Source organism: Enoplosus armatus, chromosome 24 (genome assembly GCF_043641665.1).
Source record: "Enoplosus armatus isolate fEnoArm2 chromosome 24, fEnoArm2.hap1, whole genome shotgun sequence".
Classification (NCBI taxonomy): domain Eukaryota; kingdom Metazoa; phylum Chordata; class Actinopteri; order Centrarchiformes; family Enoplosidae; genus Enoplosus; species Enoplosus armatus.
Genome location: NC_092203.1, coordinates 12,389,387 through 12,625,372, shown reverse-complemented (window position 1 = coordinate 12,625,372; position 235,986 = coordinate 12,389,387). Strand labels below are relative to the sequence as shown.

The 235,986-nt window shown below is 41.4% G+C and overlaps 21 protein-coding genes, 1 long non-coding RNA gene and 1 pseudogene across 27 annotated transcripts; 12 read left to right on the top strand and 11 right to left on the bottom strand.

Moving 5' to 3' along the window:
• Nucleotides 1–3,307: 3,307 nt before the first annotated feature.
• Nucleotides 3,308–6,057, bottom strand: LOC139306462 (cyclin-dependent kinase 5 activator 1-like). The gene is made up of 3 exons (XM_070930318.1): nucleotides 5,638–6,057; nucleotides 4,179–4,316; nucleotides 3,308–3,760 (listed from the first exon to the last, which is right to left on the bottom strand). Exons 1-3 carry the CDS (start codon nucleotides 6,055–6,057, stop codon nucleotides 3,308–3,310), a joined length of 1,011 nt encoding a protein of 336 aa, XP_070786419.1.
• A 2,647-nt stretch (nucleotides 6,058–8,704) lies between these two features.
• On the top strand, nucleotides 8,705–24,386 carry fmnl2b (formin-like 2b). Its single transcript, XM_070930317.1, has 27 exons — nucleotides 8,705–8,821; nucleotides 10,049–10,132; nucleotides 11,609–11,689; nucleotides 11,942–12,018; nucleotides 12,943–13,026; nucleotides 13,401–13,544; nucleotides 13,632–13,758; nucleotides 14,953–15,029; nucleotides 15,309–15,402; nucleotides 16,077–16,151; nucleotides 16,564–16,674; nucleotides 16,766–16,915; nucleotides 17,114–17,215; nucleotides 17,487–17,707; nucleotides 18,551–18,654; nucleotides 18,889–19,077; nucleotides 20,458–20,582; nucleotides 20,923–21,125; nucleotides 21,502–21,736; nucleotides 21,828–21,896; nucleotides 22,068–22,148; nucleotides 22,778–22,907; nucleotides 22,988–23,148; nucleotides 23,461–23,562; nucleotides 23,713–23,808; nucleotides 24,064–24,187; nucleotides 24,298–24,386. The coding sequence occupies exons 1-27, from the start codon at nucleotides 8,705–8,707 to the stop codon at nucleotides 24,384–24,386; spliced, it is 3,252 nt and encodes a 1,083-aa protein (XP_070786418.1).
• A 2,994-nt stretch (nucleotides 24,387–27,380) lies between these two features.
• Nucleotides 27,381–31,569, bottom strand: rgn (regucalcin). The gene is made up of 8 exons (XM_070930669.1): nucleotides 31,436–31,569; nucleotides 30,287–30,500; nucleotides 30,018–30,200; nucleotides 29,121–29,221; nucleotides 28,909–29,023; nucleotides 28,601–28,732; nucleotides 27,905–28,059; nucleotides 27,381–27,762 (listed from the first exon to the last, which is right to left on the bottom strand). Exons 2-8 carry the CDS (start codon nucleotides 30,447–30,449, stop codon nucleotides 27,712–27,714), a joined length of 900 nt encoding a protein of 299 aa, XP_070786770.1. The 5' UTR covers nucleotides 30,450–30,500; nucleotides 31,436–31,569; the 3' UTR covers nucleotides 27,381–27,711.
• A 1,942-nt stretch (nucleotides 31,570–33,511) lies between these two features.
• On the bottom strand, nucleotides 33,512–47,130 carry vps16 (VPS16 core subunit of CORVET and HOPS complexes). Of its 2 annotated transcripts, XM_070930362.1 has the most exons (24): nucleotides 47,011–47,130; nucleotides 46,269–46,357; nucleotides 45,967–46,058; nucleotides 45,399–45,527; nucleotides 45,109–45,253; nucleotides 44,829–44,944; nucleotides 44,442–44,564; nucleotides 44,295–44,350; nucleotides 43,903–43,992; nucleotides 43,245–43,416; nucleotides 42,932–43,063; nucleotides 42,733–42,860; nucleotides 42,485–42,520; nucleotides 42,280–42,388; nucleotides 42,052–42,186; nucleotides 37,843–37,951; nucleotides 37,414–37,511; nucleotides 37,044–37,148; nucleotides 36,752–36,829; nucleotides 35,909–35,995; nucleotides 34,971–35,053; nucleotides 34,255–34,351; nucleotides 34,001–34,104; nucleotides 33,512–33,920 (listed from the first exon to the last, which is right to left on the bottom strand). In XM_070930362.1, exons 1-24 carry the CDS (start codon nucleotides 47,058–47,060, stop codon nucleotides 33,779–33,781), a joined length of 2,505 nt encoding a protein of 834 aa, XP_070786463.1. In that variant the 5' UTR covers nucleotides 47,061–47,130; the 3' UTR covers nucleotides 33,512–33,778. The 2 variants fall into 2 exon arrangements, with proteins under 2 accessions (XP_070786463.1, XP_070786464.1); XM_070930363.1 differs by lacking the exons at nucleotides 42,733–42,860; nucleotides 42,932–43,063; nucleotides 43,245–43,416.
• Nucleotides 47,131–51,360: 4,230 nt separating this feature from the next.
• On the top strand, nucleotides 51,361–59,799 carry cavin2b (caveolae associated protein 2b). The gene is made up of 6 exons (XM_070930364.1): nucleotides 51,361–51,680; nucleotides 53,223–53,363; nucleotides 53,443–53,544; nucleotides 56,485–56,751; nucleotides 56,829–56,981; nucleotides 57,662–59,799. The coding sequence occupies exons 1-6, from the start codon at nucleotides 51,432–51,434 to the stop codon at nucleotides 58,022–58,024; spliced, it is 1,275 nt and encodes a 424-aa protein (XP_070786465.1). The 5' UTR covers nucleotides 51,361–51,431; the 3' UTR covers nucleotides 58,025–59,799.
• Nucleotides 59,800–60,722: 923 nt separating this feature from the next.
• On the top strand, nucleotides 60,723–62,512 carry ebpl (EBP like). Its single transcript, XM_070930673.1, has 4 exons — nucleotides 60,723–60,899; nucleotides 60,990–61,059; nucleotides 62,051–62,189; nucleotides 62,257–62,512. The coding sequence occupies exons 1-4, from the start codon at nucleotides 60,723–60,725 to the stop codon at nucleotides 62,510–62,512; spliced, it is 642 nt and encodes a 213-aa protein (XP_070786774.1).
• A 10-nt stretch (nucleotides 62,513–62,522) lies between these two features.
• Nucleotides 62,523–65,676, bottom strand: arl11 (ADP-ribosylation factor-like 11). 2 transcript variants are annotated; one of them, XM_070930672.1, is made up of 5 exons: nucleotides 64,841–65,676; nucleotides 64,358–64,452; nucleotides 64,146–64,261; nucleotides 63,889–64,066; nucleotides 62,523–63,524 (listed from the first exon to the last, which is right to left on the bottom strand). In XM_070930672.1, the coding sequence occupies exons 2-5, from the start codon at nucleotides 64,412–64,414 to the stop codon at nucleotides 63,396–63,398; spliced, it is 480 nt and encodes a 159-aa protein (XP_070786773.1). In that variant the 5' UTR covers nucleotides 64,415–64,452; nucleotides 64,841–65,676; the 3' UTR covers nucleotides 62,523–63,395. The 2 variants fall into 2 exon arrangements, with proteins under 2 accessions (XP_070786773.1, XP_070786772.1); XM_070930671.1 differs by having other exon boundaries at nucleotides 64,358–64,423.
• A 1,607-nt stretch (nucleotides 65,677–67,283) lies between these two features.
• eef1b2 (eukaryotic translation elongation factor 1 beta 2) lies at nucleotides 67,284–70,256 on the top strand. Its single transcript, XM_070930418.1, has 7 exons — nucleotides 67,284–67,433; nucleotides 68,557–68,679; nucleotides 68,762–68,891; nucleotides 68,981–69,047; nucleotides 69,573–69,698; nucleotides 69,975–70,042; nucleotides 70,126–70,256. The coding sequence occupies exons 1-7, from the start codon at nucleotides 67,354–67,356 to the stop codon at nucleotides 70,210–70,212; spliced, it is 681 nt and encodes a 226-aa protein (XP_070786519.1). The 5' UTR covers nucleotides 67,284–67,353; the 3' UTR covers nucleotides 70,213–70,256.
• A 2,123-nt stretch (nucleotides 70,257–72,379) lies between these two features.
• LOC139306471 (uncharacterized) lies at nucleotides 72,380–72,803 on the top strand. The gene is made up of 3 exons (XR_011599471.1): nucleotides 72,380–72,423; nucleotides 72,509–72,539; nucleotides 72,738–72,803. It is a non-coding gene; the product is annotated as an uncharacterized lncRNA (long non-coding RNA).
• A 414-nt stretch (nucleotides 72,804–73,217) lies between these two features.
• zdbf2 (zinc finger, DBF-type containing 2) lies at nucleotides 73,218–76,386 on the top strand. The gene is made up of 7 exons (XM_070930300.1): nucleotides 73,218–73,226; nucleotides 73,409–73,566; nucleotides 73,674–74,232; nucleotides 74,355–74,480; nucleotides 74,559–74,935; nucleotides 75,084–75,246; nucleotides 75,332–76,386. The coding sequence occupies exons 1-7, from the start codon at nucleotides 73,218–73,220 to the stop codon at nucleotides 76,199–76,201; spliced, it is 2,262 nt and encodes a 753-aa protein (XP_070786401.1). The 3' UTR covers nucleotides 76,202–76,386.
• A 662-nt stretch (nucleotides 76,387–77,048) lies between these two features.
• dytn (dystrotelin) lies at nucleotides 77,049–82,959 on the bottom strand. The gene is given in 16 exon segments (XM_070930880.1): nucleotides 77,049–77,282; nucleotides 77,285–77,335; nucleotides 78,116–78,143; nucleotides 78,145–78,558; nucleotides 79,246–79,387; nucleotides 79,461–79,513; nucleotides 79,691–79,853; nucleotides 79,928–80,061; nucleotides 80,187–80,298; nucleotides 80,592–80,755; nucleotides 80,834–80,905; nucleotides 80,978–81,057; nucleotides 81,216–81,301; nucleotides 81,627–81,831; nucleotides 82,445–82,519; nucleotides 82,941–82,959. Coding segments are annotated over 16 exon segments (1,881 nt in total). The 3' UTR covers nucleotides 77,049–77,199.
• A 2,708-nt stretch (nucleotides 82,960–85,667) lies between these two features.
• Nucleotides 85,668–89,042, top strand: LOC139306830 (CD59 glycoprotein-like). Its single transcript, XM_070930788.1, has 4 exons — nucleotides 85,668–85,722; nucleotides 86,496–86,597; nucleotides 86,822–86,895; nucleotides 88,920–89,042. The coding sequence occupies exons 1-4, from the start codon at nucleotides 85,668–85,670 to the stop codon at nucleotides 89,040–89,042; spliced, it is 354 nt and encodes a 117-aa protein (XP_070786889.1).
• A 2,712-nt stretch (nucleotides 89,043–91,754) lies between these two features.
• LOC139306626 (sorting nexin-9-like) lies at nucleotides 91,755–99,024 on the top strand. The gene is made up of 17 exons (XM_070930527.1): nucleotides 91,755–91,869; nucleotides 93,240–93,326; nucleotides 94,995–95,069; nucleotides 95,171–95,288; nucleotides 95,515–95,662; nucleotides 95,889–95,973; nucleotides 96,056–96,181; nucleotides 96,478–96,595; nucleotides 96,683–96,813; nucleotides 96,901–97,004; nucleotides 97,106–97,209; nucleotides 97,328–97,405; nucleotides 97,934–98,010; nucleotides 98,171–98,260; nucleotides 98,365–98,479; nucleotides 98,578–98,669; nucleotides 98,756–99,024. The coding sequence occupies exons 1-17, from the start codon at nucleotides 91,858–91,860 to the stop codon at nucleotides 98,801–98,803; spliced, it is 1,608 nt and encodes a 535-aa protein (XP_070786628.1). The 5' UTR covers nucleotides 91,755–91,857; the 3' UTR covers nucleotides 98,804–99,024.
• A 2,734-nt stretch (nucleotides 99,025–101,758) lies between these two features.
• LOC139306759 (dynein regulatory complex protein 11-like) lies at nucleotides 101,759–112,975 on the bottom strand (annotated as a pseudogene).
• Nucleotides 112,976–113,912: 937 nt separating this feature from the next.
• ackr3b (atypical chemokine receptor 3b) lies at nucleotides 113,913–118,275 on the top strand. Its single transcript, XM_070930708.1, has 2 exons — nucleotides 113,913–113,958; nucleotides 117,113–118,275. The coding sequence occupies exon 2, from the start codon at nucleotides 117,135–117,137 to the stop codon at nucleotides 118,239–118,241; it is 1,107 nt and encodes a 368-aa protein (XP_070786809.1). The 5' UTR covers nucleotides 113,913–113,958; nucleotides 117,113–117,134; the 3' UTR covers nucleotides 118,242–118,275.
• A 5,320-nt stretch (nucleotides 118,276–123,595) lies between these two features.
• LOC139306568 (E3 ubiquitin-protein ligase TRIM63-like) lies at nucleotides 123,596–134,586 on the top strand. 3 transcript variants are annotated; one of them, XM_070930465.1, is made up of 9 exons: nucleotides 128,220–128,613; nucleotides 128,726–128,833; nucleotides 129,672–129,750; nucleotides 129,914–130,142; nucleotides 130,310–132,098; nucleotides 132,197–132,370; nucleotides 132,627–132,800; nucleotides 132,958–133,004; nucleotides 133,172–134,586. In XM_070930465.1, the coding sequence occupies exons 1-9, from the start codon at nucleotides 128,525–128,527 to the stop codon at nucleotides 133,726–133,728; spliced, it is 3,246 nt and encodes a 1,081-aa protein (XP_070786566.1). In that variant the 5' UTR covers nucleotides 128,220–128,524; the 3' UTR covers nucleotides 133,729–134,586. The 3 variants fall into 3 exon arrangements, with proteins under 3 accessions (XP_070786565.1, XP_070786567.1, XP_070786566.1); XM_070930464.1 differs by lacking the exons at nucleotides 128,220–128,613; nucleotides 128,726–128,833; nucleotides 129,672–129,750 and adding an exon at nucleotides 123,596–124,659 and having other exon boundaries at nucleotides 130,012–130,142; XM_070930466.1 differs by lacking the exons at nucleotides 128,220–128,613; nucleotides 128,726–128,833; nucleotides 129,672–129,750; ... (3 more) ...; nucleotides 132,627–132,800; nucleotides 132,958–133,004 and adding an exon at nucleotides 123,596–124,659 and having other exon boundaries at nucleotides 133,348–133,511.
• A 9,182-nt stretch (nucleotides 134,587–143,768) lies between these two features.
• On the top strand, nucleotides 143,769–148,705 carry LOC139306959 (parapinopsin-like). The gene is made up of 4 exons (XM_070930923.1): nucleotides 143,769–144,132; nucleotides 146,142–146,479; nucleotides 146,732–146,965; nucleotides 148,406–148,705. The coding sequence occupies exons 1-4, from the start codon at nucleotides 143,769–143,771 to the stop codon at nucleotides 148,703–148,705; spliced, it is 1,236 nt and encodes a 411-aa protein (XP_070787024.1).
• An 8-nt stretch (nucleotides 148,706–148,713) lies between these two features.
• Nucleotides 148,714–154,396, bottom strand: LOC139306587 (beta-galactoside alpha-2,6-sialyltransferase 2-like). Its single transcript, XM_070930486.1, has 5 exons — nucleotides 153,766–154,396; nucleotides 152,851–152,948; nucleotides 152,391–152,492; nucleotides 151,810–151,984; nucleotides 148,714–148,961 (listed from the first exon to the last, which is right to left on the bottom strand). The coding sequence occupies exons 1-5, from the start codon at nucleotides 154,394–154,396 to the stop codon at nucleotides 148,714–148,716; spliced, it is 1,254 nt and encodes a 417-aa protein (XP_070786587.1).
• Nucleotides 154,397–155,814: 1,418 nt separating this feature from the next.
• Nucleotides 155,815–177,097, bottom strand: lrrfip1b (leucine rich repeat (in FLII) interacting protein 1b). The gene is made up of 19 exons (XM_070930483.1): nucleotides 176,441–177,097; nucleotides 172,467–172,553; nucleotides 171,073–171,090; nucleotides 170,728–170,775; nucleotides 169,088–169,132; nucleotides 168,604–168,654; nucleotides 167,391–167,468; nucleotides 167,086–167,121; nucleotides 166,492–166,617; nucleotides 166,224–166,394; nucleotides 165,773–165,865; nucleotides 165,082–165,174; nucleotides 164,665–164,757; nucleotides 164,093–164,231; nucleotides 159,127–159,176; nucleotides 158,914–159,031; nucleotides 158,681–158,760; nucleotides 158,128–158,232; nucleotides 155,815–157,819 (listed from the first exon to the last, which is right to left on the bottom strand). Exons 1-19 carry the CDS (start codon nucleotides 176,528–176,530, stop codon nucleotides 157,709–157,711), a joined length of 1,632 nt encoding a protein of 543 aa, XP_070786584.1. The 5' UTR covers nucleotides 176,531–177,097; the 3' UTR covers nucleotides 155,815–157,708.
• Nucleotides 177,098–179,682: 2,585 nt separating this feature from the next.
• Nucleotides 179,683–192,104, bottom strand: mlpha (melanophilin a). Its single transcript, XM_070930484.1, has 16 exons — nucleotides 192,015–192,104; nucleotides 190,869–190,988; nucleotides 186,566–186,787; nucleotides 185,987–186,099; nucleotides 185,618–185,662; nucleotides 184,716–184,774; nucleotides 184,550–184,639; nucleotides 184,368–184,470; nucleotides 184,017–184,210; nucleotides 183,669–183,749; nucleotides 183,335–183,559; nucleotides 181,762–181,932; nucleotides 180,878–181,039; nucleotides 180,308–180,361; nucleotides 179,962–180,007; nucleotides 179,683–179,723 (listed from the first exon to the last, which is right to left on the bottom strand). Exons 2-16 carry the CDS (start codon nucleotides 190,976–190,978, stop codon nucleotides 179,683–179,685), a joined length of 1,716 nt encoding a protein of 571 aa, XP_070786585.1. The 5' UTR covers nucleotides 190,979–190,988; nucleotides 192,015–192,104.
• Nucleotides 192,105–193,832: 1,728 nt separating this feature from the next.
• On the bottom strand, nucleotides 193,833–200,875 carry LOC139306575 (neoverrucotoxin subunit beta-like). Of its 2 annotated transcripts, XM_070930476.1 has the most exons (10): nucleotides 200,840–200,875; nucleotides 200,040–200,170; nucleotides 199,811–199,927; nucleotides 198,928–199,006; nucleotides 198,536–198,764; nucleotides 196,580–198,368; nucleotides 196,308–196,481; nucleotides 195,071–195,244; nucleotides 194,866–194,912; nucleotides 193,833–194,698 (listed from the first exon to the last, which is right to left on the bottom strand). In XM_070930476.1, the coding sequence occupies exons 2-10, from the start codon at nucleotides 200,126–200,128 to the stop codon at nucleotides 194,130–194,132; spliced, it is 3,267 nt and encodes a 1,088-aa protein (XP_070786577.1). In that variant the 5' UTR covers nucleotides 200,129–200,170; nucleotides 200,840–200,875; the 3' UTR covers nucleotides 193,833–194,129. The 2 variants fall into 2 exon arrangements, with proteins under 2 accessions (XP_070786577.1, XP_070786578.1); XM_070930477.1 differs by lacking the exons at nucleotides 196,308–196,481; nucleotides 196,580–198,368; nucleotides 198,536–198,764; nucleotides 198,928–199,006.
• Nucleotides 200,876–204,712: 3,837 nt separating this feature from the next.
• Nucleotides 204,713–210,996, bottom strand: ftcd (formimidoyltransferase cyclodeaminase). Its single transcript, XM_070930485.1, has 14 exons — nucleotides 210,943–210,996; nucleotides 209,831–210,014; nucleotides 209,613–209,741; nucleotides 209,263–209,351; nucleotides 208,733–208,912; nucleotides 207,881–208,018; nucleotides 207,348–207,479; nucleotides 207,205–207,266; nucleotides 206,650–206,776; nucleotides 206,407–206,568; nucleotides 205,929–205,972; nucleotides 205,214–205,352; nucleotides 204,874–204,969; nucleotides 204,713–204,796 (listed from the first exon to the last, which is right to left on the bottom strand). Exons 1-14 carry the CDS (start codon nucleotides 210,994–210,996, stop codon nucleotides 204,713–204,715), a joined length of 1,620 nt encoding a protein of 539 aa, XP_070786586.1.
• A 2,153-nt stretch (nucleotides 210,997–213,149) lies between these two features.
• On the top strand, nucleotides 213,150–225,015 carry adgrg7.1 (adhesion G protein-coupled receptor G7, tandem duplicate 1). The gene is made up of 19 exons (XM_070930922.1): nucleotides 213,150–213,183; nucleotides 214,118–214,774; nucleotides 216,551–216,688; nucleotides 216,947–217,387; nucleotides 217,794–217,898; nucleotides 218,061–218,173; nucleotides 218,398–218,538; nucleotides 218,709–218,797; nucleotides 219,291–219,465; nucleotides 219,849–219,861; nucleotides 220,089–220,202; nucleotides 220,424–220,611; nucleotides 221,809–221,961; nucleotides 222,115–222,227; nucleotides 222,859–223,217; nucleotides 223,768–223,849; nucleotides 224,064–224,222; nucleotides 224,550–224,706; nucleotides 224,809–225,015. The coding sequence occupies exons 1-19, from the start codon at nucleotides 213,150–213,152 to the stop codon at nucleotides 225,013–225,015; spliced, it is 3,438 nt and encodes a 1,145-aa protein (XP_070787023.1).
• The last annotated feature ends 10,971 nt before the right edge of the window (nucleotides 225,016–235,986 follow it).

Below are 235,986 nucleotides of genomic sequence, written 5' to 3'. Positions count from 1 at the left end.
CCTTCCCTTCCCGAGTTACAAACTTTTTACGCCAAAGGAAGTGACGTAGCTCAACACAGGAAACTCCCACACACTCCGGGATGCCACCAATGGAAGCCCCGTAGCCGATATAGTGGGGGTAGAGCTTGCTTCCATCTCTCTACGACATTGCTATCTCAACTTATATCCACTTGTCCACTTGTCCACCTAATGTCCAGGTGGACATACCTCTTTTGAGCCCTATACCCTATGGGGAATTTCTCACAATCCCTATGGGGAATTTCTCACAATCCTATCTCCGCAACAGAACGTCCTACAGACTCATGGCTAGTACCGCTGAAAAGCCAGTGACCGTATTATAGCAGACATATCATGCTTCAGGTTAGATTCAAGTGAAGGAATCAAGGACACAAGTTGAAGGAAATCACTCGTTGGCTCTTTCACTTTATCTCTCAATGTGTTTTTATCATTTGCTTTTCCTTTTGCCTGTCTCTGTGTCTCTTCTTTCTCTGGAGACTTTTCACACATTGGTTCTTTAAAATCTCTCTCTCTCTCTCTCTCTCTCTATCTCTATCTCTCTCTTTGCAGCAAATTTAGACCAATCAGCAGCAAGCTGAAGTGCATCATGTGACCTCTGTCTCTGTTATTCTCAAAAACCGGAGCAGTTATGCAGTGATGACTCACTACAGTGACACACACACACACAGCTGCTGTAACACATCTGTGGATTGGATTACACAATAACTCTGTGTGATCCTATTTTTACAACCAGCAATTACAGTTTTCATCACTCACTACAGCAAAATTTGATATAATTCCTTACAATTTTAAAAATACCTACATATGACCATAGACTGGTCAACTGGTCAAACTGGTTAGATAACTCACAGCTCAGTGGAGTGGAGGCTAATTATTATGACATGCTGTGGTTACAGCTGTGATTAGACTACAGACAATAACTACAACTATGGACGCTGAACTCCTGTGGTGTTTAAAAAGATGGAAGGCAGGAGTGTCTGACCTTACAACAGTGTCTTCACCATCACAGCTACAGACAACAAAACAGAATAAAAGACAACACAAGAAAGTAGACTGGATCAGGTGACAGTGAAGAGACAAAATAAGAGGCAACAGACAATCAGGTGACACGTGTTGTTTATGTCAGTGGTTTGATTTCTATATAAAAACCGTTGGCACATTTCAGTTCACCTAACGGGTTTTACATTCAGCCTTCAGACAAGAAAACAGGTGACAGAAAACATCAAACCCACATCACCAAATCACATGACCAGCTACTCTGATTGTGCAATCAATCTTTGAATCTTTCATTCAAGCTGAACTACATTTCCCACTTCCCTGTGTGTATCATGTAGGGTCAGAACTAACAGTGACTACCAGCTGTAAGCATCACACCCCACTACTGTTTATGTTCTCACCTGGCTGCAGTGATGTACAGGTGTACTCCAGGACACTGTGACATCACTATTAGATGTGGTGATTTGTTGCACCTGGAATCATCAGTGATCCTGGCTGTGGTCAGAGGTTAACCTTAAATAACAACAACTGACACAGTGAATGATGAGTCAGCAACTGTTAAACTTTGCTTTTATAAGAAATGTAAATTAGCTTGACATCAATGTTTACTTACCACGACTGAATCATGCTTGTTTGCTTTTCAAACTTCCATATTTTCTTGATTTATTGGAATTTTCAGAAAAAATACATTCATAATAACATCTTTGATACTGATTTGAGAGAAATTTATTGGTCAACTGGTAACCACTGTAACTTCTACATGACTTTAAAGCAGTAGAAAGTTTTCTTTGCTTTGTTACAATAAACTCATCGAAGACCAGATCTATCGGAGTTCGTGTTTCACTAACTGGGAGTTGCGACGCTCACAAAATTAGATGAATCTTATCTAATTCATTCTGTGTAAACCTTGTGTCTGGTCACGTGACTGAAGTATTTTGTAGATATATTTAGAGGAAATTAAGTTACAAAAATTAACTCAGGTTACATCACATTTGAATTCTGAAACTGTTGCATAAACAGAGGAAAATGAGAAGAAACTGAGGTATTACTGGAACATATATGATCATCTGATGTTTTAATAATCTCAGGAATACATTTCAGATGTTTCCTTTAAATCTGTTGGGTCATTTTCTTAAACTGAGTGAAAATAAAAACAGAAATCTGCAGGAGAAAATTCAGAAAAGTATATTTTAAATACACTTCAGCAGACTGTTGCCTTTAATCAGTTTAAACTGTTTGAATTTCACTGAAAGAAGTCAGTGTCACACAGAGCAGTGCCATTATTTCTAATTATTTCTAAGAAGGGCTATTATCTCATGGAGGTCCCCGACATATCTGACTGTTCTCATGACATAATCATCTCGCAGTATTCTTCCTTTTCCACCACAGGAACTTAAAAACCTGCAACAACAGGTGAATCTACTGGGGGTTAGGGTTAGGGGTTCTCCTTTTGTTTCCTTTGTTCTCACTTTGAGCAAGGTCAGGGTTACGTTCCTCAATGATAACTGATCAACTGGTCTGGATGGTCTCTGATCCATTCTGTCTGAGTGCTACAGCTTGACACTTTCTATTAATTTATCAGGGTTAGGGTTAGAGTTATGTGATGTCATCACATGAAAGGAAATCAATATCGGCTATACTTCTTGTAACTGATAGGAAGTCTCCCACCAAATACAACATAGAAGTGATGTCACTTAAATGTTTGTAAAACACATTGCAAACACGACCAGAACCAACAAACCAAAGACTTACATGTTTCTTAAAACTTCCAGTTTACAGGTTTTTAAGTTGCTGTTGTGAAAAGGAGCATTAGGGTTGGTGCTGTATGTAGATTTCCACGTTCTCAATGACTTTCTGGATGTTTTCTGTCTCTGTTGCACCCCCCCCGCAATAAATAAATAAATAAATACCTTCTGTACAGAACTGATTGACACATTAAGCTTTCTTCAGCTTTGCAACTAAACAAAATAAGGCTGGACATCAGATGTAAGGTTGCTATGGTAACTCGTCTACATCCACAATGGTACAATCAGAAGATACTGTTGGTTTTGATTGACAGCATGCAGTTAAAGTGAGCTAGTGTCCATGTTTCAGTGTCTCTTCAGCAGCAGCTCAAAGGTCACAATCGATCCGACTGTTCGTCAGACTGCTCGTCAGTCGCCATGGTAATGGCGTTAAAGCTGCAGGTGCAGCCGGTTTACATTCAGACCTCAACGGGTCGTTGGCTGCTGGGCGAGTCTCATTAACAAACACTGTGGTCTCCTCTCTTTCTCTTTTCTTTCTTTCATTTCTCTTAACGATCTACATCATCAATCCTGTTTCCTCCATCGTTTTCTTTCTCCTCCTCTCTCTCTTGCTTCTCCTCCCTTTCTTTTTCTTTCTCTCTCTCCCTCTCCCTCTCTTTCTCTCTCGCCCTCTCCCTCTCCCTGTCCCTCACTCCTCCTTGGTTCTTCAGGTCCTGAAACACCTCGGTGAAGAAGTGTGGGTCCGCATTGATTCGCAGCATGTCAGTGCTCAGCCGGTCGATCAGCTCCAGTGCTCGCTCCCAGAATGCATCACGGCTGGACTCCACCAGGAAAGGTTTGAGGGGGTACGAGATCTCATTACCCAAGTAAGAGTAGGCCAGGTAGAGACAAGTGAGGAAGGTCGCATGGAGCTCCTGCTCTGAAGACGTGTCCTCGTCCACCGCCTCCCTGCACAGCAGGTACACAAAGACCAGACTGGCAGGACTGATGAAGCACTGGTCCTGCAGGGGACGAGCACAAGTAGTACTACAGAGAGAAGAGTACTAGCACTACAGATACAGCACAAGTACTACTACAGAGAGGACAGTATCAATACTACAGAGATGGGACAAAAGTGTACTACTTCTAACAAAGACAGACACTGACAGTACTGTGAAGTAGTGTCTTTCATTTATTACCAATCTGACAGCGTGTGGCTGGTCTATGGACAGATTTTGTCAAACATTCAAAGTGCCAGTGTTTTTAAATATATACTTAGTATTTGGATTTAGTGTAAATTTGTAAATAGTAAAAAATTTGATGGAAGTCTGAGGGTGGGACTGCAGAGGTCTGGGGACTACATGCAGAGGTCTGGAGACCAGCTGCAGAGGTCTTTTTGCTGATCACAGTTTCTACTAAAACACACACAGAAACACTGACCTGCCAACCCTGAACCAGCAGCGCTCTGTCTACGTTTCTGAACCACAGCACAATCTGATTGGACGACAGCTCCTTCAGTTTGGCACAACGACGACACAGAAAGTCTGAAAGACAACGAAGGAGCTCACCTGTAGACGCCTGCAGAGGACAGGAGACAAGGAGAGAGAAGAGGAGACAAGGAGAGATGAGAGGAGACAAGGAGAAAGGACAGGACATAAGGAGAGAGGAGAGGAGACAAGAAGAAAGAAGAGGAGACAAGGAGAGAGAACATGAGACAAGAAGACACAAAAGGACACAAGGACAGAGAAGACGAGAAAAGGAGATAGAAGAGGAGACAAGAACAAACAAGAGGAGACAAGGACAGAGAAGAGGAGACAAGGACAGACGAAAGGAGACAAGGAGAGAGAACAGGAGACAAGGACAGAGAAGAGGAGACAAGGAGAGAGGACAGGAAAACACAGCCATGACATCAAAATATAACAGTTAAATGAATAAATAAAATAGTTTCTGATATTTTTTACGAAGATTTTTCCAGTTTTGTTGGTGACGTTTGGAACTGAAGGAGCTGCAGCTTTAAACATTTCACCAACATGTAGAAACAACTGAGAAGAATCGTTGTTACAAACCGACAGAAACCTGAACATTATGAAATACTTCCCTTGATTTTATCAAGAACTGTTAAACTGACAACTTCTTTTTATTTTATTAAAATTTCATCAAACTTACATTCAACCATCTTTACAACTGGTCTTAGGTCATTTTTTGCGTTTAAAAAGTTGACATTTTGATTGATTTAATAATGAATATAAATGTGATTCTGCATGAACAATATTCAAATAAGACATATGAAAACAAATTGATATTTTCAAAATCAAGTGTGAATTTTCTCAATGTAGATTATAGATAGAACATCTTCAGTGTAGATTCTTAATCAATTATATTTTTCCTAAATGCTGTTTTCATTACTTTATTATGTATTTGTTTGGACACATTTTTTTTTCATTAATGAACATCCAAATTTAAGAGAAATATCGGAACAAACACTAACAAAAAAAAAAAACACACAAAAACTCGCCACTATAGTAACCATTTAATTTAAATTAAAAACCTTGCCGAATGATAAACTGTTTCTCTGTAACAACTAATTATATGAAATATACAATAATTAATCACATTTTTTCATATGGTGAGTCTGAAGTTTGCAGCTTTCATTATTTTAATTATTTATTCACTATTTTAGTAGCTTCCGTGCAGTATGTATAAATGTTTAGAAATTGTTTTAAGACAATAACAGTTAACAAAAGGTTTATTAAACCTCTAATGTCACTGGTGATGCCATTTGTTTTTTTATTTATCATTGTCATTTCTTAGATGTTAAAAAACATTTTACTGGTGACATCTTTAATTTGAACTGAATCAGTGTGTCCATTTCTATTAAAAATAAAACACACACACCGACCTGCACCACCACCCTCCGTGGTGAGATGATCAGGTCCGGCCTGGCCTGGTTCGGGTTCTGGGTGTGTTCCGGCACAGTGGGTACAGGTACTGGGATGGGTCCGTGTCTGTGTCCGGCCTTCAGCGTTCTGTGGCGACTGTCGGTGGACGCCTGCTCCCGCTGCACGTGCCCGGGCTCGGACACAGCGGGCTTCACCTTCTTCCCGCCCTTCCTCTTGGCTCGCGCTGCCACGAGGCGTTTCTTCCAACTGAGCGCGTGCAGCAGCACTGGATGCCGCTTCTTCTTCTTCTTCTTCCCGTCCTTCTCCTCATCCTCGTCACGGGACTCCAGCGGCTTCTGCACCACGAGCTCCGCGAGCTTCTCCGGGCCACGAGCCGCGGCTTTCCGCAAGCCAGGAGACAGAGACAGTACTGTTCCCATGACGACAACCGGACCGTGCGGCGCGAGCCTCTCTGCAGCGGCGGAGGAGGAGCTGCCTGCCTGCCTGCCTGTCTGTCTGTCCGGTCCGAGCGTTAAAACGTTAAAAATAAAAATCCATCAGGAAGGCCAAATAGAAATCTGTCTGCAACTCCATCACTCCTCCACCCGTCTGTCCTCCAGCCTGTCTGTCTTTCTGTCTGTCGGTCCCGGTGTATCGGTGTCAGTGTGTCCCCCTCTCTGTCTCTACCTGTCTCTCTCTCTACAATGTCTGTCTCTCCGTGACGCAGCCTGATGGACTGAATCAGAGGGGGCGGGGCTACTGCAGAGACTCTGTCCGCGGTGCTGAAACAGTTTAAAGCTGCAGTGAATAAGATTCAAGGACTATTACACAGATTATTGTTGTTGTTGTTGTTGTACACAGACTGAGAACATTTTCAGAATCGATGCAGCACAATCAGGTCAAAACCTGCTGCCTACATTACCCACAATGAAGCTGGCCCCTAACCCTAACAGTGGTGGTAGATTGGGGTGTGTTATACTAGTCGCGGCTAATGTAGCCTGCAGCAGAGATGAGCAGCAGCTACAGAGGATTATATAATCAGACATTAATCAGCTCCCAGACACTGAAGGCTTCATACTACAACACCTGGGAACACCTGGACACATACACAGTTTAACTATAAGGTTCATTTAGGTGACAGCACATAAAGAGTTATTACACAGTTATTAACGTTATAAAGCGTTATATATGGAGTTCTATAAAGACATATTATAATATACATAGTAATCATAGAGTTATATATAACATTATTAAAGAGTTATTAGTCATTATGGTTATCAGAGTTATAGTACTTATTATAGTTATGTCAAGTTATATACATATATAGTTAGGCTATATATCCTTATTACAAAGTTATTATGGAGTCATTTAGAGAGTTGTTATAGAGTTATTAGAGTCATTATAGTTATCACAGAGTTATAGTACTTATTATAGAGTTATATATACAGTTATCATAGAGTTAATTGAAAGTGTCGAAGAAACAGATTTTCTATGTTCATTCAGTTAATATTTTATCAACCAGTCAAATTAATAATCAAATACAGTGTTCATACTTGTTTTAAAATCATATATTTTCTGTCATCATAATAATATCCTGTGTATCACCTTTTGTTTGATGAATTTGTAACAAGCTGCAGCTCCACTAGAGGGAGCTGTTTACCACTGAGTATCAGAGTACTGATGTACTTTTAAAAATTTTAAATTGAGTTTGAAAACATGGCTGAAGGATATTCAGTCAGTTACTCTGTTGTTCAGCATTAATGATTAGCATTAATAATTTATATTATATCAACTGATGATATATGGGTTAGGGTTAGGTGTCTGTTTTATTCTGATTGAAATATTGAAGTTTTATCAGTTAAAACTTTTACTTTGTTAAACTGCGAGTCAGTCTTACTCGCTCTCAGTCTGAAGAGACAGAAACATACTAACTTTATTATTTAATAGCAACACTATTAACTTTAATAATAGTATAAAAATAACATAATAATGTATGTTTACGTCGACAATCTATAACATGTATAACTGTACTGACTGATGTGTAATTACGTTTAATATGTCAGAACGTTTAAAATGTATATTATTCATTATATTTAGTGTTTTAATATTTACACATGTACTCATCGACAGGTATATGCTTGTTGTTGTATATGCTTTATTCTATACATAGTGCTCTTCAACATTGTTTTAAATTAATACACTTATGTCTTTATTCTTTGATAAAGGAAAAAATAAAAATGAATCTATGCAGAAGTGAAAAAAACATACATAAATATATTTACATAGTGTTAAATAATAATAATAATAATAATAATAATAATAATAATAATCTACTTCAGCCTAACGAAAACAGCTGATCCAGAATCAGATTACACACACCTCTGTGTGTGTGTGTGTGTGTGTGTGTGTGTGTGTGTGTGTGTGTGTGTGTGTGTGTGTGTGTTGGTGGGCGGAGCCTGTGGCAGCAGAAGGCTCATTGTCTGAGGAGGCAGAGGGAGAGAGAGGGAGGAGGGAGGGTCGAGCGAGCTAGACAAAGACTGCAGCTGTGTGTGAGAGAGAGAGAGAGAGATAGACAAAGAGGAGGGAGGCCGACTCTCTCTTTCTTTCTGCATGTGGGGGAGGAGAGGGGGAGGATTAACCGGCTGATCTGCGACACGCGCTCACATACAACACACACACATTTCATATAAACACACACACAACGACACGGCATCAGGACTTCATCTGGATCAGCATCAGCAGCAGCAGCAGCAGCATCATCAGCGGCGGTGAGGACGAGAGACAAAGAGACACACAGACAGACAGAGAGAGAGAGACGGGAGGTGGAGGGAGACGATTTTCACCGTCTGACGAGAGACAGACAGGAGGGCACAGAGAGACAGGCCTTCACCAGCTTCACCGCCTGTCTGTGTTCAGTGTGTGATGGCCGACCACATGTTCCTGCTGCTGTGTGTCTGCTGAGTGACTGTGTGTGTCTGTGTGTGTGTGTGTGTGTGTGTGTGTGTGTGTGTGTTGTCGTAGGTGGGTGTGTTCACTGTGTGTGTTCAGTGTGATTGTTCGGTGTGTGTGTGTGTGTGTGTGTGTGTGATGGGGAACGCAGAGAGCATGGAGAGCCAGCTGGCGGTGATCCGGTCCAGAGCCGCACCAGTTCGACTCCCAATGCCCGACCCGGCTGAGCTGGAGGAGAGGTTCTCCATCGCTCTGGTAAATACACAACACACACACACACACACACACACACACATTAAATGTACAATATACACCCTGGGTACACACACACTCGGACAGATATGTTGAAAATATGAAGATGACACAGTAAAAATACAAGCTGAAGACATGATGGACTACAGGGCATCTTATCCACAGCATGCTAACATTAGACAGAGTGCAACATTTATAATCATCAGCCTGTTAGCATGACATGACAGACAGACAGACAGACAGACAGACAGACAGACAATCAGGCAGACACACAGACAGACAGACAGACAGACAGACAATCAGGCAGACAGACAGATAATCAGGCAGAGATCAGACAGACAGACAGACAGACACACAGACAGAGATCTTAACAAAGTGAATTTAAAGACAATCCAGATGTTTCACAGTCTGTAGTCCTTCTATACAATATATGTGTATTACCGTGGTTACCAAATGATTTACATAACTATATCACCTGATATGATAATGACATCATTTCCTGATTTATTAGTAGTTTAGCTTTTAAAATCACACATCTACCGGTTGGTCCGTTTGCTTTCACACCACAAATGAACCACCAGAGTTCACTTGGAACCAGACCAGTCCTTTTCGATCAGTCTCTGTAGGGTTGTTTGGTCTACCCCAGACTTTGATTGACAGCTTTCACACCAGAACAAGGGGTAACCCTAACCATCACCTGCAGCATCACGATTACATCAGTTGTCAATCACAGATGATGTCCTCAGAACAAATGTAAAGTCTTAAAAACTCATTCAGAAAACAATTTGTTTGTATGCTTCAAACACTCATTTATAGAAATAATGTAAACCACACTACATACAGGAAGTAAAGCATTTCCATTATCACATTAATAATTGACATTAAAACATAAAAAGAATAATAATCTATTAGTGTGCTCATCTATAATTGAAAGAAAGTTTTTTGTATTTTAAGTATTTTGTTTATTTATGTTGTAGGCTGTTCTTCAAAAACTAACCTCTTCATCTGTTTCTTAAAACCTTTTATAACCCTAATATGAAATCTAAATATATGTTTCCTTGACATAAAGCTCAGTATATGACTGGTGGAGGAGACGTCATGTCACCTCACCTGCACCTGTTTTGATTTAAAGATGAACTTTGTACACTTTGTAGTTTCTTCAGAAGCTTGATTTATTGGTCAAATGACTGGTTTGAAAATGTATTTATTTGACCTGTTTGTGTGTGTCAGAATTCGATGAACCTGCCTCCTGACAAGGTGCGTCTGCTGCGTTCCTATGACAATGAGAAGAAGTGGGAGCTGATCTGTGACCAGGTGGGTGGTGTTAATAAAGTTAATGAGTTTGAATCTGTTCCTACACAGACAGTTATACTCACTTCTATTTCATTTACACTTCAGATATACTTTACTGTTACTTCTATAAAGTCAAGATGACCAACTGTGCTAGGGTTAGGGGTTAGGGTTAGGGTTACTGGGAAACTTCCTTGGGGCCCCAGACCCTGAGGGAATCACGAAGACCACAGGTTATCTGTATGAGACTTACTTTGATTACTTATAAATGCTCCACTAAAGCACAAGTGCCCTGTGGTGTCTTCTATTTCTACCAAGCCTAGTGTTGACATGCGGAATATCCTTCCACACATTTGTGTTTAATCCAATAATCAAATAAACTGACATACAGGAAACCAGGGACGAGGCGGTACTCCAGAGCAGAAATAAGATGTGGATTGCAGGTTAGTCCGGCCCTGTATAAAGTCCAATTCAGGATGGTGGACCCAACCTTAAACCAAACAGAGCTCCAGTGGTTGGAGGTAGTTTTGTAGTATTGTTGTAGATGTTGGAAGTATAATATTATTGCACAGTTTGTAGTGTAGTGATGCTGTAGATAGTATTACATGTAGTATTATATATAGTACTGTAGGCTGACCAATAAAATCATTCTTTCATGAAAACGTGGCGCACCGCATGGCTGCTGTGTGTCCGATTATCATCAGCATTAATAGTTTACTGGACAGACCTCAGGTCAGCATCTTAGGAGGCTTTGTCAATGTAACATTCTGATGTGGGTGACTTCAGTTTTCAATAGTTTGACTAGTTTTCAAAGTTACATTATAAAGCACAGAAATGTAATCAGAGTAACATTCAGGCAGATGTTCGAGTAACGGCGATCGCAGACTCTCTTTGGTCTTTCTAAACTGTTTTCTCTGAACTCAAACTATCACATATTTGGAAAAACAAATCGTAAAAAACTCTTCCTTTAAAACTAAATAGGATCAATTATAACCTTTATTTACAATCACAATCAGTAACTGTGGTTCACTGAAGCACAGAAGATTTATTCAAAATGAATCAATCGGTACAATTTGGTAAAATAATAATAATCATTTCTATTATTTATTATGTATTATTTATTTTTATAATGTTGACTTTGTGGGTGACATGTTCATTTGATGTCATGTTGTGAAGTTTGAGAAAACAAGTCAACAAGGAAAACGTAATTTTTCCTCTTTTCTAACAGTGAGGATGAAAACTGTCATATTTACTTAACATCTTTGATCAGATACTTCGTGATTTAAACCAGAGTTTACTTCATTTTATTCGAAGATTTATTACATCTGTTGTTTTTTGACAATATAAATATTGTTATAGTATCAGGACTAAAACTACTTAAACCACCTGCGTTTGTTGGATGAACCTGATTTGTGATTTTTTTTTTTTTTTTTTGGAGGTGTTGTTGGTGGGCGGAACATGTTATGTCATCCAATTATATTGTGCCTCTGTTTGATGCAGGAGAGGTTTCAGGTGAAGAACCCACCACACACCTACATCCAGAAACTGAGAGGCTTCCTCGACCCGGCCGTCACACGCAAGGTAAGATGGGAAATGGAGTCTGTAGATGGTTAATAACAGCGACGATGTCACGCTTTAATAATAATGTCACAGGAAGTTCAGTTGTTTGAAGTCTGAAGACGAATTTGTTCACAAAATGTTCGTTTTTCTGAGACTTTAAAGTTCACTTTCTCTCTTAACTTGTCTGTCTCTCTATCCCACTGTCTCTGTCTCTCTCTGTCTGTCTCTCTGTTATTAACCTGTATGTATCTCTCTCTACCTGTCTGCCTGCAGAAATTCAGAAGACGAGTTCAGGAATCGACTCAGATGCTCAGAGAGCTCGAGATTTCTCTTCGCACAAACCACATTGGGTACCTGTCTGTCTGACCACCTGTCTCTCTGAATACCTGTCTGTCTGATCATCTGTCCCTCAGCAAATTTCTCCTGGAAATTACATTTATATTCTACCAATTTGCAACAGCAGATATGTTTTGTGAGGAACAAGATGCTGCGTGATTATTTGTTTGATGATGATGACTATTATTATTATTATTATTATTACTACTACCATAAGTGACATTTTGAGTAAATGTTGTTAATTCACAGTAGGTCACAGTAAAACACTCACTGACAACATATTTCATTTCTTTTCTAATATCTGTTTATAATTACTAAATCCTCATAAAACTGTTGTTCTGGTTGTGTTTAGAGCCTCCTGGTCTCCTGGTTCAGGTTCAGGAACAATGGAGGTCTTTATAACCATGACAACCCAGAGTTGAGACCAGGAGGCAGAGTTACAGTCCTACACTCCTCTCTGTGCTTCCATTACAGCAGTTACCCACCCAAAACCCCATAAAAACGGGGTCTGCCCCCAGACCACTTAAATTAACTCAATCAACAGTAAACAGGAGAAGGGTCATAAACAAAAACCTCATATAAATGAACGCAGCTGCTGCTTTACTCCAACAAAACAGGAGAATTAAATGTGAACTGTTGAACATCAGGTATCTGTCATCTCAAGCTGTTTTAGTAAACGAGTTAATATCGGATATTCATATTGATTTATTCTGTCTGACAGAAAACTGACTGTCATGAAGAATATGAATCCACTCATATTAATGCTCTCATTGTAGTGAGGCAGAGCTGCAGTCATCTTTGACTCAAGCCTATTAATTAACCCTGAACTAAATGATCTCACTGACTACCTGTCTGTCCTACCTCTCTCTCTCTTTCTGACCCATCTCTCTCTCTAACGTGTCTCTCTCTTTCTCTCTGACCTGTGTCTCTCTCTGTAGGTGGGTCAGAGAGTTTCTGAATGAGGAGAATCGTGGTCTGGATGTTCTGGTCGAGTATTTGTCCTTCGCTCAGTACGCCGTCACGTAAGTCTGAACAAGTGTTTGATGAATATCATATCAATGTGTCAATGTATATGTATAAATATATATACACAGACTCTAATATTCATATGTTATTTGAAGACAGTCACAAATTGACTGGATCTGAGACTTCCGGTTTTACTTGATCAGCTGATACTCAAACAAAAGCAGGTATAAACAGGTGACAGGCAGCAAAGACGATGCAGAAACGTGTCCACATGCTTTCAGATGTTTTTGTAAAGTACAAACAGGATGTCACATTTAAGGTGCTGAGTTTAGATTCTGTATATGTTAATAACAACAACAGTTCATAGTGATCCTGGATGTTGGTGACACTCTAAAACTTTAAAAACATTTTAAAAAGTTTGTGTGTTCAGGTTTGATGGTGAGCAGTCAGAGTCTGGAGGTGACGTCTCATCCATAGACTCTCCCTGGAGTCGGTCCATAGAGGATCTCCATGGCGACTGCAGCCTACCCTCCCCCTCCTCCTCTGTACCCCGAGCAGCTCGTCACTCCATCAGGTAACAAATATAAAACAAAATATAAAACAGATGAACTCACCAGATAAAGTCGACTCTGGTCCTCTAATGATGTTTCTGTGTTTGTAGTTCGACTCTGGTGACTCGATCCAACACTCTGCCGAGTCGTCGAACTCTGAAGAATTCACGACTCGTCTGTAAGAAAGACGACGTTCATGTTTGTGTCATGTGTCTGAGGGCCATCATGAACTACCAGGTAACACTTTAACATTTCGTTTATTTAAATCTATTAAAATGAAAGTATAATGTAGAGAAGGTCTTCCTCGCAACTGTAACTGTTTAATTCTGTGTTTATTATTTCCTAGTACAAATCATTTGATATATTGTTTTATAATATTTCAGTTCTGAGCAAAAACTGCGAAATTCAGAGTATTTCAGATGTCATGTTAGAGATCAGAGAAACACAGGAGATGAGTTCTGACATAAAGAGATTAATGCTTCTACATCAGAATCTGAGAAAGTCTCCAGAATGACCATAAACAGACGACTGAAGAAACAAGGCTTAAAGGGAAGAATAGCTGCTAAGAAGCCATTATTGAGGCCTGCAAACATCCAAAAACGCCTAAAATTTGCCAGGGAGCACAAACACTGGACTGTAGATGACTGGACGAATGTATTCTGGACGGACAAGTCCAAGTTTGAACTCTTCGGTCAGCATCGCCGTGTTTATGTCCGCAGAAAAGCCAGAGAATGTTTTGATGCTCGATGCATTGCACCCACAGTGAAACACGGTGGAGATTCCATTATGGTATGAGGTTCCATTTGTGGAAACGGCATGGGCAAATTAGTTAAACTCGACGCTATCATGAACAAGAAGGTCTACCACAACATCTTGGTGCATCATGGAATCCCTTCTGGATTGAACCTGATTGGTCGTGGGTTCATATACCAAGAAGACAATGGCCCCAAGAATACTGCAAAGCTGTGCAGAGACTACTTGACCAAGAAAAAGGAATCTGGAGTACTGAAACTGATGGACTGGCCAAGTCAAAGTCCAGACTTGAATCCTATTGAACAGATCAAATTCAAAAATAGATTGCACAAAAGTTTCATCCAAAGCAAGTCTCTGGGAACAGCTAGAAACTATTTGGAGCTCAATAACAAAATAGACTGTACATAAAAACAATGCCAGCAAGAATGCAAGCTGTTATCAGGGCCAAAGGAGGTCATACAAAATATTAAGATTTTTGGTTAATATATGTGAATAAGGACTATTAAGTTGTTCCAGTTTGTTATTTGCCTAATAAATAACAATACAATTTTTAGTTTGAAACAAGTTTTTCACAGATTTCTAAAATATTTGTGTTTTCTCGTTTTTATGACAGGTGGTCTAACAAATTTGTTAAGCACTATACATGTGACTGATCATCTGTGTCCTCCTCTTCCTCAGTACGGATTCAATATGGTGATGTCTCATCCTCACGCTGTCAATGAAATCGCCCTCAGCCTCAACAACAGGAACCCCAGGTGGGTACAACACACAGGTACTACTGACTACAGACACAAAGTACTAAATGTACACACTACAACTGAAGAACTACAAACTACAGCTGCAGAGAAAGTACAAGATACAACTACAGACAGCGGAGTGAATATTCAAGTAGTAGCGGATATCTAAGGATGATGAAAATAAATCTACTGAGCTTTTTGTGAAATGTCACTATTGAATATTCAACCTTTATTAACTGTTTGTCTGCCTGTCTTTCTACCTGTCTCTCTCTCTGCCCCCGCCCCCCTCTTCATCAGGACAAAGGCTCTGGTGTTGGAGTTGTTGGCAGCGGTGTGTTTGGTCAGAGGAGGACATGAGATCATCCTGTCAGCTTTCGACCACTTCAAAACTGTAAACAACATCTCTACACAACACAAACACACACTACACAACACACATAAACACAACACACACACACACACATTGAAATATCAGATCTCAATGTATCTCGAGTGTGTTCACACCTGGTATTAGAGTCCACTTATGATCAGATCACCCAGGACGGATGTTAAGACCAGTTGTGAACAGGACCAGAGGTGCAACTAAAACCCATTCAATCAGACACTTTAATATTGATCTAATACTGAACTAATGATGATCTTATGATGGTCTAATCTGATCTGATGATTTCATACTGATCTTATGATTTCATACTGATCTAATACAGATCTAATGATGATCTAATACTGTTCTAAAGATGATCTAATACTGATCTGACGATTTAATAATTATCTAATACTGATCTGATCATTTAGTACTGCCCTAATAATGATCTAATACTGATCTAATGATTTAATAATGATCTAATAATGATCATCAATGAAATCATCACTCTTCTCTTGATGAGGTCACCTGACTGTGTGACTTCTTTGTTGGTGCCTGAGCTCTCGAGCAGAGTACACTCACGTGTACTTGTATACTGCATGTGTACATGTACATACACACTACAGACTGCTATACTGTCTGATACAGGTATTCGTTAGTTGATCAGTTCCTTCACAAGTGAATTGATTGATTTGTTGCAGGTGTGTTCAGAGTCAATGCGTTTTGAGAAGTTGATGGAACATTTTAAGAACGAAGACGACAACATCGACTTTTTGGTACGAAGGACTAATTTTATCTGAACTTTACTTTACTGTAATTAATGAAATCACATCATCTACTTTAATGAAACATTTCACTCAGTTAAAACCACAATCAACTCAAAGTCTTCATTTGTACACGTGTGAATATTCTTGTAATTTATGTGAATGACTTGAATTAATATTTAGGCTTTTGGACAGCTCATTGAACTTTCATTCACTTTAAGTTTTAACTTCCATTAGTTGATTAATTCAGGATTAAACATGATCTTCACTTTATTATGCTACAAAACATTATTTTAAACCGAATATTTAATTTACTTTTAAGGTACTTTAGGGTTACCTGAATATAACTCACCTGTGATTAAAGTTTAATTAGGGTTAATAAGTGGTTGTTCACTGAACATGTGTCTGTTGTTGCCATGGTCAGGTGGCCTGTATGCAGTTCATTAACATCGTGGTTCACTCGGTGGAGGACATGAACTTCAGAGTCCATCTGCAGTACGACTTCACTAAACTCAACCTGGATGAACACCTGGAGGTAACACAGTCACATGATCCGCTTTCAGCCGATCACATGAAGGCTCTGTCTTATAAGCTGTTAACCTGCCTCTATACCTGTCTCACCTCAGAGGCTGAAGCACACAGAGAGCGACAGGCTTCAGGTTCAGATTCAGGCGTACCTCGACAACGTGTTCGATGTCGGGACGCTGCTGGAGGACGCTGAGACCAAAACTGCTGCTCTTGAACGAGTCGAGGAGCTGGAGGAGAGCCTGGGCACGGTAAGACAGACAGGTGCAGAGACATACAGGGGCAGAGAGAGACAGGTGGAGAGAGATAGTTACACACAGAGAAAGGAGAACCAAAACTGCTGCCCTGGAGCAAGTCGAAGAGCTGGAGTGGAGCCTGGCCACAGTAAGACAGACAGGTAGAGAGAGACAGAGTTGTACTAACCTGTCTCTCTCGCTCTCTGTCCTCAGATGTCGGAGCGTCTGCTGGACGTGGAGAATGAAGCGATGCTGAAGATCGTCGAACTCGAGAAACAGCTGATGCAAACGAACAAGGAACTGGACCATGTCCGGGTCAGTGCTGTTGGAAACCACACAAACATTTAGTCACCATGGAGACAGAAAATGTTGTGTATGATGCTATGCTAATGAGAGTTAAAGAAACAGTCTGATGGTTTTTGAAGATGGGTCTACGTTTCTGTAAACCCGAATGAGCAAAGATTTCCTGACATGTTGTACTGTTCCTTTAACTCTACATCTGTTGTTTGTTAGCTCTTACACCACCTAACCCTAACGGTCCACCTGTCACCTGTACTGTCTCTTAACACACCTGTTACCTGTGCAGGATGTGTATGCGAGCACTAACTCTCAGGTGCACACTTTGCGGCGGATGGTTCGGGAGAAGGACCAAACAATCCGGCGTCAAAGTCGTCTTGAGCGTCAGGCTCAGGAGGCCCAGCAGGCCGGAGGACCCGGAGCTCCTCAACCCCAGAGAGGAGAGGGGGACGGGGGTGTGGCTGACTCAGCCTCCCCCTCACCTCCACCCTGTCCCAACCTGTCCCCCAGGTGAGAGATGCCACTACAGCCGACCTGCTCAACAACAAACAGCAGACAGACCCATTTAGAGACTAGCTGGTGAACATGGCGGAGCATTTAGCAGCTAAAGAGGCCAAAAACAGAGCGAACAGAGAGAATAAAGGACTTCCATTCATCAGGTGACACAAGGAGAAGCCCCTCACTGCAAGTTGGAAATCAGGGAGGACTACAACATGTCATTCACAATGGGGAGGGGGTACGTGTTTAGCACAGTCACCACCCAAACAGCTAACCTACTACCTAACTACATTACCCACTTCAGCTCGCAGTGAGGGTACTTGGCATAATATTTTCACTAACAACAACTTGTTGCTATAATGTGTCAGATGTGTTTTGTTCTGCTGCCCCCAAGTAGCCAAAAAACAAAAACAAAAATCTATCAATTTATTTTTAACCAAGCAGTTATTGTGCCTAAACATGACCAACCCTTAGGTGTCACATCAACATCATGTGAATCATTTTGTTTTGGGTTGTTTTTTAAGGGGCTGACCAATTACCTAGATTGGGTTAGGGTTAGGATTACTACTTTATGTTGATTTCTGCTGCCACCAAAAAAGATTAAAGTAGCTTTAAAGATGATGCTTCTCTCACTGTGGGTTAGTTACAAATTTATTATAATATGACCATCAATTAGTTAATTAAATAATCAAATTCACCACAAATCAGTGCAAAATAAGAAAAAAAACATTTTCCTTTCCCAACTTTGGTCACAAAAAAACTCTCAGAGATCATGAAGAAAACTAACAGCGGGTTATAACAGTAACCAATGAGTGAGTGATTGGCGTTGATTGATAACCTGATTGATTTCTACAGTCCCGAGACTGTAGCCTATCACAGCATGGGACCAGGGATAGGCGGAGCTCCAGGGATGCCAGCCCCACCTCCTCCCCCTCCTCCACCACCCATGCCAGGCACAGGTGAGTTTCAGCTCCACCAATCAGAGCGCTGATTTAGATATTTAATCATAAACTGAAGCTGGAAATTCCACTGCAATAAATAAAACTAAGCGATACTGCAATTACTCCGTGTGTAGTGATGCTACTACTGCTACTAAATACTACAAGTACTCCAAGATCACTGAAGGATAAACATTCAGTACGACACTAAACAAACACTTAAACAATGACTGTTTTCTTCTTCTGTCTTTAAAGTGTCCAATGGGTCGTACCCTGCACCTCCTCCCCCTGCTCCGCCTCCTCCTCCCCCTCCTCCTCCTCCCCCCTGTCGGACCAGCGAGCTCACATCCTCCCTCCCCATGCCCCCCCCTCCTCCCCCTGTGGCCCCCCCTCTCCCAGGGTCTGGGGGGTCACCTACAGTCATCTTCAACTCAGGACTCGCAGGTGAGACTGGAAGAATGAGAGGAATTAAATGATGCATTCACAGACTGCACAGAAAATATGGAACTTATTCAGGGTTAGCTACGTCCAGGTTCATACAAACATGAAACACATTATCAAACTGGTCTGGTTCTCAATGAGCTGCTGGTAAGAGTTAGGAACGTCCAGGTCAGTGTCAGGGACCTCCAGGTCAGGGTTAGGGTTAGGGACATCCAGGTTCAGGTCAGGGATGTCCAGGTCAGGGTCAGGGACGTCCAGGTTCATACAAACATAAAACACATTATTAAACTGGCCTGGTTTTCACTGAGATGCTGGTTGTTATGGTTGTTGTCAGTGGTGGTTACACAAATAACTCTAGCTCCTGTTGCTGTCTTTGTAATACATTCATTTAAAACAAACACCTGAGTCACAGATGTCTGGTTATACTGTTGGGCTACTAAACGTTAATCCACACCTTCCAGCCAATCATAACCCAGAATTCTCAGCTGTCGTGGTAAATGTGATATACTATGCAATGATGCTAATGTGTTGTTTTTTCTCTCGTTTTGCTGACAGAGGGTCCTCTCAAGTTATTCTGTACGTTTACATACAGTTTCACATTTAAACATCTTTACATTTCTCCATCAGACATTTTTCTGCTTCCTCCATCATCATCTTTATCTATTTCATCCTTCAGCATCCTCTATCCCTTCACCCTCTATCACCTGGAAACCTCTCCTTGATGCTGAGCCCCGCCCATCAGCCTCCAGCACAGCCAGCTATTGGCTGATTTCTCTCTTATTAAAGTCACATGTTTGATCTCATTGATCAACCTCTTTAATGTGTGTTCAGACTGAAAGTGAAGCACACTTTAGAGACATCATAGCTGCATTTCAAGCTGCAAGTCAATACAGAGATGTGAGCAGGAGACTTAAGTTGTGGTCATACATGATTTAGAATTGATTTTATATTAAGTCAAATGAAAGACACAAGTGAACACAGTCGTGTCATTTTTCAACTTAACCAAAACATTCATGATTAATACTTCATAAATGTGGAAAAAAAGAAGAGAAATTGAAAGAAAATAACAGTTCTGAGATCAGTCATAGTCTAGGGTTAGGAGTAAAATTCAATATAAAACTCCTCTAATGATAAAATATCTTACTAAAAAAATCATAAATAAAATATTTTAAAGATGCCAGTGAGGCCTTAGACGTGGAGGAATGAACAAACTGCGCAAACAGTCTGGCTGTCAAACTTAAGATACAAAATCTAAAAGACTAAAGCGAAAATTCCCTGAACACTCTCAACACACCTGTAGACTTTAAACTATTCTCAAAGTAAATCTGACATGGAGTGGATTACCTGTCTCCCTGCTCACCTGTCTCTCTTACTGCTGTGCAGCGGTGAAGATAAAGAAGCCAATCCAGACCAAGTTCAGGATGCCAGTGTTAAACTGGGTCGCCCTAAAGCCAAGTCAGATCAACGGGACCGTCTTCAACGACATCGACGACGAGTCCATCCTGCAGGTAAAACAAAGACACACTTTAAATGTTTGATTTGAAACGAACAATTATTTGCCAGTATTCAGGATTCAGATATTCAGATATGTTTATAACAGAAGTTAAAACATACTTTGGCACTAAACTGGGTCAAAAAGAATCCAGATGAGAGCAGAGAGGAGCTGCTGAAATGTTAGTGTGGCTTCACTTGTTAACTCACGACAACAAGCTCACAGATTACTTTTTTCTCCAGGGTTTCACCTGCCAGGCAACATATAGGCTTCCCTGTCTTATTGCTGGAGGCTGTTTAGATTGAGGAGCTATTTAACTACCTGTCTCTCTCTCTTTGTACCTGTCTCTCTTTCAGGACCTGGATGTGGAGGGGTTTGAAGAGCTGTTCAAGACAAAGGCTCAGGGTCCAGCAGTGGACTTGACCCTATCCAGACAGAAACTTCCTCAGAAAGCTCCGTCCAAAGTTTCTCTGCTGGAAGCCAACAGAGCGAAAAACCTGGCCATCACTCTGAGGAAGGCTGGACAGGGGTCAGAGGTCATCTGTCGGGCCATCCACACGTAGGTCAAAGTCCACCAGTACCACCAGTAACAATAACACAAGCATTATAACCTCCACCAGTAACTCTACTAGAAAGGTTAGGAGGTTTCAGGGGTTCAGACTGGAAGCAGTTTGGCCAATAATCAGCTCCAGTCAGCAGCACTCAGACCAGCTTTGGTCCAATGTCGGCACCTGGAATCATACGGAGGCTGATTCTATTGTGTCGTTTATTAGTCCATCATGTGAGTCAATCAGACAGGTGTCTTCAGGCTGCTGATTGGCTACCAGGGGAGTCCATACAGCAGTATCAGTAATAGTACAAGACCTGTAATTAAAGTTCAGTTTCAGGTTTATATGATTCCCTGTAACTGAACAGTCTGGTTTGTGTTTCTGCAGGTTTGACCTGCGGACTGTTCGGGTCGACTTTGTGGAGTGTCTGATGCGTTTCCTGCCGACAGAGGCTGAGGTGAAGCTTCTACGGCAATACGAGAGGGACAGAAAACCTTTGGAGGCTCTGAGTGACGAAGACCGGTTCATGATGCAGTTCAGTCGCATAGAAAGACTCAATCAGCGCATGTCGATCATGACCTTCATGGGAAACTTTACCGACAACGTCCAGATGTTAACTCCGGTAAGACAGACCGGTCATATCTACCTGTCTGTCTGTATAAGTGCCTACCTGTCTGTCGCTACCAGTCTCACTGTGTTGTGTTTCCTCTCAGCAACTACACGCCATAATCGCTGCTTCAGTTTCTATAAAATCGTCTCAGAAGCTCAAGAAGATCCTTGAGGTCAGTCTGTGTTTATATATGTGTTTATATAAATACACAGTATGTGTATATAATCATCTGTATTTCAAAATGCACAGTATGAGTATATAATCTTCTGTATATATAAAAATGTATACAATGGGACTATGAGTCAGAGTGAAACAATACCTGTTGTTGTTGTTGTTGTTGTAGATCATCTTGGCTCTGGGGAACTACATGAACAGCAGTAAGAGAGGAGCTGTGTACGGATTCAAACTGCAGAGTTTAGACCTGGTAGCGCACACACACACACACACACACACACACACACACACACACAGAAAGATGGCAGCTCATTCGCTTCAATGAAAGATCAAATTCAAATTTTGATAAATAATTAGTAGTTTATTTAATGTATTCACTGTTTTACAGCTGCTGCTTTTCTAATGATTGTGAATGAATGAAAGAATCTCTTTGGGTCAGTGTGCGTCAGCTGATGCTGTGATGACGGGAGACTGATGAGCATTCTTTGATGTTTTATAGACCAAACAATGACATATTAATCGATACTGAAAATAATCGTCAGTTTCCCGACTGAGAGCTGACAGAGAAGTTCAAACCCAGCCTACTTTATCACCTCCACATAGCTGACCAATCACACAGTTTTATGAAGTTACAGAAATGGTCGGACACAGCAGGGAGGTGAGGGGGTTCTGATGAAGTACACTGAACTCCCTCACAGCAGCACATTTCATTTAAAGGGTTAAATGTGATTTGTTCCCACCCCAATAAAAGTTCCTTTAACTGACAGACTGAAGTCTGTCCATCAGCCTAGAAGGTGGCAGAATGAATGATCCTGATTGGTCATCTGGAAGATATTTGAGGATGTCATAATGATACGAGGAGTGTGTGTTTGTGTTCAGCTGCTGGACACAAAGTCGACAGACAGGAAACAGACACTACTTCATTACATCTCCAATGTGGTGAGAGAGAAATATCCTGCAGTGTCTCTGTTTTACAACGAGCTTCACTACGTCGACAAGGCTGCCGCAGGTGAGTCTGTCGACCAATCACAACACTGCAAACACATCAGACTCTGTGTCACTCACTTGTGCGTCCTCACCTGTGTGTAGTGAGTCTGGAGAACGTGCTGTGTGATGTGAAGGAGCTGCAGCGCGGCATGGAGCTCACCTGGAGAGAGTTTAGTGTTCAACACAACGCCATGCTCAAAGACTTCATCAGCAGGCACGAATCACGACTCAGCAAACTGCAGGAGGACGCACGCATCGCTCAGGTGAGACAACACACACACACCCAGGTGAGACAGCACGCACACAGGTGAGACAGCACACACACACCCAGGTGAGACAACACACACATATATAAGCTGTTTCTAGTTTGTAGTCTAACTAACTTTGTAGTCCTAACTAACTTTGTAGTCCGAACTAACTTTGTAGTCCTTACTAACTTTGTAGTCCTGACTAACTTTGTAGTCTAACTAACTTTGTAGTCCTAACTAACTTTGTAGTCTAACTAACTTCGTAGTCCTAACTAACTTTTTTAACTACGCTGTAAAAATAAGGTGATACGCTTTGTTTGACTCTAGGATGCGTTTGAAGATGTGGTGAAATTTTTTGGGGAGAGCTCCAAGACAATGCCACCGTCCGTCTTCTTCCCCGTCTTTGTTCGTTTCATTAAAGCATACAGGGTAAGTAAACATGACACATATCAGGCTCCGTGGTCTATAAATCTGAAGCTCCTCCCACAGCGATGTTGAGGTGGGGCTAAAACAACACAAAGCTGAATACAAGAAGAGGTTATTTAATGTGTGTGTGTTTCTGAATATGTGTGTGTTCAGCTGGCGGAGGAGGAGAATGAGCAGAGGAGGCGTCAAGAGCAGATGTTACTGGAGAAACTGGAGCAGGAGGAGCAGCAGGACGAGGAGGAGACCAAGGTGAGACTCAGGGTTCAAGGTTCATGGTAGACTTGTTATTGTTATTTTAAATCCCAAGGTGGAGAGAAGCATCTAAATGTTATCTGACTGAATTCTCAGCGGACGTTTTTGTGAGTTCGTAAAATTCAAAGTGGACGATTCGACTCATGACATCACAGCTAACACTAAGTTATGACGTGACGGCTCAAGTGACGTCAGTAAAATGAAAGTAATTTTAAAGGTCATACTTAACACTCTCCCCCTCCTCCCCTCCAGTCTCCGTCCCACAGGGGGAAGCGGCAGCAGCAGGAGCTGATCACTGAGCTCAGAAGACGACAAGGAAAAGACAGTCGCCATGTTTACGAAGGGAAGGACGGGGCCATCGAGGACATCATCACAGGTAAACACACATCACTTATAAACACATTGTCATAGGTGAACAAACACACATCAGGCCAAATGCTTCCTGTCTCATGGCTGATTGACTGTTTTGGTTTTTCTCACCTGCAGCTCTGAAGACTGTCCCCTTCACGGCCCGATCGGCCAAACGCAGCTCTCGCTTCTTCTGTGACCCCGCCCACTCTGAGGAGCACTACTGAGAAAGAGAGAGAGAGAGAGAGAGAGAGAGAGACAGACATTACATCAGACAGAAAGAGAGAGAGAGAGGGAGATTACATCAGAGAGAAAGATCTTATATGTCAGCATATTTGAGGATGATGACACGTCTTCTTCAGCTGGCCATGCCCACTTCTAATCGCTGGGACCAATTAGCACTTTGAACATTTCTGATCAGTCGATGTGAATCAATGACATCATGTTTTGTAAGTTATTTTATTGGTCAGTTTATGCACAGACCAGGTACCCAGACATCACCTGACCTCTGATCTTTGATCTTTGACCTTTGTGGAGAGCTGGTGGAGTAGCACCCTCTATAAAAACAAACATCCTCGTTCTTGAATCAAAAACATTGAAGTTTGAACATCGACAACTCCACAACTGGGAAATGTTATCTCCTAAGGAAGATCATGTGATACTATTGAAAGCTCCAAGACAATCTCATCTTCAAATGATTTAAATAGTAAAAAAAGTTCCTTTTCCTTGACCCAAATAAAAAATGTCTGGAGGTTGAGGACGGATGTAAAGAAGAATCTGTACAATGTTAGAAAAGATGATGACGGTTGTGATGTAAGTGCCTGATTCTTTAAAAATACCACAAGATCAACAAACTGTAGGCCGGTTAAATGTCTGGAGTTTTCTATCACTGGTGGCGCTGCAGAGTGGGTACTGTTAATATCACGTGTTCGACATGGACAAGCAAGCACTTCGTAAGTACTTCAACAAGAGTTAAGAATCACAACTGAGTCAAAACGTGAAGACTAAAACATTCATAGAAAGTTCTGGATCAGTTCCCTTGAAACTTTTTTAAGGGTCTTTAAACATTCTGAAATACAACACTTCCAGGTTTCAGGTTTCAGGTTTCAGGTTTCAAAGTGCCAGCCTACATTAAAAACCAGACCCAAAGTCCTGGTTCTGGATCAGCAGGTCTGTGGTTCTTCTGGGTTCCTTCAATCTGTGTCTTTTACTGGATCTTGTACAGGGTTCTACTCCTTTCACTTCATTGTGTTCTACTGTATTTACTAGCCTTACCAGAGCCGGGGATACACAGAGTCTGGCACCTTTCGAAAGGGTTCGGATTACTCTTCCATGAAGTTACATTACGAACAGGAAACAGTGTTAGAAAGAATTAGAAGCATTAGCATTAGCATTCACAAAAAAAATGTCAAATTGGCCTTTAGAGACAAAATCTTTGCCAAACTCTGGTTATCTGTGACTCAGGCTCTACCCAGTCACCTTCCTGGACCCTACCCATCCTTTCAATGCATTTTCTCTGAAGTCCTGCTGTTAGCCTGTTAGCTAGCACCAGAGCCACACCACTTCAGTGTCAGACATGTTTAATCCAGTAACATAGTGTAAGTATCACATTTACTTACATGTTCCAGAGAAGATTAAACTGATGTTTTCAGTCTGTAACATGAAGGAGTGAACATGAGGACAGTGTGCTGGTGAGGCTCTGTTCGGGACACACCTGGGCAGACCTGAAGAGACATGGACACACTTGTAAAAACATGGACGGACCTGGAAATACATGGTCAAATCTGAGAAAGCCTGGACACACCTTGAACAACAGGGACAAACTTTGAGGGACTTGGAGAAATGTGGACAGAGCTAGACGGACCTAGAAAAAGATCGGGACGGACGTGTAGTGTTGTCCTACACTGTTTCTGGGGTCCCTGTTTGCCCGTGGAGAGTCCAGCCTCAGACTGAAGACAGTCACTGATATGTCTGCATCAATACTTCCTCACCCTCCTGCCCCCCCCGTCCCCACCCTCTCTACCCCCCTCTTCCTTTCAGACCTTAAACCATCATTTCAAGTCCAAACAAGACAAAAAAAAGTGAAACAGCACAAAGTTTTCTACGTGTACATACATTTTCTAGAAAGCTGTGTAGCATTGCTCGTACTCTGTTTCGTGTTTGTTGGTTGTTGGTGGTGATTCTGCACTTGGTGTAAATAAAACGCACCCTGTCTATATGATGCGGCTGTCTCTCAGTTTAATACGATTAGAAAGATGTAACATCATTGAGACATTTGATGCTGCACTTGGAGTGGAGCGAAAGGAGATACCACTGGGTCATACAGCTACAGAGATGTCTCCACCAGGAACATACAGCACAGTGAACATGTTGGGAATAACGCATTACGGTACCTCTGTTACTCTAACACATTTTTTAAATTTAAATTCAAAAAATTGACCCAGGGACAACTTAACAAACTGATAGCACGGTTTGTTGTGTCCAGGCGGCCGGATGAAAACTGTCTGTCACAGTCAGGTTGATCAGTTTATATTATACAACACTGCAGCAACAGAACGGAAGTGAAAGCTGAAGGCACATTATCAACAGCAGCATTTCACTGAAAAATTACTTATCAAAGTAACACATTACTTTCTGGTGGAAGTGATCAGTAAAGTAATTGATTACTTTTTAATGAGGTAACTGGTTCGTATTTTTCATTAACTAGCACTGATCAGGAGCTTTTGGACCTAAAAGAAAACTGCAGATACTTACACACGGGACACGAGGGTCACTGAAGGGTTTGATTAACATGATGTGAACATTTAGTTACATCTCGGGAGTGTTAAGTTACAACTCAGTGTTTCTTTTTACATAACAAGTCCTGAAAATGACTGTGGAACAACTAGCCAGTTTGTTCTCTCCACGGGGGGAAAATTAATCCTGTGTTTTAAGTTCGGAAGCTCACTTCTCCCACAAACCTCCCAGACTGCTCTGTCTGTTTGGTAATGCTGCATGAGATCATATTTCTTCTTAATGTCAAATAAAAGAATGAGGCAGCATGAACAATACCAGAACCCTGAAACTGTCTCACCTAAATGGAATGGAACCATCAGTTTTTAATTCCACACAGTCAAAATGTCAGCTGTGAAAAGGTCTATCAGGGTACTTTTCATTTAACATGGGGTTAGCAAGTTACATTGACTGTTGAACTAAATTAATTACCCATAATCCTCAAGTGGTCCAATGTCTTTCAAGTTTTATTTTATTTTCACATTGTACAAAGTTACATAGAAAAATATGCAATAATGAATTGACTCCATTTGGTCGTTGAATATCTGTGTCACTTTCCTTGTTTTGATTGGCTGTCAGTCTACAAACATTTCATGAAATCCAACATTAACATATAATTAAATATTTCATAAGCTACACCTCAATAACCTATTAACTAATAATATTATAGATATAGCTCAATAATTATTGATTGCTAACAGTGAGGATTAATCAAACAAACTTTTGATCACTTCCTGCAGGTGATCTGAGCTGTGATTGGCTGTTTGAGTCTCCTGACGATCATCCAGAGAATGAGTTTGAAGGACGACCTTTGACCCCGAGTCCTGTCACCTGCCCACCCACCCATGCGCACACACACACACACACACACACACACACACACACACACACAAACACAAACACGGACTGTCAGCATCAGCAGGTCCATGACACTGAACACAGGTGAGTCAGTGATACAGGTGATACAGGTTACCCTGAAGGTGTCTCCAGCCAGCGGCTGCTGTCTCCTCTCTGATTGGTCGAGGCCCAGACTGGCTGAGGTCACATATAGGTCAGAGTAGTCCGGACCTCCAAAACAACATGAGGTGGTCTTCATCACCGGCAAAGAGACCGTCTGCAGCCGAACACCTGAGAGAATACAACAGGTGGACTCATCATCATCATCACTCTGGAACACACACATACAAAACCTGTCAACTATAACTAGTAGAACCCTGACCAGTAGAACCAATAGAACCACTACAGACCAGAACTGATCAGAACACAACAACAGGTTGCCTTCATCATCATCTACCCAGTAAAAAGAAAATAAATTAAGAAAAACAGAAACATCTGAATATTTCAAATTATTAGATTATACTCATTATCAATTAATCCATAGATTATTTTCACCATTAATCAATGAATCATTTGGTTTATAAAATCGTCATCAAACGTCTTGTGTTGTCCAAACCAAAACAGATTCAGTTTAAGGGGTAAAAAGACCATTATTGATTATAACTAGTTATTACTATTAGTAATTAGTGTAAGATTACAGTAAGTGAATAGTAGAACAGCAACACTGAATCCCTCAGACAAAAGACAAAAGACTTTTCTGATGGACACAAAGAAAAGTTTATTCCTGTCATGACTCATCCTCCATTATAACAGTATAACCAGTATGACTAACCAGTAGCAGGGTCGATGTTGATGACGCGTCCTCCATTATAACAGGCCACCCAGAGACGACCTTCAGCATCAACTGTCATCCCATCTGGAAACCCCTCCCCATCCTCCATACGGTACACCACACGGCGGTTACCTAGGCAACACACACACACATATAGAAACACACAGATAAATATGAAGCTGTGTCACTGATTTTGATTTGACAACAGCTCAACATCCAGGCTTCTTCAAGTGAACTGTTCGTTTAATCCATGTGTATGTACTGAAGTATAAATACACAAATTTACTGCAGTATAAGTAAACTGTTACCAAGGTGTCCTGTGTGTGAGTCGTAATCGAAGGCGTCAACAGTCTGAGACAAACTGTCGATGTAGAAAAACATCTTCTGATCCAAAGACCAGTCCAACCCATTAGATATATCCACCTGAGGGTGAGACAGGTACAGAGAGAGAGACGGGTCAGAGACCAGTCCAACCCATTAGATATATCCACCTGAGAGGTAGACAAACAGGTGATGTTACCTGGTCCAGGTGTTTGGTCACAGTGAGGTCAGAGGTCACAGAGAACAGAGATCCTTGTTGTCTTTGAATCTCCGCAGGTCGCACTTCCTTCCCCATCGTACCTGAGACACCAAACACCGTCACTGTACACCATCACCAAACACCATCAACATACAACACCGACACTGTACACCGTCATACATTGTCACCACACACGTCACCAAACTCCATCGTATATCCATTAATCATCCAGATTTTAACTCCCAAATATCAAACATGTTTGAAATGATCAGGGCGGCCATGATGAGTCTTCGAGAAGTTCGGAAGTTTTAAGACTGGATCTGTAAACCCCTCACATAATTAGATAATCTGGGCCAAATGTCGGTACCGACCAAGGTCCCAGACCAGATTTCTCCTTTGATTGTCAGGAGGGGTGAATCGGGGATAAATTGGACCAAAACTCCGGCTTTAATAAATGAAGGTTGATCGGTCCGCCATCATTCCCCTTCAGTCTTCCCGCGTCCAAGTAAATTAATGACCAGACACAGTGGCCAGACATTGCTTATCGGACATTTATACATATTTGATTGAATCACCAGGCATCGTTTGGCTAAGTGTTGTCTGTAAGTAACTAACCAGTTAACAGCCAACTGTTTGAGATTTACAGCAGCAGCCTCCCACTTAAGCTAGCTACCATCAGCAGGAACTGACACCAGCATCATTTAGCTGTTTAATCTTATGTGCCTCAAATGTGATTATTAATACGGTTGTTTTTAGTTTTGCAACCTGCTACACAACAGCTTTTCTGCATTTTCCTGTTTCGCGATTACTTCCCTCAAAAGGGGGCGTGGCCTTGGCACTTGATGCTGGTCGGATGTATGGCAACACAACTTCAATTAGACAGGTAATCAGACCGACCTGCCAGCAGGCGTCCCATCGGATCAACCTTCCCGTCATTCAGTCGGTTGTTGGGTTTGTCCTCATCGACCTCCAACAATGATGTCATGGCCAGAGTTGACCAATCAACAGCCACAATGCTGCGACCCACACCTGCAACATAACCACCTGACCTGCGAGGAACCACGAAGCCCACCATGTCACCTGAGGACAGACAGGTGTGATTCATTAACTTATTTTTCATTAATAAACTAAAAAACTGTATGTTTTCTGTGTGCTGATTGGTTGACCTGTCTCCACAGAATGGATCTGATTGGTCGTTGGACTCCAGCGGTGGATTTTCCGCCCAGCGATGTCTACAAACAGCAGTGTCTGCTCTGATTCCTCCCACACCGGCCCTTCACCAATCAGGGAGCTCGCCTTCACCACACACTGCACCTTCACTGATGACATAGTCACCTGTCTGTCTGGACCAATCACTGAGCAGGAGTCACCTCATTCACTCTGTTTCCATGGAAACAATAGGACGTCAAATCGATTTTAAATAGAATAAAACTACAACAGTTAGTACTGTTGCATGTTATAGTATTGCATGTTATGGCACTTCATAATAACACAATATAGTCTGCTCATCGTAATACTACATAATACTACATGTACAGAGCATTACTGCATATCATACTGCTATGTCTGGCACTGCACACTAGAACATGCAGTAATGCGGTACATGTTATACTATATATATGTATAATAGAGTACAATTATATAGTATTTAATGAAACTGCAGTATTATAAACTTTACCAGGTCAGTTAATATGTAACTACAGTCATGCTGATTCATCACTTTTATTTCTCGCCAGACTCCTTTAACACTTCGTCCTTTTTGTTGCTGCCTTACATATCCACACATCATTGACCTTCATTCAACTACAGACTTTTTATGAATGTCGAGGTTTTTTTTTTTACTACATTCGGTAACAAATGAATCACAAGCAGATCTTCATCTTTTAAAAAAACAACTTTTAGGAACAGATGGGTGATTTCTAACGCTAGCTCCTCTTTCTGATCGCAGCGATATGGCGAAGTAAATATTTATAATTTAATGGAGTTGGGTGCAGTTCGGTGCGTTGGTGAATGCCGATGTGAACAGTCACAGTCATTTAGAAAATCCTTTCACAACTTCCATAACATGCATTTCCGCAAATATACAGGCGCTGTAAATTGACTGATGTTTGAATGGAGTCTGGGTTCTTGAAAGACCGTCTCCGTCTGTAAACCGCTGGACTTTGGATTCTTTGGAACAGGCTTATAACACATGTAGTATAACTTTAGGTAACCGTGTAATTTAGATTTGCAGTTTAACAGAAGGCATATGCAGTACAACCATGTGTAACGTGTATACAAATACACATATTTAAAAAAACAGATTTAAAACCTACCTGCTGCATTAACTTAGAGGCCGCAGTACTTCTCTCTTAAGTATTGTGGGGAAGTTGTAGTATTTGAGTTGTACTACAAACGGATCCAAAAAGTTTGCTGTGTTACTTTGCTCCAGCTCACGAGTTGAAAGCTCCGCCCCGGAAATCCTGCCAACTCTGACTAAACGCACCCTGTCAGATTAAAGAGCTGCCTCGGCAAAATGGAAGCAATAGATCTAATTAATAATCGATAATAAACATTGATCAGGTTAATAAACCTCAACTGAGTTCCGATTAGGCTCATAATAAACATTACGGATTAATGTGTGAAACTCATTAAACAGGTATCTCTTATTTATTCATACCTATTAATTACACTGTGAAACTGACTAATAACATTATTTTCTTATTAATAAATACTTAATCATTTCAATGAACAATTTAAATTATACTGGAGATGTCTTTTCAGTTTCATATGAAGGTGATTTTATTCTGTTCAGTAATTATTTAAATAAAAATATTTTAATAGAAAGTTAAATTCTGAGGTGTGTCGCCTCCGTGTGGTAGAAATGACAACTACAGGCTATAAATTCAACTCACTTCACTTGTATGTCCAAGTCATTTTATCATTTCTTTTGATTTCTTATTAACTTAAACAGGCCGCTAGTTTTGGTTTAATTGTGCTAATTTATGTTTTAATATTTAACAACACTGTTGATCATTAAAGTATTGATTTATAATATCAGAATTTTTACTCTAAACACACTATTCCGATTCAACATATAAATATCTGATACCAAACTTAAGTCATGTGATAACAACTTGACCATCTCCATGACAACTAAGGAACGCTCTCTGCTGAGGCCGACCATGAGATGTGGCTGAAAGCTCCTAAAACAACATTGTATTAAGAATGAAGCTTCAAGCTCAACACAATAACGAGGAAGAAATGAAACCAAAAAACAAACGGATTCAAAATGTAACAACAAGAGAATACATTCATATAGTTGACAGTGAACTCAGGAAAAGACACAACAAGTTAAATGTAAAAGAACATTCACACTGGGAGGTGTCAGACAGGTGGGCAGAACAGGTGGGGTCTCTTGGCAGCAGCAGAAAACACGTTACATTTCCTGTAGCTTCTTCACAATAAGACATCCTGCTGGAACTCAGCTGTAAAGCTGTTAATGAGAAGCTACAACAGCAGGAAATGTTAAAGTTCCCCTTCACTCAAAAATCAGTTTCTCTTCTTGTTCCCACAGTTGAATATTTGTCAAACTGCACAGTGAAGCTCACAGAAGTACAGTTTCTATGTGCTCATTGAAGCCTTTTTTCAAGGCCTACAACCATGATTTGTGACATCACAAATAGTTTGAAAGCCAGTCCTGGTTCAATATAGAACTTGCAAAAGTGTGATGTGGAAACTTGAAGCCTGCAGCGCACACACAGTGAGGATGGACAGGAGACTTAGATTTATAGATTCTGGATCTTAAAAGGTTGCATATTGTAGAAAGTGAGATTTCCATGTCATGTTTGATTATAAAGCAGCTCTAGCTGATATATAAATACTGTGAAAGCATGAAAACGCTCAGACCACAGAGAAATGCACACAGGCCGTATTCAGACACTGTGCCTTTAAACGAACCGTCTGGAATTCTCCAAGTTTGTGATGTCACAACTACACAGTCACCGTACTCAACCACACCCCCAGCAGGTCATCTGCTCCAATCACAGCACACCTAACAAGTACAGGGACAGTCATCCATTCACTCAGTCTGAGTTACTCGACCGCTGTGCTCAGGAGACTCTTCAGGCGTTTGGAGGTTGTTCAGTTTGTCTCAAACGGCTTGTTTCAGACAGACTGCAGGGGGCTGCAGAAAAAGAAGTTAATACGATATAGTCTCTGGCTTTTGTTTGATATCTAATGTCTGCAAAAAATGTCGTTGCACTATATTACTGAACATCGCTGTCACCCTGAACGCTCCGCCAAACCCCATTCCAGTTTAATAACACATTGCTTGATGGTTTATATGAAAAAAAGGGAACAAATAGTCTAATATTCGTATTGAAGCCAAATCCAATTCGACTAATTCTGAGTTGGGTACAGCCCTAGTTTTTATTCCGATTTCAGACAGAAACACAGAGGAGGAAAACATGTTTAGAAGTTACATCAGCAGGGTAATCAATAATCAAATGTCATTTATCACCACAGATAATCAGCTGTTTTACTTCTGACATTAAAGCACATGAAGAACATACAACTCCAGCTCTGGTTGCAATGGTAACGCCTGAGTATCAATCAGAAAGATCACTTCTTGGCAGAGGAGGCTGTGCTGTCTCTGTACATACACTCTGAATGGAGGATCACTTTTTGGCAGCGGAGGCTCTGGCTCTGTTCAATCTGTCAATCAACAGTCGGTCAGAGGCAGAGCACCTGGAGAGGACCACCCCCATCTCTGATTCGTTCTTGCGTTCAATCGCAGCGTCAGCCGCCCCCTCAAGATCACTGACAGGAAGAGGAGAAGAAGAGTTACCTGAGTGGTCAGGTCTCACCTGTCTGATGATGTCACGTGTTCTTAGTCTTACCTGATGGCCAGGTGAGCTTTGACCTTCTGCTCAGGTGTTACCTTGGAAACGTACTTCTTGGCTTCGTACTTGTTGTTACTCTTCATGCAAACTTCAACAAACGCCTGAAGAAGAGACAACGCCAAAGATCATGAGAGATGTAGCTCTATCATTATTTAAAATAACCAAGTTAACAATGTTGCTTTATAATTGTTAAATCTTTTTTTAAAATGACAGGTTGACAAGGCTAACAAGGGGGCATGGCTTATTCTTACCAGGTAGCCAATAGGAGACTTCTTGCTCTTTGAGAACTTCTCTAACTCATCCCACTCCTCCTTCTCTGCCAGAGACTTCAGTTTTAACCACCAATACCTGCACAGATAGACAGGTAGAGACACACAGGTGAGAGAGACAGGTAGACAGACAAGTGGAGGGACACTGAAGAACATGAAGATGTAAATGTACTTGCTGCTGAAATTTTGCCATTGAAATATTTGAAATAGTTGGAATATGAATACGGAAAGGAGTTGAAGTGTCAGTTGAAGTGTTGGTGATAAAGTGAACTGGAGATGAAGCAGTTAAGTGAAAGTCCTAAAGGAAATGAGTGCCGGTTCAATTATATACACTAAAAGACGTCAGCTGAAGCGACAGCACTGAAAACTTTGTTTGTTATAGTTGTTTTTTTTAGTTTTAGTAGCTCATTCATATAGTCTTTATTGTTTTTATTTATTATATCTTGATTTTCTACTTAGGTCTCTTGTTATTGCACTATCCTGTATGCTGCTGTAACAATGCAAATTAAGCAAAAGCAAATTAATTAAAAGGGATTATTAAAGGATTATCTTATAAAGGATTATCTTACATTTTCTGTGACAGTTTGATGTTATTGAAGGAAAAACGCATCTCTAAAGGCCAGCTCTTACCTGAAAATCATGTATTCAGCCAATCAGAGAGCAGAGACAACAGTGACATCACCTCCTGAAAGTCTCACCTTTTGTCAGGAACTCTGAAGTCTCTGAAAAGTTGTTCGGCTTGTTTGTGGAGTCCTAAAGCCAGCAGAGCCTCCATGGTTGCCTGTAGTAACAGGACACACAGGAAGTGACATCACAAGGCAGATAGCGACTACATCCTGGACACAGTTTTTAATTGGTAACACTTATTCAAATTATGAAACAACCCTGAGGTCTTGGATAAAAAATTAAATGTACAGCAGGAATTTGATGTTAATGTTTAGGAACAGTGTAGTGTCGTCTGCATAGTGGAATTTTCAAGCTAAACAGACCAGGGGTCTCCTCTATAAAACAGTGCGTAGGATCTATATTAAATGTCTTCGTATTATATATACACAATATAGCGGACTTTGATTTAAGATTTGAGTTAGTTTATAACTTTTCAAAGTAAAGGTGCTTATGGAATAGTTATGGCTCACTACAAGCACAAGTACAAATAACACTGCTGGTCTGAATGTTTCTGATAACGTGGATTTATAATCTATGTTTGATATTAAGTGAAATTAAATGTGTGAGAGGCATCATAATACAGTCTGGCTTCAGTTCACCACCTCACCGTCTGCGTCTCCAACATGTTGGTACGCACGGCTCAGAGTTTACTTACAGGTGAGCTCATTCTGCAGTCAAGTTTGTTTTTTTAGATCACAACTTTTGCATGGGAAGTGGCCTCTTTCAGGCCCCGTTTTGTGCATACACAAAGGTTATAAATGACACCTCTGGAGTGACTGGACAACCTGAAAGTCCACCTTTGTTTAGGTTAACATTACCAACTAGTATATATATATATATATATATATATACACACACATATACATCCACACATATACATACATACACATTTATATACATATACATACATATATATACACATATACATACATATATACACATATATAAATAGCCCTGCCCCTTCCTGTACCTGGAGAGACAGTCCAAGAAGCCCCGCCCCTTTCTCGTCATCCAGTTTTCTTTGGACACGAAGGAGACGCATCTCGTCCTCTGTGGCCTGAAGACAAAATATTTAGTTAAAGCTATGAAAAATCGAACATGACATGATGGGAGATTCATCCCACCAGGTGTCTCGACACCTTTACAGCTCCCTGTCTGACAGATGTAAACACAGTCCTCTTTATGAACAGTGAAACCACAGCCCACCATGCAGCTTTTGAAACATCAAAATGAAAGAGAGTGATAGTCCTTTTTGTATAAAACCATCTTTGATTGATCCAGAGATCATATCAACAATTTTGTTATTCTGTCCACTTGCTGAATCAACATCAACTATCTGAATCGACATAGAAAATAGTAGTTGTCATTACATCCGATGAGATAAACAGTCGCTGATTAAACATTCATTCAACTTTTTAGACATTATATGGACATTAAAATACATTGTCAATACTGGAAGTTGTATTCAAAGAGACTGAACTCTAGAGTTACTAAAATATAGAACAGTCACTTTATTACACTGTCTATTGATCCTGGTCCCAGATCCTGTCCTCTAGACCAAAAACTAAATCTGTGACATATCCTGAGACCCTCTGAACCAGAACTATGAGGCCCAGCCAGGTTCTGCTTTACATGTCAGCTGGTAATAAAACATCATGTGAGTGAAACATGAGGCGTCATCGTTATAATCAGAGTCACAGACTCAGAGAAACTACAACAGGGTCTTAAACTGTGGCTGTTTATTTAACATAGTTTATATATTATTATATATAGTTTTAATATAAAAGATTAATGGTGTGGGTTAGAGTTTTACCTTCACAGCGAACTCGTTCTTCGCCTTGTTGTATTCATCTACAGCACTCTGCAGGAGAGACAGACGGCTCTCCAACCTCTGCACACAGAGAGACAGACAGGCAGAGGGGGAGAGAGAGACAGATGGTCAGTAAAACAGACATTTAAATAAAGTCTTTATGTCACTTGATTTAAATCAGAATCACTGACGATCAGCTGATGGATCAACAGATCTGCTGCCACACAGTTCTGAGGTTGATCTGCTTTACTTTCAGATCACAAACAAACAAGCAGAGTCTGATTGTTGTTGTTACCTTTTCTCTGTAACTGGCAGTAACGTAATAGTTGGCCAGTTCCTGGTGATCATCATCCTGGTTATAAAGATCCCTCAGAGTTTCCTGTTCCTGCAGTTTACAGAACTGATAACACAGAGAAATAAACCACAGATTAACAAACCACAGGGGAAATCTGAAGGCTGTGGATAAGAAAACACCTTTATTATTTTATTTCTTCATCACTTTATTGACACTCTTATTTTATTCTCACTTTGTTGACTTGTTATAAAAAGTGCAATAGAAATTAAGATATTATTATTATATTATTAATAAATCAGGTGAAGGCGAGGAGTACTTGTCTATAGAGACTGAAGAGGGGGAGGGTAATGATGAAGATGACAAAGAGTACCTGTCTATAGAGGCTGAGTGCGATCGGTTGGTTCCTCAGAGTCATAAAGAAATCTCCTCGGTTCATCTCATTCTTCAAGTAACTCACCACTGTGTAAACTGAAAACAACATCAGTGTTACATCATCTACCTGACAGACAGGTGGTGGGCGGGGCTAACACAAGTGGGGCTTTTGTATTATTGGCCGCCGGTTTGTTTCCAACAACATGCAACGGCCAAAACTATTGTGCCTTGCTCTGATGCACTTATACCAAGCGTGACATTCACATCTTCAGCAAGATCAAGGTGACGAATGTGTGTTTGTAATGAAAGCTAGATTAGCTTAAGTTCCAGAAGCTATCAGGACTGGATATCGAACCTAAAGGTCCGTGCACTAACTGCGTCACCATTGTCTCAAAATAAAAAAGGGAAACCTGTAACAGACACTCACCCAGGTCAGTGTCTCCACTCTCCACAGCTTTACTGAGAGCCAACTGACTCCTCTTCATCTTCAGCAGCAGAGGAACCTGTTCTCCAGATCGAGCCTCGAAATCCAACAACTGATACAGAGAAAAGAAAGCAAACCATTTGGAACCAAAGTGTCCAGAGTTCAGAGGTACGAAACACAAAACTGAAGCAGAATATTTGTACAATCAGTGATACAGCTGGTGCAGAACATATAATTAGCATGTTAAACTATTAATGCTTATTTGCTTATTTGTTTCAGAATCAGAATCAGAATCAGAAACTGTTTATTGCCAAGTAACATACATTACAAGGAATTTGCTGTGGTCTGAAGGTGCTATTGTTTTGATAACAAATAAGTAGAATATAAAAGCTAAAATAACAATAAGAATAAAAATAAAAATAAGATAAGATAAATAACAACAGTGCAGTGACCAGAATAAAGTAAAGTAAAGTGTCCAGATAAAGTGTCCAGTAGGGGGTGGGTGCGTTAATGTAACGCAGTGGGGACAGGGGTGATGTACGTTAATATAACGTATAGCTTGTATAGCTTGTGGTAGTGTTCGGGGGGGTGTCAGTGAGAGTTTGTCAGGTTGACTGCAGAGGGGAAGAAACTGGTTTTGTGGCGGGAGGTTTTGGTCCTGATGGACCGCAGCCTCCTGCCAGAGGGGAGGGGGTCGAACAGATGGTGTCCGGGGTGGGAGGGGTCAGCAGCGATCTTCCTGGCTCTCCTCAGGGTCCTGGAGGAGTACAGGTCCTGAAGAGATGGGAGGTTGCAGCCGATCACCCTCTCTGCAGAGCGGATGATACGCTGCAGTCTGCGTCTGTCCTTGGTGGAGGCAGCAGCGTACCAGACGGTGATGGAGGAGGTGAGGATGGACTCTATGATGGCAGTGTAGAAGTGAACCAGCATTTTTTGTGGCAGGTTAAACTTCCTCAGCTGCCTCAGGAAGTACATCCTCTGTTGGGCTTTCTTGATGAGGGAGCTGATGTTCAGCTCCCACCGGAGGTCCTGGCTGATGATGGAGCCCAGGAAACGGAAGGACTCCACAGTGTCCACTGGAGAGTCACACAGGGTGATGGGGGCGGGTGGGGCTGCGCTCTTCCTAAAGTCAACAACCATCTCCACTGTCTTTGAAGCGTTAAGCTCCAGGTTGTTGCTGTTGCACCAGGTCACCAGGTGGTCAATCTCCCACCTGTAGGCAGACTCATCCTCTCCAGAGATGAGTCCGATGAGGGTGGTGTCGTCCGCGAACTTCAGGAGCTTGACGGACTGGTGACTGGAGGTGCAGCTGTTGGTGTACAGGGAGAAGAGTAGTGGAGAAAGAACGCAGCCTTGAGGGGAGCCGGTGCTGATCGTCCGCGAGTCTGAGACGTGTTTCCCCAGCTTCACGTGCTGCTTCCTGTCAGACAGGAAATCTGTGATCCACCTGCAGGTGGGGTCAGGCACGTTGAGCTGGGAGAGCTTGTCCTGAAGAAGAGCCGGGACGATGGTGTTGAAGGCAGAGCTGAAGTCCACAAACAGGATCCTGGCATAGGATCCTGCGGAGTCCAGGTGCTGGAGGATGAAGTGTAGAGCCAGGTTGACGGCGTCGTCTACAGACCTGTTGGCTCTGTAGGCGAACTGCAGGGGGTCCAGCAGAGAGTCTGTGATGGATTTGAGGTGGGACAGGACCAGGCGTTCAAATTATTTCATGACCACAGAGGTCAGGGCGACGGGTCTGTAGTCATTTAATCCTGTGGGCCCTGGTTTTTTGGGGACGGGGATGATGGTGGAGGCCTTGAAGCAGGCTGGCACGTGGCATGTCTCCAGTGAGGTGTTGAAGATGTCCGTGAACACCGGAGACAGCTGATCGGCGCAGCGCTTCAGGCAGGATGGGGAGATGGAGTCTGGTCCAGCAGCTTTACGCGGGTTTTGTCTCTTGAAGAGTCTGTTCACATCTCTTTCAAGGACAGACAGAGGTGTCGATGCTGGAGGAGTGGGGGGCACTGGGGGGGGCAGCTGTGGTGGTAAGAGGTGTGAGAGTTCAGCCCCAGGTGTGATGAGGGGGTTGGGGCTGTTGGGCTGGAGCTGGTGGGTGATGGTGTGGGGGATGGTGTCAGGACTGTCCCATTGTCTTTCAAAACGACAGTAGAAGTCGTTGAGGCTGTTGGCGAGGCGTCGGTCGTTAGCAGAGTTGGGGGCTCTTGGCTTGTAGTTGGTGATCTGCCTGAGCCCCCTCCACACAGAAGCAGAGTCGTTGGAGGAGAACTGGTCTTGTAGTCTCTCTGAGTACAGTCGTTTAGCTTCCCTCACCGCCTTGCTAAACTTGTACTTGGCTTCCTTAAACTCTGCTCTGTTGCCACTCTTAAACGCCTCTTCCTTTTCCAACCTCAGCTGTCGCAGTCTTGCTGTGAACCAGGGTTTGTCGTTGTTGTAACTCACCCTGGTCCGAGTTGGTACGCAGCAGTCCTCACAGAAGCTGATATATGAAGTCACAGCCTCTGTGTACTCATCCAGACTGTTGGTAGCAGTCCTGAAAACATCCCAGTCAGTACAGTCCAAACACGCCTTCAGGTCCTCTGCAGCTTCACTGGTCCACTTCTTCGAAGTTCTCACAACAGGCTTAGAAAGTTTTAATTTCTGCCTGTATGTGGGAATCAGGTGGACCATGTCGTGGTCGGAGTGTCCCAGTGCAGCGCGGGTGACGGCGTGAAAAGCGTTACTGACTGTGGTGTAACAGTGATCCAGAGTGTTCCCCTCCCTGGTGGGGCATTTAATAAACTGTTTGTATTTGGGGAGTTCATGTCTGAGATTACCTTTGTTAAAGTCACCGAGGACAATAACTAAGGAGTCCGGGTTGGTCCGCTCCGTTTCCAGTATCTGATCGGCGAGTGCGCGCTGTGCGTCCTGCACGTTGGCCTCCGGTGGAATGTAAACACCGACCAGAATGAATGAAGCGAACTCACGGGGGGAGTAGTAGGGTTTACAGTTTATGAAAAAAGTTTCCAGGGAAGGAGAGCAATGCCGTCGGATCACTGTCACGTCGTTACACCAGCTGCTGTTGATGTAGAAACAAATACCTCCACCCTTTGTTTTGCCGGAGAGTTGCGCGTCGCGGTCCGCTCGGAGTAGCTGGAATCCGCCCAGCTGCAGCGCCGCGTCGGGAGTTCTTTCCCCCAGCCATGTCTCCGTGAAGCACAAAACAGCAGATGAATAAAAGTCCTTGTTTCTCCTCATCAGCAGCTGGAGTTCGTCCATCTTATTCCCCAGTGAGCGCACGTTAGAGAGAAATATTCCGGGTAGCGGTGTGCGTTGTCCTCGCCGGCGAAGACGCACGAGCGCACCGGCACGTTTCCCTCTACGTCGACGTAGAGCTGCAAAGGTGAGAGCACCTTTGACCAGAATGTCCCATAAAACAGTTAAAGGTGCGAGAAATTCGGGAAACAAATCCACTGGAGATGTTCCCCTGATGTTCATGAGCTCTTCTCTGGTGAAAGAGCTCCGTGAACCAAAACAAAAAACACTGTTTACAAACAAAACAAGGCAAAACAATGCGCTCCAACAGACCGAGGCAGCCATCCGCGGCGCCATCTTGGATCTCTAATACAGTGAAAACAGGACTGCAGCAAAGGCTATTTGCCCAGTACAAAATACATTATCCTTGTAAAAGTTCCTGTCTGTCTGACACACCTGATGTGTGTTATTATGACTTATGACTGAAACGACTTCTCGTGTCACAGTTAAGACTTGTATGAGAGTGCTGCTCATGATTGACAGTAAAAAGGATGTTAAAGGACGATTCAGTAGTTTTACATGTTTGAGACAAATAACTTCAGTTTACTCCTTCAGTTAGTGCCGATCATTTCCATCAACATGCAGCCATATTTCAGCTTTTCTAATATTCTGCAGAACTGTTTAAAATGTTCAGATGATAAAATTCAATGTTTCACCAAAACACACGTGGGAAATGCTCGTCAGTAATGTGAGCTGTTAGTTCGAATGATTTCAGTGTGTGTTATAATATTCTGTGTATATCTCACTGTTATGTACAGTCAAATGTTTTAAGGTTACACTACACGGTTAGTGAACAGGTATTGTTGTGACATCACATGACTGATTTATCTGTTGATGAGTGTGCGGAGACAAACTGTTCTGGTGTCTGTGAATAGAACATATATAAATGTAAGTATAAATGATGTAACATTAAGGTACCTTGATGGCGAGCTCAGTGCGTCCACATTCGTAAGCTTTAGCTGCGATGTGCGAGTAAGAAACACCAGGTGAGTCTCCAACCTTCACACACACCGCTCGGGCTATGGCCTCGTCTGATAGGTCCTTCTGCTGCACCTGGACACGCCCACAACCACATCACACATCAAACAGGTGAGTTCTGAGTCAGGTGGGACAGGTGAGACAGGTGAGTCAGGTGAGACAGGTTACCTTGCATGAAGCCCAGTGTTTGAGGACTCTGCTGCCTCCCTGATAATCTGGAATCTTCAGGTAACGACAGATTTCTATCGCTAACGGATAAAACTGTCGATACACCAGCCTGAGAGACAGACAGGTACAGAGAGACAGACAGGTTCAGGGAGACAAACAGCTACAGACAGAGACAGAGACAGACAGGTTGGATGAGCTGACTCACCTGTCGATCAGCACCTGTAGAGTCATCTGTTTGAATCTAAGGTCAGAGGTCAAGGAGCTCGTCACTGTGAAACTGCGGAAATCTGTTTGATGACTGACAGGAGACCGATCTGACATCTGATTGGTCGGTAGTCAAACATCAGATGATAACATCACAGTCACTGCTCATTAACCATCCATCACTACAGATTAAAAACTGAAGACCACTTTACACTACATTTCCCATGATGCACCTGTGTAGGTGGATACTGAGTGTGTGTGAGCGGCAGTCCCACGGCGCTCTCTCTGACAGCATTCAGCACTCGGAGTTCTCTGCAGGTCGACACAAATGGATCAGGACCAAAGTCGGTCAGGAAACACTTCCCGAACGACGCCGCCTGGTGGACGAAACACTTCATTACACCACAGAATACTGACACAGAACAAACTGTGTTCAGTGGGTTCTCACCCTCAGCAGGGATTTCTGTGTGTTGGTGTCATATTCGTGTCCTGCCGCCTCCACACACTGTCGGACTGCTTCTCCCAGCATGCTTTGCTCCTTGATCTCCCTCAGGTACTCATCTGCCTTCTGACTCAACTTCTACACAAACAGACGAAGACAGAAATCAGAGACAAATATTTAGACTTGTATCAGCGAGACCTCTATCAGACAAACAGACAGACAGGTAGTCAGACAGACATGTGTTCAGACAGGTAGTCAGACAGACAGGTGTTCAGACAGGTAGTCAGACAGACAGGTGTTCAGACAGACAGGTTTTTACCTCATACTCCCTGTGGGCCTCCAGCAGCAGAGCTCCAGGAGCCATGGAAGCGATCTTGAAGATGTCCTGACAGACCAGAGGAACCTCCTGAAGCAGCTCTTGATTGGTCGAGCTGATGATCCGAACTCCATCCAGTTCTCCGACCAAAACACACTGATCTTCTATGGAGTACCTGAGGTCAAGGGTCAAGGGTCAAACAGGCATCAAACATCAAAACCTCAAACGAAGAGGTCAACTGAAACACCTGAAGAAGGTTCTTTAACCTAATACCAGATTAAAGACCCACAGCATCTTAGTCCACCCCTGGAGTACATAACAAGACCCTGGAAGATACTAACGAGCGTCAGGAGAACCTAACCAAGGCCAAGACGCACCTTAACAAGCACCAGATGAACCTTAACAGGCTCCTGGAGCTTCAGGAAACCATAACAAGCCACAGGAGAACCTTAACAAGCCCCACGAGAACCTTAGGACCGCCAGGAGCACCCTAACAAGTCCCAAGAAGACCTTAATGAGGCCCAAGAGGACTTAAACAAGCCACTGGAGCATCTTATCAAGTTCCAAGAGAACCTTAACAAGCTCCTGGGGCACCTTAACAAGCCACTGGAGCACCAGTCTGAACTGGTTTGGTTACAGTCTGAACTGGTTTAAAGGATACTGGATGGTGTCATTACAGATTCCAGCTACCATGAGCAGTCTGTCCCACATCAACACCACAGACGGCTGCTGACTCTTCGGTCTGCGACACCTGGACAGGTAGAGAGGGTCAAACTGTTTAATGGACCAATAGGTAGACAGATAAAGCAATATGTAAACAGATGGAGAGACAGGTAAAGAGACAGAAAGGTATACAAATAAACCAGTACAGACAGACAGGTAAATAAGTGGACAAACACAGGTAAACGGATAGCAGACAGACAGGTAAACAGAAGACAGACAGGTAAATAGATAGACAGACAGGCAGGCAGGCAGGTAGACAGACATTTAAACAGGGAAACCTACAGACAGACAGGTGGACAGGTAAACAGACAGGTAGACAGATGTACGTACCAGACCATCTGTTTGGGAGGCATCGACTTTTTGGTGTCGAATTCACTCAGTTTGTCCTGCAGACACAGAATCACCTGTCAGTCATACACACAGACCCTGCCCACTCAGGTTAGATCAAACAGCTGATTGGACAGAGGTGAAACTCACCTGGAGGTGGGAGGAGCCTGTCCACAGGTGTCCAGTGTCAGTGAAGAGAGCCAGGTATTTATAACTGAAAGACACACACATGTGGACAATACTGCCAGCCTGAGGACCGAGACCTGGAGGACACTGAAGACAGATAGGTGAGGTTACCCGTCTGTCTGTTTACCTGTCTAACCAGTTTTTATCTATCTGTACTTGTCTGTTATAACTTAAAGACAGAGACATGTGGAAAATACTGCCATCTTGAGGACTGAAACCTGAAGGACACTGAAGACAGAGAGACAGGTAATCATACAGTGTATCTGTACCTGTCTGTCCGTCTCTAACCATCTGTATCTCTGTACCTGCCAGACCTCTCTTTCTACCTGTCTGTCTCTCTAACTGTCTCACCACAGCAGTACAGGATGTGTTGTCCAGGATGTAGACATCAGGTCCATTGGACAGCAGGACTTTAGTCTGTCTGTCCTGAGTAAGGACGACCCAGCAGGACGGCTTCCCTTGCAGACCTGAGGACAGACAGGTTCAAAGAGACGGACAGGCTCAGAGAGAGACAGACAAGACAGGTGAGAGACAGTTACAGATATATAGGTGAGAGAGACAAACAGGTACAGAGACAGAGAAACAGATTTCATTAAGTTCAGAGTAAAAACACAGGTGAACCAGGTGTTACCTGGGACTTCAGGTAACCTCCGGAGCTTCAGGTCATCGATGTTGGTTGCCAGGGTGAAGCGGGAGGAGCCTGTTACTATGGCGACACCTGTTCCATAAGGAGAGTGGAACACTTTGGCTTCTGACACCTGACACTGGACCACTTCCTGTTAAAAACAACAACAAGCAGCAGACAGAGACTCAAGTCCAAAGTAAACCAACTAACGATTAGTTAGTTAACATGTTAGCAGACTGACCTGACCCATACTGAAGTGGTTAGTTAACATAATACAGACTAGTTAATAGACTGACCTGACCCATACTGAAGTGTCTCTTGAACGATCCGAACAGATCGTAGATCAGAACTGATCCGTCCTCCTGAATACACAACAACTCATCACTGACCGTCCAACCCAACTGGACCACAGGACCACTCTTCCACTGACAGAGAGACAGACAGAGAGAGAGACAGGTGGAGACACACACACACATATTAATATTCAACATGTTACTAAATATTAAACTACTACATATTATATTACTACACAGTACTAAACATACAACTCTATAAAGTACTACATGACCACACAGTACTACAGGGTGTTCTGCATGTTATATTGAACATATTATACTAAACATAGTAATCGATAAAGTACTATGCAATATACTATAATGGTAGTTTATATGTGACTGCACAGTACTACATGCCAAAGTATTACACTGTATACTGCATATTCCATATTAGCATACTGCATGTTGCTAAATATTAAACTAGTACATGTAATAGTATTGCTTGATCATATCAATAAAATTAATATTAATAGTATTAATAGTAATGTCTTGATGAATGAAGACATTATCTGATGAGGTGAATATTTACCGGGAAGCTGGTGATGGCGACTCCAGACGCAGAATAAATCTCTAACTGAGGACGAGAACTGGGAGAACGTCTGTGAGGTTCTCTGAGGAGAGCTGAGAGACAGACAGTGGTGTTCACACAGTCACTCTACAGTATGACAGTGTGCTGTTTTAACACTGAGTATACAAATATATCAGAATACATTAACATTTTATAGCAATTTTATATTTTATAGCACTGTGACTTTGGAACTTCACTGAAAATATTTTTCAAAAGAGTTTGTGTGTATGTGTGTGTGTGTGTGTGTGTGTGCGCACGCGCACCTATTGGTCCTCCATATGGAGCTGCAGCCACCAGACAGTCTCTGAGTCCATCCCTCAAATTCCAACACATCTCATACAGCTCGGTTTTACTGTCATATACACACATACACATATATGGGTTAGGGTTAGGGTGTATATATATGTATATACATACACACACACACACAAATAGTTACATTAACAGACACAATATGTCATAGTGCATCACGTTCAATGTTTGCACGTATAAAACTCTTCCTTTTGGATTTTTGTTCGGTTCCACCAGACTCCATTTAAAATCATTTTAACTCCCGTCATGAAAGTAAGTCACCTGACATCATCTGTTGTGTTGTGCTGTGTGATTAAACGTGATGACATTAACACGCTTGTTTTTTTGTAGAATTATTGAATGAACGTGCACGGTGAGGTCCATCTATCTGCTAGCAGCTAACGGCAGTCCGCTCACATACACAAACACTGTGAAATTACATTGAAAACCAACGTGAAGCTAACGTTAGCAGTATCACATGATCAGCAGGACAACAATGCTAGCAGGCAGCTAACAAACAGTAACGTTAGCTCTGTTCACACTTTAAAACAAACTGGATTAAAAACACATCTGTCGGTAGATTGTATTTAACCTGCAGTGAGCTAACAGTTAACATTTAGCCTTTTTACAGCTGCAGTCTTTGGTCAGTTGCAGGGCTAACGTTAGCCATGGATGCTAGTTGCTGTCTGGCCGATAAACCAGAGATAAACTGACCGATAAAAAGCTTCTCCCAGCGGGTTCCAGTTGGCTGTGATGAACGCCATGTTGTTTCCCTCCGGAGAGATGAAAATGTCTTCAGGTTGATGATGATGATGATTCACTGTTAGCTTTAGCTTTACATCAGTCAGATGATCACTTCCACAACAACAGCAGCTGTTTCTTCTTCTACGGTGCAATGAACAGCATTTACAGTCGTTGTCGCCTCCTGGTTTCTGCTGTTTCTATACATATTTATTAATTAATTAGAACAACATTTAAAACACTATAAAGGGAGAGTAAGTAATTGAAAAAATAAATAGATGAAATTAATAAAGTGTCACAGTAGCAAAAGTACAAGAAGAGATACATATATACAGATAAATACATCTACTATAAATAAAAGATATGAAATACCATAAACACCAACACACATTGAGACAGAAGGTTGCAATAAGAGATACAAAAATTGCACCAAAGCGAATGGAGTCAGGTGAAGGGCGATACAGCTACACTTGATAGTGTGTATTTTCTAACTGTATCTGCGTGTTGTTGATTTATTTTAATGTCTGTCTTCATTAACTGTGTCCTTGAATTCAAACCAGGCACCAACCTCAGGGTCTGCTGGAGGTTGGTTAGAGTAAAATAGATGATAAAGCAGGGTATGCTTTGGGAGGGCTACCATGTGATTGACAGGCTGTTTCCACAGCGACCTGTCAATCAGGTCTATATCTATTTTCTATTTCTTATTTTTATATTTTGTACATACTTTAGCTCTAAATTTATGCCACTTTCTAATCGTAAATGGGAGCACCGGTACTGTACAATTTCCCCCCGGGGATCACTAAAATATTTCTGATTCTGATTCTGATTCAGAGTCAGTGAGAGTTTGTCAGGTTGACTGCAGAGGGGAAGAAACTGTTTTTGTGGCGGGAGGTTTTGGTCCTGATGGACCGCAGCCTCCTGCCAGAGGGGAGGGGGTCGAACAGATGGTGTCCGGGGTGGGAGGGGTCGGCAGCGATCTTCCCTGCTCTCCTCAGGGTCCTGGAGGAGTACAGGTCCTGAAGAGATGGAAGGTTGCAGCCGATCACCCTCTCTGCAGAGCGGATGATACGCTGCAGTCTGCGTCTGTCCTTGGTGGAGGCAGCAGCGTACCAGACGGTGATGGAGGAGGTGAGGATGGACTCTATGATGGCAGTGTAGAAGTGAACCAGCATTTTTTGTGGCAGGTTAAACTTCCTCAGCTGCCTCAGGAAGTACATCCTCTGTTGGGCTTTCTTGATGAGGGAGCTGATGTTCAGCTCCCACCGGAGGTCCTGGCTGATGATGGAGCCCAGGAAACGGAAGGACTCCACAGTGTCCACTGGAGAGTCACACAGGGTGATGGGGGCGGGTGGGGCTGCGCTCTTCCTAAAGTCAACAACCATCTCCACTGTCTTTGAAGCGTTAAGCTCCAGGTTGTTGCTGTTGCACCAGGTCACCAGGTGGTCAATCTCCCACCTGTAGGCAGACTCATCCTCTCCAGAGATGAGTCCGATGAGGGTGGTGTCGTCCGCGAACTTCAGGAGCTTGACAGACTGGTGACTGGAGGTGCAGCTGTTGGTGTAGAGGGAGAAGAGTAGGGGAGAAAGAACGCAGCCTTGAGGGGAGCCGGTGCTGATCGTCCGCGAATCTGAGACGTGTTTCCCCAGCTTCACGTGCTGCTTCCTGTCAGACAGGAAATCTGTGATCCACCTGCAGGTGGGGTCAGGCACGTTAAGATGGGAGAGCTTGTCCTGAAGAAGAGCCGGGACGATCGTGTTGAAGGCAGAGCTGAAGTCCACAAACAGGATCCTGGCATAGGATCCTGCGGAGTCCAGGTGCTGGAGGATGAAGTGTAGAGCCAGGTTGACGGCGTCGTCTACAGACCTGTTGGCTCTGTAGGCGAAATGCAGCGGGTCCAGCAGAGAGTCTGTGATGGATTTGAGGTGGGACAGGACCAGGCGTTCAAATGATTTCATGACCACAGAGGTCAGGGCAACGGGTCTGTAGTCATTTAATCCTCCACCCTCTCATCCAAATATGGTCACTTCTGGCTCCAAAACAGCAAGATGGCGATGGCCAAAATGTCAAACTCGAGGCTTCAAAACGGTAGTCCACACACCAACGGGAGACGTCACGGTTGCTACGTCCACTTCTGTTACACAGTCTATGATCCAAACACTTTTACACAATATCGACATTAAAGTTTCTAACTATCTCAGTGTGTTGAACTTCATTCTTAAAACTTAAAAATCAAAGCCCACTTACTAGCTTGAATGAGAGGACTGGAGCTTTCAACTGCCTCTCATGACCTTGTCATCTGGACCTACGACTATAAATATTATATAGCTATATATAATATATATAATATCAGTTATCGGGGTGGGCGGGGTATACAGATCATAGAGACATCAGGAGATTAAATACATGCGTCTTCAGTGGAAAAATGTGGACTCTCACAGACTATGGGAGGGAATTCCTAACGTTCCCAAATAACACAGTTAAAGGAAGTGCGCCCCCCCCACACATACACACACACTCCCCCCACCACTCCCCCCACCACCACCACCACACACACACACACACACACACACACACACACACACACATACACAATAATGGGTGTATTGTGTTTGTATGAATTCCATGATGTGAGCGTTGCTTCCTGTTTCCACCTTGTTACACTCTAACCTAATGCAGAACAGTTCTCTGTGTTCTAATACTGCTGCACACACTCAGTGTGAAGAACAGTTCTAAATACAGTTAATAAATAAATATAGAAATGTTATAAAACACAAACCCAGAGTCACATCCGACTCATCATCTGACTCAAAACGAACACTGAGGCTGCTTCTGGTATATAATTAGAAAAAGATGAAGATTAAGCAAGAGTTATGTTCATTCATATTGTGTTTCACAATTGGTGACCTGATGAAGCCAGCCTCATTGGTACTCACCTGTTACCTAAAACCTCAAAGTGACCATCAGTCGCTCCCCTGGAGAGATGCAGGCCCTGAAATCAGTGTTTTCAATTAGCTTTTCCAACAGCCTGCTGCTCTGGTGCGACTCGAGAGAGGATTACAAAACCAGATCTGTCTTCATTTTCCAGCTCACGGCAAAGATGAAAAGCTCCCTTGTGTTGGCTTCTTAATAACCACTGCTTGCTGCATATTTTATTCCGATATTTCTTGCCTGCTTGGAGACATTTTGTCACTTTTAAACACAATAATAAAAGGAGTGCCTCTAAATTACAATACACATCCTCTTCACTCTCCATTTGAGATCGTCATGAAGTCAGCGGTTTGATCAGCAAGACATTCTGGCTCATTCAAAGACAACTGCCAACATCAGAAAGCTCCAGTTGTTGGAGAATGTTTGATTGGTGTTCTGGTTCAAACAAATACTAGTCACAAACAACAAGTCTTGTAGGTCCTCAAACTACAAGCCAAACTTAATGCCAAATTCCATTCAAATCTGTCAGTTTTAAGATCTATTCTTTACTAACAAAGAAACAAAGAAACAGGACTGAAAACCTTCATGTTGGAGGAAACAAACAACTAGTAATCAGTCAGTATGTGTAAGTGCTTTCAGTTTCTTTGAATTCAGGATTCAGTCAATGAAGCCTTGTTATAGATGTTCTATTGTATAGTGTAGCTCTGCATTGAGTAAACAGGCCTTTCATGAGAGAAAACTAACCAGATTTCCATAAACAGAGGGTGAGAGACATTCATACAAAGACAGGGGGGAGGGAGAGAGAGAGAGAGAGAGAGAGAGAGAGAGAGAGGTTTCCTTCCAGATGACTTCATCTTAAAAACATGAGAGAGAGAGCTACACAAACAGCGTCTCTCTCTCCACACTCACACAAACACAGTCGTCCTGGTAACAGACTCCTCCCCTCTGGGTGTGGTAGAGAGACACTGAGCTTCAGGCTGAAAGCTGCAGGGAGAGAGAGAGTTAACTCTTTATTCTTATTTATTTATTTATTGGATTATTTTATTCTATTTATTTCTATATATATATATATATATATATATATATATATATATATATATATATATATCAAATTAATTGAATGTTTTGATTCCATTCAATTGGTCTTTTATTTTGACATTTTTGTGGTTTTATCTAAGACATTCTTAGAGGAAACAATAAAATAATAATGGACAATAAAAGTGATGTTAATAAAACTCTTCAAAGTTTGAAGGTGTTTCAGTTGTGGGACTGAAGGAGTTAAAGGTGTGGACGTTTCCACAGTCGGGAAGTTAGACGGAAAGTTTTCCTCTGAGCCAACCAATAAGAGCACAGCACACAGAGAGAGAGAGAGAGAGAGAGAGAGAGAGAGGGCGGACGAGGTACAGTTCCCAGTGTTTTTCTGCAGCAGGGAGACTTTCTGGTGTTTTTGGTTCAACTTTGTGTTGATGTGTGAGGACCGAGTCATCATGGTGACCACTGAGACCCACCAGAGCCAGGACCTACTGGTCCCCCCCCAGAGCCAAGACCAGCAGGGCCAGCAGGGGGAGAACCAGGCCTCCCCCTTGTCCCCTCTGGCTGGATTCGACCCTGAGACAATGAGTCAGGGTCCTGTCAACGCCATCACGGTCCTCACTCTACTGGATAAACTGGTCAACATGCTGGACGCTGTGCAGGAAAACCAGAACAAGATGGAGGTGAGCCAGGGGCAGGGCCACACCTCAATATCAGGTCTGAGGGTGGGAGTCCAGGACAGACATCAGTACTAACTTCAGTACAGACACCAGGGAACACTAGGACTGACACCAGTACTAACACCAGTTTAAACATTTTCCTCCTGATGTTTACAAGAGGTTCACGGCTGAAAAACTGTCCAAACCAAACTCCACATATAAAAACTGTTGATTTAGTTGTCACATTGACCTTAAGCTTCAACTGCATAAAGAAACAGTACAGACATGTTCAGTACAGGCAAGTTTCCAGGTTCAGGGCTTCCAGGTCCAAAAATTTTTCCAAACCAAACTCCACCAAAAAAACTGGTGATTTATCCGTAACTGTAACTGTCGACTAACAGTTTCTGTCTGTTTCAGAATCAGTTTTATGCAACAAGTTCTTTTTGAGTCTCTCTTTATCTTCTGTCTCTTGACAGTTTGTAATATTAATATGCTTCTGCTAAAACTCTTTGCCCAATAAACAAAGAGAATTTCATAACTTTGACCATTGGCTGCATTTTTAACAAAAGCAATAATCTGCCTGCAGACAAACTGGAGCTACAACCTGTTAGTGTGGTTGTGTTGATTGTAGTTTGTAGTTTAGATGGTATTTGAATGATCTTTGATAACATGTTAGAACAGGTTTTCTGTCAAACCGGCTCCTCTCAGAAGCAAACACTGATACATCAACAGAAACAGAAAAATTAAAGTCAGACTAAAACTGATTAAACTAAAACAGATTCTGGGCTCACTGGAGTTCAGCGGACTGCTTCATCTGGTGCGATGAACTATAGAGACTAAACAAACTTTTAGTCTTTAGCTGCAAATGTATTGAACAATTCACAAAATGAGTGAGTGACAGAATAGAATAGAACACAATGGAATCAAAGCGTGATGTCATCTCAAAACCTCAACAGGTGACAACACCAGGAAGTCTTGTTGACAGGTGTCATACTGTCAATCACTTCATCTCACTTTATGAACCACATTTCAGCCCTCAGGCCTCCAGACCATCAGTAGTGGTCTGGGCCTGAACATGTACCATGACAAACAGTTTGAGTCTGTCATGAGTCTCTGGATGGACTAAAACACCCCCCTAGATGACAAAGCAGCATTTAAAATGACAACATTTCAATGGAACCGGCGCAATCAGAGGATTCACTCACCCCATTGACCAATAGAAAACCGTCCTGACAGAGTTGACCTCTGAGTGGACGGAGAGCCGGAGAATCCAAATGGAGGAAGCAATCGTAACTAATTAGCTGTTTTGTTGAAGCTCCTCTGTCAGAGTATAAACTACACACAGTGGTCACTACGTCATAGAGGCCGTAGAAATATTTCACGAAGACACGCAGATTAATTTCCTGTCACATTTATGTTCACTCATCAAAACAAACGGCACACTTCCATCATTCATAGGGAACCTGAATTCGCTGATTGGTTGTCTGGTTGGACATTTGGATAGAGTTGAACCTGTTTGAGAGTCCAGGCTGATGTCTGATCGGTTATTGGTTGGTTGTGTTTCAGGTGCATCAGGTGGAGATGGAGGGTGTGGTTAGAGGGATCCAGGCTGATATGACCAAACTGTCCAAGAGCCACAGTCACACCTCCAACACCGTCAGCAAACTTCTGGACAAGAGCCGCAAACTGTCCGTCACCATGAAGGAGGTATTACTGGTTTTATCACACTTGTCACCTGTCAGGTAGCTTTAAACTCTGGCTTAAATCACTGGTTGTGTTTTTGCAGGTTCGTGATAAGATGGAGCGTCAGGGTGTCCAGGTGAAGAAGCTGGAGGCGAACCACGCCCACCTGATCAACAGAAACAACTTTAAAGTCCTCATCTTCCAGGTCAGTGTGATGAACACAGTGAGAGGAGGTCAAAGGTCACAGGTCAGGTAGACTGTGAAATGTGGACCAGGACGCTACCTCAGCACAGAGAGATTTATGCTGCTGAGACATCAGTTAAGTCCCTGTTCTGCTGAGGAAGATCCTGTGATATGGTTAAAAGCTCCAGAACAAGGAGAACAAACAAGGGCAGAACTCCCAAGAACAAGAGTTCAAAATGGGCATACTGTGTATTGTTAAAGGCCTGTAGAGTTTGTCATGGACAGTCCAGGACTACAAAGGATGTCCAATAAGAAATGACCACTTGGGTTCAGACACACCTTTAAACTCCACATCTCCAATTTGTATCACAGACTGGATACAAGAACGTAGTAGTTCTCCACAGACAGTAAAGTTCTCCACAGGCATTTGCTCTCTGTCTGTTGGTGATTTTCAGCATGTGGCCTTATTTGGTCATCAGCTGCTGAAGGAACTGAAGTGAAAAAACTTGAAAACAGTCAGAGACAAAGGTCAGACTGAGCTGTCATCATGTGGTCTGGTTGTCATGGATACAACAGTGATAATGAAGTCAGTGACTCGACCATCAGCAAGCTCAGGTCTGTACTTTCACACATGGAAAGAATGATCCGACTGGTTGACTTCTGTTCTGTCTGAAATGTGTAACTTTAAAGAACTTTTATTTGTTTCTGTAACATTCCACATCACAGTCATGTATAAGAGTCTGCGAATGAAAAGATCAGAGGCTGACAGGACACTGCAAACTACAGGTAATTACTATTAATGAGAAGTAACTACAGCTGATCATAGGTAACTGCAGGTAACTACATGTCTATGTCACTACATGTTATCACGGGTAACTATAGATCATTACAATTCACTAAAGGTAATCACAAGTAACTACAGGACACAACAAGTAACTAAAGATAATTACACATCACTACAGGTAAATACAGTTAACTGCAGGAAACTACAAATAACTACAGCTAGCTACAGCTGACACCTAGGTAACTAAAGAGAACGTTGCTACAGGTAAGTGCAAGTAACTATAGGTAACTCCTGCCAGCTACAGATAATTACAGGTAACTATGGGTAATTAATCTACAATTAGTCACGTAATTAATGGTAATGGAAATTAACTATAGGTAACTGCAGTTAATTAGGATTACTAAAAATAGCTACAGGTAACTAGAAGTAACGATTTATCTACTACATTGTAAGTAAGTAATTACATGTCACTGCAGTACAGATGTTTATCAGAAAGTTGAGGTAATTGCAGTTAACTACAGATAACTACACATTTGTACAGGTAACAGGTAACACCAAAGTAACAACAGATAGTCAAAAGTAACTGTATGCAAGTACAGTTCACTACAGGCCAAGTCAAGTCAGTTGTATTTATACTACAGAGCCTCAAGGTCAGTACAGGTGAATATAGATACAGTACAAGTACACATCAATAGCAGTAAGCACTGCAAACATCATGAGAGAAGTGTACATGTGTTGTGTGACTGTCCTGTACTAATAATGTAGTAGTAGTAGTAGTAGTGTAGTGAATCCTACAGTAAGTCTGCTGTAAAACTATAGTAATTGAAAGTAACTATCTCTTTACTGTGCACGTTTTCTAACCAGCTCGTTAGTACTACAGTGTCAGTGCATACACATGTGTCTTTTCTGTCTTGTCTCACCAACACTAAACATTCCCGTCCTCCCTAAAATACCCAGCATTCCTCAGTGGGTGCGGTTCCCTGTCAGCTCTGCTTTTTAACCCTTTCACTCAGGTCTGCCCTCCAGGTCTTCATATTCCTGTTTCTGTCGTTGATCGGTCTTTGTGTTTGAAATGTATCTTTTTACTGTGACTCCCTTTACACATATACTGCATACCACTATGGACAAAAGTATGTGGACAGCCCTGTTCACAGGCAGAAGAGAGAAATCTTAATGCCTTAATCCCTTAATTTTTACCTTAAAATCAAATAAATTGACCTATGAACAATGAGTTAATTAAGCTATTTTAATGGAATTAAAAGGGGGTAATAATGGATATATTAGACAACAATATGTTACGGTATAATTACAGTATGATTATCTGCATTGTTTAAGGGATTCTTAAGAAGTAAAACCCCTTAAAACATAAAAGCCATACTTTTATTTATTCTTTAAAATCACATTAATTATTATAATTATATATATATCATAATTATCATAATACCCATTAATAAATATTTAATTAAGGTGTTTTGTAATAGGATTATAAGGGGATAATTAGAGGACCAAACAACATGAAAGCCATCCCTTAATTTTCACATTAAAAGGACCTTCAATTTTGCTGAGCTGTTTAACTGTGGAGGTGATCCAAAACCTCTTAATATATGAAATTCTATTAATTTATCAATTAATTAATTAATTGATGATGGTGTTAGGGTCATCTTCTCAAATTAAAGGATAAGTTAAAGGAAGTCTACCCCTGAAATCATGATGTGTTTGGTGTGGCAAAGTATGGTTTAATTGACTGCATTTAAGGTAATCTATGTGTCACCGATTTGTGTGTGTCTCTTTCCTGTTTCAACATGACACAAAGCCAGTTCCATAAAGAAATGGGTTTGGTCTGGAGAAACTGGACTGGTCTGCACAGAACCCTGACCTTGACCCCAATTAATGTCCATGGAGACGCAATCACATGTTACACTGTCATATATGGAGGAAATGTTCAGCTGTCCACATACTTTTAGGTTCCCCTCAGGTTTCCCCAAGTATCTCCAAAGTTTATCTAAGGTTCCACCAAGCTCCCCTTAATATTTTCCTGTCTTTCCCCTAACAATCTCCTAAGGTTCCTCCAAGATTCCTGTAACGATGTTCTAAGATGCCACTACTAAGGCCCCCTTAATATTTTCATGGTAAGGTTCCTTGAATATTTCCCTAATGTTTGCCTCTTCTCTCCTGCAGGAGGAGAACGAGATCCCCTCCAGTGTTTTTGTGAAGGATCTCCCTCCGTTCCCTCGTGATGAGATTTTGGAAGAAGGTGATGAATCGGTGTTGGGCGTGATCGACGGCAACCATTCCCAGGAGGGTGGGCTCCAGACCATCGACCTGTCATCTGATGAGGACGTCGGGCTGGAGGCGGAGCTAGAGGAAGAGGAGATGTGGCCTCATGATCTGGAGAACATGGAGAAATCCAGAGCCGAGAAATTGAAACGCTCCAGTCTGAAGAAGGTAAGAACTACAGACAGGTATACAGTCAGACAGGTGTACAGTCAGACAGACAGGTGTAACTGTCTCTCTCTCTTCAGGTCGACAGTCTGAAGAAGGCATTTTCCAGGCAGAACATTGAGAAGAAGATGACAAAAATTGGAACAAAGATTGTTTCTCAGGAGCAACGAGAGAAAATCAAACAGAAAACCTCCAGTCTGAAGGTTTCACCTCTGGCCTTCAGCATCAGGAAGGTACTGGGATTTCTGTTATTATTAAACTCCATAAATCTGAATATTATCATTTGTTCTAAGTTCCCACAAGGTTCACCTAATGTTCCCTTAAGGTTCCACTAAAGGTTCACAAACATTCCCACTAAAGGTCCTGTAAGGTTCTACTAAGGTTCCCCTAACACTGCAATTTAGGTAACCCAAGGTTCCCAGAACCTCGGGTTCTCCTAAGGATCCCTCAGTGATTCCCTTACATTTTGCTAAGGTTGCCCCAAGCTCCCTGTAAAGTTCCCCCAAGGTTCCTCGAAAATTCCTCTATAGTGCCCCTGACATTCCTCCAAGGTTCATAGGCGATTCTTCCAAGGTTCACGCACAATCGCCCCTGGGTTCCTTAAGTTCCCCGCAGATTTCCTTATTGTTCCCCCAAGGTTCCCCTGACATTCCTCTAAAATTCCTCTATCGTTCCCCTTAAGTTCCTTCAAGGTCCTCCTAACATTTTCCAGAGGTATTCCCAAGGTTCCCCAACATTTCCTCTAACATTCCAAAGGTTTGACATAAGGTTCCACTATAGTTTCTCTGAGGTTCTCTAAATATTTCACAGGGGGTCCACTAAGATTGTCCAATGTCCACCAAAAGTTTCCTTAAGCTTCCATCGTGTTTTCATGTTTTTCCACTTCGTCTGACCTCTGACTGTCTGTTTTCAGCCTCGCAGCAGCTCCGACTCTCAGCCCCCAGAGGCCTCTGTTCAGACCAGGGAGTCGGTCATTATTGAGGCTGATGTCCAGCTCTCTCCACTGGGCAGCACCGACCAGGAGGTTCCCTTCAACGAGGTCCACGCCCAGCTGGCTCCGGCTGGGCAGGAGGAGGAGCTGAAGGAGGAGCTGAGAGAGGAGGAGAAAGAGGAAGAGAAAGAGGATGAAGAGGAGAAGAAGGGAGGTGAGGAGGCGTCAGGTGTGGAGGCGGATCTGTCTGTGGTTTCAGAGGGAGTCAGTCAGGAGTATGCTCTGTCCTCCACCCTGCCTCAAGAGGAGAAAGGAAAAGAGGAGGAGAAAGAGGAGGAATCCTAAACACTCGTTAATATTCAGATTCACGGAGGTTCATTAACAGCAAAACAGATCTGAGCTGTGATCAATCAGAGATTTCAGTTAAAGGAATAGTTTTGGTACATCCAGTTCTTCTCTTTCTCTCTGAGAGTCAGATGTTCAGATTGATACCACTCTCATGTCTGTATAATTAATATGAAGCTACAGCCAGCAGCAGCTTTTCTTAGAGAAAGACAAGAAGAGGATTTCACTGAATGTTGAACTGTTCCTTTAAAGTTTAGAGCTGTTTTGTTATTGATAAATATTTCTTTTATTGATAAACCTCCACACAAACAGAGTTCAGATAACTGATCATCTGTGCTGATATTTAATGTCTTTTCATGTGACCCTGAAAACTACCTATCTCCAAAATTTTAACTTTTCAGGAACTAAAGTTCCTAAAGTTCTGTTAGTCAATTTTAGTTCCAGGTTTTGTATGAAGTAGGAGAATTTTAACGTTTAATTCTTCAACTGATGTGAAAACCTAAAAAAAACAAATTTAAATTTGGAGATATGTCATTAGCATTTACTTTAATGTTAAACTTTCCTTTTAGTTTCCTCTATGTTTTTTCCTGTTTTATTCAAAAACAGCTGACTGATGCAGTAACATGCAAATTACTAATCAGCTGATCAATAATATTAATGTAACATGAAAACATTTACATCAGTGGAACCCAACTGAAAGTCTGAACCTGTCAATCATCCTGACCATGTTCTCACAAACACACAGAACTCAGGAATCATTGAGGTAACATGGTGCTAAACAGATCTCTGAAAACACAAGACGTTCCTCTGACATTCCTCTAATGTTACTGATCCACTAATGATCCCCAACGGGTTCCTGAATGTTATAATAATTTTATATTTGCCTTAGGGTTCCTCTGAAGTTTTGCTACTGTTTCCCAAACACTCCCCTAATGTCCTCAAAGATTGTCCCTTATGCTTTCACTTAAGTACCTCTCAGGTTCCACTATGGTTGCCCAAGGCTCCCCCAGGGTTCCATAAAGTTCCTTTGAGGTTCCCTGTTAAGGTAATTGTTGTAAGATTCTCTGAAAGTTCCTCTACGGTCTTCCTACCAACATCCTCTAACATTGGTTTTCCAAGGCTCCTCCAAGGTTCCTCCAAAGTTTCTCTAAGGTTTCACTAAGGTTGTGCTAGGATTCCTCCAGGGTTCCCCAAAGGTTACTCGAACATTCTCAAGTTCCCTGTAGGGTCCCCTAAGCTGTCCTTAAGGTTTCTCTAAAGTTTCACTAAGGTTGCCCCAGGATTTCTCCAAGGTTCTCCATTCCTCTAACATTCCACTTGGGTTCCCCTCTAAGGTTCCCTTAAGTTTGCACTGAGGTTCCACTAAGGTTCCCCTGTACCTTTTCTTAAGGTTTCTTAAAGTTCCCCTAACATTCTCCTGATGCTAAATTATCTGAAATTAAAATATCTGTTATTGAAATGAGTTCTGTCTGTTGTCTGAAATGTTTTCGATAAAAATTGCAATATTTCCAATTATCAATAATTTGATCAGTTTAGTTTCCTACAGTGTGTGTGTGTGTTGATATCTACACTGAATAATAACCATCTGTTCTGTTGAACCGAAGGTTCAAACTGTTGTTTTTCGTTCTTTTTTATTTTAACACAAATAGAAACTTTCTGCTGCCAAAGATCATTTCCTGTTTGACTCATGTTACCTGTCAGACTGTCAATCATCCAATAGGTGTGTGAGAATCACCTGAACTTGACATGTAAACAATAAAATTCAGTGTAACTACTTTTCTGTTTCCTGGATTTCATTTTAACTTCAAATTCTGTCAGAGTTCCTGTTTTTCTCCATTTTATACCAAAATAAACTGAATATCTTTGAGTTTTGCACTGTGGGTCGAACAAAACAGGACATTTAAAGTCACTTTGGACGGAGACACTTTTCAGTTTTCACAGTTTTATGACATTTTATGGACCAAAACATCTGTTAATGTGAAAAAAGAATCAGAAGAAAATAACTGAGTCACTGCCATAAATTAAAGCTGAATAAATGAAGTTAAGTTGTTGATAAGAGTTACTGTCAAGACATATTCCTGTTTGACTTTAGAAATGTAAAAACAGTAATACCACAGTGTAAAAATACTCAATTGCAAGTAAAAGTCCTGCATTCAAAAGTACAGATGTGTTATCAACAAAATGTACTTTGAGTGTTAAAAGTAAAAGTATTTGTTATGCAGAATGTCTGTTTTCAGACTGTTATTATATTTATTGTTATTATTATTATTATTATCATTTACTGCTGCTGCTGCTCAAGGTGGAGCGGATTTTAAATACTGCAAGTATTTTTTAATGAACCCTGTAAAATGGCTCTATACAGAACCTATAAAGGTCCAGGTCCAGTTTTGTACTGAGAGTCTGTTGATCTTTGACCTCTGCTGTATGAGTGAGAGGGGGCGGGATCATGGAGTGGGGTGTTCTCCTCAGCAGCCAATGGGAAGGCCCAGGGGCAGGGCTTAAAACCAATATAGAGCAATGGTGGGCAGAGCCTGATATGTCACTCCACATTCACATAGTTTGGTCCTAATTCTTCATCCAGAGTACTGCGTCTGTCTAAGCAGAGTGCTATTACAGAGTACTACCTGTACTGGACGTAGCACTCCTGCCTCCACATTACCACATCCTTCTTCGTCTTTTTCTACTTCTCTGACATCAGATGGACTCAGTAGCGCCCCCCGGCCTCTCTCTGGTCTCTGTCTTGTCTCTGTCAGCATGTAGTGTGCAGGTGTTAGCAGCCATCCTGCTAACACACAGGTATGGTGGTCGGAGCTCTGCAGAGGACAGGTGGATCCTACTGTGGCTCTTCTATGATATCATCGTCCACCTGACACTGGTACGACCAATCAGGACCAGTTTTATACGCCTTTATCTTCCCTCAGTTATTATTTGGTTGTTTTACTGTTTATTGTCTGTCTGTCCTCAGGAAGGTCCGTTTGTCTACATGTCTCTGGTTGGGACGGTGGAGACGTCTGAAGGTCCACTGGCTGAACTCTGTGAGTTTAACTTCTTTCACTTTTCAGGTTCTTTTCTGCATATACAGTGCTTAACAAATTTATTAGACCACCACCCAGTGTAAGGTGTTTACCACCGCTGCCCTAAATTAACAGTATTGCTGATTACCAAAATATTTTATGTTTCTGTAATGGCTAATCCACCAGTATGTGCAAGCCAAGCTCTTTAATCAAAATGATATCTTTAATGCTAAAATATAATTATTGTTGTTATCCATGAATTCTCAAATTTACTGTTTTACAAAAAAGCAGAAGAAAATAGTAAAGCACATTTTTTTGATTGAGATGCCAAATTACAGTTATTTACTTGCATTCCTGAACAAAAAAAAATTGTTTTGTGGTTGCGAGAATGCAAGCTGTTATCAGGGCCAAAGGAGGTCATACAAAATATTAAGATTTTTGGTTAATATATGTGAATAAGGACTATTTAGTTGTTCCAGTTTGTTATTTGCCTAATAAATAACAATACAATTTTTAGTTTGAAACAAGTTTCTGACAGATTTCTAAAATATTTGTGTTTTCCCATTTTTATGACAGGTGGTCTAATAAATTTGTTAAGCACTGTATATATATGCTACTTTATATTTCTACTACATTATGATGAAACGACATTTCGAGAGTATTCGTATCGTGACTTTTTTCAGAGTGAAACAGGATAAGCAGGCAGGACATAACACCTAAAGACACACCGACATCCATGCTGTTGCCAGCTAGCTAACTAATTAATGTTAGCTCTGTGCCGCTAAAAGATTGATTGATGGGTGGATGTTATGATATTATTAATTGAAATTGGTTGGTTTAAGCTTCTGTAAGCTGACTTCAACTGTCTCTCTCTCCCTCTCTCCTTGTCTGTCTCCACCTGTCTGTCTGTCTCTCACTGTCTGTCTCCACCTGTCTGTCTCTCCTTGTCTGTCTGTCTCTCTCTCTCCCTGTCTGTCTGTCTCTCGCTCCCTGTCTGTCTGTCTCTCTGAAGGGAAGGAATACGGTAGAGCTGATGGTCGCTGGCTGGTTTCTGATCCGACGATCGTCTCAATAGAAATTCTGACCGTCGCCCTTGACTCTCTGCTTGCTCTGCTGCTAGTACACGCTGTACTGAAGGACAAGTACTACAGGTAATACTACAACAAGTATTACAGACTTATATATATATATATATATATATTTTTTTTTTTTCCACAGACACTTCCTGCAGATCACTCTGAGCGTGTGCGAGCTGTACGGCGGCTGGATGACCTTCTGTCCTGATTGGCTGGTTGGCAGTCCCAACCTGAACACGTCCTGGTGGCTCTACCTGTGGGTCTACCTGGTCTTCTTTAACGGGGTCTGGGTCCTGGTCCCGGTTCTGCTGCTGGTCCAGTCATGGTTTTCTCTGCGGAGACTGCACGCGCTCAGACCGGACGAAAACAAAGACACCATAAACAGGAAGAAGATGTAAAGACGACCATGTTTTTATACAGAATTCAACTTTAAATGTTAATGGGTCAACTGACAACCAATCAATCAATGTTATTGATCCCATTATTTCTACGTTGATCAGTGTATGAGATCAAGTGTAAGTAGTATGAGATGGTCACATGATGACTGCTGGTGTTTACATGAACATTTAAAGGGACATTTCACATATTTTAGCTCAGCTGCTCAAAGACAAAAACATCATCTGTGATTGATTATAAATCGGATCAAAATGATCAGCAGGAAAGTGAAATTTTTTGATTTGTAATTTCAGATGTTAATTTGTTTAATTCATAAAGGAAATTCTGATGTTATTTTCATTTGATTTTTTGTTTTTTGATTGTAAAATGTCTGAAAACGTTTTTAGTGGTTGTTTAAACTGTTTTTCTTTTAAAGTAACAAAACTCTTTTTAGCAGTTTTATCTTCATATTTGTTTCTTTTTAACGCTGATCTGGGGTCATTTTCACACTGTTTAGATTTTTAATTCATGCTGGAATTGAATATGTACTCTCATAAAATCTGGTCTGTTTGCTTTCATACCACAAACTTTGAACCAGACTGAGACCCTCCTTCTGAAGACATTTATTCATTGGTTAGAGTCGACACTGTTACCAGGCAGAATTTGGATACTAGAATAGTGAATTTTTGACAGTGTGTTTAATGAGCTAGAACAGAAGAATAATCCCTGAAATAATCCTTTAAACCTCCTGAAAGTTTGATTATCAATCATCTTTATATATTTATTATTACATCTTTACACCAAAACAGGTATGTTCAGTATAAATAATAAATGTTTAAAGTTTTAGTTTTAATCTTCTCCTTCACATCATTCCTCCTCCTCCTCCTCCTCCTCCTCCTCTTCCTCTCAGCTCTTCTTGATGAGTTTGTTGACAGACATGAAGGCCTGTTGGAGGCCGAGTCCCTTCAGAGCGCTGCAGGCCTGAATCTCCCACAACCGGTCGGTGTAAGTGGGAAGATCCAGCTGATTGGAGATCTGTGTGGGAGGGGGGGGGGGGGGGGGGTAGAGAGAGATGTAGAAAGAAGATGATGAGAAGAAGAGGACGAAACAGTTCTATCTAGTGGGTGTTCAGGTGTAAATATCTGAATTACCTTCCTCTGTCCTTGCTCCCTTACAGGTGGTCTCAAGTCTTGTGTCCACATGAGGAGTTGACTTATTTTACATCTTAATTCTTGATTTGGTTTGTTCTAAATTGAACTGGTTTGTTCTAAGTTGAACCGTTTTTTTCTTAAACCAGATTTTTCTGCACGTCAGACTTTTATCAGCTGTTAAAGAAGTCTGGCTCTTGCTGGGTACTGTAATCTGATTCTTGTTGGGCACTGTGGTCTGTGTTTCGTACCTCTCGTATGGTCATGGAGTTTGGGAGGTCCTTCTTGTTGGCCAGAACCATCAGAGGAATTCCTCGTAAATTCTCATCACCCAGGACCTTCTTCAGGACTTTCTGGGCCTCTGGTATCCGGGTCGGATCACTGCTGTCCACGACGAAAACCAGAGCCTTACAGTCATCCAGGTAGTACCTGAAGAAGAAGAATGTTTCTTTTTGTTTGTTTGTTGTGTTTATTGGGGGTGGGGTGGGGGTGGGAGGTTTATATTTACCTCCAATTGGGTCTCATGCTCTTCTGTCCTCCGACATCCCACACAGTCAAAGAAGTTTTCTTGTCCAGGTCCAAAGTTCCCACATTGAATCCAATGGTTGGGGATGTTTCCATCACCTTGAAGTTTACAGTTCACACCTGGTCAGACTGTTTTACTCTTTTACATCCTGTTCACATCAACATGAAGTATCTACCTGGTCAGAGGAGTCTCACCTGTCCTGTCAGCAGTCTGGCCAGCAGAGTGGACTTTCCAGCAGAGTCCAAACCCATCAAGATCACCTGAACACACAAACCCACAAGTTCTGGTCCTGTTTGTTTCAGAGTTCAGAGAAATATACTTGAGAACGCTTTAAAAAACAAATAAGTAACTCTCAGGTGAATATCGATTAACACATGAAATTTAACAAGCAGCCTAATATTAATTATTAATGTTCAGGTACAACTAAACGTTAATACAGCAGGAGGCAGTGGATGTGGAGTGTTAAATATCTGACAGCAGGAAGCAGTTAAATAGAGTATGAAATAGTGTTTCAGACTGAGGCTCCATTCAAACCTGCTGTTCACACATGATCTGCATCTGGATCACACCTGCCGGTAACAAGTGATCTATATCTGCATCACACCTGATGTTAACATGTGATCTACATCTGTCAGGTGAGTTTGAGGTAGTTCAGGTAAAGTGTGTTCTTGATTTACCTGAGGAGAGGTGGAGCTGTGAGCCTGACCCATCACTCTTCTTCTTTTTTTTGTCCTATAATCGTGTTTCTTCTTCTTCTTTTTATCCTGTAATCGTGTTTCTTCTAATTCTTTTTATCCTGTAATCGTGTTTCTTCTAATTCTTTTTGTCCTATAATCGTGTTTCTTCTTCTTCTTTTTATCCTGTAATCGTGTTTCTTCTAATTCTTTTTGTCCTATAATCGTGTTTCTTCTTCTTCTTTTTGTCCTGTAATCGTGATTCTTCTTCTTTTTGTCCTGTAATCGTGTTTCTTCTTCTTTTTGTCCTGTAATCGTGTTTCTTCTTCTTCTTCTTTTTGCCCGCTAATCGTATTTCTTCTTCTTCTTCTTGTCCTGTAATCGTGTTTCTTCTTCTTCTTTTTATCCTGTAATCGTGTTTCTTCTAATTCTTTTTGTCCTATAATCGTGTTTCTTCTTCTTCTTTTTATCCTGTAATCGTGTTTCTTCTAATTCTTTTTGTCCTATAATCGTGTTTCTTCTTCTTCTTTTTGTCCTGTAATCGTGATTCTTCTTCTTTTTGTCCTGTAATCGTGTTTCTTCTTCTTCTTTTTGTCCTGAAATCGTATTTCTTCTTCTTCTTCTTGTCCTGTAATCGTCTTTCTTCTTCTTCTTTTTATCCTGTAATCGTGTTTCTTCTTCTTTTTATCCTGTAATCGTGTTTCTTCTTCTTTTTTATCCTGTAATCGTGTTTCTTCTTCTTTTTATCCTGTTTCTTCTTCTCCTTGGAGTCAGTTTTAATAAAACCAGTTTAATATCGAACTTCAGACCAAATGATCTGAGCTCTGTGTCTGACTGAAACTCCCCTCAGGTGTGTTCAGGTTCATTCACGTTGTCAGTCAATAGGAGAGCAGTGTCCAATCAGAGCAGGTCATGTGACTGTGTGACAGGTCTGACGGCATTTTTGTATCAGAGGCAGGTAGAGTGTCTGGAGGCCGTTTTTAACCTTAAATTCACATTTAAACACAGAAAGAAGAAGAAAAACTACAGTTTTATTACATTTATTTCTTTATTTTCTTGAATGAAACATTAAACACACAGACTTCATGTGTTTGTGTTCTCTGATTATTTACATCCACATTTACATTCACAGCAGCTGTTATCTACAGACTGGCAGCAGACCATTGTTCACACAGACTCATAATATCCATGATGACAGAAAACAAACACTGAAACTGACTTCTGTCACATTAAAACTGTCTGAGCAGACAAGAAAAAACACCAACATCAACACCTTAAGACATATATGGATAAAGATATTATTAGGCTATATTTTATTAATTATTCATTATTTATTGTATAATTTCCCCCAGGGGAGCACTAAAGTATTTCTGATTCTGATAATGAGGGAACATGATGAAATAGTGTTAAAGGTTAAATATGGATGTGTCAGTCTGTTTCTGTTATTTGTATTTACTGCTGTTTTTATGTTGCTCTTCTTAAATTAAGGAAGAAGAAAGGAAATTAATGGATTTAAAAAGAAATAACAAAAAGGCAAAAATAAACCTGCTGGTTTGAAGTGAAAGTTTAGACTTTAATCAATATTAATAATATAAATGATAATAATAATAATAATAATGTGTATAGCAGCTTTCACACAAAGTAGAAGACAAGACGACCACAGTGAAACTAAACAACCGTAAAGATATAAAAACATTATAAACAGGAATAAACACAACTGACAAACTGTTTAATGTGAGTTCATTTATTTGTTACACAAAATATTTTTCACTTTGAGTTTTTAAAGATTAAAACAAGATGTTTTACATGTTGAATTCATCTTATACTATTTTATTTTAACCTTGTTGATCACTATTTTACCTCTGTCTTAAACTGTTGTGTTATATTGTTAATAAACACATTTATAATAATACATAAAATAAAAATTACCCAACTTTACCATAAGGGGGTGTTTCATTATCATTTTTCTATGTATTTTACTTTTATTTTTTATTCATTTTTAATTAATCTTAATTTTACCCTGTCCATTTTCTATTTTTATTTAATTTCAAATTTAATTTTATCTTATTTTCTATGTCTAGTATGTCCAGGTTTTTTTATTTTATTTATTTTTTGTCTATTTCATCAGTGTTCATTTGTTGAGGCATTTAGTTTAAAAAAAAATGAATACATTCAATTTCATTTAATTTAATAAACGGAACTCGTGGCTTTGGTTGCTGTTTTACAGACAAAAAGTTTCCTGTTATTTATTTTATTATTTAAATGACATTTAAACATCCTTTTCTTCTTCACTGTAATCTGAACTTTATTCAGAAACATTTCTTTGAGGGCTGAATCTTCCTATTTCTTCATCTTCGTCTTCATCTCCTCCTCCAGGTCGGCGGTGAGGAGGAGGAGGAGCGGTGTCCCGTGAGGAGGGGTCTGTCTCCGGGTATAAAGCCGTCTCTTCCCATCTCCTCCCTCCTTCTTCGTGCTCCTCCGGCGGCTCCGTCACCTTCCTCCGGTACTTCTTCGTCATGGGCTTCGGTGACCTGAAATCGGCCTCCGGCCTCAAAGTGCTGAATGACTTCCTGTCGGAACGCAGCTACATAGAGGGGTCAGTACCGTAGAGACAGCAGTCTCACAGTAGTCCACAGACGGAACTCTGGAGTTCTGCGCTGCAGAGAAGCTGGCAACGCCGCCATCTTGGCTCTGTGCTGAGCTCACTGTTGCTAACAGTTAGCTAACAGTTAGCTGACAGGCTGTGAGCGGAGCAGAGAGTGTTTAAATGGAAAAAACAAACATAATGAAGCCGTAAAGTGTCTGCGGAGCAGTCTGAAAGACACGTGGCCTGACAACTGATGACTTAGTTTATTTGTAGTTGCTTTGAAGAAGTAGCTTCATGCTATAGTTTGTTAGCATTGAGGCACATGGTGCTAACATGCTAGTTCTCTCCATGTAGTTAAGTATCACATGAAGTCTGCAGACAAATGGACTCATTACTGTCTTTAAGTGAAAACGTGCTGCTGTAAAGTAAACTACGTGACATTAATGTAATTTAAAACACTTTTAAAGAAACAGACTCGCATTGAAAGTTCAGCTAAAAGAAATTTAAAAACTCGCTGTTGATATGTTAGAAAATCAAACTGGATTGATCCTCAGAGGCACAACACAAAGAACTATTTACATTTGCATAAATAGTGAAAATATATTAAATACATGTATAATATGGATGATCACATGACAACTTGGACTGTACATAAAATACTACGTACAGCAAACAATTGTAAATATTTAATTCACTATTACTTTGTTGTTGTTGTAGTTGTGTAAATCTGTTAATCCTTTTTAAAATAAGTGTCCAGTGTTTAATTGAAAAGACTTGCAGTTGTAAAACAAGAGAATTGTGGTTCCTCTGCAGACAGAACGTTAATAAAAATGATTACTTTAATTTCAGTCTTTAAAATGTCGGACGTTAGTGAAACATGGCCGTGACAGTTTCAAGTTGTTGACAGTCAAGCTGACGTCTTGTGTCCAACAGCGATTCAGTTACTGTAAAATAACAGCGACTCTGATACACCGGAGAAGCTGGAAACTATCAGTTTATCTTGTCTCCAGATTGATTATAAGATCAATTAATCAATTGCCAAACTTGTTGTCTTCTGTTGGAAGGAGATCCAACCTGCCTGTCCCCTCTCAGGTGAATGTCAGCGTTTTTTGATGAGGTTTTCTGTCCTCAGGTACGTCCCCTCTCAGGCTGACGTGGCAGTCTTCGAGGCAATCTCATCCCCCCCCTCAGCCGACATGTGCCACGCCCTCCGCTGGTTCAACCACATCAAGTCCTACCAGAGCCAGAAGAACAGGTGAGGAAGATGAGGTCGTCAGGGTGTGGGTACATGGCTTTGTGACATCAGTGAAGTAAGCCCCACCTCCTCCTGTTATCAGCCTTCCAGGTGTGAAGAAGCCTCTGGGTCAGTACGGCCCCGCAGGTGTAGCTGACACCACCTCTGGCTCCGCCCCTGCCTCAAAGGACGATGACGACGATGACATCGACCTGTTCGGCTCCGACGAGGAGGTGAGGTCACAGTGATGTCATTAATAATGAATTAACGTATTCTGTTTCTGCAGGATTTACTTGAAATTTCCCCTTTTTTTGTCTTGCAGGAAGACTCAGAGGCCGCCAGGCTGAAGGAGGAGCGTCTGGCAGAATACGCCGCCAAGAAGGCAAAGAGTACGTTGCCAACCGATCAGAACCAATGACATCGTCCATCTGTCAACATGCTGATCATTTAGACGGAAGTCTGGGCACCACGTGTGTTGAACCTCATTGTCCTCAAACTGCTGTTAAAACAAACGTGTCGAGGTGTTTTGGTTAATGGTTGATATTGTGACAAACGTCAGACTGAAACCTGATTTTGTTGGAACAACTGAGTTGTCAGATTAAAGAAGTTTCTAGGTTTTCACTAGAATGTGAATTTGAGTTTTTAAAAATGAAATCAAATATTTTTACCAAACATGCAAACAAAGCCTTTAGTTTTTACGTCTTTGATCGACTTAAACTGTAGAAAAAGCAAGTAAGTGAACTCATGGATTCTGTTTCCTGATTGGCCGACTCTTCGTGATGATTAACCAATCACCATCTTTCGGCTGACTGCCTGATGGACACCTTGTTTACCTGAGAGTCTCCGGCCTCCAATCAGGTGTGTGTTGTCTAGAGTGGTTTCCATGGCAACTGACCCCTCCCCTTCCCCCTCAGAGCCCACCCTCATCGCTAAATCTTCGATCCTATTGGACGTCAAGCCCTGGGACGACGAGACTGACATGTCCAAGCTGGAGGAGTGTGTTCGCAGTATTCAGATGGATGGGCTGGTCTGGGGACAGTGTAAGATTTCTACAGTAATACTACAATAGATTCATGTTGAAGTTCCTGATCAGTATTGATCAACAGATGAGTGTCTGCAGACTTGATGATGATCTAACTCACCATCTTTCGGCTGAACGTGAGATGAAACTTTATGATCTGAAAACTCTGCAGAGAATTTTATTTTCTTTAACGAACATTAAATTCTATCGATGACTGATATTTATTGATTACAGCTACATTGATAAATGCCCATCTGACGTTTGTTCTTTTTCTTTTTTTCTTTTTTCTCTGCAGCCAAACTGGTTCCGGTTGGTTACGGCATCAAGAAGCTGCAGATCGGCTGTGTGGTCGAAGACGACAAGGTGAACAGATTTACCTGTTTACATTTGTTACCTGTGGGGTGTTTGTGTGTTCTCACCTATTCATTTCTCTTGTGTGTTGTCAGGTGGGCACAGACCTCCTGGAGGAACACATCACGGCCTTTGAGGACTTTGTTCAGTCGATGGACGTCGCTGCTTTCAACAAGATCTGAAAACGACAAACATCACGTTTAATAAAAAGCACTTGAACAGAAAACCGTTTCCTTGGTTTTTTTTGTCAGAGTTCTGCCAGCAGTTGTTGCTACAGGAGAGAGACGCCTGAAGTCAGAGGTCCTTCAATCATCTTTGAGACATGAAACTTAGCATGAAGAGATCTGAGAATGATTCAATAAAAGCTGATGGTTTAGTGGCATCATTTACTAAAACACGTCACACTGGAGACTGTCTGTTGAAGTTCAAAATGTTTTGTTAAGAGTTGTGACCTGGAGTTTAAGAATGATGCTGAGATGCTTCACTCGTTGAAACCAGACTGTATAAACTGATCTGGAGTCTGTAGTTACCGCTCTGACTCGTTGGCGGCAGCATCACTCCGCTGATGTATGACAGATTCTCGTCCTGCCGGCGACTGAGCAGAAGAAGAGTTAGACCGGAAACTAAACAGAGCGGCGGAGCAGCGCGCGGCGGAAGAAGACTTTAATCTGTGTGAAAGTAAACAACGAACAGCTGCAGGTAATAAAAATGATCGATTATCGAATATCCAATATCGGCGTCATTCACCTGAACCAGCCAGCTTCGCTGTAAAACGGCTGCTCAGCTGACAGCATGGTAACAGCTAGCCATCTGCTAACGCTAAACAGCAGCTGTAACGGCAGAGACACGTCACCATCAGCAGTGTCACCATGGTTACTGCGAGTCCGGTTTAACCCGGAGTTAACCCGGGTTCAAAGTGGAGTTTAGCACTGCAGCTAGTTAGCTTCACACAGTCAACCAATCCGAGCGCGGTGTGGAGAGTCGGCCAGTCACAGCTCTGATTGGTCCACGTCAGCGAGACGAGGGCGGGTTCTGATTAATTATCATTTTATTAGAAACAAGTTGTTGTTGATTTAGAATAATCTGAAAATTATAAAAAGTGTTAATTGGACGAAATAGCTTCTAATTTCAAACATTCGTTGGTTTTATGTGTTAAAGAACTTAATTAATATAAATGAATTAGCATCTTTATCAGCTAAGTTCAATCAAACATGTTTCTTATTATATTGTTTATATTTTAGGCTTAACTTTCAACTTGTTTTCTGTTAATGTGTTGAGGTAAATAAAGTTGTGTGAAAGATACAAAACAAACTGATAACAATCATAGTGTTTGTTTTCTTTCTCTTTCATTTCAAACTTCTCGTTGTCCTTTTCTCTCATTGAACTAGTTTTACTCTTTTCCGTTAAACTCAGTAACAAACGTGTCATTAACAGTTTCTTTAAAATCAATATGCTGTTAATATATGTTATAAATCTATAATCACTTTTCTCTTTAATGAAAAGCACATTGAAACTGACAGCAGCCTGATTCCGTTCAGACCACCACGGACCCAGTTTGACTTCAGTTTGGGTCTATTGTTTGATTGATTGATTGATTGGTAGCACTTTGTTATGAACAGATCTTCTGTCTCACATTTATTTCATTAATCATATTATTAGGAATGATTGAAAATCAATAACTTCATGTTCTTATAAATAAATCGTCTGGTTTCACTAACTCACATCTGGCTGAACATCTGTTCATCAGAATTAGTTTTGATGTTTCTCTAGCTGTTGTTGCTAACAGCTGTAAGCATGTACTTTGGTATGTCACCTGTCTCCCTACAGGCTCATGGAAGCTCCACCTGAAACTCTCACCTGGTTACCGTTGGTTACAGCATGGAGCACTCTGATTGGACGGATTACTCACTGACTGCACTGCCTCCAGGTGAGACGTCATTAACTTTACATTAAAAACTTTGATTTATTGAATTATTTAATTTTACTGTAAATATAGAAACTACAGTTAATCTACATTATTACCCTTCTTCACTGCTTTAGTTTAAATGTTCTGGTTGTTTTTATTCAACACAACAAACAATATATAACATTATACCTCAGGTTTTGCCACCCAGTCCGGTGCTGTATTACATTTGGGAGTAATCAATCAGAATCAGAATTAGAATCAACAACAGACATGAGGCAGCCATGTTTGTTCTCCTCTGCTTTGATTTTTATTAGTGGTTTATTGGACAGATTATATTTCTTATATTGACTCTGATATGATTCAACGTTTAAAGACACTGTGTGAACCTGTGTGAGCTGTTGAATAATAAATAATAATAATAATTAAAAACAGTAAATGTGTCTCAGATCTCCAGTCAGCAGCAGGATGTCAGACTCCTCTGATGAAGGTAAAAACTCAAATACACAAACACACTGATATTATATTTTACATTTCATAAACTACACTGACTATACTGTATGTATGTGTGTCAGATGACCAGAGGAAGGCGGAGTCCACCAGCAGGTGAGTCTACCTGTTGATTATTTCTCATCATTGATCAGGGTTATTAGAAGTCCTGAAGTCATGAGTCCATATTCCTCCACCAACCAGACCCTGTTCAATTTTCTCAGAATTTACGAAGATCGCAACATTTGACACTATATGTGTTTAAATACTGGTTTGAGATTAAAGGTTTTTTTTCTCCCTCTCCCTGTCTGACAGGATGTGGGCAGAGTCTCAGCCGGGTCCGTCACGGTGTCAGCCCAGCAGACAGGGTTACTGTGGATACTGCAGAGTCCTCTACAGCAATCTGGACCAGGTACAAATACCTCACACAGACTTTATGGCTGAATCCAAATATCTGGTCTTCACCGCTCTTGCAGACTCGCAGACTTTGTGGGCGCGTTCTGCGAGTGCTGAGGGCTGTCCAAACCCACAATTCTTCCAGTCCACAAGGAGCCTCAAGTGGACGTCTGCTTGGGGTACAGACTTAACAGACTTCACTGATTTAATTACCCACAATTCATTGCAATACGGACGTTTTTCCAATTACAAAAAACAAAGAACTTATGAAAGTGTAAAACAATTAAAACATTGCTTGAATCATGTAGGCCAGAAATATTTTAAGCATTAGAACGACTACATGAGCAAGTGCTGCAACAATCACCATGCACATGATTGTAGTTGACTGTTGCTTCCACCATGTCCACGGCAACAAGTGAAACAGACTTGAGGCCTGTCTCTCAGCGGCTTATATAGCCTTGCAGTCTCCCTAGAAGTCAGCGAGGGCTCAGTCCTTTATGAATACCTGAATCTGAGCTGCAGTCATGTGACCTGAGCTGTCCAATTAGAAAGAATGACACGTTAACAACATCACAAGTCTCTTCTCTCAGCACCTGTCCAGTCTCAGACACCTGGGTTCTGTCCGGGCGTCCTCCCGAGGCTCCAGCACTGTCTCCTCCACCAGCAGCAGCAGAACCAAACTAACCCTGCTGGAGCGCTTCCTGCAGGATGTCCTGCAGCACCACCCGCACTGCTACAACGACCCCAGGTGACTAAAACAAACACACCCGCACAGCTACAACAACATGAGGTGACTAAAACAAACACACCCACTGCAGCATGGATGTTATGTTGACATGGTTGTGTCCCCGTCAGGCCGTCTCACGCTGACCTCCCGCCAGTCTCCGCCCCTCCGTTGCCAAGGGAGGAGCTTGATGTACTCCGTTTCTCTGACGACGACAGCCGGTCGCTCGGCACCCGTGAACACCTGCCCAGCTCTGACGACGCCTACTGTCAGCCGGCCAATCAGCAGGAACATGACCGCATCTGCGGAAAATCAGGCGAGGGAGTCACAGAGGGGCCAAGTCAGGAGAGAGTGTCTACACCAATCAGAGAGCAGGAAGAAGGAGGGTCCACCCCTGCAGGGCACACACATTCATCACACACACAGGCCCCGCCCCCTGTCCACAGGAAGGCCCACAGGAAGACGAACAGGAGGAAAACCAGCGAGTCCTTGTCCTCATCGCCGCCCCACAGGGGTTCAGGCCCCTGGCCCCCCATGATCCCAGGCCCAGGCCCTGGTCCAGACCTTGGCTCCTGCCCCCCCTCAGAGCTGAAGCCCTGGCTGAGCTGGCAGAAGGAGAGGAGGGAGGCTCATAAAGAGGAGGCCTTTTCCTCAGACCACACTGACCCCCTGGACCAGACCATCGAGGAGGTTTGTCTGTTACACTTTGTTGTTGTTTATCTTCAGCTGTTCGTATAACTCATATGAACTAGTTTATGAATGTGCAGAAGATCAAAGTAAATAGTGTGTTTCGTGTCCACATTGTTCATCAGGTGATCCAAATGTGTTGTTATGGCATCAGTTCCAGTCCCTGCCATCAGGAGGAGACAGAGAGCTTCCACTTCAGCCTTCCCGTCTCCATGGAAACACAGAGTGAGGACTGGGACTCACCTGTACAGGTAAGACTCAGTGAGGCACCAGTGTGGGAGATTACACTGTTTTCCATTTGTTCTAAAGCTGAAAACGTTTCTCTCCAGGTGGTTTTACAGCGAAGACAAACACTCAGTGACACACAGCCTTCACACACACCTGTCCAGGTGAGCCAGATGGAGGATCAGGACCTCAGCCGTCTGATGGATGTTCAGGTGGATCTGGGGGACCAGGTGTACTCGTACCAGCTTGACTCTGCACTCCACAGCGAGCGGCGAACAGGAGCCAGGGCCAGGCAGGACGAGGGCTTCTGGAATCTGCCAATAGAGGAGGTCCTGCCGGCCCCAGCACATATCCCAGAATCCTTCAGGGGGAAGACCTGGGCCCAGATCGAACAGGAGGACGAGGAGAAGGTGGACAAACTGGTCCAACAGTTCAGACGGGAGAGATTCATCTGCTACTTTGACACAGAGTCTCTGGCCAGGTATTATACACCCTCACCTGTACTGTAACATACTCTAATTTATAGAAGTACTACCTATATATATTCTGTAATATATAATTATAAAATCACAACTTAATGAAAAACAATTACTGAACTGAAGTTTTTGTGCTGATGTTATCGCTGTCAGGTTTGGTAGGAGGAGTCAAAACATTATGGGGCGTGGTAAGAAAAAGGAGGCAGGGTCAGACACTGGCATGCTGCCCTTATTGGACCGTGATGAAGATGACTCAGCATATGTTAGGAGGAGGAGGAGAAAGAGGCGGGCCTTCAGAGTGGCATCCAGGTGTCAGGTGAGAACGACACAGCTTCAGTATCTGGAGTCATTTTCTGTTGGAAGAAAAATGTCTCCATCACCTTGTGTTTGTGTTCCTTCAGGTGGTCAAAGTCAGTCACAGCACTCAGACTGTCCGACTGGTCATTCCGGCTGTACGTCAACCAGCTTCGGAGGCCCCGCCTACCAGCCTCCCTGTAGCCAATCAGGATGCCACAGAGAGGACTCCTGATGTGCAGACGTGGCGCTGCCTCCCTCCGTCATACTCAAGCATCATCACACCGCTGCAGCCTCGCACCTCTGTGGTCTACCTGCTCTGTTCCCCCTCGGGCCCCGCCCCCACCTACACACCTGCATCAGGCACTGCTCCCAAACGCTGCAGAAAGAAGAGGCGACCGCTGGACTTGCAAGGGTTAAAGGTCAAATACAAACGACTTCCTATCAGGTTCTATGACCACAGCAGCAACCGCATTCTAAAGAACCCCCCCAAACGCTTCCTGTGGCGCCAAGGCTCCGTCCCCTCCAGCCCGCCGCCACCATGTGTCCGTCAGCTGTTCAGAAGTCTGAGTCCAGACCTGAACACCGACAGGCTGTCAGGTGAGGGGGCTGCAGGGTCCTCCAGGGTCAAAGATCAGAGGTCATCAGACACCACCTTCAGTCACGGCAACAGTTTCCTACTGAGCACGCTCAGTAGAGACTCAGCACAGACTGACAAACAGGACACAGTCAGGAGGCGGGGCAGGACCTCTCAAGCCCCTCCACCTCACAGCAGGTCAGAGCGGGGGAGGGGGGGGAGGAGGGAGAGGAGGGAGAGAACACGCCCCCCACCTGCCAAGAGAAGAACCAGGGCTCAGACCACGCCCCCACAGCCGAGGAGAGAAGGCCTGCGGCGGGCAGGACCTGGCAGGAAAGTCCCCAGCTCTACAGGCCCGCCTCACCCTCCCTCATCCCGCCGGGGGAGGGGTCGAAGGTAGCAGGATACCTGGTCATGAACATGATACCTGTTCAGGTAGCAGGATGCCTGTCCACGTAACAGCCTCATTTATGAAAATAAAAGATGCCTTCACTTGTCACACAGAAATCAGGATGTTAAATGATCCGTAAACATTGATTTGATTGTTAAACTTGATGGATGTGGATGAAGAATAAAGGATTAACAAGTAATGAGGTAGTTTTCAGTGTTTATAAACGGGGCTGCTGGGCTCCCTGTGGAAGTCTACTGATGTCAATATTAAAATGATATCGTCTGATCAATCTTAAAAAGACATTTTACGTTTGTGTGTGCAAATGAGAAAACTACAAATCTTTTTTTTAAGTACAACATGAAAATGTTATGTTTGTTTTATGATTTATTTTTTACCAATTTTATACTTTCTCTTTCATGGTCAATGAAAATGTTGCACTTGATATTTTGTCAAGAATAACAGATTGACAGAAACATGAACACTGGATTTTATCCATTTTGAGTTTTTCATACATCATGAAAGTAAAAATAGGAGAGGGAAGAGGGAAGATTTAAGTGTTTTCAGATATGATGAAAATATAAATTAGATTTGAACATTTTCATTTTGTCATTCATGTTAGACTAAATGTGAAAATTATAAATTTGATAAATTTGAATTGTTGGTTTGTTGTGTATCATGAAAATGCAAATAAATATATTAATCTTTAATACATCATGAAAATATATAATATAAATTCTGTTAAATCATGAGAGTTAAAATTAAAGGTCTTTAAAATTAGAAAAAAACAATAACGTGCACACAAATAGAGAATGAAACTTGAATTTGATTAAATGATTTTATTATAATGTTGGCAGCTTTAAGTTTCTGTAACACTAAACACCTGAAGCTTGTGTCTGTCAGGTGGACAACCTCTGGTACCTTTTCTTCAGGTACTGTTAATATCTTGTGGTGTTGACATCAGAACTTTTTATAACTTTACACTCATGTTTATTTAAATATCAATAAGTTCATGTTGAATAAACAACTTTTATAACCTGAATATGAGTCACTTGGTCATGAGTGTTTGTTCTCACAGCGTCCACCAGGTGGTTGAGTCTCCCACATGGTCTGCAGCCTCCAGAAGCACCGCCCTCTTCCTCTCACCTGGACACAGAAAATTTTAATTTATTTCATGGAGTCAGTTTTGTTTTATGACTTGTGTGAACTTCAGGTTTCAAACAAAGGGTCAGTAAAAACAAGCCTCAGACCTGAGATTTGCTAACTTAAACACATATCAATACATCCACAGTAACCATAGTAACCACTACACATCATATAAACAGCTGTTCAGTCTACACTTTTCTCTTGTGTAAATAGTGATGCGTAAAACAAGTCGTTCAAATCACATAGATCTGCAGCTGATATGTTGTAAACTTATTAAAGGGGACCTATTATGCTTTTCCTTATTTTCTGTCATATGTAATGTTACATTGCCGGATATTCATACTAAACGTTGTCAAAGTAGGCAAATAATGAGGTAAATGTATGTAAAAGTAATCCCTGTGAGCCAAAAGCTCAGTTTTCAGATGGCCGTGAACGGGTTAGCCTAACCCTGAGGGGCTGCATGAAGGGCCACAATAAGATGAATCAGGACATTTTTGATGAGTTAACTTGACTCAGCACCTTGACTGTTATTTCTTATCTTACTGCTGCTCTATTTACAGAAAGTAAAAGATATAATATATATGATTTAATGTTGAAGATTTAAATATTATTAAACACTTTACTCAGATTAACATCAGTAAAACTTTGATTTCTAGTTGCCTCCTGTGGTTAATGCTGGTAATATTCAGTAATTATTAAATAATTAAACCAGTATGATTTATATGAGCCTTTAATTTGATTTCACTTTCTTCACTGATATTAATTTATTAGGATATTTACAGTAAATCATCAACATGTTTGATTCAGTCTTTTATCTTCTTTTCTAAATCAGACTCACCTGTCTGTCTTTCTCGCCACCTGTCTGTCTCCATTACAGTCTTCAGTTTCTCTACAGTCTCCTGCAGCAGCTCATCTGGACTACACATCCCACAATCCTTTTCTCCTTCTCCTTCAGACAGACAGGTGTCCTCTTCCTGCGGCTCTGCCTCCTCTAGTTCATCCTGTTGTCCTATTGAATGACAGAGAAACCTGTCACCGGCAGACTCCTCCTCTTCACAGTGGATGTCATGTGACACAGGTGTGTCCTGGTGCATTGTGGGAGACAGAGTTTGTTGTTCGTCCTCACGCCACAGCAACACTTCTTCTTCATCCTCGTCTTCCTCGCCGTCTGTGTTTCTCTCTGTGTTGCTGGCGTGTTGTTGAGCCTCCATCTTGTTCAGAGCCTGAAGGAGGAGAGAAGTCAGCTACAACTCCCAGGGTGCATTTCACTAACAAATAGCCAATCACAGAGCTTTAGATTCAGTGAATTTTAAACTTTGTAGAAACATTCAGAAGTAAATCCGTTTACTTTCTAATTCTGGATCAGTTTGAGATCAATTCAGTAACCTCAAACAAAGTTGAAACTAGACTCACAGGCAGGTACACCAGAGTCCGTGCACCTGATCGAGAACTTCTTTCACTTCACTGCTCAACACTGTGTTTACCGCTAATTAGCTAATGTTAGCATGCTAACACGCTAAATTAACATGGTAAACATTATACCTGGTGCTGCACATAGTTCATCATATAAAGTCTTATGTACTCATTCACCCCTGTACGACTGCAAAACATTGAGTTAAATACGCCACTTTTCAAAATAAAGTTTTCCTCCATCAGCTGATTTTTCACATCTTTGTTCACCAACAGATGATGTCATCAAATCTCACAACTGACTTTATATGTTCAAAAAAAGTGTCACAAGTTTTTGTTTTTATCTTTACTTCATCTTAGATTTATTTGACAACATTAAATTATTATACAACTCTGCATCTATATACGTGTTTATATAGATATTAATGATTATGTTTGTGTTTGTATCTGAGGTTAAATTCAGATTTCACTCAGGAGATGTTCACATGTCACCTGTTTACCTGTGTGAGTGTGTTCTGAAGACTGAGGTTGTGTTCTCTCAGTGTTTCCATGGTAACCTCCATCTCAGAGCACCTGTCCTCCAGGATGCCCTGCTCTGATTGGACAGTGAGCCGCCACACCTGCAGCTGCTGCTCTAACAACCTGAAGACCCACAAAGAAGAAGATGATTAACTAACTCCAGACCAGCTATGACTGGTTCACTCTGGTTTCTCACCATTTGTCTCTTTGCAGGTTTCTGACTTCAGTGAGCAGAGCCGACGCCTTTGACTGATCAACAACAACAACACATGTTGATGTAATATCATATTATATTACATCATTATATATTATTATAAAACCATCACATGTTATCGTGTTAACATATATAATATGGGCTATATATTATATAACACTTAAGAAACAACATTGAGGAAAATGACCTCTTCTGAGGTCATAAGAGGTCACCTGCTGAGTCGCCGTTTCCTCATCAGTCTGCATTGCTTTGGATGAAAACGGAGAGGAAGGAGGCTGCGCTGAGGCATCATGGGAAACATCTCTGTCAGAGGAGGGACTGTGACAGACAGCTGAGGCAACCAATTGTGTTGAGGGATCGGAGGGGGGCGGAGCACTGAGAAAGAAAAACTTTTAATTACAAAAAGGTGTTTAAGGAGTGTTTGGAGTCTGTTGCCTTTCAAGTCACACCTGTTCTGAGTCTCTCCTAGCTCCGCCCAAATCAGGCCCCTCCTCCTGTCGGCCTCTCTCTGAGTGTATCGTCGTGGCAACAGGGCGTGACGAGCGCTGCGCACTAACAAAGACAGAGACTCCCTCCAGGTAGGCTGAAAGACACAAATTGAAGATTACAAACGAAAAAACTAAACCTGAAAAGTTCAAAAGTCTGTCTGTGGTTACCCGTCTGTCTAACTGTCTGTGGTTACCCGTCTGTTTAACTGTCTGTGCTTACCTGTGTGCAGAACTCGAGCACTGGATGGTGACTTTTGTGTTTCCTTGTCTGTCTGTCCGTCAGGAAGCAGCTCTGACACACGTGGACGTTCACACACTTCATACAACGATACCTGAACACATCATCACACCAGTCATCACATCGGGTGGTGCTGCCCTTTAGTTTGTCTTACAGGATCATCTGATGAACACATGGGTCGGTATGAACTCCACTAGAGTCTAGTAAAGTCTAGTTTAGCCTGGTAGAGTCTAGTTTAACTTCAGGAGAGTCGAGTTAGACCCCAGTAGGTTCTAGTTAAACCTCAGTAGAGTCTGGTTAAACCTGATAGAAGCATATGATTATTTTCTGAAGATGATGATTGGTTAAATTCTAAAGAACTGTTCTGATTGGATGACGTTGGGTCACCTGAGTCCGGTGATGGGGAGGTTCTTGCAGGTGTGGCAGCGGACAGTGTGACTGACATTCTGACTGACGGACAGACGATACAAAGTGGGTAACCATAGCAACAGGCGTGGCTCACTCTGCAGCCATGACAACACGAGTTCTTCACTCACTGTTGAGGTCAACACCTGTAAACACACACAGAGTCAGTGTGTCGCCATGACGACCACCAATCACCTGCAGCCGAGAGTTTTTTGCGTTCTCACCCCTTTAAAACAAGACATAACCGCCGCCTCCACACTGCCGAAGACTCCTTCCTCCTGCACTGCCGCAGGAACCTGAACATACACACACACGTTAGAGGGGGGGGGGGGGGGGGGGCTGGGAGATGTAGTCTGTGCTGGTTTTACCTGACTGAGGTCCTGCAGTAAAGATCTGAGTCCAGACCTGCTGACGGATCCTGAACTGTTCTCTGCAACACTCACCAGAGCTGCAGGGCACAAAGTATCTGTGTTTTATTCTGAAGGACACACAGTCATTCAATATTCTTCACTTTATTCTGAAAGTCCAGCAGATGTCACTGAGCATGCTCACTGAGCGACAGACAGACAGGCAGACAGACAGAAAGACAGACAGACAGGTCCTCACCTCTGTACTTCACCAGCAGAGTTTCAGCAGACAGAGCGATGAGAGCAGTCTGAAGAGAAGCAGCTGATACGCAACCAGCCTGACTCCTGAAACATTTACAGATAAATTCAGAATGTGTTTTCCTGTTTGGCCTCATGATGGCGCTGTTGTCTCACTGTTAGAATGAATAAATAAAGACATGGCCTTCCGCTCACAGTAACATGGTGAGGCAGTGCAGAGCAGCAGGTTCTGTGATATTGGACGTTTTGATGAAGATGAACCTGAAGCTGCTGATGATTAAGAATCAGTTTTTGTGCCAGAACTGGAACATCAGAATGATGAAGCTAATATGTATCTATACACTGTAAATGTGTATTTATACACTGTAAATATGTATTTATACATTGTAAATGTGTATTTATAGACTCTGACCAGTCAAACAGCCTGAACATAAGGCTGCATGTCTCCTCTGGAGCCTCCACAGTCACATGACCCGGCACTTCCTGTGACACGCTGTGGAACATCCTATCCAGAGTCCGGGTCACTTCCTCTCTGTTCAGCCCCACGTCCTGCTGCAGTTTAGCTCTGCCCACCAAGCGGAGGGCCGCCACGATGTGTCGAAAAGACACAACATCCACTGAAAACACACAAACATGCAAACACACTGCAGTCAGGCGAAGTTATATTTTAATATTTAGATCAACTTCTGTTTAAAGAAGAAATGCATGTGTGTTGCTGTGAACACTGAACACGATGTTTGGATGAACTTCATTTTATTTTATTTCCCATGTAGTCTGGAGAGTGCTCAGGATCAAAAGAGACTGAATGCACTCGTTCAAGGAACACAGACAGATAGAACACAGATCACGTTCAATAAAACTTGAGCACAAAGACAGAAATAAGAACAGAAACATAGAGAAAACTAAATAAATGATCATCATAAATAATAAAACAAACATAAGAATAGAATCTAGAATAATTATTAAGTCAAAATCGCAAGACAAGCAGTAAACATACACACAGTACCCACAACCAGTGCTGTACTTGCAGTAATACTGCAGTACTGTCTGTAAGTTAAGTGATTAGTACACGTCAGACTAATATGAGACCATCTACTATAACAGCAAACACCAGAATAATGTATAATATGGTTAAGTGTATGAATATAGAAATATAATATAGAATGTTTAATATAGTAAAGCATAGTGTGGAATATAAAATATCATTAATAACTTTTTTATATGACTCACTGTGACAGAGTTTCTGCAGAGACTGAAGCTTCATGGCGACTCTGTAGGCGGACGGACGGATTTCATTCAGTCCCTCTGAAGAAAACAACAAATAAAGATCAATAAAACTATGAAACAATAAACCGACTCAATAAATAGCATGTGACAGAACTGCAGCAGCATTTGATCTGATTATTTTACCCCTAAAATAACTCTTATTAATTATATACTATTAAATAATAAATAATAACTTAAAACTGCAGAAAACGCAATCTTTATAAAAGATGTGAGATAAAAACAGTTTTTTTTTAGCTTTTCTTGTTCATTTTAACGAGTTTGTTTATTGTGATTATTTGCAGTTCAGTTATATTATGAATATATAATATATTGATATATGAATTTACCATTTAATATATATCATTATTTAAGTTTGTGATTAACATCAAATCACCAAATATGGTTTTACAGGAACCCAGTAGAATACAGTAGAACCCAGTAGAACCCAGTAGAGACAAACCAATGCTGTCCAGATCCATGACGAGTTTCTCGTGACGTCAGTCTGAAAACAATAAACAGTCAGAAACAAACAGACAGAAACAAACAGGCAGAAACAGTCAGAAACAAACAGAAACAGTCAGAAACAAACAAACAGTCAGAAACAAACAGAAACAGTCAGAAACAAACAAACAGTCAGAAACAAATAAACAGTCAGAAACAAACAAACAGAAACAAACAGTCAGAAATAAACAGTCAGTCAGAAACAAACAGAAAGAATCAAACAGTCAGAAACTCACCTCCTTGTCTGTCGGAGTTTAAAAACAAACGTCTTTTGCTGTTAAAACAAACTGGAGCTTCTGAATTATGAATGAAGGTTTCATTTATCATCACAGCTGCTTCTCACCTGTCAGCCCCGCTCACCTGCTGTCTGTGGACCAATCAGCAGCCAGCAGAGGGCTGACATCACTCACATTAAACACATGAACTGTTGCTTAGACTGACCTCAAGTCTGTTAAACAAACTTTAAACAGGTTTTCTTCTGCAGTTTGATTTAAATTAATAAAAACATTTTGAAAGAAGCTACAAGATAAAGTGTGACGGTATTATTAATAATAATGTTAATATTATCATTGAGTCATTCTTTATTCTCCCACCAGATGGCGATAAAACTGTTTCCTCCTTCACAGAGTGACGAACAGTCATTTCTGTCTGTATTAACATGAATATTAGCAGCATTAATATGAACACATTCATTTCGGTCTGTATTAACATGAATATTAGGAGCATTATTATGTACTTTTTGGTCATTTTAAAGGAATATTTCACTCAGTTCTTGTATCAGTTGCCTGATTTCAATAAAAAGTAAACATGCTGACATCACTGTGACCAACTATGACATCATCATAAAACATCAAAATAAACACAGAACAGGAAAGTTGAATTTGTTTTTCTTCAACAAAGATGATCAAATGACCTTTAATGTGTTTCTTTAGTAGTCAGATGATTTACAAAGTTCCTCTCAGAGTGTTAATGAGCATCATGTTTTCACCCATATTAATTATCAGTATTAATTAATGTCTGTTATATTAACAAACTAAATATAATACATTTTCTCCCCTTCCTCTGGCTCACAGGTGCCTCCCTTTTCACCTTCCCAGCCTTCTTTTCCTTTCAAGGTTGTAAATTCTGTTTTTCTTTCCCTGAAAATTTCCTTTGAATCTGTTCAACAAAGAGCTACTGGACCAGACTGAACCAGACTGAACCAAACTGGACCAGACTGGAGTCTGAAATCAGCTCTAAAACAAAGGGAGTGCATTGAAGCGTCGTGTGGGTGTTGAAGAAGAATTGTGTCAAATAATAAAAACAGCTGTTTGAAGTTCCTGAATGTGCCTAGTTATTTCTAACTGACATCGATGCGATAAAATGGAGATCAATGTCAGCGCCCTCTGATGGTCAGAGTCACAAACTACAGCAAGCTCTGATCGCTAAAACTTTAACTCTCTTTAAAATTAGCGCATCTACATCGATGTTAACGTTCACATGTTCAAGAAAAAGTGAAACTAGAAGAAACTTCTCCACATTTTAGATGAATCGTATTGAAACCCCCCCAAAAACGTTAAATATTAAATATGAAACATTAAATATAGATAATTAAATTGATGAAGGACTTTTAAATCATCATATTTCTGCTGGTCAGCTGATGCGAATGAATTTGTATGAGAGTGGCCTGATGATGGTGTCTGAATGCGGCCACTGTGGCCAAGCTGTGAACGCTCTCTGTGGTTGGATCTTGTGTTGGCTGCTGACCTCCTCTGCTCTTTGTTTGTCTTAAACTGAAGTTGTTTGTTTGTCTCCGTCTCTGAGCTCTCTTTGTTTTCTGGGTCATTCGAGGATGAAACACTGAAGCTTTTCTTCTTCTGCAATGAGATAAACGCTAAAACACAGAGCCTCTCATCCACCAGCATCATCCCATCATCATCATCTGCTTTTACTTTTGTATTTTAGTTTGAACCACACTGACAGTCTACAGTCATGTATTCTGAGCTACATGATAACACACTTACAACGACAACAGGCTGAAGTATAATGTTCACCATTAGTTTAGCTTGTTAGCATGCTAGCTTTAGCCAAACACAGAGTCCAGCTGAGGCTGAATGTCATCAGTTCTGCAGGTATTTGGTCATAAACCAAACTATTGGACACATGAACATGTTGACCTGATGATGGCGCTAGATGAAGAATCAGAGGATCACCAGAGTTATTACAGTCCATCCCGAGGGGACCATGAAGGTCTGAACCACATTTCACACACACACACACACACACACACACACACACACATATATGTAATCCCAGTTTCTGTGTGTCCTCTGACATTCAAACCGTCATGAACATTTAAGTAAAAACAATGAAAACAATGAAACTGATTATTTGTGAAACATGCAGGTACAGGCTCCTCCCAGTGGGTGTGGCCTCTGAGTTCCACTCAGCTATCAGTCAGAGTCAGTCACCACTCGTTTCTTCTCTCCTCAACAACAACAACAACAAAAGTACTGCTGAAGTGCAGTATTACTGCTGCTGCTGCTGCTGCTGCTGGGTGAGTACACACAGTACACACAGTACTGTTATTTCATCACTTTTGTTTGTCAGCGAAACATTTGTTAAATGTTTTTGTCTCCTCATGAATGGACGTGCTGCTGTGGACTCACTGACTCCAGATGAGTGTGTGAGTTGTGCAGAGGTGAAAATGAAGCGCTCCCTGGGGATTTGTCTGGTGGTCTGCTCCGCTCTGATTGGACTCGGTATGTTTTATTCTGTGTTTGTTTGTTCAGTCTGAACGTGGATTTCATAATTTAAAACTATGAAACTGAACTGATCCAGAAAAGTTACAAAAAATCATCATTTTATATAATTATGACTGATTATTATTAACAGTGGAACTAATACTCTGGTTTCCATTGAATCATTATTTGGTTGAGCTGCTTTAGACAGATCAGAGTAAAACATTTGAATGTTGAAACGGTTTCAGAGATGTGTTGATTCAAAGAGTTTCAATATTGTCAATTATCATTTATATAAATGAGGTGTCTGTCTGGTTACCTGGTTACCGTGACCATAGTTACTGTAACTGCCTGTGATAAACAGTCCTTCCAATCACAAGGTCCACGACTTTAATCTCTGCGTCATGGGATCTGTAAATTAGTATTTCTAGTAGTCTGGACCTGATTAAAAACCAATTTGGACTGAAACATATTTTATTTTTCTGGACCTGGAGAATCTGGATTGAAATTCATAAGCTACTTTTTTGTTCCCAGTTTCAAACAGTGAGAGTGAGACCCTTTTACAAGAGACAGGAAGGGGGGGCAAGGACTAACCAATGAGGACTAACAGATGAGTTTGTATCTCAGATCTACTTCACAAATCTAAGGACAAGGACCAAGCTGCTAACGCTAGCCTAAACCCTGATAGCATCCAGGACCAACTCAGTGGACGCTCCAGTCCCAGAGGTAACCTGTAATCCACAAACTGAAGTAGTCCTGGACTCTGAATCTGCTGTCACTGTTCTGTGTTTCAGGATCAGCCATTCGTTGTTACAGCTGTAAGGACTACACAGGCAGCTGCTCCAAACAACGAGACTGTAGCTATGACGACGCCTGTCTCACACTCAACGAGAGAGGTACCTCCATACCTGTATACCTGCACAACTGTGCCCCTTCCTGTACCCGAACCATAGGGAATACTTTCTGTCCACAGCTTCCTGAAAGCTGCCTCCATGTTTGATCCTCCAGGATCCTGAAGGAACCAGATCAGTCCATTAGCCTTTAACTCAGTTAAGTTTAAGAGTTTAAGTTATTCTACTGAGATTCTACTGATTCTATTCTTCTCCTGTTTGTCCTGCAGGTGGAATGACTTACCGTCAGTGTCTGAAATACTCCGACTGTGAGTACGGCCGATTGGCCCAGATGTTCCCCCAGGTAACATCTGTTCTGCCTCTAACTCTTATACAACTCTACGATGTTGTACTGTTCTACTGTCCTCTGTCCTACTGTTCTACTGTCCTTGTTCTACTGTCCCCTGTTCTACTGTCCTCTGTTCTACTGTCCTCATTCTACTGTCCTCATTCTACTGTCCTCTGTCCTACTGTCCTACCGTCCTCTGTTCTACTGTCCTCTGTTCTACTGTCCTCTGTTCTACCCTACTATGTGAATCCAGAATGAAAAGAATCATTAGCTGATAGTTCAGAATGAGCTCCAACTCAACCAACTCCAACAGTGATTAATGATGAGGAATAATCATCTAATGACAGAATATACAACAGGAGGACAGTTACAGGGGACATTTGACTGCTGTAATACTTTAAGGACAGTTTACTGATTATACTTAAATACTTTTACTGTAACAGAGTTTTTTACAGTGTGGTATTAGTGATTTTACTGCAGTAAAGGATAGGACCATAAGATAGTAAGAGTATCTTGATCCAAGGAAAATATTCTACACTGAATGTGTCTCATTCATGTTGAGGAACAAACGAGTCAGTTTCCCTTTTATGGAACTCTTTAAGAATAGAAATCAGAAGAGAAACGCCAGCCTCGTCTCTTAAAGAGTTTAGCTTTAGATTCCTTTATTACACGAACAACCATAAAGTAATCACTAGAGAGGATCAGCTAAATAGCATGATAAAATGAGCTAATAGAAAACCACCAAAACATCTCCAAACCAGGAGAGAACAAGTCCAGAACCAGGTCTGTTCACATGGATCTCTTTAGACATTAAAACAGACACACAACAAACTGCTACATTAACGTCACACCATTAGACTTAGACTTTTTTTTAGACTTAGACTTTTATTAATCCCACAGCGGGGAAATTTACACGTCACAGCAGCAAAGACGGAAAGGTGCAGAAACACACAGCAGACAAGCATTAATAACAATAATAATTAATACAGAGATTTAGCAGCAATAGCAAACTGAACAGCAGACTCACATTAAACCAGGACAACCACAGCAGTGAGCAAAGACAGCACAGGTGTGTTTGACTCACCTGTTTGAAGTCCTTCATGGAGATAATGTTCCTGCAGACTTGAGGTCCTGCACCACACCAAACTCAGGGTCCACAGGAGACTCTGTTCTACTCAGGTGGTCCACCTCTGACATCTTTATCAACAGTGGAAAACGCTGAATGTTGTTTCTGACTTTCTCTGGTTTTGCTGGTCTGAGTTTCCCTCAGAGTCCTGAACACAGTGTCCCAGTGTTGCTAACCAGAGGATATCAGTCTGACTGACTGACTGTCATCTCACTCACAATCAAGAGGGGCACTGTTTCTCTGACCTGAAGAAAGTCAAAGAAAACAGAGTGGATGAGTGTTTGAAGCTGCTGGCTCAGTCTGATCCACCAGACTACATTTAGAAAACTGTGTGTTGGATCCAAACGTTCACATAGAAGACAAACACGTTCCTCCTTATTAATCACAATCAATTTGAAAATGTGTGCATGTGGACGAGCATTCTATTATGTATCAATACATTTCTCCTGAGCAGTGATTCTTATAATACAGCTGACCTGAGTGTTTATAGAAGTCAGTAAATAAGAATTATGAATAATTAATGTTTGATGTAAAGTGAAATGTCTTTACTTCTTCACCATCTGTGTTGACAGTTTCCCAACCCTCTAAAACATTTGTTCACCTGGATCAGAGTTTCTGTGCATTGTACATTCACTTGTCATGTGATGTTATGAGGCCGCTGGACTTTGACAGAGTAAAACTTTATTGTCCCTGAGGCTCAGTTTGGTTTACAGACAGCAGTCAGCGACAACAAATACAGGAAAGGCCAATCAATAAAAACAAGAAATATAATAAACGTCACTCATGACCACCAACACCTGACTCCAACCAGGAAGTACTTGCAGCTTACTGTTGTATTGAATGCAGTCTTACCTCTGTGTTGACCTGTTGTTCGGCCTGATGACTGATTAATAACTGTATCGATCACTTCCAGGTTTCCAGTTTTACCTTCAAGTGCTGCAACGCTGATCTGTGTAACTCCGCCCCCTCTTCTGCAGTGAGCTCTGTGATTGGTCTGCTGGCCTCCGTGGCCGTCATGTGGTGGTGCATCCACTGAAGAGTGAAGTGATGCTGCTCTGCAGCGCCACCTGTGGCTGTAAACACACAGCTGCTATAACAACAGCAGGTTCAGCTTCTCTAACTGCATTCATTCAGTCACCGACACAACATTTATATGATGTGAAGAAATGTGAACCTTTGTCTCAACAGTTTAAGCTGCTGATTGATCGAACATTAACAACTTCTGTCATATTCTGAATGTTCATATTTCATCACATCTGAACTGCAACATTTCACTTTTTGTTTGGTTTTAAAGAAAAAGAAAGACGCGAAACCTTGTTAACACATTATTTTACAGGTCGTGTAATTTATTAATAATTCTCTCTGTAGTTTCCTGGATGCGAGTTCATTATAAAGATGGTCATTTCTCTCTACATGTCTGATATTGTCATTTTCAGCAGTTTGCAGGTTAGTTATTCTGAACATGTTTCAGGACAGTTTTTATGAGGAAAAATTGTTTAAATGTGAGTTTGTTTCGCAACATGTTTTTGTCACATAGTAAATATGCATTTATGAACAGAGAGAGGAGAGTTTCAGAGATAAAAGATTCATGTTGATGAGACATTCGGTGTCTTAATGTCAGAAAATAGACTGAGAACTATATATTATATTATAACTATATTTGTTTCAATTTAGTCACATGGTCTCCATTAAAAGTAGCTGAATCAGCTGTTAGCAGCTCCTGTCAGCAGTGTCCTCATGGACAGACAGACAACTATCACTGATTACTGACACACTGAAGGAAACTTAAAACCATGATGATTCTCAGGCAGGTTCTGCAGCGTCTGTTTTCTCTGATTTCTAAGTGAATTTGTGGAGGTTTATTTTGATGGACATCAGAGATGATGATCTCCTCTGGAAGTGGACATCTCACTGAATGATTCAACATGAGTTTCATGTCTGTGAGTTCAGATCTGACTGAGTTATGACTCTGAGAAGGAGGGAGATTTTTGACTCAATAATTTTCTTGAAACAGCTGCTAAAATTAAACGTATTTAAAGAAAATAATACTTATTTAGACCCATATAGCCTACATATTCATTTACTTCTTAGAAACGTTATTAAACCCGATTAATTGTATTTACCTGTAAATTAAACCACACAGAAACAACACTTATTCCCAAATTACAAAGTTGTTTTACAGGAAACTGCACCTTTAATTATATACCTTTCAAAGTAAAGTGTCACTGAAACTTTCCTCTGAGTTGAGATGAAAATGATCTGAAGCTGCTTTGCTCTTTAACTCTGTTTGAAATGAAAACAGCTTCACTGTCTGTGAATTAAATCAATAAATGGTGACAAATTGGAAACACACCGATTCTCTGTGATTGATTGAATTAATAATATTGATGATTGGAAATGGATGAGGTCATATTTCTACTCTGCAGCGAAGACAGGACAGGACAGGACTCAATTATAATAATGAAAGTTATAATTATAAAGGTTTTCTTACCAAAAAGAAGATCAGGTGACACAGTTGAAAACATCTGAGCTGCTTCCATCCATAAACTGAGTCTGTGTGAAACATGAAGACAACCCAGGTGTCTGACTTTCTTTGTTTGGAAATGAAGGCAGCAACAGGTGGATGTGTTGGACAGCAGCGCCCCCTGCAGACAGACAGGTGAAGTTTCACAGATATAAAATGGGATTGAAGGTTGAATTAATCAGAATCAGAATCAGAATCAGAAACTGTTTATTGCCAAGTAACATACATTACAAGGAATTTGCTGTGGTCTGAAGGTGCTATTGTTTTGATAACAAATAAGTAGAATATAAAAGCTAAAATAAGAATAAGAATAAAAATAAAAATAAGATAAGATAAATAACAACAGTGCAGTGACCAGAATAAAGTAAAGTGTCCAGATAAAGTGTCCAGTTGGGGGTGGGTGCGTTAATGTAACGCAGTGGGGACAGGGGTGATGTACGTTAATATAACGTGTAAACGCCTTTAATTGTGTTAAACTGTAAATTTTGTTTTAAATGTTGTCTTTTGTTTCAACAATAAAACAATAAAACGATCTTAACCTGACTGATGGGAAAAATAATGACACAATGAACTGGTTCAGGTTAGTACAGTGAACTAGCTGTTTTACAGTACAGTGAATTCCATGTTTTTTTTACAGTGTACTAACTGTTTTACAGTACAGTGAATCCCATGTTATTTTTTACAGTACAGTGAATTCCATGTTATTTTTACAGTGTGACTGTATAGAAAGATGGGTTATACACAATGTGGTTGTACACCCTTGACTTGGATGTGTGGAAACTCTCCTCAGCTGTTCCGGGTGTCTGACGTCAGTTTCTGTCAAGTAATCCACTAAAAAAAGGTAATTTACAGGAAACGGACTAATGCACCTTCAAAATAAAATCCCACATGTAGTTTAACTAAAACCAATACCAAAGTTCATTGACATATCAGCACTGTTAACCCGTCTTCCTCGTGTTTCCGGTCTCGTTACTCAGTAGTAGAAATACTGTACTGTAAGTAATTATTCAATTTATTATTATTTATTTTATGTAATTTATTGTTACAAATTTTTATGTTTTCTGTTCCATAACTGTTGAGAGAGAGAGACTAACGCTGAGAATTGTTTTTCAATTTGCTGTGTTTTTTGTTTTTGGAACTGTTTTAATTTAGTTACTGAAAAGTTGAAACGCGAAAGAGCTTTTATTTTGAAAGAACGTACCGGAAGTGCTATCTGTGTTGTTACGGTGTCGACGCAGAAGTTCTCGCAGGTTGGTCGCTGGGAAGCTGACAGGATGAAACTTGGATCAAAATAAAGGAATAAGAAGCTGCTGCTGCGGACGTCATCATGGCTCTGAAGGTAAGGCAGCTCACCTGACTGACGGTGACCTTTGACCTCTTACCTGCTGCTGCGGGTTTACATCATCAGACTGAAGACACAACCGACCGCTCGCTGCTAGTCCCTGCAGGAACTTCATAGAGAAAGTAGTCAAATCAAACAGTTAGTACACACTCCGTTTCAAGCCTTAGAAATACCATTAAAATATAATTAAAGTGACAGAACAATTCTGTAGGAGGATTAAAGGTTTTCTCATGAAAGAAAAACATCAGAAGTAGTACTGAAACTGGCTGTATAACAATGCAAACGTGTACAAAAAACATGTAAAATTATATGGGAGTCTGGTAGGTATACCATGAAGATGTCAAATGAAGGAAAACATCTAAATATTATAAGAAACTCACAGTTTTCTACTGCACGTGAGAAATATTATGAAAATAATTGGAGTGTTATGGAAGAAAGACAAATCCCTACAGAAGCTAGTTAAACAATGCAAATGTGCCGAAATATTGAAACATTTCGTTCAGATATCAAAGATCAGAAAACAGGAAAAAACATTATTAGTTTTGTACAGCAGGCATGTATAGAACTATTATCAAAGTATCAAAGAGATATTAGACGATGTCTTAGAAAAGGAAAATATATACATAAATACAGAAACTCTGTTTAATAATGACAATAACGTACAGAAATATGTAAAAATCCTATAGAAGTCTATTAGGAATCTTAACTATGTTAAATTATGGAAACACCAAAAAGTACCATCAAACATTTATTTAAAACTTACAATGTTGTATTGTCTATAAGTTTGGTATATATCTATAAAAATAATGGAACCATTTTAAAGGGGTCTGGTAGGACACTTCAAAAGATCTTCAGGGATATCATATGTAAATATTACTGGTTACAGTTTTCTAGTGCAGACACGTGAACAACTATTATAACATCACTTGAGATATTACAGATTTTCTCAGGAAAGAAAAAAAACAAAAAAGTACAGCAACACGCTGTTCAACAATAAAAACATGTACAAGAATGATATAATATCTCTATAGGAGTCTGGTGTGTACTGTAAAGTGACAGAGCTACAGATAGTATCACAGCCTGAAGCTGTTGACTGAGGAGTTCTGGTCGAACAGGAAGTCAGGTTTATGTGTTTGTCAAAGTTTGTAGTTTCACTGATAACCAGACCTTTCCTCTCAAACACACAGGTTTTTTCTCTACTTATGAGGACCCTCACTGACATAACCTTAAAAGTTGCATGAATCAGTGTTTTAGTTGAATGACACATTACTCTTTATATCTCAACGAGGCTGTGACTTCTCCTCTCAGGACAAACTTTACATGTTTAGTTACAGAACAGGAGTTTTTGTTTGTTTGGTGTGTTTCAGGCTCAGGTCCTGTACGACTTCACAGCTGAACCAGGAAACAACGAGCTGTCGGTCAGACAGGGAGAGACGGTCACTGTGCTCGACCAGGTGCACACACATATACACACACATACATGTACATATATATATATACACACACACACACACACACACACACATATATATATATATATACACTGCTCAAACAAAATTAAAGGAACACTTTGAAAACACATATCTCAATGGGAAAAAAATCATGCTGGATATCTATACTGATATGGACTGTGTAATGTGTTAGGAACGAAAGGATGCCACGTCGTTTGATAGAAATAAATGATCAACCTACAGAGGGCTGAATTCAAAGACACCCCGAAAATCAAAGTGAAAAAATGATGCGGCAGGCTAGTCCATTTTGCTGAAATTCCATTGCAGCAACTCAAAATGGTACTCGGTACTATGTATTGCCCCCACGTGCTTGTAAGCATGCCTGACAACGTCGGGGCATGCTCCTCATGAGACGACGGATGGTGTCCTGGGGTATCTCCTCCCAGATCTGGACCAGGGCATCACTGAGCTCCTGGACAGTCTGAGGTGCAACCTGGCGGCGTCGGATGGACCGAAACATAATGTCCCAGAGGTGTTCTATTGGATTCAGGTCAGGCGAGCGTGGGGGCCAGTCAATGGCATCAATTCCTTCATCCTCCAGGAACTGCCTGCATACTCTCGCCTCATGAGGCCGGGCATTGTCGTGCACCAGCGTAGGGTCTGACAAAGGGTCCAAGGATTTCATCCCGATACCTAATGGCAGTCAGGGTGCCGTTGTCTAGCCTGTAGAGGTCTGTGCGTCCCTCCATGGATATGCCTCCCCAGACCATCACTGAGCCACCACCAAACCGGTCACGCTGAACGATGTTACAGGCAGCATAACGTTCTCCACGGCTTCTCCAGACCCTTTCACGTCTGTCACATGTGCTCAGGGTGAACCTGCTCTCATCTGTGATAAGCACAGGGCGCCAGTGGCGGACCTGCCAATTCTGGTGTTCTATGGCAAATGCTAATCGAGCTCCACGGTGCCAGGCAGTGAGCACAGGGCCCACTAGAGGACGTCGGGCCCTCAAGTCTGTTTCTGATTGTTTGGTCAGAGACATTCACACCAGTGGCCTGCTGGAGGTCATTTTGTAGGGCTCTGGCAGTGCTCATCCTGTTCCTCCTTGCACAAAGGAGCAGATACCGGTCCTGCTGATAAGTTAAGGACCTTTTACAGCCCCGTCCAGCTCTCCTAGAGTAACTGCCTGTCTCCTGGAATCTCCTCCATGCTCTTGAGATTGTGCTGGGAGACACAGCAAACCTTCTGGCAATGGCACGTATTGATGTGCCATCCTGGAGGAGTTGGACTGCCTGTGCAACCTCTGTAGGGTCCAGGTATCGCCTCATGCTACCAGTAGTGACACTGACCCTAGCCAAATGCAAAACTAGTGAAAAACAGTCAGAAAAGATGAGGAGGGAAAAAATGTCAGTGGCTTCCACCTGGAAAACCATTCCTGTTTTGGGGGATGTCTCATTGTTGCCCCTCTAGTGCACCTGTTGTTAATTTCATTAACACCAAAGCAGCTGACACTGATTAACAACCCCCTCTGCTACTTAACTGACTAGATCAATATCCCAGAAGTTTAATTAACTTTGTTAATAATGCTATACTCTGTATATATACACACACACACGACATGACATGACATGACACAGCCTCAGTCATAATGTGTGTGTTTGTGTGTGCAGACTGTGGGTGGAGGCTGGATCAAAGCCCAGAACTCCAGCGGACAAACCGGACTGGTACCTGAAGGATATTTACAGGTGATGTCACCTGGATCATCCACTCCACCACAAATACTCAAAACCACCCCAAAGAGACTCAAAACCACCACACACTTTATGTTATTGATGTTGTGTTGCAGGTCGGTGACAGTGGCGGCGGTGAAGGAACCGGGGACTCCTGGTCAGGGGCTGAGGCTTTTGTCAATAATACAACAGAAGGATGGGACAGTCAAGGATACCCGCACACACAACACACACGTATGTGTGCAGTACTCTTTAAGTATAAATCCGTGTAGAAGTTGAATTTTTTTAATCTGCAACATGGTGTGGAATCTACCAACAGTTCAAACTGAAAAACCTGAGATGCTTCGTTCCCTGAAGATTTGTCAAAACCTGATGTGGGTTCTGTGATCAGGTCTTACCTCCTCTATATTGAATAAAAGTGGAGACCAATAACCGTCCAAAAACTGTGTCCTGTCTCCAGCCACTGTCGAGGACGATGATGGCGAGTGGGACGACGACTGGGACGACCAATCGGTGGGCGATTACCGTGGTGACGATCAGGGGGATGAGGAGGGTGGGGCTTCAGGAAGGAGCACCCACGGGCCCTCTGTCAAGATCTCCCTTAACAAGTAAACACATTCACACAGCAGAATCCAGTATGTAAGGCGGATTTCAGGAGATCCAAATAGATCACAGACACAAAGGATCCCTGTAGGTGTCCGTTGGTCCCAGTGGGTAGAAGATCTCCACGTGTATGAGTGGATCCCAGTAGATTACAGTGGGTCACAGTAGCAGTTAGTGGATCATAGATCCCAGTAGATTCTGGCAGATCCGAGTAATCTTGTCTGTTCTCAGGTTTCCATTCTCTAAAGGTCCGAGCCCTGAAGTCTTCTTGTTAGCCAAACCTCCAGCGAACAGCAGAGACAGACTTCTTGTCTATGTGAGTAATCAACTTTATTGATCATTTATCAAACTGTGTTGTCGATCGTGCTCTGATTGGTTCCTGTTCGTCGTCCAATCAGACGGGGGAGGTGGGTCCGGTCTGGCTATACCCGTCAGCTCCTCTGGACTGTGTGATCGCCGATCCGAAGAAAGAATCCAAACTGTACGGACTGAAGAGCTTCATCGAGTACCAGATCACTCCCAATGTGAGAGTAACACACAGTAATACACGGTAACACGCAGTAATACAGAGTAATACACAGTAACACGCAGTAATACAGAGTAACACGCAGTAATACAGTGTAACACGCAGTAATACAGAGTAATACACAGTAACACGCAGTAATACAGAGTAACACGCAGTAATAGAGTAACACGCAGTAATACAGAGTAATACACAGTAACACGCAGTAATACAGAGTAATACGTAGTAGTAATACACAGTAGTACCCAGTAGTACACAGTAGTACTCATTCTCTGACCCTCGACCGTCTTCCTCCAGACGACCAACAGACCTGTCAATCATCGCTACAAGCACTTTGATTGGCTGTACGAGCGTTTGCTGGAGAAGTTCGGCTCGGCTCTGCCCATCCCCTCGCTGCCCGACAAACAGGTGACAGGTGAGCCGTCACCATGACAACCACACCCACACCACCCCCTGACACACCCGTACGAGCCCACGTTTGAGCCTTTACCTGTGCTCTCAGGCCGGTTTGAGGTGGACTTCATCATGATGAGGATGGAGCAGCTGCAGGCCTGGATGACCCGGATGTGTCGCCACCCCGTCATCTCTCAGAGCGACGTCTTTCAGCTCTTCCTCAGCTACAGAGACGAGAAGGCAGGTTCAGCCCCGCCCTGCCAATCAGCCATTTTGAGGTTTGGTAGCTCTGTCCCGATTGGCTCAAACAATGTTTTGGTATTTCAGGAGTGGAAGGCGGGAAAGAGGAAGGCGGAGAAAGACGAGATGGTGGGTCCGATGATCTTCAGTCTGATTGAACCTGAAGCTGCGGAGCTCGACACTGCTGATGTGTACGTTACTAAATACTTTAAAAACAAGTTTATCAAAGTTCCTCTCTCAGCCTCTCCGACTGTGTGTGTGTGTGTGTGTGTGTGTGTGTGTGTGTGTCTAGTGAACAGAAGTGTGAGCTCTACAGTCGCTTCACAAAGTCAATGGACGACGGAGTCAAAGAGCTGCTGAACGTCGGACACACACACTGGAAACGCTGCACCGGACGTCAGTATATATATTTACACATGCATATATATACACACACACACACGTTAACACAGTATAATGTGTGTGTTATACTGTGTTAATGTGTGTGCGTGTGTGTGTGTGTGTGTGTGTGCAGCGTTGCCTAAAGAATACGAGCGGATTGGTCGAGCCTTCAGGAAACTGTCGACTGTTTTCATCAGCAGTAAATATCCAGGTGAGGAGACAGGAGACAAGGAGGGAGGAAACAAGGAGGCAAGGAGGGAGGAGACAAGGATGGAGGAGGTTAGGAGACAAGAAAACGAGGGAGGAGACAAGGAGATAAAGAGGGAGGAGACAGGAGACAATGAGGGGAAGATAAGGAGACAAGGAGGTAGGAGGCAAGGGGACAAAGGGGACAAGGAGGCAAGGGGACAAAGAGGGAAGTGACAGGGGACAAGGAGGCAAGGGGACAAGGAGATGGAGACAGGAGACAACAGGGGGGAGATAAGGAGGCAAGGGGACAAGAGAGGGAGGAGTCAGTCAGAGAAAGGAACCTTCAAGTCGTTAAAATATAAGTGGTCATCGTGACATTTTGCAGAATTTGGTTTCTTCTCAGAGTGTCTTTAAACGCGTCATCCTAGTCAGATCATATGAAAGTTCATCTGACGCTCTGCTGCAGGTTGTGATCATGATCTAATGCAAATATGTAACATTTTATTATTATTGTTATTAATATTATTAATTATTACGTTATGCGTTTTAGGAGAGGAGACGTTGACTGACGCTCTGTTAGCTGCTGGAAAAACCTACGAGGAGATCGCAGAGATTGTCGCACAGCAGGTACAAATACACAATATTACTGTGATACTCTGAGGTTAAATTGTTTAGCTTTAAATGTTTTGTTGTATTTGTGGTGTTTACGAGTCAAGTTTAAATTATATTTCTATAAATATGAATATAAAATGTTGTCTGACCTCTGCTGACCTCTGACCTCCTTCAGCCTCAGAAGGACCTTCACTTCCTGTTGGAGACAAACAGCGAATACAAAGGCCTGCTGGGATGTTTCCCAGAGATCATTGCTGTACACAAGGTACTGTAGTACCAATACACAGGTAGTGGTGATGTCACTAGGGGGCATGGTCTCACCTGTGTGTGTGTGTGTGTGTGTGTGTGTGTGTGTGTGTGTGTGTGCAGTCTGCAGTAGATAAGGTGAAGGAAGCCGATCGTCTGGTTTCTGCAGGAAAAATCAACAACAATGACAGGAAGTGCATGAACCAACGAATCAGCTGCATGAGCTACTCACTGCAGGGTAACAGTACACACATAATACTACACCATACTACCTGCAGTACTGCACAACAGAGATAACAACACACGGTGTAACCCAACTCCTCCTGTCTCCTCCAGCTGAGATGAATCATTTCCATAGCAACCGTATCTATGACTACAACAGAGTGATGCAGCTTTACCTGGAACAACAGGTGACCTTCTACCAACAGGTGAGCAAGGTTGGGGGGGGGGGGGGCAGAGTGTAGGACAGCTGAGCAGCTGTGTGATGTCGTCTCTCTACTCTCTGATTGGTCAGATCGCTGATAAACTGAGAGGAGCTCTGAGCCAGTTCACCACGCTGTGAGGATGACGTCACTGATGACATCACTGTAATAAAATATTTTTAAAGTTTGTTACATCAGAAATGTTTGAATATTAATGAGCCTCATTTAAATTGATTAATATGAATCTAATTCTTAATTTTCTGATTTATTTAAAGTTTTTTGTTTGAACTAAGTGTCTAACCAGCTCAGATTATTAATATTTCAACTGTATTTTACACATTAAATTCATCTTTGTATCACTTCCCTGTGTATTTCTGCATTAATATTTTAGATGTATATTATGTGTTTATAATAATAAATTACAAATGTATTGTTTATAATCTCTTTCAAACCCACAAATATTTTTATTATTTCTTATGATTTTCTATTAATTTTAATATACAGAAAATGTATATATTAATATTTATAGATCTATTAAATATGTATGTATACTGACTATACTATACATATATTTATATAAACATTTATTTACATATCATTTATGCCTGAATAAATAAATTAACTTTTATACGTTTTTAAAATTGTACTTTTTATAAAACAATGTCACAAAATATTTGTGTTTGAATATAAATAAAAACAAATATGATTAAATTATTTACTAATATAATATGATTAAATTAAGAATACTCAACAAATACAAATAAAAACAAAATATGAATTACTGTAACAATAAAACTAAATATGTTAAAATAATGAAAATGTAAATTATTAAAATAAATATGAGGATATAAATCCGACTCTGGATCAGCAGTAAGGAGGTCTCACTCTGATTCAAACTGGATCAACAAACTGCTGCTGAACCTGAACATCAGGATTTCCTGCTGAATCAGCTGACTGTGACCTCTGACCCCGGGACAGGAAGAGGAGACGCTGCAGGAAAACTTCACTTCCTGTCCTGATGGAACTAGTCTTGTCTCCGTTTGTGTTTCTGAGAGTTTTAAGTGAAAACACTGAAACAACAAGTTGTTAAATACAACCTGTTGTAAGACCCGTTCAGTACAACCTGACTCATGTTAGCTGCAGGAAGTTAAGAAACACCGGATCTCAGTCCAGTCCGCAAAGACACCGAAATGTAACCAAAAAAAATTTGTTATGTTCCTCAGTACCCCAGATTTATCAGGTCCTCACTTGAGACCAAACTCCATTTAAAATCCGGGAAGTTCAAGGTAGTCGCCATCCGTAAGAAAAACACGGTTTTATGAGCTGTTACTCATCAACAAGAAGTTGATAAAAGCGTATAAATAATCAACCCATCTGTACGGAAAGTTTGAATAAAAGTCTAATAATTCATCGAGTGCAGACTTCACACCAAATTCCATTTAAAAATGATGTAATTTTATGGTAGCCGCCTTCCGTGACAAATGTAAAATGGTGACCAGAAAATGTTTTAAGAGCTTTTAATGATCAACGCCGTCTTCTAGTGAATTCGGTGTATAAATAATTATTTCAAACTGCACGGAATGTTGTAATAATTGTAATATTTCAAAGTGGACTTGCAGTCACACCAAACATCTTTAGAAAAGGTGGTTATCTTACGGTAGCTACCTTTAGTGGCATACTTTACATTGTGACCAGAAATTTTTTTAAGCTCTTAATAATCAAGGAGGTCTTCTGGTGAATTCGGTATAAACCATTCTTTCTATTGCACTGAATATTGTCGTTAAATTCTAATATTTCATAATGTTGTTACAGTGGCTGTGTTCCCGCATGGACAGACTTGACACCAAACTTTATTTAAAAATCTGCAGTTAATTTAGGTTAGGTCAAGCAACCAGAAAATGTTTTTACTAATCAACAAAGTCTTCCGATGAATTCAGCTGGGATTTACTGACTTGTTTTGATACATAAGCTCTTATGTTATGTTTTACAAGATTAGGGTCTACTTTGCCAGGAAACATTAGTACAAGGACATAACATGCATTTTGAATAGAGTTTGGTTGTTTGTCAAGCGGACTCAAATATACTTCTTTTTTATTTTCAACTCTCAATTCTGCACTAAGTACCCCTGAATTATCATGTTCTCACTTGGACGTACTTAACGTCAAACTCCATTTAAGAACTGGGTGATTTACGTTCCTCCCCTTCAGCGGCATTTACATAGTGAAAACAAAATATATTTAGCACCATCACTAGTCATCGATGTTTCCTGGGGACTGCTGCTGGGATATACTGATCATTTGTATTGATACGTGCAAACTCTTCATTAATGTTCTACAAGGTTTCTGTCTAACTTGAAGGTCAAAAGAACATATAATTTCTCATTTTTTAAATGGAGTTTGGTTTGGTCATAATGTTACACCACTAGTTTTCTTCTTTTACTTTGTTACTATGGAAATTAATTTGTTTTAATGTCTTGAGAACAGTTCTTCAGTTATGATGCACCTGTTGTTGCTGTTAAATACCTGAATTATGAAATCTTCAGCAGGAGGGAAATCAATGGATGAAACATTCACTGCGCCACTGATGTTCACTTGAATGACAGACTGATGATCTCCAGGTGTGTCTCTCAGTCTTCTGCGGTCATGCGGCCATCTGGTGGCAGACAATTGAAATACAGTGTTAACGCGTTGAAATCTTCAGATCAAACTTTGATTATTTTAACATAAATTGAGATTCAGGAAAACTTTTTTCACCTTTTGTTGTGAATCATGTCATTTCCTGTTTTCCTTAAGCAGTTAATTCATATGAATTTAATTAAATATAAAGAAGAACATTTTGACAACACAAGACAGATATTCAGAGTCAGCGATAAGACAGATTCATATGTGAGAAATATGATTTTAGATCTTTGTTTTTATAGAAAATAACAAAGGAAATCTGGCTCAAAACTTGTTTTTATGTTTTTATTACTTTAAAGTTGGTTATACAAAGCTATCTTTTCAACTTTTTGCATTACAGAAACACATTTTGTAAAATCTATGTATTAAAGTGAGAGAATAAGAGCCAGAACAGAATAAGAAGGAAAATAAGGGTTAGGGGTTAGGGTTAGGTTACTCAATAAATTGAAAAACTCTAAAATCAAACACCATCTGGTCATCTTCTTCATCATTTTATCTTCTTCATTGTCTTGTTTTTGTCCTCTTTGCTTTTCTTCTTTCTCACAGCTTTCCCTCCTCCTCCTTCTTCTTCGTTGGTTTTGGCAGCTCGTGCCTTCCTCCTGCCCAGCGGCGTCTTCCTGAACCAAACCTGAACACAAAACAGTTAAATCTGATAAAGACTTCTGGTTTGAACGTGATATTTTAACTAATATACATTTTTAATATTTGATGAATATGTAACCACAAAAAACATTTAGTTTAAGATTTAATGATCCTGAACACCATAGCAACCACCTAAAACTGCCCAGAAAGTAAGTAAAGCCATAGCAACCACCTAGCAACAACTTCAAAATGCACTAACAACCACTGCATCATAGCAACTACTAAAAATAAAATATCAATAAAAAAACATCTTAGCAGCCACCTGAACCAAGAAGACGCAACAGCTTTTAAAAGCTGCTAACATGCTAACATTAGCATTAACATGTAAACATACCAGCACCCTCTGCAACAACTTAGCAACAAGTTAGTATCCACATAGAAAACACTAGCATCGATCTGCTACACAGCTAATGTGGTGTCATCATTTCTTTAAATAAAGTTGATATGAAAACAAACAGTTCTTCTGTTGTGACCTCTGACCTTGAAGGCCTCCTCCTCCTCCCTGTACACCGGCTCCATTCTCGACAGTGATGGGATGAACTCGGTGGCGGCCAGTGGTTGGAGGCGGACCTTCTTCAGCCTGCAGGGGCGGAGAACCAAGCGGACCGCCTGCTGGATGTGACTCTGAGTGAAGCCGTCAGTGATCTTAGCTAATGAGCTGAGGTCCAGACTTGGACCAAGCTCCGCCCCCTCAGCACGCAGCAACTCCCTCCACAGGACTGAAGGAAAATGCTAATGTTAGCATGCTTATATAGCATGTTATAGTGCAACAATGTTAACTGTAAACATGTCCACATGCAGGTTGTAGACATATTAGGTTAACTTGATAATGTGTTAGTGTGTTATGCTAATATTAGCATTTAACACTGCATTACAATATGCCAATGTTGATATGGTGAATGTACATATGACGATGATCCTCATGCTAAATGTGCTAAATATCTGTTAGTGTGTTATGCAAACCTTTAATGTTAGCAAATGATAACGTAGCATGTTATGTTAAAATCATAGCTGTAAGTATGTTAACTGCTAATGTTAGTGTTACCATGATAGCTATGTTGCATGTTAACATGGTAGTATTACAGAATTAGCATGTATTAATGTTAATGTATTAACATGGTAAATATGTATAATGATAATGGTAAATATGCTACTGTGTTTGCATGTTATATACATACATGCTAATAATGTTGGTAATATATCGATTGTGTAACATTCTATTGCAAACATCAACATGTTAACATGCTAACTAGCGTATTATCATGCAATGTTATATACTTATAACTTAACTCTAGTGAAATAGCATATAGTTTGGTCTGGTATTTAACTGGTTTACTGGACTCTGTAGACTAGACTAACCCAGTCTGGAGCTGTAGTCCGGTCTGGGGATAAGGATGATCTTCTTGTAGACTTTACAGAACGGTTTGATGTCGGCATCAAATGGTCTTCGAGTCGTCCCGATCGCCAGAACTCGGTCCTCCAGTTTCAGAGTCTTCAGAGGTTTCTCTTCAACCTCTGAGGATCCAACTGGAACAAAGACTCAGAGGTTTAACTGGTCCACTGACGGACTCCAGGCTGGATGGTCTGGACTGGTTCCAGACCAGGAGGAGTCCAGTTTAGAACAGTCAGTCTCAGACTTACTCTTTCGAGGTCAAACGTTTTTTGCTAGAGATGTTCATCTCTTCCTCTAAAACATATTAATAATTACAAAATAAATGTAGTTTATTTAATAAACTTTGAACAGAAAGTATTCAGATCATTTTAATATGAAACAGCTCGTACTGACACAGTTTTACAGGAAACTTCTCAGATTTCTTCTTGAAGAGTTGAAAGTTTTCTCTTTAACCCTTTAATAACTGCCTGTTATTAAAATGATCCATGTGATGCAGCAGAGCAGCCGGCAGGGGGTGGCACAGACTCAACTCTTCTTCTGTCTTTGAAAACATGTTCACATTTCTGACCCTTAAAATGTTTCCTGTTATTTACAAACAAACTTCAGACCTTCAGAATAAAAGGGTGTTTATTTTCATTAAGCCCTTGAGTAGTTTCCTGACCTCTCTTGTAGAAAGTTTTCTCTGTGTCTTCGATCCAGATCACAGACGGCTGCAGCTCCCCTGCTACCTGGCAGGAGACACAACCAGGACCAATCAGAGGCCAGATACTGATGATGATGTCACACACTCTCAACTAATTAACTCTGAAACATGAAGGAAAGTTTGTTTTACATCAAGACATTTTCAAAGACAAATTCCAGATTTTCAAATATGCCTTAAATAAGGGTTAATTCCAGGTTTTCCAGCGTGTCTAAGCTACTCTTAAGGACAGCTGTATGCATAAATTCCAGGTTTTCCAAGTAAAGCATGGGTTTAAGGATACATTCAGGTTTTTCTGGGATCTCTTATCTGAAGAACAGATTTGTGAATGAATTCCAGGTTTCCAGGCATGTGAGGCTAAAATCAGGTGCAGCAGGTAGGCGGCTTCTCCTCTGCCCGGGTACCTGGTGCTCAGGTGGGCTGGGCTCAGGTGGAAGAGGTGAGCTCCAGTCTCGCTGCAGACGGCATGAACCAGCATCTTCTTACCGACTCCGGACGGACTGGCCAGCAGCAGAGTCTTCACCACCGGGAACTTCTCCAGAACCGCCTGGGATCCTGGAGGGAAAATCAAGCACTGCTGTTAGCTGAAGGTGATGTGTGACATCACTGTGAAGGGTGATGAGAAATCTCTTCCAAAAGGCGAGAGAGAACTTCAAACATAAGACTATTACATATTTCAACAAATATCTTTACATTTAGAACCCAATTGATGCAATTTGGGTCAAAAATAAAACTCTTTCTTCTCAGAGTCGTAACTCAGTCAGATCTGAACTCACAGACATGAAACTCATGTTGAATCATTCAGAGATTCAACATTCAGAGATGATGATCTCCTCTGGTAGTGAACGTCCACTTCCAGAGGAGATCATCATCTCTGATGTCCATCTAGAATAAACCTCCAGAAATCTGCTCAAACATAAGAGGAGAAAGACGCTGCAGAACCTGCCTGAGAATCCCTCTGTATTTTAGCTTCCTTCAGTGTCTCAGTGATAGTTGTCTGTCCGTCCATGAGGACACTGCAGACAGGAGCTGCTAACAGCTGATTCAGCTGCTGCGCTGGAGACCATGTGAATAAGTGGAAATAAATATAGACTGAAAATCAAACAGGCCTTAGCTTGTATCCCCCCCCTAACTCACTGAGTCCATGGCAACAGTATATGTCCTGTTTACAAAGCATCATGGGAACTGTAGTTCAAAATACCAAATAGAAGTAAGACGAAGAATAATCAACAGTCTGTATTCATGAAGTATTGATGAGTTATTGATGAGTTATTGACTGACCCAGGGGCAGGACGGTGTACAGTGTGACGAGCTGTCTGACATCAGAGACGGCATCGGTTCAATGTTCACCTGTCTGAGAGTTGAGCCCAGATAACTGTACTCACCTGGAGACCCAGAGAGAGAGATAGGTTATTATCCACTCTGCAGGCAGACAGCTGTAAACTGTTAAACAGACATATATTATATATGTTTACTTTATTTACTTTTCTTATTTTACCTGTTATTCTTTTATTATTTTACCCTAAAGATATTCCCACTGAAGCAAAATAAAATCTAAAAACACATATATGAGATAATCATAGTATTGATGACTAATAAACTGAATTATAAATAAATAATAATTATTATTATCATGATTATTATTATTATGTTGTTGTTGTTGTTGTTGTTACCAATGTAGTCAGAGAGCTTGATGCTCATTAGTTGGATCAGGAAACCCTCCAGAATCAACTCCTCACACAGAGACTGTAAAGACCTGAGAGAAGAACCAATCACAGTCCAGAACACAGACAGGAACCAATCAAAGCCCAGATAAGACCCCACATCAGCCTCCTCTATCAGGTAAACTCACCTGTCTGCTGTCAGGTCCTTCTCTCTCTTCTTCCTCTTGGTTTTCTTCTTCTTCTTCTACAAACAAAACACACACAGTTACATGAAATGACTCCACCTGTCTGGGAAGTCCAACACACAGAAACAAACACTCACGCATCACCTTGAAATAAGGGGAGACATTTAGTGACTTTGACCTTTCTGTTTCCTTCCTTCATTTTCTTCTTCTTTGTTTTGTCGACAATCAGTTTGAGGTTTTTCAGCTCCGCCCTCATCAGCTCGTCCACCTGACAACATCAAGAATTCAAACGCACCCATAGCTGCAATGATTCAAAAACATCAGCCTGGAAACCTGGAAAAAGATCCACAAATATCAGCCTGGAAATAGGTTAGATTCAGATTTAAAAAGGGACAGTGCAGACGTTTTGACATCAAATTTAAAATCAAACACCACTCACCTGAAGTCTGACTTCCTGTTCCACTTCCTGTCTCTTCTCCTCTCTGAGCAGCTGGACATCAACACTCTGCTGACGGTCGTCACAGCAACGCCACACATCTGAACACACACACAGGCAGGAACATAAACAAGTGTCAGGTGTGTGTGAGAACCTTTATTTTCTCAGGATGGGACAGGAAGTGTTTGAATCCACCGACGCTATAATAAAAACCAGCACAATAAACTGATCCAGGTGCAGCTGACTGACTCCGATTGTCCTCAGTGGCTCCCAGGAGCCACTTCCTGTTGCCGACAGCTCCACTTCCTGTCTGAAAAGGGGCATTTCCTATATGAGCAATGGGCTCAGAGCCAATCAGAGAGCAGCTGCTCGATAAGATCAGAAAATAAAAGCAGGTGAGGTGTCCTCAGAAGTTAATTTTATTTATTTTTTAAACAAATATTGTTTTAGTCGTCAGGTCGGATTCTTCAGAATAAAACAGCTGATTGTAAAAGGTTGTTTGTTTTCAGAGCTGCGCAGCAGTGACTCCGAATCTAAACTCCAGACCTGATCCAGGTCTACAGAGAGTCCTCCTTCTCTCCATGGCTCACTGACACCATAAACACATCACTTCCTCCAGGAGGACCAGAGCAGAGGGATGACTGTGGATCAAATCATCGACGACGTCGTCGTCGTCGTCGTCGTCGTAATCGTAATCGTAATCGTCGTCATCATCATCATCATCATGAGGAGGAGGAAGAGGACTCGGAGGGACTCGTTACCCAGCAGCACTGTGGTCGTCTTCTTCTTTGTGGGTTTAGAGCTTTTTCTTCTTCTTCTTCAGTGAATATAGTTGTGCGTTGTCATGGAGACGGTTCAGTAATAACAGAACAATGAAACAATAATAACTGAGTAGATTTAAACTGACCCGAGTAGATTTTATCTCCTTCTACGACATCGGAGAGGAAACAGCTGCGAGGATTCATCCAACTGTTGTCTTCCTACATCAGACCACATCAGACCAGGTCGCATCAGACCACATCAGACCAGAATTTAATGATTCATTTTTGAATTCATCAACATAATAACTTCTGTTTGTAAAAAAAAATGTTAAAAAATATATTAAATATTTAAGAAAACTTTATTCTGCAACATTAAAATATTAAAACTTTATTCTTGAAATATTTCTTTAACAGTGACCCAAATACTCCAGTTACATCTAAACTATTATTATTGAATATCATTATTATATATTTATTTATTTCTCACTTTGTAACATTCCTTCACAATGAAAGTCAACTTTTATCACTTCAGAAAAGAGGAATAAATAAAGTTTAAAAGGGTAGAAATACACATTTTATATTGTATTTAACCGTCTTCTTTTGAACAATTCATTATATTACTGATTACATTGTTGTTGATTCATTTTTTATTGATCGATTAATTGACTTAATTTGTAAATTATACTTGTACCTCTGTCGCCTCTTTCTTCTTCTTGTTTTTTCTCGCCTCCTTCTTCTTCTTCTTCTTCTTCTTCTTCTTCTCTGGTCCTCCTGTCTTCTCTCTCTGTTCTTTATTCTTCTTCTTCTTCTCTCTCTCCTCCTCCCTGGCTGCCAGCTCAGCCGAAACCTGACAACAAAAAAACATCAAATATAAATGTATTCATTAAAAAATAAATGTTTCTGAAAGAGACATGAAGAAGAAACGATCACCTTTTCTGAGTGAATATAGAAGCTGATCCTCTGACTGAAATGTCAGGAAACTCTGGAAACGTTCATGCAGTGTCTCTGCAGACAAGAAAGAGGGAAAATACACAGTAATACAGGTTTTTATTCGTCCAGACAAACTTTAGATCTTTAGAAGAGGTTTTATATTTTTTAATGCTTTGGGTCGGGAAGAATTCAATCACAGGCACAAGTAAATAAAATAAAATAAAATAGAATATGGATAATAATATAGAAATGAATGACTAACATTTTAAACAAGAATTATTTCCTGTTTCTATCAAGTTTTAAACCAGTTCGACTTTTACACTGAAATTCTGAGACATGAAGAGACCATTAGGAGGAGGAAGAGGTGTAATCAGAGGTCTTCATCAGGTCTAAAAGGCTCCTAAAGGTCAAAGGTCAACACTTCTGTCAGTCCTGATTCAACACGTCCACTAATTAAATGCATTATAGCTTCTTCCTCCTTTCATTATTGATAATGTCATAAAGGAGAGTCATGGTGTCATCGAAGCCATTGTATTTAGATTCTAACTTGTTGTTTTCAAACTCAGATGTTCCTTTACCTGTTGCTGATGAAGATGATCTAAATCACAGGTTTCAGGTTTCCTGTTCTGATTTATTTATGCACTAAAATTCCCTGTTTTTTTAATTGGATTTGGTTGATGAGCAGTGAAGTCACTTCTCATGTCAGTTTGATGAAAATCAGGGAACAACAACTGAAGCTACATAAACTGGATCGACAGGTTTATGTTTGTGGTTTGGTTCCTCTGACCTTTGACCTTCTGTGGACCTGATGATGACCTCTGATGGACTCTTTGTCTGATTAAACATTCTGAAGGATCCTGTAGGTTCTACCTGAATGTCTCAAAATGTTCAAATAAAATGTTCTGAAACTAATAAAACTTTCTAATGTTTGAGCTGATTGTTGCTGGTCTCATCTGAACACTTGAGGACCCAGAGGAACCAAAATAACTTAAGAAAACAGAGGAGGAACCAGGAGAACCAGAGGAAGAAGAGGAAATATAAAATATCAAGAGGAACCGTGGACCCTATGGGAGGAACCCGGGGAACGAGGGTAAGAACCAGGAAAACCAAAGAAAAAAGGGGAGGAACCAGAGGAAACAAAAGGATAATGATGAATCAAAGAGCTAGAGGAACCATGGGAACCCCATGAAGCAGACGGGTAAAAGGAGGAACTAGAGTAACCAGGAAATATCTGAAAATGTCCAAAAGGTCTGAAAACTGATATTTGAGGTTCTGGTCTGACCTGCACTCAATGAACCACTGTCGGATCTGATCCTGCAGAGTCTCCCTGATGTCGGTTCCCTCCACATCTAGAATTGATTGCTTCAACCTCAGCTGAGCTCTTTGGTACTCCTCCTCGTTCTGATCCTGGGTCAGCCTCCGACCCACTGACACTCGCCGGGACTGGAGCTGGGCTGAACTGGGACCAGGACCTCTGCTGGGATCTGAGGAACAGTACATGAGGAAATATGAGGACCCAGAGGGACAAACCAGAGAAATCAGGAACCAGGGTAAGAATCAAATAAACCGAGGGTAACCAGGGGGAGGTACCAGAGGAACTACTAGGAACTATGAGGAACCAGGGGAACCAGATGAACCAGAGAACCTTGGAGGATATATGAGGAACCAGAGGAGAAACAACAACAACCAGACGAAAAAGATAAGGAGTACGAGGAACCGCAGCAACCAGGGGAAGCAGAGCAGGAGAACTATGAGGAACTAGGGGAACCAGAAGAATAACCAGAAGAACTAGTGAATTTATGAGGAACCATATGAACCATGGAAGTAGTGAGAGGAACCAGGACATCTATGGGAACTGGAAGAATTGCAGGATAAAAGTACAATACCATTCCCAGGAACACCATCTCGTTGGTTCTCTGTGTGGTGGTGCAGTTCCTCTGACTGTGACCTCTCCACACCTGAAACACAACAAACAACAGACTGATCGGGTTGTCTGGTTCTCTGATTCGCCTGTCGTTAGTCAGCTTTAGTTTATCTGTAATTTTATCAATCCAAATGTGCTCTTGGGATCTTTGGTTCTGAGACATGTTCTAAGAGTCAGACAGAGGAGCAAAAACACTGTAAGAACAATAAAGAACACAACAAAACAACAGAAAATCACTATTTAACAGAAAAGGGCAAATTACATTTTCACTGGTAGAAATTCTAATTTGAGATATTTCTAATTATATTATTAGATTCACTAAGTTAATATTATAAATATTATAACATTTAATTAATAATATTAATTATATTCTGACTTGTAAGAATGAACCATTGAGTTTTATAAAGAATCTAATTTCCACAATTTAATCTGAAATGTGAATTTCCAGAAATCTCAAATTCAACAGATCTTCAGTGAAGTTTCAACTCAGTTAGAAACTTCTGACTGATCATTTTGCAGAATATATTGTTTTGTTCTTCAGGTGTTTCAGATCCGTTACCTTCTGGATCTGGATCGCAGCCTCATCTGGGGTCAGGTTTGTGGGTTTCCAGGTGTGTCTGTGGATGCCTCTCTGTGATTAGACAAGCTCCTTCATGAACTGTGCTCTGATTCGTCCCTGCCGAACGCACTCAGACACCTGCAGGAGACAGACCGCCTCCTCCAGACTCATCGACTGGACCGAACTCACCTGGAGGGAAATAAGGATTCAAATTTTAAAACTTGATTTAAACTTAACTGTTGAACAAAGTTTATTTTATTTTCTCTGATTCTTTCTGTAAGTATGAAAAGTTTTTTCTCTGTCAAAGAGGTTTTTCTGAATCTCAATCAATGCTCAGAGGACAGAAGGTGTGGGACCAGGTCTGATCTGGACTCTGACCTTCTGGTTGGTTCGTTGTGTTTCCAGGATGTTGGTGAACATCGTCTGCTTGTCTCTCAGCAGCTGAATCTTGTCTGTCAGAAGGTATCGAGGGATGGGGATCTCCAGATCCTTCTGCAAACACAGACACATTTTTATGTTCACATGAATGCGGATTCTTTTGTTCATTTTATATTTTACAGCTTGTGTGGTTTCCTCTCCTTTAAACAACCTTGAGGTGATGACAAAACAAACTGCTGGATTTTAACAGCAGCTGTGAACCAGTTTTCTTTCAGACTGAGGGGGATCAGGTGTGATGGTTTTCTGGACTCACCGGTGCCATCTTCAGCTCCAGCTCCACCATCTGACTCTTGAGCTCCAGGAGTCGACCCGTCAGCCCATCCAGAACCATCCTGACCGCCCGCCTCATCTGAGGCTTCACCAGCTGCTCGTAGACCTCCTCCTGACTGCGGAAGATCTGCAGGTACTTCAGGTAAAGGACGGCCCGGTCCTGGAAAACCTGCAGCCGGTTCATCTGAGGACCAGGAGGCTCATCGGGCAACTCGTCATGAAGGAGGTCCTTGAGAGCGCCGTGAGCTGTCGCCCACTTCCTGTTAGAGGAGCTGAGGACCAATCAGAGGACATATAAGACACTGAGGATCAGGATCAGGATCATGTTTCATTCCAGAGAGATTTGATCAGCTGAAACTGAAGACTCTGGAGGCTGTTTATTGTCAGGAATCCTCCTCAGAGTCAACATCCAACCATCAACAGCTGACAGGAACCTTCAGGACCAGAGCAGAAGTTTCTGCAGAAGAAACTGGATACTGGAGGTTTTTCAGGCTGAATGCACACGAGACAAAAGTGATCCTTCATTGAGTTAAAGGATGTGTTTGTTTTGATCGGAGAGCTGATGGGAGTCCAGACTGACCCTGCAGGTCTGAACCTGCTGGTGTGAGTCTCTGCAGGTTTATCGAGACACATTTAAAAAGTCAACTGGAGTTCAGAAACTGAGCCTAAAAAAATCTCCTCCATGATACATAAACAGTTCAGCTGTACCTGTCAGTGACATCACCTGCAGGGGGCGGGGCCAGTCCTCATCTCTCCAGGTGATAATCAGCAGCAGTTGAAACATCCACATGACAGGATTAGAAGAGTTCTGTTTCTGTTTGTTTTCTGTACTTGTGTACTCGTGTACTGTACAGTTCATTAGCAGATTCACTGTGTTCATGTGTAGAAGAGTTTTAGTAGAAACATTCGGATCAGTTTGTTTCAGGTTGTTTTTGTCCTGCAGCAGCTTGTTTGATGGGGGGTGGGGGTTATTAGGGTATGTGGGGAGGAGACGGGGGAGGAGCACTGACTGATCTGAGGACATTTACAAGAGAAAAGAGAAAAGAAAAGAGGCAGTTTGGAGAGTTCAGCAGAAACTCTGAAAGTCTAAATAAATCTGAACTGGTTAGGGTTAACAAGTCAGACGTTCAAAAAAAGTCTATGATTTGAGTCTTTTTTCACAGTTAATGATAAAAGATTTTAATTTATTCATTTTTATTCGGTCACTGAATCAACTGATTCAACTTTAGAAACTCAAACTAACTTCAGTTTTATTGAAGAAGGTAAATAAAGTTTAGTTTGTTTTTGTTTTTCATCTTAAAGTGTTGGGGTTAAATTAGGATAGGGTTAGGTTAGGTTAGTGTTAACTATGAGATGACTTTTCATTTGTTTAATTATTATTTTATAATTCTATTTTCAATAATTTATTTATTTAGTATTTGTATTTTCATTAGTCACAACTTGTCATCTCTTCTCAGTCTGAAGCTGCAGCCAATCACAGAACAGCAGGTTGTAAACAGGAAGTCAAACATCAAATAATTACTTTAAACAGTAAAATCAGAGTGTCTGTTGTCATGGAAACAGCAACACATTATAAACTCCTCTGAGTCTCAGTTTGGAAACGGCTTCAAGGATTTTCAAGGAAAACATTCCCCAGAGAAACTTCTTCTCTGACCGTTTACAAGATAAAACAGTTTAAATATCGATTATTGGATTTCTGATCAGAAATCAGTGCTCACCTGGGTGACGTCATCGCGAAACGGAGACTGACACCTGCTGCACCTGTCGACCTCAGGATCCTACAAATACTGATTCCAAAACATGGAAGCACGAGACTTCAGATCAGATCTCAGCCTGTGGAGAGAACATTGACTGGGATCTGGGCTGGTTTCACTGTTTTTTTTCTTCCTCTGTGTTTCTGTGTAGCGGAGCGCAGCAACGCGCGCATGCGCACGGAGTGTCCTCAGAAAGGAAAGAAGAGGCCCACTGTGAGAGCAGCAGAGCGGCTCCTCCTGTCCGGTTTTATATTCAGAGAGTCATGTGACCTTTCTTCACCGACATCAACCGGAGACTGAATCCGGTCCAGACTGAATTAAAGACCCCAAAGACCTCAAAGTTTACAAAGACTGGTGTTTTTTTAGTTTTTCATTTTTTCACTTAATTATTTTATTATTTGTTGTTTTTATTTTATTTTTAGATAATATTTATTTATAGTTTTTATAGGCTAGGTCGCTTTACTTATTTTACTTTTATATAAATATTTGTTTGTAAATGTTATTTAATTGTTATTTTATTTTAGTTTCATAAATATTTTTCTAAATGTTGTCTTTTAAAGTTTAAACTCTCTTCCGGTCTGTAGCTTCTCTAAATGTTTCTATAAAAACTTCCTGAAGCTTTCTTTCAGTCCATCTTCCGCACATCCCTCCGCAGGATTTGGACGTCACGCATCTGTGACGCTTTTGTTTGCGGTTTAAATGGAAATCCGCAGTTTTTTCGCACATCCTTCAGTTGTATTGTCCCGCAGCTGAAACCGCAATAAATCACCGCAGAGCGGAGCTGCCTCTCTGTGGGCGTTTCTTCTTTTCTTTCTGCGGCTTAATAAACTGCAAAGAAAAGGAGGACTCGGTCAGTCCGCCTCGCACTCTCTGCTGGAGAAACTGGACTTTAACCCGCCTCAGGACCAGGATTAACCCAGAGGAACCTGTGGAGTTTAACCAAAACTATTCTGTTTGACCTGTGAGTGTTTTAAATTCTTTAAATAGTGGCTCCATCTCGCATGTTTCTGCAGGTAAACCGGATTCGTCCCGCTCTCTGTCGCTGCTCAAAGACTTCAACCCAGACTCCCTTCAGAAATGTCTCATTTTTGAAGTTTTGACTCATAGGCAATTGTACACTCCTCTGTAGGAAAAAACGGCGAAACATGTCACTATAACTATTAATGTAATTAATGTATTCGGCGTAGAAATCATACAACAAACAGCTCTTTATCTTAATGAAATCTGAACTTCTATTAAATGATGTATGTTGCTCCAAGTTCCCCGTGAAAGAGGGTCGTAATAACAGCACATCCTGCTCTGAAAAGTGACGTTTTTATGTACGACGGTCCTGTGTTAGTGTATGAAATATGAGCCGAATTAAATACTGCATCATGGTTGTTCTTCAAAAGTTAATGTCTGTGTTATAAACGTTTGTTTGGCTTTAAGCATAAAAACCTTATTTTGCGGATTTTTCAACAGAGTTTGAATCATGATAATAGTGCAGAAAAGTGTACTCCACGTAGAATTGCAAATAATCAAATTACCAAAAAAAAACTGAACACACCCGAATCTTCAGTAGATAAGACATCAACCCAGACTCCCTTTAAAAATTCATGTTCAGAGTTTTCACATACTGACAAATGTACGTGCTTAAAAAATGTTAAATGTTATCAGTAACCATCGGTGTTCTCTGGTGTATTCGGCATACAAGTGCTACACCAAACAGCACTTAATCTTAATAAAACTTGTAAGAACTGATTTATGGTCCTTCAAACTGCCCACGATGGCGTGAATTGTGTTAATAAAAGCGACCTGGCTCTAAAAGTTACAGCTTTATGTACAAACGTCCCTTCATTTTGTATGAAATGTGGACCGAATTGAAGTATTAATCATGTTTATTCTTTGACATTTCTAATTATGTGTTGTAATTTGTTTATGTTTGTGAATGAGATAAGAATCCTTAAATCTAAAGATCTTTCAAAGGAGTTCGGCGAGTCGTACATGGTAGCGTGTTACGGGGGCTGTTGTTGATGGTGCGTTACAAACCGCGGTCACTTTTTTTTTTTATGGCACTTTAAGTGGTTTATGGTGTTTTGATGGTGCGTTCAGGAGCCTCTGTGTTTGAACATCCCAGCTGGATCAGCAGGCGTCTTATCAGACAAACTGAGTTTAACATTGAATGGGAGCTCTGGTTCCGCTGTATGTGTGTGAGAGCAGCGCCAGCTCAGTAACATAAACCTGAATGAGTCCATAAACACACCACAAGACCAACCAAAAACCATCATGATACTCGCAGTTAAAGATAAAAGATTTTATCTCTAATACTAACCTAATATTGAGATTATTTAATAAGGACAGATGCAGTTTGTTAAAATTTAAAGTCGTCCGTTATATTTAAAATGTAAACAGAATAAAGTAAAACCTTAAAATACTTTATCATTGTTATCAACTGTGCTGAAGAAGTTATAGTTATAAGACTTTTATAGTTCATTAAAATACGAGTTTATAAATCTATATAGAATATATATTCAGTTTATAGATTTATATAGAGAGAGTTTTCATGTAGATTCATTATGTATATTATATGTTAAAAAACAAAATGTAGCACCATCAGACCACGGCAAACTACTTGTAATGTATGTTACTTGGCAATAAACAGTTTCTGATTCTGATATTAGACAAATCAGATAGTTAGTTTCTTTACTGCTCCGAAAATCTTTTTACTTGAAACACTAAGCTCTCCTCCTCCTCCTCCTGTTTTCTGAATGAACCACTAATTGTCTTTTTGTTTCAGCTCGACAGTAAACTTTTATTTTGAAGGTCGTGACCTTTCAGTTTAAAGTCTCCTGTTGAGTTTTTATTTTAAACTGAAAAGTCCAATAAAAATAAAACGTCTTTTGTTTCAACATCCTCCTCCATCCTCTTCTGCTCCTGCTCTAAATTAAAATTACTTTTTACAACCAAACTATGAGATTAAAAGCAAAACTTTTAGACTTTAAGATAAAGGACAGTATTCAGTTCAGTTAAATTTTATTTATGTAACGTATATTTATCATGACAGAAGTTATCTGAGGGCACTTTTCATGTTGAGCAGGTCGACACAGTACGCTTACTTTTTAATGAAAAATGAAAAATTTTCAGTGTTTGATTTATTTCATAATTTGTATTATATATTGCAATAATCCTTAAATTGAGAGCTTTTTCAATTGAGTTTGCGCAAAAGGGACTGAACGTATTCTTCTTTTACAGTCGATAAATGGTTGTTTTTTTCAACAAACTGAAAACAACACAGATATGATGATAAATGGCGACAGAAACAGAACAGTTACTTCAAAGATGAACGTAGGAAGGTCTAATACATAATGATAATCATAATATTTATACCGTCATATTTTTTTCTATTAAATGAAAATCCATGTCATGATGGGTTATTATTCATATTTTTATTATTACTATTTTCTGTTGAAACAGCTTTGTCTTTGTTTTTTATGTCCTCCTCAGATCAGATTTATGTCCTCACCATGAACTTAAAGCTGCATCAGTATTGATCTGTGATCAGCATGGGAGACACACACACACACACACACACACACACACACACACACACACACACACACACACACACACACACACACACACGTTATTGTTCCATCTGTCTGTCTGTTTCCTGTCAGTTCAAAGTGTTTCAGTTTATTAATTATGTCCAGATCGTTTCACCTCCTCTGACCTCCGTCCGTCCGTCCGTCCGTGTGTGGTCTCTGTGTGTGGTCTCTGTGTGTGTGTGCGTGCATGTGGTCAGGTTAATGGAGGGTCACTGCGAGTCTCACAGCATTCAGTTTTATCACAAAGCAGATATTATCAAGAAGTCGGTCACAAACAATTATTTTCAGTTCTTCTGTTCAGATATTTTTCATATTAATCAATCAATAATCAGTGATCAATGTGCATAATTTATTTAACTAAATAATTTAAGTCAAACATTTGACTAAATCTTATTCAATCTAAAAGATATAAATGTAAATGAGAGTGATGTAATAATGAGGTCATCCTTTATAATCTGATTCAGTTAAAACAACTTCAGACTTGAAGATCGAGAACCTGCAGGTCCTGATCCGTCTCTTCCTGTTTTCCAGGTGTGAAGTCGACCTCGCCATCATGAGTCTGAGCGCTAACGACCTCTCCGAGCTCATAGAGCTGTGGGAGGAGCTAAACTTGACCACCGCCGACCACTACAACCTGTCCCACGTGGAGACACTGCTGTGTTCAGGCACTGTCAGCCACGCCGCCTTCCTCCACGTCCTCTCCGTCCTCTACGTCTTCATCTTCCTGGTGGGCCTCGCCGCCAACACCCTGGTGGTCTGGGTCAACCTGCGCTCCGGCAGGAACCGCTACGAGACGCACCTGTACATCCTGAACCTGTCCGTGGCCGACCTGTGCGTCGTGGCCACGTTGCCGGTGTGGGTGACCTCGCTGCTACAGGGCGGTCGCTGGCCGTTTGGAGAGGCTGTCTGTAAACTCACCCACCTGGTTTTCAGCGTCAACCTCTTCAGCAGCATCTTCTTCCTCACCTGCATGAGCGTGGACCGCTACCTGTCCATCACACTGTACGCCAACGCCCCCGACAGCCGCAGGAAGAAGGTGGTGCGATGGCTGATCTGCATCCTGGTTTGGCTGCTGGCGCTGGCAGCCTCCGTCCCTGACACCTACTTCCTGCAGGCGGTCAAGTCTTCGCACTCTGATGGCGCTGTCTGTCGGCCGGTGTACCCATCCAACAACCCTCGGGAGTGGATGGTGGGTGTCCAGCTGAGCTTCATGGTGCTCGGCTTTGCCATCCCTTTCCCCGTCATCACCGGCTTTTACCTGCTCCTGGCAGCAGCGATCCCTCCCAGCTCGGACCATGAGCGCTGCACCAGCCGGCGGATCATCCTCACCTACATCGTGGTCTTCCTGGTGTGCTGGCTGCCATTCCACGCCGTCCTCCTGCTGGACACGCTGTCGCTGCTCAACGTCCTGCCCTTCAGCTGCCGGCTGGAGAACTTCCTGGATGTGGCGCTGCACCTGACGCAGTGCTTCTCGCTGGTCCACTGCTGCATCAATCCCATCCTGTACAACTTCTTCAACAGGGACTACCGCTACGACCTTATGAAGGCCTTCATTTTCAAGTACTCCACCAAGACGGGGCTCGCCAGGCTCATCGACGGCTCGCACACCTCCGAAACCGAGTACTCTGCGGTGGCGATAGACAACGGCGTCCCGATGTGAACTTTTAAGACACTTTAAGACTTATTAGTGCTTCTCCTAGTTGCTCTTGGAAGCAACATTCCCTCCAAACAACTTGCTCAGCAGGAACTACCACATTGCTTCGCATGCCTCAGAGGCCAAGTACACAGCAGTGGGACTGACAACACCCCAATGTGAACTTTTCTTTAGACTTGGGAACCCTTCTTAGTAGTTAGTACTTCTTCTACCTGCTCCTGGCAGCTGCAATCATTTCCTGTTCAGGAGCACCAAATCAGCTAAGGTTCCTTTTTGGTCCAGCGCCCTGATGACACTTGTGGCTTGGAAAAACTTCTCAAGACTTAGGAGTGCTTCTTGAGATCCCTCCTAGTGTGGACCAGGTGGACTTCCTGGTGTGCTGGCGTAAGAAGACTTGGGAATGGACATCTGAACACTTCTTACAGCAGGACTGCATGTCCAACCAAAGTGGAGCTAAACAAGGAGTACTTTAATCTACTGGTTGGTTAACAGGAGATTTTGGTACTTGTACTTTGAGTATTTCCATTTTATGCTCCTTTATACTTTTACATCACTAGATTTATCTGACAGCTTTAGTTACTTTTCAGATTCAGATTTTATAGACATGTTAATGTGAGTTTATAAGATATGGTTCATTGTTTCACTATTAAACTACCCAACAGTTTATTAAGCACCTAAAACTGGCTGCACGTCAACAAATTACAACTTTAAGTAATAATATCCAGTAATACAAGATAGTATTGATAATACATTAACTTTACTGTCAGCTGCTGATCTGTATCACCACCACACGAAACCACAGAATACCAACACATGTCGCTGCAGATGACCAGAAGAAGAAAACGTGTAAATATGTTGAAGGAATGTTCAAAGTGTCTGATTTTATATTCTGTGAATATATTTAAATGTCTATTTTCTTTGTTTTAGTGTCTCATGTTTGTGTAAAATGTTAAGTGACTATTTTAATTTCTCTGTAATTAAAGTTTAAATGAGAAATGTCAAATGTGTCTACAGATACAATTCAACATATATGAAAAAGAATAAAACAAGAATAATTAATGAATACTTGTTTGGATTAAATTTAGGCGTTGTGTTTAAAGTGTCAGTGTAAAATAAATACTGGTATAGAGACAGATTTCAGCAGTGTGAGTTATTTAACGTGATGACGAACCAACAGCAACAACATGTGATTAATAATTTATCTGAATTAACTTAATTATGACAGTTAAGTATACATCGTGTTCTGCCTCCATTGATTAACAATCAGAGTTCAGTGAACCGAGTAGAAACAGCCAATCAGGATTAACATGACATCTCCCCACATTGTTCAGTCTTTTAAAAGAAAAACTTGCTAAATTCCTCCTGTAAAGGGTCGACTTACTGTGTTTTTCACAGCAGGAGGAGGACAGAAACTTTCCATCAAGATGAAGAGAAGCGAGCTGAAAGCACAAAGTTCAGTCTCAGTTGATTCTCAGTAAAAACAACAAATCTTTGCATAGAGTTTGGTCCCTGTGACTGTGTCTCTACCTGTCCAGGTTCACAGGTGGTTTTAGATGAAAGAGTGTTTACCTGTGTGAGGAGACACCTGTGTGATCATCAGCTGCAGGTGTGACAGCCCCAATCACAGAGCTGTGAGGTTACACAGAGGTGCCACTCTGACTCACAAAACTAACACCAGAGGACAGGTGAGTTCACCTGCAGACAGACAGAGGTCAGAAAACAGATGGGGACTCAAACCAAACAAAAAAAACCTCATACATTTTAGTTATATAGTTACTATTATAATAGGTTGTTCAAAATACTGAAGTTTAATGTAACAACAAAATAAAAAACATCTTCAAGGTGTTTTGGAACCTCTTTGGAATTTCTGGAAGCATTTCCACGACTTCTGGAACCTCTTCAAGAACCTTTGGGCTGGAGTCCCCTTAAGAACCCACTGGAACCCACTGGAATGTCAATGACTCCTGAAACATTTTTGGATGTGAATGTATTTCTGCTTACTGTTCAGACCAAACTGCAAATGAAAATATTGTAATAATTAATGTAATGTTTCATAATTAAGAACAATTCCTGCTTTGATTTAGTGGTGAAATAAAGTTTAGAGACAAAGCAGCGTAAAAGGAGCATATTTTGAATGGTCTTCCGTCTGTAGGGAGACAGACTGCAGCTTGTTATCTGAGGATTTAAAGAAAATAAATGAACTTCTGGTCCAATAACAACCAACTGCTGAGCTGTCTGATGTCACAGGAACAATGGGGTTGGTCTGAGCGCGCTCAGTTGCGAGGATCTGCAGCAGGGATTACACGGAGCTAAAACACACAGAGGCCTCATTCTGGACTCAGAGCGGTGTTTCCATGACAACCATAGCGGCTCCAGGCCTAAGAATAAAAAGTAAACAAGTCTGAAGGAAACATCAAAATCCTGCTCTCTGATTGGCTTTCAATTGTCTGTTAAAATAAGTATGAAACTGTAAGTAACCATAGCAACATGACTGATGCCTCTAGCTGTAACTCACTCAAGGACCCTAGATAACTCTTCAAGGACCTCCGAAACGACTTCTGCCACCTGGTTAAACACCCCATCAACCTCTTCCCTCTCAAGGACCGTAATGGACCCGAGACATCTTCAAGAACTTCTGAAACCCCTCAAGTTTCCCTGGAACCACTGCAAGGACCCCTAGTACCCCTGATTCTTCAAGGGCTCACCAAACTTCATTGAAAAAAGTTTTTTAAACCCCCAAGACTCCTGTTCTCTGGGATTCAGTCATTCTTTCTTTCATAATCCCACTCAGAACTTCATTGAAAAAGAGTTTTTTTTAAACTCCAGTTCTCTGAGCTCTCTGAACAGGAGTTGTGAGTGACAGACTGAGTCTCTATGATCCTCTATGTCCCTCTGTGCAGCAGAGTTAAAGGTTAAAGGCCCAGGAACATCTTCAAGGACTTTTCAAACCACTTCAAAGACCTCAGGGAATCTCTTGAGGACTGCAGAAGTTCTTCACGGCCATATGGCACCTTCTTAAGGAACATTTAACCCTCCATTTAAAAAGACTATTGGGACCTCTTCAAGGTCCCCTGGCACTACTTCAAGGATTTTTGCACCCCCTGTAAACTCCTGGAACTTCTTCAAGAACCCATGGAATATTTTCAAGGACTTCTTGAACCTCTTCAAAGACCTCCAGAAAGGTCTTTAAGGATCAAGAAACCTTTTCAAGAACTCCTGGAACCCCTGGGGACCAGTGGAAGAAGAAACGAGCATATTTTGAATGGTTTTCTGTCTGTAGGGAGACAGACTGCAGCTTGTTATTTGAGGACATCTGAGGTCCGATAAGAACCAATTGCTGATGTCACAGGGACAACAGGGTCAGTCTGAGCGTGCTCAGTAATGAGGACCTGCCTCAGCAGCTGATTGGCTGTGTGATATTTTTCATTTCATCTTATATATAAAGTCATTATAAAGATTTGCCGTACAGAGTGGACTGTGTGTCTGCAGTGTTAGACTTTAAATCAGGAGCCGTGACCTTTGACCCTGCTGGAGCTTACCACCACAGAAGAAGAGAGTGAACAAACTAAACACCCCTCTGTGAATAATCAGCTCTCTGCTGACCTTTGACCCTGTGTGAGGTCATGTTTACTGTCAGCACATTCCTCACATCCTGTACCAGACTCACCGTCTCCATGGTTACCTGGAGTCCAGGCGTCTGATTGGCTGAGATCAGAGCAGAGATCTTTGTTTTGTTTTTTTTTGTTTTTTTTTTTTTAAAATCAGACCTGAAACCTGAGAAGAAGAGACGATGCTGGTGGTGAAGACGGTGATGGAGACGTTTTCTTCACGCTCCTCCGGCTGTGAGGAATCTCAGGATGAAGTTGCCTGAAAATCTACAACAGAAGAACATGTTGAGGCGCCTCACCCCACTGTTCTGCGTTTCTCACGTCGTGCTCCAGTAATCATCTCAGAACCTCCTCAAGGACGCCAAACCAATTCAAGGTCCCCGGAACCTCCTCAAGGCTTACAGAGAATCCAGATAGACTCCTGGAACTCTAAGACCCCTAAGGGCTCCCACAACCTTCTCAAGGACTCCTAGAACCTCCTCAAAAATCCTTGAAACACCTCAGTGACTCCTTCACAAAAGGGACCTCATTGCCTTCTCTAGGGACCCTGGAACTTACTCAAGGACAACTAAATCTCCTTGAGGACGCCTGGAATCTCCTCAGGAACCGTTAGCAGTTTTCCAAGGACCCTTGGGGAAACCCCCTCAAGACCCCTGGAAAATTCCTACAGGAACCCCAGAACTCCCTCCTGGAACCTACTCACAGCTTATATAAACCACAGAAAGACTTATGGAAATACCTCAAGGCCATATAGAATGCCCCCAATGACTCCTTCAAGGATTCATGAAACCTCTTCAAGGATCCCGTAATCTTCTCAAGGACTCCAGGCTCAAGAACAGGTGAAGTGTGACACCTTGTGGCTGAAGAGTGAAACACCATCAACCATTTCAGAACTTCATTGGTAAAAAGACAGATTTAAGGAGGAATGAGGTTCAGCTGTTTGAATGATTTAAAATGAGATAAATTGACGGAGCAGAAACAAACAACTGAACTGAAAAACTTTGTTCAAATAAAAACAAAAATCAAACCAGCAGCTCGTCAGAGTCTCTGTCTGACCTGTGTCTCTCTGACCTGTCTGTCTCTCACAACATGTTGCTGCAGCTGTTTGTTGAACATGTTGCTCTCCACAGTCCGCATGACTGTTTACTGGACACACTGCTGCTGCTGTTGTGTAACACACATTAAAATACACTCCAACACACACACACACACACACACAATAATGTAGAGTTACCAAAAGACATCTTTTATTTTGTTGTTTGGTCAATTTGTCTTGAACACGTTCATGTGTTTTTATTTATGTACAACATAAAAACCGGATCAATACCATAAGATCTGATGAATATGAATCTTCAGATCAAATGTTTGGGAGAAGTTAAAAAGAAGTTTCTACTGACTTGAATATAAAATATTTATAAATATGAATTTATTGATCAGTCAGAGACACAACATGTGACGTGTAAACAGACTTCATGCAACATGTTGTTGGAGGTCTCTACAGTCTGGGGGGGGTGTTCTCACAGAGGAAAGGGCCAGGTAGTGTCAGGGGGTCTGGGGGGTTGGGTCTGGTCCTCAGTAAGGCATGTGCAGCAGCAGGAGGGGCTGCTAGGAGTCTATTTTCTCTGAATCACTGTGACAAACAGCCTACCGGGGGGGGGGGGGGGGGTCGGGTGTCCCTCCCCCGGGGGTATAAAGGCTGGGGCACTTCTGACGCCAGCAGATTGAATTAAACCACAGAGGAAGAGACAGTCACAGAGAGCATAAAAGGACCAGAACAAGAAGAACAAGATGGACATCCAGACGGGTCAGGTGGTGCGTCCTGTCAGCGCCATGGAGAGTCTGGAGAAGCAGCTCAGCTGTCCGATCTGCCTCGACATGTTCACCAAACCGGTGGTGATCCTGCCCTGCCAACACAACCTGTGCCGCAGCTGCGCCAATGACCTCTATGAGTCCAAGAACCCCTACCACTATTCTGGGGGAACCTTCCGCTGCCCCACCTGCCGCTTCGAGGTGGTTCTGGACCGGCACGGCGTCTACGGGCTGCAGAGGAACCTGCTGGTGGAGAATATCATCGATATCTACAAGCAGCAGCAGGAGACCCGGGCGGGCGACGGCGAGGAACCCCCCCTGAAGGACAAAGACACCAAAGAGCCAAAGTGTAAGGAGCATGAGGACGAACACATCAACATCTACTGCGTCAGCTGCCAGACGCCCACCTGTTCCATGTGCAAGGTGTTCGGGCAGCACAAAGACTGCGAGGTGTCGCCGCTGCACGCCGTCTACCAGAGCCAGAAGAATGAGCTGTGCTCGGCCGTTGAGCTGCTGGCAGCAGGAAACAGCTGCGTCCAGGCCGTCATGGCGCAGATGGACGACACCTGTAAGCTGATCCGGGAGAACGGAGAGCTGAAGAAGAGGCGGCTGGGCGAGAGCTTCGACCTGCTGTATGCCATCCTGGAGGAGCGTAAAGGCCAGCTGCTAGAGCACATCGGCCAGGTGGAGCAGCAGAAAGTGTCAGCGCTCAGAAACCTGGCAGACCAGTACAAGCAGCAGCTGCAGCTCAGCAACCAGCTGCAGGAGAAGCTGTCGCAGAGCATGCAGTCCTGCAGTGCCGCAGAGTTCCTGCTCACCGCCAAGCAGCTGCAGGATGAGGCCCAGCAGACGGCCAGGGGGGCCCAGCTGCAGAGGCCCGAGCCGGGCTACGAGAGCATGGAGCACCTGACCCTGGACACCCAGGAGGCCGAGGCACTGCTCGCTCGCATGGACTTCAGACAGGGGGGCGAGGAGGAAGACCAGGAGGCCGACAGAGAGCAACAACAGTAAGGAAAGACTGACTGGAGGAAGACCAGGACGCTGACTGAAAGTAACAGGAAGCTGCTGCCTTTTCAGAACCTTCAGGTTCTCGTGGGGAAACGGAGATGTGCAATCTTTCGGGAAAGTTTTTGTATTTGACTTTTTTTACTTTTCTACTTTTTAATGTTTTTCTCACTCGTCATTCAGGTCTAGATGAAGTCTAGTCTAGAAAGAGTTCCTTGATCGTGTTCAGGACTGTGAAACTGAAAACTCTGAACTTGATTTCAGACTGTGCTGTAACTTTTGAAGGTGTGAATAAAGTTTTGATTGTTAACTCTGTATTTTCCATGTCATTTTTCCCCCAGCCTCAAATGTTATATAAAAAAAGAAAACCAGGGGAAAAAATCTGCACTGGATCCCAGACTCTGCTGTGACTCTTGAAAGCGTGAATAAAGTTTTATTTCTGTCTCTGTATTGTCCTCGTCATTTCTCAGGGACTTTCCCAGCCTCAGAGTCTGTATTTAGTGGTGCACATGTTTTCCTATATTTACCGGGGTCAGTGAACGCCTCCTGGCCTTACTTAGTCCTCTGTAAAAGGGGGCTATTTTTACAGAGTGGCTCTGTTCAAGAGGGGGGCTCATGTTTCTGAGAGTGACCCAGCTGGACTGAGGCATGCTGGGAAACAGACTGAGGCGGTTATCAGGGCTGTTTGTGGAAGTGAGGAGGACGAAGAGGTCATGTCACATCACACTGTATGGAGTGTGAACAGTGCCACAGATAAACACACATCAGATTACCGCCTTAAATATTCCACCTTTACTGACAGTTCAGTTCACACATGATGTACGGAGGTCACCCGGAACTACAGGTATGTCTGTCTTCTGCCCACCTTTAATTCTCTAAACTATAAGAAGAAGTGTACTGTATACAATATACACACAGTCTCATTCTGTCTTCAGAAATAAAGTTTATTTAAAGTGTCTGAGATCATCGACTTGAACTGGATCAGTAACCAGATCCAGATCTTTAATTAGACGGAGAGACAAAAGGAGGAAGAAACTGGATCCTGATGGTAACCTCTGACCTCTGAGACAACTCTCAACAGCTGACTGAAGTCAGACAGACAGTTATACACACACACACAGATACACCTGACACTGTCACCATGGTTACCGTACAGCAGTCTGTATTCACCTGGATGTGAGTTTTATTATTTTGTCCTTTATCATCTTTTGGTCTCGCGTCTCTAAAGTCTGAGGCTGCAGGCTCAACGGACGCGAACCCCCCCACCTCAGCATGTGTCTGGCTGCATGTTCACATGCCAACAAACGTGCACGAGACTCAGAGGATAATGTTGACTCTCAGTGTTTCTGCAGCACAAAATGTTAACGATAAATCAACAACCAGGAAGTTATGAAATCAGTCTGTCAAGAAGTAAAATGATGAAACTTTAAGTTGAACTAGTTGAAGTATTTCAACTGTGACCCACTTTGCCTACAGCTGCTTTTCTAATCTCTGTTATCAGTCACGTCTATTTTAGAGCTGAAGCCTGTAAATGCTGACAGAGAGAGAAGACCTCAAACTCACCTCGTCCACAGTTTCAGTCCACACCTCGTCCACAGTTTCAGGCCAGACCTTGTCCTCTCTGTCTCTGAAACACAGATGTTTGAGATCAGGTTTGTTGTATTTCGGTGCATCACATGATTTTATCTTCAGGTCTCAGTCTGAAGCTCAGTCCTGACTTTTAATTTGAAAAGTTCTTTGTTCATCCTCCCACTGTTCTATACATTTAAATATCTCCGTGATTCAAACTCACTAAAGCTGCTTTCTGGAACTACAAATGAACATATTTGATCTTTCAATGCTGCCGTTAAACAGCGACTTTATCACAACTTATTATCAGATATGATAAATGTCCACGCCCACGCGCCTCTCTGCGTGTTTCCGGTTTAAACTTAACTTTCACTTTCTGTCTTCGTTGTGGCGCAGACAGTTTTCTTCTTGTGAACCTAAGGCTGAAGGTAAAGTAACACGTTTTAAATGTTTTACTCGGTAACTCGAGCTGTCGGGAGCTCAGTGACTCGCGATGGTTTGATGAAAACACTGTTGAAACGGTCTTCAACATGATTTTAGACCATAGAATGAGGGATCAGCCCGAGGTCGGGAAAAGACCAAGGTACGTTTTAACCGTTTGTTCTTTCAGAGAACAAAGAACCAGAAACAGGTCGTGTTTTTGGACAAAAACACACAAATTCAGCTCGGTTTCATGTTTTCTGTTTTTACTGACAAAACTAATTTCGTTTTCATCGGTGGGTGGGCTTTCAGCGCTCCCTTGCTTCTGATTGGCTAGTATGCTCTGTCAATGATAGACAACGAAATTAGTTTTGCCAGTAAGCACAGAAAACAAGAAACACAAACAACATGAAAATACATAAAAACACAGGCATCATGTGCATCACGTCTACTGCAGGAAGTCATCAACCTTACCGGAAATATGAAACAACTGAAGGAACAGCGTCAACATCATAAATCAACCATCAGATGTTCACAACATGAAGTTTATTAAGATTTATTATTTATAATCATTTTAAAACAAACTCATCATTGATTTGATTTATTATTAATTCTGTCAAAATGAAACTGAAATACAGCCTGTAAATCTCCACAGGATCATCACCATCATCAGAGAGGAGCCACAGTATGAAGCAGCACTGTGCTCGTGTGTTCTGTATGAGCACATCTGTCATTTAATGAACATGTTGTAGTCAGTTGTTCCGTTTATAGGGTTCTGTCCGCATCAGGTCCTGGGCCGGATTAGAGGTCCCAGATTCAGCAGCAGCCAGTTTTAACTGCAGGTGCTGATGAAGAGTATTGGATTCTGTTTTCAGATTTCCTTCTTTTGGATAAATGTACGTTGTGTGTTTTCTCAAAGCATTCTCGTTAGTTAATTTCTTGGTGAAAACTATTTTTCAGAACTCAACTAAATGATGTGAATACTTCCATAGTTTGGGAACTTATTTATTTTGTTTATCATGTTTTTTTTCATGAATTTCATGAAAGTTTCTGAGAAACAATATGAATCACAGCTGGTGTGAGCAGGACAACTGGGACAGGACTCAAATGCAGACCACCAGGCAGACTGATACACTTCAGGGATTTATTGACCAAGTAAAGGTTCAGCACTTACAGAGTCGTGACACAGTCCAAACAGGGAAACAGGTCCAAAGTCCAAAAGATCAGGCAGGTAACAAGAGACCAAAAGCAACTTTGAGGATCTGCTACATGAACTGCAGGGCTAATGAGGAAAGTGGGAACAGGTGAGAGAGAGAGGAAGGAGACTGGGGCAGGTGGAGAAGTTTGAGGACACCTGGTGGATGGGAGGAGAACTGCAATAATGGAGAGCAACTGAAGGGAGGGACAGAACTGATGTTATTATTTCCAGTGATGGTGAAATGATGTAATGTTATTATTCTGGAGCCTTAATGCCAGGTGTTGGTGTGAAATAATAATCAGCTGTAGCTTGTTGCATCAAGTCTGTTTTTACAGGGACACTGTAGATGGAGAGACCATTTCTGTCAGACCACATCAGTTCATCTCTGTCCTGAATGTAAATGGTCCTCCATCATTGTGTGTGCTGCTCTTCACTGCAGCTTCATGACGCCATCTAGTGGACTGACAGCAGAACTACAGCAGCTGATGGCAGCTTCCTCTGTCTGACTGCATTCAACCGACACTGATATGAAACAGGAAATAACAGCCAATCACTGGAGGAGCAGCTGATATTTTACAGGAGGCATGATGTAAAGGAGGATTTCAGTCATCTGCTGCTGATTTGTGTTTCCTCTCCAGACGAAAGTGTGTGTGAGCTGATGTGGATGTGAGTTCAGCAGCATGAGTCAGTGTGAGGACAGAGAGGAGGGAGTCCCTCCATCTAAAACCACTCTGCGTGGGGACCATGACAACCAGACCAAAGCTCCGAGGTGAGATGAGGATCTCTTACTGTCCATGACTCTTCTCCATGTCAGAGCTCAGCACTCAAATCACTCCACCATCATTATTCACTCTCAAAGCTCTGTGTGTGTTGTGTTGAAGCCCAGAGCAGCAGAGACCAGACTCTCCTGGACCTGAACCAGGACCTGGACCCAGCTGTGTGTCCTTCAAGAGTGACTGGTCAAAGGATCTTATTATTGATTTCAAAAAGTAAGTCGCTAGTAGCATTTAATTCTTAATTAGTATATATATTTTATATTTTATGCAGGGAGACTTTTACCGAACATGTAAGCGTCAATTAATTTGTTTTTCGATGATCACCTCATTAACTTTAAAGGACGACAACCGTCTGCTGCAAAGAGATCAGCTGTTAATAACATTAAAATATTGCTGATTCATGTTTTAACTTTTTTATCCAGATAAGTTTTAATAAACCTGTGTTTTCAGCATTGTTCTTCTTCACATACATTTATATTCTCACATCTGAAAGCTGCCCAGTATAGCCAGTCTTCAACTCTTGACTTCAGTTGAACATTTTTTACAAAACAGAGATTTTATTGAAGCGAACAGATGCTAAGCTGCTAACAAAGGCTAACCCTGATTCCAGCCAAACCAACTTCTGTAAACAACACCTGTACCTGTTTGCTTACATGTAGCTCAGGAAAGTACATTCTGCTTTTCATTTGACACACAGTTCAGGGTGACATCACCCTTAGCTTTGGTTTGATCCAGTATTCTCTGGTTTTCTCTTTGGTGTTCTGGATGTTTCTCTCATTTCACCTGCTACAAGTTCACTGTGACTCACTACCAATTTACACTGGACAGGTAGCATCCAGTTAGCTTGTGTGAGCTGAGCGTTGCTGCACAGAAATGCAGACTGGGCTGTTGATTCACAGTGGGATCAGCAGTATGACCAACACTTGAATGTCAGGGGAAACCATCTGACTCAATGTTGTAATCAACACTTTAACTCAAAGGACATTTAGCTTGTGTTTGTCTCTGTGTGGACAGACATAATGTGAGCTCATTCTTCATGACTCCTCCACAGAGTGGACCAGGACAGCTCAGAGGTTCCCAGTGGTCAGCCTGCCCAGCAGCATCAAACACACCTGGACTCCATATTTATGGTCTGTACATGTACAACAAGTACTTTTACATCTATTCTGTTCACAATAATCTCCATGCTGCACTTTTAGACCAGTGGACTGTCAGTCTGTCCAACATGGATCTGATTTGTTTGGTTCCATGATTTTAGTTTGATTGTGTCATTCATGTAATATTCTGTTCCAGCTGCTGGAGGAAAACATTGTCACTTTTGTGAAGAACGAGCTGAAGAAGATCCAGAAGGTTCTGAGTTCAGATTACCCAGAATGCTCAGAGAGTCAGAGGGAGGATGAGGAGGTGTTGGACGGTGAGGAGGAAGAGCAGAGGAAGAGCAGCAGAGAAGCATTTCGGAAGATCACAGTGAACTTCCTGAGGAGAATGAAGCAGGAGGAGCTGGCTGACTGTCTGCAGAGCAGTAAGAGGATTTCTCTACAGATTTAAGATGATGGATAAATGGGACATTTACTAATGTCTCAAGAGATGGACGGAAATATGTTTATATATGCAATCTTTAGGGGAATTAAATAGTTATATTTTCTTTATAAATCACTTATTGATCTTATTTGTTGTGTCTTCATTCAGAACATCCTGTTCCAGTTTGTCAGCATAAACTTAAATCTAACCTGAAGAAGAAGTTCCAGTGTGTGTTTGAGGGGATTGCTAAAGCAGGAAACCCAACCCCTCTGAACCAGATCTACACAGAGCTCTACATCACAGAGGGAGGGACTGGAGGGGTCAATGATGAACACGAGGTCAGACAGATTGAAACAGCATCCAGGAAACCAAACACACCAGAAACAACAATCAGACAAGAAGACATCTTTAAACCCTCACCTGGAAGAGACAAACCAATCAGAACAGTGATGACAAAGGGAGTGGCTGGTATTGGGAAAACAGTCTTAACACAGAAATTCACTCTGGACTGGGCTGAAGACAAAGCCAACCAGGACATACACTTCACATTTCCATTCACCTTCAGAGAGCTGAATGTGCTGAAAGAGAAAAAGTACAGCTTGGTGGAACTTGTTCATCACTTCTTTACTGAAACCAAAGAGGCAGGAATCTGCAGGTTTGAAGAGTTCCAGGTTGTGTTCATCTTAGACGGTCTGGATGAGTGTCGACTTCCTTTGGACTTCCACAACAATGAGATCCTGACTGATGTTACAAAGTCCACCTCAGTGGATGTGTTGCTGACAAACCTCATCAGGGGGAACCTGCTTCCCTCTGCTCGCCTCTGGATAACCACAAGACCTGCAGCAGCCAATCAGATCCCTCCTGGTTATGTTGACATGGTGACAGAGGTCAGAGGGTTCACTGACCCACAGAAGGAGGAGTACTTCAGGAAGAGATTCAGAGATGACAAGCAGGCCAGCAGAATCATCTCCCACATCAAGACCTCACGAAGCCTCCACATCATGTGCCACATCCCAGTCTTCTGCTGGATCACTGCTACAGTTCTGGAGGACGTGTTGAAGACCAGAGAGGGAGGAGAGCTGCCCAAGACCCTGACTGAGATGTACATCCACTTCCTGGTGGTTCAGTCCAAACTGAAGAACATAAAGTATGATGGAGGAGCAGAGACAGATCCGCACTGGAGTCCAGAGAGCAGGAAGATGATTGAGTCTCTGGGAAAACTGGCTTTTGAGCAGCTGCAGAAAGGCAACCTGATCTTCTATGAATCAGACCTGACAGAGTGTGGCATCGATATCAGAGCAGCCTCAGTGTACTCAGGAGTGTTCACACAGATCTTTAAAGAGGAGAGAGGACTGTACCAGGACAAGGTGTTCAGCTTCGTCCATCTGAGCGTTCAGGAGTTTCTGGCTGCTCTTCATGTCCATCTGACATTCATCAACTCTGGTGTCAATCTGCTGTCAGAAGAACAACCAACCTCCCAGAAGTCTGAAACAAGAGAGACACAGTTCTACCAGAGTGCTGTGGACAAGGCCTTACAGAGTCCAAATGGACACCTGGACTTGTTCCTCCGCTTCCTCCTGGGTCTTTCACTGGAGACTAATCAGACTCTTCTACGAGGCCTGCTGACACAGACAGGAAGTGGCTCACTGACCAATCAGGTAACGGTCGAGTACATCAAGAAGAAGATTGAGGAGACTCCCTCTGCAGAGAAAAGCATCAATCTGTTCCACTGTCTGAATGAACTGAATGATCGTTCTCTAGTGGAGCAGATCCAACAGTCCCTGAGATCAGGAAGACTCTCCACAGATAATCTCTCTCCTGCTCAGTGGTCAGCTCTGGTCTTCATCTTACTGTCATCAGAAAAAGATCTGGATGTGTTTGACCTGAAGAAATACTCTGCTTCAGAGGAGTCTCTTCTGAGGCTGCTGCCAGTGGTCAAAACCTCCAAGAAAGCTCTGTAAGTGGGATTTATTCATCAAGAAATACTCTGCTGTCTTTCAACTGCAGAGAAAAATAAATAACTTATTATTTGTTTCCTTTCTGTTGTCTCTCCAGACTGAGTGGCTGTAACCTCTCAGAGAGAAGCAGTGAAGCTCTGTCCTCAGTTCTCAGCTCCCAGTCCTCTAGTCTGAGAGAGCTGGACCTGAGTAACAACAACCTGCAGGATTCAGGAGTGAAGCTGCTGTCTGCTGGACTTGAGAGTCCACAGTGTACACTGGAAACTCTCAGGTCAGGATTCATTAACCCATTTAACTGATGATCATTTAAAAGTGTAGGTTTGTGTCTGCTAATATGATTTGTCAAAAGACCTTTAACTAAACTCTGGTTGTAGTTTTTAGACTCAGAATTAGTTTCTATACCACAGATGATTTTAAAGATTTATTCTAAATTTTTATCTGGACCAAAATGTACCTGAACAAAAAACAAAACCTAACGTCACTTGTTCACAGAAGGTTCTTGTGTCTGTTGTTTTGTGTGTTTGCAGGCTGTCAGGCTGTGAGATCACAGAGGAAGGCTGTGCTTCTCTGGCCTCAGCTCTGAGCTCCAACTCCTCCCATCTGAGAGAGCTGGACCTGAGCTACAATCATCCAGGAGACTCAGGAGTTGCGCTGCTGTCTGCTGGACTGGAGGATCCACACTGGAGACTGGACACTCTCAGGTATGAAGAGGCCTGCTGCAGCCACAGACAGTCAGTTTCAGAATTCAGAAAAACATAACTGTGTAAACATGGACATTACATTCCTCTCATAGTAGTGTAATGTCCATGTGTCCATGCTGAAAGAGGATGTGCTGGTCTGATCCCCTCCTCCTTTCAGGGTGGAGCCTGCTGGAGTCCGATGGTTGAGACCAGGTCTGAGGAAGTGTAAGTGTGTCTTTCATTTGATTCATGAAAACAAAGCAGCACACATTCAACCGTCTTCAGACTGTGACATCACTCATTCAGATCATGATGTCATCATCAAAGTGTCAATAATGAACAGATGATAGATTAATAACTGCAGCTGTATTGTGTCTCGTTCTCTCCATCAGATTCCTGTGAACTCACACTCGACACAAACACAGTGAACAAAAAGATCAGACTGTCTGACAACAACAGGAAGGCGTCGTATGTGGAGGAGGATCAGTCATATCCTGATCATCCAGACAGGTTTGACTGGCCTCAGCTGCTGTGTCGAACTGGTCTGACTGGTTGCTGTTACTGGGAGGTCGAGTGGAGAGGAAGAGTTTCTATATCAGTGAATTACAGAGGAATCAGAAGGAGAGGAGGAAGAGAAGACTGTCTGTTTGGATGGAATGATCAGTCCTGGAGTCTGGACTGCTCTGATGATGGTTACTCTGTCTGGTACAATAACAGAAGAACATCCTCCTATTCCTCCTCCTCCTCCTCTTCCTCCTCCTCCTCCTTTGTCTCTGGCAGAGTAGCAGTGTATGTAGACTGTCCTGCTGGCACTCTGTCCTTCTACAGAGTCTCCTCTGACACACTGATCCACCTCCACACCTTCAACACCACATTCACTGAACCTGTTTATCCTGGCTTTGGGTTCAGGTTCTGGTCTGGTTCCTCAGTGTCTCTGTGTTCTCTGTAGGAGGGAGAGTCTCTTCCTGATCACTTGAGTCTGTACAGGATCACAGTTATAGAAATCTTTCAGGTCGTTGTAATAAATGAATCAATTAACTTTGTTCAAAGTGATTGAAGAGGTTCCTCTTTGGTGTAAATGCTGAAAACATTCATGACATGTTCTTCTACCAAGAGAATATTCAAGTTAACTGCTCGTTCATATTTTCAGCTAGAAACTCCATTCAAACATCGAAATGTTCCACATCTTCCTCACATTCTGGGTATTACTCAACATTCAAATCCCAAGAGTCTCAAAGCAGTTACCATCACCATGGCAACCTTTGACTGCACCTGGAAACACACAAACATACAGGTACTAAGAAAAACTCACACTGTTAGCCATTTTGTGTCTCAACTCTTTATTCGTATTTTCAGCTAGAAACTCCATTCAAACCTTTCATTGTTCCACATTTTTAATGTAATGTGAGGTTTATTCAACTTTTCAATCCTATTCATTGTATTTAGACCATTTTCCACTTTTCAGACTCTTCATACTCATTCAGCTGCTTCTTCATGAAGCCAGCAATCCAGTTTAGCGTCAGCATTTCAACAATCCTTCAAATATTCCACATCTTTTATACATTATTGGTACTATTCAACTCTATTAGCCAGAAATCCGGGTCAGTATCAGCCTGTCAGCTTTCAGCATTCACACTGCAATTTCTTCAAAATTGCCTTCTCTAGTTTACTTTGTAAACTTCTTCCGCTTCTACTCCTTTCAAGATGGAAGCTGTAATCATTAAATGGTGGAGATGCCGTTGACTTGTACCTTCTGTCATGTTGAGTTTTGAATTCTGGCTCTTGTTCCAATAAAAGCAGAAAGTTACTGTGAGTGTGTTTGTTGTCTTTCTCAGGTCAGGACTACTGAGCTGATTCAGCTGACAGATACAGTATATGGACAAAGGTTTATGGACGCTGTTGTCCATAAAGACATGGTTTTTCCCAGTTTGGTGTTGAAGAACTTGGATGTACTGCGCAAAGCCCAGACCTGAACCCCGTCTTCAGTGCTGGACCTCACTGATGCTCTGGTGTCTGAATGGGAGCAAATCCCTGGTTCAACATCTGGAGGCTGTTAGAGCAGCACAGAAATATAACACTAAAGTTTTCATCAGTGCTACTATCTAGTACATCCTGACTGCATCATAATACTCACTACTTGACTTGTTACTGCAGTGACTCAGAGCAACCTGCAGGGGGCAGCGTCTCTGCTTGGTGGCTCCTTTAAAGACTAACATTTGTCGTCCAGCAGGAGTCATCACATGTCCTCCTGATCTTTCTCTCAATATGAACAGCTGCTTGTTCTTCATCTCTTCCTCTCTTCATCAAGTGTTCACGCTGCTGAGAAGAAGCTCACAGAGAGCGAGAGACAGTAACAAGTCAAACATCTATTCATGTCACTTAGAGACAGATGTTTGATCAAACATGACCAGAGTTACAGCTCAGTGACATGAACAGATGTTTGATTAGAGGCGTGGTCAAATAACTGTTCATTGTCCAATCACAACATGGTGTTTCGTTAGAGGCGTGGTCAGAGAACAGTTCATAGACCAATCACAGCATGGCGTTTCATTAGAGGCGCGGGCAAAGAACCGTTCAGGGGGTTATATATTTGGTTTTCGGTGACATAGTGACAACTCACTAACGGCTAACACGTTAGAATTGGATCTGTGTCCTCATTAGTTTGATTCAGTGGGACCTCCTGTAAATCCCAGTAGAGCTTCAACCTGATTGGTCTAATCAGCCTCATACCTGAGAACACCTGTGACAAAGTTTTGTTTGTAAAATCAAAGTAACTATAACAGTTATTGCATGTAGTGGAGTAGAAGTACAGTAAGTAAAGTACAGGAGCCTCAACATTGTACTAATGTACTTGGGTATTTTCCACCACAGTTTTATAAAGTTGAACATGAATACTTTAAAGCATAAAAACAACTCAATGAAATGAATCAATGAGTCAAAATGTTAAAACACTCATGATCTGTGCATTTATTCTGATAATAACTAAATACATAAATATGTACAAATATGTGGCAGTTTATCCTGCAGCAGACGACTGAACGCTTTTAAGAATATAATATTGAATATATTAAAGAAATCAGATTTAAAGAAAGAAAATCCTTTATCTCTGGAGTGAAGTCAATAACACGAGCTGTTAGTTAGAAACGTAGGTCAGATGTTCGAATAGATAATACGGATCAACAATAACCTCTGATTAAACATATCTGAATAAATATTTTGTCGTTTGCTCACATGAATATAGTATATTATGATATATTATAATATAGAATATATCAATATATAATAATTATATATTATAATATAATGTATAATAAAGCGTCCCACTGAAGCAGAAAGTTACACTTGTCAATTTATCTTTTCCATTTGATTTGATTATTGATTATTGATTTTCTATTTTCGAGATTTCATTTCTTCCTCATATTTCAGATGTTAAAAACATCCAAAGGAGGTCAAAGTCGAGTGAAAGACAGAGCTGCTCTCAGATCAGCCTGCAGGAAGATCACACTTTAGGTTTTCACACTTCCTGTTGAGAATGGCGGTGATGAGCGAGCCTCAGCTGGCTGACAAACACAACATCTGTATTTAGATCAGCTGATGAGGATGAGGATGATGAAGCCTGAGGGATGCTGCAGTCAGCCTGACCTTCACACTCACAGTGACCGCAGCTTTTATTCTGAAAATCCACACTAATACTTCTTGGTGTGTCGGTCAGAGAGCGAACTGATGGGGCCCCTGAGCAGAGCCACAGGTGGGGCCCCGGGTGGTGTGGGCGGTACCCGATCAGGCTAACGGGTTCCTGGACAGACTACGCATGTCCAGGAGGAACATCTGGGACCGCAGCAGGCCAGGTGTTCAGCAGTGGAGCCTGCAGTTCATGAACATGGGATATGATGAGGCGTCAACGTTTAACATGCTGAGGTTCATGTTCAGTTATTTCCTTCTCAACTACGACTCCCAGGGTGCATTTCACTAACAAACAGCCAATCAAAACTCTGCAGCAGCTTCCAGCAGTGTGATTTGCTTGACGGTGACTCTGCTGTATTACATACAGAGCTTTCCACCGTATATATCTTCATGTATATCTGCTCAGTTAGAAGCGTAATAAAAGTGTTGTTCATCCCCATGAAGACTTTGTGATATGGCTGAACGCTCCAGAAACAGGAAGCAAGAGAATTATTTTGTAAATCTATTATTTAACTATTATTAACCCTAACCCTAACCCCATCAGTAAACACTTCCTGTTGTTGTTTCAGAGGCTGGAGGCGGACCTGTCCTGACCTGGACCAATGGCATTCCTTCGATCAGGGATGTCAGCATCACTACGACGAGAACGCCGCCGTCGGGCCTCAGGACGTTGGACAACGCCAACTACGACTATTATTGATCTCAGATGATTGATCGAAATCGTCACATGACTGATGATTTATTTGTTTCTTGATAATCAAGAAACAAATAAAGTTATTTTCTCGTTATAATGTTTTGTTTTCTTGATCTAATATAAAGAGTTATTATCAAACGACCTTTTGTTTTCCCGAGATGACACATTATAATCTGTTCTCAAAAACAACCTTATGTTTTGTTTGTTTGCTCTGTTATTAGAAGAAAATCCAGATAATGGGATAAAGAAAAGAACTTAGCGGCTCTCAGCTTCCATATGCTACTTCTATAACGACAGATCGAGTGCAGCCGCCGACAGTAAACATGTTGGACTTGTTAACTGTAATTCTCCATCTGATGTCTGAAACCCCCTGCGGCTGAAATCTTTGTGTCCTCAGACAAACATCTGGATCAAATCACAGCTGTAAAATCTTCTGTCCGTTTGTCTTCAGGGGAAATGCAGAAAAATAAAAGCCTGATGCTGGTCTAACAAGGAGGCGACATGGTGGGTCACTTGAACTTGTGGTGTGACTTACAGAAGGTGATGTAAGAGGAAATGTGATCTTCAGGATGTATTTCTGTCAGCAGGACGTCACCGCGGTTTCAGTTTCAGGACTCAAAGATTCAATAATACTTTCTGTTATTATTAGACACAAACACGCAGCAGACAGGAACAATATCCAACAACACAAAACACTAAAAATCTGTTCTTTTAAAGGTACCCGGCACTGTTTAGACCAGCTGTCCTCAGGTCCATTTCAGATTAAGTCCATTGTCCTTGGGTACCTAACAGGGTCTGACCTTCCTCAGCCTCATCTCAAGTCCATTTCAGACTGTGGCCTAGAGTCCACAGGTCCATTTGGGATTTGGTTGACACTGGGAGGGAGCTCTGAGTAGACCTGCTGCTCCTTCACATCAAAAGGAGCCAGTTGAGGTGGTTTGGCGTCTGATCAGGATCCTCCTGGGTGCCGACTTGGGGTCCATTTTGGATCGGGTCCTTGGGTCCTCCTGTTTTTAAAAATGAATTCATGCACGTTGGGTTCAGGTAGGTCCTCCACAGGTCTGTCCTGGATTGAGTCAGACCAGTAGCCATAGGTCAGAAACAATCCTTCTGTGTGTGTGTGTGTGTGTGTGTGTGTGTGTGTGCGTGTGTGTGTGTGTGTGCGTGTGTGTGTGTGTGTGTTGTCCTCCTCCTGCTTCTCTGGAGGCAGACATATAAATAATCTCATTGGTCGAGATGGTGTGAAATAAATGACAACCCCCCCACCCCCCACTTTGTTGTTTTGCTGTTTTTTTATGAAGTAAAAGATGTAAACAGATTTTTCAAATAAAACATGTAAATAAATCAAACTGAAACGCTTCTCTGTACAGTTGATGGTCTGAGGACTGAGGGGGGGTCAGCTGGGTCCAGGTCTGAGGGGGGTCTGACGCTGGAGGTGGTGACAGCTGTGTCTCCAGATGGATGTCCTCGGGGATGTCGGCCATGTTGAGTGTCTTCTCCTTCACTGAGTCCTGAGATCAGAAACACCATGATACTTCAGGGAACAGACACACAGTCTGACTTTTGACTGTTTTCATCTAAATTTATGTTGTTTTTATGGAACAAAATATATATTTTCCCCTTGAAAGACTACTCGTGACTGAAAGTTTCCTTCAAAAGCAGAAAAAAAGATTTAAGAAATTCCAAAACACTTAAACTTCCCGGGGATGTCATTACCTCTGAAGCTGCAGAACCTGCCTGAGAATCCTCCTGTTTTTAAGTTTCCTTCAGTGTCTCAGTGATCAGTGATAGTTGTCCACGAGGATACTGCAGACAGGAGCTGCTAACAGCTGATTCAGCTGCTGTAATGGAGACAGTTTGACTAAATGGAAACAAATACAAGATGAAAAACAGGCTGTAAAGAGAATTCAGTTATTCTCTTTTAGAATTACAACAAAATCAAATCTGAAATAATAATAATAATATTAATAATCATAATGAAATGTGCTGTTTAGATATATGGAGGTGATTACAGGAAGTTATATGAAGTCATGAACGTATTCAGGAGACAAACAGGTGTGTCTGTCCTCAGGTGAGAAATTTAACATTTACTCACGTCACAGCTTCCTGTAAACTATCAGAGTAAAAGCCCCGAGGAGTTTAGATAAATCCTGTAACATGTTTCTGACCTGAGCTCAAACATATCAGGTGTTCTTTGACACTTAAAGAGACATACAGGTGTGGTTACCTGCAGGTCAGGTGATCAGGAAGGTGAAACTGAGACCTCAACACCAGCATCTAGTGGACAGGTGAGGTATGACAGCGTCTGAGAGGACAGCACAATTTGGTGTTGTTCAGATGCAGTTTGGTGTTTTTAAGATGCAGTTTGGTGTTTTTAACATGTGTCTTAAACAACATGAGCAGCGTCAGGCTGTTGAGACATTTTTGAGAGCTCCAGTTTGAGATTTAGGAGCTTTAAAACTCCCACAACTCTTTAACTCGTCCACAGATGAATTATTGATTGAAATTATGTAATGAGGTCAATATTCAGAAGTCTCTTTATAAATTACGAATGAAACATGGACTCACCCTCCTGTAACTTCCTCTTCTTCTTCTTCTTCTTCAGATGACATGTCTGAAGCCAGCTGCCTCCTCCTCCATCTCCCATGATGCCTTGCAGGCGTTGAGCTGCAGCAGCAATCATGCTCGCCTGGAGCCTAACTGCTGCTCACCAACAGAATGCATGCTGGGAGTTTAGAGGTCATTTACTGTCAGCAACACCTTTAATGCATTTATAAGAAAACATCAGCTGATCATTAATGGATCATATCACATATATCTTATAAGTACATTAAAAATGTCATTATTCAACAAACTGTGATTTTAGTCATTTTTAAGATGGTACAGATACTTTAAAATACCTTAGACCACTCCCTCCAAGTACCTTTCCACACCCCCTCCACAACCTTGGTACCTGTGGAGCATTTTTAAGAGAGAGCAGGACAGACAAAGAAGGAGAGAGGAAAAAGCACAAACATAGGCAGCATTAACAGATACACGCTAATGGGATTGGAGTGCGCGAGAAAGGGCGTCAGCCATTACATTTTCAGTGACCTTGATATGGCGGATGTCCAAATGGTATGGCTGCAAAAATAATGCCCATCTCATCAAGCGTTGATTTGGATTCTGCAAAGAGCGCAGAAAGGTAAGGGGATTATGTGTACACTACAAGAGGGGCCCCAGAACCAACAGACACATCAAAATGCTGTAATCCCCAAATGAATGCCTTTAGGGCCTCTTACTCAATGACTGAATAGTTCAGCTGACATGAATTGAACTTTTTTGAAAAGAACCCAACCGGCCTCTCCACCTCCTCATCATCAGCTTGCAGCAATACTGCTCCTGCCCCACCTGACTGGCATCAACCTGCAAGATAAAAGGCTTATCAAACTGCGGTGCCGCCAAAACCGGAGGGGAACATAGGAGAGCTTTAATGTTGTCAAAGGCACACTGGGCCTAAGCTGACCAAACAAACTTTACTTTAGAGAGAAGTTCTTACAGAAACTTCTATAATATCCCACCATGTCGAGAAAACGCATCAACCCCTTTTTTGTTACGGGGGTGGAAAATTCTTGATAGCTTCCACTTTAGCCTCCACAGGGTAAACCTCCCCCTGCCCCAACACTTTGCCTAAGTAGGTTACAGTAGCTTGGGCAAATTCACACTTGGTCAAATTCACTGTTAACTGAGCCCACACCAATCTGTCAAACAGTGCTTGTAACCGCTGCAGATGTTCCTCCCAAGTGTCACTGAAGATGACGACATCATCCAGGTACACAGCACAACCAGACAGACCTACCACCACACCACACGATTCATCAGCCACTGGAAGGTGGCTGGGGCATTGCGCAGACCAAAGGGCATTACTTTATAAGAATACAAGCCAGTAGAAGTTATAAACGCACTTATCTCCTGGGCCCGTGGAGACAGCGGGACCTGCCAGTAACCTTTAAGTATTCAAATTTGCTCACAAATTTTGCTGAACCCACTTGGTCAACGCAATCCTCCATGCGTGGCAAAGGGAACAAATCTGGTTTTGTGACCCGGTTAACTTTCCTGAAATCAGTACATGGCCGAAAAGTGGAATCAGGTTTTCTCACCAGTAAACACAGAGATGCCCAGCTAGAGTGGGAGGATTCTGCTATTTTATTATCTAGCATATATTTAATCTCTTTGTCCAGTTGTGCCCGCTTATCTGGTGAAACACGATAAAAGCGTTGCTTGATTGGTTAAGCATCACCAACATCTATGTCCTGTTCAACAAGATGCGTTTATGACGGCGTATCTGAAAATAGCGATTTAGGAAACCAGTTCATTACGCTTACTCTCATCCAAGTGCCTAAGTACTGACGGCAAAGACTTTAATGCCTCAGAGTTGTTCAACCATACCTGCAACACACCCTCATCTGTAGGCCATTCCCCCTCCCCCATAACTGCCTGTTTTTATGCAAAGTGCAGGTTTTACGCAGACCTCATTAGAACCTGGGGACGACAACAGACGGGCATAATAAGGCTTAAGCAAATTGATATGACACAACCTAGACTTTCCTTTAGGCAATGAGATCAAATAATCTTGTTCCGACACTTGTTTTGTAACTGTAAACGGACTAGCAAAACGTGCCTGAAATGGCGAACCCACAACCGGCAAAAGAAACATGACCTGATCTCCAGGACTGAACTGCCGCTGTTTTGCTTTATGGTCAAACAGTAATTTCATCTTCTTTTGTGATTTTTTTAACCTGTGCTTTGCCATTTTCCCTGCCATATAAAGTCTGTGCCTAAAACCATTAACATAGTCAATTAAGTTCTGTGGCGGCTCAGACTGTTGGCAACCACTTTTTAACACTGCCAATGGTCCGCGCACCGAGTACCCAAAAACCAGATCATTTGGACTGAATCCGGTGCTCACCTGGACTACCTCTCTTGCCGCCAGCAACAACCAAGGCAATCCCTCCTCCCAGTCACAATCAAGCTCGGTGCAGTAGGCACGCAAGAGTGACTTCAGGGTCTGATGAAAGTATTCTAAAGCACCTTGACTTTGGGGATGATAAGCCGACGCCTGGTTGTGCTTAATCTGAAGCTGTTGCAAAACCTGTGAAAACAGTTTAGAGCAAAAAATTTGAACCTTTGTCAGTTTGTATGACTTTGGGAATGCCAAACATAGAAATGAATTGGGACAAGGCCTTCACCACAGCCTTAGCTGTAATAGAATGTAACGGGTACGCTGCTGGATAGCAGGTAGCCTGGCACAAGTATTGATTACCAGAGATTGAGGGAGGCAGCGGGCCTACACAGTCCATAATTAAATACTCTGAAGGCTGATCCAAAGCTGGAATGGGACAAAGCGGTGCCGGACGTATAGACTGATTAGGCTTACCCGTCAGCTGACAAGTATGGGAAGTCTTGATGAAAGCAGATATATCCCTTTTCAACCGGGGCCAAGAGAAATAATGCAAAATCCTAGTGTATGTTTTTTTTAACACCCATATGACCAGCTACATCATCATAGGAAGCTTTCAACACAGCTTCTCTGAATTTAGCAGGCACCACAATTTGCACAATTGGTTTTCCCACAAAATCGTCTCCTTGTGCACACCATTTACACAAAATACCCCTGCGCCGCAGTTTCCATGTCCTCCGCAGGTGACACACGCTCAAACAGGGCCTTCATAGAGGGATCAGACTTTTGTTCCTGTATTAACTCACTATGAGAGATAGACTCGAGAGGCACAGGTATTACTACAACTTTTGCCTCTTTTTCCTTCTGTTGAGCCTCATCTCCTCTACCACCCATAGCTCGAGTTACTGCGCAAGCTGGGAACAACTCCACCTCAGGTTCACCCCCTCTGCTGGCTTTCCCACCTCTGTCTTTGAAAGAAGCGGTACAGGAACCTGGGTGAACACATTAGGCGGCGGAGCTTCAGCCCAGAATTATATCGACCCCTTCGACAGGCCGGGCGTACCCCAACTGCCACCTCTCCAGTGACCAAACCACAGACCAGCTCCATCCTATGGACTGGTACTGGAATAATATATATATATAGCCTGTAATCAGCGTATTTAACTCTGAAAAAATGTTTAGTGTTTTGGATAAAGTCACGTCGGCTCAGCCGGTCACTTCTTACAGTGTAGCGTGTATTAAAAGCGGAGCGCGCGGAGCAGAGCCCCTCACTTTGGCTGCACGCGGAGAGACAGAAACTTCCGCTCTCACAAGTGGTTTAGTTTTTTCATAATTTATCAGGAGACGAAGAAGAAGCTCACCAGACTCACCGCCGGATTATCGATACTTTTATTGATCTCTCCTGGTTTTCCGTCCCCGCGGCGCGGTGCCGCTCCTGCGGAGGATGGAGCAGGAAGCAGCGGTCGGACAGAGCGGCGGCGCGTCGCTGCAGGACGCTTCGCCTCCAGTAGTTTGAGTCTTCATCAGTATGTGAACTCCAGAAAGCTTCTGTTGCTTTTTTATTTTCTCCAAAGAGGACTGACCCGCGCGCACCGTACCGCGCGTAAAGCCGAGCGGATCCATATTTACGCAGTAAATGTTCGGGAGTGCAGCGCGTGAGCAGCAGCTAGTCATGTTCTCCGAGGTGAGCGACATCAACCTGACGTCCAACCTGAGCGAACCGCTGTCCTCTCTGGAGCAGGACTGGAGCGACACGCCGCATGAGCGGCTGTCGCGCAGCGGTCACCGCGTGGTGTCGGTGTTTCTGGGCTCCATCATGGTGTTCGGTTTCCTCAATAACCTGCTGGTTCTGGTTCTGTTCTGCCGCTTCAAGACTCTGCGGACCCCCGTCAACATGCTGCTGCTCAACATCAGCGTCAGCGACATGCTAGTCTGCGTCTGTGGTACGACGCTCAGCTTCGCCTCCAGCCTGCGAACCCGCTGGCTGTACGGCCGACACGGCTGCATGTGGTACGGCTTCGTCAACTCCTGCTTCGGTGAGTCGCTTCGGCCCGGCGAACTTCGATACAACGATAAGAATAAAAGTTTGAGCTTCTTTGTACTTTAAGTATAAATACATCAAGTGTATACTCACACTTCACAGTAAAATGAATGGGAGCACCGGTACTGTACAATTTCCCCCCGGCGATCAATAAAGTATTTCTGATTCTGATTCTGATAAAAGTATTTCCTGAACTGAAGGTAAAGTCTCACCTGTTGAAGTGACGTAACAGCTCGTGCTGCTGCAGGAGGACTCAAAGTCTGATGAACCCAACAGGTTTCATCTAAAAGGGTTTATGAGGCATGAGCAAACACGTGAGGGGGGGGGGGGTCTATATCTTAATAATAGCAAGACTAATAATAATAATAATAATAACAATAATAATAACAAGGGGCAGCAGGTGGCTGCACTTATAGATCCAGACTCTGCAGCTCTGCAGCCAGAAGATGTCCACTTAGTAACATTAATGGATGCCCCCAGCAGTGGGCAGGGGCTGGTCCAGGCAGGCCTGCCTCCCGGACCCAAACTGGGAGCTGGTTCCACAGGAGAGGAGCTTGATAGCTGAAGGCTCTGGCTCCTGTTCGGCTTTTGGAGACTCTAGGAACCACAAGCAACCCTGCATTCTGGGAGCGCAGTTCTCTAGTGGGGTAATAGGGTACTATGAGCTCTTTAAGATATGATGGTGCCTGACCAGTGAGAGCTTTGTAGGTCAGGAGAAGGATTTTAAACTCTATTCTGGATTTTACAGGGAGCCAGTGCAGCAAAACTGTTTTCATCTTTACAAACCTGTAAAGTAAATGTGGGATAAACGAAGTGGAGTAGAAGTATGAAGTACTACAGGATGTTTCTCACCTGAGCGTGTTTCTGCTGGATGTTGAAACATCTGGAAACATGTCATCACTCGGCTTCTGTTTCAGAGTTTAACATCAAGCTGCGACAGTTTGACACACTAATCAGGTTTGAAGAAGAAGAAGACATGTTTGTTTCTACTTCCTGTCTGAGCTTCACTGGTTGTCAGTTGGAGGTCAGAGCCAGACCTCCCTCTGCTCCATGAGGCTTCTATCGATGAGCTGGGGGGATGGGGGGGGGGTCACATGACGGGTGTTTCATAAACAGGGTGGAGGCTGAGTGGAGGTGTTGATAAGCTCCCACAGCTCAGACAGATAACACCGTCAGCTGCTGCTTCTACACTGACTCCACTGTTTCTGACTCTGAACACCGGGCCCCTAGACCTCCAGGGCCCCCCAAAGCCTGCACTTCACTTTGTGTATGATCAGGAACGTAAACAGGGTTTTACAACTCCACCAGCCCCCAACCAAATTGTAGTGGACATTTTTAATTTCATTGAGTTTATCACCAGAAACTTCAAACATATATTGAGCCCCCTAAACACCAGAATCAGCCTTAAAAACCCGTCTTGAGTAATCTAAAACCATCTGTGTGCTGATAGAAAACTAAATGACTGAAACCGCCTTCCACAGCTCTTTGTGCTAAGCTAGGCTAAACACATCCTGGTTTCTTTCATTCTTTAACTTTCAGTCTTTCTTCAAAACAAAGAGGTCCTGAGACGCCTTTAAAACTTAATCTGGTCTCAGTGACTAATGAGGAGGACTTGATTCCTCAGAGCTGCTGAAGCGGATCAGACCCACATGGAGGACAGTCCAAGACTTCAGGAGCTCTTTAATGATGGAATTAGAAAGATTTGTGTCAGAAGTGACCAGGATTTAGTTTGATTCTACTGAGGATTTAAAGACCATGTTTCCAGTCTGAAGTTAAATCTGCTTGTTTAGGTTTAAGTTTGTTATTAAATCACTTCTCCACGACTCTCCAGAATCAGGTGTGTCAAATGTTTCAGATGTGTCAGGTGATCCAGGTGTGTCAGGTGATCCAGGTATGTCAGGTCCTCCAGGTGTGTCAGTTGATCCAGGTGTGTCAGGTGTGTCAGGTCCTCCAGGTGTGTCAGGTGTTCCAGGTGTGTCTCACTTCCTGTTTTGTCTCCACCAGGCATCGTGTCTCTGGTCTCTCTGGCTGTCCTATCCTACGACCGTTACAGCACCCTGATGGTGTACAACAAGCGGGTCTCGGACTACAGGAAGCCCCTGCTGGCAGTGGGGGGGTCGTGGCTGTACTCCCTGGTGTGGACGGTGCCCCCCCTGCTGGGCTGGAGCAGTTATGGTCTGGAGGGGGCCGGGACCAGCTGCTCTGTGACGTGGACGGAGAGATCGTCTGGCTCTCACTCGTACATCATCTGTCTGTTTGTCTTCTGTCTGGGCCTCCCCGTCCTCGTCATGGTCTACTGCTATGGCCGCCTGCTCTATGCGGTCAAACAGGTGGGTCACATGGTCACAGCAGCCAATCAAAGTCACGGGTCACTTGATCAAAGTCACATTCCTCAGATTCAATGAAACATTAAACATTGAACTGAACCTGACCCAGTATCCTAGTTCCTAGATGGTCCCCTACATTTCGCCTCTCAGTTGGTTCTGATAGTTTCTCCCCTGGGTTTCGCCTCTCAGGTGGTTCTGATAGTATCTCCCCTGCGTTTCGCCTCTCAGGTGGTTCTGATAGTTTCTCCCCTGTGTTTCCTCTCTTAGGTGGGTCATATCAGGCGGACGGCAGCTCGTCGTAGAGAGTTTCACATCCTGTTCATGGTCGTTACCACGGTGGTGTGTTACCTGCTCTGCTGGATGCCTTACGGCATTGTCGCCATGATGGCCACCTTCGGCCAGCCGGGAGTCATCAGCCCCGTTGCCAGCGTTGTCCCGTCGATCCTCGCCAAAAGCAGCACCGTCATTAACCCTGTCATCTACATCCTCATGAACAAACAGGTGAGAGATGCACACCTGTTTGTTGTGTCAAGATAACATTTGTTCAGATGATCCAAGGATCTAAATCATGTATATATATATAACATAATTTAAAAAAAACTTTGGAAATAAGAAATACAAACATTTAAAAAGTTGAAGAAATCACTTGAAAAACTTATAACTATAACTATAGCTAAATAACTAAAAAACAATGAAAATATAACTTGATAAAAAAATAATTAATTCTAAAACAAAATGTAAAATACATCAATGAGAAAAAGTGAAATAATGAAGTAATAAGTAAAATATGTTAAAACGTTATAGTAAATTGAGAAAAAAATACTTTTAATTAACATCAAAACAAAATTTCAGATACAAAACACAGTGAAACTTTTTATTTGTATCTAAACAAAAGATAAGTTTTCTTTTTGTGAAATGTTGGCAGAAATATGTCAAACTGTCACACAACAAGAACATTTCAGGAACCTGAATCAATTAAAATTTTGTTAATATACATGTAATATACATGTGTAATAAGTGGTGTTTTCCATTCATTATTAGTTCTTTTTGTCAGAACCGCGGTGCTGGTTCTAAGCTAATTAATTAGCCTGGCCTAACGTAAACAAGCGCTCATATGTGTTGGACAGGTGAAATCAGACAAACTGGTTTGATTTTTATCCAAACATCCTCAACTTACAGGACCAGACTTCTGTTTGTTTTTAACCCATTTAACACAAGACTGCTCTACAGGAGTGTTTAATATGATTACAGTAAATGTAGATTGATTCGAAGAGTCTGCTCTGAATCACCATGGCAGCAATAAAATCAGATGTGATGGATTAAATCTAAATAAATATTATTACAAGAAACTGAAATTTAGCTTATTAATTATTAGTTTCCCTTATTAGTTATTTCTGAGGCTCTTCTGAGCCAGAAAAGTGTTATTTCTAACGCCTAACAGCGTTTCATTGGTTTAAACCCTTAATTGTCTCAATTAGAGATGGAACACATTGTGGCAGCGTATCAAGTCCTTTATGAGTGTCAGGTTCATCCAGGGGCCTGAGGGTCCATCTATAGCTGGTTTCTGTCACAGCTGACTGGTTTCACAAAGAGACATGAACCAGATTCCTGTTGTTTCCTCAGAGAGCAGCCGAGGACAGAAATAACAGTCCAACAGCGGAGTCAGTGGGATGAAACCACGTCGCCGAGAGTCTCACAAAGACTCTTTCAGTCCCAGTTAACAAACGTGTGACATAAATACAGCAGGTGTGAGAGGGCAGTGAACGCACCGTCTGATTAAAGACTCAATAGACTTTTATGGAAGTTTGATTCTGCCAAAAAAAGAAATGTATGAGATGTTGAAGAATGACACTACAAAACTTTGAGATACAAATCAAAGTTCTGATAAACTGTCAAAAAAGTGAAAAGTATGGGTCAGGGTTACCCTAAAAAAAAAAACAGGATCATGACCCACACCGGACCGTCCTGAACCCCCTCAGCGTGTTAAACCCAGATCATGACCCACACCGGATCGTTGTGAACCCCCTCAGCATGTTGAACCGGAATCATGACCCACACCGGACCGTCCTGAACCCCCTCAGCGTGCTAAACCCAGATCATGACCCACACCGGACCGTCCTGAACCCCCTCAGCGTGTTAAACCCAGATCGTGACCCACACCAGATTGTCCTGAACCCCTTCAGCGTGTTGAACCAGGATCATGATCCACACCGAACCGTCCTGAACCACCTCTGCGTGTAAAACCCAGATCATGACCCACACTGAACCGTCCTGAACCCCCTCAGCGTGACCTTGCCCTTCCTCCTCAGCTGGTCTTGGTGGCCCTGGTTGATCCTCTGGATCAGCAGCTTCTCGTACAGCAGAGGGTGATAGGCTCCTAGTGTACAGGCGTCGTCATGGAAACGCTCGTAATAATGACAGAGGTCGGTCCGACGGACAGATGGGATGAACTCGTACACGCTGACCTCACGACACAGTGACATCATCAACAGGATACCTGGAACACAGGGGTGACATTGTCATGTCAACAAGTAAACAACAAAAAAAATATAAATATCTTTATTTTATATAAAGTTAAAAAAAAAAATAACACTTTAAGGATACATATTTGTAAGAAAAGATAAAGACAGAAAGTGAAAACAAAATAACAAAAGAAATACTGGGAACCTGAAACCTGAACATCTATATCTTCTGCTGAGGAAGACCATGTGATATGATAGAAAGCTCGAGAACAAAATCAATGTTGTGGTGCGTTTTACTGTTGTTATTAGGTTCCTGGAAAAGTTCTTGTGGTTAAAAAATATTTTGAAATAGCAAAAAAATATAATTAAAAATAAGTCAATAAAATAGATATTAAAAACAAAAAACAAACTTTATAAAAAGAACAATATATAAATATTGTATATATTCTAAGTAATATTGAATTAAAAATGAATACAAATAAACCCTATTCAATACGGAAGACCCTGTTTGTCAGTTCAACTCAATTATGAAGCACAGACAACAAATATTTATTTTAAAAAAAGTAAATGATGTAAAAACTAAAAGAAATTTAAAAATAAGATAAAAATATTAAATCCAAAACAAAAAAACGACATAACGCTTTGTCATGAACCACAGTGTCGTCGGTTCGAGTCCAGCTGTGGCTTTTTGTCACTTATCGGTTTATTATCGATGTTTAATTGATTATTAATGTTCACGTTTGTTCCTCAGTTCTACCGCTGCTTCCTGATCCTGTTCCACTGTAAACACCAGCTGACGGAGAACGGTCAGTCCTCCATGCCCTCCAAGACCACCATGGTCCAGCTGAACCGCAGAGTGTGTGACGGCAGCCCAGCTGCCACCGGACATCCCGACACTGGTCCGACACCACTCACCGGACCTGGTACGGTCCACATGGAGGGAACCAGTGCCGCCGTGTCTGACAGAACCGACACAGCTGAGCCGCCTGAGACCTCCCCCTGATGATGTTTGATTGGCCAGGTAACTGAAGGGACGGGACCAACAAACTGCCCCGCCCTCACCAGTGTTGTGTGTCACAGTGGCTTCGCCTCCTGGAAACTCGTGATGTCACCCCAGGTGTGACCCCAGTGTGTCGGTGTCGTGATCGTATCACCTGAAAACTCGACACACAATCAGCTGACTGAAGGTACGGAGGACAAACTGTGTCGAGTCCGTGATGAAAAGATTTTAGCTTATCACTAATTTACAGTATGTTTGTAAATTAAACCGTTAACTTTAAACATATTATACACTTACAAATTAAGTTTAATTCATTAATTAACACAACGTACATTTTATAATAAATTAATAAAGTTGCCACTTCAATATTATAATCAATAATATTATTGATGCATCATGAGAGAAGTTACAGCTGCTGAGAAATTCAAAATAAGAATAAAGTGTTCTGTTTTAAATGCTAAATACAGGAAAGTTACATTTAATTAGACTTAATGAGGAACTTATTATTATATTTTAAACTATTTCTGAGGTCAGTGAACCTTCAGCTCAGAGTGATTTAATTTGAACATGTGACAACAATAAACATAACAATGTCCTTAAATCTGCTTAAACCTACATTATACTGTGTTATTAACCATTTATATGCTACTTATAAACAGTGTGGTTAAACTGAAGTGTTATCAAAAATCTTTTTCTGAGCTGAAAATGTAAAATATGACTTCATATAAAAACTGTCATCAGCTGCGCTCTGATGAATCACATGTTGAAAAATACAAGTCAGCAATTAATATGTTTCATTAATAAACAAACTGAAATATTAAAACAACAGTTTTATATGACTTTCACTGAGAACATCATAATGCAGCTGTGAAAACATCATCACAGTTTATCATTATTCATTGACTGATTGATAGTTTGTGTGCCTGAATAAAATGTGAATATTTTTCTATAGTTTCTGGTTTGTTGAACGTGAGTTGTTGTAAAAATGTTCTTTTGAGGAAACTTGAAATAAAGTTCTGTAAAAATGCCCGCCCCCATCTGTCTCTTCTTTACTAAAATTATTTTATCTGTATATTAGTATTAAGTTTATTTCTACATGTGAATTAATATCCTGTGTGTAGATACTCGTTGGACTATTGTACATGCTAGCTGAAATATTTCAGTCTGTAATAAATGTAATACACTATAATTATATATTTGCACGATAAAAACAAATGCAGCTTTTAGTTTTTTATTCACATTTATTTAGTCAATTAAAATTGAATGTTTAACTTAACAAATTTACAACTTGAATTATAGTTTTTTATTTTAATCTTTATTTTAATTTATCTTAACACTTTTAATTGTAATGTAATGTAAATTAGTACAGTATTTTCTTTTGTTGTTTTGCTGAGTTGTATTTGTTGTGTTCTACTTTTTATCATATATATGATATTTAAAGTTTTAATTAATGATACAAAAACTAACAAATGAGTGTCATTTAGTTTAATACATTTTACAAATTCTTAATTTTTTACTTTTTGTGTTGTAGTTTTTAACTTAAATATTGTTTTTCTGTTTAATTTTTCAAATTCAATTAATTATCTTTCAGTATTTGACATTAATTAACGTTTGCAGTAATTTTAATTTTAATTATGAAAATTAACATTTAAATTACTTAATTGTATTTATTGAGCTGTTTTTATCAGAATCTTTAAGCTTACAATTTAATTTAACAATATAATATCAATTTTCAATGTTAATTAATGAAATTTTTTAAAATCCCTGAAATTTAATGTATATTTCACATTATATACATTAATATGCACATATATATATACACATATATACATATATGTGTATATATATATATGTATTGTACTACACAGTAGAGTAGCTGGTACCAGTGAACCCTGACGAGGGTGGGTTCGGTTGGATGTGGTCCTCAGTGTTGTCCTGGATCAGGTCCCACAGACTCCAGATGAACTCTGGATGGAGGATGTAAAACAGCTGCTCAGGTCGGAGGCGACGGCGTTCGACGTATGCTGAGAACAGATCGAAGTCCGGCTTCTGGAACCACTGAAGAGGAACAACAACACGTCTGATGGGATGTTCACATATACATATATATATATATATATATATATATACACACACTGATGTTACAGTACTGATATAAAGTACCGATTAATATATAGGTTGATCAAGATTAATCTGCAGCGACTGTGATTCTTTCATTTTTTTATCTTAAATATTTGCTTATTTTCAGTCTTTTATAATAAAACTGTCAAACTGAACATGTTTTTATTATATTTTATAGATAAAATGATGAATCCATTTATTGGGAAAATAATCGTCAGGCTAATCAATAATGAAAACAATCAATAGTGACACAGAGAATAGAAGAGCTGAGCGTTCTGACCTGATTTGTGTTTAAATAAAGATTTAACATAACAATACAGTTATAATAGCAGTCATAGATTACCTGGGTCAGGTTGGAGGAGTACTGAGCCGGATCCCAGACCAGCAGAGTGACGTTCTGATACAATGAGCTGCTGTTGAACTGATGTTTGGGCCGAGCTACAATCTGATGAAGAGAGAAGAAGAAGAAACAGAGTGATCGACTGCTGACATACAAATATATATATTAGATACATATTATATTACGTGTTTTATATATACATATGTAGAGCTGCAGTCCATTTCTCTCACACAATAGAAAACTAATATGACATATTTATATCAAAATATTGAGTCATGAAAAAAGTCCTAAGTTCATAAATATAAAGTTTGATGTAATATATAAGTATACATATACACACACACACACACACACACATATATGTATATATATCAGAACATTGATTTAAAAATTATGAGACAGAAAGTCCAAAGTTTGAAAGAAAAGGTGAGCTGCAGGTGAGGAGAGTGGGCGGAGTCTGTACCTGGGAGTTGATGATGCGGATGGTGGTCTTGGTCCCTACGTCTCTCTCGAAGCCTTCAGTGGGAGCGGTGTTGAACCGAAGAACTGCATCATGGGAATCTGAGTCCAACAGAAGAGGAGCAGGTTAAAGTCATCTGCAGGTAAACGACACCTGAACTCACCTGACGGGGTCGTTAAAGCCTTTGAAAACACCACAAACTTCAGTGACAGCAGCTGACAAATCACCTCAACGAAACGTCTACTTCTGGAGCTTTCGATCGTATCTCACGGCCTTCATCAGCAGACAAGAATCCCTTAAAGTGCTCAGAGAAACAAACTCTTGAGTGTCTGCAGACCATGTGATGTGGTCGAAAGCTCCTGTACAAGAGAGTAAGTGGACCTTGAGTTAAGAATGTTTTGTCAATCCCATCCTGACTATAAACACATTAAATTTTTTGTACAAATCAGATTCAGAATTTAAATGTATCGAGTATCAGTGTAATGCCTTCAGCCACCAGCAGAGGGCAGCAACATCTCACTTACTGCTGTTTCACTTCCTGCTTCATCATCACCTGTGGTGTGTTAAAGACAGTTGATGAAGATTTAAACTCTGGTGCTTTCAGGGACCTTCTGTTTTTGTAGTAATTCTTAAGTTATTGTTTTTTTGGACAACATTCATGACTGATGATTATGTTTATTCCGTTACGTTTGTTGCGTTCCCAAAAATCAGAGCTTGTGAATGCATGAAAGATGCTCTGTTGTCAGACCTTCACTTCAGCACCTGAATGCACCACCAGTTTAACGCCATTCAAACTCTAAAAGTAGTCAATTGAAGTTTCTTGGAGACTAAACTGAACTGAAATAAAAACACATTTCCTTTCATCTTGTGACCCTTCAGATTCCTCCTGTGACCCCCAGGTCCTGTACGTGGACTCACCGATTTCCCTCCCCAGTGATGAGTTGAGGACAGCCCCAGCTGACGTCACCACTGCGCAGCTCTGATACTGAGACATCCGGAGATCCTGCAGGGGCAGCGAAGGCACCAGCCGGTCCCAGCCCAGACCAGAGAACGGCTCCTCGGTCCCATCCACAGTCCGGATCCTGGTCCTCTTCTTCAGCTCACAGTACAGCTGCAGACTGGACTTGCGGCTCCCACTTGGCCCCCGGTACACCACCTGGTGCCTGTTTGAGCTCAGCTGCACCTTCATGACCTTCTGAAGACGAGGACTCAGCATCCCCGCTGTCAGGTTCCCGCTCCAAAGTCTCTGCAGGATCTCCAGAGACCTGGACCTGTAGTAGTCCTTAGACCTGGACCTGTAGTCAGTTCTCCTCCTCCTCCAGTCCTTCTCTGAGACTCCAGCAGGTCTCAGGGACCAGCTGGCGGCCTTGGTTCCCCCATGAACAGAGGCCAGGCGGCGGGTTTCAGTCCTGGTGAGTCCTGGCTCTGCAGCAGATCTGGACCGAGGCAGCGAGGAGGATCTGAGGTCCAGGAAGTGACAGAGCAGGGACAGGAAGAAGAGGAGCCAGGCCAGCAGGACCACCAGTAGCCACTTCCTGTATGGCTTCATAATGGATAACAAAGGGGGGGGGGGGGTCAGAGGTCGGACCAGGAGAGTGGGGGGTCAGAGGTCAGACCTGAGGGAGAAAATGCAGGAACATGTTCAGATATGTTTTGTTCTTTAACAGCATTGTCACCTCCGACTGCAGCTGGGAGTCATGTGACCTGATGATGTCACAGCGTACCTGGACAGGTCTTTGGCGATCTTCTCCTCCGACTGCAGCTGGGAGTCATGTGACCTGATGATGTCACAGTGTACCTGGACAGGTCTTCGACGATCTTCTCCTCCGACTGCAGTAAGAAATCTTTTCCAACAGAAACGACTCGGTGGACAGAAACTCGTCTCTCAGTTTCTTCGTCTCAGACGTGAGGAGCGAACGTTCCCTCCCTGCTGACTGCAGGCTTGTCCTGACAGGGTCTGCTGATTCCCAGAATCCCCTGCTTCATATTACACACCGAGCTGGGAGCGTCCCAGTACAACCGGAGTCTGCTGTACTGGGATTTGAGCCACCTCATTGGTTTTCTGTGGAAGTTAAAGTTTCCTTTTATTCTCTGCTGGGGGGGTTGGAGTGTCAGCTGCGTTCTGATTGGCTGCCTCAGTGTCTTTGTTTCAGTCTCTGCCACAGTGACACAACACACAGGGCTGTTACCATGACAACCACAGTAATGATGGAGGCCTCTGTGTGTGTGTGTGTGTGTGTGTGTGTGTCTGTGTCTGTGTCTGTGTGTGTGTGTGTGTGTGTCAGAGGATCACGCTGCGTTCAGGTCACGTCTCGCAGACCGTAAATATGAGCCGCAGAGTGAGAAACAAACTGAGGTGAGAAGTCTTCACTTTCCACTGAGGGGTTAACATGAGGTCTTCATGTTGGACCTGGTCCCAGACAGACTTGTGGGAAACTTCCCAGTCCTGACAAGCATACATAAAGTTTTAAAGAGACCTGAGGATGAAAATGTGTTGGCCCTGAAGAGACCCTGATATCTGTCCCTTAGCAAGCAGAAATATAATAATAATAATAATAATAATAATAATAATAATAATCCTGGACAAGTAGCTAGTTAGCACGTGTTGTCAAGCTAATGCTCAAAATTTAGTTTGTTAAAGAATCTGAAGCTGAAGATTCACAGTGAAGCCCAGGTCGCTAGCTAGAAGCTAACTTGTTGACAAATATTATCTTTTATTTCAATATTATATTACATCATTATATTATATAAATCACATATTCAGATAATTTTATTTTATATATAAATTATATCTGAATATCTGATAATAGTGACGCTCAGGTTTCTAGCTTGTAGCTAACTAGCTAGTAAGCTATCTATGTCTGTGCTATCTTCAAACTGTTACAGTGTGCTGTTGGGTTTCTTTGTGATCAATATACAGGACATGTTGGCAAAATCAGATAAATAATCAAACTGAAAGCCGTCAACTGATGTTCATGAGTTTATTCTGGAGCTTCTCAAACACCTTTAACGCCCGTCACATTGATCAATAAACCCCACTGAGCTGATATATTGATATCCCACATCCTAATCAATAGGACACAATAAAACACACTAATCAGGTTCATGTCCACAGATCAGCCCTCAGATAGACAGAGGAAACTCAAGAAATCCCGTCACCATGCCGACGATGGTCCGCCTCCCGTCACCATGCCGACGCAGGATCAGTTCCTGTTCACCTGCAGATGAAGAACTTTTGCAGAGCGACGACTCGTACATTCAGAAACGAGAGTTATTGCGATACATTAGTTAAATGATATTTTTTAAATATGTGAAGAGTCTGACTCATAAACTCTCGTCTTCTAGAGGAACCAATAAGATGGCAGCATCGTGATGCATCACGACACCTGTAGTGATGAGTGCCAGCTGACAAATCAGGACGCAGGCTTGTTCCAACAGCATCGGGGCGCTAACTGACCCTTTGCTTCCTGTTTGCTGCATTAAGACAACAAATATGATTAATGTTCGAGCTCCTGTGGCGTCTGAACACCTGATCACTCCATCAGAGCCACAGATCCAGATCCTTTTAGACCTTAACGCACAAGCCAAACGTGTTTTCTTTTAAAAAGAGTCAAACTCTTCACACGTTCATTCAGCGATGGTTCATTATAGACATGAAGATTCACACATGTACAAGCTGGTGATTAGACATCCCGAGTGCCATGAAGAGATTATGGTGAATATTCCTGATTCAGGTGCGTCTCCACCTACTCTATATACACATGAAGACACGTGGCCACGCCCCCTTCTGTTACCTGAACACCATCATGAAGACATCACGGGCGGAGCTGGATGCTGGAGCTGGATGCTGGAGCGGATTGACAGAAACATTTTGTCAGAACAGTTAATAACTTAAATTACAAAACAGTTTCGAAGGATTTGGTGCCTTTAAATGCTTTCAACTGATCTACATGGTGTCGTTTCATCCAGCCCCACCATAAACCAAACCTCTCACTAAAAACAGACTAAAATAAGACGAGCACGAGCGACAGAACGTTTCCATTAAAACAGAAGAAACTAAAACCTCAAGGAACCAAACCAACATGAAAAACTACTGCCGGTCTGGTCTGATCCAGTGTGACCCAGTCTGATCTGGTTTGATCCGGTTTTATCTGGCTCATTCCGGTCTCTGCTGTAGTGGAATCTTTGAAGGAGCCGGCGTCCCCGAGTGTCAGAGGAGAGGTAGTGCCACACTTTGCGCAGATGAAGCGGCTGAATGTTGATGAGGCAGATGTAGTGTATGATTTAACACACCTGGAGGGCCAGACGGGTGGAGTTTACCACATCAGGACAAGACACAGTAAAGCTTTGATGGACCTCTGACTGAAACATGTGGAGACACATTTAGTGATTTCCGTTATGTCGCCATCTTGTGATCATGAGGTAAATGTCTCCTCTTCGTCGTTCCTCTTTCAGAAACAACATCTGCAGGACATTTCTCATCACAGGCCTCCTGAATCCTGAGAGACATTTATCCACGAACACAAGATAAAAACAGCATCATGGAGGGGCAGACTGATCTAGAATCAGTTCTCAGCTGTGAGTGTTTGTCTGTGTGATAAATTCCACCCATGAAGACTCGCTGTGTTCATGGCACCGGGATCATAGAGCTACATTACAGACGGGACTGTTTGAACGTGTCCAAGACCGATCGATTGATCCATCACTGATCACATTTTGTCTTTTCAGATTGTTTTTGGTTTGTTTTTCAGCTCATATTAACTCCACCCGTCTGGTGCTGCATGCAGAGGAAAAACAAGCGCTGATTGTCTGTCAGGACACAGTTCACTGAAGGACTGGGACCGTTACCCAGGATGGAGCGTCACTGCTGGGCCAGCAGGGCGCTCCGGTTGGCCTTCATCTTCTCCAGACGCTTGGAGAGGTGGTTGTTACTGACCTCCAACTCATCGATCCGGTCCAGAGCCGTGCGGAGCTGCAGGGAGACGGAAAATACACGTCTATTTACATCCACAAAGAAGAAAAGAAGGACTGAGACATGTTGGTCTACTAACTGTTTGGACAAAAACAATCAGGACACTTGAAACAGTTTCTCCATGTGCTTATAATAAAGAAATAAATAATCTTTCCAGAACAAACATTCATAATTCAGTCTTTGGTTTCTTATTGAATTCAGGTCATAGTTTATCTGAACATTTGAAAGCTAAAATATAGAAGTACATAAATATAATACATAAAGATGATATCTAATAACAAACACGTGGAGGTAAAAGATGGTCTCACCTCTCTCTGCAGTTTCCTCTTTTCGACTTTCAGCTCGTCTTCGATCCTCTCCGAGTTCTCCGACGCCGACTTGTATCGAGTCACCTGACCTTCCAGTCGGATCACCTGACGGGAAACAGGAAGCAACGTCACAGAGTACTTGTACACTCGTCTGACTGAACCGCGTTTTCTTCTGTCCCACTTGTTTTATTGTCTTTACGGGAACTTCCTCAATCCTCAAATTCCCCAAAACAGCTGCAGCTGCGACGTGATTGATGCTTAATAATTTAACTCATTAGCATATTGCTTTGTAGGTGGGTTAGGACAGCTAATGGAATAATAAGCTGTAGTGTTTGTGTCTTTAAAGTTAAATTAAAAGTTGTGGAGTTTTGTTTCATTTTCTCTACGAAACAACAAATATTGAAATCTAAAAAACTAATATGTTGCCATTAAACAGAGAACAAATTAGAATGTTTGAAGTTCCTTTTGTCATTGAACTAAATTTCTGTACGTTTTCTTTTTGACTTTTAATAAATTACAGAATGAAAGTAAGTACAAACACGTCGACACTCACATTTTGTTCCAGAGTGGTGACTTCCTGTTCAGATTTCACCAGTCTGAACTTGAGATCACTGATTTGTCTGTTGGTGTCTCCTGAAGAAAATAAAAGCACTGAAATGAAAAGACTAGTCGTTTCTAACAAAGAGGAAGAAAAGGATGAAGAAGATGGAAATACGACAAAGACAAAATTGAAGATGAGGACTGTAAGAGTGAAAGACGATATCGATTCAGACAAAGAATACTCACTCTGGAGGTCCAGAAGATGAGAGTCCATCCCGTTCTCCAGACCGCCCCCCTCTGGATTCTGGACTCCGTCTGTCCCATTCTTCTGTCTCTGATCCAGCTCAGACTTCAACAGCCTCACCTGCTCACAAACACAAGGTGATTCAGTGAAGATGTGGTTTAATAAATTTATTTAAATCACATTCTGGAACAAAAGTGAACCTCTAACTTCCTCACCTGGTCCTGTAAACTCTCTCTTTCTTCAAATAGTTTCTTCAGCCGGAGCTCTGAAACACGACAGGAAACACAACTTTATACGAGCTGTAACTTGAGCTGAACATCAGAAACATGATATTTGTGCACATTTTCACAAAAAGGTTTTAAAGGAAAATGAATCCAAATAAATTGTGATTCTTGTCCGATGTATTATATTATTACTGTGGCTTTCTCGTGCATTTGATTTTTCCTTCTCAGATTGTTTCATGTTAAGGATGTGTAGAGGCCTGAAGAGGTAAAAGTATCCAGGAGGTAACGAAAGAGCAAAAATTGGAGAAACATCTGATATTTCTTCTTTAATCATCTGGTAACCATTCAGCTTTGCATCCAACCTATCAGAAGAAGTTATAGAGCTGTGGTTTATGAATAAGATGAAATTACACCGACAGATGGCAGGTTCCAAAAACTACAGCTACCAATACAGCTTGTTCTGTTGCCCCCAAGTGGCCAATAAGGGAAAAATATAAAAGGACCGAGCACAGAACCCTGAGGAACCCCAGACAAGATTATTAACAGTGCGAAGATCACGTTGATCACGTTAGGCAGCTGTTTGCCAACTACTTTATTAGGTAAAAGTCAAAAATCACTTAATGATGTTAATTAATGTTGGACTATTTTAAATGTTAACAGAAAATCTCAAAGAAGTGGACACATACTGTTAAATACATAATGTAAATAAACTCAATAAAATAAAACTATACAGTAAATAAAATAAACATGGCTGCCAGATAGAACCTACAGAAAGCAGAGTCAAATTATTTAAATATCATTTTATTCGTGGCTCAGTGAAGATGCTTTAATATATCATATCTCTTATGGATAACTCTATATGGGAGAAACTGTTAAATAATTGTGAATAATGTTTGCACTGCATTTCTAACCAACCATCGTAATGGGGGCAAGTCCAGCTTTCCGCACCAGAAATCAAAAACACAAAGGTTTTATCTTTAGCTAACTTTAGCTTTATTGGTGTTTTTCTAACAGAATATTTTGGTTTCATGAAAGAAAAGAAAAATTATTGACTGCAACACACACACCAGCTGCATTGCAGCCTGTAGCACTGAAGACATCACACAGACAGAAGTAGACTGTGCAGCTCATGGCCTTGAAATGATCACATTCTATCTGACTTTTATTCACATGAAACTTTTCTGTGAAGGTTTATTTTGACCATTATGCATCAATGGCCTTATAATGTGGAAAATCTCTGACTTGGTTCTACAAGGTTCCGACTTGTGAAGCCAATCAGTGCTCGGAATGTATACAAGAGATCAGGTTGTGCCCCTTTAATGTGTCACTTCACTGCTCCTTGACTGAGGTTAAAGAAACTTAAAAGGTTGTGAAATAATGTACAAGGGTTAGATTTTATTAAAAATGTTGAGAGTAATTTTTTATCCTGTTTGAACTTGGTCAGACTATTACAATATTTTGTGGCTCAGAGCAGTTGCTGGACATCTAACCGAGACTCCAGGAAGTTACTGCTCCCAGCTAAGAAATTGTCCATCATATAAACCCCTGTAAACAAGCAAATTGCAGTTTTACACTCCAGTTTTTGTTTTTTGTACAGATTACACAAACAAGATATAAGATGTTAATCAAGGAACTTTAGAGGTTCTGGTAGGTGGATTTTGTTGCCAAAAGTTCAACTCAATTCACTGACAATCACCAACTTCATTAACAATCTCCAGATATAACAGCAGTTGTGATGTCTCAAACATCAGATTTCAGTTCCTTCTTGTTAATCTATAAAATCTTGCAGTCAGTTTTGTGTTTGTCTTTCCGGCTGTCTGAACTGAATCCTTTCCTTCCACTCAGGTGTTTCCTGCTGCTCTGCACTGGAACAACTTTTACATCTTCAATGACAACCTGCGTCACTGGCTGACGTTGCTGTTTCGCCTCCTCGTCAACCTCCTCACAGCTGTCCATGTTTCCAACTGACAGCTCCTCCAGATCCTCCTCAGTATTTGATCCTGTTGACTCGTCAATCCTTCGATCCTCAACAATTCTCCCTTCTTGTAGGCTCATCAACACCACCTCTGGAACAGCCATTGCCTTGATTTCATCTGCAGTTATTTCTAAAAGCCTTCTGACCTTTGAACTTTGACCAACATGAGAGTTTGTCGATGATGTGCGGTACCTTTTGAGTTGTGTCTCAACAACTTCTTCAACAGGACTAACAGGGCAGCTTTGACTTATATGGACAATCTCTCTTTGTTCATTTGTTTTAGCGACTACTCCCACAACATGATTTGTTGCTGAGGCTACCAAACCCTGATCTGACCCAGACTCCACCATTTTGGTTTTTGCAGGTTCAGCAAAGTAAGATTCAACAAAAACAAATTCCTCAGAGCAGCTCGTCACCATTGGATCGCTCTGACTTGGCTTTTCTTCCTCTAGGTCAACAGAATTCGCCCCAGACTTTTCTTCTGGAGAGGATTCAGTGACTTCCACCTTAAAAATACACATGCTAGACATGACTTCTGAGGTATTTTCTGTTGCTTGGCCATCACTTACTGAAGGATCCTGAACATCTTCACAGTCCACAGAGACTTCATAAATTTGAGGATGTACTTCAAGAGATGCTACTTCCAACATCCCTGAGACTGAGTCTTTTATTATCGCAGAATATCCAGTAGGATCTTCTGGAGTTTTACTTCCTCCTGTTAAGTTCTTCAAAGGCAGTTCAACCTTCGGAGTTAGTTTAATAGCCGTCATTTGGCCTGTTGACTCTTGTTCAATTGTATCACATTGCTCATACACATTTTCTGCATTCTGCATTTCTACATTCTTTAGCTTCTCCTCCAAATCTGAAATCCACTGATTGAGAGATCCCGGGCTGTCTGGAAGAATTCTTGAGATTTCAGGTGAAAAATCTTGATTTTCAACAAACCCTCTCAGCATGCATTGAATCATCTTTTCCAAACCACTCCAGTCCTTAGCCATCTCGACTTGGACAATCGGTGACAGAGTTGATGACTTTGGTGTTTCTGTCTGGTTACATTCAGTATGTTCAGAGGAATTGTCTTGAATCTTTTCCTGAATCTGAACAGCTTCTCTAACCGGTTCCTCTTCATAAATCCTCCAGTTCTGAAGTTTCTCAGGTGTACCCACCTCATCCCCAATGACTGCATCCTCTGCTGGTAGAAATGAGTCAAGCTCTGATGGTTTCAGTTTGGTTTCAAAGCTTGGACCTTCAGATACATCAGAGCAACTTAAATCACCCTCATTCTTTAAGACTTTAAGACTCTCTTCATTTAGGATTCCCAAACTCACTGTCTGTTGTTGGTGTACAAGACTTTGAAAGGTCTCATTTTCTACCAAGTCAGTGTGAACTTTTGTATCTTCATCTTCAAAACTTCGCCCATCACACCCTTTACCATCAATGTTAGCCATCTTGTCAACAAATTTGTTTTCTTTCAGACTGTCCACTGTTGGAGTACTAAACTCATTTATTTCATTTTCTTTTGCACCCAAAGCTGGAATATCAGGAACTACTTCTCCTTCTGAACAGCTTACATCCCCGCATGTGTTTCCATCTCTCTCTTGATTCTGGAAAATATGATCAACAGCAGAGGAACACCTTCGTGCCACATCCCTGTCAGAAGATGGAGTCTTATTTCCCATCACAACTGCAACATCTTGTTTTTGTTTCTCTTGACTCAGAGAGTTTTGTTTTCCAGCAGCCACGATTCTCGACACTATCGCCTTGTTGTCCAGGATGATGTCTTTTGCAGGTCGAGGTGGAACAAGTCTTGATTTGAGGACTTTTTCAGTTGAAGCTCTGCGAACAGGTGAAACCAAATCTACACATGTTGAATGATTTTCAAATTCATGTCCTAACAGTTGAGTTCCTTCCAGATTAGTTTGAATATTGTAGATGTGGTCGTCAAAGGAGTGCTCCATTTTTGGCTCACACATCTGAGCAGCAGCTCCTTGGTAATTTTTCATCTGTGGTTTTTTAATTCCTTCATTTCTAAACAAAGAACTTCCATCCTGTCTTTGACTGATTTTAAAGTTCTCGGTCGGATCCTTTCCACTTCCACCTTTGTTTCTTGGTAGTTTTCTTGCAACCTCGTTTCTGCCTGGAAGTTTTTCGGTTCTGTCTTGTCTTTCTCTGGCCTGTTTGTTGAACCCCTTCACTGGTTTTAAAGCATCTGGTTTGGTTTGGTTGCTGATGGAAATGATGTTTAGTGACTGGGAACGTTTATAAATCCGACAGCGGTTGTACTTCATGTGGTTCTGTTTGCTGCCCTCTGCTAGCTGCTGCTCCCGAACTTTCCCTGAAAGATCATGAAGGAGACATTGGATGACCAAGCACAGTTCAAAGATGTAAAAGACTGAGAATTTAACTGCAGAGATGTTGGGAATTAACCCGAACCGACGGGGAGAGATGAATCAAGGTCTTGATCACAGAAGAATTAACAGAGAGTTCTTGTTTGACTCTTCTGCAGGACGCTGCTGATGTGTTTGAAGGTAGATGCTGAATTTTAAAACATTCAACAAAACGCTTAGTTGATTGAAGTCATCAAATGTTCTCATCATTAAATTAAACTAAAATGATTAAGTAGCAAGCATTTGTTTAAGGCACATTCAAACATGGAAATGATCATGAATTTTATTCCAAATGTGGCACACCGACATTTAACTTTAGAACATAAAGTTCTTCTATGATGCTTCTAGTTTTTCTTGGTTTTGATTATATGTTTTTAATTTATGGAAGCTCAGTTTCATCAAAGGAAAGCGTAGATGAAATGTTAGGCATGAAAAAAGAAACATTTTTTACTTAGTATTTCAAAGCTTTTACTTCTCACATCTTTGTCTCTTATCTTATAATTATGACGAGGACTTAAAAACAGTGGAGGTCTCACTTTGGATCAACTTCAGGTGTTCATAACAAACACTGTACGCAGGTTTGATCTATTCTTACCGAGCATGCTCTCTCTGCCACCATGATATGGCTCTTGAGCCAATCGGGCAGCAGATTCTGCGCTGACATCATCCTCATCCTCGCCCTGTCCTGTATCCCCATTGGTGGAGACTTGAGGAGAAACGACGACTCCGTGTTTCTGTTCGGAAGAAAATTACGAAGTCATTAATAATCAATAATCTCTAATTAATGTGAGGATTTTCTCTGTTTGATGTCGTTGGGATGATCAGGTTTCATCTGAGATCTGAGATGTCTTCACATCCTCAACAGAAAAATTGACTGTTAGTCAAATCACAGGCGCCCAAATATGAACTCTTAATATGAAAATCATATCATATTTATAAGAAACTGTCATTTCATATGAATAGGTAATGAATGAATGACATTGATGTTTTTACAGGATAAAGTCGAGTTTTTCCTTTCGACCGTCAGCACAGCTGATAGAGATGAAGGTTTTCTCCTCAATGTGCTCATGAATATTCAGGTGATGAATAAATGACACTGATGATGCTTGGTGACCTCACACAGGTGGAGGCAGTGACCTCACAGTCAGGTGTTCCTCCTCTGAATACCTTCAATAAATCTCTGAGCCGGACCACGTCGTCTCTGAGCCGGTCGCGTTCGATCCGAACGATGTCGGAAATTTCTCTATGCCTCTCTAACGCCTGAGAGAGGCAGCAGGAGGACGAGGAGGTGAGGACACAAGAGAAGGAAGGGAGGAAACATGGAGGCAGTGGAGGAGCAACAGAGAAGTAAAGCAGAAGAAACAGTTAGAAATATTAGTGCAAGTCGAGACAGACAGGAAGACATGAAGCTGCAGACTGTAAAAGACGATCTGGTCTGAACGTGAAACTCTCAGATAACTAACTCTAACTAACTTTAATTAACTCTGACTCTAACTGACTGTACCTTAGACTAACTCTGACTCTAACTGACTGTACCTTAGACTAACTAACTTTAACCAACTCTGACTCTAATTTGTGTCGTACCGCCATCTTCTTGTCTTTCCACTGCAGAACCTCCTGCAGGTCAGAAACCTCCTGACAATAATTGCTGCTCTTCAACCGGAGCTCAGACACCTCCTGGGGGAGGAGGGAGGAGGGAAGGAAGGAAGGAGGAAGGAGGGAAGGGAAGGGAAGAAGAAAGAAGTGTAAAATAAAAGAGAGTAGGAAGATGAAGGCCAGTCAGAGAGAGTTAGTATGAGCTGCATCAAAGAATGTGTTGAAGGTGTGAACCTTTTTAGACTGAACTGAAACGATCAGCCGGCTCAGACACAAGAAGACAGAAGACAAAGTGAGTGAACTGAACCTTAAACTGAGAAACTTTATTCATGCTGCTGACATGGTTTATTTCTATCTGCATGTGAGCAGTGAGGAGGAAACGGATATATATTCATGTCTTCACGTCAAACATTTGGAAAATCAGTGGAAAAGAAGTGGATGAGGAAATAATAATGTGAGATTTGGAGAAAAAGTCAAACTGTCTGAATATAAAGAAGTCATTCTTTCACATTCCAACTTATTTCTTTAACATGACGTCTTCCTGCTCAAACTATCTGGACTAGAACCTGCCGCACTGTCGGTGAGAGAATGACACCACAGAGACTTTGTGAAGTCTGCCGTTCAAACGGATCTGACACCGTGACATGAACAGCTGATAGTCGAGTGTTGGGTAACTGACCGTCAGCAGATCTTCAGTCTGTCTCAGAGTTTCCTTCATCTCTTTGAACTGGAACTGAAGAACACTGTGAGCCTGGCGCTTGCGCTCAAACTCCTGCAAACACAAAACAAATAGTTAATAATTATTATTAATACATCTCTAAAATATCTAATCTAAACAATATATTCAATTCATGTGTTTACAGATGACTGACCATGATGACTTTTCAGGGTCAATTAGCTCTCCAAAACTTACACATTCACTTTTTTATACGTTTCAGTTTACCATTTTCTCAGCTGTGAAGACAAACTAGAATTATGTTGGAATTTTACAACAAAATGTCGTATATCCAGATTAAATTTTACTCTAAAATTATGACTTTTTTCATATATTTTACTTACGTTCTCCACATATCTGAAGGTGAACCCTGTGACCCCTGTGTGACCTCAGTGACCCCTGTGTGACCTCTGACCTTGCTCCTGTCGTCACAGTATCGTCGTGACTCCCACAGCAGCTCCTCCATGTCGCTCAGTTCCTCCTTCAGAGTTTCCACCTGAAACATTAGAGTCGACTTCTCGTTGTGAAGCTGAGCGTTAGAAACCATCGCTTTACGGTACTTCTCCTCCGCCTCCGCCAGAGAATCCTGGAGACATTCATATTATTATAATATTATGCCTCTGTATTATATTATTAAAGTATTAAATTATGTCATTAACATAAATCAACACATCATAAACGACCTTCATGTCTCTGATGGACGCCTCCGTTTCCACGGAGAACGACGTGTCACAGCTTCCTCTGCGAGACGAAGCTCCGCCCAGAGAGGCCAGCGTGGCGGCGGAGAGAGTGGAGGCCGTCCTGGAGCCCTGAGGAAGAGGAGGACAAACGTCTTCATCACATCAGATAGTTTACAATATGAATATGAAGGAACCTATTAATATAATAGTAATTAACTGTTAGTTTACACAGTTATACTGTTTTTAATGAAATATTTCAAACATTTTTGTTACCTTCAATAGTTTACAGAATACATTTTTTAGTTTACAAATTAACAAAGTTACAAAATGTACTTTTTCTCTTTTTAGAGAATTAAATTAAAATGAGCAAAATAACTAAAAGACTATTTGCGTTTTTTTTAACACGAGTCAATACAGAAACTCATATATATACACGTGTGTGTATATATATATATATATATATATATATGAAACTCACAAACACACTGAATTTGATTTGATGATCTGAACAATCGATTCTGTTTTTAAGTAAATGTGATGATTTAATATTTTATTAAACAACAAAAACAGAAACAACGAAAAGAAAAGTTGACTTACTTTGTCCAGGAAGTCTCTGTCAGGTCTCTCCTCCACCTGAACACACAAACACACACTTTATTGATCGATCGGATTGATTAACGCTGTGTTACCATGGAGACAGTGTATTTAAAGCGCTCCGTACAGGTTTAAACTACTTCAAATAAACTTTATTGACTGAGGCTGCTTGTTGACAACATGGCCACCAGGTGGAGCCAGACTCTGGACTGTGAGGAGGTATTGATTAGCCAGATGTTGATAGAAAAGTGAGAACCAGAGCATAGAGGGGGAGACAGTCAGACAGAGACCCAGAGAAGAGAGCTCACCACTGGGCTTGCACGAGCTGAACTGGCCCTGGAGGAGGCTCGAGAGCTGGAGCCCAAAATTCCACTGTAGTCTGAAGGCTGGGGTGGGTGAACACAGAGGAAGGATGAAAATAAGTTGGGAAGTAAGAGAGGAGGAAAAGAGAAAACAGTTATTAGTTGTTGCAGGTTATGAAGATGTAAATGATTTAGTCGATCAACAGAAAATCCATCGTCAAATTATCCGATTATCAGTTTTAGTAATTTCTCTCCTTCATAAGATTTGCTGCTTGTTTTTGTCTTCTGACAGTAAACTGAATATTTTGAACGAAACAAACTGTTTAAAATGTCTAACAGCTTTTATGAAACTGTAACAGGAATTTGTTTACTATTTTCTAACATTTTGTAACCAAAGAAACCACTTGTCATGTTAATCAATAATGAAATTAATGAACTCATCTATACGTCTACTGCACTTCACTCCACCCATCTACTCACCTGTCTACACATCTACTTCTACCTGTCTGTGTGAGATCTACTGACAGCACAGATACTAACAACAAACAGGAAGTGATGTCAGAGACCGACCCTGTAACTGAAAGAGCGAGGAGCTTCAGTAAACAGCACTGAGGTCTGCAGATAAGAAGACACAACCAGACTTCACTCATAAAACACCCACTTTTAGCTTCACGGACACAGACAGACTGGAGAGTTTAATATCAGATCAGGATGTTCAGTCTGAAATCAGTCAGAGAAATTTACTACCTATCTTTGGTGCAATAAATAAAAAAAGGTGCAGTCTGATGATCGGCTGTGTTTTTACTCTTTGACCTTTGACTTCTCAGCAGTGTGTTGAAACGTCTGCCTTCAGGTCATGAAGCCGCTTCTGTTTAAAGCTGCAGCTGCAACATTTCTGTCTGTAAACATCATCCAGAGATTTACTGAAGCACAGAGACAACAAGCTGCTGAGAGCCTGCAGCTCTAAACTTTATATCACTTTAAACTCTATGTAACTTTAAAATTTATATAACTTTAAACTCTATGTAACTTTAAACTTTATATAACTATAAACTCTGTAACTTTACACTTTATATAACTTTAAACTTTATATAACTTATGTATGTGTGAAGGTGTGCAGATGTGTGTGAAGGTGTGTGTGCAGGTGTGTGTGCAGGTGTGTGTGCAGGTGTGTGTGAGGGTTTGAAGGTGTGTGTGCAGGTGTGAAGGTGAGACTCACCCTGAAGCTGCCTCGACTGCCCACAGACATCTTCTCTTCATCATCTGACATCTACAAACAAATGACAACAGACAACAGAAGACTGAGACCAGACCCACCGGTCAGATCCTGGTCCTGAAAAGGGTCAGGAGGCCTCTGCTTTGTTAAACCTTCTTTATCACGATTCTAAACTTTTGGACGACACTATATTAAGTTCTATAAGAGTTTGCTAAAGCGTCTCTGGACCTCATTAATCAATACCCAACCTCCGTATTTATTCATTGAGCATCAGATCATAGTTGACCTTCTTCATGACGTCACATTGAGCTCAGTGGACACAGCAGGATGAACAGTGACACAGTAACAGCAGTCATTAATCATTTATTGAGCTGTTAATATAAAACTGTGATCAGTGTGGGGACAGGAAGTCACAGAGACTGAACAGGAAGTGCAAATGAAGAAGAAGTATAAAAACTAAAGACAGATGAAAGACGGAGATACAGACCGAAGCGTGTCTCCGTGAGTGGCGAGAATACCGCTCACTGTCCTCCTGAAAGGCCACGAAGAAGAAAGACAACAGACAAGTTAAAGAGCTGAAACTGTAGTAGAAGAAGAGTGACAGCCAGGTTTCCTCTGAACAGACTGATAACAGTTTGCTGATTCTGGTTTAATCATCTCATTAATACACACAGCAATAAAGGCCTGCTGCTGCCTGACAGACAGCACTCAGGGACAAGGGTCACACCTGAGGAACCTGAACCTGTCAGACACAGTGAGGCTAAACACTGTGTTTAAACCCTGCAGGTCATGTGACGTCAGTGTAATCCCCAAAACACACACACAAAATGGAGGCAGGTCTGTTTGGCCTTCAAAATAAAAGAATATAAAATTAAATAAACAAATAGAACAATAAAAAATTAAAGTACAATCTAAATTTGAATTACATTTGATAGATAATAGGATATAAATAAAAGTAAAATATATATTATATAGAACATGGAATAAAATAAAAAATTGAATAATACTTAACTAAGACATTTAATGCACATAAAAAAATTAATGCAGGTCTGAAAGTAAAAAATATAATTAAACAATAATTTATAAACAAAAACTGAATAAAAATATCTAAAAAATCAAATACTAATGAAAAATTAAATGAAAATAAAATTGGAATAAAACAAATTGAATCAAAATAAGTGGAAAAAATATCTATATAAAAAACATTTGAATAAAACAAAATAAAATATATAAAACAAAAATAGACAATAAATAAAACCTTGAATGAAAAAATAATCTAATAATAATAATAATATAATGTAGATATAGTAACACAATAAATACCTCAAACTATTTCATACATATACACATGTAGCATGCAGCTAAGACATGATGTACAGACCCCTTTTCTGTTCGTCAATATGATGACATGTTTTTGTGGGCGGGGCTTAGGTGGAGGCAGAATAATTCCCTGAACACGTTAGCTAATGCTAGCTAGCAAGTTTTGCAAGGAGGAGCAGGAGGAGGAGCGGGGGGGGGGGGGGGGCAGGAGCAGGAGGAGGGGGGGCAGGAGGAGGAGGATGTTAAAGTGGTCTGGGCTGTGAGTCAGATTATCTGTCAGACGTGGATTAAACAAACTGTTAATCCATGTGAGTCTGTCTGAGCGCGTGCAGAACAAACACACATCACCACTTATACACAACAACAACAACAACAACAACCTGCTGACATGCACACACATGAAAACCTCCGAACTGTTACTGTATTTATACTACCTGATATTACTTCATGTTAGTGTATTTATACTAAATCTGCTTTATTTACATACAATGTAATTATTGTTCTGTGTAACGTAATGCTGTTATTTTATTTAATGTAATATTAGATTATATATGTACTGTCATGTGATGACAGTATATATATGTATACACACGTGTATATATATATATACACACACGTGTATATATATATATACATATACACATATATATATATATATATATATATATACATACATATACACACATATATATATATATACATATATATGATTACTGTTATATATATAATATTAATTTGAATGCATTTTAACAGATACAAGGTTTTCATGAGTCAGACAGCAGCACATAGAGTCCGACAGAGTCCTACCATCCATTGTTCAATGTGACCCCACTTATTATCCAGACCATAATACTTCTGCAGGAGGACGAGGATGGAGAGGAGGGGGCGGAAGAGGAGGAGGAAGATGAGAGAAATGTTAGAACAAGATGAAATGATTTCAGATTAAAAGAGAAAAACATGAAAATCTCAGGCGTATTTGTTTTAAACCTCTTGGCATGGCAGGTGGGTGGGACTAAGCACACAAAGGTAATATGGCAGTGTCTGGTCACTAGGCGTTCAGTATGCCGTAAACTCCACCCGGCTGGTGCTCCCAGAGGAGTAAAACAAACACTGCAGTGCATATTTAAGGTGGAATGGAATAGTTAGTCGTACCTTGTGGCTGTGAAACAGCTACAGCAGGCGGGAGGAGACACAAGAGGAGAGACTGAAGGTTAGAAACAGGAGGTCAGAGGTCACAGGTGTGTTAGCGTTAAATGACAGCGATGAAGATATAGTCGTCTTCAGCAGGAAACACAGGATAGATGAGCGGTTCAAAAAGTAAGGTAAGGTGTTACGCAACACACAAAAACAACATGTCATTTTACATGATGTGACATTGTGTTATCTCATGCTAAACATCGCACAGTGTTTATTATCCAAAATACACGCACTTCAACTCCTTTCAGTTTTAGAACATGAAGAAGTTGAAGTGGAACAAGCAGATTTCTTTTTGGCTCGCATTAAGAACGAACGTGAAGTGTTGAAATAAGTTCACCAGAAATAAAACCCTTGATGACATCAGTAAAGTTGCCTCTGATTGGTTAGTAGGGCTGTCTGTATATCAGCACTGATCACCTGATTCGTCAAAGAGTGTTGATGTGATTTGTTTTCATTCAGAACCTTAAAGGGACGTTACACGGCCTGAAACTCTAAACCCAAACAACACAATTCAGTTTCAGACACAACTTCTGTTCAAGTCATCAGAGCAATGATATTATATATATATAATATTATGAACTTCATTTATTATTCAACATATTGTTTCCCTGAATTTCACTTCTGTTTGAATTATCTCATTAAACATTTATCAGAGAGTTTAATTTCATTATTATCATTATTATTATTATTGTGTTTGGTAATAATGTGTTAACATTAGTTAATGACATGCTTTCTTGTTATTGCAACATAACAATAACTAAATGAAGAGACGTGTGTTGACTTTATGTTTCTTGATAAATTAATTTGTTACGTAGCAACAACAAGTAAAATATGTTACATGTCCGTCATATATATACGACGGACATATACAACACGTTATATATATATATACACACAACACGTTGTTCATCATGGAGCTGAAATCAGACTGCTGAGATATTTCATCAAAGAAAAGAAAATAATACAGTTACTCACCGGAGTGAACTGAGGTACAATAAGATCCAAACATCAGTGAGTGATGAAGCTGCTGACCAACCGACTGATGATTAAAGCCCTTTTACGCTCACTATTACCTCCCACACACACACACACACACACATTCTGACCTTTGACCCCTAACTCACTGTAACTGCTGGATCTCTACAGGTAAACTAACCTGGAGCTGATCGGGTTTCACTTTGAAATCTAAAACCTTTAAAAAGAACTCATGATGTGACGCCGTCTGTTCAAACTGTTTTATTAGATTATAAAAACAAATCAACCCAGATTCATCATCACTGATCATGTGACTGACACCCTCTGGACCAATGGGGTGACAGGATGTGATTTCAGAATAAAAGCCTCCTTACCTCTTTCTGTTGTCTCTCCAGCTCCTTCATCCTGATCTCTCGGGCCTCGGCTCTTGCTGCTCGCTTCGCTGCCAGCCTCGCCTCCGCCTGAATCACAGATCAATATTATCATTAATAAATCACCAGCTGATCCGTTTGTTTTTTTGTTTTTTTGCTGACCACTCTGTCAGAGTGGTCAGCAACACCGGGGCCCCGCAGGGGACTGTCCTCTCTCCCTTCCTCTTCACCGTCTACACCACGGACTTCAGCTACTGCACTGAGACCTGCCATCTTCAGAAGTTTTCTGACGACTCAGCAATAGTTGGATGTATCAGTAAGGGTGATGAAGAGAAGTACAGGGCTGCTGTGGACAACTTTGTCACATGGTGCGAGCAGAACCACCTGCAGCTCAACGTGACAAAGACAAAGGAACTGACTGTTGATCTGAGGAGGACCAAGGCGCCGATGACCCCTGTTTCCATCCAGGGGGCCAGTGTGGACATTGTAGAGGATTACAAGTATCTGGGAGTTCACATAGACAATAAACTGGACTGGGTTAAGAACACTAATGCCCTCTACAGGAAGGGCCAGAGCCGTCTCTACTTTCTGAGGCGGCTGAGGTCCTTCAACATCTGCCGGACTATGCTGAGGATGTTTTATGAGTCTGTGGTGGCCAGTGCTATCCTCTATGCTGTTGCATGCTGGGGCAGCAGGCTGAGGGTGGCGGACTCCAACAGACTAAACAAACTGATCCGCAAGGCCAGTGACGTTGTGGGGGTGGAGCTGGACTCTCTGACGGTGGTGTCAGAGAGGAGGACGCTGTCTAAGCTGCGGGGCATCTTGGACAATGTTTCACATCCTCTCCATGACGTACTGGTCGGACACAAGAGCACCTTCAGTGGGAGACTCATTCCTCCCAAATGCACAACAGAGCGACACAGGAAATCATTCCTGCCTGTGGCCATCAGACTGTTTAACTCCTCCCTCTGAGTGTCAGACACTCAGGAAGAGACTGGAAATCTGTATCTACCTCACCTGTTCATACACCACCTCACTATTTATTCTAAATGTTTAAGTGCAATACATATATAGTCACACATTGTATATATTTTTACCTCATTTCACTTAAATACTGTAAATGTGTATATTCTGTATTTTCTATTTCTTATTTTTATATTTTGTACAAACTTTTAGTTGTAAATTATGCTACTTTCTACTCTTGAATGGGAGCACCGGTACTGTACAATTTCCCCCCGGGGATCAATAAAGTATTTCTGATTCTGATTCTGATTCTTGTGATAAAAATGTCTCAAATCAATCAGTATATATCTATATAATGTTTTTGATTTCATTTTTATATTTGACTTCTTTGACTCTAAAATAAACTTTCTGAGCTTTTCATGTTTATCAATAAATAAAATCAATAAAAACTGTTTAAAGCTGATTAAACATCTTCGAGTAGTTTCAGACTTTAGTTTCTAACACAGGGAAAGATAAACTGGACGAGAAGCCAAGAACAACATCAGTATCAGTGTGTGTTTGTTCTTCTCACTTATCAATAAACAGATCAAACTGCTCTCACAGCTCATCAATACATCAGTGATCAGTGATCTCATCATGAACAGCCATTGTTTCAGGAGGGAGTGAGACAGTTTATATATCTATCTGTCTGTCTGTCTCTCTACCTGGAGGAATGTGGACCGTCCACCTGTCTACACACCTGGAGACACGCCCTCCATCTCCATGACAACAACGCGCCCGAGGCCTGCTCTCCAAACACTTTGTGTGTAAACAAGTGATTCGATAACAATAATATGTTGTTTCACTGAATGTGTTCTTTTGTTTTGGAGAGTAAATAAAGTTTTGAATCAGCTGTAACGACATGAAGAAGTCACACAGAGCTGTTGATGAATGATGGTTTGATCCAGATCTGTGTCATGTTGTGACAGCTCAGATGCAGATTAATGTTTGTGCTGCAGCAGAGGATTAAAGGATGGAGGTCTCTCTTTCTCTCTCTCACACACACACACACACACACACACACACACACACACACACACACACACACACACACACACACACGTCTGTTGCCAGCTCTCCCTGTAGGTCACTGCTGCTACCATCACTGAGGACGGGACACACTCATTTCTGCCAATATCACTCACACCAGACTCCATTCAAAAGTTACAGGATTTAAACAACAGCATTCCACAGATGTCCTTTGTGTGCAGCACAAGCTTCTGAACAAAAACAAAACTGAAAACTTCACACAGTTGAAACAAGACGACAGGAGAGTTCCTTAATTCAAAGTGGAGGAAAATTAGAAAAGACTACATAGATTTTAGCTCAAATTAAACTGTTTTTAAATTCATTTCTTTCCTGTTATTCTGTATATTTCATATTTTTTGAATTTCATATATTTTTTACACATTTATTTTCTTTGAGCTGTATTTGTGTTTATTACTGCATAACTTTTATAGTTAGTTCACACCTTTGTGTTTTCAGCCTGTTGAAGCTTCTCATGAGTTTAATGAAACCTGACGGAGAGTGAAGCAGGTGTGTGCGCGTGTGTGTGTGTCTGTCTGAATGTGACTGAACCTGTTTCCTGTTTGTTTACCTGCTCCGTTATGTGACTCAACCAGTTTCCAATCAGCTGCTCTCAGCTGAAGGAAACTTTGACTAACAATCACCGCCATCGTATCAATGCAGTATCTTTAATAATACAATATATAAAATAAATATAAAAACTGCTGTTTATACTAATTCGCCACTTCCTGTGTGTGCTTCACAATAAACGCATTCTAATGTGAAGTCCCCTTTTACTTTGAAATCACAACATTTACAAACATGTTTTTCTAAAAGATCCTTTTCTGAACAAGATGTTGGTCCATCAGGAAGTCACGACCGCTGACACATGATCAGCTGATCGATCAATTAATCTGGAACTGCTTTCATAATCAATTAATGGTTTCAGTCATTTATCAATAAAAACCTGCAGTTTTGAACTGAATCTCTGATTTGATTAGACGATCTATTAGAATTAGTAATCCTGATTGTAAACTGATGATATGAACTCGTCCATCACTTCATCAAAGCTGATATTCAGGTGACGATCAATAACTGAGCTTCAGGCGTGAAACAGTTCAGACTCATCATTTCATTTCAGCTTTACAACAAATACAACACTGAAATCAGCCACCACAGCAGAGGAAGAGGTTGTTTCCTGCTGACTGAGCATCATTCATCAGCTAGTTTCGACATTCCAGCTTCAATATGTAGGACAAGCGCACACACACACACACACACACACACACAGAGTGAACATAAAGGAGCTTTTATTTCAACAACAGAGAAACACATCTCTCTCACAGACACACACACGCACGCTCACACACACACACACACACACACACACACAAATCAAACTACAAAAAAAACTACAAAGAAAAAAAGAACAAAATAAAATATTAAAGTAAAAAAATAAATTAAATTAAATAAAACTAAGTATTCTAAAATAGAATAAAATATTAAATATAAAAGGCAATACTGTTGAAATTAAAATTAAATTAAACATCAAATAAACAGTGTATCATATCGTATAGTTTTATTTGTTTTGTCATGTATCCAGTTATTGTTTAGTCTTTTTCTATTTTTCTTTAAACGTTATGTATTCATTCATAGCTTATCTTTTTTTCATATTATCTATTCATTTGACTCATTTTATTTATTTTTTCATTTTCTTCTCTTTATAATTCGATCCATTTGAATGACTATTATAATTATTATATTATTGCTAAGATTACTATTTATAAAATACGGGGGGGCTCCTCCCTCACAGGTGTTTCCGGTGCAGTCTCCAGCAGCATTACATGTTGATTTAGTAAAAACCTGCAGCTGCTGGATGTCCCGCAGTGTGACAGTTTACTGCTGTAACATGACCGCCTTCATATTAAATCAATAATCATATCAATTGCAGTATCGATAAGCAGCCTCACCTCTCGTGCGACCTGGTTGAGAGCATCGTCCTCGGCTGTCAGCTTCTCCCGGTTCGGGATCCTCTTCCTGCCCGGTCCCTGAGTCCCCATAGTTCAGGAGGGTTTTCCTGGGAGCCGAATTATCCCCAAATGTCTTCTGTAGTCGAGAACATAGGGACCCGGTACTCAAAAGCAGAGAGAATACTACATAAAGCTGTTTTAGTTAAAAAAAAACAGGGTTTTCTGATGCTGTTCGGCGGTCACCTTCTCTTGGTTCGGGACCATTAAGTCTCCATCGTTCGGGAGGTTATTACTGGGGGCCGAATAATCCACACAAGTCTCCTCTTGTGCACAAAAACCCGGACTTCGTATCCAGACGTGGTCAAATACGAAATAAAGCAGTTTGAGATTAAACGGAATATTTTGATGCTAATTGGCGGTCAGAAGATGTACGGAGCGGCTGCGAGCCGAGCTGCCGCCGCCGTTCATGTTGTTTTAGCTAACTAGCTAACGTTAGCCAGCTGCCAACCGTCACAACCGGAACACCGGAAAGGCATAACATTAAAAATCACCGGTTGTTGCTGTAGTTGCCTGTTGCCTCCGTTCACATCCCTCAATGAGAAGAAACCAGTCGCCGCAGCGTCGGTAAAACGACCGGTATACTCGTTAATCCGCCATTGTACACAGCCGCAGCAAACATTTACAGCTTGTGAGGAGAGAAGAGGCTTTTGTGTCCTCTGGGACGGTGAGGTAAACACGGTATACGTTGTCAGGTGAGCCGCAGGTGGACCGTAAACGCACCCCGACAGTCCGTAGTGCGACAGAGAGGAGGGAGGAAAGTTTTATTGTGGTGGGGAGGATGCTCCCTCTGTCAAGGTACACACATTTACATACACACAGGAAATGTCTGTTTTCAAAATAAAATCCGGCGATTATTCTATATCCGCAAACTGAAATATTTGAATGTTTATTTATTCCTCACATATTATTTTTTATAAAAAGCTTCTTCTTGTTCTTATGTAAATTTGTATGTGTTTTCATTATAGTAATTAAAATCACTCCATTATTACAAGAAAGGCCTTTTTTTTATGGATAATAAGGTGAAAAGGAAATATTCATAACAATACTAATAATTATTGTACGTATGTTTCATACTAAAATCGCATGAAAAAATATTTCTTTATTATTTTGTGTAAATTAAAATGTTTTTATAATGGATTATATTAATATTAAAGTGAATAAATAAAAATAAATTCAAAATATAAACATATTTAATCCTAAATGAATAATCCAAATATTAAAAATGTATATATGATACGGTTCCGGTTTACATGTTCCTTTTGTCGTGAAGGCAGAATCAATGACTCATAATCAAGTCAAAATCGAGTTTATCTTGACGTTTATTGATCATAAAGCCAAAGACTGACACACCGATCCACACTGACTATGATCAATACAGTATTTCCTTTCATCTATAATCAATAAATCAAGCAAAATAAACATTTTTATCTTCTAAACAATATGTCCCAAAAATTACAGAAGCTCAATGTTGCAAGAATTAAATGGATTTCAAAATTTAAATGAGTAACATATTGGTGTATTTTATGATAATAATAGAATTTTAATCATAGAAGTCAAAATTATGTAAACCTAACTCATATTTTATTATAAGAATCAGAATCAGAAATACTTTATTGATCCCCGGGGGGGAAATTGTATTAAATTCACATATTTATATTCAATTCAGCTTATTAATTTTACTGAAATATTATTTTAATTCCATATAATTTCAGGACAAATATATAATAATGTGTAACGTCACATTACGTTTTTGACTGCAACTAAAAATGTAACCTAAGTTGAATTTTAATTATTATTTATTTCATTTTATTTCAGTAGTTCTCATCTCAGCTGTTAGTGTTAACACTTAAAAAGGAAATATGATTTTTTATTTCATAACATGCAAAGATCTGGGGATTCTTCTTTTTAATATGATTTATTTTTGGTTTAAGTTTTAATTGTAATATTTTTTTTAATTTTCTCTTTTCTTTCAAAAAGAGTTTTTATGGAAGTGATATTTTTAATATGTTTGTAATTTTTACTCTATTTTATGTTCATCTTTTTTCATAATTCTACTGTGCCTATATTTGCTTTTAAAAATGTCTGTTTTTTACTTTATTTTACTGTTACTTATTCTGTGTACGATTGTTTGTGACTAATAAATCTTGTACTTTTGGTTTTTGAGAGGTTCTGTATTTTAGACATAAACAGAAGTTCAGAACATATATTTATCTATATATATGACTAAAATATAAACTGTTTAACTTAATTTATTTGGGATTATGTGTCAGTATCGCAGCAGTAGATTGTGAACTTAAAATAAAGGGACTCAAGTCTTTCATAAATTATGCAGCTGTTAGATCTGGTAGTTACTGGGTGTAAATATTTAGTAACAACTTACATCTATGTAACATAGTTTGTCTGATGCGACCTGTTTTAATTTAGTGATGCGTAAATTTGACTCAATAAACACTTACGTTAGAATGAGGCTAAATTGAAAAGGTATGAAATTAGGGGAGAACATTTCGGTAAGTGAGCGACGCACATTCACTACTAAATATTAAAAGCTGACTGTTTAAGCTATGAGGAAGTTGATCAGAAAAATAATCTCTTTTTTGTGTTTTACAGTAAGTCTGTCACTGAATAACGAACCAAAATGATCCACTATATTTAAAATAATTGGAAGTCTGGCAATTAGATATATAAAGAAGTAAATCATCTGCATATAGACACTTTGTGCTCCACCTCATCATGAAAAATACAGTGAAGCAACAGGCTGAGTTACAATCAATACTCAATTAAAAGCTTTAAAAGTTGATTGCCGTTTCTGCTTTTTTGAGATCAGCATTTGACATATTTTACATCCAACTTTGATGTCATCAAGTCTTTTGTTCTGAATTTATTTAAAATTGCTTTTACATATATTTAGTTTTAGTTTAACTTTGTAACTTTAAAGAGAGAATTTCTCTGCTGGTTAAACCAAAGAAGGAGGACGACTGTTAAACATTTAGACTGAAAAACATATTTTCTTCTGCCTTAAATGCCTGCAGCTTCAGTCAAATTTAGCAGAAAAACACACTGAACAGGGAAGAAAAGAAAGTAGTAGCTTCAACTCACGACATGCGTGATAATTTGGTCTGCAAACAGAAACTCTGAGTTTTCTAATTTTATCTTTGTGTCTAAACTCTAGCAGGTCTTCATTTTCAGTACATGTTTGATTTCCACTGAGCTCCGTTTGTGGTTTCTGTCAAGAAAAACAACAGATTAATAAAACTTACATTATGGATGAAAAAAATCCTTTCTGTATATGTGGTGAATTCATTTTCACTGGTATTAAACAAAAAAAGAAAATAATCCAAACAGGTCATAAAACTGCAAACAAGTAACAGAACAGTTGTCTTTCTCTGAGCAGCCATTTTGTCTTCATTCAGTAAACTCTAATCTGTATGTGATGTTAAACAGTGTTCACAAGTGTTTCTTACTGGGAAAGTCTTGTGTTGACTTCTTTCTCTGATGAGATCCAGAAACCTGTTGGAACAGATGTTTAAACATGTTAGAATGGAATCAAACCTGCAACCAGGGCGACGTCATGCTAAATAAAATCATTGGGCGATGATGAAATACAGATCAGATAGTTATAAGATATAGGATCTTTCATTTCTTTTAAACAGAAAATAATTTTCCTGTAATTGAGAGAATTTCTTGTCAGATAAAACTTGTTATGAGAAACTCTTCTCATAATTATGAGATAATTGTTGACAGTTGTATAATGATCATTTTGTAATAATTTGATCATGTTGTCACTTCAAGACAATACAACAAACTGACCTTCTTCTTTCCTGCGGCGTGGAGAGCAGCGATCTTACTTTCTATATCAGACACCTGCCGATAAAAGCACAATCAGGAAGTGACTCATCAATTCAGTTTTATTTATATTGCGCCAAATCACAACAAAAGTCACCTCATGACAAACAGAGCAGGTCTAGACCGACTCTATTCCTAAAGTTTGACCAAAATCTGAGGATATTATTAATATATATTAATGATATATACATATATCTATATATACTGTATATATAGATATATATATATATATACACACATACATATATGTATATATGTATATATATGTGTTATATGTGTGTGTGTGTGTGTGTATATATATATATATTATAATCATGACTTTGGTTTGATTTTCAGGAACAAATCTGTCAGGATTATCTTTACAGAGTGTTTCTCTCATAACTACACGATCAATTTCTCATGAAAGAAGGATTTTGTAAGAACGAGATGGTTTTCTTCTAATCATGCATCAAGATCTCTTAATTACTGGATCATTTTCTCATAATTAGTGGATAAAGATCTCAGTTTTTGCATGAGATGATCTGCTCGACCCACCTCGCTCTCGGCGCTCTGGACTCTGGCGGCGGTCAGCGCCATCACGTCCTCCAGCTCCGACAGCTCGGAGTCGGTTGTCCCTCCGAAACGATTCTTGGCGCTCTGCTCGAGTCGTCGCAGCTTCGACTCCAGTTCATATGACTGACCGGCTGCGATGTACACCTGGACAAGTAACACGACAAACACACCTGTGTCACCTGAGAGGGCGCTAACACACCTGCACACCACTGATAATAACAACAACAGGGCTGCGTATGACACAGACTGGTTCTCTGATGGTGTTCATGTGAAATCCACTAACAAGTGTAAACTGAGTTTAACGACTGATAAACTGATTAATATTATAATCATCAGAACCTTTGCAATGAGATCTCATGAGATAATATCTTTATTGTTATTATTATTATTACAAGATCAATTATTGTACTTAACTTCTTGTAATAAAGAATAAAGTAATTGTGACATAGTTTTCTTGAGAGATCGGATCTTATGAGATTTTTGATTCTGAGATAGTTTCCTCACAAGGAAATGTTCTCATGATATTATGAGATAATTGTTTCAGAGAGTTGGCTCTTGTAATGACAAGATTTCACAAGTTTTCTTGATTGTTTTCTCATGAGATAGGAGTTTAAAATGAAGTGATAACTGAAAATTGAAAATGCCAAAATATCTTTTCTCTGCTCTTGCTGGACCCAAACTAGTACAGCCCAGTATGTCTTTCAGATACCCAGCCCTGTTTGTGACACAGCAGCCGGGGAGATTTGAAGCCAGTCCAGACATTTCCGTCATGCTTCAGACGAGGCAGGAGGGTTCGGCTTAGTTTGACCTTCAGACAAAAGAGGTTAGGGGGGAAATGAGGCGTGCAGTTCATGTTTGAAGCTTACATTTTCCTCAAGTTCCCTGAAAGCATCATCTGCTTGCTTAACGTCAGTCCCTACTAAGTGGGATCTGTCGACCGGCTCTGAGAGGCCGTACTCGACCATTGCGTTTTCTGTGGCATTAATGGTTCTCAGGACCTCAGTGGTGAGGTCACAGAGGGCGGCAGCAGTTGATCTCTGAAAGCCATGTAGAGGGACAGATGTTAGCAGCTGGAAAACAACATCTGATCCTGCAGCAGCCACCAGCCTGGACGCAACAATAAGAGTGCGGTCAGTTTCGTCCTGTTGAAGCTTTGGGACGAACTATTGATCTGATTACATCGAATCCTGCGGTCATATTTCCTCATGGATGAAGAGTCTGTGAGAACGTAGTGACGTAGTACACTTGTGTCAGTCAGCAGAGAGAAAAATAATGTCAGAATATAAAGTGGCATATTAAAGAGTACGAGAGAAATCAAATATTTAAATACTTGAGAAAACTTTGCTGCTGGTCCCATCTCACCACAATAACCTCAAAATGTGTTGCATCTATTAGAGAACAAGATATTAAATCTGCTGTATATTTGGTAACTTGACCACGACAAGATATTAGAGCCATCTTGTTCTTGCAAGATAAAAAACTGGACTCTGAACTCAGGTGTTCCTTGGAGCCACAATAAACTCCAAAGCCCTCTGACTATTAACAATAAAAGACTTTATTTTAATAAAGGCTTTTAACTGCACTCTGGAGTCAGGAGTAAATTTGGGTTATGCTGTGTGGATGAACTGAAATAACACCACTGAAGAACCTGATCTCTGGGGTGTCTAGGTGGTACAGGCAGGTGGCTGCTGACCTTCACATTTACACAACCTTCTTTTACAAGACTTCTGGAGGTTGTTAACTAACGCAGGAGGCAGCCGGTTAGTGAGGAGGCATATCTTCATCAGAAACACCGACAAAGACAAGTTCATCTTCAAAATGCCCTTCATCCATTTCAGGAAGGAAAGTCACTCAGACTTTAATGATCCAGTTTTCAGGACAAAACTTTCTAAAACATGAAGAGATTTAAGTCTCCAAGTCGTTGTCATATGATTCTTCTTCTTTGGTGAAAACTTTGTGCTTCCAGAAACATCTTATTTTGACAAAAGACTAAATATGAAGTCTAATTTTAAATCTATAATTCTTTTCAAAATGTCTGTTCAGATTCTTTCCTGATGGATTAGAACCTTTTCTTTGGGGATAAGCTGAGCCATGCCGTCTTTCACTACATTCCTCACAAATGGGATCCTGGACATTTATAAAACATCCTAAAAGCTAAACAGAGAAACCTGCATGATACTGTTTCAAACTGAGGTCAGAAACCTCTACGACCTCCAGGTGAGTCTGACTTAAGGTCAGAACCATCCTGCTTGAACAAAATCACATCTTATATGAAGATATTAGATCCATCTTGCTCTCTGAGGTTAGCATGAGTCTGAATTAATGTCAGAAACACTGACGTTTCAGAAACCTCCAGGTTCCCATTTGATGTAAAATCCACCCAGAATGAGAGCCCATTAATAAGTTGGGTCAGATCATCCGTCTTGACTTCCTTCCTACCTTCTGAGCCTCGGTGGGCATCTCGTCGCTGGATGAGCTCAGTTCTTTGTCCTTCATGGAGTCCAGAGTGACCACCGGGCCACCCCTGAAGCCAGCCAGACTTTTACCCACAGAGAAGGGCTTCTTTCCAGCCTCGTCGTCCGACGACAGGCCCTTGTCGCTCAGGTTCCCTGCCAACTCGCTCAGCTTCCTCCTCAGCTTCTCCTCCTCATTCGGAGTCGACGTCTGCAGGACGAGTATTATTTCAAAATAAAACCAGATTCTTTCCTGTAGCAGAATTTAACCGTTTAATGAAAGAAGAGATTTATTTTTAAGCTGGTCCGTCCCGTCTCACCTCGTCAGCAGGTGTCATCTTCTCCTCCAGGCGGCTCAGCAGACTCTCTATGGCCGACATGCGTTTGTTCAACTCATTCATCTTCCAAGGAAAAACCAAACAAGAGATAATCAGGAGATGATCGGCGTCTATGATAGTTATCAGTTTGGGCTTGGAAACGACAAAATTACTAAAAAGAAACTCCAGTGTTCAGTCAAAATGTTTTGGTTTTCAAAGTAAAAAACATTCCAGTCTTGGTTGCGTAAATGTTCCAGTTTCTGTTTCACGTTGAATAAGAGAACAGATGATTGGCAGTAAAACAGGTGGTTCGTACAAACACTCAGACAGTGATTGGTTGCTTTTTCTTACGGGCGGGGCTTGTCCCAGGTTCTCCTGGGAGGAGGCTCTGCTGTTCCTGCGGCGGTGGGGGGGTTGTTGGTACATGGGGGGGTACCTCGGGTACTCGTCCTCGTCTGAGGTGTCGACGTACTGCTGCCGAGCCACCGAGGAGCTGATCTTAGACAGAGAGCGAGTCCGGACCATCCTGCTGTCTCCATAGTCATCTGACAAGACCGACAGGTAGACAGAGACACAGGTAGACACAGACAGACGGGTAGACGCAGACACAGACAGACAGGTAGACGCAGACACAGACAGGTAAAGAGCCTGAACCACGTGTATGTTTTTATGTGCGTCCTGTGTGTATTTGTATATATGTACCAGATCTCATGCTGTATCGGTCCAGACTCTTCCTGCGGTTCACTCGGTGGTTGTTCATGTCATAGTCCACATCGTTCCTGTAGCCTCGATCCTCCTGTATCTGCTGCAAAAGAGATGTTAAATGTGTTGTTGTCAGGTGTCAGTGTTCTTCAGGTGTCAGTGTACTTCAAGTGTCGTCATACCTGTACAGACGGTCGTCGTGAATGAGGGAAGTATTCCTCAGGGTCAAAGTCCAGAGGATGAACTGACAGCAGACGTTTACTTTTCCTCATCTGAAAGACAAAGAGTTTTAAAGCTGCAGGATTCTCGTCTGATTCACTTTAAGAAGATTTACATTTTTATTTTCACCGATTTGTAGCGCTGAGCATCAGCCTCTCCATGGTCGTCCTCGTGACCGTTATACACGTCTGCAGGTACAAATATAAATACAATCAACAAGTCTGGATTAAACTACAAATTTCAACAACAGCAAGAAATGTTAATACATTATATATGTATATATAGTTAAGTGTTATTATCTGATGAAATGCCTGCTAACAGTAGGTGGTCTCTTCTTTTCAGTGAGTCACAACTCAAATTTCAAAATGAAACACATGAATATCAAATGTGTGTTTAGAATCTGGAGGAAAAAAATGCTGTTTGTGGTCGACATGTCGGGAAGATTACAGGACTTCAAAAAGGACTTTTATTTTGTACAGGTGAAAAATGAATTTCCTCTCAGTTAATTGTTGATAACACTGGGGAACACAATTTTTGTTGAGTTAGGTCTGACAACTGTTTTTAACTAATTTTTGGGTGCGGAATCCAAAACTGATCTCTGTTTTTCTCTATCACGTCAAGTTTTTGAACTATAGGATCCCCGTTTTCTTAAAAAATATGAAAAATACTGTACTTAACAGATATGTGTGTGATAGTACTGACCTATTGGGAGCTGCACACACCTCTCACCGCACTGTCTCAGTTGTGACTGCACAAACAAGTTGCCACGTAGCTGTAGATGAGTCCAATCGTAATCAGCTGGCAAGTCTTACTACAGCTAATCAGTGGAATTTTGCTTATCTGGAGGGTAAGCTGTGGAGAAAAAACTTGACGTGCAATTTTGGAATCAGCATGCCAATTTTAGTTTTAATCAGCATAAAAATCTAACTCAACAGAATTTTTTTTTCAAATTGTTCCCCAGTGTAATTAATAGTTAATAATATTTCTATATGTGCAGCTTGAATCAAACAAGTGTTTCAGCAGAGACTCACGGCTGCGGACGTCCGGCATACTCTGAGTGTCGTCATCACGACCACCTGAAGAAGAAAACACAGGAAGTCTTATTGGCATGTTTATATAATCATTAATTTAAAGATCATTATTTGTTCTCAGCATGACAACTTGTTCTGTGACGTCTGTTTGAACTGCTGCAAACAATAAATCAAGTTAATTCAAATTAAATAAGTATTTAATAACAGAGTCGGTGTGACTGATGGCTATCAGTAAACACATCATGTGTTTCACAGCTGATGGTCTGAAGACCTCATGTGACTCTGAGCTCCATTAAAAACCAGCTGTGTCCCAGGACCCTCCCACACAGGTGAGTCCTACAGGTAACAGTGATGTCAGAGCTGACTCACCGTCTCCGTTCAGCCTCTTGTACAGTGACCTCATCACCTTGGCGCTGCCGAAGCGTTTGAAGCGGTTTCTCACGTTGTCGTGGTACCAACCCACTGTACCGATCTTCAACACCCTGCAGAAATACACACATGTACTTCATAATACACACAACATGAACTTTGACTGGAGCACTGAAGCCACGAGCAGATCACACATCAAGCTGCAGGCCAACACTTAAGCATACACTAGTTATACCTAGCTTAGAGGTTACTATGACTCATGCTAACACCGTAGCGAATATAACAGTTAAACTAATAATCTATAAGCTAACACTTTAGTCTATGTAGTATAGGTGCTCCATGCTAACACGTTAGCAAACACTAATCCTTTAGCACACAGTGTTAACAGTTGGTGCTAACACGTTAACATACACAATAATCAGCGAGAGGCTCCATTTTGTGTAAAGTTTATCTCTGACACAAAATGATGCCATGCTCACCACAGATCTGTTTGTGTCTGAATTCTTAGAGAACGCTGCTGGTTCATGATACATTCTTACCTGCACTGTCAGTACCCACACCTACCTGTGGGTGTCTCACCTGGTCATGCGGCAGTTGTCACACACCCAGCCGTGCTCCTTCTTGTTGTAGCGGCTGCAGGACTTGCAGGTGTACATGTGGCAGTCCAGACACTGACGTTTGCTGTTGACCAGAAACTTGAAGGGCTGCAGGCAGCGGATGCAGTGCGAGTCGGACAGCTGACTCTGAGAACCCAGCAGCTCTCGTTTCGTATCCTCCTTCTCGATTTTAGTCTTCAGGTCACTGCAAAAACATGAGGTTGTTACCACCATGTTTAATGTGTTGGGGTGCAGACGTGGTTTAATAACACGTGAAGAAATTCTATTTGTTTCAACAAGGTCAATATTCTATGGGATCAGTCAACAAAATGTGTGATACTTTGAGTCAAACATCTCACTCCTTCTCAGAGTCATAACTCAGACATGAAACACATGTTGAATCATTCAGTGCCAGAGGAGGTCATCATCTCTGATGTCCATCAGAATAAACCTCCAGAAATCCACTCAGAGGAGAAGACGCTGCAGAACCTGCGTGAGAATCCTCCTGTTTTTAAGTTTCCTTCAGTGTCTCAGTGATCAGTGATAGTTGTCTGTCTGTCCATGAGGACATTGCAGACAGGAGCTGCTAACAGCTGATTCAGCTGCTGTAATGGACTAAATGTAAACAATCTCAACAATATATGAATGGATACATATCTATATCTAAATGAACAATAGCAGTGTCTCAGTGAACAGATGATGCAGCAGCTGAACATCTTGTGGAAGAACAGTTTGTTCTTAGTGTCTCATGTGACTGAATCTTTAAACCTGAATGTCCACCTCGAGGGAACTGAACCACAGTTTGAACACATTCTCACAGTCTTCAGTCTATTGATCCAACCACAGTGGGTCTGTTGTTATTTACTGTCACATATATTCATCATCACACTGCTGGAGGGAGCCAATCAGATTCCTCGAAACGTTTAAATTATTAAAAATGGCAGAGTTCCTGTCATAAGATTTCAGCTTCAAACTCAGTGAATTAACTTCTGGTTCCCTTGTGATGCTGAAAGTTAAACCAACAAATTAGAGATATTTAATTATTTATATTTTAGGATCCTGATGGGAACTGAAACCTCCAAGAACATTTAAAGAGTTCAGTTAACATCAAGGAAAACTGCCCCATGACTGAAAGCTCAGGGAAGCAGAAATTATGTAATATATGATTTGAATAATCAATATGTACATATGTAACACCCAGTCGGGCTGCTAATTAGTATTTTTATTGTCGTTATCAATTATTTCTTTGACTAATCAACGAAGAGTTGTCTGTAAACCAGTGAAAAGAGACTTCAAATATTTCTCATTTTTCAATAATAAATGAGTTAAAAGATTAACTGCTGATCAACTCATCGATAAGTTGATTAATTGATTCAGCTCCACTGGCCTCTGTTGTTTCTGTTCTTACTGTGGATTTTTAATGAAAACTGTTGAGCAATCCACCTGTGTTGTGTCTGAGTCATACCCTTTCCCCCCCTCTCTCTTCAAAGTAACAGTTCAAATTAAGTTTAACAGTCTCTCTTTTCTAAGAAACAGTTCAAAAGTTCAGGTCAAGACATACTTTAGGTGACCTGTCTCCCCAATATGGGGCTAGACTTCACACCTTTATGAAATTGCTAAAACAGCAGTTGAAGGTACAGATATATGCCTGTGGTTTCTGCATCTGCTGGACACCCTAAGCTTGCAGTGAAAAAACAACAAATGCATGGTTGCTTAGGTGCCTGGAGGCGCCTCTTAAACAAGGAAGTTGAAGCGTGCTTTGTTAACATATGGAAAATGTATTTTTGTGATCTTATGTGTTTTCACCCAATAGCTAAAGTGCTTGTGCAGAGGAAGACCTTTTATGGATCTCCGACCCCCAAGAACAGGGGGCAAAGGTTTTAAAAGGAAGAGCAGAACAAAGGCTCAGGACCCTTCTGACTGGCCTTCTGACTGAATCTCTGTCTGACTACTGTGTTTATATTGCAATGTACAATATGGAAGGACATGTTGAATAGGTTCAGCTCGGTTGTCTGATGTTTTGCTGCTGTTGTATTATGTTTGGTGTTGAGGTTAAAGTTTTCTGAATACTTGGTACACAGGGAGGGATTTCCTAAATTTATCTCTAAATTATAAATTAGGGTTAGGGCCTTCGAGGCAGGCCCAGTGTAAAACCAGGAGTGTCCGCCACCCTTCACTGTGGACCTCCCCCAGTATTGATCTTTTCCTTCAGGGGTCTTACTGGGGGACCACCAATCTCCAAACACCTACCACACACAGATATTCCTGCTAATATCCGGTGGTCGGCACATAGTCGACTATATAGGCCCTAGAGATGTGGTATTCTGGGAACGTAATTAGGCTTCCTAAGCAGGCTAAAGCAGTCTTGCGTGTAGATTTTGGGAGTCCGTTCGAAAACCTAAAGATTAGGTCATAGAACAACCGTCACTCAATGTAATATCCGCATTGGGTGGGGGTATCAGTTACAACATCTAAAAACCTCTTCAAAACATGTTCTTAATTGTTCACAAAGTGTTTGAGCCTAAATGTTGTTATCTGTAACTATGGACACATTTATTTCACAGCTTTCTAAAAGTTCAGGGCTTTCTGTATCTATGGGGACATTTTTGTGTTTTAACTAAATTTTTTCAGCAGCTTTCAACGTCGATGAATGATTTTTAACTATAGAGACAGTTTTATTTCTATGTCCAACAAATCATAAATTACAATCTCAGTCATTTTTAAAGTGCAGTAATCAATGAACTTTGCGGCCCTTCCTGTAATTATCAGGAACATTATTTTACTTTTATTCATGTATTTATTCTTTAGTTTGCAGCCTAAAGTTATAACCCAGTCTGTATCAGATACTTCTGTTATTAAAATGTTTTCACAAGTTTATTATTATTATTATTATAATTGTGGGATGCTGTTGTATCTGCAGGTCACTGTATGTAAATAATATGGAGGAAAAAAGCTGTCAAACTAAAGTCTGTGATAAAAACATTTAGTGTTAATCAGACAGTTTGTATCTTGAATGTGTTCTTGTGTTTCGTCATTTTCACAGTTATAATCAAATAATCAGCTTCTTCCAGTCATCACAAAGGAACAATTCACTGGTTCAGACTGAAGACAGGAGCTGCTTTCTGTTCCTGAATCATACCGTTATTGATTATCAGTCATTACTTCACTCTCACAGGGAAACTCGTCTAGGCTTGAAAGGACATCTGTGGAAGAAAAAGTTTCTAATTTGAAGTCTTTTAAGTCCCTCCATCTGTGTCCTCTGTCTCTCAGTGTGTTTGCCCCCGGGGCTGATGGGAGTTGGAGTCGTTATTGGAACACAGAGCGTCTTTGTGACCCGTTTCCCGTTTTCTGCTGCTGACTCTCGGCCGTGTGACCGAGTCATGATCGACTGAAACAACAACGACGTCTTTCACGCTCACATTCCTCCAGAACTCACATGAAGCAGTCGACTCACAGAAACACTTCATAAAACATCCACTAATATCATGAGCTGCTGTTACATACAGCAAATACACGCTTATTACATATTGTACTATGTTACTTAGATGTATTTAATACATTTTGTTTAATAGACTGTAATATATTCAACATCAAAACACGTTTTTCACGTGATTTTAATACGTTCATACTTTATATCATTTTAAGTATTAAAACATGTATTTAGAGTAAAGTATAATCTTTTATAATCTCAAATACACCAAATATTTAGGTTGGCATACATGTACTTGTAATATATGTTGTTTATTGTACAATCCTTTATTCCCATGTTGTATATTAAAAATATGTATTTGACATATATGATGTTAATATGTTCAGAATGATGAAAACATGTATTTTGATATCTTGTGTTGATGTCTTGTTGTATTGATTAGTATGTACATCTGAAGCCCAAAGCTCAACAGAGCAGCTCTGTCGTTAAACTGTCCAATAAAATCACATCACCGTCAGACAAACTAAATATTAGATTTACACTCGGGATGATGACCATGGATGCTGACTGAAAGCTCTCACATGGCTAACAGCTGAATCTTACAGGAGACTTTATTTTCACAAATACAGTTCATAAAGTGACATAATAGTCGTAGAATGAAAATTACAGGTATGAGTCTGACTCAACTCCTCCTCCATCACCGCTGGTTGATGTGAAATGCATGCTGGGATACAGTATCCTGAGACCTCTTCAGGTCCTTTGGACTGAACTCTTCTTGATGTGACTGAATGTGAACAGAACTGTGAAAACCCTGTTTGACATACAAACAAATAAAAAGACAGACAGGCAGACATACCCGAGTCTCTCCTCCTCTTTCTTTCGGAGGTTAAAGTCTCGTTGAATCACCTCCCAGACGTGTTTGGCCTCTTCGTCCGTCAGACGAGACAGATCCAGTTTGTGCTCCATGACGTCCACGCTGAAATAAGACAATGTCGTCAGCAAACAAATATATTTAAAGTAACTTAAAACTGTATTTATTGACTTAAACATCCAGCAGAACAACACGACCGTCACATGGACAGTAATGGAGTTCCTGTTGTTGGTCCTGTGTCTGGTCGTTTGTCAGTGCATTAAAAAAAAAACACATATGTTACAATGAAAAGGTGTAATATTTTGAAAAGAAAGATTTAAATAGTTTGAGGTAAAAACAAACAAACAGTAAAAGTATTTGAGAAAAAGATATTTCAGGTGTGTAACTGACTGAACAGTGACCTCTGTGGGTTAGAGAACCTCTGATTTACTTTTAGATGTTAAAAGTTATAAAACATCTTTAAATCTGCAGTCTCATTAAACTTCATTTGAACTGAATTTTACAATAAAAACTACATTTTTAAAACTGAATTCAGACTTAAAATAAGTTAAAAGGACAAAAACATGCTGAAATATAAAAAACAGTCTGTGTTGCCGATTGCTTGTTGTTTAAGTTGCAGTTTGTCACCACACCCTGAAACATGTTACACAACTGATGATTCATCTTCGTTACATTAAACTTTTCTTTAATATCAACTGAATTTTAAAACTAAATAGCTGATTAAAACCTTCAAAATAAGAGTCAACAAAGCTAAACACAAGATAAACATGTTTTTCTCAACTCAAACATCAGACATGTTTTCTTCATATTAAATCTTTCACAGATAAAACTGTTTGAGTATCTACTGTTCAAATGATACGTTTAGTTCATCGATTAGTTAACTAAAGTTTTGCATTTTACAGATGAAACTATTGAAAACAAATAATACATCAAGAACAAATGTCTGAAAATAAAGATCTAAATGCAGCTTTGTTCAATAATTAAAAACACCAACAAATGTCTCACTGTTTCTCAGTTAGTTACAGAAACTTTATCAGTCTGAATTAAATGAGTTTACAGTAGTTTTAATGAGATGTAATGAGACATAATGAGATGTAATAAATGAGATTAAAGAGAAGAATAAAGACTCACCGTGTGTTTGTGTGTTCAGGCTGAAACTGACGAAACGTCTGACTGAGGTTAAACTGAGAGAATCAGCTGATCACATGACGACCGTCCTCATGACAACAAGTACACACTGACACACTCTTCTTCTTTTTCAGCGGAGGACAGCTGAAAACAAAGCACAACATTCAAGCATTAAATCCTGATATTTAGAAAATAAAGAAAACAACTGAGATGAAGTCATAATGTGAGAGGAAACAGTGATTTTTGGAAATGATCAATTTTAAAAGAAAGTGACATATTTGGAGTAAAGACTAATTTTACATGAAAGAGTTATTTTTAAAGATATGGTCATAACTTTACATTAAAAGAGTCACAATACAATACACACCAACACATAGTCTGAAGACGCTGCAGCCGCTGAGGGGAAAAGAAAAGATCACGTTGGAACATTTTGAAGAAACAAGTCATTTTAGAAGAAGTGATTATATGAAAGAAATGTGTAATATTATAAAATAAGGCTGTAATTTAGCAAGAAAACAGTTGAGATCTTCAGAAAGCTTCATTTCCTCCGTCGATATTCAGAACCTTTGGGTTTCCTCTTGACGTCAACCTTCAAAACTGAAAACTTGTTGTCAGAGTGTATTTAGATGAACCAGAATCAGAATCAGAATCAGAAATACTTTATTGATCCCCGGGGGGAAATTGTACAGTACCGGTGCTCCCATTCAAGAGTAGAAAGTCGCATAATTTAGAGCTAAAAGTATGTACAAAATATAAAAATAAGAATGTAATGTGACTGTTTTTCTGAGTACGCAGTCAAACGGAGTGTTAACAGTCTGATTCCTCCTCTGACCTTCATATTCATGCAGGCTCCAACTCACCTTCCTCTTCATCAGTGGGACTGTTACGACCTTTATTTAATGTGTGGGGGAACACAGGGAGTAAGACAACCAGTTCACCCATGGTCAAAAAGTTGTGACCAGAAAGTCAGAAAAAGGCTGCTGGACCACTTTAAGTGTAACAATGAACAAGTTGTATTCACAGAACAATGATTAACAGAGATAAACCAACTAAAATTGCAGAAATGGAAGCAAATAAGGTGTCAGGGTCTCCAAGGCCAAAATGATAAACAAAAAAAACACTAACTAGAAAATAAAAAGCTCCATTGGTCGATAGAATCAAACAGAAAAACAGCACGAAGCTCCTTATTGATGACAGCTCCACTGATGAAGAAATTAAGTTCAGGTGTGGGTGATCCAGGCTCTCACAGAGGGGCGTGGCAGACCTGAAACAGTGAGGAAAGTCAGTGGACGTAACAGGCAGGATGCTGCCCTCTGCTGGACTGGAAGAATTCAATAAGCTGCACAGTTTCACGGAGGTGTCGGGAACCTAAAACTTTTAAACAGAGTCACTGACTGTAACAAGAGCAGGTTTGTCAGTCTGTGATTCACTATATGGCCAAAAGTATGTGGACAGCTGATCATTCTCTCAATAAGTGACAGTGTAACGTGACACCATGTTCATTAATGTGCTGCTCTAACAGCCTCCAGATGTCTAACCTGCTGCAGGGATTTGCTCCCATTCAGACACCAGAGCATCAGTGAGGGCCAGCAATGATGATGGGGATCAGGTCTGGCTCACAGTTCCAGTTCATCCCAAAGGTGTTGGATGGGGTTCAGGTCAGGACTCCAAGGACAGCCATGTTCTTCAACTGGGAACCAAACTGGGAAAAAACATGTTTTTATGGACAACAGCGTCCACAAACCTTTGTCCATGGACTGTATCTGTCAGCTGAATCAGCTCAGTAGTCCTGACCTGAGAAAGACAACAATCACACTCACAGTAATTTTCTGCTTTTATTGGAACAAGAGCCAGAATTCAAGACTCAACATGACAGAAGGTACAAGTCAACGGCATCTCCACCATTTAATGATTGCAGCTTCCATCTTGAAAGGACTGGAAGTGGAAGAAGTTTACAAAGTAAACGAGGAATCTTTTCAATCACTTTCAATTATTTTGTACAAAGTTCATTGATTCATTTATTCCAACAACATGAAAGATTTCTTTAACTATGATCCTGTACAGACTCAAGTGATCTGTTCAGTAGAATGTTTCTCTAACAGGAGGAGACTCTCCCCCCTACAGAGAACACAGAGACACTGAGGAACCAGACATGGACCAGAACCCAACTCCAAACCCAAAGCCAGAATAAAGAGGCTCAGTGAATGTAGTGTTGAAGGTGTGGAGGTGGATCAGTGTGTCAGAGAAGACTCTGTAGAAAGACAGAGTGCCAGCAGGACAGTCCACATACACTGCTACTCTGTCAGAGACAGAGGTGGAGGAGGAGAAGGAGGAGGTGGCAGCGATGGATGTTCTTCTGTTATTGTGCCAGACAGTGTAATTATCATCATAGCAGATGAGACTCCAGGACTGATCATTCTCTCCAAGCACACAGTCTTCACTGTCTCCTTTCCTGCTGATTCCTCTGTAACTCACTGATATAGAAATTCTTCCTCTCCACTCGACCTCCCAGTAACAGCGACCAGTCAGACCAGTTCTACACAGCAGCTGAGGACACCGGTCAAACCTGTCTGGATGATCAGGATATGACTGATCCTCCTCTCTCACATATGTCGCCTTCCTGTTGTTGTCAGACACTTTGAGGTTTCTGTGTGCTGTGTTTGTGTCGAGTGTGAGTTCACAGGAATCTGATGGAGAGAACGAGACACAATACAGCTGCAGTTATTAATCTATCATCTGTTCATTATTGACACTTTGATGATGACATCATGATCTGAATGAGTGATGTCACAGTCTGAAGACGGTTGAATGTGTGCTGCTTTGTTTTCATGAATCAAATGAAAGACACACTTACACTTCCTCAGACCTGGTCTCAACCATCGGACTCCAGCAGGCTCCACCCTGAAAGGAGGAGGGGGGTCAGACCAGCACATCCTCTTTCAGCATGGACACATGGACATTACACTACTATGAGAGGAATGTAATGTCCATGTTTACACAGTTATGTTTTTCTGAGTTCTGAAACTGACTGTCTGTGGCTGCAGCAGGCCTCTTCATACCTGAGAGTGTCCAGTCTCCAGTGTGGATCCTCCAGTCCAGCAGACAGCAGCACCACTCCTGAGTCTCCTGGATGATTGTAGCTCAGGTCCAGCTCTCTCAGATGGGAGGGGTTGGAGCTCAGAGCTGAGGCCAGAGAAGCACAGCCTTCCTCTGTGATCTCACAGCCTGACAGCCTGCAAACACATAGAACAACACGCATGGCAGCTTATCTGATGTCATTGTTTTGTTTTGACAATAAACATCTGCCGGACTATGCTGAGGATGTTTTATGAGTCTGTGGTGGCCAGTGCTATCCTCTATACTGTTGCATGCTGGGGCAGCAGGCTGAGGGTGGCGGACTCCAACAGACTCAACAAACTGATCCGCAAGGCCAGTGACGTTCTGGGGGTGGAGCTGAACTCTCTGACAGTGGTGTCAGAGAGGAGGATGCTGTCCAAGCTGTGGGCCATCTTGGACAATGTTTCATATCCTCTCCATGTCGTACTGGTCAGGCACAAGAGCAGCTTCAGTGGGAGACTCATTCCTCCCAAATGTACAACGGAGCGCCACAGGAAATCATTCCTGCCTGTGGCCATCAAACTGTTCAACTCCTGTGTCAGACGACTGCATATAAAAGATATGCTTTGTCTGGGCAGAGGCGACCCAAACGAAATCTTCGGTCATCCTGTCCTTTTCCCGGATTTCTGTCTCCAAGTGGTGAATATTGTCCTTCATTTGTGAATATGCACGTTCACAGTCCTTGTGTGGTGGTGGTAGCAGGTTCAGGTTCATCCAATGACTAAGACCTTCTACCCAGTTAAAATATGTAGGTAAAACAACAAGGATCGAAACGGGTGTCATAAAATTATATGACTGGATAAAATGTAAATTTATGACGGAGCTTCAGAAAGACATAGATCCATGGATGGATCATTGTCTACACTGTGGATGGACCTGAAAAAATACTCCTTAGTATGGCTATACAGACATTTGGGAATGTAAATTATCTAACTGACATACCACACAAAGGTGGTGAATCAATGAGGCAAGTAATTCAACAAAAAACAAAAAAAACAAGAGAAAATGATGAAAACTCTTCATGGAAAGTAATTCTTTAAAAACTACTGAAGTTTAAGAGTTGAAACTCATTTGACAAATAATATTTGCAGACACAAACCTACACATGTTAGCTGTTTGTCTACTAATGTAAATCAGATTTTAAATGGTCTTCAGTTGAATGGGTTAATTAATCCAGACCTGAGAGTTTCCAGAGTACACTGTGGACTCTTCAGTCCAGCAGACAGCAACTTCACTCCTGGATCCTGCAGGTTGTTGTCACTCAGGTCCAGCTCTCTCAGACTAGAGGACTGGGAGCTGAGAACTGAGGATAGAGCTTCACAGCTTCTCTCTGAGAGGTTACAGCCACTCAGTCTGGAGAGACAACAGAAAGGAAACAAGCAATAAGTTATTCATTCTTCTCTCCAGTTGAAATACAGCAGAGTATTTCTTGATGAATAAATCCCACTTACAGAGCTTTCTTGGAGGTTTTGACCACTGGCAGCAGCCTCAGAAGAGCCTCCTCTGAAGCAGAGTATTTCTTCAGGTCAAACACATCCAGATCTTTTTCTGATGACAGTAAGATGAAGACCAGAGCTGACCACTGAGCAGGAGAGAGATTATCTGTGGAGAGTCTTCCTGATCTCAGGGACTGTTGGATCTGCTCCACTAGAGAACGATCATTCAGTTCATTCAGACAGTGGAACAGATTGATGCTTTTCTCTGCAGAGGGAGTCTCCTCGATCTTCTTCTTGATGTACTTGACCGTTACCTGATTGGTCAGTGAGCCACTTCCTGTCTGTGTCAGCAGGCCTCGTAAGAGAGTCTGATTGGACTCGAGTGAAAGTCCCAGGAGGAAGCGGAGGAACAAGTCCAGGTGTCCATTTGGACTCTGTAAGGCCTTGTCCACAGCACTCTGGTAGAACTGTGTCTCTCTTGTTTCAGACTTCTGGGAGGTTGATTGTTTTTCTGACAGCAGATTGACACCAGAGTTGATGAATGTCAGATGGACATGAAGAGCAGCCAGAAACTCCTGAACGCTCAGATGGACGAAGCTGAACACCTTGTCCTGGTACAGTCCTCTCTCCTCTTTAAAGATCTGTGTGAACACTCCTGAGTACACTGAGGCTGCTCTGATATCGATGCCACACTCTGTCAGGTCTGATTCATAGAAGATCAGGTTGCCTTTCTGCAGCTGCTCAAAAGCCAGTTTTCCCAGAGACTCAATCATCTTCCTGGTCTCTGGACTCCAGTGCGGATCTGTCTCTGCTCCTCCATCATACTTGATGTTCTTCAGTTTGGACTGAACCACCAGGAAGTGGATGTACATCTCAGTCAGGGTCTTGGGCAGCTCTCCTCCCTCTCTGGTCTTCAACACGTCCTCCAGAACTGTAGCAGTGATCCAGCAGAAGACTGGGATGTGGCACATGATGTGGAGGCTTCGTGAGGTCTTGATGTGGGAGATGATTCTGCTGGCCTGCTTGTCATCTCTGAATCTCTTCCTGAAGTACTCCTGCTTCTGTGGGTCAGTGAACCCTCTGACCTCTGTCACCATGTCAACATATCCAGGAGGGATCTGATTGGCTGCTGCAGGTCGTGTGGTTATCCAGAGGCGAGCAGAGGGAAGCAGGTTCCCCCTGATGAGGTTTGTCAGCAACACATCCACTGAGGTGGACTCTGTAACATCAGTCAGGATCTCTTTGTTGTGGAAGTCCAGAGGAAGTCGACACTCATCCAGACCGTCAAAGATGAACACAACCTGGAACTCTTCAAACCTGCAGATTCCTGCCTCTTTGGTTTCAGTAAAGAAGTGATGAACAAGTTCCACCAAGCTGTACTTTTTCTCTTTCAGCACATTCAGCTCTCTGAAGGTGAATGGAAATGTGAAGTGTATGTCCTGGTTGGCTTTGTCTTCAGCCCAGTCCAGAGTGAACTTCTGTGTTAAGACTGTTTTCCCAATGCCAGCCACTCCCTTTGTCATCACTGTTCTGATTGGTTCGTCTCTTCCAGGTGAGGGTTTAAAGATGTCTTCTTGTCTGATTGTTGTTTCTGGTGTGTCTGGTTTCCTGGATGCTGTTTCAATCTGTCTGACCTCGTGTTCATCATTGACCCCTCCAGTCCCTCCCTCTGTGATGTAGAGCTCTGTGTAGATCTGGTTCAGAGGGGTTGGGTTTCCTGCTTTAGCAATCCCCTCAAACACGCACTGGAACTTCTTCTTCAGGTTAGATTTAAGTTTATGCTGACAAACTGGAACAGGATGTTCTGAATGAAGACACAACAAATAAGATCAATAAGTGATTTATAAAGAAAATATAACAATTTAATTCCCCTAAAGATTGCATATATAAACATATTTCCGTCCATCTCTTGAGACATTAGTAAATGTCCCATTTATCCATCATGTTAAATCTGTGGAGAAATCCTCTTACTGCTCTGCAGACAGTCAGCCAGCTCCTCCTGCTTCATTCTCCTCAGGAAGTTCACTGTGATCTTCAGAAATGCTTCTCTGCTGCTCTTCCTCTGCTCTTCATCCTCACCGTCCAACACCTCCTCATCCTCCCTCTGACTCTCTGAGCATTCTGGGTAATCTGAACTCAGATCCTTCTGGATCTTCTTCAGCTCGTTCTTCACAAAAGTGACAATGTTCTTCTCCAGCAGCTGGAACAGAATATTATATGAATGACACAATCAAACTAAAATCATGGAACCAAACAAATCAGATCCATGTTGGACAGACTGACAGTCCACTGGTCTAAAAGTGCAGCATGGAGATTATTGTGAACAGAATAGATGTAAAAGTACTTGTTGTACTTGTACAGACCATAAATATGGAGTCCAGGCGTGTTTGATGCTGCTGGGCAGGCTGACCACTGGGAACCTCTGAGCTGTCCTGGTCCACTCTGTGGAGGAGTCATGAAGAATGAGCTCACATTATGTCTGTCCACACAGTGACAAACACAAGCTAAATGTCCTTTGAGTTAAAGTGTTGATTACAACATTGAATCAGATGGTTTCCCCTGACATTCAAGTGTTGGTCGTACTGCTGATCCCACTGTGAATCAACAGTCCAGTCTGCATTTCTGTGCAGCAACGTTCAGCTCACACAAGCTAACTGGATGCTACCTGTCCAGTGTAAATTGGTAGTGAGTCACAATGAACTTGTAGCAGGTGAAATAAGAGAAACATCCAGAACACCAAAGAGAAAACCAGAGAATACTGGATCAAACCAAAGCTAAGGGTGATGTCACCCTGAACTGTGTGTCAAATGAAAAGCAGAATGTACTTTCCTGAGCTACATGTAAGCAAACAGGTACAGGTGTTGTTTACAGAAGTTGGTTTGGCTGGAATCAGGGTTAGCCTTTGTTAGCAGCTTAGCATCTGTTAGCTTCAATACAATCACTGTTTTATACTCATGCAATCATCAGACAATAGTCAGAACGTGTGTGTGGAGAAAATGTTCAACTGAAGTCAAGAGTTGAAGACTGGTTATACTGAGCAGCCTTCAGATGTGAGAATATAAATGTATGTGAAGAACAACGATGCTGAAAATAAACATACAGGTTTATTAAAGCTTCTCTGGATAAATAAGTTAAAACATGAATCAGCAATATTTTAATGTTATTAACAGCTGACCTCTTTGTGGCAGACGGTTGTCGTCCTTTAAAGTTAATGAGGTGATTATTTGACTGGTCACTCTGACTTACTCTGTGCTTGGGAAAACATGCCCTTTAAAAAGTAGTGGTTGCTCCATGGACCAATCACTCTTTAAGGACACGCAGCTGGGTCCAGGTCCAGGAGAGTCTGGTCTCTGCTGCTCTGGGCTTCAACACAACACACACAGAGCTTTGACTGTGAATAATGATGGTGGAGTGATTTGAGTGCTGAGCTCCGACATGGAGAAGAGTCATGGACAGTTAGAGATCCTCATCTCACCTCGGAGCTTTGGTCTGGTTGTCATGGTCCCCACGCAGAGTGGTTTTAGATGGAGGGACTCCCTCCTCTCTGTCCTCACACTGACTCATGCTGCTGAACTCACATCCACATCAGCTCACACACACTTTCATCTGGAGAGGAAACACAAATCAGTCATCTGCACATGGGCTGAAATCATGTCATCTGACATCCTGCAGTTCACTTTGGCACCATCAGATGGCGCCACATGACTTGACCAGCAGAGAAACATTTCATCTTCATGTGACGTGTGGTTTGTTATTGGACAGAGAAGAAGCTCTGAAACAACAAAGTTCCCATGAGGAAGTGGTACAACAAGTACTCACAAATACAACACTGAGAAAATACCCTGTTCAAAGTAAAAGTCCTGCATTCAAAGTTTGACTTAAGTACAAAAAGTATTATTAACAACATGTACTTACATGTAACATTGCAACTGACATACAGAAGCAACACTAGTTTCTGTTGGAAGATTAAAACATGACCCCCATACTGACTGAAATATAACGACAGACCATTCACCGACACAAACAGCTGTTCTGAAGCCGCCTTTAGTGGCTCAGACAGCGGGAGAGCAGCGGCTCGTCTCCGCCTCCTCCACAGGCTGCTTCAGGCAGGAAAAGCTGCCTTCAGTCATCAGGAAGTGGAGCTACACAGTAATAACGACTCTGTGTTCAACTACTGTACTGTTTTTACTGCTACAAGCTAACAGCAGTTAGCGCCAACAAGACGAGCAAAGAGTCATAAAAGTGTGAAACAGTGAAACATGCCGGTTACATTACCTTGAAATGGAGGAAAGAAGCAGCACCAAGAGGACAGAAAGTGAAAGTAAACTTTATCCGGAAACAGGATGGGAGGTAGACCGTTCAAAAGACTGGCTCATTTTTATATTTATTTATTTTTAAGAAGCCAGCCTGGGGGTAACTCATTTTATCCAGGAAATAATCACTGGGAGGAATGATAGGGTAAGATTTGGATTTGATATCTTGAATTATTCTGAAATATTGATTATAATTTCATTTGGCATGTGTGGACTAGATTTTAATGTCTGATCTGCATTCATTGTAAACATTCCACAAGGTGGCGCCATATCCCTCTGCTTTGACAGTGAGATCACAATTTTGGATTTACCCTTTGTATAAAATGTGTGTGTGTAAATAAAGCTACCATGACTTATGTTATTGATGCAACACCTAAAAAAACTTTGTTCAAATGAAGCGTGTCCTCCCCCTTCCTGAGACCGCTGCATACTGAGGTACTAGAGTTGTGATGTTCATGAACAAACTGAATCTATTGTAGTGATGTGTCGGTCGCGAACGAGCAGGTTCAAAGAGCCGGCTCTTTTAAATGAACGATGGGAGCCGGCTCCTGTCCGCTACCGAGCCATTTTTTTTTTTTTGTAAAGTAATACAAGGCAGAATGATATCGATTATTGATATTTGTGCCACAGGCTCGGACAATGATGCTTACCTCGTTGTTAGGCAACGCCCTCTGCACAGGGCTCGCACCAGTCTGCAGGCAGAGTTAAGTTTCGTTTTCCCACCTCTCACCGTGATCTACAGAGACGGCAAAACAGCTGATTGAGCTCGTTTAACACAGTTCCTGTGCGTCACTGACAGCAAAACCACACCTACTGTGCCTGTGTAGCTGCCTTTAAAGTGCCTGCTTCAGAGATAAACAATTTAAAGCATATGGCTGCCTCCCGTGTCCTGACAAGACACCCCATATTGTTCGCAAATTTCCTAACCAGTGGAGCTTTCCTACAATATTAGAAAATGTAATTTTTACTTTTAAAGCTGTACTTCAGTACGAAGTATGACTTATGATTTGTGTACACATATATCACTTAAATTATTCAATAACATAATATTGAATAGTAAAACAGCGCTAAATTTGGCTGAATTATAAAAGGTATAAGTGGTAAAATGAAGAGCCGTTTGGGAGGCGAAAGAGCCGGCTCTTCTTGATGAGCTGAGCCAAATGATCCGGCTCTTTTTTTAAATTCCCATCACTAATCTATTGACCGGCCTGCCTCTGAGGCACTCACTTGAAGGCAGTGTGGCCAACTGCCATATTTGCATATCAAATAAGCACCGCACGTGTACTCTGCTGCGCTCCTCACCTTGTGCCTGTTCTCCATCTCACTCAGTGGAGTAGCAAAGGAGGAGCTTGTGTGTGCATCTGTGTGAAACACAGCAACAACAAAAAAAAAAAGAAAAAAGAACGGCTCGCAACTGCGACTCGGTTCCCATCGTTCGTGTTAAAGAGCTGGTCAATAGATTCGGTTCGTTCGTGAACGTCACAACTCTAATGGGAGGGGTGTTGTTGTTCAGTCACTGGAGGCGACATTTTGGAGCTCAATTCAACGTCTAACATCATTTATTTTTTTCTAGCCTGCACAATGACACGATTCATCATTTCTGTTTATTCAATATTAAATCCAATATTCTCTCTTCTTTACACGCCATCAAATAAAACCTGGAACAGATTCAGAGGAATAGGAAGTGAAATATTATTCATGTTTGTTTATATTTCTGTCGAAGCGAAATAAAGTGCAGCTGACTCACTGATGCTGACGTGGCGCACTCTACTGGGGACATTGTTATTAGAGTTGTATTAATGACTGCTGTTAACCACACTGTGACGTCTTCAATACAAACTTTCATGCTGCATATTAATCTGGATGGAACATCATGAGCACATATTAATCAATACTGAGAGTCAGACTGATATGGACTATATGACCTACCCTCATGACGTCATCAACACTGATTAGCACATATCGATCTGAATAATAAGTGTGACTCCTTCAGTGTACTGTATTGTTGTAGTGACTTAGTGTGACCACTGGGGGGCAGTAAATACATTGTGAGTCAGTCCACATCAGTCATGTTCAGAAGCAGGGACCTGCCACACACTGCCACCAGTTTTACCAATATCATAGTCCAGGACGTTGGCTTTGGCCAGAGAGATGACCTGGTCTTCTACTGTTGAATGAAGCTTCCCCACCCGACTACACCAACGCTACTAAACAAGTTGGAGGTGTTGCCTTCGTCTATGAGTCTATTTTCAATTTGAGCTCCAGTCTTGGTGTTAAAGTTCTTTGAGGGCCTTGTATTAAATGACTTTGTCTAGGGCAAAAGACTCAGATTACTGCACCTTGTGGTTCTCTTAGACCACCTGGTCCTTTGAGAAGGTTTGAGAAGAATTTGGAGAAGTTTTCTCAGACCTTGTTAGTCATTGTGAAGAGATTTTTATGATTGGTGACGTCAGTATTCAGCTGAATAAGGCCTTGGAGCCTCTAAGTGAAGCCTTTCTGGCTCTTCTGATACTTCTGGTTTCACTCAGTTTGTGCATGAACCTCCTCCCTGCGGTGGAAACAGCCTGGACAGCATCACATCTTTCTCTCTGGACGTGTTCTTCATGAACGGATGCTGTGGATGTTTGAAGATGTATTTGAACTATCTGATGTATGAGGACTTTTGATTCAGAGCTCAAATCAACTTATTAAGTTGTTTAAAGAGATTTTGATCTGATTTGTCTTTATCTGGTGGAGAGATTCAGCAGCACAGGGAGCTCACACTGTTCATTCAGCCTGACACATCAAGTCCCGCCTTACCAATTCTGCAGTCATTATATCTGAAAGAAGTGGGCATTTAGGAGGCAGCGAGGGTGCAGGTGCTTCATGGGAAATGTAGGATCCAGTGTTTCTGGAGTTTGTTCCGTACGAGAGACTGAAAGTCCGGATGATTTGTTTTTAATCTGTTTTACACTTCATGAAAATATAAAACTAAATGGCAGGAGGACTCCTTTAAACACCAGACTCCACACACGCTGATATATTCATGTCATCGAATGCAGCTTTACATAAATCCTCTGTTTTCTATTTATCATAAGAGAAGTGTCGTTTATTGAGTTGATTTCACAGTTTGGTCCCACTTTTAATCCTGAAGTCCACATCACCAGAAAACATCACCTTGTTTATAAAAACGCAATATGATATAATTGAACTTCTGGTTTGATTCATGTTTATCTTGATTTATTTGTGTTGTTTTTATTGATTAGTTATATATTACACAATCACTGCCTCTGTGTCTTGTAAAGATGTGGTTTTCAATGAAGGTAAATAATAAGAATGATAATAAATGTGAAGCCTGAGAGCTGCTTTAGCTTCCTGTTAGCAGTTCAGTCTCATTTCTGTCTGAAAACATGTAAGTGAGAATATTCTAACCTTCCTGTAAAACAAAATCTACTCATTTCAAAAACGAGTCTTGTTCCTGAAACTCAATATATAAAAGAGATTCTGAATTCACTGGAAGATTTTTCATGAAAATAAAACTCTGCAGACTAAAAGGACCTGGTAGGAAGGAGATGTAGGAGATGTAATCCTAACCCTAACCCATAAAACTAAAGAGGCAGGAAGACTCGTACAGAGATGCTATCAACACTGTGATGGACATGAAATAAAGACACATGAACCATGAAGCTACTTAATAAAGCTGCAACCACAAGTTAAGTCAACTACGAGCCCCAGAGTGCTTTGCTGCAAGATACATTCAATCAGAGAGCGTCACATTCTGAGGTTAAATGTTGTAGAACTGGCAGATAAATTCAGATGTTTGTGGAAGTCTCTGCTCCACATTCAGCTTGTGCTTTTAGTTTCTGTCCTCGGCAGCATGGAGGACGGCGGCGGCGCTCTCCTTCGCTTCCTGCAGCAACGCCACCGCTCTCGTCTGAGTCTGCAGCACAAAACAACAGAACCACAAGCTAAGGATTCATAATTAGACTTCATTTAAACAAACGCAGACGCACTTACGGCCATCTTGAAGGCGTCGTCCGTGATGTCTTTGAGGTTGATGGTGACGTTGTAATACGCACCGAAAACAGCCGTCTCCAAAGCTTTAGCTGCCACCTGAAACCACACAGGCAAAGCAGGACTCTGAATTACAGGGATGGTTTTATTTCAAGTTTGATTTTCTTTAGGAAATGCAACCAACATCAGAGTAAACCAGAACTCTGTATTATTATTATTATTATTATTATTATTATTATTATTATTCTAAAGCAAAATGTACAAAAGCAACAACAAAGTTACTGAACTTCATGTTGTATTTCACTAAACTAAGAATCTGATGTTGAATCAGTGTTTGTGTCACCTGAGCGTCTGACTTGCAGGCGATGTTTCCGTAGACGACCATTTCCTTAAGAGATGGCCAGAGGACGCTGATCCTCTCAGCCAGAGCCAGCGGGACGCCGACCGCTCGCTGCAGACCCTCCTGCATCGCAGCCTCTCGCCTGACAGACAAACATCAGGGTTCATGTTAGTGTTTACTTTCCCTGAGTACATTTCAAACTAAATAAAACACTCAACACACTTTTCTGGAGCCATAACTTGAACTATCAGGCTCCAGAAAATATAAATAAATCAATAATCAATAAATAAAAGTCACTGAATGAAACTAAATCAGCCTCATCTCACAGGATAGGATGCAGCGCTGTAGATTAAACTACCCAACAGTATATGAAGTAGTTGAAATGAGCTCAACCTGAAACATCTACAGCAGTAAAATGCAACAGACACATTAATGCAGCAGAAATATGAATCCAGAAACATCAGATAGAATAGAAACACTGAAGGGAACATTTTACTGTGATCCTGACAATACTTACATACTTTTACTTCAGTAAAGCTTTGAATGCAGGACTTTTACTTGCAGTGGAGTATTTTCACAGTGTAGTACTTTTACTTACTACTACTGGTCTGACAACAACAGTTAGTAAAGAGTATTTCTAATATCTGCTTTAAACTGTCGATATGTCAACATAATAAATATAATAAATCTATCTGGAGCTTCAAACTGTGTTATGCACCTTTTCATTTCCTCTGCTGTGTTCTTTGGCAATTTCAGTGCCGCCTGCAACAAAAAGACACATTTTACCAACAAAAAGACACATTTTACCAACAAATCTTAAGAGAGGAATTCACAGATCACTTCACCTGCATCAAGACAGCAGCTGCCACCATATTCTTTAATATTTGAGAAAGTGGTCGTATTATATTGAAGGACTTTATATTTATGTATTCACAACATTAGATATTCCTTTGGTCTCCTGCTGAGAGTGTTGCATTATGTGTTGTCTTTAGCCTTATTGTTGCAAGGCTAGCCACTTCCTGTCCTTTTATAGTGAGTCTCTTAGAGTCAGTCAGAATCAAAAGTGTTTGGTTAGTCCAGTTTAACCTGCGGTGCTTTGAGTTAAATGCTAACATCCGCATATTTTACTCAAATTCACCTCCTGCAGTATTTTTGCCTCCCCGTAGCGTGGAACTGGGACACATCGAGTGTCTCACCATGTAGCTGTTGAAGGCGGACGAGTCGGCGTCCACCATGAGCAGCAGCTCGTTCATGGCCTGATGAAACGGAGGAATCAGCCTCCTCATCACACTGTCCAGGTTCTCAAACTGCCTCTTCCCATACGTCATCTGACCCACCATGGCGCCCAACGCCGCCCCCTGCAGGACAAAACACAAAGTTATCATGGTTTTTTTTGGAGATATTAGACTTTCTTGTGTAGAACAGAGTTTTATTCGTACCAGAGCAGCGATGGCAGCAGAAACTGATCCTCCACCGGGAGCCGCCGTCCGAGCTCCGACACTCTGAACAAACTGCTGCAGAGACAGAGACACCAGCTGGCTGTCCTCCTGTGACCTCACCATGTACCTGCACAGGTACCACAAACAACCCTGACCTTTAACTTTATATCTGTTTATGAGAGACAGTCACTGCCCGGAGGAGAAAACAAACAGGTGACATGTTGGGAAAATACTCATCGTCAGTCAGTGTCAAAAAGGTTTTATTACATTTAAGTCCAAATCTTGACATAATGTCTCATAATTTGATTTAAATCTCACCATTTTACTAAGTCAAGTCAAAGTTTTTATATTTTGATCTATTTTGAGCATTTTTATTTGTGTCATTCCCAATTTTACTTATTACTTTCTAACTTAGAAAGTTAACAGACAAACTGCTGAGCTTGTCTCTACGTGATGCATGAATAAAGTTCAGTTCCTATAAATAAAACATGCTCAGACTCCAGAGGGTTAATAATATCTGTGTTCATGTATAAAGTGTCAGAGGCAGAAACTCACTCTATGATTCTCTCCTTCGGGTTGAACGGACCGAGAGAGTCGAGGCCGAGTTTACTGATCACCTGACGACACAAACAGAGAGGCGTCGGATCTTTGGGAGTTCACTCAGTTCACTTATTATTTTATAAAGACTCATCTCTGACCAGCCGGACTTTGTGCTCCTCCTCGATGATGAAGAGTCGGTCTCTGTGGATGTAGAAGTCAGCGGAGTCCAGCAGAGCCTTCAGGGGGATCAGACCCACGATCTGAGAGCCGACTACAGGCAGCTTCAGGTCCTGAACGCAACAACACACGATCAATAACACAGTACTGTATCAACAACACACGATCAATAACATGATCAATAATCAATAGGAGATTCAGTTATTGAGTTATTATGATTATCAATATAAATCTAATGGAACAATTGATCCTATTTGTCTGATTATTATTATCAAGTGTATTATAATCATTTTATACTATTGAGTAAATAAGTACTTTTATGATAATATTTTATTATTTTTATTTATTATGCATTGGTATTTTGTTACCTTACAATATATGATATACTGTATACTATATACTGTATAATTTAATATACTGTATACTATATATACATTATAGCTAGTGTTAGCAACTCAGCTAATGTTAGCAGAAACAAAAAGTGAAGCTTGGAGACTTTGTGTTGACCTCTGACCTCAGCGTCCCTGCAGATCTCCTCGTACACAGTGTGGAGGGGGGTCAGCTCGAAGTCCAGGATGTTGGTGGACACCTGAGCGATGTTGGCCTCGTCCAGGTACCAGCCCATCCCCTGCACCTTTTGCAGCAGCCCGGGCTGCTCCACACACAAGGAGGGGTCACTAAAGGTCATGTTGAGTCCACCTGAAGATTACTAACTGGACTGGTCTAGGGTACTGGTTCTACTGGGTTTTGAATACGTCTTACAGTGTGTGGGGGAAATGAGGTACTTCTCCAACTTTTAAAATGTACTTTTTAAAAATCCCTACAGACCAAAACACATGACTTATATATATATTACAAATAATACACTTTCTCTATGAAATCCAGATTAATTATTATATGAAACAGTGAAGCTGAATAATGTCAAGAGGATTTATTGAGAAAGTTTATTAATTGTCAATGTGAAAAGACCCATTTACTTTACCCCTAATGTGACCTTTAAACAAAATATCATGATAATAATAATAACAATAAATATAAATAAACTGAGAGACAAGAGGGCGTTTGGTAGTTAGTAAGTAGTAAGTAGTGAGTTTGCAGTAAGTAAGTAACACTCAGTAGTAAACAGTAAATAAATAAGTAGTAAGTAATGAAATAGTATGTAGTGGTCAGTATAAATACTTCAGTTTAGTAAGTAGCAGATAGGTGAGACAGTAGTTGGTAATGAAGTAGTAATGTGTATGTTTCAGTTTATAGCGTAAAGAACTCTGAATTAAATACTGAAAACAAGTGGAACTGACTTCAGATCCAAACAGACTGAAGCTACAAGTTGAGAACTGGATAGTTGAGTCAGACTCCTAGCATGCACCTGGTCTTTCCCTCGGCCCTGCTCCCTGACGTCCAGAGCGATGCGGTGAGCCTGCTCTTTGGTGCCGATCAGGTTCACGTTGTAGGCGATGAGGAACTTGCGAGCGCCGGTTACCGTGGCGCCCCACGACGGCACGAACACGGCAGGGCCGAAGTCAGGGGTCCAATCAGCCCGCTTCAGCTGGAGGAGAGGAAAAACAAAACATCTGTTTCCTTCTTTCAGTTAATCAAACCACAAAGTCTGACAACCAACATGGGAAATAAAGTTTCAGATTTCTTTTGGAAGTTGTTTTGGACGTTTTCCAGGACTTTTATTTTGAAACTTCAACACAGATATCAAATATCTTGCTGATCAACTCAGATTGATTTTCTCGAGATTGTTTTGTCATTCATGTTTCTTGGTGAACCCTCTTTCACTCAACCAGCTCTACTTCCTGGTTGCCTACATTTCCCACAATGCCTCTCCTCACTACAGTGAAGAAACAGACACTAAACTTCTGAGCAGCAGCTGATTGGCTGCCGGTGTCTCACCTTCTCAAGTAAAGCTTCGTACTCTCCGGCTCGGACAGACGGAAGACTTCTTCTTGTTTCTTTTCGTGCTGCTTCTCCATAAAGATAAACTGTGGATGAAAAAGTGATTATTAGCCATGCTGCTAATGTGGCTCTGGATGCTAATGTCTGTCAGTAAACAACTTCCTGTTGTTGGTGATGATGTCAGGACACCAGGCTCTTCCTGTCAGTACTGTGGTCTTGACTATGATAATATTAAGCTATGTTCCAACACACCTCTTGCTACAGGAAGTCAGTTATTCACATGAAGTCCATTTTCTTTCATTAAAGTGACCATGTTTTCATGAATCAGCTGTAATGCGGTGTCTCACCGGGCACATGCAGCATTTCTCCCAGTTTCTGTCCGAAGACATCGGCACAGTTGACGCAGTCGTCCATGGAGACATTCTGGACGGGGATGAAGGGACAAACGTCCAGCGCTCCAGTCCGAGGATGCTCACCTGCACAGGTAACACACACACACACACACACATCAGGTATCTCCTCTTATGTAACCCTTCCTGGTGTATTGCTGAGCGGCGCTGCTGACCTGAGTGTTTGCTCATGTCGATGAGGCTGAAAGCCTGTCGGGCCGCGTTCAGCGCTCCCTCCACCACGGCCGCAGGAGAGCCGACGAAGGTGTAGACGGTTCGGTTGGTGGAGGCCCCGGGGTCGACGTCCAGCAGGCTGCAGCCAGAGGTGCCGGAGATGGCTGCAGAGATGGCATCGATCACCTGAAACACCAGAAAAATGATCTCAGCTGTCACATGTGGTCACATCCTTAAGGATTCATTCATTCCGTTTCTCGTGTTTCACAGTTGAACTTGACTTGTCTTCTGGGTGTTTGCACGGCTGTAGTCAAGACCACTTTATCTATCTGTCTATTTTAGTCCAACACTTGAGATCCCGTCCTAACAGGACTACACTATTAGAGATGGAGGACTGGGGATTCTGAGGATTTTGTCCTCCATCTTTTACAGTGTAGTCCACACCAACAACCCCTTACATGGACATGTGAGGATTGTTTAACTTTATTCTATCTGTTCAGACTATGTTGAAATGGAAATAAAACATTGAATCTTAAAGATGAGTCTGAGCAGGTGGACATCAAGTCATCAAATCAGTGTCCACTTGTTAATGATGTAATGAAGTGAACAAACAAATCCATCTGGACTTGGTCGAGACCAAAGACTGTCATATCTCGACTTGGTGGCCACGACAGAGATGAGTCAGAGTAAACAGGAATTATTCGAGACCCGAGTGCGGTTCATCTGTCAGAGAACACAGGAACACAGTTGTTGAATATTATGAAAAAGTATTTACAAGGCACACAAACAAACAAAGGAGTTTAAAAGCCCTGAAATGTAAATGCAGTTCAGATACAGTAAACTGCTTTCAATCATTGAGCTTCTTCACCTTGAAAACAGCAGTTTGACAAAACAAGCTCAACTAAAGGCTCACAAGCTTTTTCACTGTACATTAATAATGTCCTTTTATCTGCTTACAGCTAAAATCACGAATTACATGTTGCATTCTGCTTTGAAATGATGAATACACACCTGTTGTGTAACCTCGTGTTAATTAAACGAGGCCACACGCAGGTTTCGTTGTAAAAACTTCCAGATTGTGAAGAAATAGAAGTTTAAATATGAAATAACCAACCTCTTTGTTTCGACCCTCAGAGAAGTTGGGGACACACTCCACCAGCTGAGCCATGGCGTCTGCAAACTGAATGAAAAGCACAAGAGTTCAACCTCAAACTTACAGTCTGCAGGTTCAACGTCACCCCCCCAACAAACCCACAACCCCCGACATTCTTCTGTAAACCAGCTGGTTCAATCATTAACAGCTCTACAGCAGGTCGCCTGACAATGATTATTCCGACTCCTCTGCACAAACACCGTCTCTACTTAGTTATCAACATGGCTAAAGAGAAACAACAGTGTAAAGTGCTGCTGTAGCGCCCCCTACAGCAGCAGCTGATGCTCACTGACTGACAGGTATCTTGATAATTTATGAAAGAAAGAGGAGAATCTTTTCTGACCATCCTGCTCTCTGTCTATTGATGTATCGGTCGATCCTCCTGAGGCCAGAGGTCAAAGTTCACGGTCTGACAGATAAACTCCTCTCAGTGTTTAACCACTGTGCATTCAGTGACTTTATTTTAAAATTTGAGAACGTTTCTGAGCCTCCAGAGAAAGAGAAAGTCTTTCCAACTGGACTGAAAACATGAATTCAGGATTTAAGCATCAAAAATGAACAAACATGTTCTGAATCTTAAGAAAACGGTTTCCAGAGAATCAGAGTGTTTATACTGAAGAGAAACAGTCTTTTAACTTCAGTCTCAAACTATTTATATAATACAGGCACAATGTAAAGTATAAAAGTTAAACTGCAGCTTAAACTGTGGAATCTGGGTCAGGTCAGATTTGTTGAATTGTTGGAATTTGTGGAATCTGTGATGAAGTAGAGGTATAAATGAAGCCACACTTCCAACCAGAAAGTCACAAAAGAGAAACAGCGACTGCTTGTTGACACTAAATCAAACTCACATTGAAGTGACAGATGGCAGTAAAGTCACAGCTAGTTCCTGGTTCCTGGTTCCTGGTCCCTGGTTGCTTGATGCTTGTTGGGGTTAAATATTTGAAAAAGGTATGTCACATGAAGCCAAACTCCAGCAGACAGTGAACGGTTAATCAGTGATCAACTGGATATCTGACAGCTGATTGGTTCAGACGTAAAACATTCAGTCCACCTCATTGTTGACTCAGGAGGGCCGAGACTGAGAGATCGTCAATACAGTATGTCAGCGGCTTTTATGTCTCAACGTCTGCTGCGGTTTATATTTTAGGCTGAAACACTTGTTGTCTAAAGAGGTGCTTTGTTGTTTCATTTGTGTGATTTCACTGTTGAAACAAGCTTGAAGTACAATAAAGTTACTTTATGATCTATCTAATTCAAGGGAACTACTCCAGCTTAAAGTGCTCTGCTCTTCATCAGAGGTGGTGTTCATCAGACGTACATTTACCAAAACTTAGTCCTCATACCCGAAAACACACAGAAAGAAAAAATCTCACCTTTATGTGACTCGTCCAAGTAACTTTTGAAATGCGGCACCTTTGCCTCTCTCAGGTAGTGAAGTAGTCTCATTGCTGCCCCCTGTGGTCAAAAACATCCCCTGCAACTCCAGTTGTAGCTGGTGTTTTAGCCATGTTAGCAGCGCAGCTTTAGAATCCTAATTGGGTTTTAAAGTTGTTGCACAGTGCAACATTTTCAACAACTTTAGTTTTATTGTCAGTGGCTGAGACAGTTTCCCTTTTGGTGATTGATCATATTTTTCAAATCAAACAAACAATCATAAAACTTTACAGAAGCTACAGATTTGACATTCAGGCTTCACTCACTGATTCGTGGTTGTTTTTGTGTCTGATTTCACCTCCAATAAATCAACAAATTAAACTTTATTGATACAGCACCTTGCATACTGGTAAGTGTAGTTCAAAGTGCTTCACAGGTGATTTATAAGATTAAAAAATGGTTTAACATACACAAAAAGTAAAATATACAGACATACAAGATTAAGATGTGATCAAAAATGATAAAAGTGGAATAAAATAATGAACTTTGATTCCAGATAAAATCATGTGCCATCAGACGTGATTGAGTCGAACAGTTAATAAAAGAACTTTGAGCTGCTGTTTTATGATTTCATTGTTCCCTCTTTATGATGCACAGTAACTCAGCTAAATATGATCACACTGGCACTTCCACTGTAGCACAGCTCAGCTCAAACACCACAACATGAGTAGATTGAATAAAGTGGACTGTAAAAGCACGCCAACGTCTCTGATCTGAAGCTGTTAATCAACATGGACTTCTGGTTTTTGCTCATTTTCACTTTGGGTAAGAAAACTTCAGTTTTTATCTTGGTCGTTTCAACAGGACTTTGCAGCTGTTTGTAAGTTAGAGTATTAGTTGGTTTAGTTTCTTTATAGCTGCAAAGTGATAACTGAAGTGGAAAAATGTAAGGCTGGGCAATTTGACCTAAAATACTGAATATATCACAAATAAGTGCGCTGATTAATTGTTTTAACTTCTCATTGTAAACTGCTCTCAGTTTAATTTAACTGGATTTCGGTAATTCACTAAAAATTGCAATATTAGCAAATTAATTTTCAGAGATTCATAATATGAGTTATTTTATAAATGTGGGTTATTATTGACATTATAAGAGATAACATAATCTAAAAATATTCCACCTAACAATTTATGTGCATCCCCTTGTTGCCATAAATTCATTTGTGTTACAAATTAAAAATACGAGAATAACTCATTGTTAACCACACTAGCAGCACAGCTCAATAGAGGTCTGTCAGTCCACCACTTCAGTCCAGACTGACACATCTAAACAGCTATGAGATGGATTGTCATGTTATTACAATCCATCCCCTCAGGGTTAGGTTTGTAATAACTTTGGTGATTTGGTGACTCCTCATCCAGCGCCATCATCAGGTCAACATTTTAACAGTTTGATTTATGACCAAACACCAAGTGTTTACTGCTAATTAGCCGCTAACTAGCTAAACTAAGATGGTGAACATGGCAAACATTATACCTGCTGAACATCAGCATGTTTACATTGTCACAGTGAGCATGTTAGTATACTGGTGTTAGCATGTAGCTCACAGCACTGCTGTGTCTAAGTAAAGCCTCACAGAGTTGCTAGCATGACTGTGGACTCTTTGCCTTGTTTTAAAGTTGGTGCACAGTGTGACCACCACAATAACAACTTCTTCCTAAAAACTAATCATTGTAATATTTATGTGTCTCCTCACAGCTGTTCCTTTGGCCACCTCTAGAACTGGAGCACAGTCCACCACAACATCATCAGCATTTAATATCACTGACCAAACCACCAGCACCACCGTGTCCCCAATACCTGCTACTACCACAACTGCCATCCTTGTTCCTACTACTACTACTACTAATACTACTACTACAGTTCCCTTTACTACTACTACTTCTAGTACTACGACTGTTCCTTTTACTACTCCTACTTTGACTACTACTACTGACCAAACCAATGCTACGGGACAAACCACTACTTCTTACGACCCAAATACTGCTACTACCATCACCAGTGATTTGAACAACACAACGTCCTTTCCCAAAATAGCTACTACTTTACCCACTGCTTCAGACTTCCCCAATACTACTACAACAACTACTGACCTAACCAATGCTAGTGACTTCCCCAGTACTACTGCTATTACTACCAGTGCATATCCACCTAGTCAACCCACTTCTATTTATAATGGTACTACTCTACCTACTCAAGAAGAAAGTACTACTGTAACCACTGTTCCAGAAGATACTACTCAAATTCCAGAAGGTACTAATCTAACTACTGTCCCCCGTGGTACTACTGTAACCACTGTTCAAGAAAGTACTACTGTAGTTACAGAAGGTACTACTCTAACTACTGTCCCCGGAGGTACAACTATAACCACTGCTCCAGACGGTACTACTCAAACTCCAGGAGCAACTAATCTACCCACTGTTCGAGAAGGTACTACTGTAACCACTGTTCAAGAAAATACTTCGCTAATTACAGAAGGTACGACTGTAACCACTGTTCCAGACAGTACTACTCTAACTCCAGGAGGTACTTATCTAACCACTGTTCAAGAAGGTACCACTGTAACGCAAGGAGGTACTAATCTAACCACTGTTCAAGAAGGTACCACTGTAACTCCAGGAGGTACTTATCTAACCACTGTTCAAGAAGGTACCACTGTAGTGCAAGGAGGTACTAATCTAACCACTGTTCAAGAGGGTACTACTGTAACGCAAGAAGGTACTAATCTAACCACTGTTCAAGAAGGTACCACTGTAACTCCAGGAGGTACTAATCTAACCACTGTTCAAGAAGGTACCACTGTAATGCAAGGAGGTACTTATCTAACCACTGTTCAAGAAGGTACCACTGTAACTCCAGGAGGTACTTATCTAACCACTGTTCAAGAAGGTACAACTGTAACGCAAGGAGGTACTAATCTAACCACTGTTCAAGAAGGTACCACTGTAACTCCAGGAGGTACTTATCTAACCACTGTTCAAGAAGGTACAACTGTAACGCAAGGAGGTACTAATCTAACCACTGTTCAAGAAGGTACTACTGTAACTCCAGGAGGTACTAATCCAACCACTGTTCAAGAAGGTACCACTGTAACTCCAGGAGTTACTTATCAAACCACTGTTCAAGAAGGTACCACTGTAATGCAAGGAGGTACTAATCTAACCACTGTTCAAGAAGGTACCACTGTAACTCCAGGAGGTACTTATCTAACCACTGTTCAAGGTACCACTGTAACGCAAGGAGGTACTAATCTAACCACTGTTCAAGACGGTACCACTGTAACTCCAGGAGGTACTAATCTAACCACTGTTCAAGAAGGTACCACTGTAACGCAAGGAGGTACTAATCTAACCACTGTTCAAGAAGGTACCACTGTAACTCCAGTAGGTACTAATCTAACCACTGTTCAAGAAGGTACCACTGTAATGCAAGGAGGTACTTATCTAACCACTGTTCAAGAAGGTACCACTGTAACTCCAGGAGGTACTAATCTAACCACTGTTCAAGAAGGTACCACTGTAACTCCAGGAGGTACTTATCTAACCACTGTTCAAGAAGGTACCACTGTAATGCAAGGAGGTACTAATCTAACCACTGTTCAAGAGGGTACTACTGTAATGCAAGGAGGTACTAATCTAACCACTGTTCAAGAAGGTACCACTGTAACGCAAGGAGGTACTTATCTAACCACTGTTCAAGAAGGTACCACTGTAACGCAAGGAGGTACTAATCTAACCACTGTTCAAGACGGTACCACTGTAACTCCAGGAGGTACTAATCTAACCACTGTTCAAGACGGTACCACTGTAACTCCAGGAGGTACTAATCTAACCACTGTTCAAGAAGGTACCACTGTAACGCAAGGAGGTACTAATCTAACCACTGTTCAAGAAGGTACCACTGTAACTCCAGGAGGTACTAATCTAACCACTGTTCAAGAAGGTACTACTGTAACGCAAGGAGGTACTAATCTAACCACTGTTCAAGAAGGTACTATTGTAACTCCAGGAGGTACTTATCTAACCACTATTCAAGACAGTACTATTCTATCTACGAGACCAGAGAGTACTGTCCTACCCACCGGATCAGAAAGTACTTCAATAAATATTGAAGTAACAACAGAAAGTCCAGAAACTACTAACAATCCCAGTACTACTACCGGTTTCCCCTCTGATACTACTAATGATCTCACCTCTGGTACTTTCTACCCCACGACTGGTCGAAACACTACTATGTATAACCCCAATACAACTACTACCACCAGTGATCTGAGCAATACCACTTATTATCCTAATGCTACTACTACCCCTACAAATGGTACTTACGATCCCACCATTGATCTTCCTAATACTACTTATTATCCCACTATAACTGCCACTATTGACTCAAGCAATCACACTGAATACTTCAATACTACTAGTATTACTACTGAACTGACCAATGGGACTGACTACCCTAGTACTACTATCAGTGTTGATCTAACCAGTACTGCTTACGAACCTACCTTTGGATCAACCGATGGAACTACTTCTGCTACAACTCTTACTGATCCTCCTACTCCTCCTACTACTACTCCTCTTACTCCTCCTACTTATCCTCCCACTACTACTACAACTCCTCCTCCTACTACTACTACTGCTGCTACTCCTCTTACTACTACTCATACTCATCATCCTCCTCCTACCACTACTCATCATCCTCCTCCTCCTCCTACTACTACTCATCCTCCTTCTACTACTACTACTCCCACTCCTACTACCACTCCTACTACTACCACTCCCACTCCTACTACCACTCCTACTACTACCACTACTACTCCTAGTACTACTACTACTCCTTTTACTCATCCTCCTCCTACCACTACTACTCCCCCTTCTACCACTCCTCTGGTTTGTGATAATGGTGGGATATCACTGAATGGTGTCTGTATCTGTCCTGATGAATGGACTGGACATACATGCTCTGAAGGTAAGTCAGGTTTAGCAACAGCAGTACATTCCAAAAAAAAAAAAATGTTCTAATTATTTAAATTACTGAAAGCTGTTTCTGATTTTTTTCTTGAGCTGATCTAAAAATTGGGAAAGCCCCCATTTTTTGCTTGAGGCATTTTCAAATCCCACAATCTTGTCTTTGCCTCAGTTCGAGCTGCCCAGAGCAAATTTGCATCTGTTTGCTTCCACTCGATTCTTTCTTTGACTTTATATGAAATTGCGCCCACTCTAAAATTTGCCTCGTGTTCTGTCTGAAGAAACTTTCAGACTTCTTGTTTACCCACTTCTAACATGCACTCAATCAAACATCAACACCTGAAGCAGATTATTATTTGGTCAAAATCTTCAAAAACGCAGCTCATCTTTTGTTAAACTTCTCTTAGAAAATTTCTGCCGAGCACAAGAGTTGGTTGGATTCAAATTCCCACAAACACCCATCGGCTGGTTTGCATATTCTGAGGAAATCTGTCCGAAAGGAACAAGTGGTGGTAAGTTTCTTCCAACCATCAATCTACATATACATCCATCAAGGTATCAGTCCAATTACTGCCATCTCCATCAACCTATCAATCTAACATCCATCCATCAGGTATACCATAATATACTGGTGCTTTTGTGTCCAACACTTTAACTTCCATCTTTCTATCCAGCTGGTAAACCACAGGCTTCAACCAGATGTTCCACCAAGAACGGATCACAGAGTTTCGACCATCCACCACAGGTCCTCCAGTGTGACCAGACGCTCAGCGACTTACAACAAAATGTGAGAATTACATATCATTAACAGTGAAGAAAAGGCTGAATGTTCATTTGTTAAAAACAATCACAGACACCACCAGTTCCAGATTTACCTGGCCTAAATATAGGAGCGGATGTGCCCACAGCTACCTTTCTACATCTTTACTAAAACTAAAATGCTTGGCTATCAAAGATAACAGATTCAGAAAAGGAATTCATGAATGAAAGCAAATGTTTTTCCTCTCTCAGCTTACCAGCCCAGCTGATTTAGAGATGCTAGCGACCAGCACTCAAATTCTGACCTCCAAACCTGAAGAGCTGACGGCTGAGAACGTTACAGCAGCGGCTCAGATCGCCAACACACTGTTGCTGTATCCTAACGCCACAGAGGTACAAACTGTCACTTCACACTGTCACAACAAACCAGAAGAAACTCTTAAACCTGAGTTTCACTGACACTCTTAGATCCACTGGATATATCAATCACTCTTAAGATATATTTTGCTGCACCAAGGATACTCATTGAACGGGTGTGTCCTGTGTTAATGTTTGTATTGCAGACTGTCAGGGTGGCAGCAGTAGCTACAGTCAGCCAACTGCTGAACGCCAGCACACAGTACGACAGCGAGGAAAACAATGCTACCCTGGGGTAAACAAATCTTATGTCTGTTATAATTACTGCAAGGGATCTGCCACTGCCAACTTGTCCACATCTCATCATATGTGTTCCAGGTAAAAAATGTCAGCCTTTACTGACCTATGTTAGCCAAAAGTTGGGGAGAGAGGTTTTCAGATGACAGAAATGCGTTGGATTTTAGCTGAAGTGGGGGATTCAGGAGTAAATCAGGGTTTAATTACCTTGAACATGACATGAAGTGTCCATATTTGTTTTCAGGCACAACGCTATTTACAAGTCCCACATCAATGGAACACAGCATTACACCAGCTTCATCTGTAATTAATAAAAGCCTTGATACTCACAGGAAGGTCGAAGGCGTCTAAAACTTAAAGAGCAGTTACAGCAGGGCCTAAAGTCCAGTTCAGACTTCAATTTCACACATCAAGTATTTTATCCTGCAAATTTGATGACGTTAGTATTTCTATATATTTATGTGTATTTTGTGTCCCCTCTTTGCATCCAGCCTCACGGTGACCCTGGACCAGCTCTCTGTGAACCTCAGCCAAAGTCTCAACACGTTTCAGAGTCAGGTGGTTCAACCAAACCTGGTGATCCAGTCGGCACAAATCCTTGCTGCTGACACTCAGGGAGTCCAGTTCACCTCTCTCTCAGGTCAGTGTAATGAAACAGAAATAACAGTCGCTTCAACTTCTCTTCCAAGAAAACTATTATGAAATTATGGACCCATGAAATAAAACAACATTAAAGTCTAAATGCTGTCTCAAAGCTCTGTCCACACCACCAGGATGCCCATTACTTAATACGATATTCTCCTGCTACGGGTTTGATAACAAGTTTGAGACAGTCGAAATTAAATCTTGTGGTCGACATGATGTGATCTAGTTTAATTAGTCCAAAGTCCACATCAGGGTGCAGCTGTGGTGTTATTTAATCTTCTGGATGAAGAGTTCAGTGAAGCTTTTTTTATGGTTTTATGATTTGAACAGTCATTATTCTGCTTTGTGTCCTGCTCTTTGTTTTTTCTTTTATTCTCTTGTCACGTGCTGCTGATCTTTTCCAGCATTTCAATAACAGTAGGTTTGATCATTAAGTGTCAGTTGGACATTGCGTTTCCCAGTCGTAATCATAACTTGAACAGTATTTAAGTCAAAAACTGGTAATCGTAGTTACTCTGATATGACATGTAAATATACAGTCAGATTGTGAAGTAAAAAATGAACATTTATAACTTTTAGCATCAGAGCATTTTGTGTCATCTTTTAAAGTCAACATAATCAACTCTGTTTCTCTGTGTGTTTAGGCACGTCTGGCAGTTTCGTTGCCAACCGAATTCAGCTGAACACCAACACGTCAACAGTTGTGGTCGAAAACGGGTTCATAGCTGAAGCCCTGATATACGTACGATTCCCACCGGGTGAGTTTTCTGCACTCAGTGAATTCACAAACTGGTATAACGGCTGAAATGATTCAATGAAACAAAACTACACAACAGCACTTTTTACTAGTTGGCTGTTTAAAACAGAAGAGGAGAGCTGTGGCTTGTTTATTATTTTAGCAAAAAGCTACCTGTACACAACCAAATTCTACAAATGTTCTACTAATAACAATGTAGATTTCTTTCTCTTGCGTCTGAAGAAGCTGTCAGTAGTCGTCAGAAGCCGTCGAACGTCTCACTGGGTTTCGTCCTCTACCAGAACGACCGTTTCTTCAGGTCGAGGCGCCACAGACGGGGACGGGCCACCATCAGGGTCCTGTCGGCCAGCGTCAAAGGTCAGGAGCGCAGTGTGGTGCCGCAACACGTGGATATGCAGTTCAGACCAACAGTAAGAAAAGCAGCTTCTGTTAACAACTTTTGAATGTATATTAATATATTTAATGGCCTGTTTTCAAAGTCTGATACTGTGAGCTATAACTTGAGCCCCTATATTTATTTACATTTAGTCACATGGTCTCCATTACAGCAGCTGAATCAGCTGTTAGCAGCTCCTGTCTGCAGTGTCCTCATGGATGGACGGACAACTATCACTGATCACTGAGACACTGAAGGAAACTTAAAAACAGCAGGATTCTCAGGCAGGTTCTGCAGCGTCTTTCCTCTCTGATTTCTGGAGGTTTATTCTGATGGACATCAGAGATGATGATCTCCTCTGGAAGTGGACGTCACAGTGAATCTAAAAATATGTGTTTCAATCGGTGTGTTCAGATTTGGACTGGGTTACGGATTCGGAAAGGAGTGTGGTTTTTGCATGCATGTGTCCCTTTCACCTCACACAATATCTTTACTTCATATATATTTAATGATTGACTTTTTTATTTGCAGTGTCACTAAATACTGAGATAATACCCAATAATGTCACCGTGTGTGTGTGTGTGTGTGTGTGGGTGTGTGTGTGTGTGTGGGTGGGTGTGGGTGAGAAGTCACAGTTCGTCTCAGTTGAACTGTTAATGGTTTGTTTTTATGGCACAGATAAACCTACTGGTGACTCATCATGACAGTGGCCACTGTGGGATTATCTCCTGTTGATGTGAAACTATAATTGGTGTAGAAACGCGATGAGATAATGAGGTTACTGACTGAAACAGGACTTCTACACTGTACACCCAGAGTCTGCTGACTCTGAATCAGATTCTAGAAGACCTGTTCTTATATTCAGTCAGGTCTTCTAGGACAGAGCTTCACAAGATAAATCTGAGGGGTCACAAGATGATCAGGCTGACTAACGACTCTTCTCATTATCAGTTAATGTGTTGGTTATTTTCTCCATCGGTCGATTGTGTCCTGGTTCTTTTGTTTGTTGTATTTGGCTGAAGAACAAAGATGTGGACAGAGACGGATCTGCTCATGCACAGTTATTGAGCGTACAGTGACATGCAGATCCACACAGATGCGTCAAGGATTAGTTGGTCTTGTTTTCCTCACAGGAGCTGATGTTTGATTTTAGTGTTTTTTCTTCTTTCACAAGGTAAAACTGTGTAAAAGTATCAGTCAGCTAGAGAAGTTGTATCTGCTGCTGTTTCAGATGATGAACGGTACGTCCCTGTATGACTTCGCCTGTGTTTTTTGGGACTACAGCCTGGAGGACTGGAGCACCGACGGCTGCTCTAAAGGAAACGCTTCGGACGGAGTCTTGAGATGTTTCTGCAACCACACCACCAACTTCGCTGCTCTCTGGGTGAATAGATCAAGTCTGCACTGACATGAGACTGAAGCTTGTTTTGTGGCTGATGTTGAACTATTAGTGGGACTTAACATGTTAATGAGATGATTAAAACTGAAATTTGTATAATTACCATTTGGTGTAAACTTGATGCTGTTTCTGTTTCAGTCTTTCAGAGAGAAATATGAATACGCAGAAGCCCTGGATATGATTTCTATTGTTGGACTTTCTTTTTCTATTCTGGGTTTGGTTGTAACGCTCATTCACCACATTAAAGAGAAGTAAGACATTATGCATATATATATATATATAATATATTGTTATTGATGATATAGAAACACTTTTTCATTGTATTGCTGGTGCTGCACACCAGAAAATACTACCACACAATACCACTCTTTGGTCTGTCAGTTCTTGAAGTTAGCATTTAGGTTAGCATTTCCTTTAGCACTAGCTTTCCTCACCGCCCCTGATTCAGGTTGTTACTTTCCATCCTCTCGAGCAGTGGTGGAAACTATCCAAGTACATTTACTCAAGTGATGTACTTAAGAACAATACTTTATACTTAAGTACTGCACTTTTTACTTCACTACATTAACTTTATTTCAGGGCAGGGAGAGACGTAAGGCGTCGGTCACAATTAGAATCAAAAATCTCCCTACTTCTCAGAGTCATAACTCAGTGAAGATCCGAACTCACAGATGTGAAACACATGTTGAATCATTCAGAGTGACTTCCTCTTTCAGAGGAGATCATCATCTCTGACGTCCATCAGAATAAACCTCCAGAATTCCGCTCAGACACCAGAGAGGAAAGACGCTGCAAAAGCTGCCTGAGAATCCTCCTGTTTTTATGTTTCCTTCAGTTGATTCTCAAAATATTTCAACTTTTTCTCAAATCTTCTCTCTCTAGCTTTCAGAGAAACTCTCGTGGGGGGCAGAACAACAGCAGCTCCAGAATCTCTCTGCTGTGTATCTACATCAGCCTGCTGGCCTTCATCATCACCTTCATCTCTGGAGTTGGAAACTCCAGCAGACAGAACGATGCTCCGGTGGAGGTCAATGCTCTAACCAATAGCATCCCGGACTCCGATGAACACGTGGAGCCGGACCGGGGCTCGTGCTCTGCGGTGGTGGCTCTGCTTCACTTCTTCCTGTTGGCCACCTTCATGTGGAACAGCGTGTACGGCACTCAGCTGGTGCTGCTGGTCCGGACGATGCGCCTCAGTCTTCCTCCATACTGGACTAAAGTCAGTCTCGCTGTGGGATGGGGTACGAGATTTAAAGATCTCTTCTGTTTTCTGCTGTAATTCTGTTGTTCACATGTGTTTTTCTTTTATTCTTGTACACTGATGGTATATCATAACAAGAACAATAATAATAATAATGATAATGATAATAATTGTGGTAACACTTTAGTTTAACTCCACTATTTATCATTTACAATCAGTATACAAACATGTATACTTCTGTTTGTCCACAGGAGGGGTTATACTTGTTAACAAGTACATTAAGAAACACTTAAATCTGCTTATAACTACATTATAGCGTATACTGGTTGTTTTTATTTTATTAGAGTATCCTGACACATAAAACTGAATTGTTTTTACATTGTTCCCTTTGGACAGAGACAGGCTAGCTGTTTCCCCCTGTTTCCAGTCTTTATGCTAAGCTAAGCTAACCAGCATACAGACATGAGAGTGGCATCAATCTGAACATCCGATTCGACATGACTTCTCTGATCTTCTGGAAGAAAATATGTGACTTGTTTTTTGATTAGATATTGAATCTAAAGTCATTTGAACTTCCTGTCTCCTCTTAGGAGTCCCAGCCATCGTCATGGCGATCACACTGGGAGCCACCTACAGGGTTGACAGTCCTCTGGGATACAGACAGGAGGAATTGTGGGTCAATTAGATCATTTCATGAATTTATTATCCAACACCTTTTTCACTTCACTTGTGGAAGAGTTGAGTTCTTCTTTAATAGTCTTCAAACTTTGGATCTAAATTTGAATTTAAATAAGTTCTGTGTGTTTGATCAGATCTTGTACGTCGCAGGTTTGACACGTTTAGTTTCTGTCTTCAACACAGTTCATATGTTTTATTTGTTATTTAGTTGCTGGCTTGCAGCTCTGGATAAGGCCAAACAGTTTAACTTTGGGAAGCCGATGTTTTGGGGTTTCCTCCTTCCAGTCGGTCTGATTCTTATCTACAACATCGTACTGTTGGTTCTGGTCTCTCTGACGACGTGCAGCACAGACCCCAACCTGAAAAGGTAACGAGATGTCTCATTATCCGTCCTCTCTGACGTCATCTCATCAAACTGTCATCTCAATCGCATGTGTTCACAAACTTCAACTTTTCAGAAACACCAGTATCTTAAAACAGACAGAATAAGACGGATCGCTGCACCAAAATCAAGAAACAGGACTTGAAATTCACTGGGGGTCATTTCTGAGGAAGTATTAGGGCTGCTGTTGAATCACGTCACAATATTATGAGAATAAAGCTGTAATATTTCGAGAAAATAAACAAAGTTTGTGAAAAACACTTTTGAAATCCTTTTCTGTTTTTAATTCACCAACTTGTTTTTGTCGAGCAGCAGCAATCGTTGGACTTTGAGGAAGAAGTTCCTCATCAATTTTTCTCTGGCGGTCTTACTGGGTTTGTCCTGGACTCTTGGATACCTGGTGCTTGTCACTACAGGACACTCCCACCTGGTCTTCAGCATTGTCTTCTGCCTCTGTACAACTACACAGGTGTGTTGGTTTTGACCGTCTTTTAGAATTTATATAAATATGTTATTGAGTTTGGAATAAATAAAGAGGCTAACCTTTGTCTTCGTGCTGTCGTGTTTTCAGGGGTTTCAGATATTCATCCTCTTCACAGCCAGAAAGTCGTCCTTCAGAGCTGCCGTGTCCCGGTCTTTTCAGTACGTCTCGTCCGTCAACATCCAGCTCAACAACACAACGTACAGTCTGTGGAAGACCTCGGGGAGGACGACCAGCTCCGAGTCCTACAGAGACCTGAAATACAGCGACAAGTTCGCCACCAGAACCCAACTCTAACCTTCATAATGAAGAGACTGATGTACTCAATCTCTTCTAAAAGGAGGAAAGAGAAAGGGTTCTTAAAGCTCCTCTGATCAATATTCTTGATGTTAACGTGGATCATGGATACTTTAAAACACCCGATTTTCATCACCTTTCGTCAAAAGTCACAGCTCTGAACTGAATCTGAACCCACAGACATTAACAGCAGCCTCGCTTGTTTTCGATTCTGATTGGCTGCTTGGCTGCACATCCTCAAGACTTTAGAAGTAAACGTTTTGTTTAAGAGTAAAACTCTGAAAATAGATCTGCATTTACTTTGAATATCAAGTAACCGCTCCTCCACATTTAGAGGAACTCATACCTTCTGATGAAATACAAATATTCTGTTTGATTTTAGCATTTCTTTGTAGCTTTTTAATCTGAAGATCAGTGAAAATCATTACAATAATTTGCATAATTTCACTTTGAAACTGATGAAAATTAGTTTTACTACAGACTCAACTTGAAGCAGTAATGCGGTTTTGCCACGAGATGGAGGCAGAAATCCATTTCTCAGAAAGCTGAGCAACAAAAACTTTTCTATTTGATTCGACCTGAGGTGATGATTTCTGTTATTGATGATTAATCTGTAATATTTAGCTTCTCTGTAAAGAATCACTTTCTGTTGGCAGCTTTCCTTCGTTTTCTTAATGTTCATTTTTGCATTTTGTTAGTGTTGAATTGTTGAAAGTACATTTACTCAAATCTTGCACTTTTCTTTTAGTTTTGAGGTATTTATATTCACATTATCATTTTGAGGAAAAGAATATTTGACATATACATATATACACACATATATATAATATTTAATAACGGATCAAAATGTTTCTGGTTTGATATGAAAATTTTACTTTAAACTAAACTTGACTGAGCTGAGCTGATCTATGTGATAATAATTCATCATTGAGACTGATAGATGTTTGTTACAGACGCCTTTTTAGTCGCTAAGTAAAATCATGAATGTGTTTGATCTCTTTTCTGTTCATCTGTCCAGTGACATCTTCAAATGTCCAAAACGAATTTGTCTAATTTCCCCCCGGAGATCAATAAAGTATTTCTGATTCTGATTCTGAAACCCAAAGACATTCATCGATCTGTGACATAAACCAGAGAAAAGCAGAACATTGCTAATTATTTACATCTCGATCTAAACAACGTATTTCTGAATGAAAGTTTCTGTTTCTCTTGTGATAAAGGAAACATTGGTCCAGCCTCATTTCCTGTCCACTCTGAACGGCGGAGAAGACCCTTTAATGACCACATGTTCACATGTTATTACCAGTCAGTCAGCATGGACTCTAACTCCCGGTGGCTTCTGTGGAGGCTGAAAGATCAATAATACTGATTCCTCTCACTTTCCCTTCAATTGTCTTCAGTTTTAAAAACTGTTTCCCAAATAAAAGACAAGAAAAAATCCAACATGTGGAGGAAAAACAACGGATTTCCATGGAAAATACTTTTAAAGCAGTTTAAATCAGAGGTCTGCAGCTGATCCAGGATCACTGCCGATAAAATACCATCTGCTTGTTGAAATGTCGGTTTGAGGACTTTCGACTTTATTGACACCAAACTGAACATTTTGAAAATGCTAAGTTTGTTGTTTCCTGTTGAGACGTCGTGTTGATAACCTACTATTATGCGAGGAACCCATTAGCGCCGGGATGCTAAAGTCAAACCTCTTCACTTGTCTAGACCAATCTGAGAGACCTTCAGTAAACAGGAAACTGGACGAGCGGCAGCTTTAACAGCAAAGTGATTCTGCTGATTTACTGTCTCGGCATAACATCAGCACTCGTGGTCCAGGACTGGGGACCTACTCGATGCCAGACCATGACTCATGTTTACTGGGAGTTCCTCATTCACGGGAAAGAATTCCATCAACACTTGTCTGTTGGAGTTGGATGCTGACCACACGGGGCAACGAAACTACGCTGGAGGTTTGTTCACCATCTACATCACTGACAGCAGGAAGAGTCTGGCCCAGATGTGACCAGTTTGGCAGCTGTAAAACAGCACGCTGTCATTTTTTTAAATATGAAGGCAGCAACAATAGTGTTTTATACGTTTTGTTTTTGGCTGCTTGTGTTTTCTCCTTCCTAACTGGACGGACTGACTCATGCTGCTCCGACACAAACTCCTGTCCAACAAACTGAAAGAAAAACCTTTTACAGTGCAGACGGGGATAAGACGGATTTAAAGTACAAATGATTGATTCTGGAAAGCTCCAGCTGGATGCTACACCTGTTTTTAGTTGCTTGACGTCGACATAAAAACCAAAACAAAACATTCAATCAACTAAACGATCATTAGTCCTTAAAGTCGAGGGCATCGGACTGAAAACTGAAGCTGTGTTTCGTCTCAAACGACAAAACTGCTCGTTATGTCACCAGAGAGAGAATCCCCCCAATCACAAATCACACACATCGCCCGACAGCATCATGAAAACGGGGAGCGTTACCATGGCAACGGCTCGGCCGCATCCAAATACTGCTGACAAAAGGAGAGAGAGACAGAGGACACGAATGTCTGGAAGAAGAGGAGGAGGTGAAGACTTCGCCCCATCTTTGATTCTGGGTCAGTGTTTCAGCTCGTGCTCCGATTCTGATCCGAGTTCAGATCTGGGGGTTTCCCCGTTATGAGTCATCAGTGTGGGAGAGTCTGACCCCCCACTGTAGACTCCGAGGGTTTCCCACTGACTCACTGGGGACTCTCAGAGGACAATAAACCAAACCAGGTGCAGGAGATTCAACATCAACACGGTGACATGAAGCAACAGCTGACTTTCTGTTGTTTTGTTCTAAAATGCAGCTGGAGGTGAAGACGTCCGTCTGTCCAACACTTTTAACTCTTTGGAATTCTCATCCTGCGAGGGGCGTGGCCTCAGCACGGTGAGGCGGCCGATTGGCTGAACAATATACTGTGTGTTCTCACATGTATAATCAACCACGGCATGCTAACATGCTCACAGTGACAATGCTAACATGCTGATGTTTAGCATGTATACTGTTAACCATCTTACTTGAGCTGCTAACATTAGCTAATTAGCAGTAAACACAGTCCAGCTGAGGTATTGCACACATGATCGTGTTGACCTGATGATGGCGCTAGATGAGAGTTTTGTATTTCTTGCTCTGTATTAGAGGTTTTGAATATTCACTTAGTTCTTAAATCTTTACTGTTATGATGGTATTTTGTGACTCAGTGACAGATTTTCCTCTTTTGGTAACATCACAACAACTGGATGATGAGTCAGTAACATCTTTTAAATCTCTCCTGAAAACAGTTTATCCTGATTTTACTTGAGATTTTTATTTTCTATCTCTCACTACTGGTTTTATCTGATTTGTTATAAAATGTAATGCCTTTATAATGTATTGATTTTACTGTGTTTCTTTGTGAAAAGGTGCTATAAATAAAGATTATTCTTGTTATAGTTATAACAGTTGGTGAAACAGAGTGGGAAGCTGGTTTCTCCGGACTCTGTGGTGCTCAGTGAAGGCAGCGGCAGCAGCTCTGACACTGAACAGACGTCTTCATCGTGGTGGAAGGTGTCGCAGTAACACATGCCTCCAACCCGTCACGTGACATCACATGGACGCCTCGTGCCGACAGTTCCTGAGAGTCTTGCACTCTGAACTCCACGCTGGGCTCTGGTTTTGCTCTCACATGCGTTTTGGCCTCAGCAGTCACCGTAGAACAAAGTGACAGATTCAAAAAAAGAGATGTTAAGAGATTGTTAAAAACAGTTCCTGGTTCTGCACCAAAGTGTGTGTGGGGACGGGGCCGCATGCTCCAGCTGCAGGAACACCAGCAGCCTCCTTGATCCTTGGTCTCAGACCAGGTGTACTGGTTGTAGTTGGAGAGATCTGCGACAGGACTGATTGAGACGTTTGTTTGTTTACGATCCTGTTGTTTACGCCTCATTTGTTCACGTCCAGTTTGTTTAAGCCCCGTTTGTTTACGCACTGTTTGTTTACGTCCAGTTTGTTTACGCCCCGGTTGTTTGCGTCCCGTTTGTTTACGTCCCGTTTGTTTACGTTCAGTTTGTTTACGCCCCGTTTGTTTATGTCCAGTTTGTTTACGCCCCGGTTGTTTACGTCCAGTTTGTTTACGCCTCGGTTGTTTACGTCCAGTTTGTTTACGCCCCATTTGTTTACGCCCCGTTTGTTTATGTCCAGGTTGTTTACGCCCCGGTTGTAAAGGCACATGTTGTTTTTGGCTACGATGAGCTGCTGACGAGGTGGTCAGGACCCGACAGACCCGAGCGAACATTTTGTTTGTCTGTATTTCAGCTCTCGTTTGTTTGAAACATGTTGGTGGTTTTCTTTGACGAGACATTTGCAGAGTGCTTGTTGTTATAAAGGAAAACATAAAGCTCTTTATTGTTGTTATGTAACTTAATCACGTCTGGTAAAGTGAGTCATGAGTCTTTATATGAAGCTCCATCCATCCCATAAAGACAAAAGAGGTGTCATTAATAAGACGTCCTGCTGTTTAACATCAGAGTCCCCTGACAGACTGAAGACCAGGTGAGTTCAGGTGAAGGACGCCCGAAAACTCAAACATGGTGCTTTATAACTGAGATTCTAGCGGGATTCTAGTTTCTTTACATTTGAATACGAACATAAATCAATATGAGGGAGCTGGATATATTATACTCCACTCTGTGCCTCCATGATGCTTTTTAAACACACGACACAAACAGCTGATCAGCCAATGAAAACACAGAACCCATCAGGGCTGTCGTCCCAGCAGCTTCGTGACATGAGGCCTCTGGAAGAATGAATTCATCCCTTTTAATTCGTTTGTGTATATTTCCATGTATATTCCATTTATATTTCTATGTATATGTAGTATTTATGAGTTAACATCCATACAGTGAATTGTTCCAGTGTAAATGCTCAGTTCTGTTTATCTGAAAATCTGATTATTGAACATAAAGAAAAGCAGCTTGTTGCATAATCCATCTGCTGCAGGGAGGTTTGTTTCCTCGGCGGGGGTGTGGAGGCGGGGCGGGTGGGGACAGTAAGTTTGTGGGGTCTGGAGCAGATTAAAACCTCCTGATAGGAGAGCTGCTCTGACTGGAAGCAGATGTGGAGTTAAAGTGTGCGGTTTGGTGACGTTATGGGGTTTTCCTCCACTGCTGCTGAGTGTTTCTGAATGAATTCAACATGTTGACTATCAAAGATGTACCTGCTTTATTTACCTACTTTCTTCCTGTCAGGGTCTCAGGGAGTCTTTCCCAACATGCACCAGGAGAGAAGCAGGTCCCCTGTCTGGGTTGCCGAGTTGTTGGAGCGTCAAACCTGAAACACAAATGAAACATGGACACTTTAAAAGGATCAGTTTGGGCTCAAAGAATCAAAATAAATTGTTGCTATGGAGGCAGATAATCTGAGACCTGTCGGAAATATGAAGAAATCCGAAATCTTAAAATCAGTCAGGAAGTGAAAATATTCTGAAAAAGTCCGTCAACGTGTTTTAGCGGTTTGTGTTTAGGAGATGAAAACAATAAAGCAGCAACCGTAAAACCAAAACTAGGAGCTATAAGAGGCTAAAAAGCTCCGTAGAGCTGCAGAGAGGGAAACATTTCTACATTTTACTATTAGAGTCAGACAGTCTTAACATCATCCACAGCAGAGGTTCACTGTCTGAAGAGCAGCTGTAACAACCAGCAGTCCAAAACCCAAAGATACTGTTAGCAGCTCCTGCCTGCAGCGTCCTCATGGACGAACAGACAACTATCACTGAGACACTGAAGGAAAGTTAAAAACAGGAGGATTCTCAGGCAGGTTCTTTAGCTGTAAGAAGCATCTTTTTCTCTGATTTCTAAGTGAATTTCTGGAGGTTTATTCTGGATGGACATCAGAGATAATGATCTCCTCTGGAAGTGGAACTCACTCTGAATCAACAACGTGTTTCATGCCTGTGTGTTCAGATCTGACTGAGTTACGACTCCCAAAAGGAGTGCGATTTTGATGCAAACTGCGTCAATCAGGCGCAAAGGGATTTAAAGTATCTGTGTGTCACAGCCACTGATGAATGTAGGTCCAATATTCCCTCTTCTTTTAGCTCTGGTTTTGTCTTTTTAGCTGCTAAATATTCCACTTTCAGACAAAAACAACAACAGATGTAACGCTGGAGGAACACTGATGAGTTTTCAAGGATCTCCTCAGTGATGTGTTGCAACATTTCCTCTGTGGCTGCTTCAGGTCTAGTTTCCAGTTCGAAGCTGCCTGTTTACTGGTTCCACTGATTACCGACGTGTGTGTTTGTTGGTATGTGGGAATCTTCATACATGTTCCTGTGTGTCCTAACCCAACTCTGAACTCTCAACCAACCAGCTCTGCTGCTCAGACCTGCCAGGACCAATCAGCGGCAGCGTTTTCCAGGCCGATCCTGGCTCAGTGAGTGCGGTGGCGGTTTGGATGGAGGCCCTGGTCGTCGAAGGCCTCCCCGGCTGCAGAGAGCTCTGAACTGTAATCTAATTTTCTCTTTAATGACGGTGATGAGAGCAGCAGATTGGAAACATGTGGAGAGCAGGGCGATGACAGAAGACAACACAAACACACATCTCTCCGAGCGAAACACACCAGCGTCGCTGTTTGGTGGCTCTGTTCCGGTCACTTCTCCGAACCCTGTTTAACACTTTTTACTTCTCATTTGCTACATTTATTGGATGTGTGTCTCCTAAATATCAACCGTTTACACGACTGTCGGGGACAAGTCTGACGCGAATGACCTTCAGGGCCACAACATTCTGCGTTGCTGCAATTGTCCCATTTAGCAACTAAAGATGTAAATGAGCTGCATGTCATCTGATGTGCATTAAGTGCCACTAAATAAGATCTCACATTGGGCATATTGGGACAGCTATAGAGAAAGAAAGGGTTGTGACACATTTGCACATGAGGATGTTTGGGTTAGGGTTACATGACAGAGTCACACTGGAAGATTAGCATCACCTGCTCTGTAGATGAGCAAACACACGGAATTGAGAAATAAGAAATGAGAACTATCTCCATTACAGCAGCTGAATCAGCTGTGAGCAGCTCCTGTCTGCAGTGTCTTCATGGACGGACAGACAACTATTAGTGATCACTGAGACACTGAAGGAAACTGAAAAACAGGAGGATTCTCAGGGAAGTTCTGCAGCGTCTCTTTCTCTGATTTTGAAGCAGATTTACGGTTTATTCACGATGGACATCAGAAATAATGATATCTTGAGAGCAGTTCAGTCACACTGGATCTAAAAACATGTGTTTCATGTCTGTGAACACTTTAGATTGAGTGCAATTTTTGACACAACTTTGGTTCGAGGGCCGTTTAGGGTTTGAAGGGTAATCCTATAACAACAGCCTTTTCTTTTAGCTCTGGTTTGGGCTCTCTAGCTGCTGCATGTTCCAACAACAACAGACGTAGCGTTGCAAGTATTTTACTATAAAGTGAAGTCTGGCTCATGATGATGAATGTTGGTCTCCAGCGTCGGTTCTAAACGATAAAGTCAAGTATGAGGACTTGGATCAGTTTCCTCATAAATCTCTCCAGTCTTTAAGTCTCCATCAGCGAGGATCTCTGCATCGATAAATCCCAGGAATCAAACAACGGGAGGTCCGAAACATCTGTCAGCTCATCACACCCTCGTTACAGAAACTTCGACTGAACCAGGATCCAGACCCAGCAGGGGTTCTTCAGCTTATTTTCAGGAGGAACGGTTCATTTAAGGATTTGATTCACGTTTAGTTCCTTAGTGGCCTCGTCGAGGAGATCTGAAGCTGTTTTCTCACATGTACACTCAAACTTATACCTGAAATCATCCTTTAAAAAGGCAGCAGGTTATGAATATTAAGAATATCAGTGTTCAGCGCTGCATGTGTGACCACACGAGAGAGGAAATAAGAATGAAACTTCACTGGTGTCCAAAACATTTCCAAATGTTCCATTGTTTTTTCAGGCAGTGATGGTGTGAAGTCAGTCAGCAGCTCTTTAACGTCTTCATGGGATTCTCGAGGCCAGTTGGTCCGACAGACTGAGCTCTCAGAGGACGAGGACATAAAAAGCTTCAGAGGAGCATCCATCTTGATTTTATTGAAGGAGAAAGTCGGCAGTAAATCAGATTCACGGAGCTCCAGACGAGTTTCAGCGGCATTCATCTTCATTTCAACTGAATTAAAGGCTGACTTCACTGTTCAGAACATTTGTTTCAGTTGATTGGAGCATCTTTATTATTATTTCATCACGTTTCCTAATTGGTGCAGAGTGTTTTTAACTGGTGGAGCGTATTATTAATAAATTTACCATATGTTTAGAGTGATAGAGCATACCATAATTGGTGTAAAGTACAAGTACCTCAGATTGGTAGTACATTTAATGTACTTAGTCACATTGAACTAGTGATGTGTGGATATCTGGCTCCTGATTGGCTGCCTGACTGTTATATAACCGCTCTGCTCACAGGGGTTTTCCTCTTCTAAATGAGGACCAGAGCAGATCTGGACCTGCTACAGCTCTTTAACGGTCTATTAAAACGTTGGTACAGCAAGCTCACGTGAGGCCCCTACGGCTCCGGGGCCCCTCGGAGCGGCCAATTATATTTTAAAAGAACTAATTCTTGGACCCATAAAGAGCTGGCTGCTGGCTGCAGGTTGACTCGGAGCTGCGTGTCCTCCGGTGGAGATGTTTACTGCTTTACTTTACAAGCCAGAGCTGTCCGAAGGCGTCCTTAGAGCAACTGAACCACTCCACATCTCTCCTCCAAAAGCCTGATCTCAACCACACACACACACACCAGCCACTCGCAGAGGGTCACAAAACCACCTCACGGTACCTGCAGAGCCAAAACCCTCGATTAGGATCGTCTTGGTGGGACGGCCACATCCAGTCTCTGCTCAAACAATCAGGCTCTCTTTTGGCCCTGGTTCTTGTCTGTTTAAGTAATCAGGTTCCTGGACCCGCCGGGGCCGGTTTGGACGGCCCCTGTAGGGAGATCCGGGGGCCAGCGCTGATTAAGTGATGTCTTTTGGAAGAGATGGTTCGGTTCAGGTTCAGGCTTTTGTTTGAAACTCAGAGGAAAATCTCCATGAGAGCAGAAGGTGAACAAACTTGGAATTCAAACTGATCTCAGATCAGTCTGATGGTGCTGGTGGATCTCGCTGTGTGTGTGTGTGTGTGTGTGTGTGTGTGTGTGTGCACAACAAATGGGGGATTTAATGGAACATTCACTTTTCAAATTCTGAAAGTTTCAAATTAGAATAAGAACTGAACATTGAATATTGATCCATGAGATGCATCTGTTTGACAGCTGATCTTGAATCAGTTTGAACTTTAGACACAAAGAATAGAATCCATCACATGACATCAGACTGTTGTGCTGTCTTAGAAGATGCGTGAGTTTTATTTTGTAGGAGCAGTTATTTCCTCAAGAGGGGGCCTCAGGAAGCTGTGATTGGTCGCAGGAGTTTCGGAGTGTTTTGCGTTGACCAGGTGTTTCAAATGAACTGAGGTCGTCTTTAATCATGCAGGTCACTCGCTGAACGTTCGTTACTCAAAGACTGCCAGAAAACACCACCGAGGAAGAAACCAGGCGAGACGAGGACTCTGACGTCCCCTCTGGATTCAAGGACAACTGGACGTGAACCTGGACTCACACCGGTCTGTCCTGGATTATATAACTGGGTTTGATGGATACCAGCTCTGCAGTTCAAGGGGGTCTTTCTACACATGGACTTCCTCCTGCTCCACGTGTCGGGAGGTTTTTGGTTTCCCTCCCTCAGAGGCTGCAAGAGAAGGAGAGATTATTACAGTCCAGATTATTCTTCAGGTTAGGAGTCAACCGCCTTCAGACAAATCTTTATTAGTGTCGAATGACGAAGAACACGACTGAACAGTTCTGATATTAGAGTTGATTAAAGATTACATACAACAGAAAATCATAAATAAGAAAAATAAAAGGCAGTCTGATACGAAACAGAAACAAGCTGCTGTTTATATATTACACATTTTATAAACGTGACTGTGGTGGTTTAACCCTCAACACACATCATCTTAGAAACTCTTTAGAGGTTTTTATGTTTTAATGTGAAAAGCTACTGAAGGAAACACTGAAAATAGATTTGTAACGTTTGATTTTCCATCTGTGAGTTTTCACTTTTGTCTGTGAGTTTTCACAATGAGCCACCGTGACGGAAATCTTTTAATTTCTTTTGGATTCTTTAAATCTGGCTTCACCTCGAGCCATGTGTGACATAACAGCTTCTTCTTCTTCTTCTTCTTCTTCTTCTCTTCCTCCTCCTCCTCTCCACGCCTCCCATCACCTCCCCCTGCTTCGACACACACTTTCAAAGCCGAGAAGTCTCAGTTTCCCTCCTCTGGTTTACACTTTCAGCCTTTTAGTGTCTGCTCCACCTTCAGGAGGATCTTTGTGTCCGGATCGATTTAAACCAGATTCATCATCTGGATAAATGGACATCCACACTGCTGTCAGGTTGAACCATGAAGACGGAGTAAAAATGAACGTTTATTTTCTCCCAGACATCTGTGTGCTTTTAAAATAAACACATCGTCAGTTTTTAACAGCTCTCAAAGGCCTGAGTCATAAAAATCCTTCAAAATGTAAATTAACAGGTGAAGTTTAAAGTCACAGTGAACAGAACAGGTCACTTCAGACTCCCATAAAAACATCATGTAAAAGAGTTTGACCTTTGACCCACCAGCTGCCAGTCTGTTCCGAATGAAATGACTCAAAAGTCCATTTAAAGTTCAGTTCAAGCAGGAGTGAAGAATTTGTGTCTGTTTGTCGACAGAATCAATCGAATGAGTTCTGACTGCACTGAACATTTTTTTTAATCTTCCTCAAAACCTTCATATAATGGTTTCCTGATACATGATTTTTGATTTGCATCAGTTAGAACTGAACGCCAGTGTCTTCTCAGAGTCTGAGGATTTATC

Coding starts and splice junctions, on each gene's coding strand:
- LOC139306587 (XM_070930486.1), bottom strand. CDS start 154,396: ATGAAGCCATACAGGAAGTGGCTACTGGTGGTCCTGCTGGCCTGGCTC. Junction 151,985..152,390: donor ACTCCTCCAACCTGACCCAG/GTAATCTATGAC, acceptor GTTCCTCTTCAG/TGGTTCCAGAAGCCGGACTT. Junction 148,962..151,809: donor ACCCTCGTCAGGGTTCACTG/GTACCAGCTACT, acceptor CCTGTGTTCCAG/GTATCCTGTTGATGATGTCA.
- ackr3b (XM_070930708.1), top strand. CDS start 117,135: ATGAGTCTGAGCGCTAACGACCTCTCCGAGCTCATAGAGCTGTGGGAG.
- rgn (XM_070930669.1), bottom strand. CDS start 30,449: ATGTCATCAGTGAAGGTGCAGTGTGTGGTGAAGGCGAGCTCCCTGATT. Junction 30,201..30,286: donor GATCCATTCTGTGGAGACAG/GTCAACCAATCA, acceptor GTCTGTCCTCAG/GTGACATGGTGGGCTTCGTG. Junction 29,222..30,017: donor GATGGGACGCCTGCTGGCAG/GTCGGTCTGATT, acceptor TTGGTGTCTCAG/GTACGATGGGGAAGGAAGTG.
- LOC139306462 (XM_070930318.1), bottom strand. CDS start 6,057: ATGGGAACAGTACTGTCTCTGTCTCCTGGCTTGCGGAAAGCCGCGGCT. Junction 4,317..5,637: donor CACGGAGGGTGGTGGTGCAG/GTCGGTGTGTGT, acceptor TGTCCTCTGCAG/GCGTCTACAGGTGAGCTCCT. Junction 3,761..4,178: donor TGCTGGTTCAGGGTTGGCAG/GTCAGTGTTTCT, acceptor CGTCCCCTGCAG/GACCAGTGCTTCATCAGTCC.
- lrrfip1b (XM_070930483.1), bottom strand. CDS start 176,530: ATGGGGACTCAGGGACCGGGCAGGAAGAGGATCCCGAACCGGGAGAAG. Junction 172,554..176,440: donor TCAACCAGGTCGCACGAGAG/GTGAGGCTGCTT, acceptor TCTGTGATTCAG/GCGGAGGCGAGGCTGGCAGC. Junction 165,866..166,223: donor ACTGTGACGACAGGAGCAAG/GTCAGAGGTCAC, acceptor TTGTGTTTGCAG/GAGTTTGAGCGCAAGCGCCA.
- ebpl (XM_070930673.1), top strand. CDS start 60,723: ATGGACTCAGTAGCGCCCCCCGGCCTCTCTCTGGTCTCTGTCTTGTCT. Junction 60,900..60,989: donor TCATCGTCCACCTGACACTG/GTACGACCAATC, acceptor GTCTGTCCTCAG/GAAGGTCCGTTTGTCTACAT. Junction 62,190..62,256: donor CTGAAGGACAAGTACTACAG/GTAATACTACAA, acceptor TTTTTTCCACAG/ACACTTCCTGCAGATCACTC.
- ftcd (XM_070930485.1), bottom strand. CDS start 210,996: ATGGCTCAGCTGGTGGAGTGTGTCCCCAACTTCTCTGAGGGTCGAAAC. Junction 207,480..207,880: donor AGATCTGCAGGGACGCTGAG/GTCAGAGGTCAA, acceptor TGTTGCGTTCAG/GACCTGAAGCTGCCTGTAGT. Junction 204,797..204,873: donor ACGACGCCTTCAAGATGGCC/GTAAGTGCGTCT, acceptor TTTGTGCTGCAG/ACTCAGACGAGAGCGGTGGC.
- LOC139306575 (XM_070930476.1), bottom strand. CDS start 200,128: ATGAGTCAGTGTGAGGACAGAGAGGAGGGAGTCCCTCCATCTAAAACC. Junction 199,928..200,039: donor AACCAGACCAAAGCTCCGAG/GTGAGATGAGGA, acceptor GTTGTGTTGAAG/CCCAGAGCAGCAGAGACCAG. Junction 198,765..198,927: donor GCCTGGACTCCATATTTATG/GTCTGTACAAGT, acceptor ATTCTGTTCCAG/CTGCTGGAGAAGAACATTGT.
- LOC139306959 (XM_070930923.1), top strand. CDS start 143,769: ATGTTCTCCGAGGTGAGCGACATCAACCTGACGTCCAACCTGAGCGAA. Junction 146,480..146,731: donor TCAAACAGGTGGGTCACATG/GTCACAGCAGCC, acceptor TTCCTCTCTTAG/GTGGGTCATATCAGGCGGAC. Junction 146,966..148,405: donor ACATCCTCATGAACAAACAG/GTGAGAGATGCA, acceptor AAAAAAAAACAG/GATCATGACCCACACCGGAC.
- adgrg7.1 (XM_070930922.1), top strand. CDS start 213,150: ATGGACTTCTGGTTTTTGCTCATTTTCACTTTGG. Junction 222,228..222,858: donor ATTCACCACATTAAAGAGAA/GTAAGACATTAT, acceptor TTCTCTCTCTAG/CTTTCAGAGAAACTCTCGTG. Junction 223,850..224,063: donor GGATACAGACAGGAGGAATT/GTGGGTCAATTA, acceptor TTTGTTATTTAG/TTGCTGGCTTGCAGCTCTGG.
- zdbf2 (XM_070930300.1), top strand. Junction 73,567..73,673: donor CACTGCTACAACGACCCCAG/GTGACTAAAACA, acceptor TGTCCCCGTCAG/GCCGTCTCACGCTGACCTCC. Junction 74,481..74,558: donor ACTGGGACTCACCTGTACAG/GTAAGACTCAGT, acceptor GTTTCTCTCCAG/GTGGTTTTACAGCGAAGACA.
- eef1b2 (XM_070930418.1), top strand. CDS start 67,354: ATGGGCTTCGGTGACCTGAAATCGGCCTCCGGCCTCAAAGTGCTGAAT. Junction 67,434..68,556: donor GAACGCAGCTACATAGAGGG/GTCAGTACCGTA, acceptor TTCTGTCCTCAG/GTACGTCCCCTCTCAGGCTG. Junction 68,680..68,761: donor TACCAGAGCCAGAAGAACAG/GTGAGGAAGATG, acceptor TCCTGTTATCAG/CCTTCCAGGTGTGAAGAAGC.
- arl11 (XM_070930671.1), bottom strand. CDS start 64,873: ATGGGTCAGGCTCACAGCTCCACCTCTCCTCAG. Junction 64,424..64,840: donor ACAGCTCCACCTCTCCTCAG/GTAAATCAAGAA, acceptor TTGTGTGTTCAG/GTGATCTTGATGGGTTTGGA. Junction 64,067..64,145: donor AGCATGAGACCCAATTGGAG/GTAAATATAAAC, acceptor CTTCTTCTTCAG/GTACTACCTGGATGACTGTA.
- vps16 (XM_070930362.1), bottom strand. CDS start 47,060: ATGGCGTTCATCACAGCCAACTGGAACCCGCTGGGAGAAGCTTTTTAT. Junction 43,417..43,902: donor ATCTGTAATGACACCATCCA/GTATCCTTTAAA, acceptor CCTTGACCTCAG/GTACTCCATAGAAGATCAGT. Junction 43,064..43,244: donor AGGCCCACAGGGAGTATGAG/GTAAAAACCTGT, acceptor CTGTTTGTGTAG/AAGTTGAGTCAGAAGGCAGA.
- LOC139306830 (XM_070930788.1), top strand. CDS start 85,668: ATGAAGCGCTCCCTGGGGATTTGTCTGGTGGTCTGCTCCGCTCTGATT. Junction 85,723..86,495: donor CTCCGCTCTGATTGGACTCG/GTATGTTTTATT, acceptor TCTGTGTTTCAG/GATCAGCCATTCGTTGTTAC. Junction 86,598..86,821: donor TCTCACACTCAACGAGAGAG/GTACCTCCATAC, acceptor TTTGTCCTGCAG/GTGGAATGACTTACCGTCAG.
- LOC139306568 (XM_070930464.1), top strand. CDS start 123,632: ATGGACATCCAGACGGGTCAGGTGGTGCGTCCTGTCAGCGCCATGGAG. Junction 130,143..130,309: donor GGCTGACTGTCTGCAGAGCA/GTAAGAGGATTT, acceptor GTCTTCATTCAG/AACATCCTGTTCCAGTTTGT. Junction 132,099..132,196: donor AAAACCTCCAAGAAAGCTCT/GTAAGTGGGATT, acceptor TTGTCTCTCCAG/ACTGAGTGGCTGTAACCTCT.
- cavin2b (XM_070930364.1), top strand. CDS start 51,432: ATGTGTGAGGACCGAGTCATCATGGTGACCACTGAGACCCACCAGAGC. Junction 53,545..56,484: donor TTAAAGTCCTCATCTTCCAG/GTCAGTGTGATG, acceptor TCTCTCCTGCAG/GAGGAGAACGAGATCCCCTC. Junction 56,752..56,828: donor AACGCTCCAGTCTGAAGAAG/GTAAGAACTACA, acceptor CTCTCTCTTCAG/GTCGACAGTCTGAAGAAGGC.
- mlpha (XM_070930484.1), bottom strand. CDS start 190,978: ATGGAGCACAAACTGGATCTGTCTCGTCTGACGGACGAAGAGGCCAAA. Junction 184,775..185,617: donor TATGCCGGACGTCCGCAGCC/GTGAGTCTCTGC, acceptor TTGTACCTGCAG/ACGTGTATAACGGTCACGAG. Junction 180,362..180,877: donor TCCAGAGCGCCGAGAGCGAG/GTGGGTCGAGCA, acceptor TTTTATCGGCAG/GTGTCTGATATAGAAAGTAA.
- LOC139306626 (XM_070930527.1), top strand. Junction 95,070..95,170: donor TACCTGAAGGATATTTACAG/GTGATGTCACCT, acceptor GTTGTGTTGCAG/GTCGGTGACAGTGGCGGCGG. Junction 95,289..95,514: donor CCCGCACACACAACACACAC/GTATGTGTGCAG, acceptor TCCTGTCTCCAG/CCACTGTCGAGGACGATGAT.
- fmnl2b (XM_070930317.1), top strand. CDS start 8,705: ATGGGGAACGCAGAGAGCATGGAGAGCCAGCTGGCGGTGATCCGGTCC. Junction 13,759..14,952: donor GGGCCATCATGAACTACCAG/GTAACACTTTAA, acceptor CCTCTTCCTCAG/TACGGATTCAATATGGTGAT. Junction 21,126..21,501: donor ATCTGTCGGGCCATCCACAC/GTAGGTCAAAGT, acceptor GTGTTTCTGCAG/GTTTGACCTGCGGACTGTTC.